The sequence below is a fragment of the Manduca sexta genome, chromosome 18 (assembly GCF_014839805.1).
Source record: "Manduca sexta isolate Smith_Timp_Sample1 chromosome 18, JHU_Msex_v1.0, whole genome shotgun sequence".
Lineage (NCBI taxonomy): Eukaryota > Metazoa > Arthropoda > Insecta > Lepidoptera > Sphingidae > Manduca > Manduca sexta.
Window position 1 is genome coordinate 99587 of NC_051132.1, and position 241062 is coordinate 340648.

The 241062-nt window shown below is 33.9% G+C and overlaps 3 protein-coding genes across 3 annotated transcripts; 2 read left to right on the plus strand and 1 right to left on the minus strand.

Annotated features, from left to right (window-relative positions):
* The first annotated feature begins 42814 nt into the window (after nucleotides 1–42814).
* LOC115443367 lies at nucleotides 42815–44352 on the plus strand. Its single transcript, XM_037439889.1, has 3 exons — nucleotides 42815–43058; nucleotides 43698–43912; nucleotides 44092–44352. Exons 1-3 carry the CDS (start codon nucleotides 42815–42817, stop codon nucleotides 44350–44352), a joined length of 720 nt encoding a protein of 239 aa, XP_037295786.1.
* A 3716-nt stretch (nucleotides 44353–48068) lies between these two features.
* On the plus strand, nucleotides 48069–53682 carry LOC115443365. The gene is made up of 9 exons (XM_030168740.2): nucleotides 48069–48213; nucleotides 48340–48401; nucleotides 49540–49786; nucleotides 50634–50845; nucleotides 51246–51485; nucleotides 51747–51887; nucleotides 52265–52437; nucleotides 52701–52778; nucleotides 53156–53682. The coding sequence occupies exons 1-9, from the start codon at nucleotides 48162–48164 to the stop codon at nucleotides 53619–53621; spliced, it is 1671 nt and encodes a 556-aa protein (XP_030024600.1). The 5' UTR covers nucleotides 48069–48161; the 3' UTR covers nucleotides 53622–53682.
* Nucleotides 53683–120422: 66740 nt separating this feature from the next.
* On the minus strand, nucleotides 120423–229868 carry LOC115443370 (dopamine receptor 1). Its single transcript, XM_030168745.2, has 9 exons — nucleotides 229642–229868; nucleotides 157649–157805; nucleotides 153346–153430; nucleotides 149440–149620; nucleotides 148258–148386; nucleotides 139165–139410; nucleotides 132510–132757; nucleotides 126484–126695; nucleotides 120423–125499 (listed from the first exon to the last, which is right to left on the minus strand). Exons 2-9 carry the CDS (start codon nucleotides 157676–157678, stop codon nucleotides 125404–125406), a joined length of 1227 nt encoding a protein of 408 aa, XP_030024605.1. The 5' UTR covers nucleotides 157679–157805; nucleotides 229642–229868; the 3' UTR covers nucleotides 120423–125403.
* Between the last annotated feature and the right edge of the window lie 11194 nt (nucleotides 229869–241062).

The window sequence follows — 241062 nt, forward strand, 5'->3', positions numbered from 1 at the left end:
GTTGCCACTACAATAACACCTTGACCTTTTATAACAAATATTGAAGTTTACTCAAGTAGTGCATTATTTGTAATAATTCGAAAACGAACTATTCAAAGCGAATGTATACATCCGCTTACAATAAAAACTATATTCCTTTCTAACTACAGAAGTATTTTAATGAAAAGTAATTTTTTTCCATTAAATTCCAATTACTAATGATTTCACTAGAAATTCGAAATTTGTAAAAAAAGCACAAAAAAAAAAATATTTTAAAATATTTACTTCAGTTTTGTAAAGTAAATTATTAACGCTTCGATATTTCTTTTCATAATGGTACCTAATATTGATAGGATTTGTTAGTTATACTTTTAATAAAGTATCATTTCAATACTACACGCGTGATCTGAATTAGAGGCTTGGTAAGATTTTCTGTGATTGTATACACGAATGAAGAGATTTATCGCGGTATTTAATATCTTCACGTAAAATATAAATATTTAAATTTAATACTAAGTTAAGTACATATATTGAAAAACGTTTTCATGAATTTATTATTCTTATTCGTAGTAATTTTCATATTACATTACATGTTGACTAAACAGAATTAAATTACGGTTTTTTATTGATTTATCGAAAAAAAATATTACCATTTATAAGGCTGAAGAATTTATTTGTTTTTTTTTTAACGTGTTAAACTCAAAACTACTGATTCGAATTGATTTTTTTAGTGTTGGATAGCCCATTTATCGAGGAAAGCTGTAGGCTATATAACATTACCCCATGACTAATAGGAAAATGAAGGGAAAATTTATTTCTTTTAATCGCCTCTATTGTGTGCACTGCGTAAACGGAAATAAACTCTAAAACGACCTTGGGTGTGTGCCTTGGATTTTGATGTTGTGCACATTCGTCTCGGCAGTTTCTTCCATTTATAACCACGCTGTTACCTTATTATTCCAGCTAAGTTACATCTAAAAACTATTACTGAAAATAACAGAGTATTGAAGCTACGTGATATCGATATCGATAGCCTGCTCGCCACATCCCTAGTAGCAAGGTTTCGTAGATTAAATGTCAAGGAGGCAAGTTACCAACTTTAAGACAAGAGTCGAGCCGACTCTTGCGAATGACAATCCGAAGGTTAATTCGTATCGTACGGACAAATTAATTAATTCATTGTTAAAAATAAAAAAAAATCTCTCAAAATAAAAAGATACGAGTTGCTAAAATCTTAGTAATCCTTATCCGCGTTCGACATTTTCATTTTTTTCGAAATTTTCTTGCTTTGAATGCCACTGAGGATACTTATCGACGGTTGAAAGGCTAATTGACTTAAGCGGAATTTATTTGTGACACTAATTTTCAAACATATTTAAACTCAGCACTTTTTTCTGTTTTTTTTTTAACAAAGTTAAAATTTTTGGAAAAGAATGTCGCTAAGTCAATTAGCTTTTCAACCGTCGATATAATCTTATCAGCTAATTAACACACACCGATCGGGGCGCTTAGTGTTATCGTAATGTCGCATTAGACTTAACTCAAAATTATGTTAAAGATCGGGGATTTATTTTCCTGGAAGGTTTATACCACAATTCCTAAACTTACTATCAACCTTCCAACAAATGCCAGTATTTAGGGTTTGTATTTTGATTATATTTATTTGGTTGCTTTTTTTTTAAATTTCATAATCTATACTATTATATAAAGCTGAAGAGTTTGTTTGTTTGTTTGTTTGTTTGTTTGTTTGTTTGAACGCGCTAATCTCAGAAACTACCGGTCCAAACTGAAAAATTCTTTTTGCGTTGGATAGCCCTATGTTCGTGGAGTGCTATAGGCTATATATCATCACGCTATACCCAATAGGAGCGAAGCAGTAATGTCTTATCTCAGGAACTACCGGTTCGAACTGAAAAATTATTTTTGTGTTGGATAGCCCTTTGTTCGTGGAGTGCCATAGGCTATATATCATCACGCTATACCCAATAGGAGCGGAGCAGTATTGTCTTATTTCAGGAACTACCGGTTCGAACTGAAAAATTCTTTTTGATTTGGATAGCCCTTTGTTTGTGGAGTGCTATAGGCTATATATCATCACGCTATACCCGATAGGAGCGGAGCAGTAATGGCTAAACTCAGGAACTACCGGTCCCAACAGAAAAAATATTTTTGCGTTGGATAGCCTTTTGTTCGTGGAGTGCTATAGGCTATATATCATCACGCTATACCCAATAGGAGCGGAGCAGTAATGGCTAATCTCAGAAACTACCGATTCAAACTGAAAAATATTTTTGTGTTGAATAGTCCTTTGTTTGTGGAGTGCTCAAAGTTATATATCATCACGCTATGACCAATAGGAGCGGAGCAGTAATGTCTAATCTCAGGAACTACCGGTTTTAACTGAAAAATTCGTTTTGTGTTGGATAGCCCTTTATTTGTGGAGCGCTATAGGCTATATATCATCACGCTATGACCAATAGGAGCGAAGCAGTAATGAAACATGTTGCAAATCGAGGAAAAATTATTAGTTTTGAGAGATTCCGTTGCGTGCGCTGCGTAAACGGTTAAAGTTATGCAACAATGATGTATGACGGGATTGTTCCTCTTAAAAAGTTCTAAAAATATATTATAAAACAAAAGTCCCCCGCTGCATCTGTCTGCCTGAACGTGTGAAACTCAAAAACTACCCAACGTATTAAGATGAAATTTGGTATGGAGACAGTTTGAGACCCTGGGAAGAACATAGGCTCCCGGGAAACTACTACTTTTATAACGGAAAACTTTAGCCTGAAAAACTTTATAACGCGGGCGGAGCCGCGGGCAAAAGCTAGTAAATAATATAATATTATATTAGTCTAAAAAAATTGAGCTGTATTCAAGTTGAAGACTTTATAAATCTATACAGTACTGACATTGTAACTAAACGAGATTTAATTTTAAAATATCATAACACAAGTATAGCTGATAATTATTTAGTAATAAAAATGTTTAAATAAAATATAATACGTCAGTATCGTCTGGTGTGAACGAACCTCGACACTCGACAAGTCGGGAAAATGTTCAAACTGTTAATCCAAGTCAAGCACAATGATCTTTATTTACGTAAACCGACAATCGACATTCAATTGAAAGTTTTGATTGATTTCATATAAGATTTATAGTTAGCAGTATTGGGTTGTTCAGTTTAATCTGTCGAATACCATATTAGTGGTACTAAAGTTTTCAATGTTGAAAATGAAAAACAATTATAGTCAGGGTCCTATTCCGTAGGTTCCACGGTAGTAAATTTTTTGGCTGTTATATCACTACCAAAGCTAGCCTTCGATTAGAAAACCCGTAGTTTCAAGTAGACGGATACGCCCCTGTGTACGGAAAGGCCTCCAAGATATGATTTCAAAAAACAAATGCCATAGCCAACCATAACTTGCCATATAATGGGAATGTTGTTTATAAGTAAGTACTGTAAGTTTGCAAGTACAAGCAAGTATGAGCCCGGAATCTAGAATTTGTGCCGAATATCTTTATCAGTATGGGACGGAACACAAATTACGAAATGTGGGTGCCCTCTGCCTGCCCCTTTGTGTATAAAGGCGTGATGCGGATTTTTTGTTTCGACATAATATACTCACTGTTGCATTGCTAATACTAACAATAGCTCGTTATATTTTCAACACATTGCATTTTAAATGTAAATTATATTTTAGTTCCGACGTGATAATTCCGGTCACTTTTAACTGCAGTGTGATTTATTACCCTGTATAATTATGGTGGGAACTTGCGACCCGTATTTTAATAATAGTGGTAAGAACAAAAAATGCTGAAGTGCGGATTACATAATATATTTTCGGTTAAAGCATTATAAATGGATATTAATTTACTGCGTAGTTATTCGACATTTTTGTGTTAAGAGAATTCCATTATAGTATTTTTAAATAAAGGCCAGTGACTAATCGATTACTTTACTTATGTTAAAATTACGATAATACTACTTGTTAAAAAATAATCATCCAAATCCGTAATGCCATTAATATTACTAGCAAACATCCAAACTTAAAAAATATGTGCAAAATAATAAGGATAAAAAGTATTATTTTAACAACGCTGCACGTAAAATGCAATCTGAAACGCGGAGATCTCATCAACAAAGCATTAGCAGCCGGCGCTGAACAACTCAACGGTAAAGGCAGTTACACATCGTGCGACTGTGTTATAATTGTGATTTTTATAACGACACGGCAAGGTGACTCCTCTCGACCTAATGGTAGGAGGAATAAGGCCTATTATCCCCACTAGCAATTTATATTAGGAAATACGAATACGCATTAGAGTATTCGTATCGAGTAAGTTAACATATTTTTTATTCTTAAGACGGAATCTCACGTCAAAAGGAACATTTGCTGCCGTTTCACAATCATTTTGACCTTAGATTTTGAAACATGCTTGTCTATGATCACAGGAATTACTATTTGAAATGTAAAGCGGCGCACAGCACGCTGTATTTTAGTACAAAAACGTGCACGGCGGCGCTATAAAAATTTCAATATTTGAAATATACCTCATTTCTTAACCAAATTTTGTTTTGTTTTCACTGACGGGCTTATGTTTCATATTATTTACCGCTACACATACAAAATGCACAAAATAAAACATAGACAACTATTGTCTTTTTTTTCATTAAACAATGCTTTGTGTGCAATCGACACAAAACGTGATTTGCATCTGCTACCTGAAAATGGAAATGCCGTCAATGTAATTCTAAATTACTATTATAATGAAGTATTTAACGATTTTGTGCTTTTTATACGTAATGGTTGTTAATTTAGTCATTTAATGATATTATCAAAACATAATAATTATTATAACTATTATCATATAGAATATATTATACAAACCTGTTTTCCATAATCTTTTTACATGACACATACATAAGTAAGAAAAAAAAATATGAGTACTTATCTCAGAACAATGACAAGCAGTACTTATCGTCATCATTGCGCCATATCAACAAGAAAATTCATCATACAAATAATTTATGGACATATAGTGTGTGTTAAAGAGAATTACGAGGAATAGAAAGAACCTTTTTCCATTAAAGCTGGTTTAAAAATATTAATGTTCCTTTTTGTTTTTATAAACACTAGCTTTTACTCGCGGTTTTGCCTGTGTGACGGAGTTTTCCGGGATAAAAGATAGAAAGTAGCCTATAAACTTCACAGGATATTAAAACTATCTCCATATCAAATTTTATAATAATCCGTTCAGATAGAAAAGGGAACTTTGTTTTTTAATAATATGTACAGATTTCCCATATTTGTGTAAGAAAATTAAAATATAAAAAACGTGAACTAATGTTAACTCTTTTTAAATTTACCTTGCATTCAATAAATTACGTTAGTACATTCATAATATAATCATACAATTATAAATTATCTGCCATTTCTACATATTAAAGCAAATGGAAATATTTTGACCTGCTTAAAAAGTAGTTAACCGTTTTTTTATGTTGTTCAGCAATAATTATTTACCACGTGAGCCGATTTAAATAGTTCTTTTTACATTCCAATTCGCATTACCTTCGGAATAGTCTTATATTAATTTCATTGGAATAAGATTTTGAATTTCAAAGTTGCCCCTTCTGGAACTTCAAATATAATATTGACGATTCTTTTTGTATTTGAATCAATATAGCTTCACGTTACTACCATATTAAAAATATCGTTGTTCGACCTTAGACTTTGAAGAGTGAGAAGGAAACTCCACCAAATCAAATGTGATTTTAATAATTCTTTTTGTGTTGAGATTATTTTTCTTAATAAAATCTTGCCCCGACTTTATTGCTCCGTAATACAACAGCTTGTGGTGGTATAAAATGTTCACTTAGTATCAATAAAGTAAATAGAGATTAGTTATTAGCAAATTAAAAGAATGAAGTATCGCGTTCGGACTTTTTAATTTCAATAACATACAAGCGCTTTTAATTTCACAAACATGTAGATTTTTAAATTATAACCGAATTTAATTCATATACCACAACATGGGTAATGAATACGTTACGAAATCATATATTAAAACCTCTGGTAAATATTAATTAATTCCTCAAATATTTTTAGAAAGGGTACGGTTTATTGAAGCTTTCGGGTAAAGTAAATTGTTATATGTGTACATTACCTATATTAAAATAAAAGAATTAAAACGTGGTTTGGCTATACGAGTACTTATAAATCTACTAGCTTTTATAATTTTATTGTTGTGTTTTTTTAAAATCATTCCATTATTTAAACAATAAATATATTGCGTATACATAATAAAAGATGGAATTAAAAAGATCTACAAAGTGTGTAGCATTACAAAAGCCGAATTCCGAAAAACACAGTCAAAAAATAATGGTACCCAGAACGAAATCAGTTTTCTGGGAGTATCAAACGAATATTTGTAAAATGAGAGTTGTCTTTCACTGCTTTGTGTTGAGAGTTGTCAAAGGAAACAATTTTTTCAGATATGATGCTATTGATATGCTTTTTAATATTTCATATTATTTTACCTTTGGGCGTAGTATGGTGTTTGAGAGCCTTACTTATTCTATACTATTATATAAAGCGGAAGAGTCTGCTTGTTTGAACGCGCTAATGTCAAACTTCCAAACCGATTTATATTTTTTATGTACTAATTCGAAGCTAGATTAGTCCTAAGTGTTATAGGCTACGTTTTATCCCTAGAAAATATTTATCCCGGAATAATTTTTCACGTGTACGGAGATTCAGTGAATTTGAATTTTGATCCTTATCTTAATAATAAGGTTAATAATAATACTAATGCTTATTGCTTTTTTGTTTTGTGTTTGTTTAAAAGGCTATCACATGAGCTGATGTCTGATGGTTAATTAATTTTAAATAAAACTAACCAGCTTTGGCTACTGGGCTTGGCTTAAACGAAATAATTATTCATTTTCTCCCTGTTAGAGTTTAAATTAGTTATAATGCTTTTTCTTTTTTTCTTTTATATATTGTTCAATTTAACTACCTACTCTTTGCTTTTATAATTTACGTAGTCGTACCTTATTATGTCTAGCCACATAACAGACATTAAGTATGTATTATCCCTTAAAGATATTTTTTACTAATTTTAATAAGCATACAAGTCGCTGTACAGAGGCCTTTCTTAATATTTACATATACTATGTACTTGTAACCCAAGAATCCCTTTACCCCTAGCACTTGAAATTGTTTTTTACTAATGCCTGGATTACCTACTGAGGCGCTGCGTATTGCCTAAACCTTTCTAAATTCTACGAGTACAGCTCTCTATGTGGCATATAAACTCACAATAAACAAAAAGTAGCAGATGTGAGCCCTATTTGTATTTACGACATTTTGCAACAAAAGGGGTTTATTTTTGTCTTTATGTGCCGAGAGAAATAATTTTGCACATAATATGTGAGGGTAGTTAAATTTATGTGAACTGTATGTTGTAAATGTAGTATAATAATTTCAGAGTGTTATTGGCATTCCTTTTGTTATTTTTCTGTTCATTTTCTTGTAATTTGTTTATTTCTTAATACTAAGGGTATTTATTATTTAATTATTTTTGATACTAGCCTCATTCTAGAAGTTCCTATTTACCTATTAAGTTATTTCGTACTTTAGTTCATATGACCACAAGCTGCTGTATGTTTGTAATTAGCAACATCTTTTTGTCAATAATAAAACGAGATAGAGAATATAAAACTGTTTTGCTCGGTTGTTAGTAAATAAAATATTTTAGAGCACTTAAATAATCTTTCGAGCAGATTTGTCAATAAACAAGATATTAATAAAATATATTCTCAAATATATTAGCACAGAAAATGTAATTACATAGTTAATAAAAAATATGTGAAGGGAAAAGATAAATAGGCCACTCATCCCCATGTATCATATTTAATAGTAACAATATCTTGGTGCGACAATATTTTCTTTGAAAATATTTCGTGCCTGCGTCGTCTCTCATTAATAATAAACATTCATATAACAGCGTTCCTTAATAAAATACTTAGGGTCTTGAGCCGGCCACATGGAATTTTATAATGAATTTTTATATAAACAATAGGCTTTTTACAGAGACCTATACTTTCCCTTCTCTTCATACTATTATTTTTCTTTATGGTCTACTGCACATACAATATGATTATTTAGGTAGTGTTAGTGTTTATAAAAAGTGGAGATCTCTCAAAAAGAATTGAACCACCCTAATATTTTCTCCAAAAGAGCCAGTTATATTTTTTAGACTGAATTAGATTGTAACTCTTGCCACCTTTACACAAAAATAATTTGACGACAGATTTAATTAATTTGGCCAAATATTTTTATATGAAAACGTTTTACTGACTCATGAAATTCAAACAGCTTGAAGTTGAACAAAAACAAACATTTTAATTGTAGAGCGGATCCTCTTTAAATACTATTTCACGAACGGAATAATCTCAGCTATATGTTTAGGTTCATACCTTGAGGATTAATTTGTGGGTGCTTCTGCTGTAACTTTCTAAGGTTTTTATTTTGGGTTTCCTTCTATTATTACAAGTTTTTGCTCGCGGCTTTTGGAAATGGTTATGACAGTAATTGAGACTGTATGTAAATCAAAAATATTTAAGGCAAAAAAATAAAAGACGGCACAAAAGAGGCCTGCGAGTAGCTAAGGTAGTGCCGTAGCATAGTTGATATTTTAGGGAGGTTGCAATTGCCTTCTAGCAATCTGACATGACCCGAGAGAGACACGGCGCAGGACCAACGACTTTGCGGTAATTTTAAAGGTAGAAAACCGAGGACCCGGGATTCGAACCCAGGACCTTAGCGCGGTAATCGTACTCCGTTCGTGTTATATCTACACCACTGAGGCAGTAAAAAATAATTATTATACATATACGTACATGTGGCGTCATGAAATATTAATTCTTGTAAGAACTCAAATATTTATTATTATTTTATTTGCCATATTATCTTGATATCGCAGATTATAATTTTGTGTTATGCTATTTATGATATTATAATCAACCATTATATATCGTTATTATAAACATACAAGTATATTTCATCACCTTAAAATAAAATTAAGATAAAAGGACATTCAGCTTTTGAAAAGTTACATCATATTACGTTTCAAAGGAAACACGCAAACGAAGTATGCGACTCAAGTCTGTGACTAAAATATATCAAATTCACAGACAGAAGAATATTCAAGAAACTAGAATGCAGTACTCTCAAGCATAAGCTCAAAAATAATAGGTATTGTTTTAACTTTTGTTGGTGCGTTCGGGTGGCTGAAATTCGGTTTGTGACAAATGCTTATAAAAATATTTTAGTCTTTTGTGAACTAAGTTTACTCTCTAGCAAATTTCGTCAAATTCGGTACACATGTTCAACTTGAAAACATAACAGATAAGGTTACTTTCGCATTAAAAAAAAAATTGTTATTGATAGTATTTTTATTTTATAAATCTGATATAAAAAAAAAGCTGTCCTGCAAGAACGTTTTTGACACTTACTCGCCGCGTAGCTTATAATGATGAACTGTCATGCACAACAAGTTCACTGCTCCTGCACTGCGTTTTGCGACGATAAAACCCAGAAGCATCGGCTTTTGGAAGTTCTATATTTGTAGTTTGTTTTATAATAAAAAGTGAAATATAAAAAAAATACTTGTATTCTCATATCTATTGCTTTCCACTTTAGGTATGCTGGAACCTCTTGAACACCCACGTAGTCGGCGCCACATATAGAACCTATTTTAGTTTATGTTCAAACACCACAGCGTAGTTCTAACCTATCTACACTTTCGATTTCGTGTAGCGAAAGTGGAGTCTAGTATGAATAAAATCCAGTGTAAAGCTTCTAGAATCGGTTTCATGTATATCTTTTTTTAAATTCTTTCGAATCATTCAACATAGTATTGTTATAAAAATATAACGTAATTCAGTCCATTAATATAATAATACTATTGTAATTCTCGTGTCACTTGAAAAAATATTTTTGTTTTCCATTGCGAAGGTTAACCCGTAGACATGAAAGAAGATATTTATTGTTTATCCAAATAATACATTGTCTCGCTAATATTATCGTATCTCAATTCTTACTTTCTTGACATATTACTAATATTATAAATGCGAAAGCTTGTGAAAAAGTTTAGATCTTTGTTAAATGGGAACACAGAAAACGCTAAACTAATTTCGATGAGATTTCGTTTTTAGATAGACTATGTCCTGCAGTCGCATACAGGCTACTTTTTAAATCGATAATTTGCTCCCGTTGCAATTTTTTTAAATACATGACAAGCCGTCATACTGATGGCGATATTCATAACTATGTTATTTAGGGACTATTACAACGGAAAAGTTTTAACGCGAGAGAAGCCGCGAAAAATACCGTTAAACATAAATGTTAAAACATTACTGCGCTGTCAAGTCTCCAACTATTTCAGCCACTAAAGAGACGCCATGTTGCCATTTCAATGTCTTTTAATTTGCAGTGAATTCGATGAAAGAATGTAGTGTCTTCAAAGAGGCAAAATTTATTTCGAACTTGCCTTGGTGGCTTGGTGGTAATTGTACATGATACGAATATGACTACCTCGCCGAGGTCCTCGGTTTGAATTCCGTGTCGGGACAAATCCATCTTAAAAATTACTCATCCGCATCTCGGAGTTAGGAATTAGGTGGTAGGATACCCACGTGCCTCGGAAAGCACGTAAAGCCGTTGATCCTGCGCCTGATCTTTCTCCAGTCATGTTCGATTGCTGTCTCACCGGAATATGAGAGTGAAGGAACTGAGAATACACCTATGTGTTGCGCACACACTTGTGCACTGTAATAACTCCTGCGTACCAGGCTGACTTCCGTTGAGATTGCCCGCCGTGGCCGAAATTCGGCTATGAAGTGCTCATAGTAACTTACAAAATGCATGAAAACTCCATACTGCGTAGAAACATAAAAAGATACGGCTCTTGCAATTTTTACCGCGACACGCACGTCCAAGTAATAAACCTGTTTCGTTACCAAGTAAATAGAGTTATTTCTGGGGGTTGTAAAAACAAAACAAATAAAAAGTTGGTAATAAGTTTCTTCTCAAGGTTGTTCCAATGTGCGTGTTTATTGTCTTGTGGTATTTACGTTATTTATGTTATTAATATTTATTTATAAGTCAGGAATACAGATGTGCAAATTTAATTATATAATTGAAATAAATAGCTTAATATTATAATCTTGAGCGATCATACAACAATGATAATTTCAACTATACCTAGAAAATGTTAATTATATTTTTTATGAATGTATATCATTACTGGAAAAGCCCGTATGGGGAAATCTTAGGTTAAATTAGTAAATATCCAGATTTACTAACATTAATTGGTAAATGTAAAGATTTAAAAAGAAGAGATAATTTTTCAAACGTTTACTATTGAGAGTTGGTCAATGCGTGGGTTTTAACTGCGGGACATCTTATGTTGTGTCCTTGTTTGGGGTTTTTAGAAACATTTCAAACACTAATTTCATATAAGGTTATGACGTGTTTAATTTTTAATAATAATTGTTTAAAACTTCGGCAGAGCACAATCAAATTAAAATAAAGCTTCTATAAATTTTAAATCATCGCGTTGGACATTATTAATATGGAGGTTCTTCAGGACGTAATTTTTACAAAATTCAACTACAATAGGAAATCTAATTACCGAAAGGCTAAAGATCATACCTACATAGTAGGAAAAGGATTGGCAATCCACGGGCTAAACCCGATGCAAAAATGTTGATATTGAACGATTCATCCAGTATACTCTCGCAGAAAAATGACCCTTAAAGTATATAAATTAAATAATAACAATCGACAACTTACAATGGTATGAATTGAATATTCGCGAAATCGTTAGGGACTAGATAAGATTATATTCAGTTCTAATAAAGAAGAATAATATTTATGTCCATTTCCTCGCGAAAATAAGACCAAGCCCTAATCCTTGACTGATTAATAATGTACGTAATAAATTAGTGTTGATCTAACCAAACAAAGTACAAAACCACGTCACATAGAATATTGACGGGGTGTCTATCTATCTCAATAATAATTATTATTCCTAAACAGTATATGTACAAATCGATTGTACTTTAATAGAGATGCAAGTTGTTCGTGCGTAGATTTGCGATTAAATTAGGATTGAATTGCTCTATCCATAATGCGGTTAGCTATTATCACATTGATGAGCTTAAAATCGCATTGTCACTTTCATTATTAAATTGAAAATAAAAAATAATATGCTAGATTCACTTTATTGCTAAATATGTTGCAGCAATGATTTTGTTGCGCCGTGAAGTAATGTTGTTGTATCTATGAATGAATATAAGTAATAATTGGAATTAGGGACGCATAGACCTAGTGTAAGGTTAAACATATTTGTTAAAATAATACTAGCTTTGCATCATTGTATCTCTGCTGGGTATGGGGCTATTGTACTACAAAAAGTTTTAAGCCTTAGTCTCAAGGACGGATCCATATTTCAAGTCAGGGCGGGGGGGTCATATAATCGAGGTGTAGTTAGAACAGACTCCAACTGGATAAAAATAATAAATATAATTATAAAGGAAATAGTATTTTATTATTAAACTTCCAAATAAAACTAACAATAAAATTGTTCCACTGAACGAAAATACTTATTTTTGGATTGGCCAACTCTCCTGTACGGCCTTCTCTAGTTTTACCCTTGGTAAATCACACGTAGAATATAAACTCTTGCATAGTGTTCGCAGTTCACGATTTACACCGACCAAATCTGAATTAATTTCTTACATATTTGCATTGCTAAGCGTTCCATTTCATTTCGGGCGAATGTTGATTCGATAGAGAATTGTTAATTTACCATGATTTCTGAACGTGCTATTGTGTATACGATCTTATCACACGCCTAGTGGTAATGTTCTCTTAAGGTGAGATATTTTAATTGTTGATCATGTCTCGCAATGCATTGCTTAACCTGGCATATATATAAGTAGGTAAGTCACTCGATTTAAATAAAACTACTTACATTTTTTAATGTTTATTTTTCTCCCGATTGCAAGTTTTACAGTCTTCAAGGTCACGTGGTCAGGTGTGATCGTTCGAAAAATCATGTGATGTCAGGCGATCTTCCGTCTAAAAATACCCACAATTCAAAAGGAATTATCGTCGTAGAAGAATGGAATATGGAAGATTAAGGGTATAACTGAGAGGGTTTAGACCTTAGTGCATCACGCTGGCCGAGTAGAGTTTGGCAGACTTCACAGATGACAAAATGACTAGAAATAAATTTGAAGTTGATGGTTAGTAGTAGACAAGTAATACAAAAGAACAACAATATTTGCTATGTAAGACACAAACACACATATACATACGCCCATGTACACACGCACACACACACGCACTGATGTACTGCTCATCTCCGAAGACGTGCGCAGAGGCCCAACTAGTGCACGTACTTTTCGCCGTATGTATGTGGGAGGGAATTCCCACGATGTAATATAGTGCGAATCTATCCCTATACTGGACACAATTCCTACCTCCGGGCTAATACTGAACAGAAAAACTCCAGCGCGTTCCGTAACTTGTTGCCAAGAAGGGTTGTCGAAGTCGCTGAACCAACTGTCCGTTTCATAATAGTATCTTGGTAACAAGTTCGCGGCACCTGCACGACGCCTTGTTATTCTTAGGTTGACAAAAGCGAGGCGCGAGATTTTTGCCGGTTTAAACACAATTTTAAACTTTTTATTATCATACTATTAATCACGCCATTGTTTCGTACACAATCAACTTGATATATTTTTTTATTGCATACTAGTTGACCCGACAGACGTTGTCCCGTCTTAACTATGTATTTGCAGCGCGCAATCTGTCAATAGCTGAAATTAACTTTTTCTTAAATTTTTTTAACGTTCTGCTCAACTTCCTTATTTTTTCTTTCATAAGATCTTTCTTCTGAGAATAACAAACATAACAAAAAAAAATTAGTGAAATCGGTCCAGCCGTTCACGCGTGATGGCGTGACCAAGGGTACGATCAGCAACAAAAGTCGATGAACAAATACTAATTTACAAAACTCCTGAACATTGAAACGGACCACAAATCACTTACCAAAGACGAGTACAGATTAAGGTTATCATTTCAATGTTACAAAAGTCGCTAAACATTTTGTAACTTGACAATGCATTAGTTGATGAATCTCATTTTTGAATCTATACTTCTATACTATTATATAAAGCTGAAAAGTTTGATTGTTTGTTTGACCGCGCTAATCTCAGGAACTACCGGTTCAGACTGAAAAAATATTTTTGTGTTGGATAACCCTTTGTTAGTGGAGTGCTATAGGCTATATATCGTTACGCTATGACCAATAGGAGCGGAGCAGTAATGAAACATGTTGCATAAACGGGCAAAATTTATTAGTTTTGAGAGCTTCTGTTGCGTGCGCTGCTTAAACGGTTAAAGTTATGCAACAATGATGTATGACGGGATTGTTCCTCTTAAAAGTTCTAAAAAATATATAATAAAACAAAGTCCCCCGCTGCATCTGTCTGCCTGAACGTGTCAAACTCAAAAACTACCCAACGTATTAAGATGAAATTTGGTATGGGGACAGTTTGAGACCCTGGGAAGAACATAGGCTCCCGCGAAAATATGTAGCGTGACTTTTATAAGGGAAAACTTTAGCCCGAAAAAACTTTATATCGCGGGTGGAGCCGCGGGCAAAAGCTCGTACACCCTTAAAAAAATATGAAAAATAAACTGACGTTTACGTTGAAACCTACGAGGAGAATCTCCTGCCAGAATAATTTTGAATTTACACATTTATTTTTAAGCCGGCCAGTGCTCTATAAAATAGGATGTTTAAAATGTAATTAACCTATTCCTATTAATGTTGTAATATTACTTTCTAATATATTATGATGTTTTGTTCATACGTAAAAATTTATAATTCTGGTTATTAACTTCAATATATACTATTATATAAACCTAAAGTGTTTGTTTCTTTGAATGCGCTAAACTCAGGAACTACTTAACTGATTTTGAAAATATTTCACTAATAGGAAGCTACATTACTCTTAAGCCCTACACGCTACTTTCTATCCAGAGTAAATATAAAGCACGACCTTTATCTTTGAAAAACTTTTTCACGCGGGCAGAGTAGCGAGCCAAAGCTAATACGTTATAAAACAACAATTTAATTAACATCCTGGACTGTTGTATTTATTCGACAATGTTTTGATAGTAAAAAACGCGGTGCGCTGCGCTTCGCGATATTGGTGTCTTGAAGCTTGATGGGTTCAATTTAACGAATAGAAAAAAGCTTGCATATAAAACAAAGAATTTGCTAATTTCAGCCACATTTGTATTTATTACAGATCATAAAAATTGTCGCTCGTAATGTTTAGCAGTTAATGGTTTGACAGCGTTCAGCTACTTTTGTAGTTCAATTATGACATGTTGTTTTGTTTTTAAATTAATCAGCAACTTATGGTAAATGATAATGATTAGGAAATATTGGAAACAAATTATGTTCAACGACTTCTGTTGCTGACTGTAATAGGCATACATTTTTTTATATATAGATAGCAGTTCCTCATTGAATAGTTCCCATTTAATGAACGTTTATACAAGTAAAGTCTACATTACGCATGTTATCTTCTATTATAATTCAGGGTATAAATTACTAACTCAGAATTCCGACTAAATATCACAAGGCAATTAGTAAAATTTACAGTGAGCTGCCAGCATCCGATGTTGCCATTTCGCTGATTACCGAACTATAGTTTCATTTGTACCTGTAATGCATGCGTTAATTACTAATATATGCCACTGTAAGCTGAATCTAGCAGGTCAATTACAGAATATTGTATAAATCCAAAAGAAACAGTTAAGTAAACGGCCCAAAACAAACCTAAAGAAAATATGATGTTTGAAACATATAGCGCTCCAGAAGTACATGACGCGAACATCCTTTGAACATAATTCGCTAACTATATAAGGTGCTGAGAATATATAAGGTATCAGAAGTATATAACGCGCTGCAACTAGGTATAGAAATGAAAATGAAAAATATTTATTTCGTTCCACATATAGTAAACACATAGGGAAAGGTTGGTAAGGTATATAAGGTTGCTCGATAGAATTATTTTGCTCGATGGTTGCTCGATAGATTAATCTCTGCAGTGATGAAGTTAACAAATAACCTTTCTTTGAGGTCAAATTGGTTATTTAAGGTTCTAGTTGGCAAAATTTTACGCTTCTAAATACAATGATTTGAAAAGTATGCTCTTTGCCAGTTAGTAAAAGATAATTCCTACTTGCGATCAGATCTAAATTTTTAAAATAGCTGATCACACTAATCAATGACTACTCCCAATTAGAACGACAATCTAGAATCCATTAATGAAACTTTACAATTTCCTAAAATTACTACAAATATTTTATTTATTTTAATATTTCATAGCCTTTTTCCGCAAGTCTGAAAAAGTTTTTCCGGGATAAAAACCCCGCTTCACATTTTTCCGGGATAAAAAGTAGCCTAATAACTAATGTAGCTTCCAATTAGTGAAAAAATGCAGTTTAGTAATTATTTCCTAAGATTAGCGCAATCAATTTTTATAAGTCAAGTATGCATAAAAAAGTGTAAAAACGAACTTAATGCAATATAATTATCCAGTAGTAACTGATTGTTTGTTTGTCCCAATTAATAACTCCAGTATAATTTGATGAAATCGTGTGCTTACTGTTGTGAATTAGACCGCGTTAGCTGCCCGAAAACCGTATACACATTACCATTGGTCGAGAGAGCATCCGCTATACCTTTTTCCAATTGCATCGTAATAATGCTGAGTGCAAACTATTTATTCATACCTTTGCATATTCAGTAACAGACTGCACGGAAAATTTCCGGTAAAGTAATAATGACAACGCAATTTGAGTGATAGTGTTCTTTGGATTGAATTTTTTGGGCAATGCTGTTTTACCCGAGGATACAAGAGGCGCGTGGCAGTTAGCATCTGGGTGTAGATACCAAGGAGAAACAAGCACGTCGCCCGCTAAAAAAACTCCAGGAAAAGGTGCATGTAAATTGATTTATCCAAACCTTGTAAAAAATAATATTTTTTGTTTTTTGTTAGACTGAGGCAGGATTTTCGTGCCCGGCGTCCAGTTTGATTAACACCTGGCCCTGTCTTTTGAAGAAGAAGAAGAAGGAAAATGACGTCAGTCAGGAGCCGATTGTAAAACACTAAGATCTTCTCAGCAACATGATTGGAATAGTGTGTTCAATTTCACTCAGAATCAAATTTTATTGGATGGGAAAATATTGGGCAGAAGAGATCGGTAAGTGAATCGCCCTGTGGTAATTAATAAGCATTGGCTATAATTCTACGTTGCCATTTACCAAAATAAAGCATGCCTTGGAGGAAAAAGAGACTGAAAAGTAAGTTTTTAAGCCTCCACAATACATCACTTTTCTTTGAGAGTTAAATATATTTAACATTAACCAAACTTCAAAATATAAAGTTATTGAGAGTACGTAGTTAATAATAAGGTACTCATAATATAAAGCATTAACTCTTTCAACTACTCAATACTAGGAAAATCATGTTTTTCGAACCGAATCACCCAAATCATTGGTCGAGCTATCAAAGGATATCTAATTGTTAACACAGGTAGTTTATATTCACAAAATCACTATTCAGCCGTACAGTTTTCATGTACGGTTCAATACCATAATGAATTTGGCCCGGCCATGGATATATTCAATTTGAACGTGAAGTAACGCCATTAGGCAATTAGCAGAGATCGTCACAGCCCGCAAAGCCTCGATGGAGCTGGTAAATAGATTTCCATTTACGTCCTTTTGTTGGAACACCGCCTATTAACAGTTTAAACCGTGCCCCAAATGAGATGAGTGCGTGGCATCGATTTGTGCATTTTTTGTATTCTGCATTTCTTCTATTATACTAGGTCGTCTATTGGTCGAAACTTGACCGTCGCAATTAATATATTTGTAACACATATTACTCTAACTTTTGCTCGCGGCTTCGCCCGCGTGACGGAGTTTTCCGGGATAAAAGTCCACTGTATGATAAAAGTCTTGCTACATATTTTCTCGGTACAGATAGGTTCAAACTAATTTTATTCCCATGGGGGTTGAATTTATCAAAATCCTATTTAAGCGAACGTCTTCATCATAGTAGCTCCAATCTTTAATTTCAGTTCAATCAGTCGAAAATCTAAGAAGATTTATACAAACTTTCATCCTCTTGGGGGTAGAATTTATCAAAATCCTTTCTTCGCGGATACCTACGTCATAACATCTACCTGCACGCCAAATTTCAGCCCGATCCGTCCAGGGGTTGGTGGCTGTGTGTTGATAGATCACTATGTCAGTCAGTCACCTTTGAGTTATATGTATTTAGATATACATATTTCTACACTACTCTTTATGAACTTTGATTAATCCAAACCAAACATATAATGTTCTTGAAAAGGGGTACAAAGGGTTTTCTTCATATGTTCACAATATTTTATCTTGAGGATAATATTCTCATGATCATACTTTTTTATAACATCTAGCTACTTGTGTATCCGCATCGCCTTAGACAACATTTCTATGGTCTAAGGCCGTCTTCATTCAATAATTAGATTAGCCTCGGCCGTCGACAGTAGTTAACTACACGAAATACACTGTAGAAGAGCTGATGGGCAATAGTATGATTGCCGCCTAGCCTAGTATTTTAATGATTAATTAAGATTGTTCTTCTTTTGCACTTTAGGATAATTAAAGGACTAAAAAGTGATGGAAAGATACTTATTTAATCTGCAAGAATGGACTTGTACTGTGAGAAGAGACGCAAGTGAAGTCACCAGTAATCGCCAGTCAAAATAATATTTTGGGGCTGTCTAAATATTCCGTAAGTACTTAAGGTATTTCGGAGGTTTGCTTATTTTCAATGACTTGGGGGGCTCTGAATAGTTATTACGTCAACAATATTTATATAATTATTTTTTGATAAATAAATAAAATAAGGAAATTTAAACAGATTTGTAAACATGTAACCTTATATGCTTATATAAGTATGCAAAAAATTAAACATATAAACAAAAAAATGTAAATCTTTTGCTTACGTAATAGGTACTCGAACGGGTCCTGAACAATAATCGATCAATTGTCATAAAAGGCAATATATTTACAACAAAATATTTTTTAAATTATTTCTCCACAAAATGTCATAGAGGTAGAACTGAAATTCAAATGTGAGTCCGTCAAGTTCTCTTAGTATGCATGAGATACGATCTCCATATTTTTGTGGAATTAAAGCCAGCTGCAGAAAGAATTTTTGAGAGCTTGTTGCGATTCAGTACGAATTTCGGTCGGAATAACAATGAAATTGCAAATTGGATGCATGTGCACTAAGCATGGTCACTTGGTTACGTAGCGGTGGTCTGATTACTATGTCATACTAGGCTTTCCTCGTGGTTCGGTTCGCAAGATCTTTTATATCCATTCTTTCAAGATATGAATTGCCCTATTATTCATATCCCCTTAACAGCTTCTTCTATGTTTATGTTTAAATAGTAGCTAATAATAATCACGGGCTGTCTTACTTCTTCCTACCATCTTTACGCAGATGACCTACAAATTTACTACTCCGCCCCAGCAGTACGCTTGACTGAAGCTATTGTGACTATTAATAAAGACCTTGCCAGAATAGGTGAATGGGCTTCAAATTTTGGTCTTGTGGTAAGTCCTCTGAAAACTCAGGCCATTGTTGTTGGCAGCCGCAGGATGTCATCCAAAGTGGATTTCAGTGGACTTCCTCAGGTCGTATTTGATAGTTGTACCATTCCCTATAGCGATATGGTCAAGAACTTGGGAATTCTTATAGACAGAAACCTGTCCTGGGTACCCCAACTGCGGGAAATCAGTCGTAAGATATTTTCTGCTGCCGGGTCCTTGCGTCGCTTACGTAATTTCCTTCCTATCCCCACTAAAATTGCTCTTGTGCAATCACTTCTTTTACCACTCCTTAATTATGCTGATGACAGCTATCTCGATCTTTCCAAAGCCCAATTTGATAAACTTGAGCGTCTTCAGAACTTCTGCATCCGTTTCATTTTTGGCCTACGTAAATTTGATCATATATCACAATTTCGGACTAAACTCAAGTGGCTTCCCATACGCCTCCGCTTGAATACCCGGATTTTATCTCTGTTATATTGTGTTTTATTTCTCCCCTCTTCTCCTTCTTTATCTTAAAAAACCGATTTCACTTCCTGAGCAGCACCCACGCTCGATGTTTACGATCATCGGATAACCTCAAATTGGAAATTCCCAAGCATGCAACTAATTTCCTTGATAAATCATTTACAGTTCAGGCTGCACGCTTGTGGAATGAGTTACCTGTGTCGGTAAGAAGGGCAAAAACTCTTCCCATTTTTAAAAGGCTCGTTAAGCAACACTATTTGTCACTGTAATTTTCTGTCTCCTTTTTCTTACAGGTTATTACTGTATATTAAGTATTTATTTTATTTATATTTATGTAGTTTATGTATTATAATACGTAGTTTTTGTATAGGTAAATATATAAATATGTATATTATATATATGTGATATATTATATGTTTTAATACTTTAGTACATCGTTTTTCCAAACCTTTTATTACATAAATTATGACCGCCCGCTCGTTTCATTCCTAGTTATTTTAAATCCATCCAAAGGTTGTCTGGAAGAAATCGCTGATAGCGATAAGACCGCCATTTGTACTTCCTGTTGTTTCATCATCTCTGTTGTATATTTATTTTTCCCTACGGTGTTGATGTACAATAAAGTGTTTAAATAAATAAATAAATAATAATAGTAGGTTAGGGCGACGAGATCCCATTAGGATGACAAAGCAATATTGGTCGAATGCGGTCCAAAAGATGCACATTAAAAAAGTAGTAACGCCGATCCCACAGACATTAAGACTCATGAGGAAGGTTTAATTCATAACGTATCGTGGATATTAGTAGTGATCGGTAGAATCAATGGTAGTAACATTCTTTGGATTCATTGTGCATTATATGTATTGTAACTATTGTATTTTGTAAGTCTGCGGCGATAAAACTACTAAAGGCGGAAATACAACCTGTAGCTAGCATACTTGTATAACAGCTCTTCGCCCATGTCACTTACTGTCATTTGTAATTAACTGGCTTGCCTGTATCTGGCAAGTAATTAGATATTTATTACATTTAGAAGTTATTTTAAGTATGTTTATCTGCTTACAAAAAATAAAACTGCTTTTTTATATGCTATACTCAGCACTAATCGCAAATCCAGGCATGCAAGGAGGTAATTGCATGCAAGTAACTTGCATATGTATTCACAGTGAGCCAATTTTTTTTATTCGGACATAGCAATGTTGCTCCATTGCACCTGATAGTAAGTGGAGGGAGGTCCAATAGAATGACGACTGACGAGAGATGATTACCCTTCGGCAGTCGACACAATTATGCCGGCCTGTTGGAACTGGATATACATGGGCTGATCCCGGAACGCGACACACTTACATGGGCGACTATGGCAGGTTTTAACACCTTATATGCGGTGGTCGCTGTCCGGGCGGATATTAAATATATCCTACCACCAGCAAAAGCCAATTACTTCTACGTGCTGTTAACTAGTATGTTTTATACCGTTCCGTTTTACGGGGATATGCATATTCGACTTAAGGGGCTGGAAATTTTTTTTTACCTATTATGTCATAAAATGTTATTTCAAATGTTTCTGTTATACCTTATGCTTCCAGTTTTAAATTATAACTTGTATGTGTTTATAGTACGTCTAAAATATTTTATAACGACAATTCCCGATAAATGAATGGTCAATTATGTAATAATTATAAGTTAGTGATGAGTTTAGAGTTCATTCAATAACTTTATGCAAACTTTGGGAGTTTCTGTTGTTAACAGATTCGCTCGTTTCTTCTCTCCGTTTGTTTATGTTTTGGAATATTTGATTTAACCGGTTCGTCTTTAATTGAATTAATAATTTAGCTATTAACAATAATTTAGCTATTAACAATAATTTAGCGTCGCGCAAACTCTGTTAGTTTAGTTGCCGACAAACACTTTAATACTATGAAATGTTCTACTTGCGTTTATCTCATTTTTATTTAGAATAGGTGCAAAGACTGTCAAGTAATATTCGGCTTACTTTTAACTAAATTTTGACCACAAACAATGGAAAATTCTCTGATGTTAATTTCTTCATCAATGTTCACTTATATTTGTTATTTACTAGCTTTACCTTCGGCTCCGCCCATGTGGAAAAGTTTTCCGAGATAAATATTTTCCCGGGATCAAAGTAGTCACTCAAGAGTAATTTAGCTTCTTATTATATTAATGAATTAGTCAAAACCAGTTTAATAGTTCCTGGGATTAGCGCGTTCAAACAAACAAACTCTTCAGCTTTATATATTAGTATATTTACTTTAAATTCTTCATACAGGCCGGCGTAATTACTGTGTCGACAGGCGAGTGTTATCAGAACCCTATTTCGTTTACCATTAGGTACAGTGCGGTCATTAAGTCGTTCACGTATAAAAAATCATTATGTATTTCACGCGAGTTAGCGAGCAACGATTTCTAGAACGCGTCTACCGTACACTACAAAAGCGGTTTGTTCAACTACCTAACCTGTGTTACGTAATTTAGTAGGTTAACATCGATCTAGACTCGTCAGAACTAAAAGGTAGACTCGAAGAACCCGAAGTTTAATGAAAACCGTCAAAACTTGTCCGCATTACCATCAAATTACAGCATTCTACTGCGATACTGGTACGGAAAGTTCCTTATCGGAATTCTCACGGCTTTTGTTTGATATAAGTTGCTTCATATAAACTATAGATTATACATACTTACAGCCGAGTTAACTATAAGAGCTGCCAGCACAAATGTCGAATAGAAAGGTGGAATAGGAGAATGTCTTTGATAACCTATAAAGCATTCCGTCAGCTTGTTTTAAGTAATGTTCCTCCGGAACTCTTAAGTATGACCGTTTGACCCAGAACTGGCCTCGTCCCAAAGGCTATTCAATTAGGTAATCTTATTGGCAAAATAAACCCTTGAGGCTACGTCTCAAGCGAACCTTTTAAGGGATGAGGATCATCCACATTTGAAACTAAATTTAGAGTTCTCTTGGTGCATTTAGAACGTAGTTATTTGAAAAAGTTATAGCCTGGTATTAATGGACTTTTAGTTAGAGATCGCATGTTCATATTATAATAAAGACCCCTGATTTATCGAACTTACTAATATTGATATTAGTTATTGTGAAGTAAAACATCGTGAGGACTACGTACCGGAGAATTCTTCATAAGTATTTAAAAGGTATATAGTATAGTCTGTCACTGGCACGTGTCCAGTAGTGGACTCTCTCAGTTATAGAAGATGCCCGTGCCCAGCAGGGGGACAGTACTCAATGCAAGGTTTATATTATTATTGATACTAGGTAGGCCGTTTGTTAGTCTGCTTTCATTGCTATGAAAGAAGAAGAAAAATCGTTAGGATAATATTTAAATAGCGATACAGATGCTTTCATTGTATTTTTTAAATATAATAGTGGAGAGTAAGTAATCACTTAGAATACAAAAGAAGTACAAAATCAGATTTTATTAGACTGTAATACTGTAAAGCAAATGGTTATTGACATTAGATGCGGAACCACGCCTTTACAAAGTAATCTGAACCTCACTCTTGCAAATAAATTGGCACTGGAATAAAATGTTACACGTGTAGCAAATTCCCTAGATATGTGATCTTTATGTACGCTTTGAGACTTGCGAAGGATGCTATCAAAGTATTAGGCTTTTATATTCGCTTTGTTGATTTATACTTTGTATTTTGTATGGCTTTTGCACGTTAAATGAAAAAAACATTTATTATAAATTACAGAGTTACTTGAAATTGCTAGCTGCTTTGCCCGAGTGGAACTCGTATTGTATTTTGTAAGTAATATTTTAGTGAATGCCTCGGTGATATGTATTGCGGGCTAGTAAGACCATCGCTGTAGGGGTCCTGGGTTCGAATACCAGGTCAGGCGGGTATGGAAGTTGTGCCCGATATGGGAAAAGGCTCACCCCCTATCGCATTACGAAAGGGAAGTCGGCAGATATCAGGTTCTATAGACCATTCGCCACTGCTATGTATGTATGTATATGCTAAGTTATACTGTGTCAATTGTAGCCAAAAAATCTTTTTATCTATCTAATAATCCAATATGTTTACGTGGCAGGATATTTGTAGCGGTTCCACAAACTTGTGAGCTAGTTCCACTTGACATATTTTCCGTTTATACCGACTAGCGAGGTAATTTCTCGACTCAGGAAATTATCTGACGCTACAACCGTTTTATAGCAAAGTTTAATTTAGTGTTCCTACTGTGAATCGAATGATTACAAAAATTACATCTCAATTACGTCATAAAAAAGTTTTTAAGCTCCGTTGATAATGATTTTTTCCGTTCTTACGTTTTTTTGTACTATAATTATAAATATATAATTTATATAGATTGCAACTATGACCGCCTTTATTTCGGCCAAACTAAAAGAAATATAAAAAATAAAAAATAACTGAAGTTAACGTGACATACCGACGCTCTACGAAGTTTGAAGTTTTTAGTTCCTGCTGAACACTCAGAAGAAAGCTCCAATCATTATATAAATAAGAAATCATTATTATTGATAATATTGTATTTATACTTAAATTGCTAAGTTTCAAGGTGTCATTTAGTGTTGTTGCTCATGCAACAAGTATTATATTACTTAATTGAAATAACATTCGGCGTCCAAGTAATTGTTTGAAAACGAATTATTGACAATTTGGCGAATAGTTATCCTTCGCCAGGATCTTTTACTAGAAATATATTTATTAAAAAACAATTTATTAGTGCGTATTAATTATAAATATGAATGCTCAAAAACTACTGTTTTTATATTTGTTAAAATATCACACTTATTTTGCTACTATACCAACCGGTTTTTTTTAAAAAATATCCTAGTAAATTATTTTATAAAAATGATATCTATATACAGTTGTTTTATTTCGATTTCTTTTCACAAGGACCATGTTTCACGACACAGAATCAATGCAAAGTTGCGCTACTATCTCCAACCAACTGCTTTAACCGAGTTGTTTTAATTGCTCTCAGGTATCGCTAGCGAGTGGCGACTAACTGCCTGATGTTTTATAAAAATATATTACAGAATTGTTTATAATATTATTTATATAATTATGCTCGACGAAGAAGGGGATCATTATCGCGTTCCAGGTGCGTAATGTGGTAAGCGATACGTATAAATGGTTTTCGGCCCTTTTGAGGAAAGGGACTCGATATGCATAATTAATTATTGGGTATGGACATATAGAATGGATGGGCACCTACTTTTACAGTATAGCTAGTTATATGGACTATAATAAGTGGTATTTTAACCCCGTTATTCATAGACGTTTTTTATCTAAGGACGGAGCGTTGCTGTGATAACAAGTCTGTTTCTCAGTGCTGACGGCATGGCAGCCTTCGCAGTGCGTAGACATAGGGCCATTGTGATTGGTTAATATTGAGATACAACTTGAATCTAGTTGGCTGTCAGATAGACAAAGCTGAGAAGCAGACTTGTTATTACAGCAATGCTCCGTCCTTAGATAAATAACGTCTATGAATAAGGGGGTAAGTCTTTACGCTTTAAGTTTCCTTAAGTGAGGAATGTCTGTTATAACTTCGTTATGTCATTTCATCTTTCCGTTCTCATATTTTTGAGTCTGGATGAATCCCAAGAAGTTTTATACTACTGCTTTAATTGCAAACTGCAAACTGGTATAAATTAGATATAACACTTTTTAAATTAACGATTTCTTATGTTTCCGCGAATGTTAGATAAAACTATTTTACGGATTTTATAGCGGTTTTGATATTATAATTATATTTTTTAAATATTTTTGCAGAATTGACATGACAAATATTCATAAATAACTTTATAACTCAATAGAAAAATTACGGAATATTCACACGTATGTCGCAAACGATGCACCTTGTTCGTAGGCAAGGCGTGGAAACGCTTGCAAATATAATAAAATATTACTGGTTTGGATGGATCCCTAGAGTGGGATTCTACTATGTACGATGTTTAATATATTTTTAAATTCAGTTCGGTCTATCTCGTAAGTTTGGTATGTATGCAACAATAGATAGCAAAAGATCAATCACATTACACTCGAGCATCGATACAATATACTAAAATTATAAAATGCATTCCACACAAGTTCAAGAATTAAAAACAAAATTCTACCAACATTTTAAATTAATATTTTATAGCAATGTTTATTTGTTTATTATATTTAAAAAAAACTGAATCTATTTTAAAAATAATAAACATAAAACTATGTATGTTCTTACTAAATTACATCTAAACAAAATGGACAATTAAATATATATATAAATATATAAGGTTTACATATCCAATATACTTGGTTTGTCGTTATTTAAATAATTTATGAATTAAATACATCTACATATTGCTATATAAACTACGGATAGGAAGGAATAGAATTTTACGCGAGCACTCCTTGCGCAGACGTAATAATGAGATCAATTTGATAAACGTAATTAGTTATTTTGGTTATCTTATTACAGTAAGCGCCAGATTATTTAATCGATTTGGATGAAATTTAACACACAAGTTATTTTTAAATCGAAAACGTAGACAACGGAACATTCATTTCAGATTTTTTCGCACAATTAAAAGCAACATTAGTAATACCTAAAAGGAAAAATGAAACTTTGAATAGTAAAATGAGACTTTTGTACAAATAAAACAAAGAGTAAAATCCTTTGTGGCTTAATATTTGGCAGCGACACCAAACATCTGGCGGCTCTATCGCGTACAATGTTTTGGCTCCGCTCCAAACTAAATTAACGCCCAATCAACTACGTGCAAAGTATGAGGAATTTAGTAATCAGTTACAGTATAATCAGATTTTTTCAAAGGAACTGGACGTTTTATATAATCAATAAATCACATTTTATTTAGTTAAGAACTTGGACCAAATAATTATAATCAATAATATATTGACATTTACTACTTTAGGCCTTAGTCCACCACACCTTTGAAATTCCTATAGAGAACTTCTCAGTACGATGTTTTCCTTCACCGTTAAAGCGAACGATAAATTCTGATTTTTTCAGAAAAGTCAGAGGTGTGTGCCCTTGGGATTTGAACCTGCGGACATTCGTCTCGGCAGTCCGTTCCACACCCAACTAGGCTATCGCTCGATATATTTGAATATCCCTGGTAAAATTTCATATTGCTTTCAGGTTTTAATTTATATTCAGTAAGATTTTAATTGTAAACAAATTTAGATATATAGGTATATTTATTATTACTTAATATAATGATAATAAAATTTATTATTATTATTATATTGTTTAAGTAATGGCAATGAAATAGATAAAATAAAGACTATATTATTGTAGCTACATGTCTCCGAAAATATATGTAATGAAATTAAAATATAGGTCGAAAAAAGTATAAGAATGCTACGACTGCTACGGATAATCGTAGCTACATCTTGCATGGAAATATTTGTTGTTGGATGAATTAAAAAAGAAAAGAAATTGAAAAGCTACATTATTTACAGGCTGAGTGTGTTTCCTTACGACTAAGTTAATGCTACTTGTAAAATACTTTAAAGTTAAGGCGACCACTACAAATTATATTATCAACTATTCTCTTAAACAAAATTTGGTAATCAAATGTGTATTATATAACAGTGGCGAATGGTCCATATTACCCGACTCTTACTGGCTTCGTTTTCGTAATTTATGTTAAATCTATTTATCATTAGAACGATTTGCAGACCGCTTTTTGCATATTATTAGGACTATAGGGTTCTCTTTCGAAAAAATTTATTCGTCGCCACTGCTGTCAAGCGGGCAATATACGTTGGCCGAACCTTGTCACGTGAAGGCCAATACCAACGTGTAGATGGTGAATTCGTGCCTTGCCATTGCTCGGTGTCTATAGCTTAGTTGGCCTAGATAAGGCAAGCGCCAACATGGGCAGTAAAAGCTTGTCATAACTTGCAGTCGCCCGCGATCGCTTGTCTCAATTATACTCAATAAAAAGTTACAGCAAGTGGTGATGAAAATATAGATTTTTAACATTCTATAAATTTGAAGTGGATGCACATATTTTTAAAAAAAATTTCAATTCCTGAAAAATGTATACAAATTTTCAGTAACTTAAATGTATTTTCCGGTTTCAATAAACAAGAAAATATAGCTTTTGCAAACTAAAATGTTAATACTGGGCCAACAAAAATATGTCGACGGAAAAATAGAACACAGATTTTATTAATATTTATATTTAATATATAAATACTACGTACTAGCAAAATGAGAGCACTATTTACAAACAAAAAAAAAATTGAGGCCTAAAAGTCGCTGAAACTAAAATTTACACAGATTTTTTACTTGTAAAGTACAGATAATTCGTCTTGGCAAGCCGACAGCACTGCTAACAGCGCGGAACATGTAAGAAGCTTTACAGAACTCGTCTATGCTGGCCGCATTGCCAAACGTTAAGGCGGTAGCATTTGTATTGTAGCCAGTGTGACTACTAGACATAATCATGTCTCAGTATGACAAGCGCAGTGAAATACCCAACAATACTTGTTATTCAAGGTATTGGATGGTGTTTTTACTGTTTATGGGGGGGGGGGGGGCGTATTGCTTAGTATCAGGCGAACGGCAAGCTCGTCTCGTCATGCAAACCAATAAAATGCCTAGCGTCAATTTCCCTACGCTCGTGTTTTCCTAAGCTCTACCATGTATAGCCAGCATAATACGTTTTAACATTTCGGTCTTATGAGAAACCGGTCTTAGCATTTATTACCTTACCACAGTAATCCTGCATTACCTCATTGGCGTTTAAATGAAAGTTTAATACATTGTGTGTTTGGGTTTAATCTCTCTCTAATTGACTGATATGTTAGACTAAACTACATTCATAAACATAGAGGAATTTATTTGTTTTTATTTTCATTAAAATTAATAATAATTATATTAAGTGAACTTAATTCAAGAAAATAACTATTGTTTGTAATTATATGACAAAATTATTGTTCGGACATTTGGGGATGATTGTGGTTTGTTAATGCGTGACGAAGCGATTATGAGAAAATTGATTCCATTAATCGCATCGAATCGGATTTAGCTCACCGCAGGATCATTTATTCATAGAATAAATAATTCCGTATTGGCCGGAATATAATAGTTGTTGATTACTTATTAATTGTTTTTGCAATGTATGTTATTGAGATGTTAAATGATATCATGGATATCTATAAATTAGATATTGAATTTAGTTAGCTATCACAGAAATTAAGGATTCTTTTTTTATAGGTTACTTGTGCCTTTCCCACTACAAAGATTGTGTAAACACTGTAAACGCCAGTAATAAATATTAAAAAAATCGAATAAAAATTCATTATGTATATTATGGGGATAAAAAGTGGTCTCCTAATCATTAAATCAAGGACATGGTCTACCCGTGTGCTACATTTCATCCAAATCTGTTCAGTTTACAGCGTTTATTTCTAACAAACATAGAAACAACAAAACATATTCAATAACTTAATAATAATAATAATATCAGCCCTGTATTATATACTTACCCACTGCTGAGCACGGGCCTCCTCTACTACTGAGAGGGATTAGGCCTTAGTCCACCACGCTGGCCTAGTGCGGATTGGTAGACTTCACACACCATTGAAATTCCTATAGAGAATTTCTTAGGTATGCAGGTTTCCTCACGATGTTTTCCTTCACCTTTAAAGCAAGCGATAATTCACAAAGAATACACACATAATTTTTTTGAAAAATCAGAGATGTGTGCCGTTGGGATTTGAACCTGCGGACATTCGTCTCGGCAATGCGTTCCACAACCAACTAGGCTATCGCCGCTTTTTTTTATTCAATAACTTACGTATTTATAATATTAGTAAGATTTAAATTCACAAAGTATATAATTCTAAACTATCAAAACCCATTATTATAAATCGAAATGTAATTTATTTTTCTTTTAGCATTCGAAAAATTTTATATACAAAGTGAAAAATACATGTATTATACTAAAACGACGTGTAAATATTTGATGTCCATTCACTATAAAATATAAGTGATGAAAATTGAATAAAACGAATGAAAAAAGCTTTCTCGTGTGCTAATTGCGAGCACAAAGCTCTATTATGGGGCTACAGTGGTTTATTGTTCCTAATTAAGCGTTGAAACCTTTGCATGGAGGCTTGGATTAAATTATGTGTGTTAAGGCTGTTTTCGTTTGTGAACATTAAAATGTTCGTAAAGGTTTATGAAATCAATATACTTTGCACGCTTTGGTGTGGGAAATATTTGATAAGTTAGGAAAATGTCATATCCTGAAGCGATGCTTCCTACGAATATTTTAAAGTTTACAGACGATACGAAGCGATCCGAACAAAATATTGTAGAGAATATGAATTTATAGGACTTTTCTGAAGAAACATTTTGGAGCATTTGTCTCTGAACGTTCGATTGATTTTAATAAAATGTATAGATTTCATACAAATAAACGCTCGAATTTTAGATTATTGCGAACGATTTATAAAAACATTGACATCGTTTATTTATAAATTGGTTGCTAGGTTCGTGTGGGTGTTTAAAAAACAGCGAACAATATATTTCATATTGTTCCAAGTTAAACATTATTAAAGTACAACCTTTATTCGGCAACTTGTTATGATATTTAATAAAAAAAATCATATTTGCCAAGCACGATTACGGCTTCATTTTCACTCAAAATTCTTTAAACCGAAACCACACGCTTGTACCAGCGCTAGACGCTCTGCAACGTAAATGGCGTTGAACTTTGCTACTAAAATAGCCGCTTTTAATTAACCACACCGGAGTTTTTGCGTTGCACCCGCATTTGCCTATCAAAGGAAAATGTAAATAGCTCGAGTGGAAAAACGGTCATAGAAAAAGTCACAATACGCTCCTTAATTGCGAACTTTCATTTCGTTTCTGTTTCACCCGTGTACGTATTATATTTAAATTGTGTTTGTGTTCGTGCGGCAGAAAGTATTTAAGAATACTACTACTGTAATGCCGTTATCGACAAGCTAATTTATTTGCCGCTGTACTAATATATAAATTTGTACGCTGTGGTCTCCTATAATTGAAGAGGCACGTCACATTGTTAATTGTACCAATATTACGACATTGTATTTATTCGTGTATCCTTTGTTGGAGGTCCTTAAATAAATAAATATTTATAAATATAATTTTATTTCACTAACATACTTAGATTTAGATTAGATATGTAAGTGTTTTGATATTATATACTGTAAACTTAGAATAAATAAATTAGGTGATAGATTAATATTGTATGCGAATCTTTTAGGAAGCCCGCTATGTCTCATTCTGCCTTTAAACTCATAGAGAGCTGTGGTTCGGTATGAACGGCTTTAACAACAATAATTACTTTAATAGACTTTGTTATGTATATTAAATTTGTGATGCTTTTCATGAAAAAATCTTCTTTATTGCTTTTGATAATTACTGGTTTAATATAAGAACACTAAAGGTCCCAACATAATGACCGTAGGGTTATGTAGTAGTGTGTGTATGTCCTGACTCCTGAGTCCAACCTACTTACTTACTTTATGGTAGCCATTTTTGTTAATTTCACTTACTACGGCTAGTCGCGTTTGTGACTGGCTAATATAAGCAAAAGTATTAACATTTTTGTATGAATTTTAAACCAAAATATTTTTCATTATAAGAGTGAAATAGGGGAAAGAATTAATGCACGGAAGAGTTATTTAACACCTGACTCATTGCATAATCTGTTTATAAGCAGGAACACGAGTTTCATAAAATTTAAGCACAGTTCTTTTGTATTTAATTCAATAGAAAACAGCGGGACTAAATAAATATTATTATTTTCTATCTTAAAGAAAAAATATTTATATATTTTTTTTTTTTGTAATTGAAGACATAAACAAAAAAGAAAATGTAAAGACATGGTTAATTATTTAATTTTTTTCTAACTTATTATAGTGTTTATAATACATAAGCAAAATAATTAATGAGAGATATATTTTTTTAAATAAGGTGAAAATAACTTTCTTTATAACAAAACATCGGTCTTAGTTTTTAAAAGGATGCGAAATCATCGACAACGTAGTGACCGACATAATTAATATTAAAATTCGTTTTTTCAATTCATATTCGTATCAAATTATTATAAAGAAATAAAATGGTAACATTCATTTTCATTTTGTACGATAGAGAATATAAGTTGTGATATAAAGTGGTAGGTTTCCGCGGAATTGTTTGCAGGTTTAGGGTGAACGGTAGACCTACCTATATCGATAGTGAAACATTTTGAATTTGCATATTAATAAAGAATTTTATTAACTTTGGTAAATTAAATTTGTGATGTTGTTCATGAAAAATAAACGTCTTTATTGCTTTTTATACAAATATGTATGAGTATTTGTAAAAAAATATGTCTATTGAAATATCGCTTACATCACACTTAACCATCTTAAGTTTAAGTTGGCTCGTTTTTTTACTTCTAACTATGATTTCCTAGCTGCAATATGGATTGGAGCGACATAGCCATTGCATGATGCAGAAGTGATTTTTTGCCCCTTGTATTTAGGGAACCCACTTTTCGCCACGTGTTTCGCATTTCATGCTATAGGGGGCGCTATCATAGCGATATCAAGCACAAATACAAAAGTCCTGACCAGCAAAGTTAATATAACTTTGCCCATCCCGAACTTCGAACCCGGGACCACCGAGTGGTGTCGTTCCGCACCCAATACCCACATCATTAAGACATTTATGATAGATATGCAATCTATCTATTAATAAGTAGCAAAAAATATAATTTCGATGGTTATACTCGCTAATATCTGATATCTTGGACACAACCAAAAATTCGTATTTAGTTAGAATACAGAAAAATCACGACGCGAAATGCAAGCGAGAGATCTTGGCATGTTATGATGAAGTATTAAGAGAATAGTGCATTTACACGGGCCAGTCCTTTGCGAGTTTATTTAATATTCATGTTGATGCAGTCTCAGTGCAAATGGAGTGAAGAATTTTTCATTTCAAAGTCGACGTAATGTTGTTAGGTAAAGTTTTGCTTGGTAATGCGGAGTGATAAGATTATGACGTATTATGAAGAACATTATGAGGGTTGGCTTGGTTTTTATTCTGAGCTCTTACTACATTTAAAATAAAAGCTAAGTTCGTGAAGTCAGGTTCGTTTTAGATTTGTAAGTTAAATTCCTGGACTCTTGGTACTAATCCACAAAAAAGTCTTTCGTATTATTAGGGAACGGAAGGTAGTTAGATGTAAAAAATATTTCCAATCTGACAAATAAATTACCATCTGCCGGCCTTACATTATAAAACAAAAGCCAGTTTTTCTTGTCACCCACGATACAGTTGTATAAAAAGCTATAATAATGTTAATATCAGCCTTGTATTGTATACAGTCCCACTGCTGGGCACGTGCCTCCTCTACTACTGAGAGGGATTAGGCCTTAGTCTGCCACGCTGGCCAAGTGTGGATTGGTAGAATTCACACATCCTCAAAATTCCTATGGAGAACTTCTCAGGTATTCAGATTTCCTCGCTATGTTTACCTTCACCGTTAAAGCAAGTGATAACTCACAAAGAATACACACATAATTTAAAAAAAGTCGGAGGTTTTTGTCATTGGGTTTCGAACGTGTGGTAATTCGTCTCGGCACTCCGTTCCACACAAAACTAGGCTGTCGCCTAGAAAACGCTATGCAACAGTTCAATAAAAGTGTATTACAGAAGTATAAAACCATGGAGATAAAATATAACTACAACTGACACACGCCAATATAATAATTCAATTCCTCATAAAATAACACTATCAAACAGTATACTCAGTAGCTTTGTATTCAGTTGCCAACTAGATTTGTGCTTCCGACAAAACAAGCCTTGATTACATTCTCATGCGAACGAAATTTCCAACTGATCGAATCGATGTACAGGGCTTTTAGGCTGGTGAGAGTGGTATGCGGAATAAACCAAAACTATGATGAGCTCGAGTACAGCACTCATAAACGAATAATCAACTTCTGTGGAGTGGTTGGTTGTGAAACTGGATATTGCTTGACCGAATTTGCATTCTGTTATCAAACATTTGTTGAAATTACGTGGTGCGTCTGCTTGTGACTCTTAAGGATGTAATCTCTTTGTTTTATTAATTTATATTTTATTATATTATACTGCCTGACTGCCTCGGTGGCGTAGTTGTATTGCATGCCCGGTACAATAGCGCTCTGAGGTCCTGGGTTCGAATCCCGGGTCGGGCAAAGTGATATTTGGGTTTTTCTGCTCAGTATCAGCCCGCAGTCTGGAATTTGTGCCCGATATGGCGATAGGCTCGCCCCTATCACATCATGGGACGGAACATACTTGGCGAAAAGTGGGGCCCTAGTTGCGCTCTCTGCATACCCCCTTCGGGGGATAAATGCGTGATGTTATGTATGTAAGTATTATATTATACTGATGTAGTACAGTACTAGTTGGTATACAAATAATAAATTAGGTAAGTTAGTATTAAAAACATGGCTTCGATATACTGGTGGGAAAGGTCCGTAAATTCCTGCAATGTACAAATAAAAAGTGGCACTACTGTTAACAATAGTTTTGCGGGACAAAAAATATTCCATAGGGTGTTTCACTCATTATTGTTTTTTAATTTAATTTTTCACCCAGAATCGTTGAAATCCGATAAACAATGAACAATTTAAAAGCCTTTGAAATTCGGTAGAAAGGAAAAGTATCAAGAAACAGAAGAGTCGAAATACTAACATGTGACTTCATAGCGAATTACGAAAGAAAGATAGTAATTTCACCACTAGGCGCCGACTTCTGCACGTAGCCAGATTTTCAATATGAATTTCTTAAACGATTTTAATACTGTTTACATAGAAGTCCTTCTATTTCGTATTATTTACTGGTACATATAAAGTAATGACAAACAGACAAGTACCCTATTGTGTATGTAGTTATTGGAAATATTAATTATAATTAAGTACAGGATTACATTATCCAAAGTGTTAACTACCAAGCAGCTTTAAACGCGTAGTTCACTCTCCAGTCAAATGTAAATTGCGATATCTGAATTTCAATTATATAATTTAAATACGCAGTTAGGAGCCAACATTGCGAAAGAATGATAATTTGACATTTCGATTCTTTGTAACAACGTAATTTAATTTCAACGAAAAATAAACCCATTAAAGTTATCCCAAAATATCTTTTCACACTCAAGATGATCTTGATATTCAAGATATTGCAAATTATTTGAAAAGAATATTGGAAAAATCTATTAAAATTTTAAATACTAGTTCCATTTCATAAAGCCACGCCGAATGAGTTTTTATTCTTTTAAGCATGGTTTTAATCCTTTGAAAAACTTGGACAATGGTTATATCTCGCAGCCGGCAAGCGAGAATGGAATATATCAAAGGAATTCAATAAAATTCCGCGCAGATCTTGTCATATTTCTTTCAACACACATGTTTTGTTCAGTAACTTTGACAAATTGCTTTTCTTTTATGTTCAATTTCATTTTCAAATGGCGCAATTATACAAGTGCTTCTTGTAATTATGTTTAAAAATATTATATCAATAGATAATTTAAAGTGCAATGTAATTTCTTATGTTTACGCGAGTGTAAGATATTAAAATTAAATCACGAAATTCCCCCCGTGACCACGAAGGCTGCAAAGTCTTCGAAACGTCGGGAAAAAATAAAATATAAAAACGGCGATAAATCCGAAAAATAGATGAATTTTAAGTGCATAGTTTTGAACCAGTATATCGTATGATTTTAATTTTGATTTAAATTACGAACAATCGCTTTTAATTAAATATTTGAGATACCCAAGAGTTGACATTAGACAATTCTCAGCTCACCATATCAGATTTAGCTCAGAATCAATGCCACTGAGCTAACATAATCTTTCATCAGTAAATCCCAGACGGTTGAATTAATTTATTCTTCGACTAAAGTACCGCAGCGTAAATAATGCTTTACGTTCGTATTAAATAATGATTATTACATTTGGAGCAGTTTCATTTTGTGCCGAACGATTTTAAATGTTATTTTCGTGACGCGTCGAGTTAATTTCGAATTGTTAATGACAGTAACGCTGAGCTAATGATTACTGTTATTTATTTGGAATATTATACAGCGAGACTCAAATTAATTTTGAACATGTGGTTTATATTGAGTTCGCCTATTTACGTTGAATTAATATGTTTTTGTTTAAGAAATGTGATGTGAGTTATGACAGTGTCACAATTTGTTTGGTGACACATTCATTAGAAATTACATAATTATCCTTGAAATGAGTTTTAGAGTTTAAAAATGAGGCTTTGGACTTTTCTAACTTTAATTGGAATTAATTTCGTGTTCCGTTGTTTCAACAAGTTTGTTTTGTTTGTTTTACATTCATGTAACACTGGCTGTATTTGAAACTGCAATAGTTTGAATCCAGAAAAAATATAAAAAACCACATTATCCTCTATTTTCCATCCTTTGTCCATATTAGGTGCGCTTACTGCAAAAGCCAAGCTATCAAACGTTCTCAATAAAATTCGGCTGCCGAAAATGTTCGCACTATTCGGGCCGCGCGGCGCTTTGAATCTCAAAAACAAAAGGCCATTCGTTTATGGATTTTTGAACGCGTTCCATGCTAAGTAAATATGCAATTTTGACTTAAGCGCTTTGTACTACTTTTATTACAGTGGTTTGACTTTAAAAGGTATTGAATTCTAAAAACCGGTCAATAGTGATGATTGTTAATTTCTTTTGCAAATTAATAATATTTAGTAAGTACTTATTAGTATTTTTAGGCCATTATTTATAATGTCTGCAATAAAGGAGGGCAAGTTTTATCAACAAAAAGTGTATAAAGTATCCGTATGACCGTATACTGCTGCTGCTTCCCTAATCACTTTTCTTTAACTTTCAGGCCGTCATTTATTGACGATTATTCTAATATTATGGGTGTTTTCGGGTGATGGAAATCTATAACTCATTTGTGATCATTTGAAGGCCTATACTATAAAAATAGTATATTTTGTACCATACATATTTTTGAAACGTATGCAATGATATAATATCATATTGAAATTAAACTAATTTTCGGATTCTATCGCGGTATTAGTATTTTATTTTCTCCCGACGTTTCGAAGACTTTGCAGTCTTCATGGTAACTAACTCTAACATAAACGTTAACGTCTAACATTCGCGTAAACATAAGAAATCATTAATATCATATTATTCCGTTTGGTTGTAGATATTTAATTCCATTTTTTGCTTACACTCATACATTTTAACCCTGAAGGGAAACGTAGAGCCACAACTCATTCACTTTTCGCTATGTGTGTTCCGTCCCATGATGTGATGAGAATGAGCCTATCGCGATATAGGACACAAACTCCAGAATCCATGCTGATTCGTCTAATAAAAGTTTAAAATGCCGTACAGGTTAACACAAGATTAATTTTGTACTATCTCCAACTGAATCACGCCCCTGAGACATATTAATCAATTTATCAACTTACACATATTTATCAACTCATCGGACTTCTCACGTATCTGAGTAAATAAAACACTCTGTGGGGAATAAAAAATATAGTCTGTTTAAAGTTTAGTTCGTGGCTTTACTCGAGTCCCTACTGTACTAGTATTGGAGACACTGGCAATACTTGCTGCAGGCGGCAACTAAGTTGCTCCAAAGAGAAGTCGTACGGATCAGATCAAGAATGCTGTTATAAGACCATATACACAATGATATCCTCGAAGAGGCATGCAGGGATGAACCAGGACACCCACTTTTTGCCAAGTATGTTTTGTCCTATAATGTAGTATGGTGCGAAGTGTACGCCACATCAGACCCATATTCCAAACTCCGAGATGATTGCTAGGAGAAAAACCCAAATATCATTTGGCCGACCTGGGATCCGAATCCAGGGCCTCAGAGTATTTCAGTTATAACAAAAAAATATAGATAGGGTAAATCTGTAAACCAAACAGGTGTGCCCTATCTTTTTTTTTGTTTTATGTAAGCACTTGAAGATAAGCGGAGTGGGGTCAAGAATAGAATGTCGACTGACGGGAGATTCTTACACCTCAGCAGTTGACAAAATTATGCCGGCCTATAGAAACCGTATATATACAGGGTAATCCCAGAACACGACACACTTACGTGGGCCACTATGGAGGGCTTTAACGCCTTGTGTACGGTCGCTATCCGGGCTGATATAAAATATATCATACCACCAGCATCGGACTTAAATCTATCTAACTTAAATAAAGTATTTTTTCTAAACCCCAATCTAGAAAACTCATTTTAATATATCTGTAGGCTAAGTTAATTAATTTCAACTCAGGTATGTTTCCCATGGGGGATATAAAACCGAAGTAAAATAAAACCCCACGAAACTAATTTTCGTTTCATAGCGCGTGTTATCCCAGATTTATCGCAGCCCTTTAGAACTTGTTAATCTAACTAAATTAAGTCTTAAAACCTTAAGGTCGGACGAGGAAGTCTAAAGTTCCGCGCCTAACGTTAGTTACGAAGTTTTGAGTATGTGAACTGGTTAATGGTTTACGTGTGTACAGTCAACCACACAATTTGGTGAACAAATTCAAAACTATAAGTCACCTGTTTGCTTTATTTCTTTTCTCACTAAAATAAAAGTTTACTTCATTTTAGACAAATATTTTAACTGACTTAGACAAAGGAGGAGGTTCTGAATTCGAAGTGTATTTTTTTTTAAATTCAGTCATTTATTTAAAGATTTCCAGAAATTGTATAGTATGACATATCCAAGCGGCAGACTTTTTGCTAGGATATGTCTTTATGTCCTATATTTTTATTTTCTATTAGTGTAAACCATTGTAGAAAAGTATCTTGGCTTCGGCCCCTGATGTCCCGCCCAACTCTGTGCATACTATACATACTACTAATATTATAAATTCGAAAGTGTCTATTGTCTATTGCTTTGAAGTTTGAATTGTTACTCTGTTCTTAGTAGATGTAGTCCATTGAAATGTTACATTTTTTAGGCCTTACCTTGCGTGTTTTAGAGGACGCAATTTTATTTTTTTGAAGTGTAGGGGGGGTCAGTCTAAAGCTAAAACCAAGTTTGTGGGGTCGCCACCCTTGTCCCACGGCCGCCATCTTGAAAATAGGGGTTGAAATGGTTTTACAATGTATCTCTTAAACTATTTATCTGACAAAAAATTATAAACATTTTTTGTTGCAAATTAAATTCTCTACAACTTTGGTCTAGTAACTTTTGTCGTAGAACTATAAATAAAAAAGTTATGAGCGAAAATGTTAAGAAATTCAATGTTAGCAATGTCCATTGCAACGTCATCAGAATGTGTGTTTATAAGGTTCATAATACTTTTTTTGTACTCTCATTAATACCCAAATACCCAAGGGACCATTAGGGAACAAAAGAACATCTGCCTGCTATTATTATTATTATTATTTCTAACCTCTGTTATTGTAAGAATAGCTGATAATATTGTGTTGAAGTTGTCGTTCAACTTATATCTTTTAGTTGTGCTACATATTTCTGTACGTGCGGATGTATTTTATTCTGTTTTAATTGTGAAGACGATTTCGAATGATTTTAGACACGATTTTAACTTTAGTGAAAACAACTTTTTTTTTTATTAGCATTTTGACTTTTAAAAGTCAAAATGCTAATAAATAACTTACTTAATACAACTTCAACACAATATTATCAGCTATTCTTACAATAAGAGAGGTTAGAAATAATAATAATAATAGCAGGCAGATGTTATTTTGTTCCCTAATAGTCCCTTGGGTATTTGGGTATTAATGAGAGTACAAAAAGTATTATGAACCTTATAAACACACGTTCTGATGACGTTGCAATGGACATTGCTTAACATTGAATTTCTTAACATTTTCGCTTATAACTTTTTATTTATAGTTCTACGACAAAAGTTACAAGACCAAAGTTGTAGAGAATTTAATTTGCAACAAAAATGTTTATACATTTTTTGTCAGATAAATAGTTTAAGGGATACATCGTAAAACCATTTCAACCCTTATTTTCAAGATGGCGGCCGTGGGACAAGGGTGGCGACCCCACAAACTTGGTTTTAGCTTTAGACTGACCCCCCCTACACTTCAAAAAAATAAAATTGCGTCCTCTAAAAAACGCAACCCCAAATGTAACTTTTCAATGGACTAATGTGAAATGTAAAATTCTACGAACGGGAATCCGACATAACATATAGGTACTAATATACTTTCGTGTATTAGTAATAAGTGCGGTTTGCAAATCGTTTTGATGATAATTAGATTCTGCATTGTAATATAAAAGAACACAGACTGGAATAGGGTTATGGACCCTGAGCTATTGATTCTTAGTAGTATCAGTAGTAGTTTATAGTATCGTTCTTGTAATTAGGGCAATACTGTGGGGAAAACTGAAAAGAGGCATTTTACAAAGCGCACTCTTAATAAAATAATGACCTATTTCAAAATTGATAATTTGTGGCAATCGTCGGAAAAGTTATTTTTGTTTGCTACCTTTTTTTGCAGTTGCTATAAAATTGAGCTTATTAAAGATAGGTAAATAATGAAACCTATAGCATGAAAAAAATGGGAAAAAACTAAAAGGTCGCAAACACAAATTGGTTGTTTGACGATTCCCACAAATCGTCAATTTTGGAATGGGTCATTATTTTATTAATAATGCGAAAGGTCCTTTGCCACACCGCGTTTCACAAAAAGTTGAAAGATTCGGATAGATCTGTACGCCTGAGTCCTGGCCGCGAACAAATTTAATTGAAGTGGAAATTTTAAAACTTCATTAAAGCATTAAAAATTATTTTACAGCGCAGCGAGAGCCAAACTAGTTTCACTTCGCGATCAAATTAAAACTTGTCGGTTATGTTAAATGTCGCGCAGTGTTAGGAAACTCTTACTTTTACTCCCAGGAAATTGCGCTGCGATATTAAAAATAATTTTACCTGTTAGTATTGCGAATAAACCTTATAACCGGTAGCGAGTTAATATTTTTTTTTTTATAAAATTAATTGAGGTGATATAGAGAAAAGTCAATTCAATCGCCACAGAACAATGTGTATTCATATTTTAAATTTTAAATGCTTTTTCATTAATAAAATATTCGCAATAAAATAATGGTAAATGACACAGTAAATCTCCAACAGATTGTAATGAAACTTTTAACATGTGTGTGTGTGCCCTCGTGCTAGCTACTTGTTTGACCTATCTCATCGGTCCTTACTTTTGACTATGACTTTTAAGTATTATTTTTCCCTTCATACTTTAAAACTTTTTTTTTGCGAGGAAAAAGCATGTAATCTCTACTATGTAGGGGTTAGTGAAATGGTTATGTCGATTACAACGATCTTTGGACCAATGTGGCTTAGAAAGGCAAACATACATAGGTGCTAAAATTCCTGTAAAAATAATATAAAAAACATTCTATATTTTTTATAATTATATATCATTCTGTATATTATACTTGGGACGAAAATCGAACTTTGAATAATCTCCTTAAACATGTCCTTCGACTAACCTTACGCACTGTAGGTATATATTATTATTTCTAAACGAACCTATTTAAAGTTGATAAGATCATAGTCCACTATCTAAACAACGGTAAAGTAGACATTGTGGTATTTCCTGATAATACATTGTAACTTAAAACCCATTAAAACAAAAAATATATAGATACCGCAGCATGTCACATCTTTTTGACTAAAGCAAAGTCGTTAACGATAACGTCTAAATCTTTAACAATTAACTGGCTTCTCCCGAATTTCAATAGAGTTTAGAGACTTCGAAGTGGCCTTGCTTGGGGCAGTTGCCCAAGTTTAATATTCGTTAATTTGTGAATAAGCGGTCTCTCATCTCGTGTATTACTTTGTCTCTTGTCAATAAATTGAAGTGTTTGATAGATAGCGGCCCACGTAAGTGTGTCGCGTTCCGGGATCAGCCTGTGTATATCTGGTTTCAACAAGCCGGCATAATTGTGTGACCTGCCGAGGGATAATCGTCCCTCGTCAGTCGACAGTCTATTGGATCCCACTTCACTTACCATCAGGTACAGTGGAGTCACTTTGCAATGCTCGTATAAAATAAATCAGGACAATGCTTGTGCACTGATATTTGGCGGAAGAGACAGACAAAGCAGTGATGGTCAACCAAATTGGTTGTCTTTATAATATATTTGAAAGGTAAATACTGATTATATTAAAGGTAAATATAGAAAATACTTTAGGTGACCAATTTTAATTTCTTTTTTTAGAACTATTATTTTGAGAAATGAATTTCTGCCTCACTTTCTAATTAATTTTGATTCTGTTTTCACAGAATGGTTTCTTCTTAGTGACTATTATATACATTACTATGTTTTTCTTCCCTGCCAGCCCGAGCTGGCTTCTTTGTTTCCTAAGTATATTTTTCATTTATTTTATTTTCAATATAAATTGTCTTTGTTTATATAAGCTAATCTAATTAAGTAATAATTAAATATTTTCTTGTACCTTGACTTATCATAAGTGCAACTATGTTCGTGATGAATAAAGCATTTTTATTTTTTTACAAAAGCAGTAATTTGTCATTGTTAACGATTATGTCCACTCCCCAGGCATATTTCGTAAAAAGTCCATTATCCCCGATTAAGTACACAGCGTGGTTATGCGGGGGCTGTATCATACATCCGGTTTTTATTCTGACATCGACCAGTTGTCTTTATGACGTCCACTTCGTGTATGCTATAGCTGGCTATAAGAAATATGTAAGTTCAGATAAGATTGAAGATGATCCTTGTACAAAAAGACTGAAGAAGAAAGTCGTAGCGTGGTGTCGTGACACAGGTGAGCTTGATTAGGTAATTACAGTGTGTTAAAAATAAGAATTGAACCAGTTGTATGTATCGCTTCCTCTCTTTAGCACACACACACACACACACACACACACACACACACACACACACACAAACACACAAATACACACTGACGCCATTAATCCTATAAGGGGTAGATGGAGGCGCAACTGGTGTTCCCACTTTCCGTCATACATTCCGTCCGATAATGTGATAGGTAGCGAGTCTATCGCCATATCGAGAACGAATTTGAGACTTCGGGCTGATACTGAGTAGAAAAGCCATTTTCACTCCGAGGAATTTACTGTCAATAACTAATTAGTATAATTGTGTAGTTCTAGACTTTATTTTGTTTATCATAAGGTGCAGTGTCGGTATAAAAATTGCAAATATATATTTTCTTAATGGGCTTCTTTCATGCGATGTTTTCATATCACCAAGCTCGCGTTCTAGAATTATTCTTTGTTCGACGTTCTTCAATCTAAAAAGATATTTATTATATATGGTTGTGTTACGAACCCAGTGTTTTAATCAAAACCCCAACAACACCCAATATAGTATTTCAGCACTACAATAATATTTTTTTAGGTGCATGCTTTTCATAATATGACATTTTGCTTATTTTGTTTAGATTTTTCGATGAAAATTGATTGGATCGATTGGTGGAATTGGAATAACGTAGGTCTTGCAAGAGTGGAGAGCCCGTACGACTTCCTGGATCGATCATATTTATTGCACTGTTCCTATATCCCGACTTATATAAACGTGAACTACCACAAAGAATTCCAACGACCTGGAAGAGATGTTGTCACTTTGGGCTGGGGAAGCTCACAATATTATAGGCCTGTAAGTAAAGGTTTTATAATGAAGTCTATAAAACCATAGAATTTGAGCTGTTATTACATATCCATAATTTAGCTGATTATTATCTTGAAACCAAAAACGCAAACGCGATTAATGTTACAGCGAAAGAAACCACGTTTCCTTTAAACAATATAGTATAAAATGATGCTATTAAATTTCAGGAGGGAGATCTAAAAGATTACAATGAAAAAACCCTATTATACGGATCATCTGTCATTATAACTAAAGAGGAATGCCATCCAGGGTACAAGCCGCATGGTGGCAAATTCGATAAGCATATCAACAAACACTGGATATGCATAATACAGTTGCATGGACGGTTGGATGTCGATGGAAATATAGTGAGAACGTTCTCCCATCCCGTTGAAAGTTGTAACGAAAAACACAAATTACGAAATGCTATGGTTCCAGAAGAGGTGTGATTTTTACAAAACAATATTACAAAAAAATTAATTTCAAAATCTTTTCGATCCACGATAGAGATGTAATCTATATATATAAAAATGAATCCTTATTTCCCCTGGTCACGCCATCACGCGTGAACGGCTGGACCGATTTCACTATTTTTTTGTTGTGTTTGTTATTGTCAGGAGAAGGTTCTTATGAAAAAAAAAATCTAAAAATTGCGCGGAAAATTAGAAAATTTAAGAAAACTTAACGAAAATATTAATTTTATATAACTGTCAATTGTTTGAAATAACTGTCAGCGATTGACAGAATGCTCACTGCAAATTCATAGTTAAGACGTGACAACGTCTGTCGGGTCAGTAAATACAAATGTTGGGCCAACTAGTTGGATTCTAAGATTGGCCTTTATAAAATAGTAATAAACATTAATTGACAATAATTGACGTAATACAAGGATAGTACATCTCATATTATTTAGTAGTTTTATTATGCATATTTTGCTTGCAATAATTACATTATTTATTACAGTGTGTAGATACAAAGAGTTTTCGTCGGTTTAATAAATATAATACAACACTGAATAATGAAACATTTTACATTTTACCTTCAAGAAGGGCTGGTATTTGTCAGGTATCTTATTTTTTCATATTCAGGACACTTAATTATGATTTGTAGAATATTAACACTATCTCGATAAATCTTATTGATTTTCTGCTTAGTGGTACCTGTTTAATACAACTGACATGTTTCTACAGAAATAGTATCGTTAGCCTTAATTATAAACGTAATTAACAGGTCCTTAGAAAAAACTTAATCAATAATTTTCAAGTCAGCATATCAATTGTTCAAACTAAGTCCAGTCAATAGTGCTCTGTCTGTACACCACTCCATTTAACATCAAGTGTGATATTCACTTTGCCATGCCCGATAAAAATGTCAACATTTTCCAGAATGATCATGGCGGTCCTTTGGTCACGTGGATCGGGAAACAGCCTTACGTCATTGGCGTGGCTACTGCGTTCCTCGTAGACGAGTCCATGAGGTGCAGAGGGCCCTACACTTTCAGCAGTACTTATTGTCACAGTAGAATTATTCATTGCAGTATGAGGGCTCAAATGTAAGTTTGGTTCATGATTATGTAGTAGTGTTGTCCGCGTGAACAATGTTTTCCAGAATAAAAGTGCCGCTTCATATTTTCCTGGACAAAAAGTAGTGTCTCAGTAGGATTTCCTACATAACAAATTTCATCGTTTCGAATTTTTGAGTTTATTGCATCTAGACTGACAGAAGCGATGGGAATTTTGTTTTATGCAAGGATTATATTTCCATCTTACTTTTAAAGTTTGTGAAGTTGTTCTTATACAATATACGTAGACAAATCCAAAAGGCTTTGCAGAGTAGTCCAGAACATGACATGGAAAAATTATCTTTGCGTTGGCGGAGCCGCGAGAAAGAACTAGTGTTAAATATTCCTGACTGTAATTACATATGTATTTCCACACAGTCCTTAAAACCAAAGAATGTTTAGTTTAACATCTAGATGTAAATCATATTTTATTTTTCCCTTTAATTTTTATTCATAAAATGTTTTATTGCATTACAAGAAATTCATTAAGCGTTTCCTTTCAGCACGTGGTGGTAAGTGTTTTGAATCTTTTCATTTTATTTGCTTAGCTGGCGGAGTGGCATTCCTGTTTTCTTAAGAAGGTTTTATTTTACGATCCTTTTGAGTTTACTGAATTGTTAAACAATTTCGGAACAAGCGACGGATTAAGTTTTAATATTATACAACGTACATTTTAATTTTATTTACTACACTATATTTCTAGATGGATAATTTAAAACAGTATTAAATGACTTTATTGCTTTTCGAACAAATATAGAGGTTCAGGCCCAGAAGCGAACACCGAATATCATACTGTGTTTTTGTTTATGTAAATATAAAAAAATATTAAAAGGGATAAAAAGTCTAATTAGAAGTCCGCCGGATCGTATCAATAAAAATAAAATTAGAAAGTCACTAAGTCATAATTAAATATAAATATATTATAATATGCATGATTTGATTAATCATGTTAAAAAAATGCTATTATTATTGAATTCCATGTCATATTACCGTCATCTATTATTTATAGATATTAATGCCTTTATAAAATATATTTTTAGGTTAACACGCCTGCTTTGAATTTCTGCTATTTTGTAATTCTCAATAAATACATAAAAAAATAAATATTCTGTCAGCCTTGAATAATGCTTCAAAACTTTATAAATTTATAATTTAAAATAATACCTGATTCGCTTCTAAAAGGCCAATCTGGAATTTTTGGGCAAGACCCATGTTTAGCGGTGGACATGCTGCGGCTTATGGTGATGATGACGATTCGCTTGAATGAAATTAAATTGAAATTGGTGAATTAGAATGGGACCTGCTCTTTACCGTAATGGTTGAATTTTAATATATTGAGGCCTAGATAGCAGTTCGTAAGAATTCTGCAATCATAACTTGAAAGTTACTATAAATAAGATGCACACGCACACGCCTATACACACACACACACAAACGCTCCTCTAGAAATACCTTCTCATTTTTCACTGCCTATTATTTAAACGTGTAAACAAAATGAAAATCCGTTATTGGCCTATCAAATTGTGTCACTCTAGTATTAAGGGCTGTGGATTTTTAATAAATAAACTAACTTATACTTAGGTTTTGCCTTTTAGCATTTGACAGACAAAGTTACTTTCTCATTCATAAGTATGGATTCATAATTTGTACTCAGGTACTATTAGGATAGATACATTATTTGAAATTGTCAGTATCTTTTCAGGGCAAGAAGAACAGATTATTGTGGGCCCCGTAGTTACTACGAGCAGAAATTATCGTGGGAAACACAATCAAAGAAAGTTTAAATAGGAGATTGTCTTTTTTGAAGGCCTTATGGAAGACTATGTGGTATTAGCGAAAGACGTTACCTGATCGGAGATTATAATCATACAAAATACAATTAACTTTGCTAAAAATTGGCTATACGCAATAAAGCTGATATTGGCAATGAAGTTATTGATAAATATGCGTGTGTTTATTAATAGTGTTTGTTTAAAAATGCTAGGGAAACTAGTTAAATAAATTAACAGATGTATAAAGAATGTTTTATTTTAATTAGTCACCGACTCCTAAATTGGTAACCAGTATATACGTATTATATTAAAAAAAATTGGTTTTTAGTGTATTTCTACTGTATATTAATAAAAATATTAGCTTATTGCACTCCTTCTCCATATAAAACTTAGCTGCCAATTTTAATAAATTAAAACTTACAAGTCCCTTAGAGACTTATAACATCGACGGATTGCATGTGACTTCATTATGGAACAATCACAAAGGCGGAATAACGATGCGACGTACTGTAAGTCGAAATACTCTAAGTTCATAAACTCGAGACAAGATATCCCGTTATAGTTATATTTTATTCAAATTCAGTACCTGATGTTTGGACATTGATAGTTGACAAATATACAAATCATTGGAACCTATCCACTTAAAATTAAATACGAAAGATAACAAATCCACAACTTTGTAAAATTGATTAAAACACAATGCGATCAGAAAGGATATTACAAAGTTTAAAACTGGAATAACAATTTACTATCTTCTAAGATTTGTGTTTAACTTGAAAAAGAAATCTCTTGACCGGTACAAATTTCAAATTAATCACAAAATGTCATCGAATGAATTCTCTATCGGAAATGTTTCCAATACCACGCTTGAACGAGCAAGTTTAATTTCTTATGAAAATATTTCAATGATTTTTAGTCCTTAATAATGTTGTTTAAAGTGCTTACATTTGCTTCCGTTTGTTATTTTATGTTAAAATGTTAAGTATCGTTTTTATTAAAGATGATTATTTTATTTTCAAGTTTCGAAATCTTAAGTGATAATGCGAGAATTCTTAGTATATATACGGTTCAAAATTAAATAGGCAAAGTTATTTTGATTACAGTATGTGTATGTAGCAGAAGGATAGTCGGAGGTAAATTTACACCTTATGAGAAGCAATACATGGTAAGTGCTCGTTAATATGATTATTATACATAATTAATTTGATAATTTAGATAGATGTCAAATAGCCAGGTTTTAAATTTCACTGAATTGTTAAATTTAAGACCTAGACTGCCTCGATGGCGTAGTTGTATTGCGTGCGCAGTACGATCACCGCTCTGAGGTCTTGGATTCGAATCCCGGGTTGGACAAAGCGATATGGAGTATTTATGTTCTATAACAGCACGGGATCTAGAATTAATACCCGATAAGGCGACAGGCTCGCCCCTTTTCATATCATTGGATAGATCATACCAAGTGCAAATAGTGCGGCCTCGATACACCTGTGCCATCCCTTCGAGGATAAAGGCGTGACGTGTGTGTTTTTTATGGTTAAATTTACTAAAATTAGAGTAAATAAACGTTCAACGATATTTCAAACACGGCTAATGAAAGCGTTTATTTGCCGTTTTAATTTATTTATATTTAATTCAAGCGTTGATTCAGTCCACATTTCGCGAAAACCGAGGAAAATAATATTGTACAAACTGCCCGTTATTTTACATCTAAAAGTTTTATTGGTTCAGTTTGGCCTAAAATTTAATAAAAGTAAAAAAAACAAACACAGAAAACCATACCTAACTTATTTTTATGAAATGAATATAATATATTTTTGGCTAATTGGCCCAGTAATACGGATTGGAATAAATGTTATAGATATATGTAGTCACTGTTGTGTTCTAGTTGAAATAACATTGCAGACAGTGTAACTATTGGACATAATAAAACTTAACATCTCATGTCTCAGATTGGCGAGCGCAGTGTAAACCAAATAATACTTTGTCATTCAAAGTGTTGGATGCTGTTCCTACTGTTTATGGGCGGTCGTATCGCTTACCATCAGGCGAATATTCGAAGCAATCATTCAAAGCAATAAAAAAATGATATAAATTATAGGTCTTGGAGAGTTTTGTTGAACAGTAAAGTATCACACTTAGATTAATTGCGAGTTCATTAATTAATTGCGATAATGAATTTAACATTAAAATTAAAAAGGAGAAATCATTACAAAATAAGATATCGAAAATTAAAAAAAAAACTTAATTATACTTATCCAAACTTATTTTATTCTATAAGATTATCAAGCTATTATTATTTACAGGTATACTTCGTTAAATCAGAACTGACTAAATCAGTAGATTCTGGGCGCGACATTGGAGACTCCTGGTTATGTGGAGGTGCAATAGTATCGCCTACCCAGATATTGACGGCAGCTGCTTGCCTCCTAGAGTATAAAAAGATTTACGCCATAGCTGGTTACAGGAGATACATCAGAACATACGACCTTGAGAGAGATCAGTGCACCAAGAGATGGAAACAACGTGTTGTTAAAACGTGCGTCCCGAAAGGTCAATTCGTGTTTATGTTGGAATTAATGTTTGTGAATATTTATTTATTTATTTTTATTTATTTATACATATATTATAACACCATAACAGTTGAAACCAATGCGATGTTATACAGATTTAATTTTAACAATCTACTTCAACACATCTATGAGCCATTTCAGTGAATTCTGACAGGTTACATATAAATGTATCCAAGTTCTGAGATATAGTATTAAGCAATCGTATGGCCCGTGACAAGGGCGCAAACCTTAGAATATTTGTTCGCGGTGTTTGAAGGCGGAACAGTGGTAGGTGGCGCCGAGTGCTGACGTATATGAATATGTGTCAACGTTTGACTAAAGTGTGGTTACGTTGGCCATTCTTTCACCAACCGCCGTTACCCTTTGATCGAGTAGTAGTTAGAGTTTACTTCATGCCCTTTTCCTTTTCAGAGTTAGGCAAAGGTGTAATACACCCACATTTTGCTAGCTATTTTAGGTGCCATTTATGGGGCATATTTCCAGACTCCGCGCCAATACCGAGTATAAAAAATCTGTATCCCCTTTTAAAGTACACATCATTTTCATTTGCGACCAACACTAGATTTACAATTTAGTAAAAAACATTTTGGTGGTTTTACATTTTCAAAAAGACTTAAAGTTGATTTTTAAAGAATTTTTTCATAATTCTTTGCTTATTCCTATTCTTAACTTGTGCGCTGTTATTTTATGGAACGGATGCTGAAGGCCATTTGTTCGGGAGGATCTTAAGTTATTTTTACTGCAACTCTTTTCAATTGATTTTCTGTTACCTAATTAGCTACTGTAACATTTTTATTATAAGTACTGTTCCATTTCGTTTTAAACAGCTTATAAATTTGACCACTCCAAGCCTATTCATTGGCTGAGCATGGATGTCGGTGTTGCCACTGTGGAAAAACCCTACAACTTCTCAGACTTGACCTACCGCCTTCATTGTCACTATACGCCGGCGCCAGTGAAAATATTATACGAAGAAGTGTACCAAGCAGAGGGCATTGATGTTCTTATGTTAGGATGGGGGCATGTTAGAGCACGACAGGTGAATTTATTTGTATCATGTTTAATAACTATATTTTCTCGTAGCTTAGTTTAGGTTTGAAACCCTTCTCCAAATTAAAGTCCTATAGTGCTTGTTTTTCAGAATTAAATAAACACAAGACTATATTAATCTACATCTAAGACTATGGGTACTGAGCAAGTATGGTGCTAAGTGAAATAAAGAAGTAACTTTTGGAAATAATTACTTTTTCCTAAACTAACAAGTTTCAAATTATTATTTATTTATTTATGTCTGTTCGTTCTATTTTGCAAAACACTGTTACAATGTTGATGCGATTTTCACTAGTAAAAAGCAAGTTAAAATTAGAATTTGACGTAATAATTAGTACGTAAGTAAATTAACTATTGTAGAATTTTACCTTTGTAACATTAATTTTCAGGTTCACAATATAAATGATCTGAATTCGCCGTACTTGCGTGAGGCGTCGGGGAAGATTCAGGCAAAAAGCTATTGTCGATCGAAATTGCCTACACAGTTAATATCGGAGGAACTCATTAACAAATATCTGATTTGCGTACACAATAAGGGGAAAATAGGAGGCGGTGGTGAACTATTAGTACGCGGAGAAACAAATAATGCTGAGTGTGCGAGAAGAAATATGGACCCAAGTGACCCTAGGGTAAGTAGGAGTGGCATAACATTTGTCAACTTAAAATTATTACTGTGGCCTGCTAGAGCAAGCGCTATCAATATCCCAAAAACAGTAAAGTAATTCTTCATTAATCGCAATTCTGGTACATACAAAGACTCACCAGAGACAAACAAATATTTACAAAAAAATTTAAAAAAATGTATGATATATCTTATTCGTGAATGGTAGTATATCTTGTGTAAAGGGAAATATACTATTTATTAAGCCTTATAATATCATTTCTTTTAGTGCGCTAACACTACTCTCGACGAATATGACTATTATGATTTTAGAAGACACAGTAATCGAACTGATGGATTTGAAGCAAAAAGACAGCTAAACGCATCCTTTGAAAAATTCTTATATACAAGGAGGCAAGGGATTTGTCAGGTACAACATATTTTTTTATATAATTATATCGTAATAAACGTGACCTTTATAAATTGACCTCACTAATTAATGATGGTGTTGATAACAGTAATATAAATTTAGTAATTCTTCATAATTACAAATTCCAATTCCTTACATTATACGAAGACAAAAGGCGCGAGGAAGTGTGTGTACCTATATTGAAGGACTGATAAATACTTAGATATGTATCGACAAGCGCAGCCTTGGACGTCCACAAGGTGAATAGACAACCTGAAAAAGTTCACAGGAACTTTGCTGCAGACCGCTTCTAACAAGTTGTTTTCTTTGGAGAAGGTCTATGATCAGCAGTAGACTTACTGTGAGTGCTTGATGATTATAAGACTGATGAGTTACAGAATGATCATGGCGGGCCACTTATAACTTGGGTAGGGAAAGAAGAAGTGCTAATTGGAATTGCTCTCACTGGACTACTAAGTGACACTTACGAATGTATCGGCCCATTTATATTCACTAGTGCTTATTGCGCGAGCCACATTATCCAGTGCCTGCTTCTTACTGATTCTGAAGAGTAAGTGATGTACCAATATCCCTTATACAAAATATTACACGCGTCGTGAACCATTTACGATGCGCGTGCCCACTTAAATCATGCACAATACGTAGCCCCTTCCCGGTTGTGTTTTTACTATTACCAGAAAATACAGAATAAACGTAAAAAAGTTGAATGTGTCACTTATGTTTATCCAACTTTAAATATGTTTAGATAAATCTATATTCTATCTATCTAGATGTAATATAAATCTTTATATATATTTAACCTATATCTTTTAGACGAGACAAAATGGCAGAGGAAGAAGGTTACCAAATTGAAGAAGTTGAAATCGAATGGGAGGATTTAACACGAAACAGGTATGCTTGATACTCACGATGTAATATTTTACAAGAACTAATTTAGATTGGTCAGATATTGTGCTTATTGCTGTGAAGCATTATTGATGAACATAAAACATTTACTCATACGCCAGTGGACTATCATGACCCCACTCCGCTTACCGTCGGGTGCAGTAGTCACTCTGCTGTGCCCGTATTTAAAAACTGTTGCCATAATAACAAAATATATAAAAATAATTAGAACAACTTCATACATATTTATTGCCGACAAATAAAATCTAATTGCGAAGCTCTGCTTTTATGAACCTACCGCTTTTGCTTTCAGCATATTCGATATAAATAATGTTCTGGGAAACAGTCCTTTCAAATTTTATAAATTATTTATTGCTTTCCAGAAATACTCCAGAACCAGGTTTCAAAACGCAACAAAACAAGCCAGGGAAGCAAACAACACACATGCAACAAAAACACGCACAATATGTTATGACGAAACAAACTAAAAAACAACCACGACAGAAGATTCAACCAAAAACGCAATCAAACGTTTCGACAGGCCCACAAAGTTATGTTCGATATAAACAGATAAAACCCATTAATTTTGAATATAGCAAAGCACCCCCAATATTAAGGAATTTAGAACCTAAACAAAATCAGCTGTATTATATTTCGGCACAACAACAATCTTATGTAAAATCGCAACCACTTGCAATACCACCTGAATTAATATCACAACTGTATGTACCTTTGGAACATTCTAATGTTGTGTCGCATACGCGTCTTCCTTGGCCACCAGAAAAAAATATAGCTTTTAATAAAGCCACAGATAGCTACTACGCGAAAATAAGGAATGTCGGTTTTTGATACAATTTAAGTTTTAATTATTTTTGTATTTTTAACGATAAAATATAAATGTTATAATCAGTGTTTTTTTTTTACATCACTATAGCAAAGTTCAAATAAGTTAATATTTAATAGTTGTGAACTAGATGTGTATCTAACTGTCTAATGCTAGGTGTTATACAAAAAACTAAAAAAATAAATATTAAAAGCAAAAAAAAATATGATGCATGTAAGGAAGTCACCATGAACAATTTTAGTGTTGCTAGAGAATAATTTATTACTTATTTCATCGGAAAAAATAAAGCTGCGAAATCATATTCTTACTCTACACCATAAAGATTCACTTTAAGCCATATTAAAAACCTTGAAAACTCATATAAATGCACGGACAGAAACACAGCGTGGTTAGGAACATAATTTTAAAACAATATAAGTAACTCAGTGCTATAATAATAACTAAGCAGTGGACGACGACATGCTGATTGATTGATAACTAACTGAATAATTGTATGATTAATAATAATTATATCGATTCCGAGGCGTAATCATCTTTCGTCAGTCGACATTCTATTTGAATGGAGTGGAGTGGGATCACTTTGCCGTGCATGAAAAAAAATATAATAACAGATGCTGTCGCCAAATTTCTCTTCACATATGTGCTCAGAAACATATCCACGTTAGTATGTAAACTTTAACAATTTCGCTTGGGAATGCAAAATAAATACCAGACAGCAGTGCGAAGGTTTAATGTGGTTTTTGGGTTGGAAAGACTTTTCTTGTGCCCGAATTAACTAGAAGTAAGGGTCTTTACAGACCGAAGATATTGTCTCGAGACTCCGCAGCGCTTGAAGTACATTAATAATTCTCAGGAGATCTTCCTTTTGCAGTCACTAACTGCAGTTGGGTGTGGCGTCTTCAACAGCGAGATAAAATGATTTATTACTAAGAACTTATGGTTTAATTTTGCAGAAACACCTCTCCCGTATTCATGACACGGAGTGCATTTTTAATATCGGTACTCGCGAAACGTATGTCCGTACATGCATTTATTAAGATTTGGTTTATCATGAATATAATTTACGTTATTCAACTTTGACTTATTTTTCCTTTATTGTCTACTAATCTGCATCTTTGGGGTAAACTCTTTTAGTACGGACTCTTTTATCACTTTAAGAACACGCTTAATAATTTAATACTTAATAGATTTTAGTAGTCAAAATATGAAAATTTTTCCCACACACATCAGTATTTTTAAATACTTATTATATTGAAACAATTAATATTGTACGATGGTACGTCTTTGTTGCCAATATAAAATGATTTATGGTTGCTTTCTGAGAGCGGTGATAGTTTTAAATGCACTTCTATCCTTAATTGTATCCAAGATTAATTACATAAAGATACCAACTTGCGGATCGAGGAACCACAACTCAAAGAAACTGTCTATGTGCTGTTTCAGACCCGTATGTTTCTTAAATGTGGAAGGCGAATGTCGTTGCGAATTTTCTATTACATTGAGAATTTGTGATGAACAAAGTTATATACGTAGAAAAGGTGCTAACACTTTATAGCGCTAGTTGGTTGTACGTAGTTTGTTGTTATATTACCTTCTCAATATGACATTATTGAGGGTTAAGCATTATTTTATATAAAATTGAGCCACTATATCCCATAATGAAGCCCGTAATATTTCTGCCGAATACGTAAAATAAATAGCGTTGTTTAAATGTTTAGATAAATACATTCGCATCATCCATCAAAATGAACCGAATGTAAGTAAAAAGACTTTATTATTATTTGTATGTATAGGTCGAAAACATGGGCAAGAAACTTTTTATTAAATATTTTATCTTGTAAATATTCGTAATAGGTTGTCGACTGTCTTATGAAAAAATAGTAGGCGAGTTTTGTTTTGACATTATATAATTTATAATAGAATACGATTATACGACACTTATTACTTGCGATATTATAGTACGATTTTTTTCCCTCAAAACCTATACTAGTATATAAAGCTAGGACTTGTTTGTTAGAACGCGCTAATCCCAGGAACTACTAAAGTGATTTTGATAATGGTTTCACTAATAGGTAGCTACACTACTTCTGAATGCTATAGGCTACTTTTTGTCCCGGAAAACATGAAGCGGGACTTTTATCTCGGAAAAACATTTTCACGCGTGTAGAGCCGCGAACAAAATCTAGTTTACAATATTTAATAAATATTAACTTCAATGTACACACCTATTGACATATATATTTATTTAATATTGCTAAAAACAATCAGAACTTTAACACTGGCTGTACTCTTTTTCAATTAAAATACTTCGAGGGGTTCGTTTGTTAGTAAGGGATAGCGAAAATTAATACATTTTTGAGCTATTTGTTTATTTACAAAGAATTTCTCATAAGCCTTACATGAAAACGCTATGGAAACCAGGTCCCTTGGAAGATTTTTCTTTGTTCTATATTAATATAATAATATATTATTTGTATGTAAGGTTAACCGAGAGATCTGTTTAAAAAAGGTGTTCAATGTTGGATTCTCGTCCTAAATATATTTCTCAAAATAAATATAGGAAACGAAATCGGTAATAAGAAATATTTGTACGGTATTTTGTCCCTGAGTTGTATCTGTCTTTTTGTTGGTGTTAACACATTCGTCTATTAAATAATATAAAGAATTAATGTATTAAACAAATAAAAAAACAACAGTCAAGACAGAAAAAAATTTAATTTAAAATATATGATTTTATTTTTTTACCTGATTTTAGTATCTACAATCAACATCTAGACATTTCTACCTTTCTTATCTGTGCATGAAATAAGAAGGGAAAATGGATCACACTTAAATTTTATATTCATACGTAATGACCGATAAGTTAAAAAAGTAGCTAACACAAGGATACACAGTACATACAAGCTGGGAAACTTTTTAAAAAACTTTTTCGAAGTTTACTCCGTTATTTATCATTCTTTTGCACATATTTTTATTATTCACATGTAAGGATGAACTGCCGAGTGTTTAAAAAAGTTCCTCGATTAAAAATATGTACTGTGTATATAATATAACAAAAAAATATATAACAAAATTATATAATATCAGCCCTGTATTATATACTATCCCACTGTTGGGCACGGACCTCCTCTACTACTGAGAGGGAATAGGCCTTAAGTCCACCACGGTGGCTTAGTAGGGGTTGATAGACTTCACACACCCTCGAAAATTCCTATAGAGAATTTCTCAGGTATGCAGGTTTCCTCACGATGTTTTCCTTCACCGTTAAAGCAAGCGATAATCCACAAATAATACACACATAATTCTCAGAAAAGTTAGAGGTGTGTGCCCTTGGGATTTGAACCTGCGGACATTCGTCTCGGCAGTCCGTTCCACAACCAACTAGGCTATCGCCGCTTTTTTATAACAAAATTACGACATATTTATTATAACAACTAAAGAGCTCTTTAACATTTAAAGTGTTTACAATTAGTTAGTTTTATTTTAGTTTTCCAAAAGAAACTGGTCGAAAGTCTATTTCAATTATCTAGAAATACACTTTCATTCGATAATTGCGTTCTTTAAAATCCAGATTACAATTTGAGGAACAATAACACAGACTGGCACAAAAACTTCATCGCTACCTGAAAAGTAAAAAGAAGAATAAATGTATCTGCTTCCAATTCCCTAATTGATAGGATACTGTCAAAGCGTTTACGTAGCGGATGTAAGAGCTTTTAGCGCGAACTATCGACGCTCTTTGAATACAACAAAGGACTTGCTTCGTATCAATAATGATGGGAAGTTGAAAAAATCTCAAGTTTCACATTCAAAAGGTAATGGTACTCTTATGAGCATTAAAACGGTGTTTCAATAATTGCTAATTTCTTATATTCTTGTATTAACACCTCGTTGGCTCATTATTACAATATCCTGTGTTGTAAAAATATGGTTAAAAAATTAAGTTTATAAAATTAAATCAGACATAATTAATGGTTCCTCCTTAATTTACTTTTCGGGATTATTGCAAATTTTCACTGAATAAGAATTAGAAAAAATATATAATCCAATTTACAAATTGCTTGCTGGTGGTAGATATATTTTATATCCGTCCTGATAGCAACCACTTACACAAGATGTAAGAACCCGTTATTGTGGCCCGCGTAAGTATTTCGCGTTCTGTGTATATCCGTTTCCAACAGGCCGGCATAATTGTGTCAACTGCCGAGGGGTAATCAGCTCTCGACATTGTATTTTACCCCACTTGAAGCTACAACTTTCTTTGTATAATCAAACGTCTGAAATACTGTTTTCGTAACAGGAATATGATATTATAAAGTGGTATAGTAATTATGGTATAGAAATTGTAGATATAATTTTTAACACGTACTACAATATTCTGGAACTATTTCTCTAACCAGATCTTAATATGAATGAAAGAATTATCGATGATAGTACATATTGTTCCAAAATAATCGCAAACCATTCGATTCGAACCATATAGTCTTGAATTGTTCGTTTCGAATAGTATAGTCTTGAATTATTCGTTTTTTTACACCTCTGAATAAAAATGGACAAAGGTATCTAATATATGAACACGAACGATGAATTCGATTGACAAATATGATTTAAAAGAGCTGAATTTGATGGTTAGCCTATTAATAATGGGTACTTGTTCACGGTATAATTTCGGGGGTGGGCAGTGAAGCGTAACGTCATTGCTTATTCTGAACACATGTGCGTTTGAAACATTTCAACCATGGAGTGAGTGAGTTGTAGATAGACTTTGAAATTGGTTTGAGTGGAAATTACCTAGATTTGCGTGCCGAGTAATGTGCTAAATACTGATGTAAATTCTAAACTGTGAACACAATGCAGTGCGTTTGAAGCAGTTCATCCATAGAGACATCGAGTTGTTGATAGATGAAGTTGATTGATGTGAAAATTTGTGCGCTGTTAAATTTGTTCTAATAATGTAAATTCTAAGCAATTCATTTGTAGTGGACTAGTAATCTAAAGAAGATGCAAGCAATCTATTTAGATATTTTGGTATTTAGGTAAGCGTTAAAAGTTGTTGATATATTTTGTCGTGATTTTGAATCGCACATGTGTGTATTCTTTGTGAATTACGCTTGCTTTAACGGTGAAGGAAAACATCGTCAAGAAACCCGTATATCTCAGTAGTTCTTTATAGGAATTTTGAGGGTGTGTGAAGTTTACCAATCCGCACTAGGCCAGCGTGGTGGACTAAGGCCTAATCACTCTCAGTAATAGATGTGGCCCGTGCCCAGCAATGGGACATTATATAATACAGGGCCGATATTATTATTATATATTTGAATTACACTATGTCTTCCTCCATTTTCCTTTTCTGCTATTAGTATGTACGTGAACACAGTCGTGCTTAAAAAGTTTAACGTGATCTCTGTACAGTAATAAACAGCTATTTTTCAAAATCGCAGGGAATATCCAAATCACTGCCATTTATTTGATATCGGGGTAATTAACAGGGGCAACAAAAATCAGACATAATCCACTTAACATCGACAATAGTCTGGGTGTTTGTCTGAATAACTGAAAATAAATATCCACTACGACATGTACATACACTGATTGCTCAAACATGTCACGAAAATTTAAACCAAAATCATTGGTATGTATTTTCAATAGATAGTAATTGTAATTATTCGCTTTACGGGAAATTAAAAATAAAATGAAATAAAAAATGCATTACGGGGTTCATGTAATGAATTTTTTATTTCATTACGATACATGACGAAAGTCAATTATTTCGCTCCTTATAGAAAACTTTATTCAATATAGACCGTTTTAAAGCTGTCACAATGGGCATGGGCCTCCTCTACTACTGAGGGTTTCAATATTTTGATCCTAATCTATACTACTTATATATCATACAGCTGAAGAACTTGTTTGTTTGTTTGAACACAGTAATCTCAGGAACTACAAAACCGATTGAGATTTTTTTTATCATTAATAGGCAGCTACATTAGTTCTGAGTGCTATAGGCTACTTTTTATCCGAGGACAATATTTATCACGGATAAACTTTTTCACGCAGGAGGAACAGCATGCAAAAGCTATATGAAGTAAAAGTATTTTAATAGTGTTACTGTTTTATGATATAGGTATACTTTAGGTCGTTTCTAAATGGCTATATCACCTATCAATTGTATAATATCTATTTGGTAAATTAAAGATCAGGAGAAAGTGTTTCATATAAAAACAGTATAATTCTGTTAGCATAGACAAGTCTGGAATCTTTCATCTTGTCAGCTTAACCGACAAGATCTACAAATATTAGGACCTGGGTAGGTTGTAGGTTAGAACGCAAAACCTAGTTGATGTCTAACAATGACCCAATCCGAGTTTGTCCCTTAGAATCCTATTTTATTTACAAATCTCCCTTCTTCCAAATACAATGCGTGTAACATGGATGTAGGCTGACCAAAATATCTAAAGGAACGTGTTACGAATTAGAACGAGGCTATATTCTCTGCCGGACCCTACGGCTTTGACTATTAATCGAATCTAATTTATAGCATTATGAAAATAAGGGGTTATAATAAAAAAATACTTAACTCAAATATTTATAAATACAAGTAAGTATTTTTATTGAATCGAAAATATACGAAACATTCTTGTTAGATATTTCTTATACATTAGAAATTTAAAGACCAGGTTGATCTATTGCGATAAATATCATATATTATAGTTTTATTTATTTTATCTTCGTAATATATTATGTATACTCAACTAGAAAATATGCTCTATATTTCTTAAAAAGCAACAAAGGACAGTCACTAAATATAGCAGCATATTTCCGAAAATAACTTGGAATTTCGTACAATTTAGTCCCGTCAGTCAAAGGATATTGTCGCGGAGTATGCGAAATAACAGCTCGTCGCAATATTACTTTGGCTCCCCTTTGTCCGATTTATAGCAATAAGTTACTGTCAAAACAGTTTATAGGCAAATTTACACTGAAAGCAAATACGAAACTTTGATTAAAATTATTATACATATTTTATCCGAAATCAATGACACCATTTAACCTTATTACATAAAATCTAAGTTTACCAACTTTAAAGCGAAATATTTCCGTACCTTTATTTAACTTTGCCAAGCCGCTGTTTATGCGAACAAAAATTTGTTTTCGACGTCCGACCGACGTGAAGTTTATAAGAGAATGGAGTTGTGAACTTCAAAATGATTTAAATTCACATTAAAGTTGGGAAATAGCACATCCTTTTCATTTTGACGGACTTCTGTTATTAATAAATATAAGTTGTATCACACGCGGGAATCGTAACATTTAATCGGAAACGGGTAATTTTATAAAGATGGTAATTATCTGAGTATTTTGTGGGTTATTTACCGACTTCAAAAAAGGAGTTTCTGTATTTATATGTTTTTATGTACGTGAATTTCTAAAAAACTATTAATCTGATTTGAATGGGTTTTGCGTTATTTAAATGTATATTTTCAGGGAAGATTTTGATGTATTATGTGTATAATAATCATTAGAATTCGATGAAATCATCAGAGATAGACAAAGGAAGTATTTCATGACTAACAACGAATGATCCGCAATTGCTTCGATCGTATATCTAAGTATTGTTTAAACCTTTTCATAATTAACACAGAAAGATTAACAAATAAAACCTTTGAACTAAAATAAAAACGACTTCAAAAACTACTATACCTACACTAAAAATAATTTAACTTTATACATCTACGAACCTGAATTTTGTGGAGTCGGTAACTAATTAAAATTGGCTGCCAAGCTAACCAAATACACGAACAAATAGACGAATACGATGTTTAATTGAACTTAGCACTGACTCCAAATATAAAGTTAATGCATGTATATAAAGTAAAATTATTTTTGGATTGTAGTAGTTTTCGAAGTTGACTTTACTTTTTGTTATTTTGATAATACTATTAATCCTTATAAGATAACTTTTCTATGTATATCAATGTGTACCACAAGAGTGACCTTTGGGTCTTTTGAGGCTGAGAGTCCTAGGTTCGATTCCCAGATAAGACGGATTCGAGGGTGAAAGCCAGGTAGATGTTCAGTCGTGAAAAAAAAAAACAAATCGTTTCTATATTTTTGAAAAAATGTTGTTTTGCTGAATCTACAAATACAATAAGTGTATCTTTGATATTAAGCGCGGGCTAGACTAGATAGGTCAACTTAAATTGGTCGTTTAGTTTTATGAGGTAGTAGGTAAGAGTCTTAAACTTTTTGCATGTATTCTCATATTCAGATAAGCTAGATAAAGCAAGCACTTTCGATATTTGATACGCTTTCCACTTCCCTTCTTCACGCACGAGCTGACACTATAAATTTTCTTAAAGAAATCAATTTATCCGAAGGATCTGAGATCAATTTATTTTTTATGGACCTTTTTCCCTCCACCTTAATCTTAGTAATCTCGAGATCAGCGGTTGGTTTTATAGGAATCATAAGCTGGCCTGGTGACAACGTTTTGTCATCAAAAGTTTTTATGAAACTATAGAAATTTGTACATTTTCCAACTCTTTTTAAAGGGGCATGACAAAGTGATTCTATTGCACTTGATAGTAAGTAGAGTGGGGTCTAATGGTATGTCGACTGACGAGGGATGATTACCCCTCGGCAGTAAAAAGTAATAAATATTTAAACTAATAATTCAAGAAACACGGTTACAAAATAAACTTGGTTGAATTTAAACAAAATTTCATAAAAAGCATTAGAATTATAAGCGGCGCTAGCCTAGTTGGGTGTGGAACGGACTGCCGAGACGAATGTCCGCAGGTTCAAATCCCAAGGGCACACACCTCTGACTTTTTTAAAATCATGTGTGTATTCTTTGTGAATTTATCGTTCGCTTTAACGGTGAAGGAAAACATCGTGAGGAAACCTGCACATCTGAGAAGTTCTCTATAGGAATTTCGAAGGTGTGTGAAGTCTACCAATCCGCACAAGCCAGCGTGGTGGACTAAGGCCTAATCCCTCTCAGTAGTAGAGGAGGCCCGTGCTCAGCAGTGGGCAAGTATATAATACAGGGCTGATATTATTATATTAGAATTATAAAGTTTTACGATATCATAAATCTTACCACCTATTGCTGCTTATTCTTATGAATCATAATTAATTTTCTGCTGATGCTAGGATACATTTTATATCCACCTGGATAGCGACATAGTGTCCCACATAAGTGCGTCGCGTTCCGGGATCAGTCTGTGTATATCCGGTTCCAACATGCCGGCATATTTGTGTCGACTGCCGAGGGGTAATCATCTCTCGTCAGTCGACATTCTAGTGGATCTAACTCCACTTACCATCAGGTGCAGTTGGGACACTTTACTGTGCACATATAAAAGAAAAAAAATGTTATTTGCGTCAATATTGTTTGCAGTGAGCTCGCATTATAAACGAATATGCTTGTTTTCGAGCAATCAAACTGTTTAATTTGTCATTGAAGCGATAAATTGTCCAAATAGAACACTGGTTGCACACCTATCATAATCGATTGGCTCTATATTAATTAGAGTTGATTAGGTAGTTGAAATATTCTGATGTTACCCAATAGCCGATTTCGATACATAGTAAAAAATAGTAACAAATTTTAGGCTGATGTGCTATCACGGCATCCACTTTTCGCTTATGTGTTCCGTCCCATGATGTGTTAGGAGGTGAGCCTATTTCCATATCGTACACAAATTCCTGACTCGGTGCTGATACTGAGCAAAAAAACCCAATATCATTTTGTCCGACCCGTGATTCGAACCTGGGTCAACTCGTAGAGAATTGTATCCTACCGCGCACGCTAAAGTACGCCTCCGAGGCAATCGAGGCTGTGAGGATTTTCAGTATTTTCATAATCTAGAAAGTAATTTAGGTAGTAATTACTGTAAGTTGTAACTTCCATAAAGTGGACGTTTTATTAAAAAAAATAATTTACCTCACAAATGAGGCAAAAGAAAATATGCATGTTTCCTCTATGTGCAAATTATTTCTATTATATAAAAAAAAAATAAAAGAAAGTACGTATTAAACATTATTACTGTATTTTAGAATTGAAGCAAAGGTTAAAATCTTAAAACATAAGTTCGACCTCAGGTAGTGGCAAGAATAGAAAATGATGAGTTATAGTTTCCAAGAACTACATTAACTCGAATAAATATAATAAAGTGGAAAAAGTTTTGATCATAACTCGCGAGTACTGAATGACAAACTAGGAAATCTTGTACCTATGAATTTTAAGCAACATTAAGTAGCAAAGTTAAATACAATAGTTTTGCACTGAAGCGACATCTTTGCCAGCAAAGTAATTGTCTTTCTTGCCCTTGTAGATAAAAACGTGCTGAATGAAATGCTAATCTACAATATTAAAACACTAAATTTATATGACACTAGGTATTGGTTGCGATTTCGCTCGTAATAAGCCTTTCCTGAATTCATACTACCAATGTTCCAAAGCAGTGCCATCTACTTAAAATTCCGAATAAAAATGCCATTATTTCTCACGGGAGAAAATTACTGGCTTAAAAAGCCTATGTTTTAATCCAGGCTATGATTTACCCGTGTGCCAGATTTCATCCAAATGCGTTTATTGCGTTTAGTTCTAACGCACATCCAAATATCAAATCATTTTCACAAACTTTTGAATTTATAATAGGTATCTTGTAAGATAAAATAAGATGTCAAATAGGTTGTGTAAATGTGACATGTTACAGAAAGTTGTTTCGATTTATTTTGGCGTCTAAATAACTTTGTTTTCATTATATTTTGTAAGATTATCATTTAAAATTATACTATATTATTCTTCAAATTGAATTATTTTCACCCTTTTGTTAACTTTTGCCTCTTTTACTTTTGTTGACTTGGTGTTGCAAAATTTAGTGTATCATTTATAAAATAGCTTTCGTTTTCCTCATTTATTGATCTCTAACCAGGTTTTTACGCAACTTATAAATCCATTATAAAAACTTTATTGGACGAAGAGTTCGGGTCCTATTCTGTAGTAGTCAGATGACAAAGTGGCAAAGTTATGATTTTCTTAATGTCGAATTCTGTAATTGAATATTTCCTTGTCTTTTGCCCTTTTGAGATGAATAAAATTTTCGAATTGTGTCACCTATATTGCAGAGTAAATTTCTTTTTTATTTAGGAATGTTATTTTACTGGTTCTATAAGAATATAAACTAGTGTTGTGACGACTAAAATCCGAAGGATAGATCTATGGTAAGTCTAATAACTCTCGTGGACAAAAACTCGAAAGCTTAATCTGTTACATATTGTTAATAATCCAATTATATGTTTTATTGTTTTAATATTCCTATATCTTTTCTCATGATGAATCGTTTTTAATATCATGTCAAACTATTATAAATCTCATATCCAGTTAACAACCTCAGAGAAAATGTCGTTCATCAAATAAACATTTAAGCGACCAAATACAAAAGTAACACTTTTATCTGTGCTTCCAATTAAATGGTAATGAAAGAAGGACTACCTATGTTAGCTGTTTAATACATAACTGTCAAATAAAATTTACTTGAAACTTGTGAAATTGGTCGTTAGCTTTAGTTTTCATTGACAATTTGTATTTATTTTGTTAGCAGCTTATGTATATTCAGTGGTGAATTTTTGTGGCTGATTTTGTACCGATATTCATTCGTTAGGTCTGTACCAACCATGTTCATCTCTCAGCACAATTTTCTGTATATTTTACAAAATAAACATGTAACACGGAGTTAATAGTTGATGTTTTATTTAGACTTTACTGATGCAGTATAAACAATTCGTGAAATTTTTCACTTTTAATGTTAGCTTTCCTCTTGTTTGTTGGTGTTTGTTTAAAACTGTTAGCGTGAAGACTGAGTTTTCGCCTAGTTTCGCTGGTGTTACGAATTCGGTGTCAAAGCAAACTTTCCAGTGTTTGTGTTTGGGCGGCTCGTATTACTGTCCGTAGTAAATTTAGAGTACCGATGTCGCATAACAAGATGGAGTTTATTTTTAGTCAGTTCCTTTATGCATTATATTAGCACGGATTTATGCATAATAGTATCGTTAACGTAATAGTATAGAGCGGCGATAGCTTAGTTGGGTGTGGAAGGGACTGCCGAGACGAATGTCTGCAGGTTCAAATCACAGAGGCACACACTTGTTACTTTTCAAAAATGAGGGGTGTATTCTTTGTTAATTATCGCTTGCTTAATGGTGAAGGAAAAACATCGTGAAGAAACCTGCATACCTAAGAAGTTCGCTATAGGAATTTCGAGGATGTGTGAAGTCTACCAATCCGCACTAGGCCAGCATGGTGGACTGGAGCCTAATCACTCTCAGTAATAGATGGGGAACGTGCCCAGCAGTGGGATAGTATATAATACAGGGCTGATATTATTATTAACGTAATAATTTCGTCTAAGTACATGAAATATTATAAGTAAATAAGTCATAGTCTAATCGATGCTAACAAATAAATGGTAATGAAATGATTAGTATCTACATTAGCTGTTAATACGATAACTGTCAAATAAATTTCAGTTGAAACTTGTGAAATAAGTCCCATATATTTCACAGGAATTCAGCATTTTTCGAAATGAAAAGTGATTTATGTCACTCTGGCGGAGGAACATCAAATATGAGGATGCAAAAATGTATATTGGTCTGTCGCTCTGTTGAAAGAAATACTATAAATTATCGCAACAAAATATTAACAAGCATAGGTGAGTTTTTCAAGTATAAATTATTATAACTTTGTACATTATATATTTTCATATTATCTAATTTCACGCTCAATTACACATCCTAAGAAAGATATTTATATATTAGGATTCAAGTCAACTTAATATTTATTTTCAGTGAAAACTGTTCGCAGAAATGGCTGTGAAAAATGGAAATTAATCAAAATAAAGAAAAAAATATCGATGTTATTCCAAAACAAAAATTTTTCAGACAACTTTCCTGTTTTTAAGAAATCTGTTGTGAAACAAAATTACCTTCTATTTTTATTAATTAAGTAGCTAAATTAATTAAGAGGGTACGTACAAGCATTTTTTCTAAGAACCATTCCATGCTTCACTAGGTTCTTCGGTTCGGGATTTGTTGTGTGAATATGATTGATGTATCAACAACATAACAACACATCATTTCCTATTTTCCGGGGTAGACAGAAGTGTAATACACCCACGTCTTAACTATGTTAGGTACCAATTACCATGTAACAGGGGAGAAGCTAGCTATTTCAGTACCGAGCACTATTTTATAGTCTGGTCTGATATTTCCTAGAAAAACTAATGTGCTAGACAAATACAGCGTATATTTCATGAAAATGCGTTCTATAGTTTTGTGTCTTTTAACGCACATCCAAACATTTACTGACTGTATGACGTTTAAATCATGATTCTGTGACAGCCTCAATGAAGAACTGGGCGACTATTAAAAAAAGATGTCGGGAGTGAAAAAGTCTTAGATCTGCAAATTAATCTCAGAGAAAATTAACGATATCGCCCTTTTAAATCTACAGGGTATTCGAAGCCGAGTATTACAGTTTTTATTTATACATTTAACTATGGACAGTTGTGAGACCGACTTGCTTGTCTTTTCATTCAGTTGTATTCAAAGATAGAGGTCGTTATAACATCAGCCCTGTATTATATACTTGCCCACTGCTGAGGACGGGCCTCCTCTACTATTGAGAGGGATTAGGCCTTAGTCCACCACGCTGGCCTAGTGCGGATTGGTAGACTTCACACACCTTCGAAAATCCTATAGAGAACTTCTCAGATGTGCAGGTTTCCTCACGATGTTTTCCTTCACCGTTAAAGCGAACGATAAATTCACAAATAATACAAACATGATTTTAGAAAAGTCAGAGGTGTGTGCCCTTGGGATTTGAACCTGCGGACATTCGTCTTGGCAGTCCGTTCCACACCCAACTAGGCTATCGCCGCTAATTTATAGATCGTTACGCATAGTTAATATATGAAAAGCGCTACGCATGCATCGCCCCATAAACACAAGAAGCTACACGTGTTGCACCTTCGGCAGAACGTGAGCACCATTCACGTCAATCAGAAGGCACATAAAACCGCCGTATCAACCGCGCCGCATCAATCAATTATCGACATAGTTAAATTAGTTATAATTTGTAATATTGTATTTTCCATTTTTAATTAATGTCTTATTTTAATTTTGTTTTTTTTTTAGGACTCCGCATGTGAACTTCGTAATTAGATAGATAACATGAGAAGGATATATTATGTTATACTTATTCAGAGCGTGATGTATCCATGCATGGTTTCATCCAAAGATACAATAGTTGATGAGTCATTGTGATAAAACTGAATATCGAAGCATCTTCATAAAGATTAAAAAAGAATCAAGAAAGTCAGATGTTAAAACCTCCAATATTACTTTAAAGACATTTTGTAATATCTTTTCTCATATTCGATTTAATAGCAAAATGTCGGAGAAAATGTGACTCGTAGAAAAGTTTTCTTTTATTGGATTTTCATGTCAAAGTTTCTTAAGTACATCACATCCGGTTATAATGCAAAGTTTCACTTCCTCTGAGGAAGGTTTTACTAGAGAACTATTAAATTGACATTCTGAAGAGTTAGCATTTATCCAGACGGCTTGAGCAAGTTAGAGATTTTTATAACTTTTGTAGATATTTTAAAACATCTTTACGTGATTTATTGAGGGAAAGTTTTGGAAATATTGAGTTCATACACCACTGCGTACCTATACAATACATCATATTCCATTGAATTATATTCCCGAGATAAAACTAACCTATAACACTAATGTGTACACTCACCTGCATAATTATTATATGTCAAACGCATCGTAACATCGATCATAGTAATGTTCGTAATGTTTTTTTTATTGATTAATGCATAACAAATAAAAACATTAGCTTTCTGCACTTCTTTTCCACATATACTATGACTGTGCCAATTTCATACTCTTCCGTCCGCATAATTTTCATTAAAAAGTACAAAGTTCTTAAACGTATAACTATATATAATACAAACAACATTAAAGGAACAGTCGATCTGCGAGCACCAGGATAACAAAATTCTGTAATGTTAAGTTATTATACAAGCCGGCATAATTGTGTCGACTGGCAAGTAGTAATCATCTCTTGTCAGCCGCAATTCTATTAGATCCCACTCTACTTACCATCAGCTGCAGTAGGGCCAAATAACCATGCACGTTTAAAAAAAAATTAACAATAAAAAGTCATAATGAATGTAGAGTGTCTTGTTCTGTGTGTGTTACATTCAGCCGAGACTTCAAAGGTAAGTAATAGTTATTTAAATAATAGTATCTATATATAGAATAGGTCATTTTGACATTGCGTTACCAAGTAGTTAACGAAATTAAATACTTATCTTCATGAACCCAATATTTTACAATAAGCTACTTGAACCGTAGGTGTAATATAAAAAATGCAAGTTTCATAATAAATATCAATTTCACATTTCACCCAAAAATACCTTACATACACGCCACATTTCCACTGAACTACAAAGCGATAAAAAAATCAAAAAATAAAACCGGAATTTTTGGAAATAAGAGTCGTTTTTTATGGTTTATTTAAACAATTTTAACAGAGGTAAACACGAGTATGTGGATTTATTTAATAACGCAATATCAATATGTATACATATAGTAAATAATGACATTCGTTTTAGTAAAGTTTATTACGAAACTATATTTATAAGATTGTAAAAAATCGAAGTGTTGAATTATGGAACAGAATTGGTTCTGACGTTTTTTCACACGTCTATCCCTAGGGAATGACTTCTCGAAGAGTACTGGTGTCATCGATATACGAGTATATATCCTAAAATGGAGTTTAAAATTTTGTCTCTGATTCTGTATTTTTATTCTAATTCAAAAATAGAATTTTGTGGACTGGCCATTTTAATTCAAAAAAAGAACTTCTACTTTGTACTACTACCCATAAACAATTATCACGTATTCTCTTATCGAGGCCATAAAAATAAAATATATAATAGAATATTTTTTTATCGCTTAATTTATTATTTCCGCTAATTATCTAGGTATTCTCGCCGTGAAGTAACAACACCTACGATCCTAAAAATTTAATTCTCATTCCTTATATTCAGTACTAAACACGATCGACTATTACTGTAAAAATATACCAAAATCTCTATAAAATAGATTTCAAAATTCAAATACCCGTCGAAATGTTTAAATTGTTTGAACGTATCTAATAGGACCCGCATATACTCTTACCCCTATTTATCGTACACTGAACACGATGAAAGAAAACACTTGTAATGTTGGAATGTGGGATTTGTTTCTGTAACAAATGTATGTAAATTTTAACCCAATTCTTGTTTAAACAGTGTCGGGATTTGCGCGTGGTTAAAGCTATTTTTGAGTAATGAATTGAATCAAAAAGCTTAGATTTTTGTCACCATATCACGGTTGAACGGCTAATTGACTTTAGCCACATTTTTTTTTTCGAAAAATTTTAACTATCTTAAAAATATAGAAAAACAAAATTTATTTTAAATATTTATGAAACTTATTATCGCAAAAAAAAACCCTTAAGTTAATTAGCCTTTCACCAGGCAATGTTTAAAAAAATCCAATATGAACTTCCTGATTTAGGGGTAGCGTAGAACGTAAATACATCCCGTGGTTCTATTATGGAGGAAAAATATTTGTTGATGTCGTATCGGTTAACTGAATTTTGATCTATGTCACAAATACTTCAGGGTTTAGTAGAAAAAACAACCAATGTCTTTAAACACAATTTCTTGAACTTAGCAAATAAATTCTACGTACATACTAAATAAATTCTGGTGACGGTTGCAATGGATATTTTCTAAGACCACGGCGAAGTCAAATAGCTTTTAAAGAAAATAATCTGAAAATACCCGTGAATTCAAATAAATCTTATACAAGAACTGATATATTGAAAAGGAAACTGATGCATCAAAATAGTAGCAAATAGGTAAGAATTTTCGAAAACAATTTCTATTCGTACTTCAACCATCGCAAAGCCAATATTTTTATCCGTAAAATGGTAAAGCAAAATTTTCTGACCCGTTCAGTGTTCAAAGGAAATTTTTAAGTTCGCCACTCACTCGTCGAAAGAGACAAATTTCATTTGAACCCGTCGCTTTGCCTGTCTCGAATCACATTTATTTACCATCGAAGGTTACATCCGATTTTGTGCTTTCTTTGCACGTAGGTAAGCTTTGAGACGTATAGAACCGATATGTATTAAAGTCTAAATGTTATATTAACTATAATATTATATCTTATTATAAATTATTTTACGTATCTATATTTATAGAGTTTTTAAAATTATTATACTCTAGAGTTTTCAAATCGATTTTTAAAGTAATCTTTCTTATTAAATATATAATAAACTATAAACACATTTACAATTGTCAAACCTTATCTTACCTTCTCGCAAAATTTAATCCCGACTCTTACATAAAAACACATCAACTGCCCATTGAAGCGGCTATATCAATCACAATTTGATAAATGGAGCATCCGAGGTATCTGTATTCTGCCGGTAGTCTTCGATATAATGCCGGCCTGTCGGTTCATGAATATTCAATTTGGATTTATTAATATCCCACTGTTTTATGGTAACTAAGTGCTAACGTAAGTTGCTCGAATAAATTCGTGTAGACGGGTGAACGATGCGTGCTGTCATGATTTATATTAGCATACCTTAAACCTATCATATCACTTAAATAAAACAGTATCTGGTAAGTATCATTTTAGTCTTGGCTTATATAATTAAGTCTATAGACAAAGTAGGCTGTTATTCTAGTATATTACAAAAACTATTTATTTTACTAAACACCGGGTATAAATTATTATATTAAATATATTACATGTACAACATATTTCACTGTTTTAACGCAATGCAATTTATATATGGGCCTTGAGCTGTCTAGTTTTTAATTAAAGTCCTAGATCGGCACAGTTTTTAGTAAATATGACACCTTAAATTAGTTTTTGCACGAATATTAAGACCAATGTAACAAAATTCCGTAACCAACTCTAAGCAATAAGAAATTAATTTAGAACTTGTTTACTTGCCAAATTCGCCTTCAAATACAAGACTTGGTATGACTTGGCGTAGTTCTTGTTTCGTCAGTTTAAATTTTAATTTACAAAGAGATCACTCTCAAAGACGGAATTACCTGAATGTAAGTCAATGAATTTTCGTGTCCAACTAAGCGTTTTGATTAAAATGCTACGGACCATCCCATTTCGATATTGGAACGGATAGAAATATTGCTTTTATTTAGTACTAGGTTTTGCTAGCAGCTTCGTCCGTTTGTTAATGTTTTCCTGCTACAGAAGTCCCTAAAACATTGTAGCAATTTAAAGCGCCACCTCTACGACGCCAGCGCCATCTATATTTTAAAAAATCCATTATTTCCCTTTGGAGCAAATTACCGAGATAAAAAGTATCCTATATGTTAATCAAGGACATGGTCTATCTTTGTATCAAACTTCACTCTTTAATCTATTTCTGAGTTTACTTCTGACAACATACAAACATTTTCACAAACTTTCGCATTTAGATATACTATAAGTAAGATTGCTTGTTGGTACCTAATCATACTTCATACATGTTATTAGACTCTTAGAAATAAGTTTGTTGCAACTGATTTGTTAGGAACAATATTTTCCAGACGGTTTAATATATAATATTCATACTATAAGACTGAATAAATAAGACTGGTAATGTCTTTAGTTGATCGAACAATCATCTTTGACTTGAAACTATTGTTTGTGTCGTATTTACAATAATTAGGGCCTGTTTCACAGCTTCTGAGTAAATGCTACTTGTCAAATAAATGTATAGCCGAATAAATACAAAAGTCGCACTCTATTATATTATGTTCCCAAAAAAATAGTAATAATATAAGTCTATCTACATTAAAATTAAACTATTTTACGGATTTTATCGCGGTTTTAATATTTTACTTTTCTCCCGACATTTCGAAGACTTTGCAGCCTTCATGGTCACGGGGGGACTCTCATAGTTTAATTTAAATGGCTAACATTCGCGTAAACATAAGAAATCATCTATCTACATTAGCTATTTAAAACAACAACTGGCAAATAAAATTTACTTGAACCTTGTAAAACAGAGCCTTAAATTGTTGTACACAGGTTGTTGTTTTTTAGTGTTGTTTTACCGACTTTTCGTAGACTTTGCAGCCTTCATTGTTACGAGGCTGTTTTAAAAATAACATCAACAAAGGTTGTTCAATTCGTAAAATTAATATTGTGTTAATCGACCAAACCATGGAAAATATTTGACAATCCATTTCACCTAATATGTAAATCTAACTATTTGAAAAACCATCCTGAAAGCGAATGCAGTCCAATTCTATCCGAACAATGGGCCTCCTATTATCAACGTTTAGCTTGCACCAGCACAATGGATGACAATTGTCTAGCACAGATCTTGCGCTTGTCTTCATCTCACGTCGTCTGACTGAATAGGTCCGTCTCTTTGTTTACATTATAAAACATGCATGATTTTTGTTGTATGGGAATAGAAATTCTTAGTGGAAGAAACATTATTCAGGATTTTAAATCATGTGATGATAGTTCAGTAAATTGGAAGTTTTTAAATGAATAAATAAAAAAAAATCATAATTATTTACTTACAAGTTTGTAACAAAAATCTTGTTGTTATATGTAGATATATATTATATATTCATTCATTTACCTGACACTTTTTTTTAAGTACAAATTAAGTGGGTAGAAGTGAAACGTTAGTGTTGGTTTCAGCTACTAAACTATATAAACATATTTATTAAAAGAACTTTCCTTAAACATTCGTGTATTTAAAACCGCGCTTATATCAGAAACTTAGATAATTATTGAGCCAAGGTTACGTTTGTACTTTCTTAACGCCTCTTTATTCATTTACCTGTAATGATGAATAAAACATGTCTACGTCGCGTGTCAGCTGCGGAGCCAACGGATAACTTTTGTTAAGAACTTCCAACACGTCGGAGGCGCGACATGTTGCGAAGTCGTGCGGACTCGCCATCCCTCACATGTAGTTTGTATATACGTAGTATGTACTATGTAGGCGCTTGCGGCGATAGCCTAGTTGGTGGAACGGACTGCAGAGAAGAATGTCCGCAGGTTCAAATCCCAAGGGCACACACCTCTGACTTTTCTAAAATTATGTGTGTATTATTTGTGAATTATCGCCTGCTTTAACGGTGAAGGAAAACATCGTGACGAAACCTGCATACCTGAGAAATTCTGTATAGGAATTTTCGAGGGTGTGTGGAGTCTAACTATCCGCACTAAGCCAGCGTGGTGGACTAAGGCCTAATCCGTTTCAGTAATAGAGGAGGCCTGTACTCAAAGTGGGACTGTATATAATACAGGGCTGATATTATTATTTATATACTATGTACATAGGTATATTAAGAAGGAATTATTAAAAGGCGTCTAATAAACTTCACTCGTACATAAAAAATATTTGTACTCATGTACTTAGATATATTGATGTGAAATATACGTAAAAGCAACGTAATTTTAATTAAAATATCTATATTTTTTAATTCTACTTAAAACCAATTATGTTAAAAAATAAATAAGATCGCGATGTCGATGATATTCCATATGTTAATGTGCAAATTCAGAGTTATTCATTGGCACGGTAAATTACTTTATTAGAATATGATTTTTTGGATTGATTATATTAACACTAATATATTATTCATTCGTTCGTCATGAAACAATCGTTTTCCCATACATGTGTGTTGTTACTATACAATAGCAAAACACTCGTTAGTCTGTTTAGAATTATTGTACGTAATGGTACTTTCAGAGTATTTCGTAGACTAATTAATTAAAACTTATTTTATATAAATTTACAAAATATAAATCATTACATTTGATAGACCAAATAGCAAAATACTTCCAGTGTAATGCTTTCTATAACTTCTGACGGCTTTCAATAACTTTTAATTAGTTTTAGTTAACTTATAAATCAGTGTTTCTGAGCCTTAGTTAGTGAAATATTTTAAATTAATAATAGTAAATGAATTATGAATCCAAAAATTACTGTTTAGTTTGGTCTCTGGAAATGCATGGATTGGAACAACTTAGGACAGTTTCCTGTAACACTAATAGTATCCGAATTGACTAATACATCAGTCAGTGACGTGATCGACCGTAAACCACACCTGTCGACAGTCCGTATAGTCCCAAATGTCCGTTACCAAGAACGTTTGATCATGCACACTAGAGTGCACCTTGTAGGAAGTTTGTTTACCCGTCTTTGTTACAGGCTTCGTTAGTATCTTGCCACAAAGCGGACTGATTGGGACCACGTTATACATATGCAAATATTTGGAAGACCGGTTATATCCGTTGGGAGGTTGCAAGGTCTAAGATACGTTGATTTTAAACGATAATAAAACGAAGACTAGTGCGACTTTGATTTGATGCAAGATGACTTGGGCTTTGTTGGTTCTTAGAATATGATTTTGTGCGTACTGACATGTTTGAGCCAAAATGTTGGTTAAGGATGAGTTGGAAAGCGATTGCAGGCGAAAAACTGGTGTTATTTTGTTTTGATGCAATTCAAATTGGATTTTGCTGCTCTTAGAATATGGTAGTATTCTACAATGTTTGTGCTAAGACCCTGCTCTAAAGAAAAGTTAGTTTACATACAGTTGCAGGCGGAGTGGAGTCTAAGAGATCTTGAGTTTAGATAATAATATAACTAAGACCGGACTCTGCTTTAATGCATGTTACTGAACTTATTTTCTTTAAACGTGCGCTCTGTATTTTGTGCGTACATGATTACTGTCCAGCCGTTGCGTTGAAGACAGTAACGTTTCAATATGTCAATGCGAAGACATTGATAGATGTTGGCTGTGTGTAAGACAGATTGCAGATGACTCAGATCCTATGATGTTTCAATATGATGGAATGTACGCTTTATATATTGGGTAAGAGTGTAATGAATGCACTTAACCTTCATATAAATTAAATTACCTTCATGTGAGTGCGAGTTATCTTCAGTCCGAGCTGTATTTAAACCAATAAACATAATATAAAATTAAACTACTTTTCGGATTTTATCGTTTTTCTTATATTTTAGTTTTCTCCCGTCGTTTCGAAGACTTTGCAGCCTTCATGGTCACGGAGGGGGCTTCTCCCCGTGACCAGGAAGGCTGCAAGGTCGTAATATCAAACGTTTTGTTTGACCAATTTCTACACTTAAAACTATAATGTAATTAGATTTTCCGGAATAAAAGGCTTGCTATATATATTCCCAGGATAAAAGTAGCATATATCCTACCCAGAGTTTCAAACTATATTCATACTAAATTTAATAAAAATCCATGCAGTAATTTTTGTGTCTATCGCGGTCAGACAGACGCGTAGGACTTTGTTTATGATGTGAGGAAGGGTTACAAATCTATATTATTAGGAGTTTAATACCAAACTTGTAGTAGCTAAGTCCTTGTTAGAGAAAATGATCCGTATCAAATTCTCTGAGAATCTCAACTCGAATGCATACCGAGTATTGTTGAATCATATTACCCTAAGGCTGAGAAATCTGCAACACATAGACGTTTCTGTACGGTAACAAGATATGTGGATATAGCTTGGAGATGCTACTCACGTTGAAAATTTAGAGTTATATATAAAACTACTATGAACAAAGTTGTTAAATAAACTATTCGGTATCCTAAGCTAATTGTAAAACTAGGATTATGTGAGCGGCCGAGAGGAAGTGTATGCTGAATATTAAGCTGGGATGAGCGGTTAGGATTCTGATTACGACGTCATTTCGCAGTTACCAAAGTGTTCTAATTTAACTAGTATGAATAGGGTCTTATTGTAAAAAAGAGCGATAAAAAAATGTTTAAGCTGATATTATAAAGTTGATTGTATTGTTTAAATAATAAATAGCACTGGCATGCTTATTTATTCTTGTTGTTAGAGCATATTGTATCGAAGTTGTCGCAGTTCCGATAAACTAGATAAAGGGCCTTATTTTCTATTCCACACTTTATTTCGAGAGTTCGTAACAAGCACGTAACGCACCGCGTCGTGTTTAAAACAATTGAAATTGGCATACAGAATACATTCCACGTAAATTTCACGAATGTAATGTAACACAAAGATGTTACGAGTATATACTGTCCTAAGAAATAAGGCCCCTTCTTTTCTACTTTAAAAACTAACTAACAATATGAGGCTTGCGTTACTTTAAAGCCTGAAGGGAAAACTGTTTTTCATTTTACTCATGTGTTCTAAAAGGCGAGGTTTAAAGTTCGATATAGTATGGGTGCTGTAAATTCACCTAAGTTTATCAATTCGAAAAGACACTAGAGATTGGAATGGAATGTTTTCGACATAGCAATAGACTTTCTCCTTCACATAGTTCGGATAAGAGTTCTGCGAAGTGCGGATGCACTAGTTGCGCCTCTTCAACGAGGTGAGCGGCAAAGGGGACAAGCCCTGAGTTTATCTTTAATATACATAAAGATCTTTATGTATATACATTGTGATAGGTCGATGTCTGTATATTATAGATATTGAAAAAATAATAATGGATATGTATTAAAACAACATAAGCCAAGACAATCATGTTTAGAATTTTTGTTTGTCTGTATTTTTGTACATCTAGCAATACTAAAGCCGATGTATTGCTAAAGGTGTTACTTTAAATATAGACTCCGTTTTAGCACTGGCAAAATATTAAGTGGGACTTTTATCCCGAATTGTTATTTCACGCGGACGTATCCGCGATCAAAAGCTAGTTTCATATAATTTTATGTAATTGTAAAAGCAAATGCGTGTCGCGCAATTCTCGCTTAGAGTTACAAGAGCAATACAACTACAATAGGAGTGGTTACTTGTTAGATCTTACGCCAATTGTATATTTAATAAATTTCAATTCCATATAAAGTGGTTGTACTTAGTATATACACAACTATTTTGAATGGATATAACTTATAAGGTAACCTAAACTGGGGCCTTATTCTCTATACCGCACGTTATTTTGACAGTGCGTAACAAGCACGTAACACAACCCATCATGTTTAGTACTATAGAAATTTGGCTTACAGAATACCATTCCACACACATTTCTCGAAGATAACATGACACGGCCGCGTTACGCGTTTACACTATCATACAGAATAAGGGCCCTGTATGTCTATGTAATAAAAAAATAAAGTATAGCTAGAGCCCATATCAAATAAAACAACCTTTTGTTCGCTTATATACAAAATCCGTAAATTAATATTGGAAAAAAAGTTTTTTGTTATTTGTAAAAACTTTTGTCTTAAAACTAGCAGAAGTTTTACGGCTGTTTTCAATATACAATCCTAATCGGTACCTTCGATCCAATTTCGCAGTAGTTCTAAACTGGACCAATTAGAAATGAAAATGGCGGTAGACATCTAGATAATGAACTATGAAATTAATTTCATCTAGTGAAATTTAATCTAAAGTTTACTAAGTAAAGAAATTAAGAAACAAAATATAAAAATGGCCATGACATATAATTAAGACGTAATGAATAATTTAATTTGTAATACTTATAATTAAGTTGTCTTCGTTATTTTGTAGATACAAACATTAAATAATTCAATACTAATTATAATAATATTTGACCTTAAATTACTTAAGTACTAAGTTAGAAATTTTATCCTTATTTTAAATATGGAACACCAGTCAAAATATTTGGTAGTTAATTAAAATTGGAATATAATAATAATAATATCAGCCCTGTATTATATACTTGCCCACTGCTGAGCACGGGCCTCCTCTACTACTGAGAGGGATTAGGCCTTAGTCCACCACGCTGGCCTAGTGCGGATTGGTAGACTCACTCACTTCACACACCTTCGAAATTCCTATAGAGAACTTCTCAGATGTGCAGGTTTCCTCGCGATGTTTTCCTTCACCGTTAAAGCCAACGATAAATTCACAAAGAATACACACATGATTTTAGAAAAGTCAGAGGTGTATGCCCTTGGGGTTTGAACCTGCGCGGACATTCGTCTTGGCAGTTCGTTCCACACCCAACTAGGCTATCGATTTAAAATTGGAATAATATCCTTTGTAATTGTCAGAATCTAGAAAGCATACTAGGTACCATTAATGATTCAACTCACACCTTTTTAAAGCTATCAAGTAACCCACTGACTCGTTTGTTTCTCTTTATCCTATACTACGTGTTGCATGTGCATTCGCCCGCGTAAAAAGCATATCTCATTACAAAAAGCCTTGAATGACTGCAGTTGTTTAAAAATTAGATGAAAACAAAATATTTCCTAAAGGCGCAAATTACTGGAATAAAAGTAACCTACATACCGGGACACAGATGGCAATACAAGACAAAGTCTATTTGTGTGCGAAATTTTATTTAAACCGTTCATCCGTTCAGTCGACTCTTAGTTTACTTCTACCGAACATCCACTCATATTCACCACCTCACATTCATATATTTCGAATATAAAATGTCGCCGTGACCAAAAACTAATATTATTATAATTCGTTTTAGAATTCAGAGGCCTTAGGGGGAGGCGAATCGGGCAAACTCAACCAAACCAACAAACCGGGGCCTCATGCTTCAAGAGGCCTCGGAGGAATGCCTTGGAGGAATTTTTTTGCGATCTTACCGAAGAAACTTTTAAAACCGGGAAACTTTTTTTGCTCCGCTCGGGGCCTCGTGTTGTTTTTTTTTGCTTTCCTCTGAGGCTTTGCGTCGGTTAGGGCCGCCAATGTTGGTATTTGAACCTGTGGACATTCTCGGCAGTCCGTTCCACATCTAACACAGCTATCGCTGCTTATCTATCTAAATATCAAGACTATAATTCGATATTGTAATGGCTTCATAAAAGTCAGCAAAGACAAAACGTCCGATCGATCAACGTTATAATTAGTCACCATTGAGGTCGGGGCAGACTGCGTGCTAAACATAGCATGGTCAGTCCACTGAGCATTCAGGTCGCTGGGGTTCGATACCCGATAGTGCCGCTATAGCCTCTTGGCTCTAGAAATTATAAACTGTAACTTAGGGCATGGTTTTGAGACCTCTAGAAATCTGTATACAATAAATTTTGAGTAAACATTGTATATTTAATTGTTTTTTTTTAATTATTTGTCTTGCTATGGTGGATGATATTTATCAATGACTACCTCGGTGGCGTTGTGTACTGTGTGCGCTACGACCGACGTTCTGAGGGTTTGGGTTCGAAACCCAGGTCGACCAAAGTGATATTCGGTTTGTCTTCTTAGTATCAGCGCAGAGTCTGAGATTTGTGCTCGATATGGCGATAGGCTCGCCCCCTATAACTTGGAACGAAACTCACATGGTGAAGAGTTTGTGCCTCGGTTGCTCTGCCTACTCCTTCGGGGTAACGCGTGGTGTCTGTTCGTTTTGTTTTATGGTGAATGATATTTATTGTTAAAGGAAACGAGCCAAAGTTATATAACTACGACAGATGTATACAGCGTTTAAAAGCAAATACCTAAATATGTAAACATTTTTTAAACGAAATGCAAGTATACTAGTATGTGGCGTATGTAATGGATACCCATGATTGAATAGGGGAGTTCTGTTATCGACCTATGAGTATGGGGAAGTAATGGGGATTGCAAGCGTACGCAGACTTTGTGGGGACCTAACGTCCATATTAAAAAGATTTCTATACGCACAGGGCAAATTGACTCCACCGCGCCTTATTGTAAGTGGAGGGGGGTTCAATAGAATGTCGACTGATGAGAGATGATTACCCCTCAGTAGTCAACACAATTATGCCGGCCTGTTGGTACTGGATATACACAGGCTGATCCCGGAACACGACACACTTACGTGGGCCACTATGGCGGGTTTAACACCTTGTGTACGGTGCACGTTATCCAGGCGGATGTAAAATATATTATCCTACCACTAGCAAAACTTGTGATGAAAGTTTATCTATATTACTGTAGCGTTGTTAATCACTTACTTCAGTAGTTTATACAGGATCATTTTGACATTGCATCAATAAATTAAACCATAATATACTCGTATTTACCTCTGATAACATTGTGCCAAAATTGACTAAAAATATAAGATTTCCTTTTGTGATATTTTTATAATTTTGTAGTTTAGTGCGAATACGGAGTGTGCGTGAGTGTATTTCTGACTGAAAGTGTGATGTTTTCTTTTAGAGTAGTAGTGGCATTGGGCCGTGTGAAATTGAAATTACTCCTTATTGATATTTATTTTGTTGGAAACTTCTTTATATTAAATCTTAGGTTCGAGTATCTAATTATAAAATATTATTTTCAAGAATTAACGTGGTTTAATTTAATAACGCAATGTCAAAATGACATCGTATAAATACCGTTATCACTTTATTATCTACTTTGAAACCAGTATTCCCAGAGAGCGGACTTTGAATTTGTCCCTTGACTCTAGTTTTAGAAGTAAATCCTTTAATATTGACGTAACTTTTAATAGTTTTCATTCAATTTAATACCTTTATTTCGATAAAGTTCTTTTGAAACTCGGTACATTGTCATATTTCTAAGCTTTATATTCCACGGTTTATATTATCAAAACTTTAAAATACATATTTAAAATACATTTAAAACCATATTCCATTAATTTAGCGAAGATTATTACATTTCTATTTGTAATCGCAAAATATTACTTTTGGCATCAAGGTCTGGTCCTAATTTCAATATTAAGCTCTGCATAATTTTGTTTGCAAATTTTTGTATACAATTTCGCGATGTAAATTGAATATTTTCCAAGACAATATTTTCGATGCGGGACGGTCCCCCCAATGAACTGATGACCTGAAAAAGGTCAGTTTATGAAGGTTACGCTTTGTCGCTATAAGGTGTAGCAGAGTGTTAATCTAACTTCTGTCTAATTTATTCCAGACTAGAGTTCGTAATTTCAATATATTCCAAGCATGACACATTGAATACGAATATTGTTAACTTTATGGTAAATTATTCAAATTTGGATGTTCTTGTATACAAAATCTGTTTTTAAATATGCTATTATAATTGTTTAAATGTTGTTAGAATTATGTTTAATTCACCAAAACAATTCCAAAGTTGTTTAGGTGTCTTATGTTTAAGCAAATTTTTACATCAAAATGAAACTTTTTTTCTGGTGGCGCGGTTTTTCATGGTATATTTTTTAAGTCCGAAAATATAAATTACAATATATAAATACGACAATCATCTCGGTCAGCCACGTAATCGTAAATCCTGTAGTTTCTGATACGTTGGGAGCAAATTATAATAAAGAAATCACGATAAAATCCGAAAAGTAGTTTTATTTTGATGTTTTTCAGGTGGGTTTATATTAGATACCTCGGGTCGTAAATTGTCATAATTGTTATATGATATTGCTAAACTAATCAACCATCTCATCATTTACCAATATCCATAATTACTAATATTTTGATAATTTGTTTGATTTCAGTAACAACATATTTTTACAATCGTGACATTTTAATAACGACAAAACTACCAAACATATATTTGTCAAAACAAGTAAAGGATTCTGTTACAGCTATGCTTCTTTTTGTTTTACCAAAACATTGCCTTATCAAGGGCTTTGTACTATCTTTCCACGAAACTTTTGCGAATAAATCAAATCCTTAACTGTAGTGTTTGCTTACCCCGTTCTGAGGAAACAAATAGGGTTCTTTACAAACAATTAATTCGAGAAGCTACTCTTTTAGGATGTAGTTGATGTGAATACAGTATTATCAAATTGTCTCAATGTCGTAATTTAAATTGTACACGGTAAGAGTAGAGGAGACCGGGGCTGGTTGTGACAGGGGTAAGTAGTTACAGTGACCATAGCGGCGGAACAGAGAACGCTATAATGACGTTAGAAAGAGAGAAATAATTCGTTCACTATAGGCTCACCCCCCGCGAGAGCTCATAGCGCCAGATCTCTTGGGAAAGGAGCGCGTGTGTGTGTTGCTAAAAAAACCCAGGTTGGTAAAAATTTTGATTTTTTATAAAATTGGTCTACAGCCTGTTTACAAATAATCCAAGAGGTGTTTGGTGTTATTTTTGCATTCTAATGCTTTCTTTTTGCGATAAAACTACATTTGTACAGTTATATTAATTTGTATTTTTACTACTTAAACCCAAAAGATTAATTGAGGCGTTGGGGGTAAAAGTGACATTAGTCCGGGGCATGTTGTGACTTGTCACTACCTGCCCCGTGGTTGCGTTCGTTTGGTTCGCACCATTTAACAAGGATATTTTTCAAGAAGACAACTTTATGTCTGCTTTTATTACTGACAGACCTATAGACAAAACGACTAACTCAATCATCGAAAATTGTCCTGTTCCAATACAGAACATAGAGACCGAAACTCCAGCTTCAACTACTCACCATTCTCCCATAACGAGTACCATATCAGAACGTAATTTATACTCATCCAGCTGCTGGATATTCTAAGATTTTTGACAATGCCTTTTGTCCAGACACCATTCGGCCTTATCCTAAAGCAGTTGCTAGGAAAATGAATATAACACGTAAAACTCGCAAATCCGCTATTTTAACTGATACGTCAGAAAATATGCTTTGGCATTGGAACAGGAGAAGAAGTTGCACATTAAATCCAAAAAGTTAAGGTTAACTTAAGGATCAAGTTCAGGAAATATAGATGAACAAAATGTCAAGAAGACAATAGAAGCAACTAAGAAAACTGCTAAATTGCCAGCAGTAAAGAGGAAACTAACGAAGAAAGCGTAGAAGATGAATATTTTTGTTTGATATATTTGATCCCAAGAAAGCTGGTGAGGAATGGGTAGAGTGTGTTCTGTGTAAAAACTGGTCACATGTAAAATGTAGGTACGACTACTGTGCTGAGGTTCTGAGTTTGAATCCCGGGTTGGACCAAAATAATCGTGACTGGGTTTTTCTATTTTAAAAAATTACTTTGTCGCAGCTCGGAGTCAGAAAGTTATCGGTGTGATATTCCGGTGTCTCAGAAAGCACGTAAGGCCGTTAGTCCTGCGCCTGATTTCTTTCCGGTCATGTCGACGATTGCCATATCCCCGGACTGCGTGCACCAGTGTATTGCGCATACATTTATGCACTATATCTCCTGCGTACCTGGTTGATTTCTGTTGAAATTGGCCGCTGTAGTCGAAATTCGGTTAGGAAGGAATCAATTATCGAACCTAAAATCACACTGAAACATACTGAGATCATGGAAACTTTATTGGGAAATCATGCTGGAATATGTAACGAGATATAATATGAAATATGCTATTTTTAATACATGATTTTACAGGCGTTTACTCTTTCGGTTTTAAGTAAATATAAAATAACTTAATTGCTCACCGCTTCGCTTGACATTTTTTTCCGGAATAAAAGTCCCATGTATTCAGGATTTTTTTTCAGGTCGAGGCTCGCGTTAGTCTAATAAATTAAATAATAAACATTGAGTATTATTTCAAAGTACGCGAGGAAGTAACCAGATTAATTAATTTTCAAATCAGAATAAAATAAAATGAATAAATTAAGACTGGATATAAAATTGCTGCACTGCTCGCTCCACTGCACCATAGTCCGTAATTACACTGATTCGTTCGACTTCCACAAGATAATCTCGGGTTCACTTGTTCATCCGAACAAATAATTGAATTAGATTCCTGATTAGTTTTGTTCTCACTAATCACAGAACCGCGATATATCTAAATACGGCTGTTGAACTCAAATGAAGGTGATTTTGTAGATAAATCGAAGTCCTGAGTAATAATCCTAAGTGAAGATTAACAACTGATTAGAAGGGTTTTATGATCACAGAGATTCAAGCAAATTAGCTGCTCGCAACTCAATTAACTAATTAATGTTGATTAATTAAAGCGGGGTCGTAAATTATAAACAAAATTCTTATATATTAAAATTTTACTGATAGGAGCCTACTAGATATTAGTATTATATATTTTCCCAATAGATATAGTCCACACATTAATTAATTTTCAGGAAATTCTGTGAAAAATACAATTCGTCTGTTAATTTACTTATATTTCAATACAATTGTCCTTTTGTGTTTTTGCAATGTTTTTGGAAACATTAACAAAACAACCAACTTCAAACTCGACGTCAATAACCAAAGTTATTAACTTACCAGAAAATATCTTATTACAAATTCATCAACTGTCATTTGCATTGTCTCAGAATTTCAAAATTCACGAAACTTCAATTTTCATTATTATACTCAAAAGATTTGATTAAAATCAAAACTGATATATCGAGAAGGAAATTGATTCTGTTTGACAGGAGTTTCTGTCAACAATTCATCAGATAAGCGCAACTCTGAAAGGTAAAAGCCTGTTGAAACTTAAAACGGAAATGATAAAAGTGTGAGCACCTGACGTTCAGGAAATTATCCAGAAAATAGGCCGATTTGTATTTAACCCTTATTTCGTTATCATATATTTTGATAACGAACAAAGCTAATCAGGTTTGTGAAGTTATAATTTCATTTTATAGAACTTTATTGTCTCTTTAGCTTTAGCAAATTTTAATTGTAAGATCCATAGTTTCGCGTTCGATATTAATGTGTGGAAATAAATTTGTGTTTGTTTTAGAATTTGAGAATAACGTGTGATTTGCTCTCTATTGCTCCCTATCGGATTAGTGTTTGATATGTAGATTGGCTTGTCCTCCATCATATTATGATGCGGAAATATCATCAACGGTACGTGATTGCATATATTATTATCTCCCTTGGGATTACATATGAGTTTGGTACTAGCTATTTTGGGTGATATCTTGCATGACGCCATAAAATTACACATAGAATTCTGGACGAACTGTTTACCATAGTCATTTCGCATAATGATACAGAATGGCCTATATGTTGACAACTTTCTTATTGAATAAATAATATTTATTTATCTAAATCCCTTTAGCGGTTTATGTAATTAATCTTAGTTCATATTAATTTATTCAGACAATAAAACATTTGCACAATTTTTGTTAAATTTTAATACAATACTACGATGATAAAATTGTTGGACAGATTATCGTGAAGAGGACGGTCCTATGATTAATAAAACCATTGAACCATGGAAGAACGCAAGCAATTATTAGTTTTAAATCTTGCTTGTCGTGGTAACATAATTGCTAGTTTAATATCAGCTCTAAATCTCTGAACGTAGTTTAACATACATTTTATCAGTTAACCAAAAATAACATGTTTTCTCAGAAATATGTATTTTCCTGTCAGTAATACTGTAGAACTAATTTGATTCAATAATATCATCTTGCTTTTACAATAAAACATCTTTCAATCTCAGTTCTTTGTTCCTTGGTTCCAATGTACTGTGACTAACATTTAATTTGTTTTATTAAAAGCTATTTTAGAACGAACAACGGATTGTTATCTGTACATTGTCTTTTCGATCTTTTTGTATTGAACAATGTGCAATAAGTCAGGGAAAAATTTAATTCGTTTGAACTCTTATTTGTAAACTCTCTAAGGGTTCTTTACAAATAGAAGGTACTTATTAAAAGGTAGTATCAGTGAAGAATAAATAAAAATACAGATTTTTTTATTCGGGCATGAAAAAGTAACCCCACTGCACCTAATGGTAAGTGGAGTGGGGTCCAGTAGAATGTCGACTGACGAGAGATGATTGGCCCTCGACAGTTGACATAATTATGCCGGCCTGTTGGAGCCGGATATACACAGACTGATCCCGGAACGCGTCACACTTATGTGGGCACTACGGCGGGTCTTAACACATTGTGTATGGTAGTCGCTATCCCCTACCACTAGCAAAAGGCACATACTGTATATTAGAATCAGTCAATCAAGATGAAAATTAGCTGCAAAAAATATCGAATGATAGCAATTGGAAGCTAACATAAACAATTGAAATTTTACTAAGCTTCTAATCTACGTAGAGCATTTTGTATGAATGCCCATGTATTATTAGGGTTGAAAGTTTTTTTTTTCATTTTTGTAAAATTGTAGTCACATGAGATGATGGAGAAATTCAATACCTGAGTAACAGTATTCCATAATTATAATTGAGTTAATTCTAGACTATATTCAACCATCGACGACGTTTAATAGAATACGTGTTTGCTTTTAATTCCATTGATGGTTAAAATAATAGTAGACTTGATGAATTAATTTGTACACCTACAAACACATCTAAATAAACATGCTCTTAGTTAATTTGAGATATTACTGTATTTTGATATGATTGCCTTACTGAATATCATGTGAATGGTAGGGTTTACCCAGATTATGTTTTAAATAGTTGACCTACCTACTGTTAGGACAAAAATCTTTTGCGTGGATATTTCTGAGACGACCTATATTTTTATCATAAAAATATTGAGCGTCAGACAGTTTGGCAGCTGATCATTGACTCCTCTTCGGTCAACTGGTGATGTTTTCATGAAAGTATTTTAGTATCAATTTATTTATATATTATAATATGTGAAATCAAAAACAAAACCGTTTCCGTGTCTAAAATTCATTAATATACAGATAAAAACTCCTGAAGAAATTAAACTAATTTTAATAGTTCTAATAACAGAACCTAGTGACCCTGAGTAATTAAACAAAAAATATAGTACACTTTTTAACACAAAGCCATTAAGTATAAGAGCGTATGTTTACTTTTTGAAGGTGTGCGATATGGTTGTTTATGTGTTGTGTCACAGGCTCGGTCTTATTATTTGCGCTCTGAACTTAATCACCTTAAAACCCTACTGAAGGTATCAACAACTTACATACTTTAAGTAATTTCAAAAAATTGAAGACTTATGAAGACCTTTAGAGCATTGTTAGGCAATCATATGTCAAATACTGAATGGATCGTGCTATGTGTAACACGGACGTTGTGGTACAGGGGCAAATTTGATTACCTTCCCAGTCAGTGAAATAGTTCAAGTAGGCATACCCACTAGATTTAATAAGGAAAACTGCTTCACGATAGGTCTTCACAATAAGGATAAAATATATTTGTCAATTGAAGATTCTGAAGTACAATTAGGTAAGAGGAAATCCCTTGTTGTAAAGGGCGTTTAGTAATAGTTAGTTTAAATGAATAATATTCGGCAAGAGCTTTTTCTTATCGTATTGAAATAAAGGACATATACTCTATATAACATACAAATTACTTAACACATAATATCAAAACTTTCTAACGTCTCAAGCTATGTTATTGTTTTAGACATTATTGCAGAATATTTTATTGAATCCTAAATACTAATTGAATAATATTATACCGAACTGAATGTTTTAAGAATTATTGTGAAACAGCAGATATATTATCTCTCAAAAGACTTTTTTGATAACATTAAATTGGCTTCCGTGAAAGTTCATTAAAATACCAATGGCCGACATCCAACAAAATTATCAATTTTTAAAATTCTCTGTAAACCAAAACCGATTCCAATAAACGAAACGTTTCCCGTAATGACGAAACGACTAGCGGACAGAATTCAATCAACCAGGCCATGCTGTGTCAAACGATCAAAGCTAAAACAAATTTGAACTCTATATTCATCACACAGGGTCGCAAATCACTTACCCACAGTGGTCACACAAAATTGTATCGAGAACATTCCAATATTCAAACGATTTTTGCCAGACATACGGAACTAATTTCAGTTTTAATCTTAGTGTATTAGAGTTGAGTTCTCATTGCACAAGTAGGGGATTTCCTTTTAAAATTTGCCCGGAACAGCGTCGAAAAACAAATTAGTTGTTAAAAATAAATAAAGGCCGATGAGAGTTGAGATTTTGTAACAATGTATTTTGTTTCAAAACAGCGAATTAAATTGAACAGTTTTGTGAAAAACAGGAAGTGGTTTTTAATGGACAAACAGATAAAAAATAATTTTATGTCGGAACGAAAATTAAGATTTTTTTAAACTTATTAATAGTATAGTGATACGGTGTTCAAATAATCTGCTTGGATTACGTGTTCTGAAATATAGCTGAGACTACATTGAAACATAAAAAACCTTAACAAACGCACTATCTGAACATAGGCGCTGCTATTGCAACAATTTTCCCACAAACTACTATTACTATCTCGGTTATTATACCTTATTACTGATATGTTTTTGTACAATTATTATATCATTTAATGAGTTAATTAGCCAAAAATCGAGTCATAAATGTAGTAAACACGTCTGTGTTGCCTGGACGCGGCTGATAGACGTACAATAACCATTGTTCGCTTTATCCATTGTCGTTGGAATGATTGTTGATATTGCGTTCGACGTGTTTATGTTGTTGGCTCATTTACTAAACAAGGTCATTTTGACATGCGTTAATAGATGAATCATATACTTATGTTCTTGAAAATAATACCATAAGGTATTCTATAATGATTGTATTATATACTGAATGGCTGGGCACGGGCCTTCTGTACTATCGAGAGGGATCAAGCCTTAGTCCACCACGCTGGCCTAGTGCGGGTAGGTACACTTCCACAACCTTAAAATTCCTATATAGAAATTCTCAGGTATGTAACTTTCCTCACTATATTTTCCTTCACCGTTAAAGCAAGCGATAATTCATAAAGAATACACACATAATTTTAGAAAATGCAGAAGTATGTTGCCCTTGAGATTTGAACCTGCGGACATTCATCTTGGCAGTCCGTCCCACACCCAACTAGGCTATCGCCGCTCGTTAAAACGTATATGGTTTAAATCATATGCTACACCTGTAAGGGGAAAGTAGTTTCTTCACATACTCATCATTCAATTGTTATTTTATTGAGACTAAAGAAAACTTTCTATATAGTTTATATTTCTATAATTATGATGATATCGGTGAAACTAAAATTCCATCTCATTTTCATTTTATCGAACAAACCTATGAGCTATAACGTATAACATATTATGTTGTTTATAAATTCGAACTCGGATTTTAGCAATTTCTTTAAAATTGACCAAAATAAAAGTAACTTAGTCTGTTGAAAGTTAAATTGGAAAGTTGATGTGATTTCAAAGCCGGTCTTTGGGGTTTTACTTGCGACCGCGGCGGCCAATTTGCCTTCTTTGTGTTACCCTTGCCTATCATGCAATCAAAGTTTAACATTGCCTTCGAGTAAATAGCATTCGTTTATATGTGTATCGAAATGTATTAAACTAACAGTATATCCATTTTTGATAGATGGTCAGATATTAAAAATATAAATTGTAGGGCTTTAGCTAACTTTAGAATAAAAGTAAAATGGAACCATTGTTCTCTCAGTATTGAACTGGAATTTTGAGCGTATTCATAAAGTACACACGTAGACTCTATCTATATATGTGACGATAAAGGTAAATATAGTGTTTCCCACTTTTATCTGTTATTATAAGTTATTTCTTGACTACGGTAAAAGTAATCAATGTTAAGACTATGAATATTTCAAAATAATATTGAGATCAAAAATGGTTACAATCTATAACATTGTGTTGGCTGGCTATAATAAATTCACTACTCACTATTACTCATTTTTATCATAATACTTTTTTTTCCACAAAATAAACAAATAAATTCTAATACTCAAAATGTACGAAAAGGAGTTTTGTACAAGAAACATAAAAAACCTTAACTTTTTTTTTAGGCTCCAGCCGCCCGCCCCGCAGCACATTGTAATAGTTCCAACCTAACCTAGTAAAGGACTTCTGTAAATACAACATTGAAGATGATCATCGGAGACGGATTAGGTGATTAAATTAAATTACGCGATATTAGGTAACATCATATGATGTTAGGTGACAAACGGTGACGTTAGATGACAAACGGTGACGTTAGATGACACTGGGTGATATTAGATGCCATTAGGTGATAATATGACATTAGGCTACGTTACTGAACTATTTTCTGTAACATAGCCTAATGTCGTTGATGCGTTTAGCGCACATCATTCTTGAACATTTATTACATTTACCAAATGTATAAAGTGTTGTTATTATCATCGGTAATTTATAGATAGTTGCCAATTATTCACTTTTACCGTCGCGTATATGAAATGTATCATCTTGTGAATTGTTGCATTGACTACGTTCATTAAGCGAAACATCTAAAATACTGAACAAGTAGTAAAGTATAATTCGTATTTAAAAAAAATGGAGACCTGAAATACGTAATGAGACAAAATTTTCCTTAAAATAAGCAATGTTCAAAACTTCAAATTATCTTTCTGCCCACGCAATGTCACCGTAGTACAAAGCCTAAAACTTTAAATTAAATTATACAAAACGTGATGTGATTATAACTGAGCATACTGTAGTTTTATGGTAGCATTTTGAACCTTAATTACGCAAAATAATCCTGTATAAAGAACTGACGATTACATTCCAAAACTTACTCGAGCTGTCGGTTTTTATCTCCTATTGAGTAAATTGGTGGAGTTTGAAAAGTTAAAAATTAAGAGAGACGGCTGATTAGTTCAGAAATCTTCTGAAACAAAAAGGTTTTCGTGAGTATTAATTTTATTTGAGTTCGGCGAAAAAAATTTTGCTCTTTTTAATTTGTTCTCAAATTGACTAGACGCGATAGATTGAAAAAGTTAACATGCTAATAGACTCCTTTTGATATACAGTTTTATCAATGTTTGAATATTGTTGAAACTTTGTTTGAATATATTTAGCTATATAAATTATGTCGTCTGTTTAGTTTCAGAACAGTGTAATAAATTGTGGTTTTAAAATCCCTTGGCATGAGATGTCCAAACTTGTATTAAATGTGTAATATTTCAGTTTTTTTGACGTTTCCATCTCAATATAAATATTAAAACAACAGTACAATATCTTTAAACGTATATATTCATAATAATTGTTAAAATAGAGTGAAGAATTCCTTAAACACAACTGGTATTGGGTTTTTCGACACGAATGATATCTTGAAATTGACTCAAATACTCATAAAATCAATAAGATATCGAAAAAGAGCGAAACCTGAGGTATTCTCAAGTTCGCACACATCCTCACAAACTTTACGCTCATCGAAAAGTTCGTATTGACGATAGCTAACGAGACGAATGTGTGTGCAGTGCCGGAGTTAGGTAGACAACAATAAAAAAAATAAAAAATAAATATATATTTTATTTATCACGTAGGCAAACAAAGTTGCACTTATGATACGTCAAAACAAAGCATAAGAATAATAATTATTATTTGTAAACAACTATTAAAATTACTTATATAACTATGGATATTTTAAATTAGGGATATAATTTATAATAAAAACAAGGTACAAATCGAAGTAACCAGCTCGAGCCGGCAGGTAGGGGGAAAAAGAAGGATAACGCGTCGCGATCCTCACCGGCGAGGACATGAGCCCTAACCTAGCTAACCTACCAGCCTTTCACTAGCAACAGATTTCTGATGGCAGGTCATTTGTCTCCGCCTTGATAGCGATCACCGTACCATAGCCCGTACACAAGGTATAAACCGTTTCATAGCGGCCCACGTTAGTGTGTCACGTTCCGGGATCAGCCGGTATCAGCCTCAGCAAGGATCATGACGTATAACCAGATTCAAACAAACAAGGCGACCATCTCTCGTCAGTTGACACTAACTGGACCCTCCTTTGCTTACCATCAGGTGCAAGCCCGTATTAAATTAACACCATTATATGGAAAAAAGTTGAAATTATTTCGGATATCAGGTGATTTCAGTGAGTATAATATTTGTGAAGTTCCAATTGAGTAATAATATACTACCTTAGGCCCTAGCCGAGCTGCCTCAGAGAAAATGGGCTACAAATTAACGTTACCATAATAACAATACAATGATCATGATACATAATACACATTCGTGCACTGGAAACGAAAACAAGACCTTCTCCATCCATACCTGACTAAATTAATTTTGAACCAGCCTCTATTGATGTCAGCCCCCACATTTTAGATTCCAATACGTCCCTGTAATCTGTTAAGCGTGTGCCATTAATCAAAGTTAGATTACAATAGAAGAGGCACGTTTTCAAATTACTTGCGAATGTGTAATTTTACGTTTCAAATAACAAAAGAAAGGGACTAAGGAAATTTAAGGCACAGCGGAGTCGGTAATTGAGTTTGGACGAGTAGTACTTTGAGGTATTGTATTCATCTAAAGAGATGCGCAGATCTAAAAATAGATTTTCTATAATGCGAAATGTGGAGCATGGATTAATGAAGTATCGTAGCAAGAAATTAAAAAATGTATAATACTTTACTAACTACTAAATCAAGGTTTCAATATGAATTGGGTATTGATAGGCCATGATTCAGCGTCCATAGAACGCTCTTCGTAGACATTCGTAGCACGCGTTCGCGTAGGCGTCGTAGCTTGATAGCCAAGCTCGGGCAAGTATTTCAAAACTTATTTATATACCTAGTCTTGCCATAAATATTGTAATAAAGAAAAAAGAAAATTGTTAACTGCAAATAACATTTATTACTTTTACAGTGTGTCAGTTTAATACATAAATATAAAACAATTAAAAATATAAAAAGCTTATTCGAAGTGGTCTCCATTGGCTGCAATACAGTCCTTTAAACGATGAGGCCAGTTATCAATAGAAGCACGCACTCTTTCCATGGGAAAATTCTTCACTGCCAATCGTATAGATTGTTTTAGGGACTCAAATTATCATGGCGTTTAGAGCAAGCTGTACTCTCTAAAACTGACCACAAATCATAATCCAGCGGATTAAGATCGGGACTAGACGACGGCCAGTCTTCAGCTCTGATGAAGTCCGAAACGTTCGATTCCAACCAAGACTGCGTGGACCGAGCTTTATGACCCGGCGCCGAGTCTTGCTGGAAGGACCATACTTGGTTATTGAACATGGTGATGTTAAGGGGCTTAACTACCTTCTCAAGAATGGTATCTTGATACACTTGTGCCGATGTTTTGATACCTTTTCACAAAAATATGGCTCAGTCACTCCTTCATAGCTAACACCCCACCAAACCATCACTGAAGTCGGATAATGTCCACGTTGCACTCTGTCGACTAATTGGGAAGCTTCCTTAGAGCTTTGAGCATAAATACGGTCATTTTGTTTGTTAAAATGTTGCTCAATTGTAAAAATTTTCTCATCCGTAAACAAAATTTTTCTGTGACCTCCCTTTGCGTACCGCTTCAGTAGTTGTTTCGATTTTACCACCCTATTCTTCTTTAAATTATCAGTTAAGAAATGGCCAGTGCGTCTCTTATAGGCTGCAAGTCCTAAGTCATCTTTTAAAATACGCGACATGGTTCTAGGTGCTATCTTCATTTCCCGAGATAAAATCTTTTGCTTTCGGACAGGATTTCTTCGAATTCTTTCCCTTACTGCTTTGACCACCTTTTTCGTACGAACACTACGTGGACGGCCAGATCTTTTCTGTCACAAACAGAGGAGGTCTCATTGTACCTATTAATAGCCCGGTACACAAACATTTTACTAATACCAAGTGTATGGAGAGTTTTAAAAATTGCATTTGGCTCCATACCTACTTTGTGTAATGCTATCACAGCGATTCGGTTCTCTTTATCACCCCACACCATTTTAATATCGCAAAATATTTTACAATGTATTGGCGCCAAAATGAGAAAACACAATGAACAATCGTATAAAAATGACAGATTCGAAATTCAAATGTAATATTTTTTTATAATTAAGTGTAACAGTATTTATGGCCAGACTAAGTAATTAGGTATTACAATATCGATCGTTTCGTAGGCGTTGAATATAATCAGCTGTGCTATTATTAAGAAAACTAATTCTGTTATTGTGAGTAATTAAAATTCTTCGCCTCGTCCAATAAGATAAAGGAATAACAATCCGAAAGGTTCCCTAGATATGACCTTAATGTAGGTCAAGTGGATAGTAATAATATTAGTTATGTTACGTGTTTCATAGTTATATTTTTTCGTGACTTTTCTTGCCTATATTACGTTATAGATAAGATCAATTTTTTGGGTGATCTAGACAAAGTATTTGGTTAAAATATTAAAAAAAAATCAAGAAATAAAAAAAAAATAGAGTAGCCTCTTTAAAAAAGTTGTGAAAGTAACCACCGACCGATTAATGTGCGTTTAAGGTGGTAGCTCAAGGTCCATTTTCATACATTTTGTTTCGGCTTTAATCTGGGTAACTAAACAAGTATTGGCAAGTAAAGAATTTAAATTCACGTCTAGTTAGTGATTAGTTCTCGCAGTTGAAAGAAAAATGTAAAAATAATTAATAATCATGGATATTTCTGCCTTTAAAATTTCGTCATATTAAATTTTAAAGGCCGAAATATCCATGATTATTAATTATTTTTACATTTTTCTTCAACTGCGAGAACTAATCACTAACTACGTGAATTTATTTTTGAATACTTTACTACCACCTTAAGTAAAACTAAGTAGTATGGAAAAAATATTTTAATTCGTATAAAAGCATTTTCTTTCATTCACTGTTAATCTAAAAATGTAATGGACTAAGTACTTAACACGCGAGTGTTGTGTGTAACAATACAAGCTTTTTCAATAAGTAGTTAAATTAAAAACATTTTATGTGGGGCTGAAAGCCTTTGTGACATATTGCTGTACTTTTTTATTTGAATTTTAAATCGCCTATTGGCATTAAGTTTATTTTTTTTTTGTGAAATAAACTAAATTCATTTTATTTTATTTTTGTCAAGTAAAAAAATATTATTTAGAACACTAAAGTGTTAGACGATATGAAATTATTAATTTGTTCAGCTACTTATATCGGTGACTATAATAATACACACAACTAAATACAATATGAACAACTCACTTGTCTAGTATAACCATGGTTGATAGTAAATTCAAATAAAACCACCTAAAACGAAATAAAGCAATGCATTACATTATGACATTACCTTTTCTGCTAATACCAGGAGTATGGAATTATGACTAGTAAATAGCAAAAGGCTAGCCCCTGTTACGTGGGTCCTATAACTGGCAAGATGTGGATTATGCCGCTGCTCACCCCTGCAATGGGAAACGACATATGTTATAACCTAGAATGTATAAGGACCGAATGTAACAAATCACTTTTATGAAGAATAAGGCAGCGTCTGTACTGGCAGCGGGTAGCGATGCGAAGAAATTGATAGTGAATGGCAATATAAATTTTCCTGCGGATAAGGCAAATTTTAAAATTCATCATTTTTCATATTGGAAAGCAAGGTCAAGTGTGCAACCATTGTTGTTTCTCGATTTTAAAAATAATTCCAGCCAGTCTACTTAGTCATCATTAAGTTTAATATTCTCGTGATTTAAGCTGCGATTTTAGTGTAAAGTTTGGGACGGGTTGAATTTTGTTCACTACTAACGTTCACCCGTTTTTCTGATCGTTCAAACATGATATTCCTTTACGGTAATTTGATGGTTATGATTATAGTACATGGCATGCCAATGAACTTTGCGTCGCAAAACAGAATTAGCATGTTTGGGAGTGAAAGCAAACTATATTTTTATTAGAATAATTTATAATTTATTAGTTAATCATTGCACGGCAAAAACACAATCAGAATAACACATATAAGTTCAACAACGGCCATAGAGGCTTTGTGTTTTTGTCTATGCAACTTCAACGGTTGGATTGGTCTTTTTTACTGCTTATGAATTTGTATTTAACTCAGTTTTGGTAAGTAATGTTAAATGCTTCTTTGTTCCTTATGACGGCAGAATACTTTGGCCATATTTGTAGCTGTTGCTGATTTCATTAATAACAAATCTTCGCGTGTAAGAAAACGGAATTGTTTAGATTGTTAGCGAGTGGCGGAAATATAATTATTATTAGAAGCGAAGTTATTCGATCGCTGACAGTTATTTCAAACCACAGACAGTTATGTAAAATTAATTTTGTCGTTAAGTTTTCTTAAATTTTCTAATTTTCCGCGCATTTTTTTGATTTTTTTCTTTCATAAGAACCTTCTCCCGACTATAACAAACACAACAAAAAAAAAATAGTGAAATCGGTCCAGCCGTTCACGCGTGATGGAGTGACCAAGGGAAATAGGGATTCATTTTTATATATATAGATGTAATAAACTGGTGGTAGGTCTCTCATATGTGAGACTTGAGAGTCCGCCTGGGTAGGTACCACCGCAATGTCTATTTCTACCGCCAAGCAGCAGTGTGTAGTCAATGTTGTGTTCCGGTTTGAAGGACATTGTAGCCAATGTAACTACTGAACATGATAAAACTTAACATCCCATGCCTCAGGATAGCAAGCGGAGTGCAATTCAAAACTATACTTTGTAATTCAAGATGTTGGTTGGTGTTTCTATTGTTCGCTATCATCAGGTGAAAGGTAAACTCGTCCCGTCATTCAAAGCAAAATAATAATAATAATGTAATAGCCTGTTACAAATTATAAAAACAACTTGAACTTTTATATAGTTCAATACATTAAATATCTGCCTTATATCTTACCTAAAGGTGAGATTGATTTATTAATACGACTCAGATTCTAATGTCGATCTTTCTTAACGTATGAACATTTTTTTCTTGTTTATATTTTTAGAAATATCGCCATCATTATAACCACGTCTGTACATCGATTAACGTTTCTGGCCGTTAATTTCAAGCGTGGATGTTTTAAACGACGCGCGCAAAGCCTCCGACGAGAAAATTTAACAATGTGTCTACAATATAAATGAGATATTAATGTTATGATTTTAGGCACGTAGCAATAAAGCTAATAGAGAGGTTTTGAGATAATGTTGCGGATGAAATATGTTTTTGCTAAGTTGGTTGATAGACATTAAAATAAAACTACTTTTCAGATTCTATCGCGGTTTTTTATATTTTAGTTTTCTCCCGACGTTTCGAAGACTTTGCAGCCTTCATGGTCACAGGGGGGGCCATGAAAATAGTTTAAAATAATGTATAACATTCGCGTAAACATAAGAAATTATTATGGTTGATAGACGTATAGTATGAAGTACAAATAAATTGTTTTATCAATATAGAAACTCATTAATCAATTTAAACTACAAGAATGATTTTTCAATGTCTGTTTAAAATCGAAAAGATGTAATAAATTTTCACGTTGATTAGCGTGTGTTCTAGAAGAGATCTCTTAGAATTATATTTGTAGCATTAAGGGCTGATTTTTCAATTGTCAGATATAAATTACAACCCAATTAAATATAAAAGTGAGACACATTAACAACTGTCATTTTTAATTCGTTTGTATTGTACGGTCATCCATGAAAGTAGCTAAACAAGTTCATAACTTCAGTGCTTACACAATAACTTTAATAAAAATATTATTTTTTCTTTATTTAAATTGAAGTCAAACCCTTAAAATTTATTTTACTATATAAAAAAATGATTGTTAATGACACAAAAAAATAGCGTTTTGAAATTTTGAATTTGTTTAGCTGCCTTTGTGGCTGACTGTACTTAGTCATATGAAGAACTTTTATCTGATGATTACAAAAGTAGCCCTGAATTAAATGAAGCATTAAATACTTAATATAGTAGGAAACGCTTACAATGGCTTCAGATAAGTAATAGTAATTTATGTAAAATATTTTAGTAATGCCTATTCCATATCTACTATAATCTCCGTATTTTACCGAAGTTTGAGGCAGCGCTTCGATTTTCCGGATAGTTACCCAGGAGGGCGCGATCGTCACTGTATAGTCAATTGCTGCTTGTTTAATTAAGTATGAATCACATGAATATAATTACTGAAGATATGAAGACATCAGTATATTAGTAATATTTTTTATAGTAGCAGGTTGGAGGGCATGGTTAGTGAGTAATCTGATAGCGAATTATTTTTAAAACTATTTTAAAAACATGGAAAGAGGAATGGGAGAGGACAAAAGGATTTATGACTTATTTTTATCAGCCCCAAATAAAACCAAACCAGATTAGCTGCCATTTTACAGTGGTTTTCAAGACACATTTGCATTTTCTATACCGAACGCCTTTATTTATGCCGTATTTACACATTTTATACTATATATTATTATATAAAATGTTAATTGTTTATCTATAACTCAAATCATATAAACTATTTTAAAATCAAGTACTCTAGAAATTGCGTGCTTAACCCCTACATATAGATCGGTACAAGAAAAATACATGACACTTAACCTAACATTTTTGTTACCCCAATATTTTTGTATCACAAGTAAACACAACAAATTGAGATAAAGCAGGTCTCTAGAGGACACTCCGTCGACCAACGATCTGAAAAATTAACAAATTTTTGTTTAAAATATTTTTTCCAACATTTGTTTTTAAGTTTATTAACTTGTGTTTATTCAGCGAGCAAAAAAACGATGTTATTAAACGACGTTTCTTTTATACCGGCACTACAAAATAACCTTACTGCACCTGATCCTGACCTGTAAGTAGAGTGGGGACCAATAGAATGTCGACTGACGAGAGATGATTACTCCTAGCCAGTGCAAATAATAATGCTGGTTTGAGTTGGATAAACACAGGCTGATCCCAGAACGCCCATTTACGTGGGCCACTATGGTGGGTTTTAACACCTTGTGTAGAATGATCGCAAATATATCCTACCACCGGAAATAAAACTGTTTTTCCATATGGGTTTTTTCTGAGCCTAAAATAAATGAAGTAAATAAAACGTAATACACGTAGCTTGATAATAAGTTGTCGTCGAGTGGGAGAAATTCAACCGTCGAAATTAATATATTTATAATACGTACCATACATAACTATATTATTCTGCGGTGCTTCTTCCTATAAACTTTAATCATGCGAATCTCGCACTCCTCCGTGCGCGCAATGTGCTTAAATTAAATGGCATATATCCATTGACGTATATTCTATAGACAAGAACGTCCATATAAACTATTTGTTCAAAATCTGAACTAAAATTGCAACCACAACTTCACTGTTATAACCTATTTATTCTCTTGAACAACAAATCATTTTACTTATTTTACTAATATTTTTTTCTCAAATCCAAGTTTACACTTAGACTCGAGTTTTTATATGAGCGCCACTCCGTACGCAACCACAAGCTGTCAATATTGACCATAGTAAAGTCAGTTTGAATGGATTACAGTTCAATTCAGTTGAACACAGTGAATGTTCGGCACGCCAAATCTAGTATGTAGTACATATATATTGATGCAAATAAAGTTTTCTCTTCACGTATCAATATATAGATTTGATATAGATGAAATGCGTTTTAAAATACGATTGGCATATCTATATCACGAAATATAGTAATCTTTTGAAACTCACGGATTATCAAGAAAAGATACTTGTATGGTCTCACTCATCTTGTTCCTTCGAGACTGTATCTTTGTGCATCGCTGGTTTAGAGATGTTATCTAGTTACGTTTAGTTTCTGTAGGTAGGCTTAAACTGGAGAGCATTGGACTATGATCTTTAAAGACAAATAATTATACAGTTATTTGAAAATTGTTATATTTACAGAAGAATTATATAATCTAGGCGACGCATAAGTTTTATAAAAAATATATTCCATTTTATAGAATTGAGTAACTTGTTTACTTACCAGAAATGTTTCTATTAATATTTTTGTATACAATCGTTTTAAGTAAAAAATTCGTGAAAAGTAAAATGGTAGATAAAACTGTAGTACGTACCTATGTAGTCCTGTATACTTGTAGACTTGTACCTACCTATATACCTCTATATACAAAAGATATATCAATAAAACTAGTACATTTCGACTAGAAAATTGTATATCTATTATGCAAGGTTTCAATTTTGATAAACACGGATGGAGCGTACAAGACGTGCTTTCCAAAGTTTATAGAAGGCTATGAGATACGCAGCGTGGCGGAAAATGCTTTAAGTTCCTTTAAAATCCACACCCGTTGAGTGCAGATTTTATGCATGAAATATATTCACGGATACTTGCAAATGAATTTTATGCATTAAAAGATATGAGTTTTGAACGAATGATTTGCAGGAAAGAAATGTAAATTTTACTTCCTTAAAATTAGATAAAACCGTTAAAACGGATTAAAAAAAAAAACATGATCCGCGTGTGTTACTAGTCATTTTACATACTAAACTGAAAATGCCATTATTTAACTATTTTCAATTTTCATGTTATGTTAAGATTATTACTGTATTTGAATGTCTTAATAAATACAGAAGCCTAATAAATTCCGCATTATTCCCAAATTCGTATTTTTCCTAAATTAACTCACCGAAAATTCCACTAAAAGGTGATTTAGTATTTTAGTAATCATTATCATATACTAAAAAGTAATCATGTCCGTCTATATTCTCTAAAAAGAAGTAAATCAAGCAATAAATAGTTATCTATAACAATATATTTTGTCATCTAATTTATTTATATCGATGCAGACAGTTTCATCTATATTGTAGACTATTTTCAGACACCCGCCATCTTTACTGCTAACGTTTACATCATAATCGCTTAATTTATTCTATAGACTGAGTTTTAAAATAGCTCAGTGTTTTATCATTGAGAGACAGTCAATATTTCAGCACTAAAAACTAATTTGGCAACAAGCCTAGTTATGGAATGTAGAGTCCGTTCCAAAATGGTAATATTCTATTTCTAATTCAAAGGTATAGCCAAGAATTTATATTATTTAGTATTTTATCATCAATCATTTTTCAAATCAAATCGTAATTTTTTCACAAATTCCAAGGTTTATCTTGCAATGAATATCTGGATTTAGGAAAAGGATAAGGTCGATTTGCGGACATTTTTTTATTGGCCAGTGAGTGATTTCGTAGAATTCGCTAGAAATATGCCGGCCTTTTTAATTTGTAGTCCGATTGACTCGGAATATACGGTGTTAAGTAAAATAAATAAATTCCAAAAAATATTTTTTATAAAGAAATTCACACGAACATTTTCATTACCGTCATATATAATTATTAAGAAGCCCATAAACGACAGCTGATACGCATTATGTCGCAAACTCATTTATCTCGAAGCATTTTAAGGGAAATTCCATTAATATTGATTTGACGCCTTTAGTCGGCGCGCCGTGATTCTCAGCTCGGGAAAAAATCTCATTAATACCTGGATGTGAATGTGATAATTCCTCATACTTACCTTTGACTTATAATAAAAATAAAATTTTTATTCATTAAACAAATATTGTACGGATTTAACTTAATCTAATTTGACTAGAAATAATTTAATTCAAAATGTGCCTACATGTGGGTCAGGCTATCTTTCGATATAGGCCTCTATTAGTTCTTTTTCCCACTCGTCTCTGTCACGAGTTAATCTCCTTCATCCCTTTGGTAGGTCATCTTTCTATGTTTTCATATATCGTGCTTTTCGGCTTCGCTATTTCTAGAATATCATTCCATTATGTCTTTCGTCCCTTTTTCGTTATTTGTTCTCATAATATGACTCACGAAATATTGAGACTTCATCAATCTTACTTATAAAAATTTCGCAAAGCTATGCTTAGTTAAAACACAAATTTACACAGCTGTAAGTCAAAATCCGCCATCTTGCCTCTTAATAAGGTTTAAACTAGGAAATCGGTGATGTTTTTGACAGCTTATTTAAGCAATTCTTAATCACCTCTTAATGCTAAAACAAGTTTATAAGTAAGAATGCATAAATAGTGCGAAATAATTTATATTATCTTTCGTGACATCCTGACACTGCGAGTATGACTTTTCGCCACTCTTCAATAAATGGAAGAAAAACATGCGAAAACACTTATATAAATTAATTAAAATGGTTTTTATAATAATATTTGCTAACCATTTAGTTAATTCAACTATTAATTAAACCAGTATTAAAACAAGCGTCATTAAAGGCTATTGTCAATCTTTTAGTTACAGTAAACACAAAATGTGTATAATTTAAAACGGTCATAATTTTTTTTTAAATTCATGTTGACGTAAGTCGTACGAATCCGTTTCCATTGAGAGCGAAAATTTAATTACTAGGTAGTCCTGAAACACCCAATGTGGAGCGAATAAATTCTAATTACCATATTCACTCGGATATTACTCACTTCGGATATTAGTATATATATATGCTGCCGGGCTAAGCTCAAAAGCAGTATCTCAAAAAAAATCACCGTGCTAAGCTCAAAAAAAATCTAAATCTTGATTTTTATGTCGTCCAATGAACTTTCCTAAATAACGGTATCTAGTTTAGAGTTTGTTAAAAAAAACTTAAAAGAGTTTCTCTGTCTCAGTTTTAAATACAAAACTATATTTACAAAACTCCGATTATCTCAAAATATGGTTTCCCTGACATACCGCTTTTGCGCTTAGCACGGCAGTATGGATGAAGTCAACTATCACATTGCTTTGGTAGGTGAGATTTTGAATATAATAATGAATGACTAAGAATCTAGTTGATACAAATAATATAGTATTAGAATAATGACTGTTGAGTAAGTTGAGTAGTTCTAGCTAGGTATATTTTACCAGGATAAATAGTATAAGGTGCCTATGTCTTACCCAGGATCTCAAACTAACTTTATGGCAAATTTCATCGAAATCTCTTCACGGTTTTTAAGTTAATCGCGTTCAGACGGACAGACGCAGTGAATTACTTTATTTTATAATATGTAAGGATATAACTATTATATGGCTGACGTGTAGAATTATCACGCGAAGTTGTATTTCATGGTATTTTACCCCATGGAAGATATTTTTTTAGAAGTCATTAAGTAAAGATTTTTTTAAATTCATTTAAAAAAAGTTTTGTGGTCTATTTTAAACTTCTAGAGCCACCAGTTTAATATGACCAATTAGCTTCATAAGTAACCAAAAGATTCACAACATCGAATCGCCTATGCTTCTTAACAAAATAACTTTAGTGTGAAGTAAAGTTTGTTAAGAAAACTTTACTTCACACTAAAAAAAATGTTTCCATTAAACTTAACGTATATAGGCGATTTGAAGTCTTGAATTTGTTCACCAATTATGTGACTGACTGTACATTATCTTGTCATTCAGCGTTAAGAATTTGATTGAATAAATTTTCTGGCTGTCAGTATATCAAGCGTATTATAATCAGTCTGTAAGTCAGTCAAGGTCAAGACTTTTTTTAAAATAAATTTTATAGAAGACTTGATTTACAAGAATAAAATATAGCAGCCGCAGTGCGGTAGTGTTTAATGCATCTAATATAATTAAATTAGGCAACAAGCCAAAACTGAATATGTTTAGATCGACGTAACCACGCGGTTAATGTAATGGAATTTAGCGTAAATTATAATGGAAACTCAAATTTGATATTGTTTTGATAACGCAAATTTTCACTAAAAGCAAACGTAATAGGGCTAATATTCACAAGGATATTTCATAGCATGTCAGTCGAATTCGGGGAAGAGTTAAGCACACAAGGTATATTTGGTATTAAATGAGAGTTCTTCCCAGTCTTCAGACTAAGGACACTGTTATAACCCAGTGTAGTATTGACGGGACTATAATTTGAATATATTAATGAAGAAATGGGTGTGTTTCCTTAGTTTTAAATGCATTAACTTAGATTTTTAAGGCCTAAACTTCGTTTATTTTTATTTTTTTACTTATGAGATTGTAAAATTCATATAAGGTTGATAAACTTGAAAACCTATTTTATTAACATACTACTTCTATAGATAGGCTACGAAGGATAATGAAAGCATTAAGAAAGGTCATGTATTGTAGCTAAACCCAATTAATTAATGCTATGAACATTTCTACAACCATTTATTTTACTAGTCATTTCCTTTGTTCCCATAACGTTACGACTTAAGGTAATCAATCATAATATTTGTTATATTCCAACACAATCACCTTCATTTGTTGACAACTAGGGTAAATTATTTATGGTTGACCATTAAAATAGTGTTAATGAATCATCATTTTTATACAATTGAATGAGGTGATAAGTAGGGCGCTGCTTAATGGATTTTCTTCCTACCTACATATAATAATAAAACGCATTAAATACTTCGATAAACAGCGGACGAGGCGGGAAAGCGACACGACGCTGAACAGTTACAATTAGTTAATAAAGCATACGTCACATAGAGCCAAGCATTCGGAGCATTCGGAGCTCGATGACGTGCTCGAACTTTCTATGTTACATCTATACATATAAAAATGAATCTCTATTTCCTTTGATCATCGCATCACGCGTGAACGGATGGAAAATATCGCTAATTCTTTTTTTGTTGTGTTAAATATTGTCAGGAGAAGGTTCTTATGAAAGAAAAAAATAAGGAAACTGAGCGGAACATTAGAAAATTTAAGAAAACTTAACGACTATTTTCGTTTTGACAAATCGCGCGTGTGATCACTGTGAATGGTGACAGTTGTATTTTTTTTATTATTTCTGGATTAATAAAACATGTATTTTTAATTCTTCTGTATGTCACTAAAACTTTATCCACGCATGTCACTGAACTCCTCCTTAGCTGTTGGACAGATTTTGTTGTAATTTTGTGTGTTTTTCCGTCGGTCTCCGGGTGGTTCAGGTTACTACTACACTTAGTTGCGCTGTACTCGGGTTCTAGGACCTTATCTCCTTTTTAGAACAGAACAACGTCTGTCAGGGCCGCTAGTATATTTATATAATACAAGGTGTCCACGTCTCGCCAGCGTTGCGTTGCCGTCCCGTCCCGTCTGCTGTTTGTTGAAACCATTAGTTGTTTTACCATAGAATGTCACGTGGAACTGTCACGATCGTCGCTCGACTTTACCTAATCGAACATTAGTGTCGTGGCGTCGCGTCCACTGTTTGGTGAAACCTTAAATAATAGAGTACCTTATAACATGGCATTGTTATTGTCATCTTAGCCATTAGTTGTCACATCTTGCTATTTGAAGAGAGATTTAACGTAATAGAAAGTGAGACTAAACATAGTATAAGCGTTAGATTAAACAACTTTTATTAGTAAGGGCTTAGATGTTAGTGTTATATATCTAGTGGTCAGTACTATAATATACTAAGCAGAATAGAACTCCCTTTTTGCTGCTTGACAGCAGAAATAGATATAAAAGTACGAGTCTTGTAGAAACACGAGATTTAAAAACACAATAAGCTCTACGTAGTGGCAATACAATATATCTGGAATTCAACAACGTATGTACCGCAAACCACTTTATACAACGAATTCAAATATACATCGTAAGCTAGCAAAAGCGGGCCACTTTACCGAACTATTGAATTGTAGACGTACTTTGTAGATGTTAACAGAAATGGGAACGCGGCAAACAAAATCATAAAAATCGTAAAAAAATTTGTATTTGTAATTATGATTGTTTCAGAGAGGCCAATTGGGATAAACAAGAACCTATTTTATTAGGTCATAATTAAAGTTTATGTTGCACAATTACATAGTAGTTAAATGTTTCGACTGACGTAGAACTGTAACCCAACAGTACTGTACTGTTTCTACTGCTCGTCTTGTTATTTAAAGCAATAAAAAAAGAGATTTTAAATTTGGGCAACACTGAACGTCCACTAAGAGGGTTTTATGATGAAACAAATTTAACACTGTGAGGTGGTCTACAAAATCGCTGCCGTCAGATGGAAAATCAGCTGCTTTTGAAACTGTTTTAATGATAAAACGTTTACATAATTTATATTACATACGAACCGAACGATAAAATACAAAAGGCAAAAAGTTCCCGAATATCGATCTATATACCAAATGCTCTACAACTTTCCCTCCACAAAGGTAATTTAATAAAGTGAAAGGACATTTGACGAAAATTGTGAAGGTGCCTTTATGATATTTAGAGTGGAAATAATGGAGCCGATTACCGGCTCGAGGAATGCTGGCTTATTATAAATTAAGGCGGGCGACTTATTGCAAAAATGAAATTTTTATTTGACTCCTGGCCGTCGCATTCCTTGTCCTACAACATTTAATGCCTTCTTAAAGGACTTCGGTTTATTGAAGTTAAAAGTTATTAAAGTTGAGATTTCTTTGTTGTAAAATTAAAGGAAATTACGATTGCTCGTTAAAGGAACAGCGGTGAAGTTATTTCGTACAGTAATCATTTTATAAGGACTCATTAAACATAATATTTGTTGTAAATTTTATTATATTTCAGAAAAGTATAATCTCAATTGATCCCGTGCTAGAACTCCCTTTGATAATTTCTACGTCTCGGAACAATGTATTTACCATATTAAATTTTTTCGTGAGTTAAGACTTGAGTGTCCATAACTCTAGAGGCGTTAAATTAAGTTATAGGATAGCATAAAAAATAACAAGCTCTATAATTAATGCTGCTTTTTTAGTATTTAAACGCGTTAGTTTATGCAAATTGCAAGTGCTATTAGTTGATCGTAAATAAATAACTGGAACCCTAGTTTAACCAAAGTACATACATCAATATAATAGTATATTACATACCAAAATAATGTCTGGTAATGACTGCATCTGCAAAAAAAAAAAGCGGCGATAGCCTAGTTGGATGTGGAACGGACTGCCGAGACGAATGTCCGCAGGTTCAAATCCCAAGGGCACACACCTCTGACTTTTCTAAAAAAAAATCATGTGTGTATTCTTTGTGAATTTATCGTTCGCTATAACGGTGAAGGAAAACATCGTGAGGAAACCTGCACATCTGAGAAGTTCTCTATAGAAATTTCGAAGGTGTGTGAAGTCTACCAATCCGCACTAGGCCAGCGTGGTGGACTAAGGCCTAATCCCTCTCAGTAGTAGAGGAGGCCCGTGCTCAGCAGTGGGCAAGTATATAATACAGGGCTGATATTATTATTATACAATGACTGCATCAACAATTTGGAACCATATCCTTTGTTTTTCCGCCTAATAATAATGAACAAAGGCCAATTCTTATTGCTAAGAATTGGCCTTTGTTCATTATTATCAAATATGTTGCGAATTCGGAACCATATCGGATACCATTGAGTTGTACGGGCATATTGTTTCACGTTATTTTTTTATCCACAGTACAATATGTGGTTCCCTAATTATAATACGCTCAAACATAATATTGAGAGGGTTGTTGTAATAACGCTGCTAATTGTCTATTGGAATAGACATAAGGTATATAATTATCTAAACTTTTAAATAACTTGATTTCGGTTGATGAATGAATTAAATCAATGAATTGACAGAAACAAAGCCCTCATTTATTGGACGAAGGCAATATACGATTATATTTCGTTTTTTCACTCGATTATTTATTCTTTGTTTAATCATTACTATCACGGGGGCCGTAACCAACATTCCCTTCTACAATCGATAACGTTAAAAGGCAACAAAAATGTATGAGAATGAGTAATGACATATCTAAGCGATAGACTTATCGATCGGATATGTCATTCCCATATTATTTGAATTCAATTAGCAACGATTGTAAAAAGACGTCTTGGCTGCGATCTCAGTAGTCATATTAATTTGTTTAACGTATAGTCATAGGTAAGTATGACTTCTTGCTTTCTACAATCGTTAACGCTAAAAGGAAACAAAAATGTATGGTAATGACATATCCAAGCGATAGACTTATCGATCGGATATGTCATTCCCATATTTTTTTGTTATCTATTAGCGTCAACGATTGTTAAAAGGGTGTCTTGGCTGTGGCCCCAGTAGTCATATAAATTTGTTTGGCGCACAGCCACAGGTAAATATGCCTCCGTGCTATGACCATAAGGTGCTATGACATACCTTACCATCGGTAAGACAAAGCCACAATTGGATGTACGCGGGCAATGGTGCAACTGACAAATAAGGTTTTGTCGCGCCAATAAATTAAAAAAAACACACTAATGAGACTGAACTTGATGGGTGACTTGTTCCTCCAAATAAAAAGATGTTTTTAAGGCACCTTAGCATACTTAACTTATTTTAAGAACTTTTTACAAGTGTGCCCTTGTCACACCGAAGATACGATACATCAATTTTTTTTTTCTTTTAGAACGGCCAAGTGACTTCCCTGCACCTTATGTGTTACTGTTACTGTTTATCACTGTTACACCTAACACGTGTGACGTATGACGTTATCACCACGCCAGTAGGGAGAAATCGACCAGAAATATAATTCTCGATTGCCATAATTATGCCGATCTGGCCAATTCCAGCTACATGTTCGCTTACATACCCATGGAAGTTTGCTTCCAGTATGCAGTTACTTAGAAAGTTACCGAACAATATGCATCTTACGGCTTATAATATCCTTGTACTAAGTTTCAATCACTTAACTTGTTCAATAGAAGCCTTATGCTAAAGGATTTTGCAGAGAGTAAACTAATCTTAGTTTTAGCTCGGTAAAGGAATTTCCGCGGACGTAGCCGCGTGCAAAACAGAGTTTCAATTATTTTTTGGTAGTAACATGTTACATTCCGTTCATATACAGCAATATTTTGCTTTTATATTCATCTTTTTAACTATGGATATATATTGTATACCAAATATAGGTGTCTATTGAATATTAAAAATGCGAATGATTGCAAAAAAAATTGGATGTTTGTTAGAAGCAAGCGTAGGTATCAACCATTGAGTGAAATTGGATAAAATTCGGTACACAAATACACTATGTCCTCAATTATATTACTACTTTTATTACGGTAATTTGCACCAGTGGAAACTATTTGAATTTCTTAATCTGAATTTCGAAATAGATGGCGCTGGCATCGTACAGATGGCGATGGATCGTTAAAGTGATTTAGGAAACCTTGTCATTTCAAACAGATTTTAACCGTTGTAAAGAGTTACCACGCAAGCAAAGCCGCGAGCAACACCTAGTTAATCCATAAATATAATCTTCCAAAACAATCAAATTTATCATGATGAATAAGTAAAAATTTTCTCGATGACAACTCGTGCTCGTGAAAGTCTATTTAGTCGATAAAAGTGACGGAAGCTTGAATATTTTTTCTGACATAACATACAACGTCGTGAAATTAATAAATGTGCCTAATATAAATTCATCCACCACACTCTCTGGTGACATTGAAAATGGGTCAAAGAAAATATAAGGACTCAGACATTCTTTATAAAGTCTGTAACTTTATTTTAAACAACATCTAAGTCAAATTTGGGAGGAACACAAGTTTTGGATAATTTTAATATATGTCGTAAATTATAAATTATAATTATCACAATACTAACTTTTAATTCAAATCTAATCTAAAGTCATTTAAATTAATTTTGGGCCATAATTGTTTATTTTTATTAGCTATCGAAAGACAACTACATGTAATGCTACTAAACTCATACACTTACCCATAGACAGTTTTGCTTTATAGGGGAACCCATTACATCTTATTGTAAGTAGAATAGGGTCCAGATAGTGTCGACTGACGAGAGTCGATTACCCCCCGCCAGGTGACACAATTAAACCGGCTAGTTTGAATTAATCGAAGTTCTAACAAATTATTGTTTCCTTCCATGAAATGATTTGAGACTCCACAAGATAAATTACCGTTTATATTACACACACATCATGCATTTATCCCCGAAGGGTTATGCCTATGCATAAACCATGCATAGGCATAACCCTTTGTTGCATCTATATGCAACCAGGGCACAAGTGTGTTTCATCCCATGATGTGACAGCGGGCAAGTATATCGCCATATCGGGCACAAATTCTAGAATCCAGGGTGATACTGAGCAGAAAGACACAAATATCCCTTTGCCCGACCTGGAATTCAGATGGCCTCATAGCGCTGCCGTACTACGAATGCGGTACAACTACGCCACCGAGGTAGTCTGTTTATATTATTTATAAATGAAATAACCTAAGCAAGGGCCTTAGTTACTAGTGACTAAGATAACGTCCACGTTATTACGTTTACTGAATCGAATAATTGGCAGCAATTTCCGCTATATCCGATACACTGTCCCGCTAGCTATAAATTAATTGATTTCCTCTCCACGGACCCTCACGGCGCTGTGAACACATATAATCAACACCCTTAACTTAACGGGTTTCTTTAGAGCATTTTCTTGTAATTCTCTAGAGTTTCTCCTTATGAAACTATAAGAATGATTTGATTTGGAACTACCTTGTGTTTATTTTAAAGACTATATATATGATTATACATCTGCAAGTTTAGTAAGGATTTTTTTATATATTTCTGCAAGTTTTTTTAACAATATTAGGAAATGTTTTTTTTTTTATGTATTTATGGAGCTTCGTACAACAATGTCGCTCCATACGTCTGCTTTCATTAGTGTTTACTCAGTATTTCTGCTTTTAATTTTTTGTTAACAACTCCTTAGCCTCTTCTAACGCAAAAGCCGACAAACTATTTATGTTGTCTACATTGACACCTAAGGTACGAGGTCTACACCGCATACACTGCGATGGAATATAGTGTACGTCGTCTATCACTCCACAGAAGTAGTTTTAGGTATTTGGATTCTGGTAATCCTGGCAAATGGTGAAGTCACTCTGGTATAATTGTGTATACTAGCGAGGAGTGATCATCCATTGTCAGTCGATATTATCTGATGGTTAATGGAGTAGGGTTGACGTCAATTTGGTATTCCTGTAAAAATATTTATTGGAATAAATATTATACTCGAATATAATTGATTTGTTGTTGGATTTGCACATACTATGAACGATCTTTATCTACTTGGGCCTACATAGCAATTGTTCATCGATTTTTCATTCCTTAGCTTATAATACCCGATGCTTGTTGATTATAGCTGATCTCGTTTTGTTTCTCAAATTTTCTGTTAAGGCACAAAATCAAATAAATTAAAATAAATACCGATTTTTCTCAAACAAACGAATGTTACTCATTCCCGCAACAGGACGTAGTGAATGAGCGGAGCTAGCACTGTTTACGACGAGAATAAAACACCCGTAAAAGAAGGATTTACCCTTCGCTTACCCGCAACAAGAAGTGCCTTGTAATTTACTATGTACGTATTTCTTTCCACTTTTTTGGTGCTAACGAATAAGGAAATAGAAGGAAAGTTTTGTTGCGGTAAAATCATTGTTAATATTTGTAGTTTTTTAGTAGTGGAGAGGCCTGTTTTCACAATTGGAATAGTATACAGGGTGATTTTGATATTGCTTTAACAAATGAAATCATATACTCGTCATTACCCGTGATAACATTGTGCCAAAAATTATCCATGAATAATGCAGCTTTACACCAAATATATTCGTTTTACTTTTTTGACTTTTTGATTATTTTGTAGTTTAGAGCTAATTTAGTGTGTTCGTGAGTGTATTTCTCTTAGAGTAGTAATAATGGCATTAGGACGGTTAAAATTAAAATTACTCTTTATTAATATTTATTTTGTTTGAAACTCACACTTCATATTTTACATGTGATGTTCGAATAATTTATTGTATTTTCTGGAAGATAAGAATGTGGTAGAACGAATTTACAAACTATCGGCCTCTTTCTAATATTACTATAACATCAGCCCTATATTAAATACTGTCCTACTGTTGGGCACGGGCCTCCTCTACTACTGAGACGGATTAGGCCTTAGTCCACCACGCTGGCCCAGTGCGGATTGGTAGACTTCACTCACCCTCGAAAATTCCTATAGAGAATTTCTCAGATATGCAGGTTTCCTCACGATGCTTTCCTTCACTATTAAAGCAAGCAATAATTCACAAAGAATACACCCATATTTTTTTAGAAAAGTCAGAGGTGTGTGCTCTTGGGATTTTTTCCTGCAGACAATCGTCTCGGCAATATTACTAAATGAATTGCCATATAGTAATATTATAAAGAGGCTGATTATCAATAGCCGACATTACATTGATATTGGTCAATGTAAAAACTGCGGCTATTGTTGAGAAGTGCGGAAGTAGTCACTAACTGTTGTAATAGTGCGTGTGATGAATTTATAATAAAAACAGAAAGAGCAGTTTAGTCAATCTGTAGAGTTTACTCACTCACTAGGTACCTTTTTTAGAAAAACAAAACACATCAATGAATGTAATATACTTTTTTATTCGGAAGAATAAACAACTTAGTTTTATATGTTAATACATTTGCTAAAAAAACAGGAATTTGCACGTAATACCAGCACAAAAACTGGAAACTAACGCTAACGTCACAAGAACGCAATTTACCTTCAAAACTGCGAGACGTATTAAAGTGATTTAGACTTCATTCACAACTTGTCTTGTTTCTGACAGAACATTCAGAGTATAAATCTAAGCGTAATAAATGTAGGCTCTGCTAGTAGTGTACTTTACTTGTCGGGCCGAATGAAAGCAATTTATTACGAATAATTTAATTTCGGTGAAATAATGTGAAATATAAATGATTTATTTGCAAGTAGATTGTATGTTATCAATATGATTGATTGTTGAATTAACTGTTTTATCAATCTTAATAAAGGATTTTTATTTATTTTCACGTGTTTTTAATATTATATTATCATTGAAGAGGTAGACAATGATACTTCTTTTTGAAATCCCAAGCTTCATCATATTAAACTGAGTAACATATAAATATCAATAGAAAAAATAACTTAGGTCATCATATTTTTAAACGGACTAATGAAATATGAAGCAACTTTAAAAAGAACTTAGGTCATAAATCGTTGAGAAACCATCGCCTCTGAAGTCCAAATAACCAATAAACCCAATAATGGCTAAACTAATAGAAAAAAGCGGCGATAGCCTAGTTGGTTGTAGAACGGACTGCCGAGACGGATGTCCGCAGGTTCAAATCCTAAGGGCACACACCTCTGACTTTTCAAAAAAAATATGTGTGTATTCTTTGTGAATTATCGCTTGCTTAATGGTGAAAGAAAAACATCGTGAAGAAACCTGCATACCTAAGAAGTTCTCTATAGGAATTTCGAGGGTGTGTGAAGTCTACCAATCCGCACTAGGCCAGTGTGGTGGACCAAGGCCTAATCCCTCTCAGTAGTAGAGGAGGCCCGTGCCCAACAGTGGGAAAGTACTATAATACAGGGCTGATAATAATAATAATAGAAAATAATATTATAAAACTGGCAAACGAAATCCAAGTAAATATAAATTGCTGAAAAACCATCGCCTCTAAACCCAAAGTAACCAATAAACCCACTAACGGCTAAACTAAAATTATAAAACTGGGAAACAAAATCCAAATTTACCTTGATTTTAATTTTGAACCAATTTTTTTCCTTTGAATGTACGCTGGATAAATTTATAGCCGAGGAAGTACAGCGACCGGAGCTAGTACCGCGAAGTGTAAACAATAACTTGTTTCTTCATGTTTTATTTACGAGTTTATATTAATTTTACATTCTAGCTATTATTAGAGTTTGAAAACAATGGTAGAGGATGGTTGCCTTAATTTTAATATAGTGAATATTATATATACAAATATTATTATTTCAAACAAATGTGTGACAGTTTTTCGGGATAAAAAGTAGATCGTAGCGCTCAGAAGTAATGTAGCTTCCCATTAATGAAAAAATAAACAAAATCGGTTTAGTAGTTCCTGAGATTAACGCGTTCATACAAAATATTCAGCTTTATACGTTAGTATAGCTTACTTAACATACTATATTGAAGTATAACATTCGGAAATAAATGTTAAATCGGAAATACATTTATAATTTTATTATTTTTTAAGAAAATAAACTATTCACTTGAGGCAAGCGCCCAACAATTTTAAAAAAGGAACACTACAATTATAATACATTGCTCCATCGATCTCTTCCAGACAACCTTCCCGTAAGTATTTAAAAGCTTTTCCGTACAAATATTAAGCATGACATTTGCCGATAAGCGGAAAGTGGTGCGGATGTGAAATATTTTGCAAAAGAATACAAAGTGCATAATGCACTGGAAAAAGGATTGACAATTTGCTTACCTTAAAATAAAGTTTGCTTCATTAGTTCAAATAAAAAGCGAAACAATGTTTGTCAAAGAAAAATACTTTCCGAGTATTAGTTGAAGCACATACGTCTATTTGTTGTCGAAAGGCCTTACATTATATCAAGTTGATAGATGCTTGAGCAATTTGGCATCTTTCAGCAACTGTTAGTTTTAAATCTATACATCGATTCTCTGCAAATTGACTATATGAAAGTTAGATATTCATAATCTTACTATGGTTCCAAAGATCGGAATTCATGACACATCTATGACGTAATATAACCTATTGAGGTGTCTAAAATGTTACAATTAGTAATAATCATGCAAGGTTACCAAAATAAGAGTACAGTGCTGGATTCTTGGTCTAATCCAGGCAACATAAGGTCCCACTTCAGCCATTTCGGAAGACTGTTTCCAAAAAGGTCGTAAATAATCGTAATGAAGCAAAAATAACACATTCAGGTAAAACAGAAAATTTAAGCCATGGAAATTCATAATAAGTGAGTACTTTAAATTACTATAAATAGAACCCCAACATCTTAAAATTTTAATACAAATAAAAGCTATAGGTACAATCAGCCTCAAAAGCAGCTGAAATAATTCAAAATTTCAAATATCTGTAAAACTTCCGAGACCGTATGAATCATATTTTTTTCTTTTCTAAAAAAAACTTCAAACGATTTACTTAATATCAGATAGAGAAAAAAATAATATTTCGATTGAGTTTATGTGTAAAAGAATTTTGAAGTTTTGAATTCGTTCAGTTTCTTTTGTTGCTGTCTGTACAAGAGACCAGTCTCGGCCCAAGTACTTACGTAAAATTTATTTTCACGAGTAATCCCAGCGGGGTTTTATAGCCGATGTCTACGCAGCTCAGTACGAGCGCCGTACAGTTGACCCTCTTGATGTGAGTGGGTTAAGTCTTGTATTGCTTTATAAAAGTGTAGTTGAACCACGGCGTACAAATGATCTAACCTACAAATTCAAAATTGAAAATGATTTTGAAGTATCGAAAATTATTGCATAATACAAGAAATAGATTTGGTAATGTCTTATTTCTAGTTACGTTGCTACAATATATTAAGTTTTTGTTATGAAATAATACGGATTATTTTAACTGATTTCAAATAAACAGGGTGGAGAAAGATTTGACGTGGATTTTTAAAAATATTTGTTAAAAATTTGATTCCGATTTTGAACATTGTTTTTTTATTTGAAAGAGTACACTTCCAAATTGGTCCCATAGTTTTTTATCGTTTTAGTACGATTTTTAAACTTAAGTAACTGAAATAAGTATTTCGTCTAAGTTAACGATATTGTGAATTCTGCTTACCTGTGACCTCTTTCGTCGTGTCTTTGCGTTGGTTTTTGGTTGAGTCTACTTCTTACGCAGACATATATAAATATGTATAGCATCACACTTTTCCCCTCAACGGTAGGCAGAGGTGTAACACCTCAGCGCGATAGCCGTACCACGTGTGCAACACTCAAAAAATAGCGTAACCTAAGAGAAACGGTTGTAAGATTCGAACCCGCGACCTCTCGGTCCTCAAATGCACGATACAGAGACTATAGTGTCTCTGCAAACAGTTACTTTTAGTAAACTCACACAAATACTTGAATATTCAACATAATAATTCCCAAACGCCCAACCGTACACAGAATGGAATTCGAAGATTATTGGTATTCGACAGACATCCGATATGGAATAACTGAATGGGTACAGCATTATACGGAAAATTCGACTAAAGCTGTGTTTATACCGCGGTCTATATATTTGATGTTACAGAAATATGCTTAGTGCTTACACTAAGTTGTGAACAAAGGTTTAATTGTTCCTTGCATTCTGATGTGATTCTAGATGTATATAATTATTATATGTATTAAAATTTAAAGGATTCAGATAAATCTTTTAAATTATATTTCAGAGGATAACTTACTTGTTTCCTGAAATTTACATACATAAAGTGTAAATTATTAATGACAATTATATATTAGTTTATTACTTTGAATTATATTTTGCCATAATATCTTCATATTCTGCTCAAATAAAAATTATTTTTTATTTTATATTTATACATTTTATATGAAAAAATAATAATCATATGTATACCAACTTACACAAAAATCACGTACCAACATTAAGGAAAATCAGGGTATAGCAATATCAAAAGCAACAAAATCTAGATTTCGGTACGCCTAAAAATATAAAGGCTTAATGTGCGTTGTTGTACAATGCACGTGTGCCGAAGTTTAATGGAAAATGTCGTACCAAAAGTGAAATATCAATAAAAATATCGAAATACTTCTTTTTTATAACATTATCACAATACATTATTATTTTAGCAAGTTCCTGATGACTATATTATTAATGATGATTACATTCATATAGAAATATTATGGTGTTCGTTACACTTTAGAATATCAAGATAAAACGGTTAACTATTTTTTATTAAAATGGAAGATAATAGTGAAATAAACAAAATGATTTATTAAATTAAACTATTTTACCGATTTTATCGCGGTTATAATATTTTTTAGACTTTCCAGCCTTCATGGTCACGTTAAACATAAGAAATCAAAATGATTTCTTTTAAAATTTGTCTATGGTTACGTAAATAAATCTAATAAAGGCATTATATAATATGATTTGTCGTAATATTTTCTATGATTATTGATTAATCATCATCATCATCAGTCGCAGGATGTCCACTGCTGAACATGGGCCTTCCCCAAAGATTTCCAGATCGACTCATTAGAAGCGACCTGCATCCAGCGACCTCCTGCGAATTTATTGCGTCATTGATTATTATTATTTACTAGCTGACCCGACAGACGTTGTCCCGTCTTAACTATGTATTGGCAGCGCGCATTCTGTCAATCGCTGAAATTAACTTTTCTTAAGTTTTCTAACGTTCCGCTCAACTTCCTTAATTTTTTCTTTCATAAGATCCTTCTCCTGGCAATAACAAACACAACAAAAAAATATAGTGAAATCGGTCCAGCCATTCACGCGTGATGACGTGACCAAGTGAAATAGGGATTCATTTTTATATATATAGATTAGCAATAAATGATTGCTATATTAAAATTATAAATCAGTTTTACAGATACATGAAATACGTGACCTAAAACTGACAAAATAATTTGTTATTTTCATTCAGCATTCCTGTAGCTGAAAAATGTAAATTTTTTTTTGAATTGTATGTTCAAGAATTTTATTACTTTTAATATAGTCGAATGAATATCGTTTGAAATATGTTTGGTACGTATATATTAAAAATATAGCTTTTTATACGGGCGCGAGAGGGTGACCCCACTACACCTGATGGTAAGTGGAGTGGGGTCCAAGAGAATGTTGACTGACGAGAAATGATTACCCCTCGACAGCCGACACAATTATGCCGGCCTGTTGGAACCGGATATATAGAGACTGATCCCGGGATGCAACTCATCTACGTGGCCCATCAAGGCCACATTATGGCGGGTTTTAAAAATCTTGTGTGCAGTGGTCGCTATTAGGACGGATATAAAGTATATCCTACCACCAGCAATATAGCTGTAAGTTAAAGACTTGTTATTGCTTACCTATGTTATATGTATGTTTCCACGGCTCTTTAAATATTCTTATTGATGAAAACCTCTGAGATATACATCATGTGAATGATAAAGAAGGTAGCTTACGGTTTAAAGAGAAAGCATATACTTATATACTAGGTATTACTTACGGCTATGCCTCAAAACACTTTCCTATGATAGAAGTCTCACTGTGTTGGTAGTTTTTCCGGATAAGATATAGTCTGTATTACGTCTGAATAAGTAATTTTCTTTTAGTGATAGATTTAAAAAAATCGGGTAACTAGTTTTTGAGTTCACTAAATACAAAAATCAAATCTTTTCATCATTGTCATTAGAGCCGGAGATCAAATCCAAGACGTAGACGCAATAGTCCACTACGCCATCGAGTAATCGGTTTGTTCGTATCAAGATAAATTAATAAATAATACTCTTATTTCGACTTTAATATTAATTATTCTCTTTCATTTGATTTCTCATTAATTTTTTTACTGAAATCAAATGAAATTTCATGCTTTTTACACTCAGGTTCTCTTGAATATGAATGCGTAACCCAACTTTTGGATATTCAAAGGCAATAAAATCTACGAACCTCTATATTTTTTGTTAGAGCTTTCACATTTCATACGTAATATGGACTTTTGTAAACGTTTGCAAAAAGAATAATTCAGCTTAAATTAAGTGCGTCCCGCTCACGTTTTTACTTTTTTTTTTCTTTTTAGAGAACACACCGTTTAGAGTAAGTTACTCAGGTCTCGAATTCTTTAAATAGTTCTCCAAATGATTACTATCTTGTATTAAATATCTTCATTGTTAATTAAGCGTATTACATAGTTTACTATCTTAAATAATGTATTACAGATCTTCACAGTACGTTTAGTATTCGGCAGCATATACACATTGGCTTAAGAAAGAGATTATCGGCTTGTTTTCTCGGTAAGCTTTATGAGTATGGTATGTATCACGTGCATGAATTGTTCAAAACGGTTAGATAACGCCCCGATAAGCGTATTATTATTAACTAGCTTTTATTCTCCGCTTCGCTCGCATGAAAGTTTACCGGGATAAGAGTCCTGCTACATCGATATTTACTGCACATAAGTCAATGTCCCGCTATATATTTTCTCGGGATTAAGCCTATCTCCTCCCCAGTGTCACAAATTTTTATACCAATTTTCATCGAAATTTATTGCATTCAGACAGACGGACGCAGCGAGGGAGTTTTATAATCTATATATATAAAACAATCTTTATTTCCCTTGGTCATCGCATCACGCGTGAACGGGTGGAACAATTTCGCTAATTCTTTTTTTTTTGTATTAATTATTGTCAGGAGAAGGTTCTTATGAAAGAATAAATTAAGGAAGTTAAGCGGAACATTAGAAAATTTAAGAAAACTTAACGACACTATTAACTTTACATACCTGTCAGCGATTGACAGAATGCGCGCTGCAAATTCAATGTTAAGACGAGACAACATCTGTCTGGTCAACTAGTATTTAATGATTTTACTTTCTTGCTAGATATATTGAAGTAGTATTCATTTATTAGGTGACAACTGGCGTTTATACCGAAATATCTAAAATGCAAAGATCTCTATTTTAGACTTTAAATGCAGGAATTGCAGTCCCCGTATTTCCTATTACGGATTAAGCCTCGTTCATAGCACTTCGGGGCAGCTATATATAGTTCGAGAGTGCTCTAACAAGTGTCTGCACGTAGATTCCAACCTCCGTTTTCGCATTTCATTCGGTCCAGCGATATAAACGAAACAAATTTAATTGCATCTGAATCTAATTAATGCAATAACGAAACGCTTGTAAAATAAAACTTGAATGAAATGAATGGAACGGTAAATAAAACGGTTTAAATATTTATTTGAATAGAGTGAACTACTGCACGTTAAATTGATAAAAATAAATTACGAGCAGTTTAATTTCAATTGAAAGTTTTTATAATTTCTACGTCATATTTTATTATTAATAATATTTATTAGTAACTAGGCGTAGCTCGCGATTTTTCCTCTATTAAAGTCTTTTAATCTTTATAGTTATACATACTGCCACCTATTATAAATCAGTAAAAAAATTCAAATAATTTCTACTTCAGCAAATTAACTTGATAAAAGTCACCTATATGTTAATGCAAGACATGGTCTGTCCGTATGCCAAATTTCGTCAAAATGCATTCAGCAATCTTTGCGTTCACTATTAAGAAACATTCAAACATTTTCTCAAACCTTCGCATATATTATATGAAGTAAGTATAGTAAGAAGTAAAATAAGATTACCCATGGCATCCATGTAGGACTGTTCCTTTAATCTTCTCCCTATTTGATTTTTTTAATTCACCAATATAATTTCAAGTATTATTACTTAATTTTAGCTCTTGATAAGTTAAAATTTTGGTTCAGATTAAATAATACACATAAATTAATAATACACTTTATTTTCCACTAGAAATTCTTAATCAAACACCAGTTTCGGCCTTCCCTTTAAGGGCTAACGAAGCGGCCATAAGAAATACTGAGATCATAGAAAATATTATTTACAATTCAATAAACGCAATCATTGCTATCTTATAATTAAATTAATAACAAATTAGTATGACTAGATAACCAGAACGTGACTAGAACACTGAGCGAATGAATAACAAATTCCATATAATACTAATTTAATACACGTTTCAGTCAAATTAATTTATAAAATATAGGTATTTGGAAATATAATTTGGAATATCTGATGTTTACAAACATATATACCTATATTATCTAATCATGTTGAAGGAAAATATAATTTTAAGTATTGCTTAAATGTTTACAATCATATATGCTTATATGATCTAATCATTTTGACGAATTGCAAAAGGAATATTCAAAATGTTTTCAATTATATAGCGGATAGTGTACAAACGTTAGGGTCTAATACTGACAGGGTAGAGCATTATCTGTATGATATTTATGTCTATCAGAAATAAGATAGTTTTCACTAAACATGACCCAAAGACAGAGCTCTTACAAATTAGTTGATATACTATAAGAAATCAGAGATTATTCTACATTCCTTATACATAAATATATACATTTAAATTACTTTCTAATATATTTTTCTACTTGTTTTAACAAGATTTTGAATTAAACTTACCAATGTTTCATACCTGTACACGTTGTTATACGTTCTTAAATCCAAATATAAGCAATAATCTATAATAATTTTCCATTCATTCCGTTAGAATAAAAAATTGCTTAACCTCAAAATCACTATAATACAGTTTTTTTAAATAAAATACAGTCATTTCAACGAAAAAATATGAGTTTGTAGACTCATAACATTACACTCCTGAGTGAGATAACTTCATTACTTTATAGAATATATAAAGCGGCGAAAGGGCGCTTGAAATGGAAACTGCATTTTCAATAAAATTGATCGGGACTTGCTTCGAAAATCTGCCGTTTAATTGTCCATTTTCAATTTCTAACAGACATTTTAACTATAACCCCTAAAAATAAAACAATAAAGAAAAAACTGAATTAAGAATACATAGACTTCGTTAAAATAAAAACAATTATGCCATATTTTGAGTATTGGCGAATAGCTAGGCGAATCTTGATTAAAAAGTAAACCAACATATTTACTCCAACTCAAAAACTTCATGTTGTATTAACCTCATTCTACGACTTAGGATATCTATTGCTAACAAACCACAATGTGCTAATCTTATAGGGTTTTATACAATAATAATTATTGAAGAATGAAATATTTACACGTAATTAATTTATTTTGGAATGACAGAGTGATATGTGCTAAGATATAATTATTTGATTAATTGTAATAATTTACAAGATTTATTCTAATAAAGTTCATTAGCGCTTTTCCCCATTAAATTATTTAGCTTAATTAACCTAATTTATGAAAGGGAAAATACTAAGATACTAAACATAGTGGAATGAAAGTTGACAATGGACATTTATAGTTATAAGTATAATATGATATATTGCTGTTCATTAGTGTTACTAAATGATGTAAAATTCACTCCTGATTTTATCAAAATAGAAACAATCTACTTGACAATAATAATTCATAAGTACATCTAGTGTAATTTAATTTAATTTGTCAATTCAGACAAACCGCCGTTTTTCTTTACGATATTTCTTTTTTAAAATCCTATTTGGACTGCGATCATTGTATTTTCTTAGAAATGTTTAAAATTAAATAAAAGTTTTAAAAAAATATTATGATTAAATATATCTCAAATAGCGTTGCATGGCAAAAGTTCAGTTCATAGGTGGATATACCACTCTTACTAAAAATATCTTGTTACATTGAAAGGGAGAAACTCAATAACTGTTCACATGAATTCTGTATGAAAGTACACATTTACTTTTAAAAGTCGCTATGGCTGACTAGTTTGAAAGCAACGTAATATCTACAAGACTCATATAGAGAAGTTATTTTGCGCAAAGGCAATCGATGCTAGATATGATGAGCCAATGAACTTCCGAGAAAATACAAAAAAAGTAAAAAATTAAGAGGTTTTATTTTTTTGAATATGGTACGCGTGCATTCATTTTTCAAATACATTCGACGATTAATTTAAATGTTTGCTGTTTTAAAATTTTAGTTACACTATTTATAGTATTTTTAGTAAAGACAATATTCTCATGATGACCTAAGACAACACTATGTAAGTTATTCATGGAACCCCAGACGTTTCATCAAAAGATTTTTAAAATTTGCATACATACGAGATTTATGAAAAACATTGCTGTTATCTTATGTTCTACATACCGTATGTACCACTAATAAATTCATAGTTATTTTTAAACTTAATAGCGATGTGTTGATATTGGAAGCAATAAATTCCATATTGTATTGCGTGCTCTATAATGAACGGTAAATATTATTGATATATTGACAAGACATGTACACTTGTTCATTGTAAATAACATTATTCGCAATTGCATCCTACATTAAATACTTAATCATTAGCATTTAAAATTATTTGGCATAAACAAATCAGATTATAGAGTATACTATATCATGTCTTAAGTATAATATATTTATATTACTAATGATATTTACATAATTTTCAAATATACTATATTTACAAAAGTATCACAGGAGATTTATGTGAGATTAAATCGGAGACGTGCTATTGAATTCAACGAATTGACAGATGATTAGATATTAAAGTACTATTTCACAAGTTTGAGTAAATACTATTCGTCACAACAATGTATAAGCTGACCAAATACGAAAGTCGTACTCAAATCTATACTCCATAATAAAAGGTAAGAAAATGGGTAATATCTACATTACCTGTTTACAGCTGTCAAATAAAATTTACCTAAAACTTGTAAAAAGGCCCTTCCACATTTGAGATCCATTTACACTATTTATACATTGATTAGATATTTATTGCCGTAAATTATAGAAGGCTAAATATTTAGAATTAATAACCTATAACACTACATCAGAGTTTACTTCTCTTTAAGATTGTTTTACTAATAAAATTCTGTAAGTAACTAAATAACACAGCCAAACAAACATTTGTAGTATCAATTAGATAAAATGCGAAAACGACCAGTACCCAGATATGTAATAAAAACAAAAAAAATCCAATAAATTAAAATAATCTTAAAAATATTTTAACAAAATTTTACTGAGATCTCTCTTATCTCTAAACCGTAAGTCGGGCAAACTTGCATTTATATTTATTTTCTTAACAACTTTACCAAGAATGTGTTGTAACTATATTTATTAATATGTCAGAGATCGAGCTTATTTTTACTTTCGTAATGCGAGATATAGTTTACTGTGTAACAGAGTAGCCGCTATGCCTCAAGCGAGAATTACATACCTCCATGTTGAACACCTTGTAGAAACTATCAAGGATATGGTTGCGCCTTTTCATTGAGAGCGGTATATATTATAATGTGCAAAGAGTATTCATGTATTGAGTTGCAACCTCTGTACATTGCGGTGTGTGCTTTTAATAGCAGTTTGAATATGGAATGTTTTTGTAAAAATAATATGGCGAAAGTACCTACATATTATTGTAACAATGGAGTAATTACTTATTTTGTGAAATACAGAGTGTAATTGATTGTAATAATGGTATGGTGGAAGAACACGGAGTCCTGAACCTCCTAATCTAATATAGTTTTGAACAATTAGAAGCGTGATGATTGGAATTAAATTGTACTTTCAATGATTACTCTGTTTTGTTCGCATTACCTACGAAAAGCCCACATGGTAAGCAAAGATGGCATAAACCGACGATTACGATATCTACCCCGACAAATATATTAACATAAATTTAACATACGTTCCCAATATCTCTTACCGACACTCCGACCTCTTGCTTTTCACAATACACATTACGAAATGCTATATCGATATCAAATATTGTATTTGAATATACTCGTATGCGATACTTTATTAAGTTCGATTTATCGTTAGCATTATGAAATGTCATATGTGCATTAGCTTTCATTTTTAAATATAAGGTTGAATATATTATGATTAGGTCTATTGGGTACTTGACCAAGTTTAAATTTCTATTTTTTTTTAAATGATCACGGCAATGGCCCTACTGCACCTGATTGAATGTGAAGTGGGGCCAAATATCGACTGACGAGAGATGATTACTCCTCGGCAGTCGACACAATTATGCCGGCCTGTTGGAACCGGATATATACAGACTGATCACGGAACGCGACGCACTCACGTGAGCTACTATGGCGGGTTTTAACCCTTTATGTATGGTGATCGTTATCCGGGTGTATTAGCTTATCTGATTAATAAAAGGACGTTATTAATTACGCACATATAATAGTTCATACTGATTACGTTTTTAAAATATTTTATTCATGCATCTATTATACCTTACAATATAAACGATTTTATTGTTTCTAAATAGAACGAATTTTATATAAGATTACTTACACTCCTTATCCTCTATAGGCCCTATATAAGACTTGGTGCTATATAAAAATAGAGGCGGAATATCTAATTTGTAATTTAATATACTAGTAATAAACCTTGAACTAGTTCAAATAATACAAAGCATCCCAGTCACAAAGGCTGTAGATTCATATAAGCGAGTGAGATCTTTTTACAAGTCACTTATCGCTTGTTCGAATCTTTGGTCACAAAAGAAATGAGGTTCTTATAACAGGCCCATAGAGGATGAATTTTTGGATGAATATAAACATAGATATGCAAACATCGACCCTACATCCCTGCTTCAAATTTGATATCACCACAGGAATAATTCATTAATCCCCAAAGTATTTTCTTCGAATATTTAGTTTTCGGATTCTTGTTTATATTTCATCCAAATTTCGTTGATCTATACGTAATCTACTACGGAAAAAAGGCTTTGGGCACTAAACGACATCACTTTTGTCAAGTAGCCCGTTGTTGCTGGCGCCGTCTTCTTGTCAGATATGGTATTCTCGTAGTGGTCTTACCGATTCTGCTGAAGACCGTGGAGTAGGGTCAACCCCGGATAGACCTAAGGAACCGCTTCTACGTACCTGAAAAGATATCTAATGTCAATATTCTTCTTGGTGAGTGCCACAGTGTATTGACATGACCGTACTTTTAGTGGTTGACATGATCGTTATTATTATGCTGTTAAAGTTCAATGTTGATCAAAGATGTCCCATCGCTCGAGGGCCAATATCAAGCCGACGTGTCTTATTCCTTAGTAAGTTACCTACTACCAAATCCTGACTTGTTGAAACAAGTACTTATTAACAAAAATCATACTTGTATTAACAACTTCTTAATTCACTTCTTTATAATAAGCCATTTTGGAAAAGAAATCTACTAATTCAATAAGCCTTTTTTCTTTTTTATTTCATTTCGTTCAGTCGACCCAAAAATGCCACGTTCGGTACAGAAACGTATAACGAACTAAAGTAACTGGATCTTTTTATTTTAGGTGTGCTCAATTGGTTTCTAAAGCCATGTCTGTTTTTCTATTCAAAATGCCCGAAGAATTTAGGAGGTATACATTTGTATAATTCGTTTGACCTACTAGTCGTTCATTTAGGCTTTTTAGTTCTTTCTTTAGATTTAAATTAAACAAGGACTTTTCAACACTTCTTTTGTTCATTAATTGGATGATATTTACTAAGCAAATGTTTACTTAGGAAAGAAATTAAAAGACATTACTTTTAATTCTTGTAATTATTTGCATTAAAACGGTTTAAACAGAATAAATTTTATGTAATTAAGTGATAGACATACAATCAATCGTTCTCAATCCTTCTTTTTAAACTCGTTTAAAATTGAAACTTTAGTGTTTGATTCTAAGTTGATATTTTTTGTTACTTCGTAGGACGAGACTAGCCCGCCGTTCGCTTGATGTTAAGCGATACGACCGTCCATAAACAGCAGAAACACCATCCACCAACTTGAATTACTAAGTATTGTTTGGTATTCCACTACGTTCGCCATCCTGAGATATGAGATGTTAAGTCTCACTATGTCCAGTAGTTATGATTATGACTCACCACTAAAGTCTTCGTTCCATAATCAGTCACAAAGTTATCGTTTCTCGTTGGAGTGTTGGCTCTGACGCTTTGGTAGCCGCAGCAGAGCGGGTACCTTGACGTCAGGATCTTCTTGAACGCTTCCCTGAACTCGGTATTGAAGATTGAGTAGATAATCGGGTTGAACGCTGAGTTGGAGTAGCCTAGCCATGTTAGGATTTTGAAGGCTAGATCTAGAACAAAGGGTTTTTTTTTAAGATTTTGAAAAAGCAAAATCTAAAATATCTTGTTTTAACTGGGTTTTTTATAAAACGCTTTTGAATCGTCGAGAAGCTACCATTGTTTTCAAAGACCAATAGGAATTTCAATATTTCTAGTATCTGATCTTAATTTTCGCCATCTAAATATTTTAGCCAGGGTTTTTAGTGACAACAATATATTAAAGCTTACTTATATTCGCAATAGGAAGATAAAAGACACTGTAATTTTTTCTTCCGTAATTGAGAAAATGCAAAAACATTTCAACAAAATATAAATAATATTAACAAATCACTTGGTCAATCATAGAATGCCAAAAAAATTGGAAACAATATTTTATTTGTTGTATTTTTCATTGTGTATATAGACAATCAAAAAACAAACTCTTTCAAGAGTTTGTTTGACCGCATTAATCTCAGGAACTACTAAATCGGATTTGATTTCTTTTTACTAATAAGAACCTACATTACTCATGAGTGCTATAGACTACTTTTTATCCCGGAAAAAATATACTTTTTATCCCTTTATAACGCGGGCGGAGCCGTGGACAAAATTTAAAATAAATTTACTAAAAGTCTTGAGTCAATATCCCAAAAAAGGCTATCAATAAATCCAATAAAAGTATCTCTAACTATAGTTTCTAACTAAAAACTATTTAAACGGATTTTATCGCGGTTTTTTTATATTATTATTTTCTCCCGACGTTTCGAAGACTTTGCAGCCTTCATGGTCACGGGGGGGACTGAGGTGTTGTTCATCCGTAAAGTCAAAGTTACAATATCTACCTACATTTTTCAAATATACAACTTTTAAAATTTTAGTCTGTTGACGGTCCGATCTACGCAGAATGAGCTCACAGTGTCTTGAGGTCTGGCAGCCGGTCTTTTGGGATCCGATTTAATTAAATGTAGAACAGGATCCCAGGCTTGTGCAAGCTTCCAACCATCTTCCCTATTGAAATTTGGGTGTTTTTAATTTCAATAGCCTCGCGAATCATCCTAGGCAGGAATCGGTGTTCTTTGGCAAGGATTTGTGGCTTGTCTAATCGCAAATAATGATTGGAGCCTCCTTCAGAATGTTCAGCGACTGCAGACTTCGTAGAGCGTCGGTGTTTCACGTCAGCTATATGTTCTTTTACGCGGGTCCCTATATTTCTTTTTGTTTGTCCTATATAAGAGAGGCCACAGTTGCAGTCTATCTTGTATACACCCGGTTCTTGCAGAGGTATATGGCACTTGACAGGTGGTAAAATTGACTAATCTTCTTAGGCGGCTTGAAATAGGTTTTATTGAAGCACGCTTCAGGATGTAGCCAATCTTGTCGGTGACTCCTCTCACATATGGTAGTACAACCGGAACACGTTCAACTGTGGCTGGTTTCACTCGGTCTCTGTGACGGCGGCGTGGAATTTGGAGCTTGTTGTCTCGCAGTACTTGCTTGACATGTTGTAGCTCAGCGGCCAGGTGTTTCTCGTCACAGATTCCTCGTGCTCTCTGAAACAATGATTTGCCCACGGTAGCTAACTGTTTTGGATGGTGGTGAGATTCACCGTTCAGATATTTATCAGTATGGGTCTGTTTCCGATACACAGTATGACTTAAGATCTGATCAGGATTACGAATGACTAAAACATCCAAGAAAGCAAGAGATTTGTTGTGTTCTAACTCCATAGTGAATTGGATTTTATTATTGATGGAGTTAAGGTGATTTAAAAATGCAGATACTTTGTCCGATGGTAAAATTGTGAAAGTATCATCTACGTACCGTTTGTAAAACCTTGGAGAGACCGGTGATGTTGTCAGGGCTGTCTCCTCGAAGTCCTCCATGAATATATCGGCGACTACCGGAGATACAGGGAGCCCATCGCTACACCCTCTACTTGTACATAGAACTGATCATTCCACAACATATAGCCAGATGTAAGGCAGTGTTGGAGTAGTTCTGCATATTCCACAGGTATGTTATTATCTACTAACTTCTTAGACACAATTTTGATGCAATCTTGTAATGGTAAGCTCGTGAAGAGAGACTGGACATCAAAACTGACCATTGTTTCATTGTCAGCTAACTGTAGGTGTTTAATGTCGCTGACAAATTGGTATGAATCCTTCACAGATGCTCTAGTGTTTCCTCTGAGGGGTGAAAACACTTTTGCTACGTGCTGAGCCAATCTGTAGGTTGGTGTGTCGATCTGACTCACTATGGGACGTAGTGGAGCATTTAACTTGTGTATCTTCGGCAGTCCATACAGTTTAGGCGGTTTTGCACACGAAGGAACGAGTAAGTTTACGTCGAGATTTAATTTATCGGAGTAATTTTTATTAAAGTGCTAGTAGCCTTCAATATCTTGTTAGTCGGGTCTGATTTGACTATTCTATACGTGCTTCCATCCGATAAAAGTTGTTCCATTTTATGATTGTAGTCTGACGTATCCATTACTACTGTCGCATTCCCTTTATCTGCACGGAGAATGGTAAGGTCTTTCCTTGATCGCAAGTTCTTCAAAGCGATATATTGATGTTTTGGAAGATTTGGTTTCGGCATTTTCTTTTGACGCAAAATTGACGAAATGTCTTGGCGTATTGCCTCCGAATCTTCCTTTTTTATATTATTCATGAAAAGACTGTTCTCAACATTGCAAATAATGTCTTCATACGGCATCCTTCGTGGTGTAACAGCAAAATTTAAGCCTTTGGATAAAACCTGAATTGTGTTTTCGTCCAATGTTTGTTTTGACAGATTTATCACTGCGCGTTGTTCATGGTTGGCGCAGGAGTGTATGTTATCTATGGTCGCGCGCGTTCCATTCCTACACTCGGTGTTCTTAATATTTTTGGCATTTAATTTTGATGTTAGTTTATTATATTTTATTATGTGTTTATTTTTGCATTCATTATATTTAGAAAACCATATATTATTTAACCATATATATTTGCAAAACCGCCTAAACTGTATGGACTGCCGAAGATACACAAGTTAAATGCTCCACTACGTCCCATAGTGAGTCAGATCGACACACCAACCTACAGATTGGCTCAGCACGTAGCAAAAGTGCTTTCACCCCTCAGAGGAAACACTAGAGCATCTGTGAAGGATTCATACCAATTTGTCAGCGACATTAAACACCTACAGTTAGCTGACAATGAAACAATGGTCAGTTTTGATGTCCAGTCTCTCTTCACGAGCTTACCATTACAAGATTGCATCAAAATTGTGTCTAAGAAGTTAGTAGATAATAACATACCTGTGGAATATGCAGAACTACTCCAACACTGCCTTACATCTGGCTATATGTTGTGGAATGATCAGTTCTATGTACAAGTAGAGGGTGTAGCGATGGGCTCCCTGTATCTCCGGTAGTCGCCGATATATTCATGGAGGACTTCGAGGAGACAGCCCTGACAACATCACCGGTCTCTCCAAGGTTTTTACAAACGGTACGTAGATGATACTTTCACAATTTTACCATCGGACAAAGTATCTGCATTTTTAAATCACCTTAACTCCATCAATAATAAAATCCAATTCACTATGGAGTTAGAACACAACAAATCTCTTGCTTTCTTGGATGTTTTAGTCATTCGTAATCCTGATCAGACCTTAAGTCATACTGTGTATCGGAAACAGACCCATACTGATAAATATCTGAACGGTGAATCTCACCACCATCCAAAACAGTTAGCTACCGTGGGCAAATCATTGTTTCAGAGAGCACGAGGAATCTGTGACGAGAAACACCTGGCCGCTGAGCTACAACATGTCAAGCAAGTACTGCGAGACAACAAGCTCCAAATTCCACGCCGCCGTCACAGAGACCGAGTGAAACCAGCCACAGTTGAACGTGTTCCGGTTGTACTACCATATGTGAGAGGAGTCACCGACAAGATTGGCTACATCCTGAAGCGTGCTTCACTAAAACCTATTTCAAGCCGCCTAAGAAGATTAGTCAATTTTACCACCTGTCAAGTGCCATATACCTCTGCAAGAACCGGGTGTATACAAGATAGACTGCAACTGTGGCCTCTCATATAGGACAAACAAAAAGAAATATAGGGACCCGCGTAAAAGAACATATAGCTGACGTGAAACACCGACGCTCTACGAAGTCTGCAGTCGCTGAACATTCTGAAGGAGGCTCCAATCATTATTTGCGATTAGACAAAGCCACAAATCCTTGCCAAAGAACACCGATTCCTGCCTAGGATGATTCGCGAGTCTATTGAANATTAAAAAACACCCAAATTTCAATAGGGAAGATGGTTGGAAGCTTGCACAAGCCTGGGATCCTGTTCTACATTTAATTAAATCGGATCCCAAAAGACCGGCTGCCAGACCTCAAGACACTGTGAGCTCATTCTGCGTAGATCGGACCGTCAACAGATAAAATTTTAAAAGTTGTATATTTGAAAAATGTAGGTAGATATTGTAACTTTGACTTTACGGATGAACAACACCTCAGTCCCCCGTGACCATGAAGGCTGCAAAGTCTTCGAAACGTCGGGAGATCCTAATCCATAAATAAAAAAGTTATGGCTAAATTAAATTTTATTGAAACCGTCGCCAGTTATGAAATTTCGAGCTGAAATTCAGTGTTATTTTATTTTTTTTAGGGTTCAAAGTTTAAATGAGGTACCTACATTTGCAAAATACCGATTACTCGAAAGGCAAAGTTAAGGTTTATTGGTTTTACTTCTATACGCAAACTTTATCGATAATTCGAAAGTCATGTAACTTGCTCATCACTTAAATAAGCCACAAAAAATTATATTAAAATAACGTTAATTTTATACAAAGTAAAAGATAAAATTTGTTTACATTCTTGTGATTGATAGAAAAAAAAATCAACATAATAAATAATGTATAGACTGACTAAAGATATAAAATACTTTTTTCACCACTTATTGAAACGAATAAGTGGTGAAAAATGTATTTTATTTCTTCTGAAGAGAGATGAAAGAAATTCTTAAATTTACTTATTTAGGGATCGGTAACAGCGAATGGTAAAAGCAAATTTTGTGAAAAGAATAGCAAGATATAAGTACTTTTTGTCAACTAAATAACGATCAAATAAATTAACTAGCTTTTGCTCGTGACTTCGTGTCTGTCGAAATCGGTATTGTTGTTACAATTATCTGTTGATAATATAAAAAATTATAAACGGCAATAGCCTAGTTGGCTGTGGAACAGACTGCCGAGACGAAGGTTCGTGGGTTTAAAACTCAAAGACACACAACTCTGACTTTTCTAAAATATGTGTGTATTCTTTGTGAATTATCGCTTGCTTTAACGGTGAAGGAAAACATCGGTAGGAAACCTGCACACCTGAGAAGTTCTCTATACACATTTTGAGGGTGTGTGAAATCTACCAATCCGTTAGTGTGGATTGGTAGACCTAAACCTAGTGGCTAGCCTGGTAGGCGAAGGCCTAACCCCTCTCAGTAGCAAAGGAGGCTCGTGCCCAACAGTGGGACAGTATATAATACAGGGCTGATATTATTACTTTTATTAATATAAAAATTAGCATTACTTGTGATTCAAGATTATACCGTAAAAATCTCATCCAATTTTATTCAGTCATTGGGGCAGGAAAGCAAAACAGTCAGTTTGAATGTTAGCATTTATAATATTATGGATATATACACAACACTAACTGAACATATTGAAATTATCTTATATTCTCCAAGGAGTGGACAAAAAACATTCTCTGAATATTCCAGAACCCTTCGAGTCGTCTGAACAACTTAATAATTAATAAATACCAAAAAATGTTCATCAAGCAATCAACTTACCAGGAATACAAGTCTTACAAAATGCCGCGACAATGTTGACGCAAAAGAACGGCACCCAGCAGAGTAGGAACACGCCCATGATGATGCCAACCGTGATTGCGGCCTTGTGGTCAGATACGTGGTACGGGGACGAGTGTACGTGTGTGTGCACTCGCGTGCGGACTGATTTTGTTCGGTTATCCGGCATTTGGACGGTCCGGGTCACCGCGCGGATTGATTTCACGTGCTTCTGTGCATAGCAGTAGAGCCTGTAGGAGAGATAGTGTTTAGATACATATTAATAACAGTCATTACGTATAAGATTTTTCCACTACCTATCGTGTGCTCTACAATTGATCCCGTAATAACCACACTTGGCTAATAACATTCGGTAGATGTAGCATATTACCATTAAAATTTTAATTCAAAGCTCATAAGTATACTGGCTGACAACTGGCTTTGTTCCTAATTGCTCTTTAACGCTAACTGTGGTATAATTAAATATAGCTAAACGAAAGTAAAACCCTTCGGACTACAAGATCAAAGTACAAAAACGTTGGGAGGGAACTATATTCCGAACAGCCCGTTCCGCCCCAATAGGCGACTTATAATAGTTTCTATAATAAGTGTATAACTATTAACTATGATAACTATATTGTTACTTACTATAAAATTAAACAGCGACGATCAGACATTCTGTCTGACTCAAAAATACAGTTACTAGTCAACTTATAACCTCTAGAGATAGTCAGTAACTTTGTTAATATGAAAGTCAAAATAGAACAATGAAAAATTGCGTCCGAATCCATGCACTATTCTAGATTAATGCGGTCACAGACGCGCGGCGGGAATTCAGAACGATATCGCTGGAGATCTATCAATATCACAATATCTACAACGCCTTTGTTCTTTGCACAATTTGAAAGCCTTTATGGCTCCTCTTACTCCTATAAGAGTAATAGCCACGTAGAAAACGAATTCTAAGAAGGCAATAATTATTCTATAAATTATGAGAACGTATCATCAATTGCAGTAGATGAAATAAATCAAAAAAGCATTTCAAATGCATAAAAAAGCAATAATTTATGACGACACTTAAAAGGCATTTTTTTGTATTTATGTGTTCCAGTGTTGAAGTCTTATCATTATCACTCCACAAGGCTCCGCCAAGATATTAAATCGTACTATCACAACTTTAATTGCTTTAAACTTACTATCCAGTGAGCCCATAATTTTAATTTCCAATTCATATCGCGAATTTTATGAATTAATTTCAATAGTTTGAAAAATCAACTTATATAATTTTCGAGTTAATCTTGGCACATTTGAATTTAATAACTTTTAAATTAATGAGCGTCTAAGAATGTCAACTAAAGTGTCCATACTAGAATTTAAGTACCATTAATTGACTCACAGGTCCATCGATGTAAAGAAAGAACCGATAACTTCATTACTATAGAATCTAACAATGATGCGGGTCGACATACATATTGTTAGGCTATTCTTCGACAAAATATCGTCTTGTTTTTAGTTAATAGACGACGTGCAAACTTAATGATACAAATATATTTGTATTCTCAGCATTCTGTTTAAAACGTCCTGCTAAGTTAAAACAACACGATCCACGATATGCAGATTTGAATCTAGCAACCGTATAGTGTTCTTTTTAACATAAATAAACTCGGAAGTTGAATAAATTAAACTGCATTAAGCAACAATAGTTTAAGTAGTTAAAAGACTGACATTTTAGTAAAAAAAAACTGAGAAAATTCGCATTAACGTGCAATAATTGAAAATTTTTTAAAGACCTGCACCATTTTCTTGTTAATTAATTCAACAAATTTAAATTCACACAGAATACCACTTAACTAGCTCTATAATTATGGAATTTTGTATATTTTTCACAACACACGACAAAAAAAAAATGTTTATATAAATTCTCCCGTAAAGTTCAGTCCCATCAGAAAAAATAAAAAATAATTTACTACAGTCCAATTTTTTTACAAAACTGCAACAAGTTTCCAATACAAACAAAAATGCCTTGAAGTCCGAAATGATAGATTGTCCGAGCCTGACTTTTGCCGCTTATTCCGCTGTGTTTGTACTCGTTGGGAATAATCTGACTTTGATAGATCACATTTTCGATTTTACACAGCTTTATTCGCGATTATACGAGTTAGTGCGATGTATTTGAATATTCTAGAGGTTTAAACTCTTGAAAGAACTCTGAAACATGTGAGAATTTCAATATAGGTGTTTTTCATTGCTTTGAATGACGAGATGAGCTTGAAATTTGCCTGATGGTAAGCGATATGACCGCCCATAAACACTAGATACACCATCCAAACCCTTTAATAATTATAAACTACTTGGTATTCCACTGCGCTCGCCATCCTAAGACATGAGATGTTAAGTCTTATTATGTCCCGCAGTTACACTGGTTACAATTTTTCTTCAAACCGGAACACAACAGTGATTATTATCTAAAGCTGGCGTGAACAATACGCTTACATAATGCGCGTGTAAAGTCTGTGAATAAATATTAGTTGTTATGCCAGCGGATGTTCACGCGTCAACAAAATCAAATATATTGCTTGTTTTGTTTTCATCTATGCATGTATCTTTCAATAATAACATTCTTTAACATATCGTATAAAATTATATTGGTGTGAGTACCTACTGTGGCATGTGAGCTTTAGTTAATCAACCTTTACAACGTTGAATACTGTTATACTATATATATTATATATTATACCTATATAATATGTATACAAAATATTGTGCACCTTTTTGATGAACACATCTTGCTGAACTATTGAATTACAGCTTTGGAAAAATATTTCTAATAGAAATATACGTGATCACCTAGTCTTAAACATATTTCATAATTCATATATCTTGATAGCAAATAACTTTTCAAGCATTTTAATTTTTCACCTAATTCCACATTTTTAAATATATGAAGCGTAGTAAGATTAAATACCATTTGGGTACTTCTTTCGTGTGAGCAATCTTAAAGTTTAAAATGGCCTAATTGTGTTTTAACTATACTAAGTTTTAATTAAATCTTAAGCGCTTGTCAACTCGGCCGCTGGAACTACAAAAGCCGTCTTAAGAATCAAGGCCACGTGTAAAGAAAGGCACCGAAGCGACGGTCTTATACTGAAACTATAAATTAATAATGGCGAGATATAAAGAGGATGGAGACATTGTCTTACTTCGTTGAAATTGAGCAATTAACGAAAATTCTTCTTTAACTTATAATCAATGAGTTTTTTTTTATACTGGTCCAATAGAATGTCGACTGATGAGATGACTACCCCTCGACAGTCGACACAATTATGCCGGCCTGTTGGAACCGGGTATACACAGGTTGATCCCGGAACGCGACACACTTATGTCTTATGTGGGCCATTACGGAGCGTTTTAACACTTTGTGTAATGTGTACGGTGATCGCTATCCGGGCGGATATAAAATATAGCCAGCATACATACAGAGGTACATGGCATTATGAGGCTTAATATCTTAAGTCTCAAGGTGACGAATGGAATTACACGGAGTACTTTGTAATTCAAAGTTCTGTATGGAGTTGCTACTGTTTATAGGCGGTCGTATCGCTTACCATCAAGCGAGCCGCAAACTCAAATAAAAAGAAACATCATTCAACTGAAATAAAAAGAAATATTCTTACATCATGTAAACTCATAAATTGTCGTTAACTTGTTTGGATAAGTTCAGCGGATCAGTTAAAAGTTTCAACCAAAATTACAAAGTTAAATTGATGGGGAAGGGAGAGGGTCGGTCCTCTTCCAACACATTACATGTAACACTTTAACTGCACTGTAAGATCTGGTCCTGGAAAGTTTTGATGAATTTTCTTGTGGGAGGCAACTCGTAAATCCTTCGTTTAGTTGGGATAGAGTTGAATTATAAAGAAGTTACGGAACCAAAAACTTAAGAAGTCTATCGTGTTCATGCTCATTTTGCTAGGCTAAGTTCGTTCGGCCAGATACCACTGCTTCGTCCGTTTCTGATATCTGATTATATTTGTTTTCTTCTATGTAGTTAATGTACATTGTACATTCATTAGGAAAAAGAACTATGGATACTGTAGTTATGATATTGGGTTTTTCTACCCAGTATCAGCCCGAAATCTAGAATGTATGCTCGATATGGCAATAGGCTTGCCCCCTAACACATCATGAGACGGAATACACATGGCGCAATGTATCTGACCTGGTTAATGGGTGGCATTATCCAAAATATTAAAAGCGGATACATTAAAGCATATTTATAATATATTACCAGAATCCGTGGGTAAACTATAAAGGATTTTTTCATATTGTGGATTAAACTACTGACGAAATGGTAGAACACATTTCAATTAAAATTAATAATTGCTAGGGATAACCTTTGCAGCTATCGTATTTTATTGTTACAGAAGGTAAGGCATATTTAATGCATGATGATTCATTAAAACGAGACAAAAATAAGTTTACTTTAAATGTATGTAAAATCATGATTATTATTAATAATAATTTGTGTAAGATATAATTTTAGCACTTAAAAATTATGTATAATGCAACAAATTAAGTATAGGATGCGAATAATAGGAGTATTTACGCTTCAAAAACAAGGCACAACATCCGGATTTTATTCCATTATTGGTCAAACTATTGCCTCAATTTATAAGTCGTTGATTTGTATTTTTCTTATACGGGCCTACACCATATGATAAGCGGACTCATGTAGGGTACAGGTAGAATATCGAATGATGAGAGACGATGACTTCTCGCCAGTCGTCCGAATTATGGCGGCCTATTTGAAACGAATTTGCACAGGCTGATCCCGAAATACGACATGGGTCATTATAGCGGGTTTTGATACCTTGTGTATATTGGTCACTATTTGGGTGGATATAAAATATGTCTTGCCACGAACAAACTTTATCACATGAAACTTATTTAAAGAGTTCAAGCTTGATATTATATTTGGTAATTGTACGTGATCCCATTATTGAGTGTACAGGATCAACTTACTACCATTAGACTTTCGAAAAGCAGCTGAATTAATCGCACAGTATAAGCCTTTTCATCTAAAAGCGAGAAGATTTTCTTTGGACCTTTTAATTTTTCATCACGTCAAATTTAATTCGTTACAGAATCCAAAGAGCATTGTATAATCACTACATGAAAGAATCAACATGTCAGAATGTATCTATTATAAAGCATGGAATAAAAATGAAATCTATATCTCTGTCAGTCACGAATAGATTCTTATTCTTTTGATGTAATCGCGGCTCAAGCCTTCTCAACCGATCTTGACTTGGGTCTTGACAGCTTTGACTGATTTGTCTTGACGCGCCCTCCGCCTAGACCATATCTATTTCACTTAAGCACAGTCATTTACCTTCAATTCAATATTGGATCTAGATTTATACCTAATCATTGGTAAAGCTTTTCGTGGCCTCTTCCCACAATGTCGGTCATGAAAAATGTTACAGGTAAAATAAATAATAATAAATCACTGGAACCTTTTTCATGCTTGAAAATATCTTAAGCGTTTTTGTGAGGTCATTTAGATCCAAGTAAGGCCTGTTTGGTTTCTTGGTTTCTCCGCTACTCAAATGCCCTCAAAAGTGGCGAAGGTAAATTATTTTACATTTTAATGAGAAGTTTCTAGACTAATATAATTAAATATTGGTCTAGAATTATATTCAATATTCCATTCTTAACAAATATTATTATTTTTGCCGTTGTACTAATATATAAATTTGCATGCTGTGGTCTCCTATAATAGAAGAGGCACGTCACATTGCTAATTGTACAAATGCTACGACACTGTATTTATTATATGCCGTGTATCCTTCGTTGGAGGTCCTTAAATAAATAAATATATTTTTCGTACCATATGTAACAAGTAAGAGAATCACTCAATAGAGAGATCATTGTCGCTTGTGAACCTCTTGTAGGTACATATTGACTCCAAAGGAAGTAGTAATACTAGTATTGAAGATACAGATGAGGCCTTCATTAATCCTAATGACCGTATAAACACGACAGCAAATATTCAATTCACGCCAGTTTAATCTGAACAAATATGGTTGTGCCAAACTTATTCTGGATTTTATCTAAATGTCTGTTGTTTTCCTACCTGGTTTAACGTCGGTCAAAAACAAATCGACAGTTTTAAATGATAAACTGAAACCGATATCTAAACATGAAACAATATCGAAAGTGGATTGCGATGTCATAAATTGAAAAATATTCCTCTCGTACTCTAACCGCAACAATAAATGGATAGAAAAATTTCGGTTATGCTTCATTTCAAATGTATTTTGTTGGTTATTAAAGTATTAAATGTATCATGTTATCTTAAATTATAATAATATGTTATAACATTTTTTTTTGACTTAGGGTTACCTAAGCGGATAAAAGGCGTGAGTGAGTGTGTAAAATATTTTTTCCATTCTTGTTAAGCTCGCGTGAAAAAATATATGTTCTTCTAGTATTTTTTTTGTTTCGCTACAGTACGGAATCTTTCGCATGAAATAAAATAAATAGAACATCTATGTATGGCGTACTAGTCTCTACTATGCAGGAAAAATAAACTCTAAAAATTAATCCCTCATTTTCAAACAGAGAGACAGTCTAGAAACAAAACATAATACCTTACCTGCAATATATGCTGATCATGACTATGCAAGGCAGTATGAAGGAAATACAGCTGGAGACCACAGCATACGTTGGGGTCAGCACCAGAGCGCATGTCGGGTACTTGGGCGGTTTCTGTGTGGCCAGTGCCTCCTCGTCAGGTCGATGAAGGCCGAGGGATATGGGCAGGAAGCTGACCAGCGCCGCTAGTAACCAGATCATGGCGATTGTGATGATCGCCACTCTTCGAGTGACCCATCGGCCGTACCTGTTGGCAATAAAGGTATTAATTCGGGTTCTAAGGAAACGATTAATAGATACTAGCAATTAGAGACTTTCCCACCCTCACACCCACCACTACAACTCCTGTAAGCCAGGATCAGCAGTAACACGTATTTTATGACACCGAGCAGTGAAGCTCGGCGAGTCTCAGGGAAAACTAATTTGTCATTATCCCGCAACGAAATTAATCAAATAGATAGATAGGGAGGAGTTGGAAATATTAATTGTCCACTTCCCTCCGTAGCAATGCAGGTGACAAAATCATATCACAACAACGAGTTTACAACGAGAAATATACAGAAATATACTAGCGATTAGTTTCTAATCTTCCGTTATTAAATCTGGAAAAAGCAATCATCATCCTCATCATTATAATAATCAGCCTTTTTTGTGGTTTATGTGTTCTGCTGAATATAGATACCCCTCAAAAGATTGTGATTTTACAAACTATCTAAATAATACTAAATGCTTACAAAGAATTTTCTATTCCTTACAAAGGGATTTAAAATCCTCATTGTATCTAGCAATAAACGGTACCAGTATAATATGATAATTCAAAACAACATTTTACATTGTAAATCTTTAGCTGAAAGTCATACTTATTCTTCAAATGATTGTTTGAACTAGACGTGTTTCCATTTTCTGAATCTGTTTTACATGTATTTTTCAAGCCGAAAAGAATATTTGATGTCGACATGTAGCCTCGTTGTTCAAATATTAGTCAAAAATAAAAAGCATTTCTACATTTGGATTGCGGTTTCAATCGTCTCAGATAAATTGGTGCGCTATTTTAGACTTTATTTCTGTTACGCTACGGCTTCTTTTTTAATATTTTGTTGGGTGTGTTGTAAATGTGATTACAGGGCAGGATTTGTAGTCAAGTTAACTGGAACCTTTATTAATGAATTAATTTATTTACTAAAACCTATCGAATTAAATTTGACAAGTACTTGTTTACAAATGTCTAATTCCATTTTTTGTAGAATTATTCTCATTCTATAAACAATTAACATTAATTTATTCAGGATTATTCGTATTATCAATAATACAACTTTAAAGAAAAAGACCGTCTATATTTTAACTTCTTGCATCCATTTGGTGTATAAAATTGTAGCCAAAAATAACATCCCTCTGACCTAAATGAAAATAGTGAAATAAAATGATAGTTCGGTCCGTAAGTTGAAAGTTATTTCGGCTTATGTAACTAGTAGAGTAGTAAGTTGTTATGTACGCTCCCTTCTAATTCATAAGTATTTTAGTATCGCTAAATGGGAAAGACTTATTTATCAAAAAAAGTTTGTGTCATTCATTTTTTGCCACACAGTCAGTTAACAAACATTGTTACTGTTACTTTTACCGAAATCATGACGATTCCGTTGTGTCAACTCTAATGGTTTATACTTTAAAGGTGATTGTATTGTTACCGTTTCACTGGATGTTAGTATTAGTTAGTTGTAGTTTTCGATATAGACTTGGCTATTTTATTTGTCATATTACTATTTTTTGACATTCAGGATATACAAAGAATTGGTTTTAAGCTCCGGAATATATAAAAAAAAAGTGGCGAAGGTACATACATATTCATAGTAATATGTTTTTAATATGCCTGATGAAAAAAGGCGATAGTTTGCTCGGGCGTAGAACGGACTGCCGAGACGAATGTCCGCAGGTTCAAATTCCAAGGACACACACCTCTGACTTTTCTATAAATGATGTGTGTATTCTTTGTGAATTATCACGTGCTTTAATGGTGAATAAAAATGTCGTGAGGAAACCTGCATACCTGAAAAGTTCTTTATAGTAATTTTAAAGGTGTGTGAAGTCTACCAAGCCGCACTAGGCCAGCGTGGTAGACTAACGCCTAATCCCTCTCAGTAGTAAAGAACGGCCGTGCCCAGCTATAATACAGGATATTATTATAAAATATGCCCGATGGTGTCTCTCATCGCCAACGCTTAGCCAAACGAGAATTTTCCGATCAAGCCTGGGATTTGCCAGTTCTAAACCCATCTAATAGCATATCGGTTACCTTTAAGAATTTTATTAGATCTAAATATAAAGCATTAAAGAAAAAGTCTATTTAACTTGACTGGCATAAACCCTAATTCCATTACCCAATTACGTCCCCGTGCCGAGGTTACGTTAACACGACTGACAAAACGAGAAATAACAGAGCAAAATACAAGAGTTTTATGTTATTATCGTGACAGTGGGGTCCCGATGCGAGGTTTCCGAAATACTTTAAGAGGTTCATTTGACTCAGACATTGAATACGGGTACGTAATACTTTTATTAGTAGAAATGTCTTTACCTTAAGCTTCTTTTTATAGAAATGATAAAGCCAGGGATCTTTTTACGTCTAATCGATTTAGGGAAATATCTTTGATGGTGATTAGTTTAATGTAGAGTTAAATTGAATTTATAGCCTCGTTCGTCTGGACATCGCATAAAATCAGCAATTTTCATTTTCTTTCTATTCACTAGTAATATTTTAGTGATGAAAATATGTTTCATTTTTTTTACAATTTGGAGAAATATCCCGTAGTTTATTTGTTGTGTTTAGACATTAAAGTAGATAAGACCGCCAATTGAACCTACTTTCTGCCTTTATCGTTTTAATGTTAAGCACATTGTTATATTTAAGGTGTACAATAAAGCTATGAAATAAATAAATATCTAAATAAAGTAAATAATTACATAAAAAGTACAACACTACTGCAAATTCTATATATTCCAAGTATATTAGGAATAAGACCGATATTACTATACTTATACTTGCTTCGGTCTGTAAAAGGTCATTGTTTGATTCCCATCAGTCAATAACCAGCTAAACAAAAGAATTATATGGCCGAATTAAAACATCCAGCAGATTTTCTACACCATAAATATTATAGCCAACATTTACCAAATACATTTGCGGTCAAAGTAGACAGTAAATTGGCGATATTACCACGGCCGTATAATTTTACTAGCGCGTAGTATCAGCGCCTATTTACGACTACCTTTTGACCTCTAGTCACATGCTGTAAGGATGTTAAGTTAATAGACCGGATTTTACACTGCGTAATTGATTTGGATGTGTAAAAAGTTTATAACATTTTTAAATTCACGCCCTTATGCCTTGAGGGTTAGGCAGAGGCGCAAATCGTGCCAACATCTTTCTACACTTGTCTGTCCCAATAAGTCAGAAAGGACAAGGCTATGAGATAATACTTTAGTGTACACAACATATCGTCGTTGTAGGTGGAGAACTAAATAACTCAAAATTTCTAGTTTCGAGATAAACGCGATTAACTGTTTTTTTCGTTATTTTTAAGCATTACTAAAAAACTATGAATAATTTTAACGTCGGTATTTTTATATATCTTGGGTCTTATTAGCTATTATATTATGCATTAACAAAAAAAACTTTGACCTGAAGAATTAAAATATAAAAAAATAAAAACTTTTTATTTAATTCTGCCACAACAATGTTTTGTAAGTTTGCTGAAATAAACTAAATAACTCGTATAGTTATTTAGTTTTGCCACACTAGAAACCATGTGGTAAAGTTATTATAAGGTTAAATAATTACAATTATAGAGTTTATTAAAGTGAATACCATTAGGATTTTCAATGTCTAAATTAAACAAATCAAGTTGTTTAGTTCTTCTACACACTTGATTAATTTTGTTTACAAACAATAGACTCGAGGAAGAATTAAACAACTCATTTTATTTAATTTCTTTACTATTGAACAGATTATAAGTCGCAGTTTCTTGATTTTATTATTTAATTATTTACTTTTTCTACAACAAAATATATATTATTTGAATATATTTATGTCTCCACTTTTAACATAAAAATAGCTATAATTTCGAAACGGGATAAGATAATGAAATGCTTGTTAGGCCAAAATATGCGCCATGTTTTGGACAACACAAAAGTGATGAAAGTTCAAAATGGCTAAAATCCGAGTTATTTAGTTCTCCACCCACAACGACGATATTTACATTCGGCTTAAATACAGTTTCTTAATATAACGCATAGTGTTTTCGGACTGTCGCGGTGGTGTAATTGTATTACGCTTCGGCTGTAATCCTGAAGGCTCGGGTCGAATCCCGGGTCGGGCAAACTGATATTAGGTTTTTCTGCTTAGTATCAGCTCGAAGTCTGGAATCTAAAGTGATGGGCGGTGGTGGTGGTGTTGCTATATACCTTTGTTCACGTTTTCAATTAATTTCAATTTTAAATAACTGTCTAGTGATTTTACATTGGAATAATTCTCGTTTCAAGTTATTTTAGAGATTAATTAGGTAATTATCGATCAAAATGTTCAGTGACGCCCTCTATAATAAAATTTTTGTTTTAACGTCTCAATTCTGCCTTTAATTTGAACTGTGTCACATGCAGGTTTAATCTCCAGCGTCTACGCTCACCGCAAACTGTAGATAAAATATTTATAAAGCGATCCCAAGAGTCCCGTTACTCGGAATGGATGACAAAGCATAAAAAATTCCGTCAATTCGCACCTTGATGAATATAAAGGGCTCGACTACGATTGTCCAGCGACGATAATTATTTTGGTTTTAATTTGGTTTTGTTTTTATTTTGTTTTAATTTAGTTAATAAATGTCAATTCTAGAAAAAAATCTAAGAGATTAAAATTCCAATTATAATATTTAGAATGTATGTATTAATTTCAATTTTGTATTAGGACCGCCTTTGTGCCGAATTGTGTGCTTGGTACAACCATAGCTACAAGGTCCCGGGTTTGAATCCTGGGTCGTTTAGAATCTGTAGTCCTTATTGCGCTAGGTACTCACAGAACACACATTGAAAAAAATTGACCCTTTCCCACTGCTGGGCATTGGTATAATCTACTAACAAAAGATAATTAATCTTATAATGAATTAATTAATATCAATTTATAAAACTGGGTAGTGGATTATAATTCGATTATATACCAAAAGAGCATAGCGGAATGATTATGTAAATAAAAAATTGTAGTACGATACGAAAAAAAAGTATATTTAGGGTGATTGTTGTCTGACACATGTATTTACGTGAATTGAAAAATAATACTTAGAGGGTTAAATGCTGTACAGAACCATTTCATACAGAGACTAAAGCTTTAAAGTAACTGTAAGCAATTAAATGCAGACGAGGGTACAAATAGGAGACAATGTCTATCCCCTCTCCCATCCTACTTTCCCCTCAGCATAATCTTGGATACGCAAATAAATATATACCGACGGTAGACAAGCTAATTAACTTGTCATTTTTGCGATATTAAGTTATATCAATATTTCAAATCAGTGTCTTTTGCAGCGTTTTTTGAACTTAGTCAAAATTTTATGAAAACAAAATTGTCGCTTAAATCAATTGGGTTTTAGCCGGCGATATGCTTTTAAATTAAATGATATTCCTACCCTCAGGAAAATCTTCTACGCGACCCTAAATGGACAGTATAATCTTACATAAAATGATACCAAACAAAAGTTAAAGTTATGACAGGTTTCTTATCTTTGCAGGAACAATTATTCCATTAACCTTGATCTTTCAAACATTACGACTCGTATAAATACTATGTTATGTGTAATATTAAAAAATATTTGGTTGCAGCTCGGAGTCAGGAATTTGCGGTGTTATAGTGAACAAAGAGTACATATGACTATTGCCCTCACAATTGTGCTCGATGATATTTCTTGTGTACCTCGCTGATCGCTGTTGAGATTGGCCACCATAGCCGAAATTTGGCTAGGAGGTGTTAATTCATTCAAGTTATACCGAATTATATTTCAGGACTATAGTCAATACTTTTTCGTGCTAAATTTAATGTTGTAATTTATTTGGAATATCATTTTTATAGATACTAATAATAAGTATGTCAAATAAATATGTTTTTGAATGTACTAACTAAGAGCAGCTTGAAATAAAAATCATATTATACAGGGTTATTTTGATTTAGGGCGCGTAAAATTTATCTTACTTTTCATTGATATTTATTTGTTCGAAACTTATTATTTTTATGTTCCATCTACAGTTAGAGTAATTTATAGTAAAGTGTTATTTTCAAATAAGTATATGGTTTCATTTAGTAATGAAAAGTCTAGATCGCCCTACATCACAGTATACTAATAATACGAATATTTACAAATACTTCTACAAGGCCTATAAAAGTCTCTACACATTAAATATAACGTAAACTCAACTCAAATAAGAAACATGTATATAAATCTGTGCTGCTATTCATCAGTGTACACAGGTTCTTGCGACTTTTTATTTAAGCAGACTTAGTCTCAATAAAGTACTACAAAAGTTAGTGCTTATACCTTTAATAAGCAGTAATGAGCAGTCTTCGCTCGTGAAGCGTAATAGTATTCAAACATAATGAAATTTAAATGACATGAAAATAATTACCAGGTTGGTCTTTTTATGAAAGATTCCGCCTCGGTAGGTAAATTAAAAATAAACCACTGGTATTATTATTATATTTTTCTACCCTCAAGCAGCAGTATCCTAGCACTGTACTATTTTTAGTAATTGCACCGGCTCAATGGAGAGTGGGGAAGAAAATGTGTAAAGAAAGTGAAGAAGAAGAGAAGACAGAGGGAAGGAAGGGAATTTCCGACGCTAACCGAAGAGGAAAAGGAGAGGAAATATTCGCGGAGCCTGTACGATTAGGTTTGATGAATATTGCGGTAAAGAATGCACGAGAGTGTGATCGACGAACGAGCTTTACTGACGAGCCTAGCTCGCGGGTCATCAGATTTTTTTGAAATATTTCGCGGCGCGCATAAATTATAAACAGCAACTGTTTGACTTCGTGTATCACTAATAATAATAAATAATAATATCAGCCCTGTATTATATACTTGCCCACTGCTGAGCACGGGCCTCCTGTACTACTGAGAGGGATTAGGCCTTAGTCCACCACGCTGGCCTAGTGCGGATTGGTAGACTTCACACACCTTCGAAATTCCTGTAGAGAATTTCTCAGATGTGCAGGTTTCCTCACGATGTTTTCCTTCACCGTTAAAGCGAACGATAAATTCACAAAGAATACACACATGATTTTAGAAAAGTCAGAAGTGTGTGCTCTTGGGATTTGAACCTGCGGACATTCGTCTCGGCAGTCCGTTCCACACCCAACTAGGCTATCGCCGCTTAACGCAATCTTTAGATTGCGTCGGTTTTAGTCACAGCTCGTTGGGGCTCTTTGGGGCTCGCTTGTTGATCACATCCATGTGTAGTTCGATTTGAGGGTACTGATCAATGACAGGGCGCATGGTACAGCGTCAAGTTTCCGGTTCCAACAAGCCGGCACTATTGTTTCGACTGTCGAGGTGTAAACATCTGTCGTCAGTGGACACTCTATTGGACCCCACTCCACTTACCATGATGTGTAGCATAGTGTGCTTTGTCATGTCCGTATAAAAAAAATTGTATTGGCAAATCATTTTTATGATTTTTGGTTGCAATTCAATATCATATTATTTTTCAGTGTAAACCCAAGATTATTGTGCTCTGGGCTCTTATTCCTTCAATTGTGTATGATTTACTCAACCAACATAATTAAAGTAACCCTTTTTTACCCTTAATCGTGACAAAATCACATTAGACATAATGTTGTGATTAAAAGCGTGTACGATGCCGTAAAAATAGTAAATTAAAGCTAAAAGAATAGCTGTATGACATGCATGAGTCCCTTTGTATTTTCTCTAATTAAAAATGTTTATATGTACTCGCATTTACAGTATTAACTGTGTCTTTTGTTCTATTTCATATATTACTTCAATTTATTAGTTTTATTTATACTACATTGTACACTTGAAAGTAAATGCCAAATTTCTTATGTTTGAGTGAATGTGAGACATTGAATTAAAACTATTTAGTGGATTTTACCGCGGTTGTTATATTATAATTATCTCCCGACGTTTCGAAGACAGCAGCGTTCCTGGTTACGGGGCGGACGTGGTCGCCTCGCAAAATAGTTTTATTTCAATGAACAAGCTATTTACTAGATTGTACTTCCGTCGTACGCCAAAGGCCCACTGGTAATCTAGTGGTTCAGCATTATGTATTGGAGCCCAGCAGCAGTTTTCCAGCACTGGAGTGTTCATGACATATAGCCAGTGAAATGAAATGTCATTAGGATACTTATCAAGTAATGATTCAGTACAAGGACTGTAATTAAATGGAATGTATAGTTTTTTAAAAGTTGTAGGTTATATTTTTAATTTTATATTGTTAATTAATAAGTAGTCGTATCGCTTAAAAACACACGATAAAACTGTTTGCTAGTTAATTCAGTTGTAAATAAAATAATCTATACAATAATCTTGTTAGTAATGATACAAACACAGAAGAGACTCGACTAAAACTCAAACCTATCTCAGATAAGTAAGTGCTTTATTGTTTAACAGATTTTCACGGACCTAAAAAACAGGTTAGTAAAGAAACAAACAAAAGAGACTCAACTAAAAGTCACACCTATCCCAGATAAATAAGTGCCTTATTGGTTTTAAGTGACCGGTTTGCAGACGTAGTTGTACTGCAAGCGCGTTACGGCAGCGCTCTATGGTCCTGGGTTCGAATCCCGAATCGAGCTAAATGATATTTGGGTTTTTCTGCTCAGTAGCAGTTCGAAGTCTGAAAGTGTGCCCCACATAGCGATAGGCTCGCCTCTTGTCACATCATGGGACAAAACACATTGACGAAAAGTGGGTGCCTTGGTTGCGCATCTGCAAACCCCATTGGGGATAAATGCGTGATGGTGTGTGTGATGGGTATTATTTTTAAACAGATTATCAAGAAACTGAAATAATTTTACTTAATAAAAAACACTAACCTCAAAGGATCCTTAATGTGTATATATCTGTCGAGAGAGATGGCGCACAGGTTGAGTATCGATGCTGTAGAGCACATGACGTCACACGCGACCCACGTGTCGCAGAACTGCTCGCCGAAAACCCAATATCTGTGACAAAACGGATATTAATGCAATATACTCACAATGTTCTTAGTTTGAGATGTTAATAATATATCGCTGGTTACTATTACAATATCCTATGTTTATTTTTATTTATGATGCAAAAATGAGATTTAATATTATCATGTAATTAAAAATTTGAACTGAGAATAATTCATGATTCTCTTATATATTTCGGGATTATTGAAAATTATCATTAAAAACGACTTCGAATCGTCTGATTTATATAATTAAATTCGGACATCAAATATAAATATATATAAAAAGCCGACATTTAAATATTTTAACGGCCAGGATTTGCAAAAAATTTTGCTTTTAATAACAGGATTTAACTTTTTCATTATCTTCACAGTAAAATATTCCAAAAAATAAAAAAGCGACTACATTATTTAATTTTAACACAGATTGGAAATACAAAGAGTGGGTTAAATACAGCATTTTAAGAAGAAAATTCTAGACGCATGTTAAGTTAATATCTTCATGATTTATAGCATTCCTTCTTATCAAGGATTCGTGCTTAGTCAGAACCTTCTAATGACACACCGCAATATAAAATATAACGTTTCTAAAAGAAGTTTTCTGACGCCTTAATGACCTTTTTTGTGACACAAATAAAAGATATTAAGGCATTTATTGTTGACAAACAACACGTTGATAATAAATTATAAACGTTATTAATATATTGAACATGATTAATATTATAAGTGGTTAATTCAATAATTAATAACTTCCAAATACAGCTGATGTTATAACAATAAATTTGTTGTATGCTTTATTTATAAATCCATAAGTTAACTCAATTAATTTATAATAAAATTAATGATATTGCAATTCTGTAAATAATATAAAATATGAAATCCGACAAAGATGGAATCACTCGCATACATATTATTATATATATTGTAACGAATCTAGTAGTAATAAATATATTGTATAACAGCTAACTAATTAAGCGGTTAGCAACCAAATCTCACATGACATACCATTACATATCTTATTAAATAGCAGTTTGCTCCACACTCCGCCGTAAGTTTGACTTACCCGAGCAAGTCGTTGACTCCTGCAAAAGTCATGACAGCGGCCGCTACAAGCATGTCAGCGATCGCAAGCGACGCCAGGAACAGATTCCCGATCCTTCGCAAGCCCCGGTCTGTGTATATCGCGATGCAGACCAGGATGTTACCAGCGACGCTCAGGAATATCAGCAGTGAGAGGAATATTCCTGAGGACAAAGGGGTAGGTTGGTTTATTATTAATAAAGTGTTGGTAATGATTTCTTATCTTTGAGCGAATGTTAGACATTAAAATTAAACTATTAAGGCAGCAAAATCTTCGAAATGTCGGGAGAAAATTGAAATATAGAAACCGCAATAAAATCTGAAAAATTGTTTTTTAAAGTGTTGTTAATTTATAAATAACTAGCATTTTTGCTCGAGGCTTCGCCCGCGTAGTTTTCCGGAAAAGTAGTCCGTGTTATTAAATAAGTCTATATCCTTCCTAAGGTCTCTAACTATGTCCATACCAAATTTTATCGAAATCTGTTAGGTATTTTAGAGCTTATGGCGTTTAGAAAAAGAGAAAAATGCGGAACTTTGTATTTACAATATGTAAGTATGGTTAATATAAATAAAATACATTTTTTTTTTAATTAAGATTAATTATGCCAACATTTTAAATCCATTACAACTAATAACATTGATTAAAAATCTACAAACTTAGATCGGAGATTTCACGCTTCAAACAAACTTTAGATTTTTCCTAACGATTACTTCCTCTTGACGGATGTTGGCTTTAAGTTGTTTATAAAGCACGAGGGACTTCAAAGTTTGACACTTGTGACTCGGCAAATACGCGCGACGAATAATTATAGGGCGTATTTATTTTGTGGCGTTATTTTTTTATTAAATACTGTTCCTGACAGATTATCTATAATGTTTTAAAAGATAGTTTTGTAGTAGTTTTAGTGTAAGAAACACTGGTAATGTAATTTTATTGGCTTTTATCATATTATCACGTATAAGATTTGTCGACATTATATAATGATGATGCTGCAATTGAAATATAATATACCGGGTAATTTTTACATTGCATTACTAAATTAAACCACCAATTCGTGCTGCTTCTAAGATGGTGCCAAAAATCATTCATGAATAAAGAATATTTTGAAAAAAATCCCGGTTTTCATTTTCAGATTACATATTATTTTGTACAATAGTTTAGTGCGAATATAGAATGTGCCTATAGTACAATATTTGTGACTAAAAGTATGATGTTGCGGCACCGATAAATTTTATTTGTATAGTAATAATGTATTCGTATAGTAGTCGTATATGTAGAAGTAGCCTTAGGGCTTGTAAAGTATTTATTAATATTAAAATTTTTAATTTAATTCAATACTTACACTTTAGTTAAGTTAAAGTGACTCATTGTATAGTGCTATTTTTCAGTAGACAACTAAGTATGTGGTATCATTTAGTAACTTAATTTCAAAATGATCCTGTAAAGTAATCTTTATTGTGAATGTGCCATTTAAAAATGGCCCCTAATGTAAAAGTTAGAAACGGCTACAGCCTGGCGCCACTCAATTGGTCTAGTGAGGACATATAAACTGTTTAACGTGACATTTCATTAAGCGCTGTTGCTTTTATGTAGTAATGCTCTATTGGATCGCTTCGAAACATACAAAGCATTGATCAATCATTGACCCCGGTGTTGCTATGTTTAGGTCTATTACGTCCATATAGTACATGAATTAGGACTTTATGTTCAAATTCTTACAACAATATAATATAATATAATATAGTAACAATATCAGCCCTGTATTATAATATGCTGTCTCATGCTGAGCACGGATCTGTTCTACTACTAAGAGGGATTAGGTCTTAGTCTACTGCTGGCCTAAAGCGAGTTGGCAGACTTTACATATCCTCAAAATTCTTATACAGAACTTCCAGGTATGCAGGTTTTCTCAATTTTTTCTTTTCCCTATTAAAGCAAGCGCCATTTACAAAGAATTCAGACATTACTTTAAAAAGTCAGACGTCAGTACGTGCCATTGGGATTTGAACCTGTGGACATTGTCCTTTAGTGTAAATATAGCACGTGCGTGAGTGTAATGTATGTGAGTGTAATCCCGGAAAGTGGGATGTGTGTGATGTCGCTGTAACGAATCCTCTAAAGATAATAGTAGTGGCCATAGGGCATGTAAAATTTAAATAACACTATTGATATTTATTGTGCTCCAAACATACATTTTTTAATATTTACATTTACAGTTCGAATAACTTAAACTTAAACTTAAAGTATTCAAGAAGATAAGTGTATGGTTTCATTTAGTAACGCAATGTCATAATGGCCATACGTATCCAGAACTTAATGTAACTATGTATGAAATTTCTGAGAATGTTTCTGTTGAGATTCGAGATAGAACATTCTAGTAAAGTACCCAAAAACTTTACATACATATGTGTCGATATCCCCAAAGGATATAGACACAATATACGCTTTTGTGTAGAAGCCGTCTTTGTGACGAAATAATTGTAACTGATTCTATAGTCCAAACACACTTTAAAGATAGACATTATTGTTTTATAAATATATTTAGGCTGTAAATGTTATTTCGTTATTTTTTTATGTTGAAATATGGATACTAATCTATATATATAAAAATGAATTGCTGTTCGTTAGTCTCGCTAAAACTCGAGAACGGCTGAACGGATTTATCTTATCTTGGTCTTGAATTATTCGTGGAGGTCTAGGGAAGGTTTAAAAGGTGAGAAAAATTCGAATAATTGCCGGGAAAATCCTCAAAACAGCATTTTTCTATTTCCCATACAAACGTTTTCTAAATAAAATGGAGAGTCAATTTGTAATCTATTACCGCTGCATAAAGTTCAAATTCGCGTGCGCGTTGGAGGATCTAATATCGCGTTCTGAAACTCAACAAAAGTGAAAGTGAATCGCGAACGCGACAAACTTGCATAGTCTCAAAATACATAGTACATAAATAGTGGTCGGCTTCGAGAAACTCAATTTTAGCTAACTTCAGTTGTTAATATAATATATAACTCAAAGGTGACTGACAGTGATATATCAAGGAACAGCCCAAACCATTGGACGGATCGGGCTAAGACTTTACATGCATAAAGCTACTATGACGTAGGCATCCAGGGATCCTAAGAAAGGATTTTGATAAATTCTACCCTTAAAGGGATAAAATAGGGGATGAAAGTTTGTATAAATGTTCTTAGATTTTCGACTGATTGAATTGAAATTATAAATTGGGGATAAAATTAGTTTGAACCTATAAGTACCGGGAAAATACGTAGCAAGACTTTTATCAAACAGTGGAATTTTATCCTGGAAAACACCTTCACGCGGGCGAAGCCGCGAGCAAAAGCTAGTACTGGAATATATAAGGATATAGTATGAAAAAGAAAAAATATATAATACGGAACCCAACGATACAAATTTGTCTAGTGTGGGGTGGGGACAGTTGTCAATACATTTATTATTTTTATTATATTATGCCGTAAAGTTCATACTTTGTATTTTCGTTATGTGTAGCAAAATCCTTTGTGTTATTTTATTTACATAATAATAAAGTTCAGATGCAGACCGCTTTTGACAGACCCGTCTTGGAATCTTAAATGGAGGCCTATGAGGATATAGACGAAAATATAAAAAAAACCACCTTCATAAATTTTTATATGCATTTCCGCCAGTTCCGGGTACCTTTGACCAGGCTTTGTTATGATAGGGGGCGAGCCTATCGCCATATCGGCCACAAATTCCAGATTCCGGGCTGATACTGAGCAGAAAAACCCAAATATCTCTTTACCCGATCCAGGTTTCGAATCCAGGACCTCAGAGCGCTGTCGTACCGCGCATGCAGTACAACTGCGCCTACGAGGCAGTCCGAATAATCTTAAGTAAAAATAATCTTACCAACAAGCAATACGGAGAGCAGTGTCACCGCGTCAGGATCATCGTCATCGTATTCAGCTGCTGTGTCGTTTAGAAGTAACGCCACCTGTCGGATAATACAACAGTTAAATAATTGTACATTTTATTGTAGTATATTAAAGGATAACACAACAGTTAAATATTCATATATTTTATTGTAACATTAAATGAATGATAATAAAATTACATTCAAAGCAGGTCATATTGGTTTTATTGCCTCTCTGAACCATGAATGAGTTCAACTGGAATTGTACAGTTGTCAGAAAACGATTTGTAATCTTTTTATTTCGTTTAGTATGTCTGTGAGATTTTCGTTGAGTCAAATGATACTCTCTCCTTCCTAATCCTTATTCCTTTCCTTTAAAGTCTAATCCATCCATGAATGATCACTTAACATCAAACGTGATGAGCTGGTATACACACTTAAGCCTTTTTATGCCTGAAGGGATAGGTAAAGGCGCAACTAGAGAAACCACTTTTCACTGTGTATATTCCACCCCATGATGTCATACGGGCGAGCCTATTGCCATATCGGGCAGAAATTCCAGACTCTGAGCTGATATAAAGTACAAAAACCCGACCCGGGAATTGAACCTGAGACCTTAGTACTACAGTCGAACCATAATACAACTACGTCACTGAGGTAATCAATCAATTGGTAATGGTACTAACTATTCCAGCTCTTTTACAACTGACACTGATTGTGATTTAATTTGCTCATCATGATGTAAAGATTATAAAACTAGTTAGATTATAGCAAAACAATGTTCATAATAATTTAGTGTTCCTGTCAGAAAGATAATATTTTATTTTCTGAAAAAATAAGCTCAGTAGAGCCTTACATTGAAAGCGTCAAATTAATTTATTCATATAAATTAATTAATGTGAATGTTTCTCGGTACCAACACAGCTTCCAATATGAAAATAATTGGTCATGCGACTTTATTAAGGTAATTACGCTTTGCACATTTACATGATAATAAATGATTTAAATATAAATGGTCAGAATAAAACGGCAAATATGCTTTCAATACAAAATTAATGCAATTCAGCTGAAGTCTCAATGGGATTGCTGGAATAAAACATATTGCGCGGACTCCAAATTACTTTGGAATAGAAGCATGATGATGATTACACGCTATCTAATTTCTCCTTGTGAATTAATTTAGAATTTCTGTTATCATTTATGCGGATAAAAAATCGTCGCTATTTATAGTATCAGATCCGTAGAAGAATGACCTTCCACCGTGTGTTAACCGTGTGAAAAGTATGTTTTATGAAGCATCAGGTAACTAAATATATCGCGATTCTATTGCCTATTATAATATTATGTTTATGGATATGCTTTGTTGACGGAAATGTATCTTAAATTTGTTATCATATTTCACCCTCGTGTTGAACAATAGAATTTAATAAATCAAAATTATATAAAATTGTATTACCTCTTTCGGTTCATAACTGACTATTGCTTATTCATGAATTTCTATTACTGTGTCCTTTATTAATATTTTATTGTTATTTTGTATTTTTTGTTATTTTGTAGTCCGTATTTTATAATTTGCTGTATATTTAATTTTATAGGCGCATAGGAAATATGTAAGAGCTATATCAATTAAAAATTACTTTGAGTTCATTTAATCTGCATCATGTAACAATCTATATTATTATATAAAGCCGAAGAGTTTGTTTTTTTGTTTGAACGCGCAAATCTCAAGAACTACTGGTTCGAATTTAAAAAATACTTTAGTGTTGGATAGCCCATATATCGACGAAGGTTATAAGGTTATATTATATCACGCTATGACAAATAGGAACGGAGCATCCATGAAAAATGTTCGAAAAAAAGGGAAAAACTTTATTCCTCTAAAGTTATTCCCTTTCCTTCCTTTAGTTTAAGTTGCGTGTATAGTGTAAAAGATCTAAAACATATTTTAAAACAAAGTTCCCCACATTTTTCTGCTTGTCTGAACGCGATAAACTCGAAATCTACCGAATGGGTTTCGATGAAATTTGGTATGAATATAGTTTGACACCCTGGGAAGGATAAAGGCTACTTTCTATCTCGGGACTTTGTCCCGGAAATCTCTATCATTCGGGCGACGCCGCGAGCAAAAGCGAGTTATTATATAAAAAAATAAGTGAAATACTTCGTTGGACCTAATTAAAAGTTACGACAGCGTTTTTTGTTTTTTTAATTCCAAACAAGTTTCGTCTCCTAACTAGTACTAACAGCCTGTTCCATGAAATGTTCCAAAAGTAAGTTATGTTTGTTAACAATGAAAAGACGGGCCGTAAGTGTTTATATTTTGTCGAAAATGCTTTTTACCATTTAGTATAAAGGTTAAACTAATGTGTGTAACTTTCCAGACACTAATAAAAATATTAATTAAGTAATATTATAAAGTTTTGAAGTACATTATAATACTTAATTTGCATATATCCCTAAACAATTTAAATATTGAATCAAACTGCATCAATTTCAAGGCGTTTACTCAACTTGTTGCACACATGCGACGTAAAACAATGCTATCGAATTGTTAATTTTTAGCTCGTTTTAATGAAAAGACTGAATCGTGAAAATAATACGTTAGTTGACCCTCAAACTCCGTTAAACTGTTTCAATCCTATGGGCCTTGTATCAACACGAGATGTGAATTTTAAACACGATTCCAAAATACAATTAAATGGACAAACAATGTTCGATGAGAATTATCATTCTTCATGTTCCTAAATGGGTAGGCAGAGGTGCAACGAGTGCACATTTTTCGCCATTGTATTCTTTCTTAATAGTGGGCGAGTCTATCGCCATATTAGGAACAAATCCCAGACTCAGCTGATAGTGAACATATAACCCCAAGACCACCTAACTCGGGAATCAAATCCGACACCGGACGGCAGTCTTACAGTAATACATCTACGTTTATTCAATCAAATGATATTAACGCATTTCAGACTGAACAAAGTAATACATTTTCAAGAAGCCTTTTTTCACTGAGAAGACCTGGAGACAATAAGTCTTGGCAGCTTCCGTTGCGTGGGAGACGATGACATGTCATTTGGCAGAAAAACGAGACAAAATATATATTTTTGTTATAATACCCGAGCTTGCTTCGAGGGCGTAGTCAAGTTCTTTTAGGTGCCCTAATAAGATTTGCAGATGCTTTGACGTTAGTAATATATCTTACATTTATTAAGTTAGAATATAATAATTATAAATACGAATGTTTGGATGTTTGTTAGAAGTAAATCCCGCAACCGTCATGTATCTTAAATATCTATGGAAACATCTACATGGATTTGTATGAAATGACACTGATAGACTATGTTTACTTTTATGGCGATAATTTAGTCTCGTAGGAAGTGTTTGAATTTCTTAATATGTTAACTGAATGGAGCTGGGCTCTTACGGATAGGGCTATGGATACTGTGATTTGGAAATGTTTGTGGCGGGAAAGGCTATTTACTAATTTCTGGAGAACGATCAATTTCTAATAACTACAGGACGTTCTAGTATTTTAGTGAAGTATGACAATATATAATTAACTCTCAACTATGATATTTATATTCATTATTAGACTGCCTCGGTGGCGTAGTTGTATTGCACGTCCGGTACAATAGCGCTCTGAGGTCCTGGGTTCGAATCCCGGGTCGGGCAAAGTGATATTTGGGTTTTTTTTCTGCTCAGTATCAGCCCGGAGTCTGGAATTTGTGCCCGATATGGCGATAGGCTCGCCCCCTATCACATCATGGGACGGAACATACTTGGCGAAAAGTGGGTGCCCTAGTTGCGCCTCTGCATACCCCTTCGGGGATAAAATAAGTGATGTTATGTATGTTATGTATTCATTACTAGCTTTTGCTTCAAATCCCGCCTGCATAAGATTTGTTAGCCGGAATAATAAGTATCATGTAATTATCACCTCTTCAAACTTCATGCAAACCCATTTAATTTTCATTCAACTTAGATCCCACCTCATATTTACTTTAAAACAGGCCGGCATAATTGTATCGACTGGCGAGAGGTAATCGTCTCACGTCAGTCGAGACTATCTCGGTCCTACTCCACTACCATTTAAAAAATACCATGTACCTACTTGTAAAGAAAATGATGTTTGCGTTCTACAATATGTGTACTTGTGCGCTAATTAGCTTTTGTTACATTCTTTAAACAATAAAGCAGCACTGAAGCTTATATGCAGTGGAGACACTTTGTTATGCACATAGGTTATGCACTTATAAAAGAAAAACACAATTTTATGCATACAATGTTAGCAGCATTACTCACATCAGTAGGAAAAACAGAGGTGTACTCCATTTTACTCCGTTTATCTTCGCCGGTGCATCACTCAGGTCTTGGTGTCGACCTTCAGCAGGAAGCTGTCGAGCTGGCTGCGAACCCGCCAGTCCATGAGTGCAGACGCCATTGTCACTGTGTTACATAGCTGAAACAAAATAGATACTAAATTACTTTTGCTCGTAGGAGAATAAATTAATAAATTTACTATATTGCATTTTTTCTTGTTTTTTATAAATCGTTTTGTCATATTTATTTATTTATTTGAACAGCCAACAAAACATACACCTTACATAGTTATTTGTTACAATTCAGTAAGTAATTGCTGCAGTGCTGTTTTAATTACAGGCTGTTACACCATGAACATATTATTACATAACAATAAACAATTGGCTGCACCATAAGTGCAGTATATACTAAATATAAGATTGAATATAAAACTAGATTTAAGTTTCAACAAGCGAGTTCAATATTTTCATTTTGGAGATAGGAAGCGTGTCATTAAATATGTCAATACAATCAGATTCAGATCAGATTTTTCTACAATTCCGTTATATAATCTGGATAAGCGAGGGACAGGCGAATCATATTTAAATAACCAAATAAATGCGCGAAAGAAGTGTTATATTAACCTTAAAATATAAAATATATTAAGGTGTACAAACAATAGATATGTTGCATGTATTGATCTCACAAAGCAACGTGATATTACATAGGTAACTCAATACATTGACGTACACAATGTCGATAGATGTATAGCTGTTTGGAATTCTGGATCGCCTCTTAAATCCCGTTGGGACGTGAAATGGGAGCGGTCAGCATTCTTAAGCAGCCTAACTCCCAAGCGCCTAATCAATTAACATTTTTAATCTATGTATAATCTAATCCGTGTTTCTGATTTTCAGATTATTCCACACAGGATATTACAAAACCATGATTATTTAAAACGTTTGAGGTATTTCAGATTATGATGCAGAAAAAACAGCACTATAATTCGTTTGCGAAACGATGGCAAAGCGTCGACGATCCCTGTGGTTTTGATATTTAATAGGTCACTTCGATCAGGAGTTTTGCTTGCCATTCCTTTTTAATGTTATGAAAAGTAAGTTATAAAACTGTAAATATTCAATTCTAAATATTTAATTTCATACTGACAATGTATTTTTGCCGTTAAGCAAGATTATTCAACCATTAGCGGTTATTTATTTGAAGGATATTTTAGCCAATGTATTTACTGAACATTATAAAACCTAACATCTCGATGACGAACGCAGTACTATTGTATACGAACAGTAACAGAAGTTTCATAATTGTTGATATCTCATACTCTCCTAGTGACTGTCCTGAGCCGACGTACATAACATTTTAGAGGGTTGCCTTCAGCATAGTCGCTTAATTCATCCAAAAGTCCAAAATCCAAAAGTCTAGTGTATTTGTATAAGCCGGCCCATGCCAGGCGAACAAACGTAATAACATATAAAAAAAATGATATATTTTATTGTAACTGTTTACGTATATTTGTAGCATCCGACAGTTCTGCTAGTCACGTCATGGCTTCATAAATAAAAATTAAAACCACATTCACGATATGTAGACACATGTATCATACCCGAACCTTGATCTGATATCGATCCGCAAACTTCGTTATATTGAAATTCGAGCTCGATTGATTTGTCTTATGCTTCGTATTAATTCTGGGAATCTGATAAACAAATACACCCGGCGCACCGAGATGTTTTACCACCCGGTTCTATAACAGCCTAGTCAAATATTTGCCAAACATGCAAATATTGGATTAAATTATATAATTATTTTATAGTATCTTATCTTATGACTGATGAATGTTTGGGTGTATGTATATTTGTAGAAGTAAAGACAGTAGTAACTTAACGGATATAGATGAAATTTGGCATAAGCGCAGACTATGTCCTGGATTAACACATAAGCTTTTTATCCCGGCTATCTGCTCCAATTGGAAATAAAGGAGTTTTGAAATCGGACTTTTTTAACAGATCGCGCTGGCGTCGTACAATGTTTTAGGGATGCCGAAAAGAATTTCACGCAGGGCGAAGCCGCGAGCAGGACTTAGTATTTCATAGATCCTATGAAGGCATAGTTAGCGAGGAAGATAGAAGGCGAAGGAAAATGCATTAACAGTAAGATCTCGGTCAAAATCGCTATTAAACAGTTTAGTTAATTATAGACCAGACCCAAATTTGTGATCCAACCAATTGCTAATAAGTCGGTGTCTTATTTCAAATGTCACATGTTGTATGGTAAGATGCCACACCTCCATTAGGTATACAAAATACATATTTACAGAAAATATGCACCTTAAAAAGGTGCAAATCAACATTTGGAAAAAAATGAAGTATTTTATATTAGTGTTTTGACGGTAGATTGAGAAACCATCGCATAAAGCAACATTTTTGCATGACAATCTTTCCAATGTCAAAAACCAACAATGGTTTTCCTATAAAAAATTAAATGCAGGAATCCGTAATTGATTAATAAAAATGGTGTCAAGACAAGACTACTTGGGCATGAAGATGATCCTTGATACGTCTAATCTATATAAATAAAAGTCAACTGCCGCATGTAAGTATTACTTGAGTTCGCTGATTCCTTTTTTATTCTGTTCGCAATTTCAGGACAAGATATGTATAATGATTTTTTATGTTTACGCGAATGTTAGACATTGAAATTAAACTAATTTTCGGATTCTATCGCGGTGTTAGTATTTTATTTTCTCCCGACGTTTCGAAGGCTTTGCAGCCTTCATGGTCACGGGGGGGACATGGTCACGGGGGGGACATGAAGGCTGCAAAGTCTTCGAAACGTCGGGAAAAAATAAAATACTAACACCGCGATAGAATCCGAAAATTAGTTTAATTTCAAAGATATGTATAATTGTTTAAAAATCAACGGGAGAAGACTGGAGAAGTATGGATGATATTTTTGTATAAAAATCTTTATCGTACATGCTAATCTCAGATTACTGATTTTAATGAAATATTGTGTATGTATTTGATTGGCTCAAGCTTAAAAAATATGATAAATTTGAATCCAATAGGTGGCGGTGTTATCAATATCTAAAAAGATGAAAGCGACTTATTATAATATACTCATTACAAAATAATATAATATGAAAGTTTATGAAAAACATTCATAATATGTATTGGCTTTTGCTGGCGTTTTCGTCCGTGTGAAAGAGTTTTTCGGAGATAAAAGGCCCGCTACATATTTTAATAGGATAAAAAAGTCCACATCATTGATGTATATTCTATAGACACGAACGTCCATTTAACTATTTGTTCAAAATCTGAACTAAAATGACGAACAAAACGTCACTGTTGTAATCTATTTATTCACTTGTACAACAAATAATTCTATTCATTTAACTAATATTTTTTATTCACACCCAGGTTTACACTTAGACTCGCGCGATATTATGAGCGCCACTTCGTACACAACCAAAAGCATCAACATTGACACCATGCTAAAATCAGTTTGAATAGATTACAGTTCAATTCATGTTCACACAATGAATGAATGAAAGTTCGGAACACTAAATCTAGTAAGTAGTACATATATATCGATGGTCTATATCCTTTCCAGAGTCTCAAACTATTTCCATACCAAATTTCATCGAAATCCGTTGGATAGTCTGAGTTTATCGCGTTCATACAGACAGACGCGTCAGGAGATTTTTTTTATAATATTATGTGAAACAGGGGCGAATTGTGAAATTTTCCGAAAGGGCACCATAAATAATAGGCATAAATGTGGTCTGCAAATCGTTCTAATGATAATTAGATTTTACATAAATTACGAAAGGGAAGTCGACAGGAATCGAGTTATATGGACTTTTCGCTACTGATGCAAGGATTTCTTCCAATCACCCAAAATCATTGAATGTATTTAATGACCGTTACCTAAGTTGATATTATATTTATTTACACTAATTTGATCCTGCTATTTCTATTCTATGGTAATATAAAGTTACCGGGAAAATATATATATGCGCCGCGAGCAACACCGAGTTTACAATAACGGACAAAAACAAAACTACCCACACTTACTACCTGCCTCTACAATTATGAAAGTTTATTATCTGAATTCCCGCTGTGCAAGCAAATAATTTAAAACGAGGAAAAACCGTCATTTGTTTGACACGGGTCTACTTACACAAAAAACCCCATACATTTGCCAAAATCCCATAATAAAACCTCTTGGGTCGAGGACCCAATTCTAATTTAGAATTGGAGACTCTCAATATATACAGCTCTAACATAATATTAATATGTTAAGTTATAAAAAATATTTAAAATTGGAATCAGCGTTACGAGTTAATAACTTATACAAAGTAATGAAAACGAAATAGATGCACATTTTCTATTTTAAAATTTTTTGTAAAATATTTTATGAATATAAAAATAATTTCAACTTATTGAATAATTGCGAATCAGTCACGACTTATTACTGTGAAAACACGAAATGAAAAAACAATTTGGACAAGACTTTTTGAACTTAAGTAATAACGTTGACAAGTCTGATATGAAGTGACGTCTCAAACTTCTTATATTATTAAATGAGTTGGCAACTCCTTAAAACTTCGCTTTTATTACGAGCACCAAAGAGTTTCTTATGCATAAATTCTGTGTAATTTTTTAATCAGTTAATTAAGTCTAAGCAAGGGTCTTATGAAACGTAAATTATATTAGACTTTTTATATGTTTTTTTTAAGTGTCTGACATATATAGTTCAAAAGTTTTTCTGAAATTGATCGATGTCTATGTTGTAAGGCTGTAAATCGGCCGTAATCCGAAAAGTAGGCGATTAAATACTCTAAAGTAACAAAAACTTTTTGTAATCCACTAACGTTTCTACTTTCTTAAAAGTCTGGAAGATATAGTGACTTCCTTTGTAATCGTTGATACCATCGCCACAACCTTTGTAACTATCTAAGTGTCCAGAGAGCATTATTTGTGTACTTATTATGTATTAAACAGCAAACGCTCGCGGTTTCACTCGTGTGAAACCCCTTCCTCGCTACAAAAGTCACTACAATATGTACGATGTCATCGCAATCTATTTTAAAATCAGATTTAAAAAATCCATTTTTTTCCATTGCAGCAAATAACCCTGATAAAAGTAGCCCATCTAATCTAGACATGTTCTACCTGTGTGTCGAAATTCATCCAAATCGAGTTATTTCTGCGTTTACTTCTACAAATATCCAATTATTTTTACAAAATATATTAGTATAATAATAATATTAGAAGTAAGGTAAACAAAACACTTGAACCGTTATAAAACCGTGTGGGTTTTTATGATAAAAATCTCAAGAAATTTCTTGGAAATAACTGAATGTTTTTCGTCTGGACAAAATGTAAGGCTACATATTCTAATACTAACGCTACTAGTCCGAGCTTCACAAATTTCACTGGTACCGTAAAGTCGCATTATCTTTACCTTTCGTATCCCATCTTATATCAGAGAAGATGATTATTCCGCTTAAATATTAAATAAAATTGCTCATCCTACTTTCCCTTATTATTTTCAATATCCACACCTGTGTCAAGGTATGGCAGATAAAATTGTTTGAGAATATTATAATTTGAAGTGCCTATTTTTTTATTAGAATACTATATAGTTTTAAATCAGTTCACGTGGAAGTTTTTTTACGGAATAAAAAAACTATTCTCTTCTTGAAAATTAAGTAACTTATACCTAATAAAATTACAATGCAAAGGTACACACAGGATGCACATAGCGAAATGTGGATATAAAATGCGTTTTTGCCTATTCCTTTGGAGATCGCGAGTGTGGATGTGTGTAATTTTAAATGAATCCATCAGCGGTTTATCTGTTAAGTCCTAACATCTAAACATCGTCATTAAAAACTTAAAAAAGAATTGCGCTCCTGTAATGCGTGGATAAAGACTACTGCGGGGTTTTAGTTAGTACGCCGACGTGTAAGTATAGCATGCTGGGAAATCCGACATACCCGCCTTTATTCTTTGGACTTATGTGAGATCATAAAGTGATTTACCCGCACAAAAAATAAAAATTAAAAAGGAGTGATATAATTATTATTAGGATAATACATTTTCATAGTTCTTATTGATTTGTTTTCTCATTGCAGTAGAGAAACGGTTCTACCAGATTTATTGCATATAAATAATATCATGAGTCGGAGAGTGAAGTAGGCCACAGTTCAACTTGGAAAAATTTACGGTTCTCAAGAGCAATTTACTACGAAAAAACTTTTTTAAATATTTATATGAAAATAATGGCTATTATTGGTCTGTTTTTAACTTGAACTTTGCGTATAATTTAAAATTTAATTTAAAAAATAGTTCTGTTATATAAACGAAAACTCTGAAGCGAAATTTCTCGATGATTAAAGAATATTATTGCAAGACAATTCAAATAAAGGATTTTGATTTATTAATTTTTATTTTGATATATAAACCATTTTTAGAGACTTGATTTTGGTTAAATTATTTCAATAAAGACACGACTTGTTTGCTATAACAAACTTGGTCTATAAAAATAAAGTATTAAAACATTCAATCGATAAATTGTTACGGTTTCACTAACCAATAAACAAGCGTTGTAGAATTTATAGTATTATAAAATAGTGTTTACTGGCGGTATTAGAGGTTATAGCATGCTTTATGTTGGACATGGGTTTATATTATGAGCGTCGAGAATTCTTATGGCTTTCTTAGAGATCAGCAGATTTGGTTCGATTTTTGGTGAATGAAAAGTTTGGAAGCAAATATTAATCTTACTAGATTCCTCTGCATTTCAGTGACAAAGGGTCCTTATAACCTCATTCTTACCTTTTCCCTTTCATAATTAATTTTAAATCTAATTACCATCAGAACGATTTGTCGACCGCATCTATGTTTATTAGTATTTATTTGTGTGTCCGGTTTCCTTTCGGAAAATTTCACCCTTTACCACTGCCTCATTGTCTACAGCCTCTTCCTTTTCCGTTACGCATCCACTATACATCCGGTAGTCTAGGCGTTGGTGCTTCAGTCCTCACATACTAAATAACCTACTTATATGCAACCTTTGAGAACTTTATCGATAGCTATAACTCCATGAAAGTAATTTGTGTTCACTGATATGAAATCAATAAACCTAACATTTCGCTTGCTTGCTCATTCGTTTTACCCATCGCGAATGATAAGCGTATTTTCCAAAATGTTACACTTTATCGTCAATAAACTCGGTTGCGGCTAATAAAATTCTAATCACACCGTTTCAATTCCTTCTGACGCATTAAAGTGTTCCAAATGAATTGTTTTATGAAATATCACGGTTTGTTTTGTTGTAAGATAAAGATAGCGCCGTCAATGTGCGCATATTATTAATGGTATATTTTAGACTATTTGCGAATAATTCGTCGAATAACTTGAAAAATTAATATGATTATGAATTATGAGTAGCGAATACACCCGAAAAAGGTTTTTACACATTCGAATTCGTGACTATTAATCTGTACTCGGTAAGTATTTAAACCTGGTTAAACTATGTAATGTGAAATAGGTATTTACGAAAATATTTTTTGGAAGGTGATGTCTACGCACAAAAATATAATCATGTGTTAGAAACTGAAGCGATTTTTACTAAAATCAAAAGAAATACCACAGAGCACAGATATACTTTCACAAATATTACACAAACCGGACAACCGCTACGACTGGTAATGAATAACTCTTCGCTGCTGACTGACGACTGCTTCGGTCTGTCAAACGCTCTGTGTTTTTTAGCAAAAGGCATCACAAATACCCTCACATTTTTTTTTATATCCTAACACATATTAAAATAAAAGCATAACGGGGTTGGTCCGTAGAATGCCCTATATTGATTGATCTACGATGGCTACGAACATGTAGCAAGCGCTACGAGCCCATAGCCAACATGACTTCAAACCTCATTTATTTTTTTATTGTAGTTGAGCGACTAGACAGTAATACCGTTCGTCTGATGATAATTAATCCGATCGTCTACAAATAGTAACAACACCATACAACGTTAACGAAAGGGGTACAAATATTATTTTTCCAATGATGATATTATTTAATACTTAAAATTACAGTAATTACAAGTGTAATAATAATGTATATAAGTATGTGACCACTGCGTAATCAGCTTCGTCCTCTCTTATTACTCCAATTCGTTCACAACTATTACTAGCTATATAACCACAAATACGCAATAAAAAATATGAATTCACTCATCGATGGGAACACGCAATAACGCGTCAAAGTTCATATTAACCCGGAGTGTTTGCGCGTGCTCGAGCAAATTGCTTCGGTTTCTCAAGTGAGGGGAAATGCAAAGAATTGAACAAATTCCCAAGTAAATGTGGGCTTTTTATATTTAAGGTTTGAGTGTTTAGCGTATGAGACCTGGCGGAGTGAGTGTTACTTTTAATGATGTGCGGGAACATCATTATTTTTCAAATGATTAAGTGTGCGATAAGTATAACTTTAATAGTGTTTGCATTTGACATCAAGTCATCAGTCATCAGGCTTGGTGCTGAAGTGAACATGTGATACCTTCTGTGCGGATTATAAACATTAATAACTATATGCGTGATCCTAAACCAACACCTATCTTATCGAACCTCAGAGTTCTTTTTAATTCGTTTTTCATTGAAAGGATGCCCAAAGTTGTTGATCCCGCTTAACTTTTTTATTCTGTCGGCCATTATAGTCAATACTGGCGGATATGTTCCTACCTAAAAATCTTATTTGGTATTTGTCCGGCATTGAAACATAACCCAAATACTATACAAAACTTTAGTAGACATAATTAAAAACCTAATCAAAGTTTCAAAACAGTTACGCAGAATGTTGCAGCTGTGTACCGGTTAATGAGTGCTAGAACGCCTTGCGAACAAAAAAACTTCAATTGTTTGTTTGATACAAAAACTTTTCTCGTTTTCTATTATATACCCTTTTTACGGCGAATCCTTCGTCTAATTGCCACTTGGAAAAGGAAATAACTGATATTGGAAAGTTCAGAAATTTATATTTCTCACAATTGTTTTTTCTTAAATTAATTCAGTTCAAAGGTGTTGTTGGGCCTCATTATAACGGATGACTCTTCAGATCTAAGGCTGAAGCCTAGCTTGTTCCTATTTCATATTACCGCAACTTGAACAAAATAATAGGATACTATATTATTGCACGAGAGTGGTTGTCTTCGGAGGCCATTATTTTGAAGCTTAGGTCATTGGCTTCGACTATGAGTCCATTATAAATTCATTACACGATTATAAATAGCTTGAAAACTATACTTGCACTTGGAACAACAAGAATTTAACACTGTAAGTGATCTAGAGATCTTAATCAAGTCAGAAACTACCAAAAAACGTTCGCGTATTATAATCCACACTCGACGCACTGTGGCGCTTATCTCGATGTTATTGGCCACCAGTATTTGAAGAGTCCGATCTCAATATTCGAAATGGGTATAAAATGATCGGGGATAATGTAAGTCGTCAGAATGAGTTCAGATTTCAATGGTTGGTTGCTCGAAAAACGAGACCTTCATATTTTCTGAGCTGTGTATTCCGTAGATTTCTTGGATAAATTTGCTCTATTTGGATTTTTTTATATCTTATCTCTGGTGGTATTCCGTATTCCATAATTACTACTAATATTGTATTAAGCAATTCATATTTAATAAATAGGAAAAAAAAGAATAAATAAAGGCTTTATTATTATTATTATACATACATACATAACATCACGCATTTTATCCCCGAAGGGGTATGCAGAGGCGCAACTAGGGCACCCACTTTTCGCCAAGTATGTTCCGTCCCATGATGTGACAGCGGGCGAGCCTATCGCCATATCGGGCACAAATTCCAGACTCCGGGCTGATACTGAGCACAAAAACCCAAATATTATATTATTATTATATTAAGTATAAAATATAATAACTGCCTCGATAGCGTAGTTGTATTAGGGTACGACTGCAGTGCTGAGGTCTCAGGTTTGATCCTGATTCGGGCAAAATGATATTGGGCTTTTCTACTCATTGTCAACCCGGAGTCTCATTTTGATGACAGATATGGCGAAAGGTACACTTCACTTCCTATCACATCATGGGATGGACTTTACACGCCGGAAATTGGGTTGCGGTATCGCCTCTGCACTTCGGGGATAAAAGGGTGAGTAAGTGTGTATGTATGTGTTATAATAAATACTCTACTTCTCAGTTTCGTATTAATATATTTGAAAGAAACGTTTTAACTTATTAAGATAAAATTTCCAAATTTAGTAAATACATTACCTAATTTTGTCGTAAACAATATGAATTTTATTCCGAGAAAGTTCCTTCTCGCAGACGAAGCTACGAGAAAAGCCTAGCGATAATATACCGTAATTAACTAAACAAAATACTTTGGAATTATCGAAGCGACTAATTATATCCTCGGATTAATATTTGTTTACCAAAGCGTGAAGTCTTTCCGAGTTCGTAAACTGTAAACAGTGCAAATTTACTACGAATACACACGACACCGTTTGAGATGTTGAAAACAATACCTATAAATGTAAGACGTGTTTGGTTTCAAAACGAATTGGAGTATTCTTTCGTAAAGTATTATTCTGTATGCACGTTAGGTATGTTGATATGAATATTTAAGTCCTTTTCCAATAATCTTCACGTCGGTGATCGCTATTCGAATGTTTGGTTAGCTATTGCTTCAGTAACGTCTATATCACAGATAAATCGGGTAATTTTTGCGTATGTTTTTCTCGTCTAATTCTTAGAGCTGCGTCTTGCTAACTAGTGTCGAACATTTGTCATCTGAACGAGGTCTTAAAATTTATTATGGGTGCCCTTAAGAAAAAAAAAACAAATTAAATACATACATTTATTTTTTCTCAGACCCTTTTAGTTAAATTATATTAAATTACGTGTTCCAAAGGTTCCTTTTACGTTAAAATTTAATCCATCTCCGCTTATACTACTACAAAAAAGTCGTAAAGATAATATACTATCTTCTCAAATATATTCTTGAAGATGACTATCCGAATATCGATGTTCAAAACCACATCAAACTAAGTTTTACGTTCAAATAAAATTACTTTTCCGAAAAGACGGATAAGTAAATGCGAATATAATAATGCCCAGGGGAGTGGCTGGGCCCGCTTGATATAGCGGTTGCCAAGATTCCGAAGAAACTTGTTAAGTGTAGCACGTCAGTGGGATTTTTCCGTTTTTTCCTTTTGTTGGGTATCATTTTTTATTGATCAAGATTTTTGGATTATCGCCTCCCCAGTCAAGCGGCACCATCGCACAGATGGTATCAGACTATAGGTCGATTACTGTCCGAAACCAAATACGATTAATCGGCTATCGCCACATCGTATGCATTAGTTAGCTCTATGCTAAATAAATCGTATTGCAACATGTATGAAGTCTGTAGGGCCGAATCTACATTGAGATAAGGATAAATTTAAAAGATCAGGATTTTGGCTACTATTACATATGTCCTGGTTTAAAGAATTTCAACTTTACCAATTGAATGAAAAGGATTACTTTATGGTGGTTTATGTTTTACGGTAAATCATTTTCTAATGTTACTCAAGAATGAAAAAGCCACATGACCACTAATTTTATTGTGATGTCATTCTTATATCTGATAACATTGATCAGGAAAAAGACTGTCGCGCAAGCCCCTAAGCAAGACCAAGTACGGAATAATCTTGAAAACGTAAATTTACTTCACTCAACCCAAATATATTGTTTTTATCGATTGTCCAGTGTGATAGACATAACCCATTAGTGGTTTACTAAAGGTTTTCGATACTATTCAAATTTATTTGCGGTTTTAAGTAATTTGTATGAACACAATTAGCGGTTACCTTGACTAACTATTGGACGTTCAGTCATTTATCAAAGGAATGTAAGTTTCCATTAAGATTGAAATATGGTTTTGTGATGAATTAATGGTAACAGTAAATCTATTTATTAAAAGCAATTTATATTTCACTGATTTAAATTAATGGTGTTTCTGTCTTTTTAACCTTATGAAGGCCCTTTGTTCTCAACTAGAGGCTAGAACAACTAGCTAGATCATTAGTGCCGAAATAGCAATAATATAAATAATTATCATTCATATCGGGTCTATTATATTGTATTAATTGCAACTTCACGATTATTTTCTAAAACTTTTTGACTACTGCTTCGTTATTTTTAATAATGTTATTATTACATTCCATTCTTAATCCTTCGTAGCTAACGTAGAAGCAACGTGAGAAATAACCATAGATACATGTTTACATAATATTAATGTCGCTGCCAAATATTCAACTATAAATAATGTTACTCTTTATTTAATATTCTTATATGGTCTTTAAAAAAAAGATGTATTATGATTTATGTATACACGAATTTTCAGAATTTAAATAAAACTACTCAACGGATATTTTCGCGGTAAATTAGTTTCATTTTACTCTATACGTTGCAAAGACTGCAGCTTTCATAGTTCTGGAGTAAACTATCTGTTAATTGCGAAAATAATCCTTTAATTGTTTTATTTCAAAGATATCTGTAAAAAATAACTGGCCACTACACAAAGAATACAATATAGGATATACTAAAACTTTAAATTCACCAATTTTATTGATTAAACACGACTAGTCAAACAGAGGGCAAAGAGAAACAGAGATTCTCCGGATACCTGGAAACCTAAACATCGAGACATCAAAGGGTTCAGGAATTCATTTGTAGGCGTATCCTGTTTCGTGATCGATTGCGTCACTCGGAGGAAAACCTGTTATATTTTGGGTAGGCCACTGTTTTGATCTTGAATTGGGTTTCTAACTAGCGGGGAAATGCCCGGGTTTGTGACTTTGATGGCAAAAATAATACTAGGTTTTGGCCGCGGCTTCGGCTGCGTGAATGCCTTTCCCTCTATAAAAATCCCTAGGTTATTGTAGCGATCAATAACGCTATCTATACGACATCAGCGCCATCTATGTAATTTTGTTGTAAATTTTTTTTTTCATGGGAGTAAATTAAATTATAAAAAGTAGCCTGTGTGGCAATCAAGAACTTTGGTCTCTTCGTGTGCAAAATTTCATCCACATCCGTTCAGCGCTTACTGCGTTTAGTTCTTATATATATTTATATATATATCCAAAAGGTTTTACACAAATTTAGAATTATTATATAAGTGAAAAAGTAAGATATAAGAAGGATGGTTAACACCGCAGGGGGAGAGTACAACATTTTTTAATTACTCATTAATTTTATTTACCAGATTTCCTACAGAAAACTGGACTGAACACTGTGCACTTTTTTTGAGGTAAAATGCAATATATTGTTAATCCATAACTTAGTCCAAATTTTATGAGCCGAATTTAATCCAAAACCTTACTGTTTTATTTGTTTTCTAAAATTATGTACCGTCAGCCACAACAATAAACGATGTTATTCACTAAAAAACTCGAAAGGGTTTACATTATTTTAAATTAAGGAAAAATAATATTTCGATTGAAGTTAATGTGTAGAAAAGTGTTATGAAATTTTGAATTTATTCAGATACTTTTTTGCTTACCGTACACATCATAAACAGTAATATTTAATAATTTGATGAGATAGAATATAATAAATCTCTACTGTAATGTAAGACACAACACGGTAAAACAAAGCGTGTAACACCAAGAATTGTTTACAAGACGTAATTACTAAAACGTTTTAGTAATGTATTGCCAGAGACGAGCAATTTGGATTGTGGAAATCGGCCCTTAAATGCTTAATTGCCTACCTAAAAGCGGATATTTATCTATTCGATCACGAATGGTGTGATTTGGAAATATTCCATTGTTGTTATTTAATTATTTTATATTTAAACAGATTTCGGTATTTAGATGCACCTGCTTCAGTTTCTGGCGGCAGTTTGGTATGATTAAGTACTTTTAAATAGCGTCTAAAAAGATTTTGAAGCGAATTTTTTTATAAAATGAAATGTAGAGTCTATTTATCTTATTCTTAATACATACTAGGGTAATCACAGAAAATAAAGAATATAGTTATTTCGACGTTCCTGACCACATAATGTAAATACTGGTATCACCATAACTGGTCGGTAGAATATACCTCAATGTAAATGATATTATTATTTAAAAGTGGAAAGCAACGTCTCAACGTTACTAAAAAATGTATAGGAATAAAAGAAAAAAATATTTATTGCTGGCATTAAATCATAAAACAATAAGAAAGTCTATATATGAATAAGTATTTATGTTTCTTAAGATTTCATTTAAAAAAAGAAAAAAAAACAAATACCAGCATCGGCACCTCTCATTTAGCTGGATGCTCTCGTAAGTTAGTAGTACTGCAGGGCTGAATTTCGACAACAGCCCCAGGCGACGTGAGGAAGCATAGTCGGTTCATACAATATTTACATTATATTTATGATTGCATGAAAAGATTGATAAGGGTGGAGGAAGCGAGAGAAGTAAGAATGCCAGGATCGTGCAAAGTTTCAATCCATAGTCTCTGCTTAGTACTATGGAATAGAGGCGTGATATTGTGTATGTATGTATTTATGATCCTACTTACATGATATGTCATTTGATATGTGAAAGCGACAGACTTATCCCAAGGATATCTCATTCCCATATATATGTATGTTTTCTATTAACTTAACCGATTGTAGTAAGACGTCTTGCCTACGGACCCTGCTTGAACTGATTACTGATGAGGCGTTACCTTGCGTCAAATTGCGAGTTTGAGCTAAAGCGTAGTTTAGTTCATCTATTAAAAATATTATGGATTCTAAACATGATTTAGAAGCAATATTTTTGATTTGATTATTTGACGCTATGGCGTCATCATCATCGTTTGGCGAGAATCATATATTGTAAGCATTTTTATATTTATCTCAAAGGTGGTAGGATATATTTTATATCCGCCCGGATAGCGACCGCCACCAGGTATTAAAGCATGCCATAGTAGCCCACATAAGTGTGTCGCATGCTGGGATCAGTCTGTCTATATCCCGTTCCGACAGGCCGGATAATATTGGGGTGCTAGGTCAAGAAACCTCCTCGTTGGTGCACCCTGGACAACGGCGCGTCGATCAGACCGATCAAGCTGATCTGCGCGCCGGCGAATATCCTGACAAATGTGCTGGATGACGGTCGTCGCCTCTTGCGATGGCCGCCGTGTCGTCAGTGCAGAGAGATTGGCCCATCTCGGGCGGCCCCCGGTTTTGTCCCGGAGGTGTCGACGGGCTCGGTGTGCGCTCACCCCGCCCCGAGCAGACAGTGGGGGGGGACTCTCTCTCCTATTGTCGCCGTCGCAGATCGTAATCTGGTGTGGAGGTCTGTGGATATGTCTCGCGCTCCCGCTGGACCGAGGGTCTTGGCTTAACCGCCCGGACCGCGAGGAAGAAAACCTCTATAAAAAATCACCCCGAATCCCAAGCGGCGGCGCACCGCGAGGGGATGCATGGCCGATGGGTAGTTCGGTCTCGAGTGCGACCCCCGCCAGAGTACCGGCCGACACTCTGTGTGGGTTACGCTAGGCTTACCCAGGTACAGGGGGCTCTGCCTGGGCGGACCACCCTTTCCCCCATACTCGTGGGAACAAAAATGGAATGTTCAAATTTTAAAAAACCCTTACATACTTTGACGAGGTTGCCTACCCCGGTTCCGTCTGGGGAGGCTGAGTTCGACGGGCGAAGCCCGGAGATGGTGGAGTTTTGCAAAGGGCGCTCAGCGCAAAGAAGTTGTGGCCCATACATATAGATATTGATTTGGAGTCGAGCGGCAGTGTCTCCTCTGTCCGGAGCGGGAGGCTCTGGAGGAGACCATCCTGCTCAAAGAATAGTCTCTCACTCTGCACGAGTGATACAGACGAGCCGGTACCCAAGGCGCAGACCACCGACGGCCGAGGGAGGGGGCGTCCTCCCACAGTCGGTAAGTACGTAGGCGTCAAAAAATCGCAGAGGGAACGCGACCGACTCAAGCGCGAAGAGGCACGCCAAAAGGCGGAGGAGGAGCTAGAAAACCGGTTCAAATTCGTGAAGTCGCCGATGCCTCCGCGTTTGGATGAAGAAGAGGACCGCCCCGTCACAAAAGAGGACTTAAAACAGTGCGAGCATGTGATGCGCTCCATTGTCTGCAAGTCGGGCAACCGAAAGGGAACGTCCCAGAAAGCTTTAAACTGGGTGACCAACAAAATCACCCAGTACATACAACAGCCGGAGTCCGCCGTCATCACTCGCCTCGAGAGTGAATCGAAGAAGTGGCAAGAGCACAGTGCCCGCCTCGAGGCGAATATGAAAACGCTGCAGGAGGAGAATGCTGCTCTCAAAAGACGCCTCGAAGAGCTGGAAGCGTCCACCAAAGGGCCGTCAACGGAGGAGATGCTGGCTATGGTGGAAGCCAGGGTCCAGGCCAGGTTAGAGTCGGCCCTGTTGGGGCCAGCCCAGAGGCCCAGCTTGGCCCACCAAAGGAAGGCCGCCTTTGGGGACACACAGCTCCCAGTGACAGGAGGAATAGTCGGAGGTCCTCCCCCGCCAAAATCCAGGAGGGAGAAAGGGAAAGGAGTAGGGAAGAAAACAGCTCCCGCTCAGTCCCTCCCCGCCCCAGTACCCGGACCCTCCAGCGCGCCGCCACAGGCTGTCGCGGGTCCTTTTACGGCTCGTTACCCCAGCATAACCGCTCAGTCGCCCCCCACGAAGGCTGGGCGGTAGTAATAAGGCACTTTCTCCGCGAAAACAAAAAAAAAAAAAAAAAGGCCGGATAATATTGTCGACTGTCTATATTTTATTGGACCCCACTCAACTTCATCAGATACAGTGGGGTCACTTTGACGTGCATGTATTAGAATAGATAGTGAATAATATAAAAACGCTTGCAAGTTTAGGAATAAATCTTTATTAACGAGTTTCGCTGTATCAAACGCCTCCTGTTAATGTGTGTTAATAAACCTCTTTAGCAACTACAAATCCAATAATAAAACAAACAAAGGGACCCTTAAAATCCGTCAAATGATTTCACATTCGGTACACAAACGTATAAAATTAGCGCGTGAATGAGATCCCGTGGTACCTCCTCTGGCCATTCTTGTGGAAACACTTTCCGTTCCAGTGGACTTTCTCGCGCAGCCACACGGGACATGCTTTGAACTTATTTTCCACTCTGGGAATTTGTTTTTCTGCGCGAGGACCATTGGGGCATGACGCGTATTCGGCATTCATTGACGGAATCTTTAGTTTGGTGAGTTTTTTATTTAAATACAGCGGTTCAGTGGTACAGATTTGATTGGTTACAGTTTGTTTCATAATTATCATTATATTCAAGAAGTCCACTGGTGAACATAGGCGTAAAGAATTTCAGACTGAACTGCTAAAACGGCCTGTATCTAAGGTGTGCCTGTAACCTCCGCCAAGCCGTCTATACGACGAGCCGTAGTAGAGATGCCTTTATACAATGGTTAACGCTAATGGAATATAAAAAAAAATATTAAAATACCATATTTTAGTGATAAGTCTGGCGTTAAGTCTGCGTCTGGCATTTTGTCTACTGCCTCTTGTATTATGTTTAGCATCCAACAAATCACATAAGCATTTAAAAAACTGTTGCTCCATAAATTATGGATGAATTCGACATTAAAAAATATTCTAAATGTTCCTTTAAAACATTTCGAAAGATAAAAGTAAAATCAATTTTGCGTCAACAAAAATCAAGTGAAATATGATTCCAATTAAAATCCTAAATCGAAAGGGCGTTTTGAATATGACGTAGTTAATATGGATAAAGATAATTTAAATTAGGGGTTGCACGCAAACGGATGACCAAGTATGAAAAGATTATTTAATTATAAAGGACTCGAGCGTGGCCCCAACCAGGCGAATCTTGGCTGAAATTTTATTAAGAACACACGTAAACCCGACCTCCATTAAAATTAATCAAATCGACCTACAGTATAAAAACTTTATTAAAGTAAAGAGAATTATAATTTATTACCTGAATTTAACTTTTCAATTGGTTTGGTTTGAAGATTAAATTATGAAATATATAAGGCAATAGATCTTGTAGTTTTTGTAATACATTGTCTTGAATTTGTTTTACATTATATGATTTCCTTACTTCTTGATCATAAAAATACAAGAAGTTCATTTGAGAGGGTGTAGAATTTGTTCATTTTTGAAAATTGATTTATGGAATCAAAAGCACATGCACCGAAAAATATTTGTGATATACCTACTCTCGTAATGAAAAACGACAAAAAAGTAAAAAAAAACATCTTTCAATGTTATTTGAAAATAAGAGATAATAAAACGCCTCATGACAGTTAAAATTATATTAGAGACCTGAATAAAAACAAAGTCGTATTGATTATAAAACATGCTTAGTAATTCAACTCAAAATTAAAAAGGAACAATACGTGAATTTCAGAAAGTGCAATCAATATGCGAGACTGAATATTAAAATATACTAATTGCTGAGCAACAATAACTAAATTCACAATACATTCCAGTCAATACACAATCCTTTTATAACGCAAACAGAAAACATGAACTAATGTATTATAGGTAAAACTACAAGAGAAATGCACAAACGCCGAAGAACTGTGAAGCAAACACAAAACGAACAATAGAATTTTAATATTTGCTCTACCCCGTTGTATTTGAATGTGTTTTATATTTAGATCAAGCAATAACAATTCTATTTCTGAATGGGATGTAGGTTAGTTGGTAATATACTATTGGCTGTTCTATCGGAATTGGAATCTTAGATGAAATGCTAGTATTAGCTAGCTCAAATGTTATTAAACTCAAAGCCAGTATTGAGCTAATTCAGTATTAACTAATACTAAATTAGCTATCCGTGTCATATAATTATTGCTAGTAACAGATAAGCGAGCAATAAGCAAATTAGCCACCACGAGATTACTTATCTAACTTTATTATTTATTTTAACAGCACCACAGCAACAAACACAGCAAAACACACACACACACACACACCTGATAATAAGTGGAGTGGGGTCCAGATGTAATATCGACTGGCGAGTGATATTTATCCCTCGCATGTCGAAACAATTAAGGTGGCCTGTTCGAAACTATTATAGATATACAGACTGATCTCTGACCTTTGTAGGCCACTAAATTTCATTTTTTGTTGACTGACTGGACCTAATTTTTCACTTCCTCAATAAATTGTCTCACAAATGAATTTACCTATTGCCATTCAGACGTCTAAGTTTGACTGTAGATGTCCATAAAAAAAAGTCGTGAATCTTCATTAAACAATTTGCATTAACATTGCTTCTAATTTTGCAGCGTCATTAATTAACAACCTAATCAAAATGATGTACGCGATTAGCTAAAAATCTCCAAGATTAATCTTCAGTACAACAGCGTCAATTTTTAAGATGAAATTTGTAATTTTCCACTACAGTACACATATCTAATTAGTATTTTAATTAGACCACCGAGAGACAGGGGCGACACATCGCGGCCCTCGGAGGTGACGTTTTACAAAGTTATTACCCTGGCATCTAATGAGGAAACTGCAGGCACTATTATTAATTCAAATCACCGTCCGCACTCTGTTAATAATGTCTTGTTTACTTAAGCGGCGCTAGCCTAGTTGGTTGTGAAACGGGCTGCCGAGGCGAATGTCCGCCGGTTCAAATCACAAGGGCACATACCTCTTGACTTTTCTAAAAAAATATGTGTGTATTCTTTGTGAATTATCGCTTGCTTTAACGGTGAAGGAAACATCGTGAGGAAACCTGCATACCTGAGAAATTCTCTATTAGGAATTTTCGCGAGTGTGTGAAGTCTACCAACCCGCACTAGGCCCGCGTGGTGGATTTAAGGCCTATTCCCTCTCAGTAGCAGAGTAGGCCCGTGCCCAACAGTGGGACTGTATATAATACAGGGGTGATATTATTATTTATTATCATTACTTAAATTGTAATTTGTTGCACTGGTTCGTTGCTTGGTGCCTTTGTACCATTAAGCTATGTTTGCTTACTGGATTTCATCTTTCCTGGTGCAATATTTATGGGCGTAGGAATAATATTGAAAGTTATAATACATTGTACTAATCCCATTGTATTACCACCCCTTTTTATGTAATAAAGAAAACTACCTACATAATTTATCCTTTGTATGTTATAAATAAAGTTCCCCTGCCGCATCTATCTATCTATCTAAACGTGGTGAACTCAAAACCTACCTAACGATTTTAGAAAGTCTATAATCCCCTAGTAACTCTTTCAGTCAAATCCACTAAGCAAAAGCTAGTAATCTACAAAATGAATGGTATAATTACTTGTTTTCTTATGTGATTAAACAATTATGATATCAGAAAATTTAGTTACCAATAAATATGTCCATAAATATTAATGAAACATTAGTAAGCGATGTTACTATATCACTATTAATGGGCAAGTTAGTTCGCTAATTATAATGAATACACAAGCTAGTATAATTTAATTCCTCAATACTTTAGTCCCCGCGGAGATTTATAACTTAAGGCCCTCGTTAGAGAAAACGGCCTTGAACACTCGTTCTATACATTTATGTATGAGTTACGGCGGGAATATGATAGTATTTATGAATAATTTAAAAAATAAATCAGTTTTAGGTCTTTTTGATAACTTTAAAATATCAAAACTTTTCTTATTAATTATCAATTATAGCGTTGGTTACAAATTAAAGAATGTATAAAATGTATGAATCAACAATTTTAGTAGCATTATCATGATTAAATTATTCATGTAATATCCAAATTATATAATATTTGGAACAATCCAAGTAAACGTTATAGAAATATCCCTAGCTAGCTATTACAAGGTCCTCTGTAAATTTTTATTTATGTTGTAAAAATGAATGAAATCTAGAACAGGGAATCATTCACGGTTCCTCTTTTATATCTTTATGGGTTATTGGAAACTTTTATTGAAAAAGACACAAAGCCTATTGTAATACAAGTAATTTAATTTATTCACAAAATATAACATAAAACCTCGTAATAGCAAGCCAGCGATATATTTCATTTTTCTATAAAGATACAACTTCTAAACATGTGATTTACGCGCTGTTTTGCTGAGGGCATTGACTTAAAGATTCCTACTCAAGTCGGGCTTTTAACTGCCTCTAGCAAGTATCATCCAAAACTAAACAACCTTTATTAAATCTACGAGATTATATTTTACCTAATCCTGCAAACATAATTCGAGAACAATAAACTTCAAAACCAGACTATCTCGACTTAAAATACTTGAGTTATCTCCTTACGTTTGGTTCAGAAACTTGTATTGTTATCTGTACTAGATCTACGATAAAACTAGTATTTATGTTAGTGAAAGTACTCCATTAGGAGGTACACGAGGGGGCATAAACCGACGCGTGGTGTTAGCGATAAAAATTGTTATAGCCGTAGACACGATCAAGTCTATGGCTATGAACACCCTTTCTTTATATATTCGATTTGAATTTTATTTCCAAAAAGGTTTATTCAAATATCTGATAAAAATATTCCTATTTGATTCAAAAATAAACTAAACTCTACCAAAACAATTTTAACCAAAAAAAAAATATATTTCTCTGTGTTCAAAACAGCAAACATTGTATGGTGCAAAAATTGAGCATTGTGTGTTGTTCATTTTGTTTCTCTATCTTAATGGGAGTTTTGAGTTTGTGGTTTGTTTACGAGTTGTAAAAGTGTATGCACACCTGCCTGTTCAAAGTTTTGGTACGAAAGTCTTATTTACAAGAGATTTAAAAACATTTTCCCTAGCATTGTGTCGCAAGAACCGGGATTTATTCACTGTAGATATTGTTACTGACTTTTCGTACGACCAACACCTCAGTTCACCCCGTGACTATGAAGCCTGCAAAGTCCTTGAAACGTGGGAGGAAATGATAATATAAAATGAGCGTAAAAATCCGGATAACTTTGATTTCGCCGGATATTGATTTAAGGCATCATAATCAAAGTAGTGATATGCACCGTTACTTTAATAAAACCCAGGCTGATGAATCAAGGATTTCATATCTCAACACTATAGCATACTTATTATTTGCCAAGACACGCAAATTATATATAATAAAAACGCTTTGTCTAGATGTGTTTTATATCTGTACATATTATAAAACAAAGTGCCCTTTTCTGTCTGTCTGTATGTTATTGATATTTTCAAAATCACCTGAACGGATTTTTATTTTAGCTATAGGCTACTTTCTATTCCGGGAAAAAATATATAGGAGACTTTTATCCCGGAAAACTCCTTCATGTAGGCGAAGTCGCGGGCAAAAGCTAGTATGTAAAAATTAAAAAAAAATGCTTAATTTGCTATTAAGGTCGGAGGGACCCATTGGATGCAGGTCGGTTCTAATGGAAAGATTGAAGAAAAAGACTGTGAATTTTTTTATGTGGATAAATGTAAATCAGAATGAAGCATCTTTATAATCATACGTTTATAAAAGAATAATACGACCATAAATGGATATAAAACCTTTACAACGTTATAAACACACAGATATTCAACAGGCTGCTCATAACATGATTTTAAAAGCGAGCCAAATATCTTTCTGGATTCACTTTGGTTCAGCGCTCGGATCAAGAAATAAAATTAGAATCCTAAAGTTCCTAAAGGCTTATGGTAATTAAATAATTTAAGTTACCCGGTTTCTTGTTTCGCTTGGGTAATGAACGGAGTTACTAAATACATATTTTAGAAGGCAATTAATGGATGGTAACCTAGATTTATACGTGACTGTATATTACACCTAAGCGAATTTTTTGTTTTATTTATTTATTTTATTTCGAAACACCATTAGGTAATATACGGTACAAGTATCTTTAAAGAAGTATTAGGGTATAGATGACAATGTGTTTACCTCTTAAAGGTTTTTTTTTTCAGCTTATTTTAATTTTTATTTAATTAAATTAAATTAATTATTATTATTATAAAAAAAAATAAAAAAAAATATTAAATTAAAAAATAATAAAAATTTTCAGCTTACTCCAAGAAAGTAATTAGGTACTTAATTGAATATGTAGTAATAACGTAATTCTTTTATGTCATTGTTTTACAATTTGAAATAGTAAGCACAATATATTGGCGGTTTACTTAAACAATCTTAACAAGGATAAAAAAAAAGAAAAAGTTAAACTTATACTATTATATGTTTTATTTTTTAACCGGTGAATTGTTCTTTTGCATAGCCTAATTATACAAAAAAAATATCTAGAATTTTTATCATATTGAATAAAGCTTACTAATATAAGATTGCACTAGGCATGTGGCTTTTTCGTTTTTTTTTTTTACAAGCACGCCAAGGTGACCCCACTGCAGCTGATGGTAAGTGGAGTCCAATAGAAACTTGTTTCGGTTTTGTGTTGTAACCTATAATTCTTGGACGTTTCCTAAATTAACATATTTTTTTATTCCTGTGAATGACAACACGAGCTTGCCGTTCGCCTGATGGTAAGCGATACGACCGCCCATGAACAGTAGAAACACCATCCAACACCTTGAAATACAAAATATTGTTTGGTATTCCTCTGCGCTCACCATCCTGAGACGTGAGATGTTAAGTCTCATTATGTCCAGTAGTTACATTTTTACAAGTAATTGATGAAACGAAACGATTAACATTTGTTTAACATTTGTTACAACCCGCTATAGTGGCTCGCGTGTCGCATTCGGGATCAGCCTACCTATATATCCGGTTCCAACAGGCCGGCATAATTTTGTCGAGTGCGGAAGAATAATCATCTCTCGTCAGTCGACATTCTATTGGACCTACTCCACTTACCATAAGGTGCAGCGAATTATTTTGCAGTGAACGTATAAAAAAAACAAAACCTTTGTAAAATAGGTCTCCTTCAGTCAAGTCATCTGAAACCCAACGGATATCGCTATTCACACTACCTTTTCTAATCCCAACGCTAAATCTAACTAGACTGCAATTACACGTAGTAAATTCTATTCTTATGGTATTACGTGTTCGGTAAGCCATCGTAGCCACATCGATTTATGGTTCATTCATGGTGTAGTGGCTTCCTTTTAATGTTCGTTTTATGAGGCCGGCACAGTCCACTGAGCGGACGTATAAACTTTTTATCTATTTAATAAATCGCCAGCCTCGTCGCGTGGGAAAAAATGCATTGGATATTTTCTGCTTGAATCCATCTTGTTTTGATGATGAATTGCGGATATTTATAGGATAAATAGGGTTTAATGTGTAGCGATATTAAATTAGTTTACCGTCTATTGTGTGCAGAGTGCAATCCACTCATTTCTGTTACAATATTTTAAAAGCCTGTTCAGAACCTTTTTAAGAGCCTGTTTATAAGGCGACCAAACACAAAAGTCACACTCTAAGCTTTAGGGCCTGTTTTACACTTCTGAGTAAATATTTTTTGTCGTATAAAGTATAAGCCGACCAAATACAGCAGTCACACTTCATGCTACAAAATAAATGGTTATACAATGAGTACTTACTATATATATTAGCTGTATAATACGATAACTCTCAATTGAAATATGCTTGAAACATGTGAAGCAAGCCCTTAATGTAGTACGAAGTGACATACTCAACCCTCTGGTAAATAGAAGTGGTCGAAACATATAAGCAGCTTGTTGGACGCAGCTATTAGACGAAAGTGTAACAAACACGTTGATTGTAAAACCATGAGCATAGAGTTGATTGTTCCGAAACAATAATACTTATATAATAAAACGCATCAATGCCTGGTAACGGGGTTGGTAAATGGTGCTAAACAATATGCCCCTAGCTGTACATCTCCGGTCGCGTGGAATATTTGCATCATTTACTCCTTATCATGTTTCTAGATATTTTATATTCGACTACCTTTTCCTCGCGGCTTTGTCTGCTTAAAAAAGTTTTCTGGGATAAAAGTCCCGTTAGGTACTTTTCCGTGATAACAAATAGGCCGACTCAGTCTTATAGTGTAATTTTACTCTCCACTAAATGTCAGTAACTTTAGTCCAGCGGTTTAGCCGTTAAAGTTTAATAAATAGGGCTATTTTCGGACTGATAATTCATTTCTTCGCCCGTTTGAAAGAGTTTTTCCGGGGATAAAAGTCCAAATATATATTTTCCCGGCATAAATAGTAGATATTTATAGTATATAATACTATTATTATTTATAGTATATGGTATAAATAGTTGTATTTGATTGAAATCCTTATTTATTTATTTATTTATTTATTTATTTTTTAGGAAGGCTTACAGACTAATAACATTAAATTAAGTCACACCAATGTATAATTAAGTTGCTAATAACTAGCCTCCACATTTGAGTATACAAATATCGATATCAAAAAGAACCAAAAAAAAAGAATAATAAAAATAACAGTATTACTTATATAGTCATAAGAAGTATTACAGGTATTACAGATATTAATATAATTTTAATAAGAATCATTAAGTATCAAAATATAATTTGGCTAGAAGCCGCCTTACTGTGCTGGTTTTAGAACAGAACAGGTCAATGTCTGATACACGTGAAAGCATATTAAAATTTAATGCGCTGCGCAAAAGAAAAGAATTACGCCTGTAGTTAGTTGTTGTAAAGGGTACGTGCAGTAGCGGACGCTGTCGAAATCCAATCTGATTAGTTCTCATTGTTAATTTTGATAAAAGTTCGGGACAGTCAATCGAACCATTTGCGATGTTCATTAATAAGCAAATGTCATTAATGCAGCGTCTTTGGTCCAACGGCAAAAAATGGTACCTTTTGCAACGATGGTTGTAATCATCAGACCATTGCTTAGTCTTAAAATCTAAGTAGCGTAAGAATTTCATCTGGACGCTCTCAATACGAGACTTATATATCTCGTATTGAGGGTTCCAAACTTGAGATGCATACTCCAAGTGGCTGCGCACGAACGAGCAGTATAAAATTTTAATTGGCTTGAGAGAACGAAAACATGCCGTTGTTCTTATGATAAATCCAAGAGACTTAGAAGCTTTTTAACTATATTATCTACATGTTGATCGAACAAAAGTTTGCTGTCTTGTATAATTCCAAGATCCCTAATACTATTTACTTTAGCGATGCTTTGATTGTTAAGTTTGTAGCTCGAACCTATAATGGACTGCCGACGTGTAAAAGTTATGTGAAAGCATTTATCAATATTTAGTTTTAACTTATTTTTGATACAATACAATTCAAATCTGTTGAGATCTTCTTGTAAATACAGTGTATCAAATATATTTTGTACTTTTTATGAACCTTCATATCGTCAGCATAAAGTAGAATGTAAGAATGTTGAAAACAATTTTTAACATCGGATATAAACAATGTAAACAAAAGGGGCCCTAAGATAGAGCCTTGAGGTACTCCTGAGGGGATATGGATCCAATCAGAGGTGTACCCGTGAAGTACTACAGCTTGCGTTCGATTATCTATATAAGAAGAGAACCAACGATATAAGTCACCGTGTATTCCAGCTAAAAACAACTTATCCAATAACAGTTTATGATCTATAAGATCAAAGCATTTGCTATAGTCTGTGTATATAACGTCAATTTGAGGGCATTTTTCCATCCCAAGAGATATGAAATCATGTGATAAAATTAGATTAGTAGTAGTAGAACGTTTCTTAAGGAAGCCATGTTGTTCATCACCATAGCTACATTGTAGTGCAGCATATAACTCAGTGTGGACCAATCGCTCAAGTACTTTCGAAAATAAACATATCTTCGATATTGGGCGATAGTTAGTAATATCAGATCTGTTACCTTTTTTGAATACTGGGGTAACAAAAGCTGATTTCCAGATATTTGGAAGTAAACCTTCCGATAGGGATCGCTGAAATAATATACATAAAGGCACTACAATACTATCGGCGCAGTTAACTATAAATATAGGAGGTATAAAATCGGGCCCACCAGACTTTGAGAGGTCCAAACTTTTAAGTAGCTTTAATACCCGCGACTGACAAACGTTTATTGTGTTTATGCTTGTTATCTCAGTAGAACTGGACACATTACTTAACGGCACGTTAACGTCAATAACTACAGAGTCAGGTTTTTGGAACGTGGAGTGAAAATAGGTGGCGAACAAATTGCTGATTTCCAAACCTGTGCTCGCAAGTACATCGCCGTAATGCATCACATTAGGAAAAGTGTTTGAATTTCGTTTACTTTTTACGTAGGACCAAAATTTTTTGGATCTTTTACTATAGAGTTTTCGATTCTTTCCATATACTTATTAAAACAAGTCTTTTCTATACTAACTGCTCTTTTACGTAGTATAGAGAAGGAGTGGTAGTCGGCCTTATTACCGTATATTTTAAATTTTTTATGATACTTATGTTTTTCTTTCAATATTTTAATGAGGGCTGAGTTATACCACGCAGGGTATGAAGACTGTTTCATAGATTTTAACGGAATATATTTATCTCGAAGCTCATATAGTTTGTTATAAAATTTAGTGACGGCATCGTCTAACGTCCCAACCAAACATAAATTATTCCAATTTATTCGGTCAAGCTCAGATTTAATAGCTTCATAGTCACCTCGTGAGTAAATATAAGTTTGCAATTTTTTTTCACTTAGCTTATGAATTTTAACGAAAGTTTCTTGAATAATTAAGGGTTTGTGGTGCAGGTCCACAGGTACTGCCAGGGGGTAGGCACATTCGGAAACAGTGACCAAATCGTTTGAAAAAACAAGATCCAATAAACGACCATTAATGTTACGTTCACCATTAAACTGGGAAAGATTAGATATTTGTGCGGTATCAAAGAATTCTCTGATGTGTTGGTGTGAGATAATTTGAGGAATTAATTCGCCATTTTCATTATCTACATTAAGGGTCCAGCAAACGTCGTTACCAAAATTAAAGTCACCCATCAATATGAATTTATCCATCGGATATTTTAAAGTCAGTTGGTTCAGTTTGTTTGTAAAATTATTTAATTGAGTTATATAAGAATTTCCGAGGTTTTCATTACAGAGATAAAGTACACATATGTGTAAATTATAGCTTACTTGGGGTCTGGACCTCTTTAAGACGAGTGATACCCAAATATCTTCAGCTGAACTATGCCAATCAGTTCTTTCAATAACTGTGAATGTACTTTTAACGGCAATGAGAACACCACCACCCAGTTTCTGGGCAGTTCGAGAATAATCGCGATCTCTTCTCCACACAAGATAACGTTCATCAAATAATTCATTACTAAATATATTATCATCTAACCATGTTTCAGTAAATGCTATTACATCATAATCTTCGAGACATACATTACGGAATACACTACACGTTTTCGTACGCAAACCACGGACGTTTTGGTAGTAACATTTAATCGCAGCCATTTGGAGCAATAATCAAATTACTATGTAACTTAAACAATAAAAATTAAAATGCGTGAACAACATCAACCTGTGACATACAAGATACAGCAGTGACAAATTATAATAAATAAAAATGATTTTGAGGGTAGAAGGCAATAAATGACCAATATCTTGTGAACACAGCGAAACACAGTATACAGCAAGAAACAACTTTGGAAACAGCCACTTATGAATAGAAACAAAAGGCGTTAACCGATACCGAGTATAAAAAATCCAACTGCCATTTTTTTATTATATTATAGTAGTATTGAGTTTATAGCGTTTAGATAGACTGGGCGAAAGACTTAGTTTGTCATATGTAAGAAAGTATGGATAGTAAAATCTATATAATATATTTCTATGTTACAAGTTAATACAAAAACTACCGTTTCCAGTTTCGAAATATAATACGTATTCAAGTGTACTACAATATAATAACTTCTAAAGATATCCTTCAATGGAAACTACTTAAGGGTATAACGTCGTCTTGACTTATATAAGGTAACACATGATAAAATCCACATTCTACTCGTTCGTGTCACGCTATACTTTGCAAATGAGAAAAGTTTCGTGAAAATGAGTAGTTTCTTAGAACGACTTGAACCGTAGTTACTGGCTGAAGTTCGTACTGTTTGAAAAACTTGATTGACTATTCGTAGATAAGTTGAGACATCGGATGTAACAATGCTTATAATTATACATGTTTGATTATCATTAGCCGTAGGATATCCACTGCTAAATGGGTCTCCCTAAAAGATTTCCACTCAAACGAAACCGCAAGCCAAAGCTAGTTTACTAATAAAATAAAAAATCATGATATAGCATTTTGAAAATCGAATTACAAACGAAGAATGTAATTCTTAGAAAAACTAAAAAGCAGGGGAAAATTGAATCTGTGATGAAACTCGTAACAAGACGTCGCGGGACCAAATATTTAATATTCTGATTCCTTAACGAGCCCTGCCCGGTAATCGAATGAATTTGTTTGTTTCGCCGCCGTTGTTAATGACAAACGCGACGAAACTAATCGTAAAACAAATCTTATATTTTTTTGTTTTTTTTTTTTAGTTTTGTACTTGTGTGGCCTAGTTATGTTATGCCGTGCGGAAATCACGAATTCTATTCCGGGACAGGTTAATGATACTTCGTTTCTCTTTTATTTATAAGATTGAATAGTAGTAGACAAATGACAATAATTTCGTCGTATATTACACGTTACCGAACGTAGCTGCCGAAATGTGTGTGTAACAGGCCTTCTGCCTACCTCTTAGAAAGCATGCAACACAAATATATATAAACAATTAAAAAAATACTATAACACAAATACATAATAAGTTAATACATTCAGGAGGAGCCCTATACCGTCCAAGGGGGCATATCCGTCTTTTTAGAATTATGGGCATTTTAATCAAAGAACGTAAGTCATATAATTAAAATACGCAAAAAAGGACCTATTTACTTATACATACGCCTACCAAAGCTGTCCTCCAATTAGAACTCATGTAAATTCAAAAAGACGGACTTGTCCCAGTAGACGGAATAAGGCTCACTGACCATACATTTTAGTAAAACTGTAGAGTTCGTTCGTTCAATTCGCTCTATTCTTCACTAAACTTTGTCTATGTTACACTACTTGCTCTAAATAGCAATTTGTATTGCATACAAAGCACCAGGATTACCCTACCAAACTAGACAGTGTATACTCTGCTTCTTTAAATACAAATTGCTCTTTTAGGCTAGACTAATCGTTTGATTTACGACTTTAACACTAATAATTAATAGTCAAATATAAGATGACTAAATGAAAATAATACTGCGAATTAGGCTTCCAAATAAATCTTTATTAAGAGGATACTATCTATATAGGGTCATTGTGACATTGCGCTAATAAATGAAACGATACTATACCTTTGCTAACATTATGCCATAAATCGTTCAAGTATAACGAATATTTCCACATAATCCGGTTTTCCTTTATGATTTTTTTGTCATTTTGTTGTTTAATGCGGATATAGCATGCGCGTGAGTATTTTTTGACTGAAAGTTTGATGCTACCGCTGCGATGAATTCTCTTAGAGCAGTTGTGGCATTAATGCGTGTAAAAAAAAGTAAAACATCCAGAGCCGACATTTAAGTTTAAAACGAAATAATCGAGGGATAAGGTACTTTTGATTGTCAACTATCGATAGTATATAAATTAATCGATACAATCTATAGAATTAGACATGAGGGTCCTTAGTAAAGTCTGTATATACATGAACTTAAAACGTTGTCCTCCTTTCTAAGCTCATTGCGCGCACGAAAGAGTGAGATTTTTCATGATTAAAGTTAATGTAGAGAAAGAGTGCAGCAAAATAATATTTAATATTCTTACAAATATATTCAATCCGACTATTAGACGATCACTATTATAAATATAAAACTTTTTATTTATAAAATTAAAATCTCTTTGGTTTTATATGAAATTTACATGATCGTACAATATTTAAAATATGCACATTTTAAATGAAATTCGCTTATATGACACGTGTATATACCAAATTAAACGTAAGTATTCAAAGCATTTTATGTAAAGCAAGCACATTTTAAATTAAATCACAATTTTGCACTGAACCGAAATGACGTAGTTTATTTTAAATGTATTGAATGTAATATTGAAATCATTTTTAAAACATATCCGGATTAATAATTATTTCCAAATAATTTTGTGTTAATATCGGCTTCTTTATAAGCCTTTATTTTATCAACAAATAAATTTCATTAAATTCTTTTAAATTAATTATTTAATTTGAATAACACATATAGATTTCAAGCTAATTCCAAGTCCGTCAGCCACTGTTATTTTAACAATTCAGTTGTACTAAAAATACCCGTGTTTGCATAATAATATATCCAATCACATTATTATGCACAACATCACACAAAATACTAAATTGCTTTACCTTTCTAATCATGCCCGCTCTGAACGGTCTGTAAGAGTATTCTTGAATGCATATTCAAATCATAGTTTATTAATATAATCTTATAACTTTAAAGTTATTATTTAGCTACAATCAATCATTAATCAAATACAAATTCATTTCTAATTTTGCACAGTGCACACAGCCTCGATTTCACTTACACACACTCATATATATGTACACAACAAACAAACACCTACACAGAGAGGTTCACTAAATTTCTACACAAACTATTCTAAATTTACCTTTTTCATTACATCACTTTATCGACTTCTATAAAACTTTGAGGAATAGCGCTGTGTGCTAAGAAAAAGATTTTTAACTTAATTCGGCATATTGAGGGTTAGTATTGCTTTATATAATAATTTATAAACCGTACGTTATTTGTATTATTTTATTTGATTTTTTGTGCAAATAAATCATCTATATGTATAAAAACGAATCCCTATTTCCCTTGGTCACGCCATCACGCGTGAACAGCTGGACCGATTTCACTATTTTTTTTTCGTAATTGTTATTGTCAGGAGAAGGTTCTTATGAGAGAAAAAAATAAAAAATTGCGCGGAAAATTAGAAAATTTAAGAAAATTTAACGAAAATATTAATTTTATATAACTATCAATTATTTGAAATAACTGAGACAGAGTGCGCGCTGCAAATTCATAGTTAAGACGGGACAACATCTGTCGGGTCAACTAGTTATTTAATAATATCCCAATACTAATTTCAGACCTAAAACTAACTGGCTAAAAGTATCACTTTGAAAACAATAAATTAATTATAAATTTCTTACCAAACATAAGCACAAAATCACGCACAAGGCTTACCTGCAAATAAATGATAAACAAAATCATTTCAGCAAACAAAACCAACAATGCGAGGCGTCGGCGAACCTCAGTTACGTGACTGGCGACCGCCTTCAGTTAATTAAAACTGGTTAATCTCCAAGGATCGTCACTATTCAAAACGTACACGTTGCGTTTTGATTCTTAAGTCTCATTAAATTGAATGTTTTGTTGGAATTTTGGTGGAAAATAAATTTGGTGGAGGAAATTATGTTGGCATTATAACGTGTTTAGTGGTCTTGTGTGAGCCTCTACGAAAAAGGAGTAATGCTTTTCTATATTTATAGTTTACGATGAGGTTAGATTATATTTGAAAATTAAGCATTTTTTTTTTGTTTATTGCGCCAATCAACTAAGAAATTAGGGTATATCAATTATTTTCTCAGAATAACATAAGAATGTTACTTCGCATCAAACATAATGATTTCCTATGTTTACGGGAATGCTAGACACTAAAATGAAATTATTTTACGAATTTCATTGTGGTTTTTTATATTATTATCAAGGAAGAAGGATGCAAAATCTTCAAAACGTCGGGAAAAAAATAAGCATCAAACAATTTATAAATACGCTGGTATTTTCATAAGACGTTAAACATTCTTAGGCTTCGAGTCGCCCTTGCAGAGTAAGTGTGAGAAATAAACAGGGTTTTCCGTCGAATAGGAACTTATATTTTTAATAGAATTAACACGTTAGACAACCGTATTAGACTAGCACACATTGCTTAGTAACAGTACATTGTTATTTTATTCCAAATACAATAATTCAAAAAGATACATAGTATTACGCGGCCAGTTTACATTACATTATAAAAAAGGCTTTATATTTATCACTTTATCAGTTACGAAAGTTGATAAAACAAGATCGTATCCAGGAATTAACCCTTTCGTAACAAAAGTTTGTTATCTCTAAACTTAGCTACGTTTCGAAATTTCCACGGGCTATTTGTTCGGAAATGTTTGGTTTATGTTTAGATCTTAGAACTAGAAGCAAAAAGATGTATTGGTTTGTGTGTATTTTATGTTCGCCTTCCTGCTTACAGTTTCTGTTTAGATCTTATGTAATTCTAAGAGCTAGAAGCGTATAGATAAATCATTTCGCGTGTGTTATATAGCATATAGCTTTTCTTATCGATCTATGTCAGTGTATTCTTTAGTGGGAGAATTACAGCAAATGAAATATACAAAATCGGACTGTTCATTATCACTATTTATTATTACCATTATAGACGAAAAATAAAACAAGAGATTTCAAAAGCCATATATATTCTTTTAAATATACGGGAATATTTTAATCTATCTACTAAATATTGTCGGTTGCAAATATATGACCGAACCAAGTAATAAAAAATATATTTTATGTTGAAAATTATGAAAATAAGGCAAGATTATAATCACGTCTTAACTGCCCCATTACAATATAGTAATATTTTTTAAGTAATAAAGAATTCATTTTATGATAAAAATCATGAAAATAAGCCAATTTTAGAATTAGGTCTTGATTCCCCCATCACATTATAGCACTTTAATTAGCTTTTTAAATGATAAATGTTGCAATAATCTATTGCAGGTATAACGATAGATTTATTTCAGGCGATCATCACTATTATAAATAAGCTTAAAAACGTAATTGTAAAATAAACCTTTTCTATTATTTACATGCGGCGATAGCCTAGTTGTGTGTGGAACGGACTGCCAAGACCAATGCCCGCAGGTTCAAATCCCAAGGGCACACACCTCTGACTTTTCTAAAATCATGTGTGTATTCTTTGTGAATTTATCGTTCCCTTTAACGGTGAAGGAAAACATCGTGAGGAAACCTGCACATCTGAGAAGTTCTCTATAGGAATTTCGAAGGTGTGTGAAGTCTACCAATCCGCACTAGGCCAGCGTGGTGGACTAAGGCCTAATCCCTCTCAGTAGTAGAGGAGGCCCGTGCTCAGCAGTGGGCAAGTATATAATACAGGGCTGATATTATTATTTATTATTATTATTATTTACATGTCACTCTGTATCGAAACTCATCGTTGAGTTTGTCACATTCATGCGAAATGCAATAATTCCATAACTTGATTAAAGTCCTCCAACGTTTTTGAAATATTGATATTTTAATAAAGCATTTCAAGTCACCACTCGATTGAAAAGTTCAATAACGCACGACCACCAAGTTGTTTCGCTTCGCCAATCACCGAACAATCGATTCACCGCGATTGTTATTGCAATCGAATAAACGGGACAATCGAATTATTAGACTGCATTCCGTCGCTCTTCGGTACTATAAAGTTTTTATAGTTACTTGTACGTAGTTTTAGTATTAGCTGGAGGGATGGTAAAAGTTTCTCATACAAAGTGAATTATGAGAGGTAAACGAACCTGGATTGTGAGTATAATAAAAAAAATTTAAAAAAAAAATTCACGTCGAATTGATAACCTCCTCCTTTTTTTTGAAGTCGGTTAAAAATATGCTTTCATATCATGTGTGTATTCATATACAAGAAATCTATATCAGGAAGCTGAAGTCCTAACTGTACGTCAACTATTTATTCTGCGAATGTGTATTTACACCCAAAACGGCTTTTGTTATATTACGATTACCATGCACTACTTAAAAAGAGAATATTCAGATTACCACTGCCGAGAACGAGAACCGTTTTTGGACGTAGATTTGGAGAATACCTCAGAGCACACACATACAACTCGGTACTAAAACACTGCGACTTGAAAGGCCTCTCGATTCCAGAAACCAAATCAAAGGTGTCAAAGTGGTTGCAAACTTTAGACTACATAGACACTGAAAATATATTATTAAATACTAGTAATTAATGCCAGTTAAGATCATTAAAAACGTTGTTAAAATTTAATATATAAAACAGGTATTAAAAAAATGTTCATAAAATATATATACAGATTTGTTGTATTTTTTTATTTATATAAACATACATATAAAATTATATTATGTATTACTGTCAATACAAAGTTGAGCACATAATAATATTATTTAGCACATAAGTTAGAATATAAGATATAGATTTGTTACTAAACTTAATAATATATTTATTTATATTGATAAATATAATAAAGAACTACTGTAATAGAAACTCATAATATTAAGACTAAACTAAGATATAAAACTGTTCTGGTCCCCAAGATACAGGCAAATTATAGTTTAAAAATTCTGTGTAAGCACAAACAATTTTAGCATGTGAACAATATTATGTTGTCGTTTACTGTTGTGCCAAATAAATCTTTTATTATTATTATTATTATTTTATATATACATATAATTATCTCTCCTATTTGGAGGTATACAATTTAATGTAAAAGTGCAAGAAATTAATTTAATGGGTCGGTAATGATAAAAAATTTCGAACAATACGGCAAGTGTTTAATATTGTTGCTTTTTGCAGAAGGATGTATGTATTTTTGTGAAGGTCGAGTGTTCGAAGGCTAGTGTGTAACGTTTTAGGGATTACTCCTGTGGAAGATATTATAATGGGTATGGTCTTGCGTGTGGTGGCGTTCCATTGTGTTTGTAATTCTATAGACAAGACGGTATATTTAGCAATTTTTTCAGTGTAGGTGGACTGTAAGTTGTGTGTGTTGCAGATAGCTATGTCGATATTATTATTATATCGATATTGTTTATATTCGGTTAATTGGTTTCCAGTGGTGAAGTGACCATAACTCGATTGCTGCCGTATTCCCTTTATGTACAATCTGATTATCATTAGAACGATTTGCAGACGTATCTATGCATATTAGTACCTATATGTTTTATCGGGTTCACTTTCGGAAAATTACACCTTTCGCCATTGTTGGTTTCCATGGTAACGTTGTCTAGTTACTCACAACATGTTACAGCAGGGCCCTTATTCTGTATGATAGTGTAAACGCGTAACGCGGTCGTGTCATGTTATTTTTGAGAAATGTGCGTGGAATGGTATCCTGTAAGCCAAATTTCTATAGTCCTAAACATGATGTGTTGTGTTACGTGCTTGTTACGCACTGTTAAAATAACGTGCGGGATAGAGAATAAGGCCCCAGTATTGGTCAGTCATACGATATGACGTAATATTCTACCTTCATAGCTTTATGTTGCTCTATAATATTTATATGAATAACTGATTGTGTTTATCCTAAATAAATTCGATTTAAAAAGTTTCAGTTCAAGATCCTGCTATAAAGTAATTCTTCGTAAGAATTTCATACTATTTTTAGTAGGGACAAACATGAGTAACCATTCTAGACTTATTACATTATTATGTAAATCTTACATGTTACTAATATTAAAACGGTGAAGTTTCTAAAGATATTATCATGCTTTCTTAGAAGTAAGAACAAAAATACACACATATTACTTATATTATATTCTGAATTAATATATTATGGGTATTACACTTTCATCCCAATAACCTAAATAATGGTACTTTAATTCCGAGAAAAGTATTTTACGCAAGAGGACTTGCCAGAATAGGTACATAGCCTCACGCCTTTTCCTTTTCCAGGGGTAAGCAGAGCTATTAACACACACATTTCGCCAGCATTTTCAGGTGATATCATAGAGGACGAGTCTTTTGCAATTTAGAAAAACCCAATATCACTTTGCCCGACCGGAGATTCGAACCTGAGACCTATGCGCGATAGTCGTACCGAACTATAAATATGCCACCGAGGCAGTCTGCTACCAGCAAGAATCTTTAATTTATAGTTTTCTCTTTATTACTCTACCCGAAACTACATCACTCTATTTCGAAAAGCGATATAACCAAACTCATAAAATATCATTATTTTAAAATCTCACTTGTTGAATCTCATAAAGTTCTCAGACTCGCGCACATGTACAGTAAAATTTGTTATTTTATTACTTTGCGGAGATCTCTAGCGTACATGAAGTATTTTTCAGTGCAATGTGGCCGCATTTTCTAAGAAATATGTTACTTTAAGAGATTGCAAACTAAAGTGGTTTTGGTTGTAAAGTAGTCAGGAATCACTTTTAGGACTTGGAAGTATTGCCTAGAATTTAGGTAAGTGAAAGTCCACTTAGATATTTGATAACTTTATTTAGTTCTTAGTTTAATGCTGATAGTCAGAGCACTCAATAATCACAAAGCACAGCGCACTGACGATTCTCCTGAGTGAATTTTTATTCCTGACTGCATCGGTGGCGTTGTTGTATTACTGTCCGACTTCAGTGCTGTGACCTTAGGTTCGATTTCCAGGTTGGGCAAATTGATACTAGGTTTTTCTACACAATATCAGTCTGGAGTTTGGAATTTGTACCTGACGATAGGCTAAATATAGGCCCTAATACTTTATGGGATGGAATATGCACGTCAAATAAAGGGTGCCCCAATTGGGCTTCTGCCTACCCTTTTGGGGATAAAAGACGTGAATGTGTGTGCATGAGAGAGTTTTATTCATTATTTAAAACATCCTGTATTATCATGCATACGTTTTAAAACCCGCCCTATTCATTCGATACCATGAATGGTGTTTTGAGGTCAATCAATGTATAGGCATTTGCTGTATCACCTCCCATTAATCTTTATCGCGTTGTGATTGCAGTAATTGGATCAACTTTCGTACAATTTATGTACTGCTTCTACATAATTAAAAATACACTGAATAGGTAGGTATATAACTCATCAATTTACAGAAATAAAGTTTAATGCAGTAAGTTGGAGAACAGAGAAGTAAAAAACGTTCGAGTTTCAGATAATTTGTACTAAAATAAAATATTTGCGGAACATACAACATTAGGTTGGACACTAGGTTGTCTGTAATAGTTGTTTTTAATAATCATCTACCTATACTATGAAATACAGCGATCTGGTGGTAATAGTTTGTATCCGCTCGGATAGCTCCTGCTATTCAGAAGGTGTAAGTAATAAATAAATAAATAAATAAAGGTGTGAAACCCGACTGACATCCGTTTTCAATAAATGATCCCGATCTCAATCTTCAATCCGATTCAATGAATGAACCAATAAAAATAATTAATTTGTAAGTATGTAAAAATTACTTTGTTCTAATTGGTCCATTGAGAGATCGAAACATTGATCAGAATTGTTTATTGAAAATGCCAGCAAATCTCCCAGGTAAGTGCATCACGATCCGGAATTAGACTTTGTATATCCAGTTCAAATAGGCCGGCATAATTATATCAACTGGCGAGGGAGAATCATCTATCATCAGTTGATATTTTATTTGGACTTCACTTCGCTTACTATCAGGTGCAATGGGGTCTTAAAGAACAACACTAATATGCAGAATAAGAGCTAATATTAGCTGATTAAACTTATATAACCGACGACCGATGACACTGTAAAGGCGAACCCTTTCTTGTTCGCCTTTACAGTGTCATCGTCCTCATAAAAATCGCAAATATATATTTTAAAATCTAGGACATAAAGATAACCCGACTAAATGCAATAGCCCTATAGACACAATAGCATATCTTGCATCGTAACGAAGCTATTCACCAAGCAACAAGATCCGATGTATCGATCTGTTTGGCTTTTATAAATAGAGTTGCACCCTTCATGACCAAGTCGTGTTAAACGAGAATATGTTCATCACGAAACGGGTTTTCAAGGTTATTCAAATATACGAGTAAATTACGTCATTTGCTGTTTTTTTTAAAACAGCATCGTTCCGATCAGACGGCCGTCTAGATTATCATTATTTATTTATTTATTAGGTTTTCTAGCAGTCTTAAAACTACGATTAAAATAATTTAAAATATTATAACTTATAGCTATAATGTAACCCCAAGGAAGACTCAACATGTATTTTATAATTTAATCTAAAACTGATTTAAGCGCAGCAAATTAAACACAGTTACTATATAATTTGGAGACGTTCACGCAATAAGTTAACCTATGCCTATTATTTCGCAGTACCTACGTAGTGTATTTTTGTATAATGCTGGGTGTAAGGAAAAGCTGCTTAAAATGAAATGATGATAACATACAACATTAACATTAAGGAAAAATAATTTTAATTGGCAAATAACGAAACTGAGAGTTTAACATGTTTTCTGAGAAAACAAAGAATTGAGTATTATAAATAGGTGCTATTCTTGGTACTGCTATCAGTAATAAGATTAAGGAGTTGTACAAAAATTACAAGTTGTACAAATTATTTTTAGGCAAGTACTAATAATACCAGTCATATATATTTGAGTATCTCTCAATATAATGGTACGCAACGAAATAGTGTTTACGAAATATTGTTACAACATTTTCCGTGTTTTCTGTTTATTTTTGTTTGTCTTAATTCCATTTTATATGTTATTTAATAGAACGAATGTACTACGACAAACTAAAAAAGGATAGATGAGCAGAAAACTTCGTAACAATATTTCATTAAAACTGTTTGGTTACGTACATTTATTTTGAGAAATACTTTGCCAAAAGACTGTAATAATGCCAATAATAATAATGCTCTTGATTTCATTTATATTTATTTCCATATATAAATTCATATGTTCAAGTTACCGTGTAAAACCTATTAAGATATTTTGATGGGACATGCGAATTGTACCGCGCGAGCGAAATGAATGTGTGGTGGGAATTAGAAAAGCAATGAGCATGAAATTACCTCTTAACGCGGATACGTTTTGGGATAAATAGTTCATGTTTTTAATATTGCAAGGAACGTAAACTATTAAATAAATTGGGTTGAAAGTAAAGAATGAACTTATGAAAGAACTTATGAACCTAAAGTTAGAGTAATAGTGTATGCATTGCCATTTTTTAAATGACGAGACTATCTTGCCGTTCGCCTGATGGTAAGCGATACGACCGCATATAAATAATAGAAACACCATCCAAAATCTTGAATTACAAAGTATTGTTTGGTATTCCACTGCGCTCGCCATCCTGAGACATGAGATGTTAAGTCTTATTATTTCCAATAGTTAGACTGGCTACAATATCCTTCAAACCAGAACGAAACAGTGACTAGACATTGCTGCCTGACAGCAATCCATCCCATACGACAAAAAATTACGAGAGTTATCACATTATTATAACCACGCCTTGAGACCTTTATAATGTGAGGAATAAGAATATGCTGCCTAGTTAAAAAAAATAATAATTGTGGACGATTTTAGAAATTCTGCTAATCTTACTTTTCAACGTTATTTATATAATGGAATCTTGGATGAATTCAAAAATAATAATTACACCATAGGAGATATACCGCTGCCATTTTATATGAAACCTCACGTGAGTCGGCCCTATTATGTTGCTGAATAAACTAGATTTTTCTCCACCTTTAAAAAAAAAAACAATTTAAAAGCATAATCCAATTTATAAGATTTTAGATTTATAAATAACTACTTGTACTCGCAGCTTTGCTCGCGTGAAAGAGTTGCTCTGGGATGAAACTCCCGCCAAATATATTCTCAGAATAAAAGTAGTCTATGTCATTTCTAAGGTCTAAAACTACTTCCATTGCAAATTTCATCGAAATCTGTTCGCGAGCTTGAATTTATCGTGTTCAGGCAGACAGATACGCGACGAGGTACTGTTTTTTTATAATATGTATAAGGATTTACATCACACAATACATAAAAAGAGATTGGAATTAAATATTGATTCCTTACACGAAAGGTACGTTATAAAAATGATTTTTTCGAAATAGAATCCCATTATTTCGAACGCAAATAGCTGTCTTACGTAGTTCGCATTTACATAACTTTCCACGTCACCGCCATTCGATATCCATACATCAAGGAATATCGTGTTTGTATTTTTATTGTCTTGTAGAAAAAAATCACATCCCTTGCTATAAGGTGGTATCGACTACATGCATTTTTCATTTATGTTTGGGAGTTATTTTTTTAACAATACATATTATATTTAACATTTAATGTCCCTAGATAGCAGTGGCGAAGTGTAAAGGTTTCCTAAAGGGTACCCGACACAACTAATAGGTACGAAAATATGCATAAGGTGGTCAAGAAATCGTTCTAATGATAATAAAATTTTATCAATATTATAAAAGGGAAGCCGGTAGAAATCGGGTTATATGGAGCCTTCGCTACTGCTGGATAGCTAATCCAGGTAAATGCCATGCAAAGCGTAATATATTTTTCTCGGTGCTATTAACCAGCCCATTACTGTACAGCCCACTGCTGAGTACGGACCTCTACTATTATTGGTTTAAGCCTTAATTTACCATGCTGGTCCAGTGCGATTTGGCAGACTTCACATACCTTCGACATTCTTTTGGAGAATTCACAGGTATGAAAGTTTCGTTAAAAGATTTTCCTTTACGAACATTTACGCCCAGATAAAACAAATACGGGTAACATTTGAAAATTAATTTTAATGTAGGCCCTGTATTTTATACTGTCCCATTGCTGGACACGGGCCTTCTCCACTACTGAGAGCGATTAGGCTGGCCGAGTGCGGATTGGTAGACTTCACATACCCTCAAAATACCAATAGAGAACTTCTCAGGTACGCAGGTTTACTCACAATGGTTTCCTTCGCCGTTAAAGCTAGCGATAATTCACAAAGAATACGCACATAATTTTAGAAATGGCAGAGATATGTGCCCTTGTGTTTTGAACCTGCGGACATTCGTCTCAGAAGTCTGTTCCACACCCAACTGGACTATCACCGCTGCTTTTAACTCTTGGTCTCTCGTGAATCGCCGGCGAGCCAAGACAGCTACATGACATTTGCGTGTGTCACGGGATTATAACCTTATATACTACATATATACTACATAATAAGGTTATTTTTCCGTCACACGCGTAGCTGTCAATGTTTGCCGGCAAACATTCAGCTACCTCACGGGTTAAGTTAATTAATTTTATTTAAACATAATTTTATGCTTTTGCGAGTTGTTAAAATATTTGTAAATCTATGATTTACAAATATTTTAATATCTGACTTCGAGTGCTGGCTATGGCCAGCACTCGAAGTCAGATATCATTAATTTGCACAAGCCATTATATCTCGGAATTGCAATTGAAAAGCATGATCAACTGTCGACGTCATTTGTAGTGAAATGGCAGAAGTCATTAATCCGTGTCAAACTGTCAACAGCATTTGCAAAAGCAAAATTTCCTACACTGAAAAGCATCCCAGCCCAAAGCTATAAGATAAACGTTTTAAAAACAACTTGAAATAAGCAGTTTCATCAGACAATATTCTGAGGACATAATGTTTTTTCCAAGTTGTTAAAACACTGTTTATTTTAGAAAGGTGAGACAGATGAAAATATCGTTTACCTCTGCTTACATTATCCAAAAAAATGAAACGAGAGGGCTAAAGATAATATACTCTGAAGTCTCAGTTCCACATGAATCACTAAGAAATAATTCGATAGTTTTCAAACTACGTTGAGGTTACATATCGTGTTACAAGATTGAGTTAAAATTAATGCAACAGTAATTGTCTTTGACAAACTCTATGGATTCCTAGAGGTTTTAAAACGAGAAATACATAGAATTCGACGAAATCGTCTAATGGTGAGTAATATGTTAGTGAAAAGCAAAGTATTCATTTTCTAAATGCAACTGTAATTGTCTTTGACCAACTCTATGGATTCCTAGAGGTTTTAAGACGAGAAATACATAGAGTTCGACGAAATCATCTAATGGTGAGTAATATGTTAGTGAAAAGCAAAGTATTCATTTTCTAATTACTCTTACTAGAATAAAGTAGCGTTTAACAACCCGATCAAGACAGAAAAACAAAATTTGACGCAAAGGCTGTTCGGCCTGATTTATCACGCGCATTCATTTTCAAGTTTAAATATATCATGGGTTTAACCACCTGCGTTAGGTTATTACGTCATGCATCGTTTGCGACCCGTTGGAATGGAAATATTCATTATTCTCGGCTTTAATGGTTCTTATAAAGAGCTAATTCAAATTTGTGAAAAATCTTATAAATTCGGAAGAAAATGCTTGGACGTAACACACGGGTAGACTGGGTTGTGGATTGCGGATTAATACATAAGTACCTTTATCCCGGTTATTTGCGCCTAAGTGAAATAATGGATTTTTAAATAGACGATATTAGCCACGTCGAGATGGCGATTTGAATCGCTACAGTGGTTTTGGGAATTTTGTAGCGAGAAAGGAATAGCTCTCAACTAGCTAACCGGCATTGGTGAGGTTCTTTTGTATGCAAGTGTGTGTAGAAATTAACAATTACTAAATATGTTATTCAAAGTTCTAAATGCAGTTTTATGGGAAATCATAACTAACGTCTGCCATTGAACAAGCAATTTACGGATTTCTACGTTAATTTGTACAAAGTACTATTTTTTTAATGGTGTAATTAAAAATCTCTAAGCACAAAATGGTAAAATGTTATTGTAATGAAAGAAGCCCGTCTATTCCCTAGGTCATCGCGCCATTAGACTGTCATGTCTCCGAGCTTACGGAGGCTCTCCGTCGCTTGTATTTTAATCTAGCTCTACTTTAATATATCAGCGAAATGACAGCGTCGAATATTGCTTAATCATAGCTCGTTAAAATACAGGGATTAACGATTTTACGGACTTCTAGGCGAAGATCTATTGGTACTATTATGAAACTTTATGAAACTATTTGTATTTTCATATTGTGGTATGTGGTATAATCTTCGTGTTTTGCTTTGTAGTTCAATACTCGCCTGAATTGTGCTAACCTATCTTATTAGACATAGGTACACAAGCGTAACCAAGCACTAACTTATTGGTGCTATGCAGAGAGGGGAAAAGGCGATCATCTCCCATTAATTAAGATACTATCTCACTCTCACATCCGCCACTGCAACCTCTGTAAGCCATGATCGACAGTGGCGCTCGTTGTATAACACCCAGCGGTGAAACTCAGCGAATGTCTGGGAACACTAATCTATGTTCAAACCGCAGCGAAACTAATCAAATAGAATAGGGAGGAATTGAAAACCAGCTAGTATGAGATAGTATTAGATACTATTTGCTCTTCCCAAAAAAAAAAAACTACTAGGTAATGGAATAAAAATATTGGTTTATTTTTATTCCAGTCAGCTCTTTATGAAGTCGTTTTTTAATACTATTGGTTATAGGTAAAGATAATAAAAAAACTGGTAACAATACTATTTTTTTTATTATATAAAAGGATACGCTGCCTAGCTGCCTGACTGATCAATGCTCATACAGCCAAAATTGTCAAAACCTAGAAGATTAAATTGTGGTCAAATGTCCCTAAAATGACGTAAGTATGCACTTCGGATTAAAATAGGGCATGAGACTTTACGAAAAGATTTTAAAAATTCTTCCATAATTACGAAGCTACATTACTTCTGAGTGCTTGAGCTAATTATTATCCCAGGAATGAACTAACACGGGCGGACCTGCAAATAAAAGCTGGTAAAGCGTAATTGAGATAAAACAAGCTATAAATTATAAACCAGCAAATGAAAATTAAGAAGCTGCATTGCATCTAACGTGCCAGGTAGTCAACTAATTGTCAGACCGCGTGTTTAATGTAGAAGAACAGAATACAAAGCAAACAGAATTCTGAACTCTAGAGAAATTAAATTGTTCCAACCTCAATATAAGCGGCTGTGTCATGGAAATCAGGACGAGTCCTGCTAGATAAACTTTTGTTAGGGCTGCCACCGTTGTCGGCTGACCGGGATATTAGATCTTGTATTATACAAATACAATGTTGATACTAGTTTGTATTCAGGTTATGTTTAAGGTATTGGTAACTGATATCTTATTTTAGTAGCTTAGAAATCAGACTTATAGGGTGACATTAAAGAACCATCCCTTGACGACAAGCAACAAGAAAAATAAACATTTTTCAAACAATTTTATTTTTCAGGTATCAAGTAGCAAAATTCCGTCAAGCATTGACCTTGATTTCGTTGCTCTAAAAGATATTGATTTTGAATTATCGCAATACTTGTTCTAAGTCTTGGGGCCTAAGGCATATTACAATTATTAAACACACCGAATGAAACTTCAGCCATATTCGAACTCATAAACAAGGAAGGAGTCACTGTCATTGACTGTGCATACCATATGTAGCTAGCACTCAGGAGTAATAATAATATCAGCCCTGTATTATATACTGTCCCACTGTTGGGCGCGGGCCTCCTTCACTACTGAGAAGGATTAGGCCTTAGTCCACAACGCTGGCCTAGTGCCGATTGGTAGACTCCACACACCCTCGAAAATTCCTATAGAGAATTTCTCAGGTATGCAGGTTTCCTCACGATGTTTTCCTTCACCGTTAAAGTAAGCGATAATTCACAAAGAATACACACATATTTTTTTTTAGAAAAGTCAGAGGTGTTTGCCCTCGGGATTTGAACCTGCGGACATTTGTCTCGGCAGTCCGTTCCACAACCAACTAGGCTAGCGCCGCTTAATGAGAGGAGTAATACCTAATGAATAATTTTTTTTTCGTAATTTCTGAGTTTAACGCGTACAAATAAATAAACAAACTCCTCAGCTATATATGTTCAGATATTAAAATTTTGCTGAAAACAAATTTACAATCAATATTTATGCACTGAAACATTCTAAACATTTACCAGCTTTAACTAGACGACGTGGCTTCCAACATTATGTGAATATACAACTGAAACATTCCAGATACAAATATTAAAAATATATATATTAATAACATTTATTAAATTAAACTGAACGTGTAAAAGTGTAGAAAAATATTTATTTTCCGAGAAGTTCTTTTTGAAATTCTTTACTTTTGATATATTGCGATATTATAATGGTAATGAAAATATACGACAACCAATATATGATACGCAATTAACTGAAATGAAATTGGGAAATTTCATATTGGACATACAAGAGAAACGAACAAGCCCTCTATATAATTGGATGACCAGAACTCAAAAGTTTGTAGACTGAAAGTGCGAAAGAGTTAGTTGTGTTACGAATGGCGAAGTTCGTTAAACCCTGAGAGCCTTGTTCAAAATACAAAATCGAATAGCGTAGTAGCAGAAGTGGCTTCAAAAATTCTTTTAGTATGCTTTAATAAACTTAACATTATTTAAACGTCCTTGCTTCTTGTCTATCTGTTATGATAAAAAATTTGCTTCCTTCATTAAAAAACCTTTCTTACTTTACTTGAATTTTAATAACTTTGTATATGTTTTTGGGTGTCATGTTTTATTAATCCTGCCATTTCTAAGCAACATCACATCTATGATAATATGTCGCAGTTTACGTATTATGTTGCATTCCTCAATAGAAGCCAGATTTTGCCTATTGTCTTATGTAAACTAGTTAACCTATTGAACTGATTTCGAAACTATTCCTAGAAAAGTGTTCCTTGCCCGTTCCTCTCTGGTGAAAACTATTTTCTGAACTAGTGATATAGTTTATATTGATGAAATCTAAATAATGTATAATATTTTACAGATTAAAAAATAAATTATTTCATTTTCATTTCGTTCCGACTTTAGGTCGACAGTGGAACGCAATTTTTAACACGAAATGGTGAACGCGAGTCTGAAACCATATCCTGTCTTTAACCCGCAATCAAATTAATCAAATAAAAGGACAGGAAGACGTTGAAAACAATTTTCCTTAACGCGACTAGTCAAATCTGAACCCCTAGCATGAATTTATGCGCTATTGTATCATTAATATAGCAGTTTCGTTTAAGTTCATTCTTGTATGGAAATATAAACAACGCGTAAAAATTGCGCGCGTGTGAACTTGGAATAGTAAATAGTGTACCCATATACAAGTATGCGTCAAAATGTATGGAAACGGTAGCACATGTCTCGTTTTTGACGTATCGTATCATAAATAGCCCCGACTTAACATATGCTGGCAATAAAACCAGAGCTGATCTTTCCTTAGGCCGCTTAGTGATGTTAAGGCCGCAAAGGCAGACTTAAATTTTAGATTTCAAATCTATTAACCTACAAAAGTGTTGCCAGTTAACCCTTAAGCAGTAAAATTCACCTGGCCCATTTATATGAAACCGTTACGTAACTTTAGCAACACTCTGTAGAGTTACAAGTCTGCGTTACGTAATTCTGGCAACACTTGAACTTTCAAGTCACATATCTGTCAATCTATATATATAAAAATCAATTGCTGTTCGTTAGTCTCGCTAAAACTCGAGAACGGCTGAACGGATTTATCTTATCTTGGTCTTGAATTATTCGTGGAGGTCTAGGGAAGATTTAAAAGGTGAGAAAAATTCGAATAATTGCCGGGAAAATCCTCAAAACAGCATTTTTCTATTTCCCATACAAACGTTTTCTAACTAATACGTAGAGTCAATTTGAGCTTTATTGCTATTGTATAAAGTTCACTGTTGTCTAAGCAATGTAGGTGTGTTCCTAACATCAAAGCAGTGTGCGTTGGAGCACAGAATATAATAATGTAATGTCGCGTTCTGAAACTCAACAAAAGTGATATCGCGGACCCGACTAAATTGAACAGTCGCAAAATTTAATATATCATTAGTTATTTGGTTGGCTTCACGATATTATTTCTTTTGTTATACTTTAAAATGCATGTTTTCGTTATGGACAATTTTTGAGCTACTTTTGCATATCTATACTTATAATAAATTTGTAGAGAGGTCAATTCTGTACATGAAATATATTTCCAAAATAACTGGGGGTGATTAGGGATCGATACTGATGCCAAAAATGCAATTAGTAAAATTTTTGTCTGTCTGTCTGTATAACCGTTATAGAAACAAAAACTACTCGACGGATTTTAACTTAACTTGGTACAATTATTTTTCATACTCCTGAGCTGGTTATAGTATACTTTTCATCACGCTACAATTAATAGGAGCATAGCAGTGATGGAAAATGTTGGGAAAACGGGAGAAGTTACTCCATTTTTTAAGCTCCCGTCATTTCGTGTGCAACCTTAATGGTTAAAAGTTCCTTCGATTTCACCAGGATCCCATCATCAGACCCTGACCGGACAATCGGACCACCTGCATACCACCGTAAATTAAAAAAACATCCCGACAAATTGAGCATCTTCTCCATTTTTGAAACCCGAAATCCACGCGGGCGAAGCTGCGGGCGGAAGCTAGTACTAAATACATTAACTTTCTTGATACGAATACTATACTATAGCGTGTATGTTCATGCTAGCGGTACGGTTCCTATCCATTCTCACACAATAACAAATATATCCGGTGGTTGGCCAGTACATAACTTCTAAACAATAGCTGTTACTAAGCTTTGCGATCCTAATATATCCCCCAACGCGTCCACTACTGAAAGTATTACTTACACTTAGCTTCTAGCTCACGTTTCTAGCCAATTCCCGCGACTAATAGTTGGAAATAAAGTGCAATATAGAACAACCAGTGAGTAGGAAGCAGGGCTGCCAAGCCACAGGTGGCGGCGACGTGATAAGGCATTTGCTCCAATATTGGTATATTGGCAATATATTAGAGTAATAATGGATTTATAGTTGGTTGCAATGTTTGTGTTTTCAAAAGTATGTTGTATATCATACGCAATCTTTAAGTGAATTTAAGTCCAGTGTATAGTCTAATAACTACTATTATAAAGATGTAATATTATGTTATATTGCTGGTGGTAGGATATATTTTATATCCGGCCCGGAAAGCGACTATCGCGCACACGCACAGCGTGTGTCGCGTTCCGGGATCAGCCTATGTATGTATATGCCGAGCCTGTCGAGCGGTAATCAACTCTATGAGGTCGACATTCTATTGGGACCCCACTCCACTTACTATCAGGTGTAGTGGGGTCACTTTGTCTTGCTCCTATAAAAAATATATTATAAGAATATTCCATTATAAGGATAGTAAGGGTGCTATTATGATTAATGTCTATTTCTACCACCAAGCAACTGTGGGCATGCCATTTTGTGTTCCCGTTTAAACAAAATTGTAGCCAGCGTAGTAACTGGCCATTGTGAAGCTTGACATATTATTTCCCAAGGTAACGAGCGCAGTGGAATGTCACGCATTTTTTTATTTTAAGTTTTATATGGTGTTGCTACTGTTTATGGGTGGTCGTATTGCTTACCATGAGACAAGCGGGATGCTCGACTCGTCGTTAAACTTCAATATAATAAAATTAAAATAAGTGAAGATGTTTATATTAATATTAACGCGTACGGAGCCAAAATCATGAACTAATTATTAGGCATACAATTTCGACTTCATTACTTATTTAGTAATAATATAAAATTTTCCAAAGGTGCTTTTAAGAAATAAATCTTTAATTTTAATTCGAATAATCTAATTATATGAACGTCAATCAAAGAACAAAGGGACTTGTCAGTACATTTTGTAAACAAACCTTTATATTAACTGTCTAGCACATGCCCCTAAGCGATGTAAAAGATTCCTAGAAATAAATAAAACTATACATTATTTTAATCCCCGTTATTTCTTTTATCTCACGTTTATTTGTTTTGGAAATTTTTTATAAAAAAAATTCATAACAATACAATGTAATTTGTTTTCACGAAATGTAATTTGGAGCAATTTGCATAGCTCATGTGTTAGATGGACGCTCATACTGCGGTTAACCGCTGTTTTATGTGATGTCGAATGCAATTAACAAAGATTGTTACTAATTCATTTACGTTTTGTTATAAAGTTCTGTCAATGAGAAAATGCGTGTCAGAAAGGTAGACAGAAAAATCTACTATACTGATATTACTTATATCCGTCCCATGATGTGATAAAAGAGCCCGTCGTTATATTACCTAATCTACCTAACATTAGACTACACATATTACTAACATAATCTATCTACTCTAATCAATATTAGTGTCAAGACTAAAGTATGATTCAGTCTATACAATATTTTTAAATTATTTATTTTATTTCATTTATTACACGTCAAAATTTAACAAATAAATACTTTTATAATTAAAAAAAAAACGACTTCACACATTATAATTATTTATTTAGAGCATCTCATATTTCGTAATATAAGTATAAACTATAGTTAAGACACCTTTAAAAACTGCCAACCCTGTCCAAAAAAGAGTTTTATAAACACGGACAGCACCAAGGATTAAATATACCCTCAATAAGGGAGACGAATCGCGGCCATTTATATCGGACAAGGGTGAGGAATGGTCAGTAACTGTTCGGCCATTTGCGTTACTTATCTGCGTTACACCTAACCCCTGACGTCAATTATCCTGCGGGTTTATTACAGGGTTCAAATGTGGTGACGGTAGAAGAATCATATAGGCTCCATCCAACTGTTTCCACACACACACACACACAACATCACGCATTAATCTCCGAAGGGGTATGCAGAGGCGCACCCAAGGCACCCAATTTTCGCCAAGTGTGTTCCGTCCCATGACGTGATAGGGGGCGAACCTATCGCCATAGCGGGCACAAAACACCCAAACAAACCGTTTCCATATATTTTTTTTAATATTTAACATTCGAAACATATAGAAATATGCGCATCAGGTGCACCCACTTATTGTCGCGCGTATTCCGTCCTATGATGTGATAGGAGTTGAATCTATCGACATATTTTATATTTATTTATTTTATGTCATTTATTACAAGTAAAAAAAAAACAATATCACTTTGCCCGACCCGGGAATCAAACCCAAGACCTCGGGACTGCAGACGTACTATAATACTACGCCGCGAAGACACTCGTAATATATGTACCATAAAAGATATATACAACTAAACTTAGATATCTGTTTCTCATACTTTAATTAAAATTATTTACTGTCTTCATAATTGGTCAAATGACTATTGAAATTCCATTATTCCCATAATATAATATCACTCGTCTATGTAAGCTGCACGCAACCAATAAAGTAATAAAGCTGAATTAAAACATAAATATTTGATTAAAAAATCACTGGCACGTAACGTTTAAAAAATTAACCGGTCAGTACAAGACGACACGCAAACATTGCGGTCGCACGCCACAAACGTAATATGTTAGCAACACTGCCACATGTCGCCGCAACAAAACCGCAGCCATCTGTTGTGCTATTATGTCCGTTTGTTAGGCTGAGTACACGCCACGTGTTGTGACCTTTATGCATTTGCAATGTTGTCTTTTTTAGTCTGTCGCTTCGTTTAACCACTTGAACAATTCGAAATAAAACTAGTTTTGATTTTTGCGGTTTATATTCTTTTCGGATGAATTACATCTCAGTTCGCTCCGTGACCATGAAGGCTGCAAAGTCTACGAAAAGTCAACAAAAAATGCGAAAACTAGTTTTTCTTTCGATGTTTTACATTCGTGTAAATGTAAGAAATCTTTATAAAAATGAATTAAACAAACCGAATAAGATAAATGTAACTACGATTTCTGAAAAACAATTGATTCAAAAACCCATTTGAATTTAAATTGGACGAACTTGGTCCTATTTACCAAAATTAAAGTGTAACTAAATAAATCAACAATAATAACCAAAAATAATATATATTTCTGCCTTAATCGTTACAAAAACAAAGACAAGAATATAATCCATCAAAAAAGCTAGCGTTCTATCACTCAGGTTCCAAATTACATGCTAATCCGTCATTACGGCGTGAAAATGGATTTGTTGTCCCGCGACACGTCGACATATCTCGTGCCTTTTTCCGCAAAAACGAAGACACATAGCAGTTTAATACGTCTGCAATTTTCCAAATATAGTTTTTGTTGCGAAATAATTTAGTTTATTTTTCTTTGCACCTGGCGTTCTCCAGAATGACAAGGTGAAATCTCTAGGTAAGTCTTTCTCAGGAGAGAGCTAGGGTTGTGCCTATTCGCATATAATTTTGACACTCCAACTGGGAATATTCATTATTACTAAAATATGATATAGACGTGTTTCATCGGGGCTAATACGACTTAAGCTAATTTATTCTACTACATTAAGTTTTATAAATATTTGGAATCAGAACATTTTAGATTGTTTTTTTTTTGATTTTTTTACTCTAGTTAATTTTTTTCGAAAAAAATTATATCGTTTTTGGTTAATTAGTCTCTCGTCCGTTAATATGATAAAAATCATTAGGCTAGTTGCAACTCTGACTAATGCCTGATGCCAGATCAATACGGCAAGATAATACTTATTTCTATTCCTCTGCAGACTAAGAGGATTACTCTTACTGTATTTAAGACTACCTTAAGCAGTCTGAAATACATTGTCAGTTATAGGTTGGTCTGGAAATCTCTATGAAAAGCCTATTTTCAGCAGAGAACGTTCCAAAGGTTTAAAAGAAGAAAAAAAAGAAACACTTATTAGGACAAAAGAAAACTCGACATAAGAAATACCAATAAAAAGTCCCCGGATATTTTTATTGATACAGCACATATTTGTCAATCGTACTCGCACGTTTGCAGGCAGCCTTAACAATATGTGGGCCACATCCTGAACAAACTTTCTCAATAACGTTATTGAATGCGAAACGACGGTTTGAAGGAATCGTTGACAATGCTCAGATATTCAAACGCACCAAATTTCTTTCACCTTTTCGGTAAATGGTTTGACGCCATTTTCTGTTTGTAAACTTTTTTGATTATCGCCTTGTCGCGTGATAAACTGCGTTTTGTTTTTGTTGTAATCAGATATTTGGGAATTAAAAATTAAAGAATTTCCCAAGGGCGTAACAAGATTTAGTGGTCTGGGTCAGATTCTAAATCAACTTAATATTAAAAATAGAATTAAAACAATACGTGTGTATGTACCTACCCTATTATGGAACAGGTCTCTGAACATGAACCATGTGGTTAGGGACCTGTTCCACAACAACATAGATGTTACTCGTCACGTAAAGAACTTAGACGAATCAGGAGTTGCTATTATATAAACATAAGCAATTATTGCTTAAAAAACTTACCATATCCGCGCAAGGGTAATTGCGAGGCAATTCTCGCATCGACTGCCTCGGTGGCGTAGTTGTACTGCATGCGCGGTACGGCAGCGCTCTGAGGTCCTGGGTTCGAATCCCGGGTCGGGCAAAGTGATGATGTATTGATGTGTGTGTGTGTGTATTCTCGCATACGTTCACGTATACTTATAAGTGTTTTAAGATAAAAAATTCAATAAACCATAATTTTTTTAAATAATAACATACGATTGTTGCTAGCAACCATTGATCCGCCTAAATTAATGAAATTTAGAGTTTAGTAGGTAAGACGCTAAAAGAGTACTCTCCAAGTTACTCCCAGGCACCGCGCGAGGCCCCTGTCTGGAGTCCGATTCGCTCTTTCCCCATCCTACTCAAAGCTGTCATTGTCGAAAGACGACCTTGGTACACCTAGAAACTTTGCTAACATTACTCTCTCAGTTTAACATTATCTTCTAGTTCAGCGAATTATTCATTAATACAAAAGGTATTCAAACAAACAATTTAACCGAACATGAGCCTCAATCAGCTATAATTAAAAGACCTTCTAGTTTATTTAACCACGCATCGTTTGACGGGATCACATGGATGGGTCAACGCTTGTGATGCCAAAGACCTTTTGGGCCTTAGATATCATTAAGGTGTTGTTTTTAAATATTCATATTGCGTAGTAAGTAAACGAATTATGTTATGTGAATTTATGTTCTATGAATAAACATGCTGTTACTTTTTCTTTATTGATGCCTGTCGTAAGTGATTTTATTATGTTTTCTTTTTTCGTTCAATAGTCATTCATATTGTCATAATTATTAGTCCAACATGTCTTCCTATTTATTCTAAATTCTTTTAGTCTCTTCAAAATAATCTCTCTAATCAATTAGCAATTACGTTAATCTTGAACTATAGAAACCAAATCAAATTCTGTTAAAAATGACAATTATTTATAATAGAATTTCAAAATATGATCAACTCTATAATAAGGTTACATTTAATAAATTCACATGCAAAGTACGGTAAATTAGCCATAAAACTCGTGAAATTATACTCCGTGCTGTAATTACTCGCATTAAATCCTACTTCAGCCGCACTAGACACTTTTTTTGAACATGTCTATCAAGATCTTTGAAAAAAATTATTTACAAATTGACCATGTCGCCCAATAACTTATATTATTACTCATAAGTGTGTTATAAAAATATAATACATGAGTAATTTATCAAAACAACAACCAATAGCGGTGGTCATACATTGAGTAACAATATTGAATTTTGTAAACCACGTCCTCACAATAAATCACCGCAAACTATCCACAACTTATTTATTGTCCTTCTGATTTTGATTGCCATACAGACCTTCTGTCACAAAAGGTTTTCCGTCAAGTTCCTGTCGTCACAATCCCTCACAAATACAATTACAAAAGAATACAATCCTTGCAAAATTTGTCGGTTGTTTATTTTCGGCCATTTTGAAATTACTCAGTGTTGCGGTATCGTTCCATATTTGAATTTTGCTTGTTATTTTAGGTCGGATATAATTATTTAAATTTCGAGTAAAAAGCGCTAAAATATTTTTTAATTATCTATTTGTAATAAACTATAAAAAAAAAATATTTATAAATATTTTATTAATCAGAATCAAAACTGATTAGTGCTTCTAGAGTCAAGCATTATTGTCCGATGTCATAAAACGCTTGCCACAGTCGCCATTGCTGCCATCCGCATTTACAGAATTTACCGTGTTGTAGTAAAGGCGAGATACTAACCTACATTACTAACATCTTTAACCCACAAATAAAAAAAATAACACTAAATTGACCGAAAATAAAAAGCCTCAAATAAATTATTTTCGGCACGCTTCAAAATATTCTGAACAAATACGTTTATCTTAATTGGCATTAATTGAAAACGTGTGCGAAAGCCAATGTATTGCAAATGATTTTCATATTAACGCGGACTCACGTGCCGATTTATTCCATTGAAGATTATCGAATTTTGTGGTAATTTACGCATAAATCCTTCAGTTAATTAACTAGAAAAACTTTATGACTGGATTAAATTGTTAGGTGATTAACGTTTTTTATGTTGATGATATTAGCATTCAAAGTTATTAGTAGTATCTTTTTTTATAATAATTACAACAATATTAATGACTGGTACTTGTGTTCAGATGATAAGCACTACGACTGTTCATAGAGGTACAAATTGCAAAACTATCCAGACATGTGAAAAAATTTGAAATTATCGCTATCTTGTGTTCGCGGCTTCACTCGTGTCGAAAGCAGTTCCAGTTGCAAAAGTCCCCAAAACACAGTAGGGATTCATAGCTGCATCTGTGCGATGCCAGCGCCCTCTATTTAAAAATTGGTTAAGAAATTCTATTATTTCTCATGATGGCAAGTTACTGGCATAAAAAGCAGCCTATATGTTAATCCAGCATATGGTCTACACATGTGCCAAATTTCATACAAATCCATCCTGCTGTTTCTGCTTTTACTTCTAACAAACATCCAAACATAAAGACATCAAAAGATTTTCACAAACTTTAGCATTTATAAAATAAGATACGATTTGCGAAAAGCATACAACGTACACGCCACATATTATTAATTAATAACTATTAATAATATGTGCTATTTATTTATTTTTTTACTGTTTTCAACCTTTTTTTCATACACCTACCATGATTATCTCAGTACCACCCTAAGGTTGACTGGTAGAGAATGCCTACGGCAATAAATCCGCCTATATACATTTCTATATGAACTACTAAATAAATAAATACATATTACGAATATCTCAACGCCACCAATCCTTATTTAATGCCATCGATTTAAATGGTTATCAACTCAATAGTTTATATCTGGCAACGCCTGCATGCTAAACAAAATATAACCAAAGCCTACATTACGCTAGCAAGATTTGAACGATAATGCGCGTACAAACGTACTAGTTCAATAAATTAATGGAAATACCATTTGCGAGGATTAGATTGCAAGCTAGAATAGCGTGGACTGGCAAACGAGCGAATGGATCGTCTGGTATTAAGTCATTTCTGCGCCCCATTAACGAATTATAAATCCACATAACATGAACGACAAAAACTGGACTACACTTCAAATATCTTGCATGAATTATTAGAACAATATACCAAAATAAGAATGACGATAATTTCTACCTAACAACGTCCCGAGGTAAAGAAAATAGTATAAATATGAAGTTTATGTGTTAAGTCTGCTGGAAAACCTAATAAATAATAACAATACATAAAAGCTTCCTACTTTGTATTATATTCGTATAGTTTACTCATAGGGGGCGAAACAAAAGAGTTCTAAATAAGGAATTTATTGGACCATGGTACATGCGAAATCGATTTTTACTAGCTTTTGCCTGCAGGTCTACCCGCATGAAAAAGTTTTTCGGGATGAATATATTTCCGAATATATACTGAGCAGTAATGTAGCTTCCTATTAGTAAAAAATATTTCAAAATCGATTTAGAACTTCCTGAAATTAGCACGTTCAAACTAACAAACGCTTCGGCTTTATATGTATATCAGTATAGAAAGTACGTAATTTCGAATGTATGTGAAGTCTACCTCCGCACTAGGCCAGCGTGGTGGACTGAGGCCTAACCCTCTCATAGTAGAAGAGGCCTGTGTCCAGCAGTGGGACTGTATATAATACAGGACTGAAATTATAATAATATTTATAATAATATCATTATAGACGGCAGTTAAATTTACTTTAACTATAACAATGTTTATATACTCTATCCTAAGCTTATCCCCGAATAACTCAAGTAACCCGCGGAAAGCACACAAGAAATGCTCCCACTGGATTGAAAACGTCACATTTGCCCCTAATGACATCGTTGGGGCAACATTTTTCGTCGGGTCGAGCGACTTGTTTCATTTAGTACACCTCGGGGCCCTTTCAATGGCTTCAGGACACTTCACATTATACGTATGAAGTCCGCAAATTGAGTTGTGAGAGAGAAACCAGAAAATATAAGTCATAAATTGAATTGAGAGGATTTTCGGAGTGATTTATTAATAAAATATCATTTATTTTAGAAAACACATTTCATATAGAAAATAATTGTTTGTTATGTTCGACAAATAATATTGTAAATTCAAAAAATTATGTTTGGATGATTATTAAAAGCGGACAAAGAAACAATTACGGATTATGATGAAACGCTGTATATCCGGGGTTAACACATAGACTAGTTTGATCTCGCAAAAGTTCCTTTGTTTTTAAGAAATCTCATTCAACCAAGTGATGCCGCAAGCAACATTTTTGTTTTTAGTAAAACTAAGGACTTTATTCTCTATGTCATTAGTTATTTCGACAGCGCTTAAACGCATGTAAGGCACCGTGTCGCGTTTGAGACTAGATAATATTGTCATACAGAATACCATTTCATGATAATTTCACGAAGATATCGTAACACAGCCGTGATACCATTTTAGAAGGCCTCGGCTCCTAATATGTGTCAAAGACTTAAAAAAAACCACAGGTTGTCACTATTAATTAATCGTAGCACTGTATTAATTATTGAAACTTAATATAATTACTCATTAGTGAAGACGCCATTACTCATGTTACTTATTGAGTCATTTAATTATTTACGAATATTTCGATGTAAATTAATTAATATGATGTATCGCATAGAAATATAAAATTTCATTGCATTATTATTTTTTGCAATTACAATCAGATTTTGTATTATTTTGATTGACGAGACGAGCTTACCGTTCGCCCGATGGTAAGCGATACGACTGCCCATGAATAGTAGAGACACGATCCAAGAACTTAAATTTAAAAGTATTGTTTTGTATTCCACTGCGATCTCCATTCCGAGACATGAGATGTTAAGTCTTATTATGTCCAGTAGTTGCACTAGCTACAATGTTTTTTAAACTGGAACATAACAGTGACTACACACTGCTGCTTAGCAGAAATAGACAACGGTGGTACCCAAGCGGACTCTCATATATGAGAGACCTATTAGTACTAATTTACATGAATAATTGATGGTCAACTATTAATAATCATGTGGCCAACTACAATAAACAATGTGAATTACACTAATCACACGAGAGATTATATTATAATGCCAATTACCAGCCAATAAATCCTGGAGCAAGTAAATTAAAAACTAATTCACTTTCAATATTTCTGTGAATTTTCAATAATTATACCAATAAGTTCATATTACTAATAATTATTTATTCCATATAATTTCGCACAAACTATTAATTAGACATCAATATTACTAAATTAATTAAATATCTATTGAACAAAATAACTAAACTCTTATCTTTACTGATAAATAAAGCTGAAGAGCTGTTTGTTTGAGCGCGCTAACCTCAGGAACTACTAAATTAATTTTGAAAATGTTTTAATCAGGAAACTGCATTACTCCTGAGTGCTATAAGCTTTTTGAATCTCAGTTTTTTATTTTTTTTTATTTTTAAATAGCACTCTACACATATTATTTTATTTCTAAATTTAAATTAAATTACAAAATATATATATATCGACGGTTGGAAGGCTAATTGATTTAATAATAATAATATCAGCCCTGTATTGTATATACTATCCCACTGTTGGGCACGGGCCTCCTCTACTACTGAGAGGGATTAGGCCTTAGTCCCCCACGCTGGTCTAGTGCGGATTGAGAGACTTAACACACCTTCGAAAATTCCTATAGAGAATTTCTCAGGTGTGCCGGTTTCCTCATGATGCTTTCCTTCACCGTTAAAGCAAGCGATAATTCACAAAGAAACACACATATTATTTTTAGGAGCCCTTTGGATTTGAACCTGCGGACATCCGTCTCGACAGTCCGTTCCACAACCAACTAGGCTATCGCCGCTTAATTGACTTAAGCAAACATTTGTAATTTCGAAAAATTTTACCTACGTTAAAAAACATAAAAAAATTGCTGATTTTAAATATGTATGAAACAGAGTCTCGAAAAAAAAATCGCTTAAGTCTATTAACCTTCAACCGTCCTTACCTATATTGCGCGACTATTATCCAAAAAAAAATTAGGTAAAAATTTTTCACGCGGGCGGAGTCGCCAGCAGTAACTAGTCTTTTATAATAACTTCCATTGGACCATAATAATTAATTTATTCTATATAGTTTGGCATTCTGACCTTTATTCTCGTGAGTTTATTCAATATCTGGTAATTAGATCTCAATTGTTGGGGTATTTTCCTTTTACGCTGAATAATGGGACCTCTTCGTAAATTGTTTCCGTTGATTTATAATCGTAATAGGTTGGATAATGGCTTTAGAGATTTATGAAAGAAACGCAAGAAAACATTTGCACTTCAAGTGTAATTATGTGAAGTTAATAATATAAAGGTAGCAAACCATTGTAGTCAATTTTGTTAATGACTATGAATTTACAAAGAAATAAATTGCGCTTTGAACAGTGAGTTATAAAATCAAATCTTTAATAATCATGAAGTATTGTGATAAACATCCTCGGCGTAGTTGTATTGCGTACGTGGTACGATCTCCATTGTGAGGTTTCGTGTTCGAATCTCGGTGCCGAGTCTCGGAAAATGATATTGGTTGTTTCTCTTTAGCATGAGCCCGGTGTCTGGAATTGTGCTCGATATGGCGATTGACATGCCCTCACATGATGAAAAAAATATACTCGGCGATAAGTGAACGCAACAGTTGCGCGTCTGCCTACCCTTTCTGAAATAAAAGGCGTGATTGTGTGTGTTGTAAAAAATTTAGAGAGACATGTTATCAAAAAATAAACACTGAAGCCAGAAGAGTCTCCTAAAATAACTTTAAAACGTGACCCCACAAATTTCAAATCCTTTAGATTTAGTTTGTCCCTGACAACACTGAATCCATAACGTAGTTTTTACACAAAAGCACCTTTATTTCTGTTTACGAAGAAACACATCCTAATTAACAACACAAACATTCAAGTACTCGCAAACGCTTTTATGTTAATCAATTAATTAATTTTAATCGTTAAATTGTTAAATACACGCAGTTAACGAAGCGCTGTGTAAAATTCATTAATTTTATTTACAGGGGATTTTTACGAAGATGCGCGGTGAGGCTGAAAGAATGGTAATTAGCCTTTGCAAGCTTGTATTTTTTGAGGATAATAAACAGAATTTGTTTCGTGGCATTAAAATTATGCCAATGCTTAAAAATGTCGAATGCCACTACTAATACTACTGGACATAAGAGACTTAACATCTCATGTCTAAGGATGGCGAGCGCAGTGGAATACCAAACAATACTTTGTAATTCAAGGTGCTGGATGGTGTTTCTACTGTTTATGGGAGGTCGTAGCGCTTACCATCAGGCGAATGACAAGCTTATCTCGTCATTCAAGCAGCAATAAAAAAAAAATATGCCACAGTCGATTTAAATTAATTTGATTTTCTGTATCTATAAAATGAATTCAATGGTTATTTTTTTTGCTAAAACCATCTGACTATTGTAATCATCACCATCAATAAAAATCATCAATTTCATAATCATGGGCCCTTTTGGACTTATTACTTCAAATCTACAAGTCACATAATACAATTTCATGCAGAACTTTGATACAGTTTGATAACATTATCTATTTATGGTAATGACAACAATTGGCGCTCATCGTCAAGAGAGCGACGAAATAGATCACTTGGAATCTTTGGCTTTTGGATCTTTGGCCTGTTTATGTCCAATCTTACCATAAAGAAATTTTCCACCTTACCTCTTATCTTACACAAGTAAGACGCCAGTACATTCAATTCATCCCTTTTATCAATATCTATACTCCCGAACACGGAAACTTCTTTTTCATTCCATAAACATCGTCAATTTGCTCTAAATTATTATTTACTGTTTATAAGCTGCGACAATTATTTATTATCAAATGATATATCTTTCTTATCTTCCATTAAAAAATGTCTCGGGTTGATGAATATGTTGATGTATGTGATTTGATTCATAAATGTTTATAAATATGGATAGACGTTAGTAGTTAAGCTCTAATGACTTATGGATAACATTTAACATACAGACCAAATCGTAGATAAATATAAATTGATTATACTTTTCCGCGAAAAATAGTGGGACTTTTTTGTTATGTTGGAAGACCTACACATAGTAATATATTTTTAATTTCATTCCACATAATAAAATTGGATAAATTTTCCATAAAGGATGGAATTAATAAGGGAGGTATAAATGATTTTCCCGATACAGAGCGTCAAAGGTATATCGCGTTTTATTATGTTTCGTTGAGTATGCGTTTCCTTTGTGGGATAAAGCAAAGAACGTTGCCTATGTTCGATATTGAAGTGGGAATGATAATTAAATTATTATAATAAGGTTCAATATGGCGTGGATTGAAAATCATGATAATCTTGACTCAATGGGAGCTAATGCCGATCCATAATATTGAATTATTACATGTATCCTTAAGGTTTCGAAATTGAATATATCATGAGAAACTCTGCGTACCTGAGAAGTTCTCTGTAAAAATTTCAAAAGTATGTGAAGTCTGCCAACCCGTATTGGGTCAGTGTGGTGGACTAAGGCCTAATCCTTCTCAGTAGTAAAGGAGGCGCGTGCCCAACAGTGGGTCAGTATATAATACAGAGCTGATATTATTATATTAATTTAAAGCAAAACCAAGAGATAAAGCAACTTCCAAATTAACCAAGCCAAATAAATAAACGACATTTACATCACTTTTAACTAGTAACACAATTTTAAAACCTCGTCGTATTGACAAATATACACGAACAAATCATATTTAATGTAATGAGTCTACGAATTTCATTTTCGTATGTTATAACATGACTCCATGAACACATAAAAGATATTTAATATGGACTAATTAGTATCGTCTGAAAGCAAAATAATTGTATCATATCTGTGTAAAATCATATCGTGAAGGATATGGGCTACTTATATCTCTGGAAAATATATTATTAAAAAAAATATTTTAACTTGGTCAAAGCCGTGAGCAGAAGCTAGTCTATTATTAATTTTGGGTTGTATTGTGTTACTTACGAGACCGTGTAGGTGAGCCTTCTATTAGAAAATGAACATTTAAAATAAGTTTAATACTTAGCTAATTAACCTTATAATAAAACCAGTGACAAGTCTCCTTTAGGTTTTATATATAAAAGGCTCTACAAACTTCTTTAGACTTGTGTTGCAAATATTTGTTTAGGAACACTCCGCGCTGTGTTGTATAACCAAAAGCTTCTCTTAATAACTGAAATCCACGACCAACTATGTCTTAGAGTGGGGAGTGGCGAAGTTCAAGATTTTCCGAGAGGAAACCCGATATAACATTATATGTTACCTGATCGCATTTATTGGTACCTATAGGTACCAATATGCATAAATGCGATCAGCAAATCAGTCTAATGAGAATTAGATTTTACATAAGTTGCAAAAGGGAAGCCGGAAGAAATCAGGTAATGTAGAAATTGCGCCACTGGAATAGGACAGGACTGTGATACTTTGACCCTTCGTCACTGGCTTACTTGTATTGCGGTACGACTACCGCGTTGAAGTCCCTGGTTCAAATCTCGGGTCGGGAAAAGTGATATTCAGTTTTACTATTCATTATCAGCTCGGGGATTGAAATTTGTGTCCCATATGGCGATTACTTCACTCACCACATTATAGGAACAACACATGGCGAAAAATGGATCCTAAAAGGTGCGCCTCTTACTACCCCTTCCGGGATAAAACGCGTGAGTGTGCGTGTGAGCGTGTACTTTAAAGTAGTAGTACTTTTCATACAAACTTTACCGATATTTACCGCCTCTATTATCCAACACCAATAGGGCCAACTTGCAACTATCTCTAGTTAAAAGAACAATAGAGAGTCCGGTAAATTCTGCAAGTCACCTTAGTAATTAACTCTGAAGCTGTGAGTTCGAGCAAACTTCATTGTGCAGTTTGATGAGTTGAGCAAATATGGACCTAAGCTATTTCAAGATAAGTCTTTACTAAGGTTTCTATGCCATAATATAGCTAGGGTTGCCAAAATACAATCTGATATTAAGGTTATAGCTTAAGGTCCATTTTTCATACATTTTGTTTCACCTTTAATCTGGGTAACTAAACAAGTATTGACAAGTAAAGAATTTAAATTCACGTCTAGTTAGTGATTAGTTCTCGCAGTTGAAAGAAAAACGTAAAAATAATTAATATGCATGGATATTTCGGCCTTTAAAATTTAATACGGCGAAATAGACGAATTTAAATTCTTTACTTGTCAATACTTGTTTAGTTACCCAGATTAAAGGTGAAACAAAATGTATGAAAAATGGACCTTAAGCTATAACCTTAAGTCATTACAGAATACTGCATGCTGTTCTCTTTTTCTCGACTGCCTCGGTGGCGTAGTTGTATTGCATGTCCGGTACAATAGCGCTCTGAGGTCCTGGGTTCGATTCACGAAAGATAATTTCGCCAGTCGACACGATTATGCGGGCCTGCTTGAACATGAAATACCCAGGCTGATCCCGGAACGCGACACACTAATGTATATGGGACCCTATGATATGATGGGTGCACGTTGGCCAGCTGACCGCACGTCAAGTGCGTGCTGCCCTAAGCCGCATCAAGCCTAAACATTCTGTAGGCCCTGACGGTATACCGCCTTATATTGTTAAAGACTGTAGTAAGATCTTTGAAGAACCACTATTGCACATCTTTAATTTATGTTTAAGAGAAAGTAGGTATCCCGATAATTGGAAAATCACTCGAGTTATCCCGGTTCCGAAAGGAGGCTCAAAATCAGATGTTAGTGAATATCGACCAGTAGCAGTGGTGTCTGCATTTGCCAAGGTATTTGAAATGGTTTTGTACACTAGTATATTGACACAAGTGGACAACCGATTGACTAATACACAACATGGCTTTCGGCCGGGTAGGAGTACAGGGACTAACCTATTGTCATTCATATCTTATCTAACTCCAGTCCTTGATGCTGGAAGACAAGTTGATGCCGCGTACTTCGACTTTGGAAAGGCATTTGACACAGTTGATAATGACATTTTACTCAGAAAGTTCGCTGCGATTGGCTTTACTCCTCATCTTTTGAAATTCTTCGCTAATTACCTTGGCGATCGCAGACAGTATGTTGAATATGCCGGTTATGAATCTCGCCTATACCTCACTTTATCAGGTGTGAGTCAAGGAAGTACACAAGGACCATTAGAATTCATTATCATGGTTAATGATCTCCCATCAATCATCGTAGAGTCGGAATGTCTTTTGTTTGCTGACGACCTCAAGATATTTCGGTCCATAGCTGATACATCTGATTCTGAGCGTCTCCAACGAGATATTGATAGAGTTGTGCAGTGGAGTAAGAGCAACAAGCTGTATTTCAATGTGGTCAAATGCAGTGTGATAAGCTATAGCCGTGCACGAGCACCACTCAACTATCAGTACAGGATGGATGCCGTGATCATACCGCGAGTTATTTCTTTACGGGATTTAGGAATCCAGATGGTAGCAGAATTTACCTTTCGTAATCACATTATTGACATCTGTAAGAAGGCTTTTCGTAAACTAGGATTTATTTTGAGACACTGCAATAATATTTTTGGTACTTTAGTAATCAAAATTCTATTTAATGCGTTGGTTCGAAGTCAGCTCGAAACTAGCGCTATAATATGGAATCCTCATGAAACAAAATATACACTCATGGTGGAAAAAATACAAAATAAATTCACTCGCTTTCTATATAATAAGCAATATGGTGTGTACCCTTATTATCCTTTGATGTACCCCAGCCTGTTTGTGATAGGTATGGTTGGTTACTGCAAGCTGGAAGTGAGGAGGAATGTTGGGCTTGTCAAATTAATATTTAAAGTGTGGCGCGGGTGGGTACACCTGCCGGAGGTGCTCTCCGCGCTACAGCTGTGCGTGCCGAGCGGCCGCGTCAGCACTCGGCGCCACCTACCACTGTTCCGCCTTCAAACACCGCGAACAAATATTCTAAGGTTTGCGCCCTTGTCACGGGCCATACGATTGCTTAATACTATATCTCAGAACTTGGATATATTTATATGTAACCTGTCAGAATTCACTGAAATGGCTCATAGATGTGTTGAAGTAGATTGTTAAAATTAAATCTGTATAACATCGCATTGGTTTCAACTGTTATGGTGTTATAATATATGTATAAATAAATAAATAAAAAATAAATAAATAAAAAAATGATGAATTTTAACTTGCATACGGAGGTCGCTATCCGGATAGACACCAGTGGCGAAGGGTGAAATTTTCCAAAAGGTAACCCGAGCCAAAAAATAGCGTTAGTTAACATATCGCCGCCAATTTAACAGAAAAAAAAAACTAAGACAAACGAAAATAGACTTAAAAGGGAAGCCGGTAGGAATCGGGTTGTATGGACGCTTCGCCACTGATAGACACAAATATTACCTATAAGCAACTAATTGACATATTAATGCTCTACATACATTAGTATTGTAACACTAACTCCATGCACTATTACTTTAATAAACTAGCATTGAAACAAAATAGCCATAATGGCCCACGTAAGTGTGTCGCATTTTATGATCAGCCTGTGTATATCCGGCTCCAACAGGCCGACATAATTGTGTCGACTGTCGAGGTGTAGTCATATCAGTCGAAATTCTATTGGACTCCCACTCCACTTACCATCTAGTGCAGTGGGGTCACTTTATCGTTAAATTATAAAACTACTACTACTTCTACTGGTGGCAGAAACAGAACGCCTACCCTGGCAAAGTAAAAAATAAAATGGGAAGAGTTGCGTGTTCATCGAGTGAGCAATGAAACGCACCGATGCGTATTGCGCAGTGCACAGCGGACAGTTAGGGAGAGTAAGGGTAACAATAGCTACCTGTGTAATACACGTATTTAATTACTAACCATATCTATATATATAAAAATGAATCCCTATTTTCCTTGGTCACGCCATCACGCGTGAACGGCTGGAGCGATTTCACTATTTTTTTGTTGATGTGTTTGTTATTGTCAGGAGAAGGTTCTTATAAAAGAAAAAAATCTAAAAATGGCGCGGAAAATTAGAAAAGTTAAGGAAACTTAACGATAATATTAATTTTATATAACTGTCAATTGTTAGAAATTATTGTCAGCGATTGACAGAATGCGCGCTGCAAATTCATAGTTAAGACGGGACAACTTCTGTCGGGTCAGCTAGTTAGTAATAAATAGTATATACATGGTCATATTAATTGCCTAACTACGTGTAACATATTTTGTCTTCCGGTGACATTATATAGGTTCATTTTGGTATTGCCAAATGAAGTCATGTACTTATCTTTAAAAATAACACTTAACAACAAATTACTCGAACCGTAGATGTAAAATAGAAAAGCAAATTTTGAAAAATATCATTAAATAGCCATTTTAATTTTACATCCCCTAATACCACTATTGCCACTCTAAGTGAATTGCAGCGGCAACATTATACTTTTTGTCATTTCTACACTCACGCACACGCCATGTTTGCACTAAACAACAAAATAATCGAAAAATAAAAATACTAAAACCGGGATCTTTTTTGAAAACATTTATTTATTTATTATTCATGTTTGATTTTTGGCACAATATTAGCAGAGGTACAGGACAAGTATGTAGTTTCTTTTAGTAAAGCAATCTCGAAATGATATTATAAATCCTTCCATATGTTAGACAATATTGAATATTTTTACGCGATCCGAAATATTCTATCTGTTTTAGAAGTATTCCAATGTATTCTAGGTAACAAATTCAAAACGTCTGCGCGGCGCATTATGGAACATTTTGTTGGTACAATGTTTAGTGTAGAAAATGTTCACTAACACGCGGTCCTTACAAGCTAAGAATTCCAACTTACCTTAAACATTCTTTAATGTTTTAAGACTAGAACTTAGGTAGGAAAACATAAGCAGGATAAGTAACCTAAAAGCATCTAACTACCACAAGGAAAGTGTAAACGCCTTTCAGAATGACAAAGTTGTGAGATCTAAGTAAAAACTTTTAAGTTAAAGTTACAATCCATATTAAGTAAGTAAACACTTTATCTATGTTATATCGCCTAAGTCAAGACAAAATTAAGATGTAAACGTGCCATAGGACTTTTGCCTTAATGTAATAAAACGAGATCTATCGATCGCTCTTTAAAAAATCGAAAATTAAAACACAATAGAGTAGGTATAGTATAAGGTCAGTGACGAAACGAAGCAAATCGATTCCTATCGGCTTCCTTTTGGGTTTATTTACGTTTGTCTTAGTTTTTGTTTTGTGATAAATTGGCCGCCATGTGTTACCGCCACTAAGGCATTCTTTTTGCCTCGGGTTACCTTTTGAAAAATTTCACCCTTCCTAATCGGTATGGGTGTAGATATGTATAAAAACATAACGTCACTTTTACTGAATATCTTATATCTCAACTCTCAGATTGTAAAAATAAGCAGAATTTTAGTATCGGTTAAATTAATTAACATATACAGTTAGTAGTTAGTTTAGCAACCATAGTTGAAAAATTTTAAATTTCAAATCGCATTTAAACTTTTGTCCTTGTCAATAATCGTTTTTTCTTTATAAATATAATAATAATATCAGCCCTGTATTATATACTTGCCCACTGCTGAGCACGGCCTCCTCTACTACTGAGAGGAATTAGGCCTTAGTCCACCACGCTGGCCTAGTGCGGATTGGTAGACTTCACACACCTTCGAAATTCCTATAGAGAACTTCTCAGATGTGCAGGTTTCCTCACGATGTTTTCCTTCACCGTTATGGCGAACGATAAATTCACAAAGAATGCACACATGATTTTTTAGAAAAGTCAGAGGTGAGTGCCCTTGGGATTTGAACCTGCGGACATTCGTCTTGGCAGTCCGTTCCACACCCAACTAGGCTATCGCCGTTTTTTCTTTAGTAAAATAATTTGCTAAGGATTGACTTTATTTTAAATATAGAAAAAATAAAATTTCGATTGAAGTTAATACGTAGAAGCATATTTAAGTTTTGTTGGCTACTTTTATAGCTGACTTTACATATCACTTAACTTCAGGGGAACCACTTACTCGTTTGCTATATTATGCCATAAAAAGGAAAGAAGGTAGACCAGACTGAAAGCTAATTAAACCGATGGATGAAGGCGTAATGATTACAACCACTATTTCTTTTAATCTGATCATCATTTTAAACGACTTCCAAAATACGTCTTTTCAAATAGACCTTTGATATTATTACGTAATTTTAGATTAACATTCAGATTCCCTAATATAGTAATCATTCAAAAATGTAGGTTGTACCAAACATCACGAAAATATATTTGCAGTTAGCTACGTAAGTACCAAGTAAATTACCTTAAAACCGATGATAGCAATAAAACGATCGAAACTCTACAAATCCAGACGTTTTTATTTGTCAATCGCGTGACCAAGAATGTATAGATAACTCATTTGTCAGGATTAGTTTGGTCTCAAACCCTGGATTAAACGTAAATGTACTAGCAGACATTAACCTTATAAATCACTTTATTACTATCTTTTAAAAGGCCATTAATCGAAACTACATCTTTATTACTCTAGTTTAGGTGTGGGCGTAATGTTTGTGGCAATTATGAATATATTGTCATAAAGTTTATGTCAGTATATTGTCGATATGTGTCATGGTGAATGAAATAATTTGTAGTTAAAGGCGACTGTCTTAAAACGATAGTCTTACAAGTAGATAAAATGCCTTAACTATAAAGGATATTGATAAAATATCTTTCCAGTACTGGATCTACTAATCTTAGACTTCAAAATTCTAAATACCTATGTAGGTAATCATATTATTTCAATATGAAATATTCGTAATATTGCTATAATTTAAAAAATCATTTTAAATAGCCGAATACGTAGGCCACTGCCCCCTTAATCTTAGTGTAATCTTGAGCTACGATCAGTGGCGTAGCACGTAGGCGCTGCCGACAACGTTGTGCTACGAGACCATAAATTTGCATGAAATATTTACTAATTTATACTATTATAAACTTTTGTTTACATGTTGGGGATAATCTCTATAACTATTGAACCCATCCGATTCCATTGAAAACTAAATTCCTGAGAAACAGTTTATTTTCACAGAGTTTTACAACAGTAAAGGGCGCTGAGTAACAGTTTCGCGAACTATTACGGAAGCAAACGCCGGTGTTGTATGAATTTATGGAAAATTTTATATATGGCGCTCGAGTGAGATTCATCGGTTACTTTTAAAGTGTCAAAGTTGTTGAATTAAAATAACTAACAGCAAAAATTCACACGAATTCGATTACGTGTTATGAAGGCAAAGGTATGCTATAAAATAAGCCGTTTCGGTCCAAATGGGCTGGGACTGGGCTTTCAAGATCTGAATAATGTAGACATATCCTTGAGCTTCGTACCATAATGGGAAACTATAGGTTATTAGAATATTAGTGATGTCCTTTATTTAATCTATATAACACGTCGGCTTCTAATGCGGTAAGGGCTTCTCTTTGAAGCGTTGTCGATTAGTACGAGAACTCGAACATCCATTGGATGCGTTGGTGAGAAAATACTGTACCAACATTCAAAGCACTTTCATTCGATGTGATAAAGCTCTGTGGGGACAGAGTGCTTCTTGTTATCAAATCAATCCAAAGCCGTATAAAATTGTATTGACATACTTTTCAGTTTCTTGAACAACGGCTCGTGGAATCGGAACGTAATAAAATGTATTATCAATGTTGTTAACGTTGTTTTATTTATTTAAAATATGTTTACTTACAACTTAAAATGAATATTTAACCGAAAATATCTACGTTATTTAATCATTTTAAGTAACTTAAAATATTAAAGTATTATGAAGGATTTAATTTTCGTGTTTGAAAGTTCGACTGCATAGCTACTAACATTATTTATTTCTGTCACCAAGCCTCAATTTTCAAGAACTGTTATGTTCCGTATTAAGGAATATTATAACTAATGTAAGTTATGATCATTATGAGAAGTAATATTTGACTGGCTCGGTGGTGTCGTTGTACTGCATGCACGTTACGACTATCGAGCTGATGTCTCGGGTTTGAATCTCGGGTCAGCTAAAATGACATTGGTTTTTTCTACTCAGTATCAACCTGTAGTCTAGAAACGTCCCGTGAATGACAATAGACGCGCTCTATTACAATGTCACCAAACATAGCCGGGTGACAGTGGCTAATGGTGAAATTTTCGGAAATGGAACCCAACACAACATATAGGTAACGGCTTACAAATCGTTCTAATGATAATTAGATATGACATAAATTACGAAAGTGAAGCCATTTCGCCACTATTGGGTGATATGCTACTTTCTACCCCTTAAAAGGGAAATAACGTGAAGCTATGTATGTAACATTTAGTGTTAATTATCCGAATAATGAACACAGTACCAAATAGCGTTTGGTTATAAAATACAGGTCACCATTGTTCACAGGAAATCGCTTGCTATTAAGTGAACCGTACGCCGGTTTTGTCATTCAGTAAAAAAGACACCCTCTCAAATTACTATTTGCAGATAACGCCTTGTTGATTTTTCCACATCAATAAGGTTCGAAATCGTCTGTTCTTTGTGCATTTTTAATTTAAGGGACCCGAAAGGTCGTGATACCCATTTCCAAATCACGCAACACTACGTTTCGTGCGTTCGCTATTTGCGGGCTTTGGAAATATATCCACAAAAGGACGTAGACATGGTGGCTGTTCATAAAAACTACACATGATAACCCAAATTATTACTGCAATTTCTAATTAGCTAGCTTCATGATCTTAAATGCCTATTGATACAAAAGCATGATAATATATTACAGTGGCGAACGGTCCATATGACTCGATTCCTACTGGCTTCCCTTTCGTAATGTTTTATCTAATTATCATTAGAACAATTTGCAGACCGCATTTATGAATATCGATGGGTGAAAGGCTAAGCGACACTAAGCTTTATATATATTTAAAATCAGCACTTTTTTCTATATTTTAAATGTGTTTTTCCAGGTTAAGAACCTAAAAATTTTTGAAAAGATATGTCGCTTAGTTAGCCTTTCAACCGACGATGTTATTAATACTTATATGTTGTGTCGGGTTCCCTTTCGGAACATTTCACCCTTCGCTACTGATATACTACTTCATACGTAGTTCTATCGTAAAACAAATACTGAATGTCCTATGTAAGCATTTTTTCTGTATTGGAATAAAATTAAAATTATATCCTGCTAAGTTATATAAACTATTTAAAAAATAGACGTTACTTTTCACAAATTATGCCTTTGTTAAATCGCCAGAATCTCATTAAAATAAACAATGGCCCTGACAAAGTTTTGTACTGTAAAAATAGACTACTTTTACAAATAAATGGTATACTATTGGTGAAGAAAAGATATAGTATTTTTAGTCTCGTGACCTACCAAGTTTGTTTATACTTACTGAAGAGCTATAGACACCTATTATTATTATTCATATTTAAGTAACGTCTTATTTCCATTTTGAAATTATGAAGGTGTTAAAGTTTTTAAATGTCCATAATTAAATAAAGCGTGAACGATCATAAACTCGTAGAGTACGAGAAAAATAAATGTGAAATAGTTTTGAAAAACTTTTTAGATGAATATAAGACACAAATAAAAAGCGCTGATTTTTCGTTATATTCATTTAACTTTTATTTATTTCTTTTTAGTGATATAAAATTTTAAGCTTCTATCTAACGCCGCGCAATTTGAAATAATGATCATGATGATGATGATAATAATTATCTAACATTTAATAAATTTCGGTAAAAAAAATATGATTTTCCAAAGTACGTGATTTGTCATGTTACAAAATATTAATTATAGTGCATAATATATTTTAGTGGTTTTCCTCCGATTATGGTTCACATTACATATTATGTTATGTACTTAAATAGATTAAAATCTATTTACCTGTAGTTCACTGCGTTTTCCTTCAAACTTCAAAACAAAAGTTTAAGTTCACAGGACTAAAACTTTTACACTACGTGCACAACTAAAATTAACGGTAAATATTTTTAAAAATAGAATTACTTTCAACACTCCAAACGGCGGTTTTATTTTTGGCAGAGTTTTTGAATTTCGAACTTGAACTTGGAACTCAACTGGTGGGCGATCGCTCCGGCGCCCTACAGTCTACTGACGACGGGCGGGCGCGAACGCGGCACGCTGCTAACACTTCGCTTAGGGTTGGCAAACTGCAATTCTTGCGAGGTTAGTTTCGCGGTTACGTTTGACATAAACTTTTGTTACCACTTAATTGTAATTTGTTGCTAAAGTGCATTAGTTCAACATTGTTTATTTGGTATATAAATACCACTAATGTTTTTAACTTCGGCAACTCTATTTAGAACTTTTGTTACTTAAGGAGGTCTCGTCGGTAAAATTGGCTTTGCCTTTGAAGTTCATGGGTACGTTTGCATTTGACGTTCAATTAAAAATAGTGACTTTCGAAAAATATTAAACGTAATTTCAGCCAGAATCATACAATAACTCTCCATTGCTGGCTCCTTTGTCAATGACATGACTTGCATTTGTATTGGTGTAGGTATAATTATTCGAGGCTTTGGAACATTCTTTGCGTAAAACCTAATGGATGAGCTCCCAGTCTAGCTACTATTAATAAATTGATTTTTTCAATTAGTTCAACTACTTTTGATCCTGGCTGTACATTATATTATTACTAGAAATTCATGGATTCAACTTCCAATTAAAATAAGCCCAAGACCAAAACATGGAAAGCCGTTGATACTGTTAACAAAATATTATTTCAAAACAAGTTTTTATAACCATAGTTGCAAGTCGGCAAATACTATTGGACTAGAAACTCACGTAGACAGCGTAGCCTTTGATTCGCTATTAAATTATACATTACTTCTCTCACCGCGAACTATGTTTGTTAACTGTAACGCGCGAGTTATGGTTACAGCTTACAGCATTACTGTTGCTATGCGAACTACCCGGATTATGAAAACATATTTAAAAAAAATGTCTTAATGTTGAATTTTCTATGTAAGTATGAAATCACACTATGAAATTACTTAGTTTTTTAATTATGTTATGTAATAATTATTATTTTATTATTAATAATATCAGGCCTCTATTATATACTTGCCCACTGCTGAGCACAGGCCTCCTCTACGATTGAGAGGGTTTAGGCCTTAGCCCACCACGCTGGCCTAGTGCGGATTGGTAGACTTCACACACCTTAGAAATTCCTATAGAGAACTTCTCAGATGTGCAGGTTTCCTCACAATGTTTTCCTTCACCGTGAAAGCGAACGATAAATTCACAAAGAATACACACATGATTTTAGAAAAGTCAGAGGTGTGTGCCTTTGGGATTTGAACCTACGGACATTCGTCTTGGCAGTCCGTTCCACGCCCAAGTAGGCTATCGCCCCTTATTTAATTTTATTATTATTAAATCATATATGCAAATTACTGGGATAAAAAGTAGCTTTAGTGTTTATCCAAAATATGGTATATCCCTGTGCCGAATTTCATTCAAATCAACGGAGAGAACGCACTTGTTACTGCTTTTACTTTCAAAAGACATCCAAATATTTTGAAAAACTTTCGCATCTATAATATAGTAGTAAGATAAGATAATATATGATCTAACTCCTGAAGAAATGTACAGCTTATTGGTTCCAATTAATATCTTATTATTATAACCTTCAAAACCACAATTGTCGGGTGTTAAAGGTCATGGAATTCCGCAAATAACATTCCGAACGAGTTTAGAAGCCGGAAATATTTCCCTGGTCCGAATTAAACGCATTCTCAACTCCCAGCTCCAAACCACATGGACACGTGGTTCTATAAAGCGTTCTCACACCTTCCCTGCCCGTTTGGTAATTTTTATGCGCGCACGGAATAATGACCCCTATGTATATGATAGTAGGTACCCCCATGCTATGTCAGTTTGGTATTTGTTTTATACGCGCACGGAATAATGATCCTTATATATATCTGATAGTAGGTAGAGTAGATTTGAAATAGAATGTCGCCTAACGAGAGATTATCCCTAGCCAGTTGACAAAATTATGCCGGCCCGTTCAAAATTACATAATATACAAAGGCTGATCCCGGAAAGCGACATACTTACGTGGGGCACTATGGCGGGTATTGCACCTTGGTGGTATGTAGGCGGATACAAAATACCTTTGTTTAATCATATTAAGATGTTAGACTTTTAAAACAAATAAAAGCCGCGTAACGTTTTTTCGACAACATGAATAGGCTCAAAAACTTAAGAATTTAGTACTGTTTGATGAGACTGCCTCGGTGGCGTAGTTGTACTGCATGCGCGGTACGGCAGCGCTCTGAGGTCCTGGGTTCGAATCCCGGGTCGCCCCCTATCACATCATGGGACGGAACACACTTGGCGAAAAGTGGGTGCCATGGTTGCGCCTCTGCATACCCCTTCGGGGATAAAATGCGTGATGTTGTGTGATGAGTCAAATTTTATTTTTGAATTGCCATCGATTTTTTCCTAATGGTGGCACCAACGATTTTTCTTTGACGAGGAATCTAATGTACGACCAGACGGTTTTAAGCCTTTTGACTTAGACGAAAAGAGCACGAAAACATGAATTGCTATTATAAATACAAGAAAACAATTCCCTAACCCTATTTCTTAGTACTACAACCCTAAAAAAATTACATATGCACATAAATTAGGGGCAAATTGGAACGTTTCTAGTTAAAACGGCACCAATACGTTAGATAAGGAACGTTAGGAAAGGTTTCTGTTTAATTTATATACACGACTGTGGACTATATATTATTGAGCCTTCAGTTTATATAGATGTTTACTTTGTTTCTTTATCAAAGGGAATTTGAAAGGCAGTCGGTATATAAAAGTCTATATATGTTTCGGAATCTTTCAAGGAAACCGCAATGAATTGGGTTTAATTTAATTTTGTATCATGATTATAAAGCTGGGGAGACATGAGTGTACGACATACGATCCGTATATATAAGAAATCAAAGGTAATATGTATCATTGATATCAGGAACAAATACAGTTACAAAACACCCCTCAAATTCAATGTGTATTTTCTATTGATTACCTTATATGAATTTCATATAAGTTATAAGTAAAGTTTTATCTATACTATTATATAAAGCTGAAGAGTTTGTTTGTTTGTTTGTTTGAACGCGCTAATCTCAGGAACTACCGGTCCAAACTGAATAATTCTTTTTGCGTTGGATAGCCCTTTGTTCATGGAGTGCTATAGGCTATATATCATCACGCTATACCCAATAAGAGCGGGGCAGTAATGGCTAATCTCAGGAACTACCGGTCCAAACTGAAAAATTCTTTTGCGTTGGATAGCCCTTTGTTCGTGGAGTGCTATAGGCTATATATCATCACGCTATACCCAATAGGAGCGGGGCAGTAATGGCTAATCTCAGGAACTACCGGTCCAAACTGAAAAATTCTTTTTGCGTTGGATAGCCCTTTATTTGTGGAGTGCTATAGGCTATATATCATCACGCTATACCCAATAGGAACGGAGCAGTAATGGCTAATCTCAGGAACTACCGGTTTCAACTGAAAAAATCGTTTTGTGTTGGATAGCCCTTTATTTGTGGACCGCTATAAGCTATATATCATCACGCTATGACCAATAGGAGCGGAGCAGTAATGGCTAATCTCAGGAACTACCGGTCCAAACTGAAAAATTCTTTTTGCGTTGGATAGCCCTTTGTTCGTGGAGAGCTATAGGCTATATATTATCACGCTATATTCAATAGGAGCGGAGCAGTAATGGCTAATCTCAGGAACTACCGATTCGAACTGAAAAATATTTTTGTGTTGAATAGTCCTTTGTTTGTGGAGTGCTCATAGTTATATATCATAACGCTATGACCAATAGGAGCGGAGCAGTAATGGCTAATCTCAGGAATTACCGGTTTCAACTGAAAAATCGTTTTGTGTTGGATAGCCCTTTATTTGTGGACCGCTATAAGCTATATATCATCACGCTATGACCAATAGGAGCGGAGCAGTAATGGCTAATCTCAGGAACTACCGGTTTGAACTGAAAAATTTTTTTGTGTTGGATAGCCCTTTGTTCCTGGAGTGCTATAGGCTATATATCATCATGCTATGACCAATAGGAGCGGAGCAGTAATGAAACATGTTGCAAAAACGGGGAAAATTATGAGTTTTGAGAGCTTCCGTTGCCTGCGCTGCGTAAACGGTTAAAGTTATGCAACAATGATGTATGACGGGATTGTTTCACTTAAAAGTTCTAAATAATATAACAAAGTCCCCGCTGCATCTGTCTGCCTTAACGTGTTAAACTCAAAAACTACCTAACGTATTAAGATGAAATTTGGTATGGAGACAGTTTGAGACCCTGGGAAGAACATAGGCTCCCGGGAAACTACTATTTTTATAACGGAAAACTTTAGCCTGAATAACTTTATAACGCGGGCGGAGCCGCGAGCAAAAGCTAGTTAATTAATATAAATATAGTACCTATACTTATGGAAGCTAGGAGTTTACTGGCACATATTTGCCATGCAAAATCAGAGGTGGACGCTTAAATTATAACTAATAAATATGAAACAGCTACTTATGATACCATGATTCATTTTTTAACAGTTATGCATTTGGCAGTATTTTTCATATTTAATATGCTTTATTTAGTTGATTAAAAATTCATATATTACATACTTCGGAGCCATTTTCAAAAGACAAGTCATCCACGCACCTTATTTATAAAACATGCCGAAAAACCGTCACTAATGTGTGCGTTTTCACAAATCATCGTCTAATGCCCCCGTCATACCTCCGTCAAAAACAGCTTATCAACTGTGCTACATGGCATGAGAGAATAGCGATAATACGAAAAACAAATCAAAATGTTTACTCTAATTTTGAAATAATGCAAAGATAATATATAGAGTGTAAGTCGACGGATTTGTTTCAGGAGGTTGGTTATTCAAAGTTCAATTCTCCTCTCAAATATGTATAAAATATATGATGACCTTATTTTTTACGATAAATGTAACATCTAGTGATTTCTGCTTTCTTAAGATCTGTAGTGTAAAAAAAAGAATAATTTTTAAAGGTCATATTCATACATAATAATCAATAAGTTAAACAATGAACACAAGTGTAACCACGCGGTGGAAGTCTTTTCTTGAAGTCAATACTCCGTCATTTATCAATATTTTTAGCCCATTTTTTTATTAGTTACTTGCAATAACCAACTGCCGTGTGTTAAAATAGGTGCATCGACTAAAATACATACTCTATATTTAAACTGTTGTCACACAATATGCATACTCTGCCAAAACCTAGAGGCAAGGTAATTTTTACACATTCTCTAAATAACTAGAAAGAGGATACTATATATAGACCAGCTTTAACATGGTACATTTTTGTTTTCATTTTGAATATAAATATAATAACATCCTGTATATCAATTCGTTCCAAACTAATTCGGACCTTACTTAAAACAATTTGTTACTCTAGTTTTCCATAGGGTGAAAACTTTTGACAACGAATTAATCGCTTAATCCTGTCCCTTATACGCTAATTTCCGAATATGATTTTAATAAACGACTCTTAAAGCAGGCGTGGAAGCTGCATTGAAAAACTAGCCACAAACAGATACACTTTCCGCCTGGGATCATTACCCTTTTACAATTTGCAAACAACGTATTAAGCACGCGAATAGTCTTTGATGATTACTAGGTGCCGCTCGCGGCTTCGTACCCGTGAAAAAGATTCGGGATTAAAGCCCCATTGAGTGCATTTCCAAGATGCATGTACTCTGTGTCCTTTCTTATGGTGAAAGCTTATGCATTACCAAATTTCATCATTGGTTCAGTAGCTTTGCCATGCAAACGTAACACACAGACAAAGAGATTAGTAGAGTTACTTACGCATTTACATTATTGATATGGATTTTATTTCTCTATTTCTACACATAGCTCAACATTCATCATCGATTCTAATATGGATTTTAATTTAATTTCTTTCATCATGAGCCAAGTTACCAAGGGTGAGGGAGTCGGGGTGTGTAAATCAGTCAAGTGGCAACCGACCTCCTCCTCGTCCTAGAGCCGTAAAAATCTCCGATATCACTTCTCTAGTTGTCTGATTAATTAATTCTCGCGCGATGCTTTTGAATTTTGTTTAAATGACAAAATCAATTATTTCGTTTTTACTTGATCGGACAAATTCCGAAACGATTCCGTTGTACACGCTTCCCCAGCATTGCTCCTCCCTTAAGATAGAGCGCCTTTATCTTTTTCATCAAGAAAATTGTGTGCAGTAACTGTACGTACTTTAATAATCAATTGTAAGCTACGATTTAAGACCAATAAGTAATAAAACGTCTCAGTTATTCACAATTATTTTTCAATTTTGAATCTATGTTAATTTTTAATTTCGTTTAATATGGTTCATGTTTCTCTAAATGAAATTACCTTTGCACAAGAGTTTCGGATGTTTTGAGGAAAGAAATGACTATTTATAGGTTAATTAATATTCAACGTAACCAAATCTAAACGCCGTGAGCTACATTATCAAATTTTGCGTGCTCGTGTAATTTCTACGCTTTGCTATAACCATGGCAATGTTATTAATTATACATATTCGTTCAAGGAAACGTCTACTCAATTAATTTAATATTTTTCGGCACTCCATTCCAATTCATATCAAATAAATTAACACCAGAATTTTCCACTGTAAATCTCACGGAAACACAAAAAGCGTTATATGTATACAATTATTATTCGAGGAAAGTAATATTTACTTAAAAAAAATATATTATACAGTTAAAGATTTTTATTTAAAAACGATATTAATTCTTGTTTGTGTTGTTAGTGTGTATGGAATGCAAAATGTATAAATAATATTATACCAAAACTACAGCTAAGCTTTCAGGAAGCAAAACATTTTTTTTTAAACGAGTAAGATACTAGTGTACTTAAGAGCGTTTACGCATCCGCGCCCCGTATGTCTCAAAAACAGCACTTTTCGAAGGAGATAATATCCATCAAAACATTATTTTAAAAACATATGAATTAGTAATTATTATAGAAAATTTTGTTGTCTAAAAAGTTAGTAGAGAAAATTTTTAGATTTATTGAGTATTTGTAAATTGTTTAATGATTACTGAACAGAGGTTTTCAAATTTGCGCTTCGAACGTCTATTTCGAAGCTCAAAATATCTTAAACCACTAAGGAACATAACAATATGTTATTTTTATCTAACTAAAAAGATCCTGAAGAAAAAAAGTTAGTAGAGAAAAATATCTTTTATGTTTAATTCATGAGAAATAAAAATTCAAAGAATTCGAAAATTTCAGAAATGTTGGTCATTTAAATGATTTTTTTATCACTATATCTTACTTAATTGAATATAATATTGGATTACTATAATAGAAGAACATCTCCTTAAAAACATACAATTTAAAAATTCTACAAAATTAGTTCTGTTATTTTTCTATAAATATTTTAAATACCACTATAAAACGCAACGCGCAAATCGTTTCAAATTAGTCCGCCTTGAGGCTTTCTAGAGAGAGGGACGTATCGCTCGTCGCTCCGGCGAGACTCCAGTTGGACTTTGCTGTGCGTAGAAAAATAGTCACGTGTATACAGTGATTGCCACATCTTAGTACTTTAGTAAGTAAAATATTTTTTTTCTTTTAATGATTGACAATAATTTTAGTAGTTACTATAAATTATTATTATATTATTATGTTTCAGACACAATGGGAAGTAAAGCTATTTCTAGGCAAGAAAAGGAAACGTAACAACGCTGAAACTTCGGCTAAAGCAAAAGCTAAAAGATTGATGTACTAATGTTATAACATGCGTCTGTAGTTATGGTTGTTGCTTTTTTACTCATTAAACACTTGAGCATAGTTACTCGAAGGAAAAAATGGAACCTTAAGCTAAAACAATTAGCCCATTGAAATGTTACATGAGCTTTGTATTTTTAGAGGACCCAATTTTATTTTTTAGAACATGTGTGGGGGTCAATAGAAGCTTAATCTCAAGTTTAGAGGGTCGCCCCCCTTGTCCCCTGGCCGCCATCATGGAAAAAGGGGTGAAAACACTTTTTTCGCGATATCTCGGAAATTATACGTCTTACATAAATTTTGTAAAGTCATAATTTGTAGCAAATTGTTTTGCCTACAAATATGTTTATATAACTTTTTTGCCCTAAATTAAAAATTTAAAGAAGTTATAAGCAAAAATGTGAGAAAATGTTTATAAAAGTTTTCTTTTTGCACTATAACTTTTTACATTTTACAAAAAATTACCTCAAACTAACTTGTAAATGAGCTTTTGAGGAAAATAGTTCCCTATAATATTTTTTATTTCATTCATTTAAAACGCTGTTACAGCGCTCCAAAGTTAACCGGGTACGTCAATGCTCATGAGAATCCGGTCGAAACAAAATGTTTAACTTATTTTTGATTTTTTATGGTAAATATATTATTACAATTTTTTTGTTAAATTCGTACAACTTTACTTATTTATTCCTAACTCTTTTCTTTGCCATAGAACTTACCAAATTTAACTTCTCGAATGTTATGCAGGTAGAAAAGGTATGAGTTACCATTTGAGGATAAAGGAGAAAATAAAAATATTTGCAGGCAAAACAATTTGCTACAAATTATGGCTTTACAATTTTTTTGTAAGACGTATAGTTTCCGAGATATCGCGAAAAAAGTGTTTTCACCCCTTTTTCCAAGATGGCGGCAGGGGGACAAGGGTGGCGACCCCACAAACTTGAGGTTAAGCTTTTATTGACCCCCCACACATGGCCCAAAAATAAAATTGCGTCCTCCAAGAAATGCAATATTCGGTCCTTAAATTGTAACATTTCAATGGACTAAACGCACATTTCAAAACTCGTTTTACGCCCGCGGCGTGCGCGGTTGTATGCGGTACCCGCTGTATTGGCGGCCAACTATTACAATCGTGCGGGCCACGGTAGCACCAGCGCGCTCTGTGGTTAGTAGGTGGGCGACTGCAGTAGTCGGTAGGGGAGGAGTGGTTACAGAAATCTGACGCCATTTTCCTCCATCGTGATCGTTTCTGATATTTGTCCATGGCGTTCTGGAACTCAACTGACCGTTAACTGTCCATCTTGTAACCGCCCGCCTTGCGATAATCGCTCGCCAAGTTTGCAGGACATAATCGGAACCGCGGTGGTTACAAATCGCACAGATCTCCGGTCGTCATGAGTTTGGAAATAAAACAGCCGTTTCTCAACCACGGCGGGCGCGAGTAAAAACCGCTTCGTGAGTTCTTGGCCTTATAGAATCACTTTGCTGTCCCGTTGTCAAAACGTTTACAACTCGCCAAATACCCAGTGCGCGAGTCCCACTTGCACTTGGCTGATTTTTTTGCATAATGCATAGGTAGGCTTACTTTCAAATAAAAAGGTTTTTGTGTTCACTGATGCGCACTGTTAAGAAAATTCAAGTGACGAGAGACGGAATCCTATATCTTTCTCCTCTTTGAACCTTAGAAATAAGAGATTTGGTAATTTATGTAGCTAGTGAATAAAACTACTAGTAGTAGTTAGTATACCTATCTTCTTAACTATTTGGGCTAGTTTAGGTTTACATGCTCACATCAATTTTACATATAATTTTATCCTGACGTTTAACCCTGTGCAGGTTTCGGCGTCATTATACTTGTATAAATTAAACGCGTCTAGATCCATATGCAGTTTTACTTAAGTATGTAGTGTTTGCGTAAACTTCGATAACAATAATAGTATATTCTATATATTTTTTAATTTTTAGGTAATCGTGCCTGATATTACACTCAAAATAAATAAGGTTATTAAAAGCCGCAAAATTATAGATTTTCAATATTTTTTGGATCAAATTAAAACACTCAATAACCACAACAGAGCAACAGGTTGTAGTATCGAACATTTACAACTATTGAAAGAGAATGTTTGCTTGCAGTCAACATTTTTAATGAAGTGTAATATGTGCAATATGGAATTTAAGCTATTTAAGCGCTAAGAGATATACTGATAGTATGGACGTATATCGTGGAACTGTGAATGGAGCTATGATAACTGAAGTTGGTAGATCAAATTTAAACGAACAGTTAGCTTCCATAGATTTACCAATATTAACGCAAAATGTTTACATGAAATGTTACGACGAGTTAGCTAAATGATTGAAATTAGCGGCTGAGGACAGGGATGCAAGAGGCCGCTAGGGAAGAAACTGATAAAGATGTTGCCTGTGGCGATGTAAAAGACGGTATTCCCATATTTACAGTCAAAGCTGACTGCTGTTGGTAAAAAAAAGGTACAGAACCAACTATTTTGCTTCGTCGTGTGTCGCAAATATTATGCAAAAACTATGGATATAAAACTGGTAAATTGTTATACATGGATGTACAATCGATCGATTGATGATCGATGTCACTGAGAAGCAATACCTATTAAAAAACTATCCAAAAAATATAACCAACTTCCGAAAAGAAGTCTTTTATTTCTCACTTTTAGTTATACACCTAAAATGACATCGCATTACATACACCTTCTGACTCAAAATATAAATTCCAATATGTAATTTCTAATGACTTAATTTAAACTTTCAATACGCTAAATATTAAAACTGCAGATCTATGGAGTAATTATGTGGTCCATTATAAACATCGTAGCACAGTAATTTTCCTGATTTATTGTCTGATTACGGAGTTCTGGTGCCTATCTTTCGGCTTCATGATGAGCTCCACTTTACTAAAGGGTACTTTCTAAATGCAAATGCTTAAATTTTTTAAGCATTTGCATTTAAAAAGTGAAAATAACAATTTGTAGAATTGCCGTTAAAATTTGTTAAAATGTTTATTTTTTTATAATTACAAAATGATACATATAAACTATTTCATGATGAATTCTTATATATTTAATAATAGAATTCTTCATTTATCATAAATTCATAAATCATAAGTTACATTCCAATTAGATAATTAAAGCGAAAAGATCAAAATTGGTTGGTCTGACTATAAAGATAGCCGACGCGCTAACTCTACGCACACAGCTACGCAACGGCTCTGTGTGAGTGAATTTTGCGAAGAATTACCTATAGTTGACTTCACGCGCGGCAAAACGCTCAAAGTTTGTTAAAAGAAGACAACACTCCGTCGTTTTATTGGGATTGGTTGAGAATATCACGTGACCGACGCATAGGTCTTTCGATCAATCACAAGACATCAAAATTAAACGACATTGACTTACGAGTCGCGTTTTTGGGACATTCTAAGGGGAATGATGCATTATGCACATTATAATTTTGTTTTTCCATAACTAGTTCT

Coding starts and splice junctions, on each gene's coding strand:
- LOC115443367 (XM_037439889.1), top strand. CDS start 42,815: ATGTCCACTCCCCAGGCATATTTCGTAAAAAGTCCATTATCCCCGATT. Junction 43,059..43,697: donor AGCGTGGTGTCGTGACACAG/GTGAGCTTGATT, acceptor TATTTTGTTTAG/ATTTTTCGATGAAAATTGAT. Junction 43,913..44,091: donor GCTCACAATATTATAGGCCT/GTAAGTAAAGGT, acceptor ATTAAATTTCAG/GAGGGAGATCTAAAAGATTA.
- LOC115443365 (XM_030168740.2), top strand. CDS start 48,162: ATGTTGTTTAAAGTGCTTACATTTGCTTCCGTTTGTTATTTTATGTTA. Junction 51,486..51,746: donor TGGACCCAAGTGACCCTAGG/GTAAGTAGGAGT, acceptor CATTTCTTTTAG/TGCGCTAACACTACTCTCGA. Junction 51,888..52,264: donor GGAGGCAAGGGATTTGTCAG/GTACAACATATT, acceptor GATGAGTTACAG/AATGATCATGGCGGGCCACT.
- LOC115443370 (XM_030168745.2), bottom strand. CDS start 157,678: ATGGAGTACACCTCTGTTTTTCCTACTGAT. Junction 148,387..149,439: donor GGAGTCAACGACTTGCTCGG/GTAAGTCAAACT, acceptor GTTTTGTCACAG/ATATTGGGTTTTCGGCGAGC. Junction 125,500..126,483: donor ATGGAACGAAGACTTTAGTG/GTGAGTCATAAT, acceptor ATATCTTTTCAG/GTACGTAGAAGCGGTTCCTT.